Here is a 288,358-nt window from a genome sequence, read left to right as displayed (position 1 = left end):
TATTTCATTATATCTTTATATTTCCTCATGTCTGAGTAATTTGCATTATCAATTATTTCTTTATTTGCCTTTATATTTTAGATAGGAAACATATATAAATTTTTTGAAATTCAGTGTTTATTTATGTTATCCATGAACTTTATTCCAGGATAGTAAATGGAGCATGTCTTATAACTAGAATTTTATAATAGTATGTGCATTATTATAAAACATGAGAATAGAGTCCAAAAGTCTTGAAATCATTGCTCTGGCATAAAATATCCCACCGCTAGCCCAAGTGGCTTATCCAAGACTCTCTTGCAAGTACGCATATAACATTTCTCAGGAAAAACTATGGTAAATACAGTCCATCTGGGCCAGCAGATTGATGTCTGATGGATTGGAATTCATCACTGGGGTTCACCTAGGCCATTAATCATTCAATTCTTAAGTAGCCACATCAATAAGAAATGTATCAAGAAAGACTACCTTGGGAGAAACTAGATTTCACTTAAGGCAAAGCAGTAGAAGCAGTATCATGACATGGATGACGTGAAGGAATGTGTTCTAGAGAAAAAGACATACCATGGGGCATAGCAGTGTTAGGGGAAGCACATTGACTGAAACCGCCCACCCTGGCCAGGCACCCTAGTAACTATTTGCATGAGTTGTTTTACGACAGGAGGTCCTGGTAAGGAACACGGAACTAATAAGCCATCACCAACTGGAAGAGTTCGGGAAAGGTCAAAAGGAGACACTATGTGTCTGACCACCTCCCAGAATCCTTCTCACTGGCATCCATCTTGGCTGAGCGATGCATACACCACCAGGAAGGACTCTGAGTCAGAATTATTAGCTAAAGACAACCCAGAAACTAATCCCATCAACATAAAACCCGAGACTGCGAGCCACATGGCAGAGCAGTCCTCCTGGGTTCCCTTACCCTGCTGCTCTCTGCCCAGGCACCCCTTCCTAATAAAATCTCTTGCTTTGTCAGCCCATGTATCTCCTTGGACAGTTCATTTCTGAATGTTAGACAAAAGCCCACTTTCGGGCCCTGGAAGGGGTCACCCTTCCTGCAACAGCAAAACAGAAAGATACAGATATGGAATCTGGAGTTTTGTAAATAGTTACAAAGATTAAAAGCTAGAAAAACAAAGGAAGAAGGGAAAATTTTCAGCTGGAGAATAGAATCATAGGAGGGATTTTCATTTAGTTATCCATTAACATGGGTTTCCCTAATGGCTCAGCAGTAAAGAATCTGCCTAAAATGCAGGAGACATAGGAAATGTAGGCTCCATCCCTGGGTCAAGAAGATCCCCTGGAGGAGGACATGGCAACCCATTCCAGTATTCTTTCCTGGAGAATTCCACAGACAGATGACCATGGCAGGCTACAGCCCACGGGGTCGCAAAGAGTTGGACATGATTGAGTGGCTAAGCATGCATGCGTCCATTAACGCATTTGACTTCCATCTCTTCCACAGTTTGAAGTAAGCATTAGAAGGAGATTATGAAGCAAAAATGCATCATGATCTTAATGTATATTGTAGTATAGTGGTTAGAAATAGGAACTGGGCTGACTTTAAGATGATGAGTAGCTATGACTTACTAAGAGACTGTTGTCTAATACACAATAGCTTAGGTGTTTTCTATATATTATCTCATTTACTGTCAACATTCATTGAATCATAAACTTTAAATTGTAAATTTTATTTTATGCAAATTATACCTCAATACACGATTATCAAGCAAAACAAAACAAAAGAAAAACAAAACCCTCCATGTATACTGGCTTACATAGAATTCTATTATCTGAATCAACTAAAGTTACTCATTTTTCAGTGTGATTATCTTCTGTTGAGAAAAACACATGAGTTTATTTATTTAGGGAAGGAATGAAAGCAGGATGAACCTTAATCTAGTTGCAAAGTATGGTGAAAACAAGAAATTATTTTGAACATTTGGGAAGAAGGACAGGTACTAAAAAGGGTATGATATAGTTTAATTCTCTACACTTTTTAGTTTACCTAAACCTGTCTCTGAATGGGCCATTCTGAATTAGGAACACTAATTTTGATTCTATTCCCACTAGGCTTTATTTGCATATGGTTCTTATCTTATACCACATTTAAGTAAATCAGACTAACTACTACACACAAACACACATGAGAAGCAATATTTGGACAGTGATGATCATCTTAAAATGTGACTGTATGAGGTGATTGGAATTTCATTAAAATTAAAAGTAGAAGTCCCTGAGGAAGAAAACTTACATATATATATATATATATATATGAATAAAGTTAATTATTTAATATTATATTAACTGGGCATGTCTTTATTGTAGCAGGGAAGTGATACAATAGTATTTTTGGACCTTTGAATAGTCTTTCAGTGGAATAAAAAGATATAGTATTTGGTGCACAGATGGTTTAAAAAGTGTTTGTATATTGTTTAGGCATTAAGGAAGTATCATTAAAATATTATTATAACTACCTGAAAGATATTACTACAAACATAAATAATTTCTCTCAATATACAAGATTAGAAAGTGAAGTTGCTCAGTCGTGTCCAACTCTTTGCGACCCCATAGACTGTAGCCTACCAGGTTCTACCATCCATGGGATTTTCCAGGCAAGAATACTCGAGTGGGTTGCCATTTCCTTCTCCAATACAAGATTGAAAGGTCTTATTTTAAGCAAAGTGATATTTAGCAAATATCAGGAATGTACATTTAAACGGAGTGATGGAGTATTAAATAAACATTTACTGGATTCATTTTATCTTTCAAGCACTTACATTACTGGACATTTTACTTCTGCTTTTAAGGGGGAAAAGGGGTAATCAGAAGTTCCTAATGTACTTCAGATAAGTTATTTTGATCATTATATACCAAATAAGCATTCATTTTAGAACCTCAAAAGTTTGCGTGAAAAGAAAAGTGTCCTTTAAGGAAAACAGTGCCTTAAGGATTTGTGCTCTAAAGGATGGAGAAGGGGAGAAGATTTTCTACCCCCAAACATGCTTATTCAGACAAGGATTATCTTGAGCTGGTTATTTTTAAAGAATTGCAAATGCAGGAGAAAATGTGAAAACCAGTATCCTTTTTAAGAGAAATTTACATTTATGAGGGAAATCTCCATTGTGTGTCTCCCTCTCTGTACCAGAAAGAGGAGGATGACTAATGCTCTAGAAATGTATCAATGGAGAATGCAGGAGTTTAAATCTGCGTAACTACCATACCCTTGTTTAGTGTGCTTTGTCTGATAACCTCCCATCACTGGCTTCTCCCATCCACATCTTTGCTTTTTTAGTTGGAGATGATATTTAATGTGATGGTTTTGGTCATTTCCTGCAGTTATTCAGTTTTCCTGGATATCTCCTATGTATAGGGCAGGTATACATGTTATTAAACTTCTGTTTGCTTTTCTCCTGAGATTAATCTGCTTTTTATTACAGTGCTGTCTCAACCGAACTTAGAAATGTAGAGGGAAAATTATTTTTCCTCTTCTACAAAGACAGCTGTCTGTTACTTTATACAGAATTGGTATAATAGTGTTAGAGTCCACTTCTAATTTGGTTTATTCTATTCACATCATCCTTGCCTTGTCCAGAATTTTAAATTATATTCAGAAGTTAATTATAGTCATTATATAATTTTCTTACTTAAATTAATTAGATAACATTAATCAAATGCTTACTAGGTACCAAAAGCTCTTATAAGTAAATACACTCATGACTAAGACAAAAACTTAACCTGTCCTCATAAACTATATTTACATTTTTTTATTTGGTTTCATTTTTCCTGTTTAGTGCTTTAATACCTTATCTATATTCTCTTCTGTATTGTAAATCCATGAAAACATGGACCATTCTACTTTATTGACCTCTTATATTTAGCACATAGCACAGGCTTCCCAGGTGATGCTAGTGGTAAAGACCCCCCTGCCAATGCAAGACATAGGAGACATGGGTTTGATCCCTGGGTTGGAAAGATCCCCTGGAGGAGGAAATGGCAACCCACTCCAGTATTCTTGCCAGGGAAATCCCATGGACAGAGGAGCCTGGCAGGCTACAGTCCATGGGTTTGCAAAGAGTCAGACATAACTGAGTGACTGAACACTCAAAGTGCTTGTCACATAATAATTGTTCATCAAACACTTTTAACTAAATGAATGAACAAATAAAATTTTCAAAACATTAAAAAATATTGTTAAAAATTAATAAAGAACTTAAAAATTCAAAAGGAAACCAACCCAATTTTTTTAATTTGTTTTTTTTTTTCCTTCAGAGATAAAGCAAAAACATAATACATGCTGCCTAAACTCAATGATCATAGAGGTTAGATAGACTTAGACTTGGTATAGACAGACATAACAGGAAATAATTGTTCCAGAACTTCATAAGTCTCTGAAGAAGAGGATTTAAGGTGATGGCTACCTAATCCCTAATTAAAGAATACCAGACACACAGGGAGGAAAAATCATTTCCTCTCTTCCTTCCTTCTTCCTTCCTTCATTTTCAGAGGCTCAAGAATGATCTCCAAGCAGTCACTAACTTAACTTCCTTTTCCCTCTATTATAATTTAGGATCATGCAGGGTTTATTCCCCCACTCTGACTGGTATATGGTACTAACTTTTCAATAAGTTGATGAATTTTGAATGAATGTCAGTATGAGAAATGCTCCAGATTATGAACAGTACAAGTTGTTCAGCAGAGAAATTAGTTCTCATCTTAGTCATATGCTCTTTAATTAAGCAAGGACAAAATACTTGTAGGTGTCTGCAGTGATATATTTAGCTACTGTTTACTGGATGTGTGGGATGGCATTGAGCACCATAAATATCCAAAGCCACCTATTACAAAACCCCAAATACTCTTCTCACTTTGGTGATTGGAGTAGAATGTTGGGGAAAACAGGAGGGGGGAAAAATATTAAAAAATGTGGCAGTCTCAAAATACTGATATTATTTGGTCAAATAGGCTATAGTACATATATGTGACAGCTATTTTTAACACACAAAAGAGCAATTGTAATAATATACCATAAAATCAAGGATCAGACTCATATTATTTTTTGTTTTACCAATGATAACTGTTCTACAGATAAAAATAATAAGATATATAATCACAGGGAACATGATTTCACCCAGTATTTATGTGTTCTGTGGCCTCAGAGGACTTATATAATCCCCTTGAGCCTCAATTTCTGCCTACTCTCCATCTTTCACAGTGTTCTTTAGGTTATACAAATTGTTAGCCGTAAGCAGAGTTGTTTCCGGCACATGAAAGTATTCTAAAAATATAAAAAGTCAAAAAACTCAAAGAAATTTACAATTTTGAATGTTCTGTGCCCAATATGTATATATTTTTAAAAATTTACAACAGCTAAGAAAGCAACAAAATAAAATACCTGACATGTCCCAATATTAGAGTATCTTATCAGAAACATTTTAAAGAAAAGCTAAAATATTAAAATATTGAACTTTATCTGATTCCAGAAAGACAGGGATGGTTAAGAAATACCTTACTCTTTTGCGTCTCAGAAAATGCTTCCCACAGAGAAATTCCCTATGCCATAAGACTTCCTAATAAGACTCACTGTCCACCCTTTCTCTTGACTCTCATCAAACTTGCAGTTGACTCCCTTATTTAGCTGTGAAAAGGCAAAATACAAACCTTTCCCATTTCACCTGAATCTGAAAAGCCAGATGTAGAACTTCCAGCTCCTAGATTCTGTCTCCTGAGTGATTAGCTGACATTACAACTGTTTATCCTTCTGAAACTAGCTAGACACAGGGAAAAACATTTTCTGTTCAGCTAACTGACTGAGACATCTTCTGATTGCAAAAGAACCCCACCAGTAAATCACCCCACCCATTGTGTGTAGTCCTCCCTATAGAAGTCTAAGGCAAAACCACATAGCTGAGACACTGACTTTCTGGCCTCCTTAATGCAATAATCTGAATGAAATCAATTCCCTTACATGCTTGGTTTTTTTTTCCCCCCAAAAATAGATTCATTTGTATACTAATCAAATATTTATCCAGTACCTATTCTATGCTATGCAGAAGTTGAAGTTCTGAGATTTTAGTAGTAAAACTGAATTTTATCCTGGTCTCAAGAAGCTTATATTCTGGTGTGAGGTGAATGAAAATAAGAAGAAAATTAGTAAACACATATTTATAGTTCAGAGAGTGACAAGTATTGTGAGAGAACAATATAGCATGGTAAGGGACAGTGCACAGCAAGAATGCTACACACGGGTGTTAATACAGAGAGGAGTCAGAGATGAGATGGCCCGAGCGCCTGAGGAGGCTGACATCCTGTGGATATCTGGGGAAACTGCATTTCAGGCCAAAGGAAAGGTAAATGACAAAGGAGGCCAGTGTGGTTGGCACTGCAGACTTTAGAAAGAGAAGTGGGAAATAAGATAAAAGCATTTGGGGCCTAGATCTACTAGGACCTTGATGTAAAGGGGAAGACACTGGTGGGTGTGAACAGAGAAATAAAATATTTCACTTGAATGTAAAGACTTGTTCCTATTTTCTAGAGACTATTATGAACAAGAAGAAGAGTTCAGATTCCTTTGTGATGATCAACATGGGGAGAAATGGGGAAAGGAAGGAAATGATTGTGACTTTGATTTTTGAGGTGAAGTTGATGAGTCCTGGTCAGATTCCAGATTTATTTCCAAGGTAGGGCCTGGAGATTTCACAGAAAGAGAAAAAGAGGTGGGTCTGTGATAAGTTGGGGCAGAAGGGAATGGCAACCCACTCCAGTATTCTTGCCTGGAGAATCCCATGGACAGAGGAGCCTGGCAGGCTACAGTCCATGGGGTCACAAACAGTTGGACACAACTGAACATCTAACACAGACACACACATGATAACTTGGTGACTCAGACAGTAAAGAGTCTGCCTGCAATGTGGGAGACCCGGGTTCAATCCCTAGGTTAAGAAGATCCCCTGGAGAAGGAAATGGCAACCATTCCACTATTCTTGCCTGGAAAATCCCATGGACAGAGGAGCCTGACAGGCTACAGTCCATGGGGTTGTAAGAGTCAGACACAGCTAAGCGACTTCACCTCACTTCACTTCATGATAACTTCAAGTCACACTTTTCTCCCATTTTCTATTTTTAGCATTTATAGAAATGGGAGTAACACAGAAGATAATATTAGGTGTGTAGGGGAGAAATCAAGATTTCTTTGGGGAATATGTTCAGTTTTGAGATATGTATTTGACACTGCAAGGGTTCAGAATAGGCCTCCCCAATTTGTGCCACATTTGCAAGAGAATTATTTTAAGCTAAAGAGACTCTGGGGCTTCACAGGTGGTTCAATCCATATACATACATAAACAAACATATACTCTTTGGAAATTTTCCAATAGATACAGAAAAAAAATGATAGTGATGGAGAAAAGGAACTATATATGGAGAAAATTCTTTCATGCAATGTTGATATCTGGTACATAAATGGAGGTGCAATCATGAGATTGTGGCAGTCAGCCCATCTATTGTAACATGAGGAAAGACAAAATATATATGTACAGGTAAGTTGGTAAACTTGTAAATAGAAATATCTGGAGATTTTCCAACTTCTCTATTTAAAAAAAAAAAAGCATGGTTAGTAACTGAGAGTGAGTAAGGACAAAAGGTTGTAGAGGCTGGAGGAAAGAGGGGCAGATGAGAAAGAGTTGAGTGGCAGAGAGAATCTACCCAGGAAACAGAGAGGATTGCCTAGCAGGACCAGAGTCCCTTTGAGGTTTGTAATCATGAATATAAAGTAAGTCCAGTCAGCACTTTTACGGCTTTTCTCAATCCACTTTTAGGTTTTCAGGTGCAGGCAAGGAATATGTGCAGAGTTGCATTTAACCATGTTAAAATTTTGCTAGAAGGAAGATTGTTAATGCCATAATTTAAATATATTTTTAGAATTTTAGAATTGGAAGAAACTTTAAGAGTTTTTTTATTACCTTTGGGAGAAAATACATTTCAGGACACAGTTTTTGAAGCTGAGTGAACTTGTTTCCAAATGCCAGATACATCTATTATTAGACTTAGCAAATTACTTTTTTAAAAAACACTGTAAATTGGAAACAATAACATATTTCTTTCAGAGTAGTTTAAAGATTAAAATAGGACAAAGAAGAAAAATATAAAGAAAGTACCTATTACAGGATCAGTCACATAACTGGTGTTCAAGACACGCTAGTTTTCTTCTACCTTTGTCGACACTGAGAAATCATAAAATGGGGATGTTTAGAAACATTTTTAGAGTATCAGAAATATTTACAGCATTTTTTCTCTGCTTCCGCTGACTGTTTTAAAATTTTTAATGGCCTAGGCAAAGGAGAAACTTGAGGAGAAAAACTACAGTTAGCTGCCTCTTCTTCATCACACAAAATTTGCCTTTCCTTAAGGGCAAACAGTGAGATTAATGCCTCTATAGTGATTTGTCCCTTTGCATTTCACTCACTGCACTCTTCTTGACCAATAGTTGATAGAAAGCAAAAAGCTTTCTCTGTAGGCAGTTTACCATCGACAGAGAAAATGTCAACTATAAAGTTTTTTTTTTTCAGGAAAACAGTAAAACGCTTCAGCACTTGAGTTAACTTTAGAATAAATGTTTTAGCATAGGATTTTGGCATATTTAACCAACCCTCTCTGCCCCCCACCCCCCACTCCAGTATTCTTGCCTGGATAATTTCATGGACCGAGGAAACTGGAGGTCTACAGTCCATGGGGTCGCAAAGAGTCAGACACGACTGTGCGACTAACACTATTGGTGATGATCGTTTTCCAGAGATAAGACCAGTGCATAGTCAGGTCTGCTGATACCTCCATGGGTCTGATATTCAAACCTCAGCTTGAGGACTTAAAATTGCTCTACTTCGATATTCTGGATGTATAAATATGACAATCACCCACCTTGTTTGCTCTTTTCTGATGCTCTACTTCAATTCTACACACAGACTGCTAACTTCTGTTAAAAGTAAGCCCACCTCAGGTCTGGCAAGGCAGCCTTTTCCTCTGAGACCACCTCTTCTTAAAGCATCACTGTCAGTAAAAAAAAAAAAAAAAAACTATTGTCTCAGTCCTAGGATTCCTTCTCTCTCTCTCACCTCCAGCACACAACATAAGAGTTATGCTAATGTTGTTTTAATGAGAACGCTCTGTGTACAAGTCACCCTTACTCACTGCTTTTCCTGTGTCATCTACTTATTCCCTCAGTAGAGGCTACTGTTACAACATTTTACAAGCATAGGTACCAAAGGAAAGTTAACTTATCCCTGTCCTCTTGAAGCTAAATTCTAGCAGCAGAGATCTTGAAATAACTAATTACAAAATTAATCATTAAACAATCATAGCGGTAAGTGCTATGACAAGGTCAGAAACACTGGGAATGTATCACTGTAGGCCTGACTAATCTGTCAAGTCTGGAAAATCAAGGAGAGCTTTCTTAAGGAAATGTTATTTAAACTAAATTCCAGTGAGCTGACATTAACTGTGATGATGCGGGAGGAGAAGGAAGGTCATTTCAGGAAAAAAAAAAATTTTCTTCTGACAACATTGCAGAAAGGACTGAGATGAACACAGAGGGACTGGAGTGCCAAGAAGGAAGTGTGGCATGAGATGAGGCTAGAAGGCAGGCCATCACACAGCACATTCAGGCTGCCCTGGAACTTTGTCATTCATCCTGAGAGCAAGGGAAATTGTCCTTGAGAGATCTGAGGAGAGTGAAGGGACGGGGCTGGAGTGAAAGCCTGGAGACCTGCTAGGAGGGACTGCAGTATTCAAAGGCCATGAGAGATGATGGCAGCATGGACTAGCATGGTGGCAGATGGGAAGGAAAAAGTAATGGGTGTAAGAGAAATTTGGTAGGAGAAATCAGCTGGATATCATGGCTGAGTTAGCTGTAGGAGTGAGTATTGAGTGAATGCCAGTCAACTGGATGGAGCACTCCAGTGGCACAGCTTCAGTACACCAGAAAAGCTATGTTTGTTTACCCCACAGGGATATAGTGGGTACATTTTAAATGATTATCTTTTATAGAGTTTAAAAATATTGTTCTTTCAGGATGTATTTCAGGGATTTGAAATATTTCCTTCCATAGTGCAGCTCTGCCACCTAGGATTGGGAAACTGAGGGCAGGTCTAGATTGACAGTGTGAGGAAGTTATTGGGAGGACCAAGCTATTAAGTGGCAAAAGGGTCAAAGATCAAAACCAGGGGTTTGATTATTTGACAGTGTGGCTTCAGGTATGGAGCAATTGATTTAAAAGTCTGTGTTATTGATACTTTGGATAACAGATATCAACGCTACAATAACATGATAATTACTATATTGAGTGTCCACTTTCTGCATACATATGACCTGATTTTGTCAATTCATATGCTAGACCTCTGGGTTAATACTCTGTGTGATCAAGTGGCCCTTCCAAAGTTAGAAGGGTGGTAAGTGGTGAAGGTAGGGTATGACCGATGTGTTGCTCCTCAGCCTGGTTCTAAGCCACTCTGCAGCGTATCCAGGCACGAATGGAAAGTCCCTGAGAGAGGCGCTTCCTTTCCCTCCACTGCTGGCCTTTGTGACTTAGAACCAAAGTCTCAATCATGACCCAAGTCTAGCTAAACACCAGGGTGATGTTTTAAAAAATCCCCTTCCTTCCCTTTTGATTAGCGTTTCACATTCTGATGTGTCTCAGAGAAAATGATTTGAGTCCATGTTCATCTAGTATCAACAGCTCTATATGGTGAGGAATGGGTGGTGGTGGAAGATGGATTTGAGATAATTATGGTTGAAAAAACTGGGTGCATTTTGGGTAGGAAGATAGGACTTGTAGAAAGTATTAGGTGTCATATAGAAAAGTACCTGACACTAGTTTAACACTTTCAAAAGTACTAAATGAAAGCGCAAGTTATAGTTTGTTTCACAGTTTCTCTCTAAAAATAAATCTATTGTTCACTGTCAAAGAAAAATCTTCAGTTTCTTTTCAGATATGGGACACCGAGATTCTTTCTCTATATTGTATTAGTGTTCAGATATCCATATCTTCTCAACACCTTTTTATTTTTTGATGTAATAACTACAGTCTAATCCTTCCTTTGGATTCAAGTCTGTTGAACCCACTTTTGCACACAAAACCACCCGTAGGCTGTCTGGGTACAAGGTGATTGGTGCAAAAAGACAACTGCTTTTTCTGCCCTTCACTGAACTCTCTTGAGTTGTGCATGGCACTGCAGGTAATGAGTTCCATCTGTGTGTCACCATCTTCACCTACAGAGAAACAGCATTCAAATGTTCTGAGACAAGAACCACCTTTAGAGAAGCTATAAAAATGTGTAGCTAAAAAAATAATTAAAATGTTTATTTTTGGAGCCCAGCAGCACTGTACATAAATTGTCACCTTACCTCATTCTCCACTAAATGAAGCTCTTCAGAGGAGCTAATAGAGAAACCCATCCAGCTAAACAACTCGTCATCAAAATCCAAAATAAAGGTTCTTAATATAATTTTCTCCAACCTACCTTATTTAGTGTGTTATTGGGCCAGAGATCTTTATAATGTGAAAGATAAATCCACTTAGAATTTTCATATACCCCACTAGAATCACAGAATTTTAGAGTCGGAAGGGCAAAAGCTGATAAAACGGTTAAAATTAAGTCACTCTTTCAAACTGGGTAAATCAACAGTAGGAGGCTCTGTTTACTCCTTGGGAATAAAGACCTGTAAACCTCTTTATAGAGTCACCTTGAGGAACTCATAACTTGACTTAACATGCAGAAAAAAAATTTATATGTATATGCATTTTAAATGTATAATATTATATATACAATATACATATAAATAATATATATATGGGCTTCGGGGGCTTCCCTGATAGCTCAGTCGGTAAAGAATCTGCCTGCAATGCAGGAGACTCCGGTTCGATTCCTGGGTTGGGAAGATCTCTTGGAGAAGGGAAAGGCTACCCACTCCAATATTCTGGCCTGGAGAATTCCGTGAGCTGTATAGTCCATGGGATCCTAAAGAGCTGGACACGACTGAGCGATTTTCAGTAATATATATGTACATATATATGTATATATATTTATAAATGTATAATATTATATATCTATATATAATATACATATAAACATTATATAAATATATATCATATATATATATGATATATATATATATATGACTACACAAAGATGATTGGCATTAGGAAGAAAAACATTAGGCCAAAACATTGGGAAGGACTTCTTTGCAAATAAGCTGTTGTAAGCTGCTGCTGCTGCTAAGTCACTTCAGTCGTGTCCGACTCTGTGCAACCCCATAGACGGCAGCCCACCAGACTCCCCTGTCCCTGGGATTCTCCAGGCAAGAACACTGGAGTGGGTTGCCATTTCCTTCTCCAAAGCATGAAAGTGAAAAGTGAAAGTGAAGTCACTCAGTTGTGTCCAACCCTCAGCAACCCCATGGACTGCAGCCTTCTAGGCTCCTCCGTCCATGGGATTTTCCAGGCAAGAGTACTGGAGTGGGGTGCCATTGCCTTCTCCTGGTGTAAGCTAAGTTTCTCCAAATGGCGCTAGTGGTAAAGAGTCCTCCTGGCAATGCAGGTTAAACATAAGAGACATGTGTTCGATCCCTGAGTTAGGAATATCCCCTGGAGGAGGACCTAGGGAACCCACTCAGTATTCTTGGGTGGAAAATCCCATGGACAGAGGAACCTGGCAGACTGCAGTTCATAGGTTCACACAGATTCGTACACATCTGAAGCGATTTAGCAAGCAAACATAAACTAGGTTTCTAATTTTCCTAAACACTGTTCAGGAGGCAATTTATTTAGATTCAAAGATATTTGAATCAGATAGAAGAGCGAGAACAATTTGGTACTTGGTACAGTGTGGGTGACTTTTTCACTAGAGCATCTGAAGTGTTTTCATACAGATTTCTTCATGCACCTGTTCATCATTCTAATGAAGATGATGAATTGTCCTTGTTTTACAGATGCAGAAACCAAAGCACACAGAAATGTTATGACTTCCCTCGTATCAAAAATTCTTTTACAGAGTCTCAGAGCTACAATCCAGGTATCTTAAGTTTCTAGTTTAATACTTTCAGTCGTTAGATTTCACTGTTTCCTGACCTTGGGCCTCACTCAATACCTGAATGTATTATTAGCGTTCTGTGAAGTCTTCCCTGAAGATCTCTGAGAACAGCCCACACTGTTATTTTGCTTTGGGTACAATCCTACTTAGAAGGTGAAGGAATCGTATTTTTCTGCTTTTTAAGAGCTGAATCTTTCTATCTCAAAGTAGGTCAACAAAGAGTGTGTAATTTGCCAATACGGGGAAGCAGTTCAAATCACCCACAGTGGACTTGAACTTTGAATTCTGGAATAACTGTATAACATTGGCCTAGTTCAATTTTATTTTCTCAAATGGCCACAAGCCCCATTGTATAAAATAGGGTTTATATGGTACTAGGATAATAGGTCTATAGCAAACATAAAGCAAACTGTCTTTAACCTGACTGCTCAAGCACCAAATAACTTTTAAAGCTGCAGCTATTTTGCATGTATTACATTGTACAGGGAATGAAACACCAACTGATCCAGACAATCATATTATTGAAAATAATAGATTTGCAGCATCTCAGGACCAAAGGATCTTAGAAGTCATCTATATCAATGCTACTGCCATTACTGGCCCTATAATATAATCATCTGGGAGATTTAAAAATAAATATTTCCACAGCCTCATTCCACTCGAACTGAATTTAGTCTAGAGTAGAGAGATCGTATTAATACTTTTGGTTAAAGCTCTCAGGTGATTTAATATTTAGGCATTTTGAAAGACACATAGGAACTCTGCCAAATTGAGAGGGAAGACATAAACAATCATTTCCTAGGGGAAAAGTCAGTATTCTTTGGGCTGGAAAAGTATAAATTAGTTCTCTAACAATCTGTCATTCCTGAAAGAAGAGACCTCAGAAATTTCAGACCATCAGAGTTTGGAGATTATATCCTCAAACCCAGAATTCTAGCAAATAAAAACTGAAAACTTAACTTAAGTGTGGTTACAGTTCCCTGAGAAGATAGGTATATTTTTAACAAAATTACAGACCAATGCAAGATTATGTAAAACAAATTTATTAAAGTTATTAACAACAAACAAAACAAATTTATTAAAGTTTTTAAACATCATCATACAATCCTGGATGCTAAACAAAAAAAGTCCTATTTCAATAGGAATTGGTATTTAACTTAAATAGATACATGTGGTTACATAAAGAAATATTTGTAGGTAAGTGAATATGCATATACATGATATATATTTCCCTCTGTCATCTGAGAGGTCATGGACACAGTGATATCCCAGTTTCAAAGAGCTCAACTAACATCAAAATTTTGTAGTGCCAGAAAGTAAGTACTAAAAGCAAACAAACAAATTCAAAATAAAACAAAGGTGGAAATATGTCAAAGGAGTACGAAAGCCATCTGAAACAGCTCTCTATGGCCAAAGCTGGAATGATTTCAGCAACAAAATAAGTAAAATCATGTTGAATTATAACCCAAATACAGCATAGATATTCATGAATCCATTAGCTATAAATAAATGATAGATCAAGTAAATTAAAAGGAGAAAAAAAGACAAATCTCCAATGCAAAGGAATTCCAAATAACTGATGTAAGTGCTCTGATTTTAAGGAAATAGGGCATAACCGCACTCCTTAAATATAAGCTATTAACAATGATTTTCTTCAGAGAATACAAAACAAATTTTTTGTTGTTGTTTAGTCGCTAAGTCATGTCCTACTCTGTTGACTCCATGGACTGTAGCCCGCCAGCCTCCTCTGTTCATGGGATTCCCAGGCAAGAATATTGGAGAGGGTTGCAATTTCCTTCTCCAGGGGATCTTCCCAACCCAGGGGTTAAATCCACATCAGATAGGGAGGAAAAAGGTATAGTGGGTAAAACTGGCAACACTACCTAAAGTTGGGGGATGTTTAAGATTAGCAATAAGTCATATCAATAGTATGTACCCTTGATAGGATGTAAGGAAGATGGCACTTTGCCTCTATGCTTTTCCTCCTTAAAATATATCACACCAGTCTAACCATGAGAAAATACCAGACGAATCTCAGTTCAAGGATATTTTACAAAATATCTGACCAACACTCTGCAAAATTCTCAAGGTCGCCAAAAACAAGAAAAGTCTGAGAAACTGTTACAATCAAGAGGGACATGACAAATTGATATAATTAGATATCTTGAATAGGATCCTCGAAGCGAAAAAGGTCTTTGGGTAATAACTAAAGAAATCTGAATAAAGTACAAATGTTAACTAATAATAATGTAATAATTCATTGTTCACTAATGGTGACAAATGTATCACAAATGTAGTATGTTCATTATAAGAGAAACTGAGAGTGTGGGTCAAGTGGGAACTCTTTCACAGTTTTCACAATAATTCTGCAAATTTAATACTGTTCTAAGATTGAATGTGTATTTTAAAAAAATTCCTCTTCCTTTAGGAAAGGATGGATTACCAACCTGTTCTTTGTTCTTGCACACAACTATACATGATTCCTGCTTATCAGAAAAAGTAAAGTTGCCTAGATATTATGAATAATTCCAAAGACAACCTTCAAGAAGTTTTTCTATGTTAAATCTAGAGCCAGTTATTACAAATATTATCTATGCTATAGTAGTTTTACATTACTGGGGAGTAGTTTCATATTCTATGAAGAATAGTTCAAGTTTCCAAGACAGAAAATCTCCACAAATTATTCTCCCCCTAGTAATGAAGCCTATATTTTTTCATGGTCACTAGCTTTGCCAAGCTATTTTTCTCTTGGATATTCTCATGGATTTTTTTTTTTCCAACAGTGGCTGCTGTTCAAACTTACATAATAGAATTGTCACACTTTATAAACTGTGTTGAATATTCTGATCCCTTTCATTTGAAGAGGTCCTCTATTTCATGCCCAACTAGCTTTGAGGTCCTTCCGAGATAATCAAGTAGTCATTGGCACCTTGCATGTAATAGCCACTGCTGCGTGAAGAGTCCATAAATTCAATTCTCTGTGCAAAAGCCCATGGAAAACAGAGCCTTCCAGCTTAAATCACTGGCAAGCTACTCTATTAGATTTCTGAGGCTGACCCTGATAAACAAAATTTGGGAGGAAATCTTCTATTATTGATTGTACAGTATCAGATGGCTTCGATGTAAATTGTAACAACTGTTTTCTCCTTAGAGTAATGTTGTACATTGGTTTTTTGGGCTACTTCTTTATTATATTGATGCTATTTTAGTGATTTGGCTTCTTCAGTGATTTGTGATAACAGCTCCTCCAGCCCTAGAAAGACCGTTGTCCTGAGTCCGTGGCATAATATGACCTACTCCGAGAATTCAGTCTGCACTATTATTCCTGCTACACATCAGATAGCGAGTTGCTGCTGCACATCCTAAGCTAGTCACAAGCAAGAATTCCATCTAACTAGTATTGATTGCCATGTATTTATAGCTGACCTGAGGCAGCTTCCAACACAGGTGACACTCTGTATCTTGCTCTAATTGAAGTCTTCCTATAACCTCCTGAAAATAAGTATTACAGCCTCGACTTTGCCATTATCTATAAATCTCACCCTAAAGTCTGTGTGGGGTGTTCATCCAAAATGCTTCAGTTGGAAATATCTTTGAAAATATATATTTTTACTTTATCAGAGCTATACATCCTCCCCATTATCATCTTTTCCCATAATAAAACTGCAGGAGAAAAAAATATTTTATTTCTCTTTTTTTCTCTTTTATAACAGAGAAAGATGACATGGCATCATTAAGCTAGACTAAGCAAACAAGAAACCAACAAAACTCCCTCAAATTGAGGAGTAAATGAAAATAATCATAGCTAATACATACAAATGTGTATTATATCTAATACAGACGTATGTAGTATGTAAATTCCTGAGCCACAGAGAAATCACATTATTTTTTACTTTTTATTTTTAACAAACCTCTTACAGTTAGTGATGAGGATGCATTTTAAATTAAAAGAGAAATAGAAGAAATAGCAAAAAATGGTACTTATATATTGATTCATTCCTTCTCATTAAACATTGATGATTTTACTTATAGAAGTAGAATTTCTATTCAACATTATACACATTTTACATTCCTTTATCAGCAACAAATTTAATCCTCATCCTCATCAGTAGCAAAAATAGGGTAAATAAAAAGCAACTCACATTTGCAGTTAATTGAGATACAGATTATTGATTTCTGTTCTATTAAATAATTAGCAGTACATCTAAACTACACAAAGCATAGAAGTACTCTCAAATCACTCTAAACTTTCAAGAAATTCTACCAATTATGCACTAATTATGATAGTTTTCTAACACTAATAAGATAAAATGCTTAGATTTTTCAGTAATTTAAACAGGAGTTCATAGTTTAAACCAATTCATAGTTCATCTGAATATAGAACAATTCTTTTGTGTCTTTCAACATCTGTTTAGCATTAGTGCAAAAACATGCAATTTTCAATTTAAGATATTCCTAAAGTTTGCCTTTTATCTGTAATGTATGTATATCTTATTATAAAATAAAAATAACACAGATTTTGATATTACACAACATAATTTAAACATCAGGCCTAGCCCATATTTGCTGTGAATCCCAGTACAAGTTATGGATCTTGCCGAATTCCATTTTCTATTTGTGATGTAAAGGTGAAAAGAAATATCCTTTAAATAAAGCCCTTGTTTAAAGTATAAAATAGGAAAATAAATGTTTGGCCTCTAGGAAAAATAATATATTCAGTTCAGTTCAGTCACTCAGTCATGTCTGACTCTTTGCAACCTCAATGGACAGCAGCACGCCAGGCCTCCCTGTCCATCACCAACTCTCGGAGTTTACTAAAACTCATGTCCATTGAGTCGGTGATGCCATCCAACCATCTCATCTTCTGTCTGCCCCTTCTCCCACGTTCAATCTTCCCAGTATCAGGGTCTTTTCCAATGAGTCGGTTCTTCGCATCAGGTGGCCAAAGTATTGGAGTTTCAGTTTCAGCATCAGCCCTTCCAAAGAACACTTAGGACTGATCTCCTTTAGAATGGACTGGTTGGATCTCCTTGCAGTCCAAGGGACTCTCAAGAGTCTTCTCCAACACCACAGTTCAGAAGCATCAATTCTTCGGCGCTCAGCCTTCTTCACAGTCCAGCTCTCACATCCATACATGACTACAGAAAAAACCATAGCCTTTGACTAGGTGGACCTTTGTTGGCAAAGTAATGTCTCTGCTTTTTAATATGCTGTCTAGGTTGGTCATAACTTTTCATCCAAGGAGTAAGTGTCTTAATTTCATTGCTGCAGTCACCATCTGCAGTGATTTTGGAGCCCCCCACCAAAAATAAATTCTGCCACTGTTTCCACTGTTCCCCCATCTATTTGCCATGAAGTGATGGGACCAGATGCCATGATCTTCGTTTTCTGAATGCTGAGTTTTAAGCCAACTTTTTCACTCTCCTCTTTCACTTTCATCAGGAGGCTCTAGTTCTTCTTCACTTTCTGCCATAAGGGTGGTGTCATCTGCATATCTGAGGTTATTGATATTTCTCCCAGCAATCTTGATTCTAGCTTGTGCTTCATCGAGCCCAACATTTCTCATGATGTACTCTGCATATAAGTTAAATAAGCAGGGTGACAATATACAGTCCCCATGGACCCCATGGACTCCAGCCTACCAGGCTCCTCCATCCATGGACTTTTCAGAGTACTGGAGTGGGTTGCCATTTCCTTCTCCAGGGGATCTTTCTGACCCAGGGATCAAACCCAGGTCTCCCGCATTGCAGACAGACACTTTACCATCGGAGCCATCTGGGAAGCAGCAATAATATATTAGATACTAAATATTTTACTTCATTACCTTCTACTGGAAAGGGCCTTGATTAGACTTTCATTCCTTCCTTCATTCAAGAAATACATATAGATCGCCTTAGACCTTTACCTTAGCACTCTCAAAACAAGATACTTAAGTATAATTCTAACAAAATATGTATAGGATCCATATGAAGAAAACTAAAATTCTGATGAAAGATATCAAGTAAGAACAAGATAAATGGAGAGATATTCCATGTTCATGGATAGAAGCTTCAATAGGGGCATGATGTCAGTTCTTCCTAAGTTGAGTAATAGATTCAGTGCAATCACAATAAAAATCCAAGCACATTATTTTGTGGATATTGACAAGTTAATTCTCTTACATGAGGAGACAAAAGACCCAGTGTAGGCAACTCATACTGAAAAAGAGAAATAAAGTCATTGTACTGGAATTACCCAATTCAAGCCATATCATAAACCAACAGTAATCAAAACATTGTGATACTGGTGAAAGAATAAGTACCAGACAACTGGAATCAAATAAGGAATCTCAAAATGTAGTCAATTGAATGTTAACAAAGGAGCAGAGACAATATAACTAAAGTATATAGTTATGTAATAAGCATATAAACAGTATTAATATAGAAATTATTTGTTAATAATATAGTTCATTAATTGAAGTGATAACTACAAATGTAAATAAATTAAACACAATGAAAAAAGTGACACATAAACTAGGTATGAAAGATTTAGAAAGGGAGAAGGCAATGGCACCCCACTCCAGTACTCTTGCCTGGAAAATCCCATGGACAGAGGAGCCTGGTGGGCTGCAGTCCATGAGGTTGCGACTGAGTGACTTCACTTTCACTTTCACTTTCCACTTTCATGTATTGGAGAAGGAAATGGCAACCCATCCCAGTGTTCTTGCCTGGAGAATCCCAGGGACTGGGGAGCCTGGTGGGCTGCCATCTATTGGGTCTCACAGAGTTGGACACGACTGAAGCGACTTAGCAGCAGCCCCCAAAGAGAACTATTTAAAAGAAAAGATAGAAAACTATTCAAAAAGAAAAGCTTAAAAATATAAATATTAATCAAATAAAATCACTAAAGTAACAACTTCAATATTATGAAAAATAGAATAAAAGGTGAAGGAACCATACGTTATTAGAGAAATAATATGCACTGGGAAAAATATCAAGAGGATATTTGCAAATATACACACTTACCGTATAGTTTATATATTAAAGCAATAATTTACAGGATTATCTGGGAGGAGAAAAATCAACTACTGTAATTAGACATTTCAATGTGCTATTTAAGAAGTGACCTCATCAAAAATTAAAACTAAGCAAATATTGGAAAGGTGAAAAAATAAGAGTTCATAAGTTTAAATTTATATATGTATGTGTATCTATGAATATATGTATATGTGTATACACATACCTATATAACTACTCCTTACACAAAAAGTCATACAGCGCATAAACATTTTGAGTCTACTTGGAACATGCACAAAAATAAACTATGTGGAAAAATTAATTTTAAAAGACCAGAAATGATTAAAAAGGCCAATAAAAACAGTTTATCAACAACACTGATCTTTGGAAAGTTACATAATCTAGGCAAGAGAATGAAAAAAGAGACTGATCACCAAAAAGCAGTAAATAAATAAAAATCATAGGGAGAAGGGACAGAAATTATAGATGAAACAGAGATAAGAGTTACAAAATACTATTACAAACATCTCTATGTCAAGAAATTTTTGAACTATAGAATAAGAATACATTTTGGATAAAATAGACTTGCCTTGTACCAATGGAAGAAATACATCACATTTTCCATAATAATGAAAAATTTAAACTCTGACACAACAAGCATTATTCTTTAAAGTAACATCAATTTGAAAATAAGACTTCTGAATTTGTTCATGTGTTGTTAAAATAGGAATATATTTGGATTGTTATAAGACAACTAATGAAAATTTGAATATCCTATTAACAAAAATAAGACTTGATCCATTTAACTTATTTTATCATGTTTCCTGAAGACAAGAACTATGATTTGTGCATCTCTGTGTCCCTAAGGTCTAGATTAGCACTATCTGGCATAGAGTAGGTGATCAATAAATGCTTACTGGCTGGGTGGACATGATGAAGTTCACAGATGGGTGGATACCATTTATAAACAACACAGTATGATTAGGGAAAATGTCTATCATTGCTCAAAGATATTGATTAAAATGAGATGTTAATTCTATCAAATGAAGGCTTCTTATGTTTAAATGAACAAATAAGTTCTTTTCTGTTTACAGGAAACTTCTAAGTTTGTCTTGTCATTTTAGGGTGTCTATATTCAGCCAAGATATACTGTTTAGGCATATATTCAGCCTTCCTCTGGCTTCGTTTCTAATAAAGGTACTGAGTGGTTATCAGATATTCTGGGTATTATAATCGTTATGTAAAGTTAATATTGGGCTGGAAAAATGTTTGAGTTTTTGAATGAGCTTTTTTGGTCGACTCATAAATATCACTCTTTCCAGGTTCATAATTGAGAGAGAAGAAAAGAGAGAGACAGAAAGGAAAGGAGAGAGGCAGGGATAGAAAGAAAAATCTGAAAGAAAGAAGAGTGTGATGGGAGTCAGATGGAGAGGGAGAGAAAGAGAGACAGGAAAAGAAAGAATGTGGAGAAAGAGAGAGCAGACAGAGAGAAACAGGGAAAGATAAGGCATATCTCCTCAAAACCTGAAGATCATGGTACCATGTTTATTACTGTTACATCTTATTGGAGACAAAGCGCTGAACCTTTGGTCAAATAGCTTACCACTTGAATTATACAGATTTACCCAGCAGAGTATGGCGTGTGAACATATCCTGTCCTTCTGACTCCCACATCATGGGAGCAGGACACATCATCTCTGCAATTATTTTCAAAAGGAAGGAGGAAAGAGCTACACTAAACATATACAGACATTTTTTCCAAAGAAACTACAGAAAGATATGAGAAGTAAGGAAAGAAGGCAGAGATGGTACCCAAGGCCATGGAAGTCATTCCAGAAAGCAATGAAGTGAAAGAGAAAGGAGGTTCACCCCATACCTACAAGTGGACCTAGAATTTAGGGCACTTAAGTGTCTTATGGGCTTCCCAGGTGGCTCGAGTGGTAAAGAACCTGCTTGCCAATGCAGGAAACTTAGAAGATGTAGGTTCAATCCCTGGGACATAAAGATCCCCTGGAGGAGGGCCTGATAAATACTAAATTTAAGATTCTTATCTTTTCTGTATATACAATGAGGCATTACTGTACGTTTCTAGATTAAAACTATTCAACAAACAGGAATAAAGTTCAGAGAAAAAGATATTCTTACCTATCCAGACCCATTAAGTTCCAAAAGCCAATCCTCTGAAACAGAAAAGAAACTAATCAGAGGAGTTGTGGACAGCTAGAGAGCAAAAAGTATACTGTATGAGTCTTGCAGTTATGTATGTCAGATTGTTCGCACTGCCAAAAGCATGTCTTTGGTTAATTAGGAACACACTTTGATCATGTGGCTGGGTGAGCAGAGTTAGTAATTTCATGCAAAATAACTGAAGTTTAGCAGGGCTGGCTCAGGTTCAGATAGAAAACCCCACCTTTACCCCTGCAGCCATCTATAGTTCAGCCTCTTCTCTTAAAACAGAGTAAATGATAAAATCTCACAGGGATATTTTCCATATTTCAAAAATCTGATCACACAGCCTATCCTCAAATACATAACATAAATAGGGTGGTTGTTATTTTTAGCATCTTACACAAAATTTTTGAAATATGAAAATCTAGATGGTATGCCCAGCTCAGCTGTTGCTCTTCTGTGAAATTCACTCAGCTTCAGCCTTCTGAACTCTTAAATTGGATTAAATATATTTAGGATTCAAAGGAATCTAAAAATATTGAAGCTATTGATATTACTAAAATTACTCAGGAATAGAGCAATATACCACGGTATATTTTTTTTTAAGTCTGGGCTAGGAACCAGTCTTAAGTTCATATCCTAATATCCTAATTCTCTCCATTCCTAATATTGAATACATCACTTTAGGAAATTCACCGAATTTCCTTGTACATCATGTATAAAATGCCTTTAGCTATATTATACAATTATAGACTAAAATCATATTCACTGAAATCTAAGACATGAATTCTTTGGAATTTCCTTAAAATCATCATTATTTGTTGGTCTCAATTCATTTTTTTCTGTTGTTTACTACAATTATTTATATTATTTCTAGAACTTTATAATCTCCAAAGAGGGCAAATTATAATGGGGACTCTCACTTTAAAAAGAGCAAAGGCTCCAGGCTCCATGCTCGAATTAAATAAATAAATTTAAATTCAAAAATAAATAGGTTTTTCTGATCAACAAAAAAATAAAATAAAGTTCACAGTCAAAAAAAAAAATAAAAGATCAAAGGCAAGAATTAGATAAGGCTGGCTTTTCTTGGATATTCACACCAGGATGTTTTTGAATAAAAATTTATTTTAAGGGCCTAGAGTAGATTCTGACTATAAAACCATTTAGCCACAAAAATTAAGGAAAGCATGGAGATCCTGGAAACTGGCTAAGGAGCTTCTTTAGTAATATTATATTTCAGATTCTGGATCTAGAGATACTAGCGTTCACATATCTAGTAAAACTTGAATAAGATTAAAGTAGGCTTTCTTACTGCAACTATGGTTAAGCAGAGTTGTATCTTAGGGGTCATCAGAGTGCATCCATGCATGACTATTGCATTTCAATGGTCATGTAAGCAGTAGCAAATGAAACCCAGATCCCAGAAGTAAGCCATCAGATTCTCTGATAGTGCAAACATCTATGAACCAAAATGTATTGATCACTAACTTTTACTTTTTGGAAAGCACTTTTTGAAAAGTTTTTACTTAAGGCCTATGTCTCTTTATTTTAAACCAAAATCAACTAGGTGGCTGACTCATTGGAAGAAACCTTGATGCTGGGAAAGAGGGCAAGAGAAGAAGGGTGCAACACAGGGTGAGATGGTTGGATGGCATCACCAACTCAACAGACATGACTTTAAGCAAACTCTGGGAGATAACAGAGGACAGAGAAGCATGGCGTGCTGCAGTCCATGGGGTTGCAAAGAGTCCGACATGACTGAGTGACTGAACAACAGCAAATGATTATCTTGAATCCAAGGATAGAAATAAGCTCATTGAAGCATAGCAGCAAAGGAACTGCAAAAATCAGGCATACTGATTAGGTGCCATAAAATAACCAAAAAGGAGGGGGAAAAAAGATTTTTGATAAATATACAGTAAAAAAGTCTTAACAGTTGGAGGCCATTTTTGTAAAGCTCATCAGACAAGTATAGCTAAATAGCTTCCAAGTTCATTTTGTAATGAAAGCAGACCAGAATAATCACCAAATGTTAAAATTATGCTTTGAATGCTGTGCTCCAAAGTCCACAAAAATTGGTGTCAATTTAAAAACTTTAACTCAAAAAAATTTAAATGTAGAACATACAACTAATGACTTTTATAGGAAGAAGTTTCATTTATGTGAAATGCTTTATTTCCACATAACGCCAGAGAAGTAAGCCATTGTTTCACTCTAGAGCTCATTGAATATCACCTCTTTGATACTATAACATTAACAATTAGGATTTTAAATGCATTCAAGTCTATATTGCCTTAAGACAAGTAAACATTTGCCTTATGTTCCTTATTTTCTGTCTTCTCCACTAGAGAGATGGAAACTTTTGTCTCTGCTTATTGGTAAATCCATAGCACATGCCACCACATACTACTTGTGTAGTAATTTTTATATTTGATTTATAATTCATAAGGAATAAAGGAACACTAAAAGAAGATTTTGTCATACCAATCTTAAAAACTGATATTAACCCACAGTACTTTTGTTATTTAAGCCTCCATTTTTAACTTCTGGGGGCAAGCCTCTTCAATTAAAAGTCCACTTCCAACAAAGCTAATAAAATGTAAGTAAATAAAATGACAACTAACGTTAATAGAACTAGTCTTAGTGTGATCTCTAGCATGTTAAATACAAACTGTTCTTTCTCTGCACATCCCTATCCCTGGTAGAACTTTTTTACTTTATTTTGTGTCTGTCTTTGTTTTGTTTTGCCTTTCTTCCCTTTAACATTTAAAAGACAACTATATTTTCCTAATGTACAGTTAAATAAAACAAAAAAGGTATCTGCTTTCAAACCTATGAACTATATATATGTCTCTTTATGCAAAACACATGTGCATTTCTGGACTGCTTTCTAAGACACGTGAAATAAGGTGCAGGATAATTCCCCAAATACAAAACATAGCAATACAGGTGTGCTAAGTTGCTTCAGTCATGTCTGACTCTTTGCAATCCCATGAACCGTAGCCCACCAAGATCCTCTGTCCATGGGGATTCTCCAGGGAAAAATACTGGAGTGGATTGTCATGCCCTCTTTCAGAGGATCTTCACTACCCCGAGATAAAAACCACATCTCCTATGTCTCCTGCACTGGCAGGAGTGTTCTTTACCACTAGTGCCCCTGGAAAGCCCTACCAAACACTGTAGTAGCCAAAGAAAATAAAGTATTTAAAATAATAGCCATCATTTATGGAAACTTTATTAAATGCCTAGCTGTGCACTTATATACCTTTCTTATCTATCCCATCTCAGTTGTTATTCACATACTCCTGTATTTGTTTTCTATTTTTGCTGTGACAGTTCAGTTCAGTTGCTCAGTCGTGTCCAACTCTTTGCGACCCCATGGACTGCAGCACGCCAGGCTTTCCTGTCCATCACCAACTCCCATTTGCTCAAATTCATGTCCATCGAGTCCAACCATCTCATCCTCTGTCATCCCCTTCTCCTCCTACCTTTAATCATTCCCAGCATCAGGGACTTTTCCAACGAGTCAGTTCTTCAAATCAGGTGGCCAAAGTATTGGAGCTTCAGCTTCAGCATCAGTCCTTCCAATGAATACTGAGGACTGATTTCCTTTAGGATGGACTGGTTGGATCTCCTTGCAGTCCAGGGGATTTTCAAGAGTCTTCTCCAACACCACGGTTCAAAAGCATTAATTCTTTGGTGCTCAACTTTCTTTACGGTCCAACTCTCACATCCATACGTGACTACCGGAAAAACCATAGCTTTAACCAGACCGATGTTTGTCAGCAATGTAACGTCTCTGTTTTTTATATGCTGTCTAGGTTGGTCATAGCTTTTCTACCAAGGAGCAAGCATCTTTTAATTTCATGGCTGCAGTCACCATCTGCAGAGATTTTGGAGCCAAAGGGGGAAAAAAAAATCTGTTACTGTTTCCATTGTTTCCCCATCTATTTGCCATGAAATGATGGGACCAGATGCCATGATCTTCGTTTTATGAATGTTGAGTTATAAGCCAGCTTTTTCACTGTAACAAATGACCATAAAAAATTAGTGGCTTAAACAACAGAGTTTATTATCTACAGTTCTATAGCAGTCTGACTGAAGCCTCACTGGGTTTAAGTCATGATATTGTCAGAGTTTTGGTCCTTTGGGAAGCTCTAGGGGTGCACAAAAGTTGGAGTTAACTAAATGTAGGTTCAAAACACATTTACTCATTCCAAGAAGGGCAGCTTTGGGCCAGTTATGCACAGTGATTTCATACATGCAATGGAGATAATTCCTTTCTTACAGCAATTTTCTAACAAAGAAGCCTTCATAAATATAAAGCATCTGTCACAATGATTGATACATAATGATGAGCCACTCACCTCTTGAACTTCACTTATTATGAGCATCTTGACCAGTAAACTAAATTGCAGATTTGCTGTTTGTAAGGCATGCATCCTGGAATAAACCATTTTGCCTCTTTGATCCGCAGTTGCTTTATCTATGAAGGAGGACTTTTAAAAAATTCAACTTGCCCTGAGAATTAAATGAGACACAGAGGATGAAAGCGCTTGTAAACTGTTAAGATAATTCATTACGTTATTCTGGGGACACTAGCTTAAATATCAGGAATTATTAAATCTGAATTATCATTTATCTGATAACCTGGTGACCAGTGTTCCACATCTCAGAACACCAAGGGCCAATGATGTGTCTCATTTTCAATTCCAACATAGCAAAACTATTAAAGCTAAACCCTGGAAACATTTCTGAGCCAAAATTCAGAAGTTTTTCCCTAGCTTCTAACACCAATTGTCCTCCTACGTAATACATTCTAACAACAACAAAAAAAATTCTAGGAACTGTTCTCCAAGTGCATGTCTGCAATTTCAAACAGACTCACGCTGCCATCTGCTCCTTCTGATAAGAGACTCATCTGTCTGCTGAGGAGGTAGGAAAAAGGCTCACTAAGAAAGAATAATGCTACTCTTCAGCCCCTACAGCATCGCTAGGTGGCTCATGGACATGCACCAACTAATTAGGGGTCAAACCAACATTTTTAGGATGTATTTGGATGGAATTTGAATTCATTGTGGCTGTGCTCTAAACAGCACTACGTACAGCTACTGGTGTAATTTGGACAATGAGCCCAGCATCTGCTACCTTTCAGCAACAAGGCATAACAAGAGAGAAGAGTGATTAAGGGAATTTACCTACCTCGGTGGTGTTCATGATTTTAAAAAGCTGAACTGAGAGATGCTTCTACACAGGAAAAGGAATATGTACGTGTGCTTATGTATATATGATCTAATAGCTATAATAATACAGATTTCTCAGGGTAATGAAAATGATACAATTAAACTTGTTTTTATATATAAGGGAAAATTAAACTTTAAAAAATAATCCAAATAAACTCTCCAATTCAAAATAACGGACTTTAGTCAATAACATAACATATTAAATTGTACAACTGATATAATTCCTATTATGTCTACGCTGGCTTTATGGTTTGAAAACAAATTAAGATATTTAACCACATACATATGCCTATATATGTACAGGAAATTCCTGGAGGTACATGCCAAAAAAAAAAAATGTTAGTAACACACCACAGAACACAATTTTGGTTGGATGGGAAGTTTGGAAAGGAACATCTTTAACTTTTCATCAATTATCTTCTGATTGTTTGGAAATCCTGAACCTATGTTACTTTATAAACACTCATCTAATTAAAAAAGGGAACTGGAAATTAAATCTAATTTGATTTAATCAGTCTAATTTTAAAGAGTAATTTTGCACTTAGAATCAGGAAATCAAGTTAGTTTTTCTCTTCTACTAACAGTACTGCAATTAATATTGAGGGACTTCATCTAAATGATCTTTGTTTCTCATCAGTGAAATTGGAACAGTATAATTAGATCTAGTCCACCTTTCGGAACTGTATTATATCTAAAATCAGATTTATTGTAATATATGATAGTATTAGTATTATTATGGCAATAAATTGTGGTCCAGTGTCTAACTACCAAGAGATGGAGGTAATTTTGTATATATTCAGAAATTTTCCATTTACTTGAATAATTCAAATAATGCTACTAAGAAAACCAGCTGTTCATTCAAAATATAAAAATTATATTTTAAATGAATGCTATATGCTGACAACATTGCAGAATATTTAAACCTTAAAATAGTTATTTCATAAGTTTTCAAGACAGAAAATACTAGATGATTAACATTATTATTCAAAATCCCATATTTGACATTTCTTTCACTTAGCATTCCTTTTAACTCATTAGAAAAGACTAACTGAGACTGATGGTAAAAATATACTTTAAGTCTTTGACTTTTACCTATGTTTTACCTTTTCTGCTTACATAGGGTGCGTTAATTACAATTCTTGATTTATATTTTTGAAAGTGCTACAAAACACCTTCCCAACAGAAAAGGAAAAATAATCTGTAAACTGGAAAGATAAGTCAAGGTTGCAGTATCCTATTTTTTCTTTTTCTTCCTCCTTAAATTTTTGCTCCAGCTAATTCTGAGCCTTCCTGGGAGTTTGGGGATGATGGGGAGGAGTGAAAATCCAAATGCATGAATAAATAGATAATGCAAAGAATCAGCCAGTTCTGATGTTGGCTTTATGTCTTCAGTTAAAGAGAAAAGATGAAAAGGAATATTTGTTTCAAGGTAGAAAAAGACAAAGAATAAATATAACTATCAGGGGAAATCTTCACAAAATTTGCAAGATCTATAGTCTTCTGGGGTTCTGTGAATGTTTATATCCTATTGCTCACATAACACCTGTGCTTCCACAGCAAGTAATAAGTGTGTGCATGTGTGTGTGTATTTCAATCCCTAAATACTCTGCTATTAGTAGGTGTGTTATGATGCTGAATGAATCACCACATTTCTGTGATTATTAGTATGGTTATATGCATGCTATGGTTGGATTATTGTATGCCTCAGTAGAAAATGTCAAAGTGGAATAATGGAAACAATAATGGCAAAAATAATCCATGTGGGGAAAAGGGCTCCTCTTCTTTGCCCAGGTTTTCAGCAACTTAGAGGAACATGCAACATTCTTCCCCAATAGGACATTTTTTTTCTTCCAGCCAATGACAAGCTAATAACAATACAACACCTCGTATATTTCTAATACCTCTTCCCCAAGGAGGCCACAGCATTTTGCAGATATTAGGTCATAAATCTCCAGATTTCTGTGCGCATTGGAGGAACTATGTATTATTAAAGTCACTTTACTTAGCTGAATCAGGGCACAGAGAAGGAATATGTATTCCAAGGAAAACAACTAGATGGCTATAGGGCGTAAACTTCATCCCACCAAGTCCATGTTTTTGTCATTACTCAGAGATTTGTTTTCATGTAATGATTGTTTTGTTGCTGAGATCCATGGATGAGCAGTGTCAGCATCCTCTGGGAACCTATTAGAAAGTAGACTCTCAGGCCACATTTCAGACCCACTGAGCCATAACTTGCATTTACTAAGGTACCTAAATGACTTGTCTGTTCACTGAAGTATGAGAAGGAAGAGACTTAAGAGACTGTGGCATTAAAAAGACCTAACAACTTTCACGCTTTTTAAAGTTCTTCCTGCATATATGTGGATGGCCGATACTGAATAGCTACTCACCAGCTTCATTTCTGTTTCCTTCCAAGAAAACACCATCAGAATTCCTTTCCCACTTTCTCTTGCGGTTAGGAGTGATCACATAGTGGAGCTTTGGCCAGTTCCATATGGGTGGACATGATAAACCCTCTTTTCAGTCTAGGTACACATGACCCAATGCTCTTTCTCTCTCTTGTTCTTATCTTATTTTAGAGAGTGATCAGGAATGTAGTGAATGCACTGAAGTTAACAGAGGTTTTATCTGTTTGTTTTTAATTTTTATCAGAGTATAGCTGATTTACAATGGTGAGCTATTTTCAAGTATACAGCAAAATGAGTAAGTTATATATATAAAATATATGTACATACATATAGCTCCACTTTTTTTTTTTAGATTCTTCTCCCATATACATCATTACAGAGTAGTGAGTATAGAGTTCCCTGTAGTATTCGTTAGAATTCTTATTAGTTATCTAATTTACATATGGGTCTTCCCAAGTGGCACTAATGGTAATTCCATATATAATAGCGTGTATATGGCAATCCCAAGCTCTCAATTTATCCCTCACCACCTCATCCACTGGTAACCATAAGTTTGTTTTCTACATCTGTGACTCTATTTCTGTTTTGTAAATAAGTTCATCTTTACTCTTTTTTAATATTCCACATATAAGCAATATCATGATATCTGAATTTCTGTGTCTGACTTAAATTCATTCAGTATGGCAATCTCTAGATCCATCCATGTTGCTGCAAATGGCATTAATTTTGTTCTATTTATAGCTGAGTAATATTACATTGTATATATGATCCACATCAGTATCCATTTTTCTGTGGATGAGCATTTAAGTTGCTTCCCTATCCTGGATATTAAAAATAGTGCTACAATGAACATTGAGGTGCATATCCTTTTCAAATTATGGTTTTCTCCAAGTATATGCAATGGCACCCCACTCCAGTACTTTTGTCTGGAAAATCCCATGGACGGAGGAGCCTGGTAGGCTGTAGCCCATGGGGTCGCTAACAGTCGGACACGACCGAGTGACTTCACTTTCACTCTTCACTTTCATGCATTGGAGAAGGAAATGGCAACCCACTCCAGTGTTCTTGCCTTGAGAATCCCAGGGACGTGGGAGCCTGGTGAGCTGCTGTCTATGGGGTCGCACAGAGTCGGACACGACTGAAACGACTTAGCAGCAGTAGCAGCAGCATGCCCACTAGTGAGACTGCTGGGTCATATGCTCATTCTATTTTTAGTGTTTTAAGGACCCTCCACAGCAGTAGCTGTGCCAATTTGCATTCCCACCAATGGGGTAGGGAGGTTCCCTTTTCTCCATACCCTCTCCAGTATCTATTGTTTGAAGTTTTCTGATGATGGCCATTTTGACAAGTGTGAGGTGATACCTCATTAGACTTTTGATTTGCACTTCCCTAATAATTAATGGATCACAATAAACTGGAAAAATTCTGAAAGAGATGGGAATACCAGACCACCTGACTTGCCTCTTGAGAAACCTATATGCAGGTCAGGAAGCAACAGTTAGAACTGGACATGGAACAACAGACTGTTTCCAAATAGGAAAAGGAGTACTTCAGGGCTATATATTGCACCCTGCTTATTTAACTTCTATGCAGAGTACATCATGAGAAATGCTGGGCGGGAAGAAACACAAGCTGGAATCAAGATTGCTGGGAGAAATATCAATAACCTCAGATATGCAGATGACACCACCCTTATGGCAGAAAGTGAAGAGGAACTAAAGAGCCTCTTGATGAAAGCAAAAGTGGAGAGTGAAAAAGTTGTCTTAAAGCTCAACATTCAGAAAACGAAGATCATGGCATCTGGTCCCATCACTTCATGGGAAATAGATGGGGAAAGAGTGGAAACAGTGTCAGACTTTATTTGGGGGGGCTCTAAAATCACTGCAGATGGTGACTGCAGCCATGAAATTAAAAGATGCTTACTCCTTGGAAGAAAAGTTATGACCAACCTAGACAGCATATTCAAAAGCAGAGATGTTACTTTGCCTACAAAGGTCCGTCTAGTCAAAGCTATGGTTTTTCCAGTGGTCATGTATGGATGTGAGAGTTGGACTGTGAAGAAAGCTGAGTGCCGAAGAATTGATGCTTTTGAACTGTGGTATTGGAGAAGACTCTTGAGAATCCCTTGGACTGCCAGGAGATCCAACCAGTCCATTCTGAAGGAGATTAGCCCTGGGATTTCTTTGGAGGGAATGATGCTGAAGCTGAAACTCCACTACCTTGGCTGCCTCATGTGAAGAGTTGACTCATTGGAAAAGACTCTGATGCTGGGAGGGATCGGGGGCAGGAGGAGAAGGGGACGACAGAGGATGAGATGGCTGGATGGCATCACTGACTGGATGGACGTGAGTCTGAATGAACTCCGGGAGTTGGTGATGGACAGGGAGGCCTGGCATGCTGCGATTCATGGGGTCGCAAAAAGTTGGACACGACTGAGCGACTGAACTGAACTGAACTGAACTGAATAATTAGTAATGTTGAGTATCTTTTCATGTGCTTTTTGGTCATCTCTATATCTTCTTCAGAGAAATGTCTGTTTAGATCTTCCACAGTATTCTTGCCTGCAAAACCCTATGGACAGATGAGCCTGGTAGGCTACAGTCCATGGGGTCCCAAAGAGTTGGACATTTTTTGGAATGAGTTGTTTGTTTTGATATTGAGCTGCACAAGCTGTTTGTATATTTTGGAGATTTATCCTTTGACAGTTGTTGGTTTTCAAATATTTTCTCCCATTCTGAGTGTTCTCTTTTTTGTTGTTGTTTTTAGTTTCCTTTGCTGTGCAAAATCTCACAGAGTTTTAAACCACTTGGATCCCTCAGTCCCCTGAATTGCATGAGGGAGTGCAAATGCTCTTGTGTTTAGCCATTGAGTTTCAAGGTTTACCTATCTGAGGTAACACTTTAAATATTTTTCAGAGGTAATTGTTAAGCTTTAAAAATAGTGTCTTGAATTATGGTATAGTTAAAAGAATCGTAGGTTGAGTAATATTGGGCTAGTTTTATCCCTTTAGCTGCATGAGTGCAGCCTCAACTCCCTTGGACTCATTTTATGTCATTTCCCTTTCCTCATAACTTCTTTATTCATCTCTCCTTAAAATCTATTATTCATGGCTTCTTAGCTTCTAGAATTCTCTACATTGCTTAATTATTCTCATTTTCAAAGTCAGGGAAAATTTAGAGAGAAATTGCTAGCTATGATCCCAATTTGGTAGATGCTAAGTGCCCCCGATCTACATTATTACTTATGCATGGCACCAGGGGAGCTATGGCGATTTATAAGCATATTAGCATCCTTTATTCATTTTTCTTTTTGAGAATGTGTTTAATAATTTATGTATCTATTCAGAACATTTGTTTATTTAGTCTTTATTAAGTGAGCCACTTGTGGAAAAATTAGACAGCCCCACTGGCAGAAAAATTACCTCTTCTGACTGATGGAGTTTTAATAAATGATTTATAATTGGCTCTCTGATTTCTTGTTATAACTGGTCTCTGCAAACACACCACACTTTCAGATATAGATACAAACACAGTTTATATTTCAAATAGATCTTTGCATTGATGTGAAGAAAATGATCTAAAATGGAGAATCATTACATATATTTTAAAAAATATTTCTCTGTAGAATAAAACCATGAAATGGGCAGTATCTGATTATGTACTACATAGCTCAAGCCATTTGTCAGCCATTCAAAAGTACTGACTTCGATTTTACAGATCTGAAGACTTATTGCAAAGAAGAGCAATGAGACCTTACAAGGAAAAAAAAAGATTTTTCAAAGAAAGAGTTTTGAAGAGTAAAATCAATGCTAGGTTATCTTGTTTTACTTACAAAATATTCATAAACTGAAACATAATTGGTATTGATTAGTAGCCACAATTAATGTAAAGGATTTGTGCATGCTATTTAAACTATTAATTTAGGACTAATAAAAATAGGAAAATATTTTCTATATATTTTCTGTATTTTATTTTTTAATTATGATCATCAGTAGAATACCCAGATTCCATTTAGCTTAAGTTATTTTTTTTTAACTTTAAAGCACAACTGGGAAAAGTAGAATTCAGTAGACAGTCTATGACTTTGGATATTTTGAAAGAAGAAAGAATTGTATAACTTTTTCAGCATGTCTTCCACTTTCTGTTTTTCCCTTACCTTGATTTCTTTTTTTTTTTAATTTTACTTTATTTTACTTTACAATGCTGTATTGGTTTTGCCATACATCAACATGAATCCGTCACGGGTGTACATGAGTTCCCAATCCTGAACCCCCCTCCCACCTCCCTCCCCATCCCATCTCTCTGGGTCATCCCAGTGCACCAGCCCCAAGCATCCTGTATCCTGCATCGAACCTAGACTGGTGATTCATTTCTTACATGATATTATACATGTTTCAATGCCATTCTCCCAAATCATCCCACCCTCTCCCTTTCCCACAGAGTCCAAAAGTCTGTTCTATACATCTGTGTCTCTTTTGCTGTCTCGCATACTGGGTTATCGTTACCATCTTTCTAAATTCCATATATATGTGTTAGTATGCTGTATTGGTGTTTTTCTTCCTGGCTTACTTCACTCTGTATAATCGGCTCCAGTTTCATCCATTTCATTAGAACTGATTCAAATGTATTCTTTTTAATGGCTGAGTAATACTTCATTGTGTATATGTACCACAGCTTTCTTATCCATTTGTCTGCTGATGGACATCTAGGTTGCAACCTGCCTGACTTCAGGCTATACTACAAAGCCACAGTCATCAAGACAGTATGGTACTGGCACAAAGACAGACATATAGATCAATGGAACAAAATAGAAAGCCCAGAGATAAATCCACACACCTATGGACACCTTATCTTTGACAAAGGAGGCAAGAATATACAATGGATTAAAGACAATCTCTTTAACAAGTGGTGCTGGGAAAACTGGCCAACCATTTGTAAAAGAATGAAACTAGAACACTTTCTAACACCATACACAAAAATAAACTCAAAATGGATTAAAGATCTAAACATAATACCAGGAACTATAAAACTCCTAGAGGAGAACATAGGCAAAACACTCTCCGACATAAATCACAGCAGGATCCTCTGTGACCCACCTCCCAGAATACTGGAAATAAAAGCAAAAATAAACAAATGGGATCTAACTAAAGTTAAAAGCTTCTGCACAACAAACGAAACTATAAGCAAGGTGAAAAGATAGCCTTTGGAATGGGAGAAAATAATAGCAAATGAAGCAACTGACAAACAACTAATCTCAAAAATATACAAGCAACTTATGCTGCTCAATTCCAGAAAAATAAACGACCCAATCAAAAAATGGGCCAAAGAACTAAATAGACATTTCTCCAAAGAAAACATACAGATGGCTAACAAACACATGAAAAGATGCTCAACATCACTCATTACCAGAGAAATGCAAATCAAGACCACAATGAGGTACCATTTCACACCAGTCAGAATGGCAGCGATCCAAAAGTCTACAAGCAATAAATGTGGATGTGGAGAAAAGGGAACCCTCTTACACTGTTGATGGGAATGCAAACTAGTACAGCCACTATGGAGAACAGTGTGGAGATTCCTTAAAAAATTGCAAATAGAACTGCCTTATGACCCAGCAATCCCACTGCTGGGCATACACACCGAGGAAACCAGAATTGAAAGAGACATGTGTACCCCAATGTTCATCGCAGCACTGTTTATAATAGCCAGGGAAAATATTTTTAATACTGCATAAGTTGCTCAGTTCTTTTCGTTGAATTTTTAATAACATAAGAAAGCTGTGGTACATATACACAATGGAGTATTACTCAGCCATAAAAAAGAATTCATTTGAATCAGTTCTTATGAGATGGATGAAACTGGAGCCAATTATACAGAGTGAAGTAAGCCAGAAAGAAAAACACCAATACAGTATACTAACACATATATATGGAATTTAGGAAGATGGCAATGACGACCCTGTATGCAAGACAGGAAAAAAGACACAGATGTGTATAACAGACTTTTGGACTCAGAGGGAGAGGGAGAGGGTGGGATGATTTGGGAGAATGGCATTCTAACATGTATACTATCATGTAAGAATTGAATTGCCAGCCTATGTCTGACGCAGGATACAGCATGCTTGGGGCTGGTGCATGGGGATGACCCAGAGAGATGTTATGGGGAAGGAGGTGAGAGGGGGGTTCATGTTTGGGAACGCATGTAAGAATTAAAAATTTTAAAAATTTTTAAAAATAAAAAATAAAAGAATAAAAGAATACAGCAATACTAAACCTAAAAAAAAAAAAATTTAATCCTTGTGCTGAGATTTTAATTCTGTGATGCCTTGATTTTCTTCATTACAAAATCACTAATAATCATAATAACAAATGGGGCATTTGTATCATTTCACCTGGAGATTACAGGAAATATTCTTATTCAGTTGAAGTGATCTGAATGAAAGTGTTAGTCACTCAGTGTTGTCCGACTCTCTGCAACCCTATGGACTGTAGCCCACCAGGCTCCTCTGTACATGGGATTAAATTCTCCAGGCAACAATACTAGAGTAGAAAGCCAGTTCCTTCTCCAGGGGAATCTTCTCAATCCAGGGATCAAACCAGGCAGATTCTTCATCTTTTGAGCCATAGTCTGTTGATACGGGGCAATTCTTAGCAAGTTTCGTTCCAGATCAGTGTATTGGTTACTGAAGGGGTAGGTCTGTCTTGTAAAACATGATAAAATTTTAATTGTGATCACCCATTTTAGACAATTACAGAAATATATTTATTGAATATAGTCTGCTCTGGATTCCAGCATCTGAGTTATTTGGGATTAAGTTTGAGGCTTTTTGTATTTTTCTATCATTTAGAAGTTTAATTCCATCTGAAGACAGAGCAGAAATGTATCTGGCTTTGCTTGAAAAAGTCATTCTCAAAGAATAAGACCTATTACTTTGTAAAATGTACCAGTCGTTCATTCGCATCTTTTTCTTAATGTATCCTGCATCTTCTTATACCTTGAAATCTGTAAACATATTGTACCATGGAAATTCTTTCTCTTTTTCCTTTGTGCACACCTTTCCAAGTTTTGAAAAACTTCAGACAAGTCAAGCCATCCTCTTCAAAGATCCAGAAACAACTTCTTCAGAACCATTACTAGTCCTGGTGATCTACTGTTACTTGTTCACCTCTCTGTGATTTCAGGAGCTATGAGTTCCTGAAATCAGGGTCATGGTCACAGATTATTTGGCACACACAAGGATTTTTCTCTACCATTCCCTATGCCCTGCTCTTCCCTCGACCTTCCTTCACTCGTCATTCATTCTGAAAATTTTAACCTGTAGAAACTTTATGACTCTTCCACTAGAAAACCGAATATCTGTACAAGCATTAAATACCAATTCCAATTTTAGTAGGTCCACAGACTACTTAAAGTATTTTCATTGGCTTCTGGTTAAAATCCTCTGTTTTAAATGGCTCAGCATGGTTATTTAATCAAGTCTTGATTTTTAGTTTCCTTTCTAATTAGAATCAGCACTCGCACTGCCTTCCCTTCTTCAAAATATACACAAATTCAGTGAATGGGTAGAACTTGGAACATTCTATTCCAGGATAGAACAGGTTTGGGAATCATTTCCATTTCCAGACTCCATGAAGTAGCTTCATTGTCTACTCAAAGCCCGTGTGGACCTGCGTATTAGTCGAGTCTGACTCTTTGCAACCCTTTGGACTGTAGCCCGCCAGGCTCCTCTGTCCATCAGATTTTTCAGGCAAGAAAACTGGAGTGGGTTGCTATTTCCTCCTCCAGGGGATCTTCCCAACCCAGCAAATGAGTCCACATCGCCTGTGGCTGCAGCACTGCAGGCGGGCTCTTTAACAACTGAGCCCTGAGGAAGCCCACCATTGCGCAAAGCTGATTGGATTTTCCCCTCTTCTGTTGGAACAGTTCTCCCATCCTAGTATTAAGTTAATCAAAGCTATGGGAAGTGTTCTAAGATAGCTACCCTTTTCCTGTAATTTTTCAATTCTCTGGTAAATTATAAGGGAGATGGAAACAGAAAATAAAGAAAATGAACACTAAAAGAGCAATACATTCTTGCCTATCTGTATTTGTCATTCAGCAATCTTGGAACAAAATTTTCTACTTGAGAGAAAACTTAAGAAACTTTAATTAGGATTTTGGAACTTAAATCCGAGACCACCACAGTTAACGATGGTATTCCACTAAAGACTTGACTTTGTCATTCTTGTCTCCCTTTAGCTAGATATTACAAGTAAATAACTCCTTTCGTTCATTCTTAAAATGTGGAGACACATCAGGGGAAAAAAAAATGAGACTAGACAATATTATCCCTCTCTCAGAGAAGTTGAGCAGGCATCTTTGATTTTAATGTCTGGGATTTGACAGAGCTATATTCAAGGAAGGAAAATAAGTGTCTGTGAGTTTCTAAGGGAGAACCCTTTGTAGTGGGCAGTTGCCTGTGAGTAAATCATTAGGGATGAAACAGATCTCTTTTGGAATTGAGAGTCAAAAAGAGGAGGACTAGGCTCCTGGAAGGAGACTTTTGGAAGAAGGATGAAAGAATTTTGAGGACAGATGCAGTCCTAACCCATTTTAAGGTGCCAGGCTTTGTTCTTGACCCAGAGCAAGCTGGAGGCAGGAGATTGGGGAAACAATCACTGTGAGGAGCACCATTTCATCCACACTACAGGACCATCCCAGATTAATCCCCACCAGGGAAGGAGGATTATCAACATTTCCTCATTTATTGCTAGCACTCTGCCTTTATGAACATTTTAGCATAATTTAAAAAAAATATTCCAAAATATTTCAAGACCTAGAGGACTAATAGACATGAAATGATTCAGGTGCTGCTACTGCTAAGTCGCTCCAGTCATGTCCAACTCTGTGTGACCCCAGAGAAGGCAGCCCACCAAGCTCCTCTGTCCCTGGGGTTCTCCAGGCAAGAACACTGGAGTGGGTTGACATTTCCTTCTCCAATACATGAAAGTGAAAAGTGAAAGTGAAGTCACTCAGTCATGCCCGACTCTTAGCGACCCCATGGACTGCAGCCTACCAGGCTCCTCTGTCCATGGGATTTTCCAGGCAAGAGTACTGGAGAGGGGTGCCATTGCCTTCTCATTAAATTTGTGGACAGAATTTAGTCAACCAATAAACCTTAATCTAGCAACTAACAGAAATGTATACACTTATAATGTGTACTGGGCTTCCCTGGTGGCTCAGATGGTAAAAGAATTTTCTAACAATGCAGGAGACCTGGGTTCAGTCCCTGGGTCAGGAAGATCCCCTGGAGAAGGGAATAATAATCCACTGTAATATTTTGCTAGGAGAATCCCATGGATAGAGAAGCCTGGCTGGCAACAGTGCATGGGGTCACAAAGAGTCAGACATGACTGAGCAACAAGCACAACATTACTGTACTATGTTTAAGGCAACATTCTAGTGTTATTTGTACTATTATTTCTAACTCAAATAAATGTATTGTTATCATTGTGTTATGCATATTGTATGTGATAGACATGTGCTATTCCTAATCTGACCACAATGCTGAGATAGACATTGTTCTCCTTATTCATCAACTGAAGAACCTGAGATCCCTAGGGTTAATTAGCTCACCCAAGGTCAAGCAGCTATAGGGCTGCAGAGCTGTGATTTAAATCAAGACTCATGTGAAATGTGTATTTGCACAATGATTAGATGCTTGTGTGTCATATTAACTTTTCACCTTCACCTAAAACATCAACTCAAGTTAAGATGAGGTTATCATTTTTGATGGCTCACACACTTTAATCATCATCAGATACTATTCTTAGTACTGAGCAGTTTCAGTAACCTGCTTATTATCTGCCCATAGTTCTCTTGGTTACCCCAGAGACTGAATACATAAATATAATCCAGGTTTATTCCAAGTTTAAGAATCAGACATTTACCTTCTGTACCCCTTGTTTGGGCTCTTTAAAGCGTATAAAGGTATCTGCAGAACAATCTGACTGTGACTGGAATTGAGGCAATCTCCTTGAGCAGAATTATAATAGATGTCTTATGGTCATTTCTTGTGACATAAAAGGTAATATTTTAGTTCTAGTCTTAATTTTTTTTAGGGCTCTCCATACTCTTCCATAGTGACTGTACCAATTCATAGTTCCACTACAGTGTATAAGGGTTCCCCTTTCTCGACATTTCTCCATTTGTTATTTCTTGTATTCTCTGTTAGCCATTCAAACAGGTGTGAGGTGGTATCTCACTGTGAATTTGATTTACACTTTCCTGATAATCAACGATGTTGAACATCTTTCCATGTGCCTGATACATTGATTTATATGTCTATTTTTTGTGCCAGTACCATACTGTTTGGATTATCAATTTGCAGTGTAGTTTGAAATCAAGGAGCTTGACACCTCCACCTTTGTTCTTTTTTCTCAAGATTGTTTGGATATTCAGGATCTTTTGTGGTTCCATATACATTTTAGAATTATTTTTCCCAGTTCTGTGAAAAAAATAAGGTCACTGGAATTTTGAGAGGAATTGTATTGAGTCTAGAGATTATTTTGGGCACTTTGGACATTTTCAGTTCAGTTCAGTCTCTCAGTCATGTCCAACTCTTTGGAACCCATTTGATTGTAGCACGACCAGCATCCCTGTCTACTACCAACTCCTGGAGCTTGCTCAAATTCATGTCCATCAAGTCAGTGATGCCGTCCAACCATCTCATCCTATGTCATCCCCTTCTCCTCCTGCCTTTAATCTTTCCCAGCATCAGGGTCTTTTCCAATGAGTCAGTTCTTCAAATCAGGTAGCCAAAGTATTGGAGCTTCAGCTTCAGCATCAGTCCTTCTAATGAATATTCAGGGTTGATTTCCTATAGGATGAACTGGTTTGATCTCCTTGCAGTCCAAGGGACTCTCAAGAGTCTTCTCCAACACCACAGTTCAAAAGCAGCAATTCTTTGGTGCTCAGCTTTTTTTATAGCCAACTCTCACATCCATACATGACTACTGGAAAAACCATAGCTTTGACTAGATGGATCTTTGTCGGCAAAATAATGTCTCTGCCAAGGAGCAAGCATCTTTTAATTTCATGACTGCAGTCATCATCTGCAGTGATTTTGGAGCCAAAGAAAATAAAGTCTTTCACTGTTTCCATCGTTTCCCCATCTATTTGCCATGAAGTGAAGGGACCAGATGCCATGATCTTAGTATTTTGAATGCTGAATTTTAACCCAGCCTTTTCACTCTCCTCTGTCACTTTCATCAATAGGCTCTTTAATTCTTCACTTTCTGCCATAAGGGTGGTGTCATCTGCATATCTGAGGTTATTGATATGTCTCCCAGCAATCTTGATTCCAGCTTGTGCTTCATCCAGCCTGGCATTTTGCATGATGTACTCTGCATATAAGTTAAATAAGCATGATGACAAAATACAGCCTTGATGTACTCCTTTCCCAGTTTGGAACCAGTCTGTTGTTCCATGTCCAGTTCTAACTGTTGCTTCTTGACCTGCATACAAATTTTGCAGGAGGTGGGTAAGGTGGTCTGGTATTCCCATCTCTTGAAGACTTTTTCACAGTTTGTTGTGATCCACACAGTCAAAGGCTTTGGCATAGTCAATAAAACAAAAGTCAATGTTTTTCTGGAACCCTCTTGCTTTTTCTATTCCTCTGCCTTTTCTAAATCCAGCTTGAACATCTGGAAGTTCACAGTTCACGTACTATTGAAACGTAACTTGGAGAATTTTGAGCATTACTTTGCTAGCGTGTGAGATGAGTGCAGTTGTGCAGTAGTTTGAACAGTCTTTGGCATTGCCTTTCTTTGGAATAGAATGAAAACTGACCTTTTCCTGTCAGCCACACTAATGTCCTATGGCCACTGCTGAATTTGCCAAATTTGCTGGTGTATTATATCCTGCTCTTTGTGACCAATTTTCCAGGCCAGAATACTGGAGTGAGTAAAGTGAATTTTTCCTTCTCCAGAGGGTCTTCCCAACCCAGGGACTGAACCCAGGTCTCCTTCATCGCAGGCAGATTCTTTACCAGCTGAGCCACAGGGAAGCCCTTGGCCATTTAAGCAATATAACTTTTTCCAATCCATGAACACGTAGTATCTTTCCATTTTGCATGTCTTCTTCAGTTTCTTCCATCAACGTCTTAAACAGTTCTCAGTGTAGAGGTCTTTCTTCCTCAGTTAAGTTTATTCCTAGATGTTTTGTTCTTTTTGATGCAGTTGTAAATAAAATTGTTTTCTTAATTTCTCTTTCTGATAGTTTGCTATTAATGTATAGAAATATCAAAGGTTTCTGCTGTTTATTTTGAACAATACTTTGCATTCTCTTACAACTTAATTATTTACTTTTTAGTTAATTATTTATTTATTTTCACACCCAGGCAGCAACACTTAATTTTTCGGTCCTCTGAATCAACAAATACAATCCCACATTTTTCACTACCTATTGCCAAGTTATTGAATGCTAGTACTTAGATTAGAACTAAACTGATTATATATATATATAATGTATATATATATATATATATCACCAGTAAAATTGCAATGTGTTTAAATTACAATTTTAGCTGATCCATTCAATCATTTTACATATTCTTATTATTCTTGCTTTTTCATTTCTTCCAGGTATTCCAGAAATTCACTCTCTTCTAAAGTCATTTCATTCCACGAACTTTGCTTTTAGCAAACAACTTAAATTATAATCTCTCTAATACTCTTTCCTTTCTAATTAACAAAATGTATTGTCACCATCCTCATTCCTGCTCCTACTTGAAAATGTAAGAGAATAATGCACGCTGCTTCACAATCACATGATTCGTTCACTAATGCCTTTGATATCAAGACCTATCTTTTCTCCTTTCCAGTGCTTTGTTCCATCAGTTCTATACCTCTGTAGCTATTCCTTTTGCAACCTGTAAACATATCCAAATCTATTTTATTTTCAAAAAATATCTCTCTTAACTATGTGCCCCCTTTATACTCCTGAAAAATCTTTTTGCCGCCTCATACAAATGTCTAAAAGAAGTAAGCACCTTTCCTATTTTCACCCTTTCATCTTACTTTTCCTCAACTCAGTCCATTAATTCAACTTTTATCAACTACCATACTCCCAAAGCAGCACTTCTGAGATTACCAGAGATGTTCTGATTCCCTCTCCCTATGAATATATAATGTATTTATCCTAACTCTACCAGACATTGCTAATCGCATTTGCTATTCTATCAACACATTCTAAACATTCTTTATATCTTTGGCTTCTGTGATTCTCTACTCTTCTGGCTTTCCTTGTAATTCCTATTCTATGTCTTTAAAAAATTGCCATCTTTATAAATTGCTTTTTCTTCCAAGGTTCTATTTATCACCTACTATCTTTTATTCTATTCATGCTTCCTCCTCTCCTCTTACAGTTTTGATGCTAACCTGTAGTGGCTACTGCTAAATCTATATATCCAGGTGGTATTTCCACTCTATCTTTTGATTTATATAATAAAATCAATTAACACAATTATTAAGGGAGAATGTACTTCAGCCAGATTTTCCAAGTTTAAATTCTGGCTCCAATACTCAGTAGCTGTGTGATTCTAAGCAGATTGTTGAACATCTCTGAGCCTCTGTTTCCTCATATACAAAATGGAGGGAGGCAATAGTATAGTACCTGTTTGGGTATTTAAATGCATTAATATAAATAGAATGTTTTGACTAACACCTGGCACATTTGAAAACGTTATGTTTGTAAATGCTAATCTGAGGAATAGCATTTTTAGATATGTGTACTAAAATGCCTCTTTCAAATTTCAAATGTTTAAAACTCACCTCATCCTCTTTCCAGCTCAGTCAGCATCCATACTATGACTCACACAGACTAGAAAGTGAGAGTCATTCTGCTTTTCTCTCTTGAGTTCACTCCCAGCTCTAATCAATTTCCAGATTTACTGTCTTTATCACATAAATGTTTCTTGGATTTGTGTTCCTTCCCCGCTCTTTGTCTATCTACTTCTTTTTTATTTATTTTGTAAACTTATCTTTATCTGGCCTCAAGCATTTCTCAAGAATTTCCATAAACCTTCTTCTTCGCTAATTCTATCCTCTCCCTAGTCAATTCTAGTCCCAAACACAGCTTTAATCATTTTCTTATGCAGATAGCTTCCCAATTTCTCTTTCCAACCAATAATATTCTTCTGAGGACCAGATTTATATGTTTGCCAGCCTAGCTGACATAGTGATTTAGATGTTCGAAAGGTATCTCAAAATTCTACATTAAATCTGGTCCTTCCTATAGTCTGTCAATGCCTGGCACCAACATTCATCAATTTCCACATGATGGATATTTGTTTACCTTTTTTGACACCTCCTTTGCTACAACTTCCTGAAAATCTAATCTATTTTCAAGTACTATCATTTTTCCTACTAAATATCTTCTGCATATGTCTATTTCTCTCCATCTCCATCCCTGCCACAGTATACCAAGCTAACATCACTTTGACAACTTCCTAAAGCATCCCTTTTGTTCACTCTTTCACTTTCCCAATCCATTCCCCATAGCAGGCTGCCTACAGCCAGTGTTACTGAGCACCAGTGGTCTTAAAATTTAGTGATGACCCTTGTCAGATTCCTTACTCTGTCAGTGGCTTGGTATTGAACTTAGAAAAAGAACAAAGCTATTGATATGATGAACAAAAACCATATTCTCTAGGACTTACCTAACTCTTCAGCCTCATTTTGCCTCTAGTCACATTAGACACTTCTCTCCACCTTACTGTCTATACTACAGTCTTGTAGTTCAGTTGGTAAGTCGTGTTCAACTCTTTGTGACCCTATGGACTGCAGCACACCAGGCTTCCCTGTCCTTTACTATCTCCTGGAGTTTTCTCAAATTCATGTCCATGAATGATGTTATCTAACCATCTCATCCTCTGCCACATCCTTCTCCTCCTTCCCTCAATCTTTCCCAGCATCAGGGTCTTTTCCAATGAGTTGGTTCTTCCCATCAGGTAGCCAAAGTATTGGCACTTCAACATCAGTCCTTCCAATGAATAATCAGGGTTGATTTCTTTTAGGATTGACTGGTTTGATCTTGAATTCCAAGGGACTCTCAAGAGTCTTCTCCAGCACCACAATTTGAAAGCATCAATTCTTTGGCACCTTCTTTATGGTACAACTCTCACATCTGTACATGTCTACTGGAAAAACTATGGCTTTTTCTGGTAGCTGTTATATAGCATCACTGACTCAATGAACATGAATTTGAGCATGTACAAACTCTGGGGGATAGTGGGGCTTCCCCAGTGGCTCAGATGGTAAAGAATTTGCCTGCAATGCAGGAGACCCAGGTTCAATCCCTAGGTCGGGAAGATTCCCTGGAGAATGGAATGCCTGCCCATTCCAGTATTCTTGCCTGGAAAATTCTATGGACAGAGAAGCCTGGCAGGCTACAGTCCATGGGGTCACAAAGAGTCAGGCATGACTGAGCAACAAACATGTTCACTTAACATTCCAGGAGATAGTAGAGGACAGAGGAGCCTGGCATGCTGCAGTCCATGAGGTCACAAAGGGTCAAATGTGAACAACAACCTCACCAACCCTCTTCACCATACCTTAGTTGAACCACATCCCCTCCAACTACAGATCTGTAGATACTTTGCTTTGGACACATCATGGCTGTTAGCACCTCTCTACCGCTTACTCCTCTTACCTTCCACTGCAATGACTGGTCAGCATATACCTTGGTCAACCTCCTACTGGTGTGTCTGACAAACCTAGCCCTGACCATGTCCTCAGCCAGGTATCTCTCACTTCTTGTCCAGGGCCTTCTCTGATGTCAGTATTTAGATACCCACAGAAAACATTCTGAGATGCATTTCAGAAGGTCTCAGAGAAGTTGTCCCCAGGGGAATCAATTTCCTCCTCCAGGGCATCTTCCCATCTCAGGGATTGAACCTGCATCTCCTGCATTGACAGGCAGGTTCTTTACCACTATCACCACCCAGGAAGCCCTCCTATGCGTATATACCTATGATGATAAAGTCTAATTTATAAATCAGCATAGTAAGAAGTTAGCAACAATAACTAATCATAAAATGGCACAATTATAAAAATATACTGTGATAAAAGTTATGTGATTATCATCTCTATCCTTAATCAACTTCAATAGTACAAGAAATGAGGCAACTTCTTCATCTGTGACAACTTCTACAGGAATTATTATATTTTTCAATCCAAATCTATTCCTATTCCTGAATCTGTATAACTATCCCTTACTTGCAGAGTCTTCCCTGGTGGCTCAGATGGTAAAGAATCTGCCTGTAATGCAGGAGACCTGGGTTCGATCCCTAGGTCAGGAAGGTCCCTGGAGAAGGGAATGGCTACCCACTCCCATGTTCTTACCTGGAAAATTTGGCCTCCCTTGCTGAAGTCTGTATGACTCAATGTTTTCTGGTCATTGGGTGGAATACATTTTCTGTTCCAGTCTTCCACCCACAAATACGATGCTCTTTCTACTTCCCCCGAGCACTTATCATGTGCCATGGCCTTAAATTTTGCATTTTGAGAATGTGGCAACAAAACTAGCACAAATTTCTTTTTCCTTCTTCCCAATTTCACAGAGAGCAGATTATATTATTATTATTATATTATATTATATTATTATTTCTTCAATTTTAGCAACCTCAACACAAGACTTTTTTTCTTATTAAGTGAAGAATTCTCACTCTTTCACTTAAAGGAAGCACTTTTTGGCTTCTCTTCGGCCTATCACTGCTCTTTGCCAACATCACCACTCTTGAGCTTTGCGTTCATTATTAAGTAAGATGAAAGTGACTTGAACACAAGCACTACAATGCCACAAGAGTCAATCTGGTAACCAAAACAGCTGTTAAGGGACTAACAGACAGGACACGTCAGACAAAGGGAGGATTCACATCTGAGTGGACAGAGCAGGACCATACAAGATTTCATCAGACCACTCAGAACAGTGCACAATTTAAAACTTACAAATTGTTTTAATTCTGGAATTTTTCATATAATATTTTTGGGCCATGGTTGACTGCAGGTACCTGAAACCATGGAAGACAAAAGGGGAGACCAATGCATCTCATTCTCCCTTCCCTCTTTGCACATTTTTATAGGCATATTTCTCACCCTAGTGCTTCAGTTGATAGTTAACATTCGTTTGGGCCAGCATCAGCAAATATTTTCTGTAAAAGGTCATTTCGTGAATATTTTAAGTTTTCTCACCCATATATCACTGGCACAAGTACTTAACACTGCTGTTGCTTAAGGTTTTTAAAAGAGAGATGTGGCTGTTTTCTAGTAAAACGAAATTTACAAAAAAAGATGTGTAGCAGGTTCCTAGGGCTGCCCTAAAAGTGAAGTGAAGTGAAGTCACTCAGTCATGTCTGACCCTTTTCAACCCCATGGACTATAGCCTACCAGGCTCCTCCCTCCATAGGATTTTCCAGGCAAAAGTACTGGAGTGAGTTGCTATTTGCTAAAGTGCCAAAAATTGAGTGTCTTCGAAGCTATAGAAATTTGTTGTCTCCTGTTTCCAGAGACCGGAAGTTTGAAATCAAGGTATAAATAAGGCCATGCTCACTCTGGCACCTCCAAGAAAAATAACTCTTTTGCTTCTTTTAGTTCCTCCATTTCCCAGAAATCCTCAACATTCTTTGGCTTGTGGGTACATCACTCTGGACATATAGCCTTTCTTACCTGTGTGTTTTCACTTCACCTTCCACTTTGCAAGTCTCTCTATGTCCAAATTTCTATTTTTTTATAAAGACACCAGTCATATTGGGTTAGAGTGAATCATAATTACTGAATTTTAACATGATTACTTCTACAGAGATCTTACTTTCAAATAAAGTCACATACTGGTGTACTGGGGATTAAGACAATATATCTTTTAAGCATGACATAATTCAATCCCTAACAAAGTCGAAGTCTAGATTTGATCTGAGAGCTATTGTTTGTCAATTCCTGATTTATGTAATGTTTTGTTAAAAGCCATCTGCTTCATTATCTTGAAAGCCTTGAGAATAGTGAATGTGTTTATTTTAGTTTAACTTTGTACTCCTAAGATTTAGGATATTGCTTGCTATAAAGAAAGCATTCAATAAATTTAGGTTAAAAAAAGATTAAAATGGCACAATTTAATCTTAAGAAAACTCATATTAGATTATTAGTTAAGAACCCTACATGTTGTCTTTTCCTATATTCCACTTTCTCTAAAATGCCCCACACAACAGATAAACTTAGCTATCTCGAGTGACAAATTATCAAATTCCCTTAGCTGCAAAAAAAAAAAAAAGTCGAGATTTTTATTTCTATGGACATATTCTGAAGTTCTCTATATCATGACTATTGGCTACCTGTCAGTCCCATGATCTATTGTTCTCTAGCTGACATTTGATGATGCTATCACATTATAAGACATGGTTTCTGAAATATACTGAACTGCTTTATTTGGGTGGCCCTTGGTACATGTTACTTTCCAGGCTTGATATGTCTGGCCTGTTTTCCTTGTCTATCAGTTAACACAAAACAGTCAGCTCAGGCATTATCAATCCCAAGAAATTATCCCTAGTTTTCCAATGATAGATTAAGTACTTGTCTGTATTGTGTCTGAAAGTGCATTCTACAGACCTTTCATTGCACTTACCACAATAATTTTTAATTATTTGTTTCTAGAGGGTAATTACCAATGTGGGAAGGAGAATCAAATTACCATTTCAGAAAGAATAAAAATATGGATCTGAAAAAAAAAGACATATAATTGTTCTCAACCATTTAAAAGATTTTTATAAGGAGTAAGGATTAGATTTACCCTTCATAGTTCAATAAGCTGGAAACATAACTGTTGTACAGTATTAGATAATTCTTAAGCAGAACTTTATTGTTGGAAAGGTTAGATGAAATTATACAGGTAAAGTAGTTAACACATGGTAATAACTCAAATATTTTCCAGTGTTTACTGTTCATAGTAGTAGCACAGCAGCAGTAAAAGTAAATTATATTTAACTTAGAAATTTCATGATTTAAACAATGATAAAATGGCATGAATTTATTTTAACATTCTAACACCATCTGAATGTTAGAAACAGACACTGTTTTTTTTAAAGCATGTCAGGTTTTAAAGAATTTTTTTTTTCCTTCCCTGGTACATATGCTTAGAATTTGCAGTTTCTATGACACCTAGATACACCAACGAGTACCTGAATACTTAGACTAGGAAGCTACATGCTGTCATAAATCATGAAATTAGTGGAAAGAACTTTGTCATTTATCCAAACATAACTGAAAGCAAATATGATTCTATAGAAATTCACATTCCTGGTGTGATTTCATAAAGTCTTTATAAGAATTGGATTTCTTAGGCCTGAAACAGTAAATTTTCGAAGGAGAAGTTGATATATCAGAGTCTCTGGCACTAAGAATCTAGTGTAGACAATAAAGGTTGAAAGCATTACCAGCAGATTTTGACACATACCCATTCCCTCTGCTAACTGATGAGAACAATTATTCAGATACATAATAAAAATTCAGGGGAAAAAAGCCCACTCCTTGGTGGGAAAACAGAATCAAGAACTGAATTTATTACATACTGAATGATGTTAATTTATGATTCAGTTCAGTTAAATCTTTTGTTTTTAAAGTTCTGTTTGGGCTTTTGAATATTTTTTATATATTTTTTTGACTGTGGAAAGAAAACCAACATGAACTGATTACCAACAGCACACTGGCTCTAGACACTGTGCTTCACATGCACAGCTTAACCAGAATTAAAAGGTAGGTGATGGAGCATGCATTTTTAATACATGAGTGGAATTCATAACAGATGGCACTGCAGGACAAAATTCATTGGAGCCAATTTTCCGGCCCCGAATTCTTTCAAAAAAATTGTTTCTTAAGATAATCCTTCATAGTGAATTTTTACTGAGAAGGTTATTCCCTTTATCTTTAAATTATAATGGAAGCTCTTCAGAGCTTTGGAAAACATAGTCCCTGTCACATTACCCTCAAAATTCCGAAAAGACAAATAATCATATGCAAAAGTCCAATATTGTTACAGGTTTTTCACAGAAAGCGGAATCAGCTTAATCCAGGGAAGAGTAGTAATTAACAGATAAGCGGTTCATTAAATGAATATGCAGTGCCATGATGTTAGAACTGGGCATTGATCACTGTTAGATACAGGTTTTCCCCTTGCCAGAAATTCTGACACCACATTTATCACTCTATCTATTTTTAGAACTTTAATGAGTAGATCACTAAGACCTCATTAACTTAGGTTCTGAGAAAACATTATTTACAGAGATAATAGTAGGTTAGAATGGGTACTACTCTCAAATTTGTGAAGAAAAAAAAATACATGGAGAAAAATTACATTTATTTCATAGCAGGAAAATCTGATCTTGTTTAACAGGTAAGCTTTTAAAATATTTGTGTTCCTAAAATTAATAACATTAATTATATATATGTATATATGTGTGTGTATACATATATATTTTTAAGAATATGAGAAATTTTTATTTTACAGTTCTTATGACTCATAACAGCACATCATTTGAAGTAATATTCATTACTTAGTATCTTTCTGCACTTTCAGTTAATAATTATTATATATTAGTAATCAGTACTATTTTCAAGAAGTGTTTAAAAGCATTTTTTGTCTGACTTTGTTTACCTAGAGTAATAGAGGTTACACTGTAATTAGATGCATTTTGTGTGTATTTTGAAGTTTAAAGTCATAAATCCAGTGTTTTAATAAATGAAATATAGTATAGAGAATGTGTGTGGCCCTTCCACCAATCCGATAAAAATGGTAGTGAAAATTTTAAATAACGGCATAAACCCAGAAAGACAAGGGGAAAAGGTATTGGGAGATGTAATATGTCTTCAATAATTTGGACAATGAAAAGCAGATGGACAGAAAAGGCAACTGACTAGTAGGTCAGAGGAGCCTGGAAGAGGAAGACCAGGCTTAGGCAGGCTGATTCCCTGCACGGAACCAGATGAAGTCTGGCTAATGGAGGCAGGAGGGAATCTTTAGAGAGTAGGACAAAAGGAAACAAGATAATTGATTGCACATCGTTGTAAGGAGCAATTGTACCCTTCTTGAGTTCCTTCCATCACAAAATTACTCCTTTCCCATCTGTGAAAAAGTCAGATGTTTCTGTGAGAATGCCAGAGCTGGCAGTGGTAATAAGGGAGGCTGGAGGGAGGGTGGGGCTCTATGAGACACAAAGGGATCAAGTGAAAGTATGGGTATTCAATCCTGAGACCCCCCAACCCCACTATCTTGCTCAGCACCAAAGCAGATTTTTAATGTCTGGTCACAAATGGGATGGGGGGTGGGGTGGAAGGAAGGTTCAAGATGGAATGGATATATGTATATTTATGGCTAATTCTCGTTGTTGTACAGTGGAAACTAACATAACATTGTAAAGCAATTATACTCCAATATAAACTAAACTAAAAAAAAAAGTCCAGTCACAAAACTTAAGAGTTTTCTTTAAGGGGAATAACAAACCCAGGAGAGGAAGCATAAAGATACTAACAGCTGTGGGCCTGATACTGTCCTGGTGACCTTTAGGGAATCTCAAATCAGCAAGATCTACTCAAATATTCACTTTCCTATCTGCTTTCAGTATGTTGGTATAAATATATAAATTAGACTCAAAGATCATCAGTTGAGGAGTACCTCCAACATAAAACATAGAAACCTAAGAAAATAAACCAAATTGAAAGGACTCAGGAGAAGAAAAAGACAATAGAAGGTAAGGGTTAAAAAAAAATTTCAATTTAGTATCTACAGAGAGATTAAAAAAAAAAATCCTTTAAGAGCAGAACACTTTTTAAAAGAAATACTCAGAGAACAAGGAAGAGCTCTTAGAAATTAAATACTATATGGCAATTTTAAAATTTAAAAAATAAAAAACTAAAAATAAATAAATAAATAAATAAATAAATAAATACTATATGGCAAACATATTTTCAAATCCATTAAAGAGGCTAAAACATAATGTTGTAAATTTTCCCATATAATAGATTCAAAAATGGAAAACAGGTGAAAAATATAGGATCAATTCAGAGGTCTAATATTTGAACAAGGAGTTCTAGAGGGAGAATGTAGATGAGGGAAAATAATAAAGAAACAAATATTTTTATAATATACTGTATCTGAAAATCATCATTTTTTAGATAGTAGCAACCAAGATAATCACGATGGTGTGATCACTCACCTAGAGCCAGACATCCTGGAAGGTGAAGTCAAGTGGGCCTTAGAAAGCATCACTATGAACAAAGCTAGTGGAGGTGATGGAAGTCCAGTTGAGCTATTTCAAAACCTGAAAGATGATGCTGTGAAAGTGCTGCACTCAATATGCCAGCACATTTGGAAAACTCAGCAGTGGCCGCAGGACTGGAAAAGGTCAGTTTTCATTCCAAGAAATGCAATGCAAAAGAATGCTCAAACTACTGCACAATTGCACTCATCTAACCCACTAGTAAAGTAATGCTCAAAATTCTCCAAACCAGGTTTCAGCAATACGTGAACTGTGAACTTCCATATGTTCAAGCTGGTTTTAGAAAAGGCAGAGGAACCAGAGATCAAATTGCCAACATCTGCTGGATCATGGAAAAAGCAAGAGAGTTCCAGAAAAACATCTATTTCTGCTTTCTTGGCTATACCAAAGCCTTTGACTGTGTGGATCACAATAAACTGTGGAAAATTCTGAAAGAGATGGAAATACCAGATCACCTGACCTCCCTCTTGAGAAACCTATATGCAGGTCAGGAAGCAACAGTTAGAACTGGACATGGAACAACAGACTGGTTCCAAATAGGGAAAGGAGTACGTCAAGGCTATATATTGTCACCCTGTTTATTTAACTTATATGCAAAGTACATCATGAGAAACACTGAGCTGGAAGAAGCACAAGCTGAAATCAAGATTGCTGGGAGAAATATCAATAACCTCAGATATGCAGATGACACCACCCTTGTGGCAGAAAGTGAAGAGGAGCTAAAAAGCCTCTTGATGAAAATGAAAGAGGAGAGTGAAAAAGTTGGCTTAAAGCTCAACATTCAGAAAACGAAGATCATGGCATCTGGTCCCATCACTTCATGGGAAATAGATGGGGAAACAGTGGAATCAGTGCCAGACTTTATTTTCTTGGGCTCCAAAATCACTGCAGATGATGACTGCAACCATGGAATTAAAAGATGCTTACTCCTTGGAAGAAAAGTTTTGACCAACCTAGATGGTATATTCAGAAGCAGAGACATTACTTTGCCAACAAAGGTCCGTCTAGTCAAATCTATGGTTTTTCCAGTGCATGTATGGATGTGAGAGTTGGACTGTGAAGAAAGCTGAGCACTGAAGAATTGATACTTTTGAACTGTAGTGTTGGAGAAGACTCTTGAGAGTCCCTTGGACTGCAAGGAGATCTAACCAATCCATTCTAAAGGAATTTAAATTTCTGAATTTTGTAGTAAAAATATGAAATGAAAAGCTTACAAAAATGTAAAACCATTCCTTAAAAATAATATTAGAAATTAGCAGGAGAAAGCTATCATCAAAATTATGAGAAATAATTTTTAACTTACCTTTTTGTTTGACCAAAGTATGAATTGATTCTAAGGACAAAAAAACAATATTTTCAGATTTGATAATTCTTTAAAAATTTGTATCCATCTATTATCCTTTCTTGGGCTTCCCTGATTGCTCAGACAGTGGTAAAGAATTCCTGCAATGTAGGAGACCCAGGATCCATCCCTGGGTTGGGAAGATCCTCTGGGGAATGGCAAGGCTACCCACTCCAGTTTTCTTGTCTGGAGAATCCCATGGACATAGAAGCCTGGTGGGCTGTAGTCCATGGGGTGACAAAGTTTCAGACATGACTGAGCAACTAACACTTTCATCCTTTCTTAAAATGCTATGGCAGGGGGAGGGGTGATGATCTACTGAAATAAAGGAGAAAACAAAAGACAAAATGTACTGGGAATCCAGAGAAAGAGTCTCCAAAGTAGCAGACAGGCAAAGGGAATTACCAGGATGGTAAGGAGACATCCCCGGAGAAGGCAATGGCAAGCCACTCCAGTACTCTTGCCTGGAAAATCCCATGGACGGAGGAGCCTGGTAGGCTGCAGTCCACAAGGTCGCGAAGAGTCGGACATGACTGAGAGACTTCACTTTCACTTTTCACTTTCATGCACTGGAGAAGGAAATAGCAACCCACTCCAGTGTTCTTGCCTGGAGAATCCCAGGGACGGGGGAGCCTGGTGGAATGCTGTCTGTGGGGTCACACAGAGTTGGACACAACTGAAGTGACTTAGGAGCAGCAGCAGTAGCAGCAAGGAGACATCCCAGACTTCCCTGATAGATAGCTCAGTTGGTAAAGAATCCACCTGCAATGAAGGAGACCCTGCTTCAATTCCTGGGTAGGCAAGATCTGCTGGAGAAGGGATAGGCTACCCACTCCAGTATTCTGGCCTGGAGAACTCCATGGACTGCATAGACCATGGGATTGCAAAGAGTCAGACACAACTGAGTGACTTTCACTTTAAGGAGACATCCCAGCGTAATAAATGTACAGCAGGCTTAAAGAATTCTGATCAAGACTGAGGCATAGCTAAAAGCTCTAATGAGAATATCTCTGTATATCAATTGAATGTTGTTGAGCAAAGGCCACTTCCAAACTTAATTATTTAATTTTTATTATTATTACTAACATATTTATAGACCAACTGAGCAGTGTCTGCATATCTGCGCTGGGCCAAACTTATCTTGACTAGACTTGTTCACGATGTGAGCAGCTAGTGTTGATAGATTATCTGAGGGCAGACAGCACTATATTGGTCTTGTGGGACAACTCAGGTCTCCTTTATATTTATTTCATATCTTAATAGCAAACTAGCAAGCAATATGGAGAAGGACATGGTGACCCACTCCAGTACTCTTGTCTGGAAAATCCCATGGACCCGAGGGGCCTGGTAGGCTACAGTCCATGGGGTCGCGAAGAGTTGGACACGACTGAGCGACTTCACTTTTACTTTTCACTTTCATGCATTGGAGAAGGAAATGGCAACCCACTCCAGTGTTCTTGCCTGGAGAATCCCAGGGACAGGGGAGCCTAGTGGGCTGCCATCTGTGGGGTCACAGAGAGTCAGACACGACTAAAGCGACTTAGCAGCAGCAGCGGCAGCAACAGCAAGCAATAATCTCTTGAAAGGAAGCACATTTCAAGCTGTCCCTAGTGCCAAGTTTGCTACTCTCCTAGAAGACATGGCTCTAGGCAACCAATTCATATGGCTAAGCCCAGAGTCACTAGAAGAGAGATATCAAAGAGCATGGAGGCAGGAAGATGTGAAAAACTGGGGTGATTAACATAATCTCTTCCCTAATCTCTAAAAAATATGTAAAATGATACCTGTTTGTATTTCCTTACATTTTGAGAGGAGTTTTAGTATTTCTAGGTGAAAGTTTAGGGATAAGTTAGTAATAGACAGACAGGAAAACCAACAACAAAAACACATTAGATAATTATTAATTTTAGGAGAAACAAAACTACAATCATGTCAAGAGTTGAAAAAAATTGATAACTATTACAAGAATGTTTTTAAATCACAAGGAATGCATGGTGGATGGGCAGGTATGAAAAGCAGATTTCTGAGTTCATTACAAGTCTTAGAAAAACAGTTGAGTTTTTTAACTCTGTGCATATATTTATTTTAATCTGACATGTAAAACAAAAAGAAGCCAAAAGAGCAATGATATATCTTCATAAAGGATACTTTACAAAGATATCAAGAGCTGAATGACCTTGAATTTCCTTATCCTTATTTCCCTTAAAAACAAGCAAAAATAATCAAATGAGCTAATCAATCTCTATCATTCCTTTTTATTTAAAAATTTCAAGATCCACAGTTCCAATAAAACTTGCTAAAGACTTATTCTTTAAAATCACATCCTTAAATTATTTTTAAATAATAATTTAAGTCTCAGTTTAATGTCTTTATTCTTTTATTCATCTGTTCTATGTATGTTTTGTCTATATCCATTTAACCACAAATTCTGCTGTCTTGATATTATTATTACTTGTTTAATAGCAGGGCTACTGTCCTTATTCCCCAACTGCCTGAACCAAAATTACTCTGTTTATTTCTGAGCCTAAAAAAAAATTTTTCAAAAAGGGCTAGAGAGTGATATAAGTACCTCAGGCAGAGAAGTAATTTAGAGCTTCTTCAGACTGCTGTCTTTTAAGTAGTGGCTCAAAAACTATCTAGTAAAATATAGCCAGTCAGAAATATTTTTCTTTGTCTGTTTTTCAAAGTTATTCTTAAGGCCATTACCTTCTGCAGGAAAAAAGTGAATTCATTTCAATAGTAAGGTGTTACACATCGATGTAAATTTGGTATCATTTCTGATTTATTCAGTGGCATTATGTGCTTCTTATGAATTGGTGCTCTAATCAGCTTCCTAACTGGCACTCGTTGTTATTGAGTTTGGGTCTTAAGTGCTCTAGCATATCTACAGTGCTCAACAAATGTCAATGAGGTTTTTTCTTTCCATTTTTTTTTTCATGTTCACCGTATACAAAGCTGCTTGGAGGTTTCATCATTATCCTTACTTTTCCTAGGGTGATGTGATACAACATGCTAAACATAATATCTGACTATTTTCTCTCCTAAGTAGCCAAAGTGGAACCTTTCCAGCTTAATCACCCACCCCTTCCTACTTGTTACCATTCTCTTAGGAGAGACATTTTGTGTGTGACTAAATGTTAGAATATTTTTCAGGCAGAAATAGAGAGCAGACAGAAAGGATTGTAACAGGGATTTAAAGAAGGAGAAAGGTTCGATCATGGTGGTTTAAGTTAATCTACACCCCCTGTTGAAGATCACTTGACTGTCCTTGGGTGAGTTTATTTCTTAGATGTTTATTCGGCTCTATTGGTCTTTATATCAGTACCATACCGCTTTAATTACTGCAGCTTTGTAATATATCTTGAAACCAGGAAGTTTGATGTCTCCAGCGTTATTCTTTTTTCTCAAAATCACTTTGGATATTCTGGATCATTTGTTGTTCTGCATGGATTTTAGGAGTGTTTCTCCTACAACTATGAAAGAATGCCATTTGGGATTTTGATGCAGATAACATTGAATCCATAGAATGCTTTGGGTAGTATGAACATTTTAACAATACTAGGTCTTCCAATCCACAAATATAACCTGTCCTTCCATTGATTTGTGTCTAATTTCTTTGATCAATGTATCATAGTTTTCAGTGTACCAGTATTTCATCTCCTTGGTTAAGTTTATTCTTAAGTGATTTATTTTAGTTTAAATGGCATTTTTTATTCATTTCCTTTTTGGATCATTTATTTTTAGTATCGAGAAACACAACTGACATTTGTATGTTGAGTCTTTATCCTTCACATTTATTGAATCTATTTATTAGTTCTACCATTTTTTGGTGTTGACTTTAGGTTTTTCTAATATAAGATCTTATTATTTGCAAACAGATAATTTTAATTCTTTCTTTCTTTTTGGAAGTCTTTCATTTCTTTATCTGGCCTAACTGCACTGGCTAGAACTTCTAGTATTATGCTGAGCAAAGGCAATTCTCACGTTGTTAGAATGGCTGTTGTTGTTGTTTTCTTTTTTTAATATAACATGTGTTAGTGAGAGGAATAAGAACCCTTGCCCATTGTTGGTGGGGATGTAAAATGGTAGATCTGCTATGGAAAACATAATGGACATTCCTCAAAAAATTAAAATTAGAACTACCATATGATCCAGCAACCTCACTTCTTGGTATATATCTAAAAAAATCTGAAATTAAAATCTCAAAGAGATATTCTGTACTCCCATGTTCACTGCATCATTACTCACAACCAAGTTATCCCAAGAATAAAAAATAAAATGTCAAGAAAAAATTATATATGGTAGGTGTGAGAGCTGCCTCTCCTAGAGCAGTTGGAACAATGTCCTCTTTTGTGTTAATAATATCTATATTATATACCCTGAGGGCTTCCCTGATGGCTCAGAGGGTTAAGCGTCTGCCTGCAACATGGGAAATCCAGGTTCAATCCCTGGGTCGGGAATATCCCCTGGAGAAGGTAATGACAACCCACTCCAGTACTCTTGCTTGGAAAATTCCATGGATGGAGGAGCCTGGTAAGCTACAATCCTTGGGATTGCAAAGAATCAGACACAACTGAGAAACTTCACTTTATACACCCTGGAGGCACATGATTAAACTAGGTTGGGATAGCCAAGTGGCCAATGGGATAGTACATTTGTTGTTCAACAGATGTCAGGAACTGAGATTAAATGTCAAAGACAGGAGGATGTCTAAATAATGATTTTAAATGACTACAGACTTAGGGGGCAAATATGAATTTGAATCCTTGTGTGATCACTTACTAGCTGCTTTATCTTAAGCACAATGGTTCTGCATCTCAGTTTCTCCATGTGTAAGAGAAAAAGTTGCATATGGCAATTTGTGTCCATTGCCAAGAGATAAACATTTGACAAAAAGAAAAGCAAGTGCACAGCTTTTCATGTACTTAACAAAAGATTTACATATTGGATGTCATGAGCAAAATTACTGAGATTGAAAGGATAAATTAAATATACATTGATCCTGAAGAAGCCAAAACACTAGGAGATAAGATTTGTGTGTGTGAGTGTGTGTGTGTGTGTGTGTGTGTGTGTGTGTAAATATACAGAGAGATGTCACTAGTGTTATCATGGAGAACACATGGAGAAACTCAGGGAGAGAGAACTGCTAGTGTATAGGAAGAAATGGTTTCATTTCTAACAAATAAAACAGCCAAGAAACAGGATTTAAAGTTTCCCATAGATATTAACTCTGGGAGAGAGAAACAGCTCTTCTTAGACCAGTAAGATTACAGAAAGATTAGGGTGAAGGGTGAAGTTGCTCAGTCGTGTTTGACTCTTTGCCATCCCATGGACTGTAGTCTACCAGGCTTCTCTGTCCATGGGATTTTTCCAGGCAAGAGTACTGGAGTGGGTTGCCATTTCCTTCTCCAAACAGAAAGATTAAGTAAATTTAAAGATATATATATATATATATATATATTCTTATGGAAAGAAAATATTTATTGATTGATAGAAATAATTCAGACTGTTTTTAACAAATTCAGAGGCAACTCATTGTTAAAGTAAGGGGAAGAAAAGATAAACAGAGAAATGAGAGTACTAGAAAAGAATCAATAGATTTTGATGAAAAAATGAATTGTTTTGCCTGCCTGGATTGCTGTCTGCTTGCCCCCTTTCTAACCAATTAAAGCCCTACAGAGACTTCAGCAATATATTGGTCATGCCTCCTTAAAGAAATCTCTGTTCCTGTGTGTTTTTTTTTTCTCTTCTCTGTGATTTCTCTTCTTAAATGTTCTTATATTGTATAGTTTATCCTGATAATATAACCTTATGCCATACAAGCATGACATTTTCTTCCAAATATTTCATGGATATATCTTGTTTGTAAGCTCCTCAAGGCTAGAGATGCCATCTGTGCTTATCTTTCACCATTCCTTATTCAGGAAACATTCAAAAGTAACGAGCTGTACAACTTGTACAAAGACTTAGGGAAGGAGGCTGGTGAAAAAGTAAGATTATATTCCCTTTACTATTCCATAAACTATTTTCTTTTTATTAAACTGGAATGAATGAAAACTATTAAATCAGTCATATTTATATTTATATAAAATATAAACATTGCAACTGTATCAATCATGTTGTCTTTAAATTTATATATAATCCTTACCAAATAGTGAAAAGAATTTTGTAAATATTTTCAATGAGGGAGAAATGAGCCAAATTTCATTAGTTTAATGTCAAAAGAGACTGAGTGATGTATTACCTTATATTGCCAAATTCCGTAACCATTCTAAAAGGAGCATCAAAAAGACATAGAAAAGACAAATGTAAAGTTAAATAAAACAGTGAATCTATTATCCATTCAGCATAGAGGTTAAATTGATTCATCCCTTTGTGAAACAATTAGAATAGTTATATCATCATTTATTTATTTAAAAATAAATATAAAATATTTGTTTAACTTCAAAAATGATGTGTAATAATTTGAGGAAACATAGAAAAGTATAAAGCAGTTGAAGCTATCCATGAACAGTCCAACCAGAAATAGCCAGTGGTGACAGTTTAGTATATGATATTCCAGTGTTGCAGTACCCATAAACAAGAGTACTTGTCTTGCAGGGAAATTAAAGAAGCTGAAGAGAAAGATGAAACCAGGACTAGAGTCTTAAAGGCACCCAGGGAAATATAAGATTTTCTGCCACATTGTGATTCAATCTAATAGCATGGAAGCAATACACACTGTATAAAAGACTTATGGCTAAATGCTTATTGAATTCATACCCAATTCCAGAGAATTGGACCAAGCAGAATGGGGATGCAAAAACAAAAAAGAAAAAATAATAAAAAGGATTCTGTCCCTGTTCTTTTAAAATCAAAATCCGGTAAGAAAGATAAGATAGAGAAACAGGTGAAAATTAAAATATGTTAATATTGTAATATTTAGATAAAAATTCAAGACAACAAAACATATCAGAAGATTATATATGATCAATTAGCAAAGGAAGTCCACAGACAATAACTACTATCTGAGTTCACAAGCACCTAAGTGTGACTTATGGTAAGGCCCATTTAGGTAGGAACTCTAGCATAACCCCTAAGCTTCCTAGGAGAACTCCATGTATAAAGGACCAGTGCAGGCATACTTTCAAGTTCACCAACAAATTGAAGCTATTCTCTTTTGATTAGTTTGTCCTACTTTCCCCACTTTTCTGCATTGCAAAGAGCATCTGGACTAAGAAAGCCTGTATATAAACTTTGTTAATAACAATAAATAGTACTCTTTGGTCAAAGGAGCAGAATCCTGACCACCAAGAGACTCATCGTAGTCCAACCACCTACAGTGGTTTTAATCATCTCTTACAAGAAAAGTCTCTGCAAAAGACCACTCCTGACAGTAGCAATCATTATTGTGGTGGGGTTTTCCTTATGCATGCACTAGAGGCCTTGTGGATAGCTCTGTTTCCCTAAGCTAACAGCAAGTTTAAGTAATCTCCCTTTTGTTGAAAGACCTCTGTCTCTTTATAATATTAAGGGGGAAATGAGTGCTGGGAAAACCTCCAGAAGATCAGAAATTTGGAAAGAAAGCAGTGTTTCTTTCTTTCAAACAAATTTATCTATTTATGTATTTGACTGTGTCAGGTCTTAGCTGCAGCATCCAGAATCTTCGTTGCACCATGCAGAATCTTTCATTGAGGTCCACGGGCTTAGTTACTCTGCAACATGTGGGATCTTAGTTCCCCCACCAGGGATCAAACATGTGCCCCCTACATTGCAATGGAGATTCTTAACCATTGGACTAGCAGAGAAATCCCGAGTGTTTCTGGCTAAGTGTTACTACCATCCTCACCTACTCCCAGTATCCAACTCTAAGGAGCCAGGAATCCACTCATGACCTTGGCAGCCCTGTGCCATTTAACCACAGGATTTGAGAGAGAAATGAATGACTCTCCTAAGTGGCAATATCCCAAAAGATGACTTCTCTCTGAACTTCGCAGAAGGGAAGAAATCTTCCTCTTGGGCATGGGAAGGAGCTGAGAGTGAATCACTCATTTAGCAAGAATTCCTAAAGCTTTGGAGCCCCATTTGGGGTGCAGTTATGTTCCTGTACTCCACCGGTCTACCTCAACATTTCCTAATTCTGTGGATGGAATAATAATAAATAAGGGATGGGAAAGTGGGTACAGATGTGGTTTTTAGGTGTTCTTGGAAGCTAACAATATAGGCTGTCAGAAAACTTTATAAAGGCATTACACTACAGTTTTCAGAATTGTTATTTCTAGCACTCAAGATTCCAGACAAAACTGGTGTAAGCTGTTGATAGATTAATTTCTGTTAGCTATAAAAAGTTAATTTTTTTATTTATACACTTGAGTGGGTGGCAGGTGTTGTAAGGTAGCTCATACAACACTCTCCATCTTCTAACATGACTTCATATAATGGAAAGGCTGACAAGATAAAATGGCCTGTTTCCGACTGAAATTATCCATGTCCCTTTGTGTTCCACCCATCATGGAACTGTGAGCAGTGTGAGATGAGGAGATCAAATCTTTGGGGAACCTCAGTGCCAGAGGCACCTGGGTTTTCAACAGCAGATTTCAGGCCTTGGGGCAGCAAGAACACTGGTGCTTCAGCAAGAGCAGCCGTATGTCTGTGTCTGTCTTTTTCCTGCCTAAGGTATCTCTGACATCATTGTTCTTAAATAAGTAGCCAGAATGGACATTCCTGACTATAATTAAAGTTGATAAAAATTTGGGAAAAGTTTATGATTAATTAAGAGCAGTTTACTTGGTCATTCTGGAAAAAAATGGATTTGAACCAGAAGGTGTAGATCAAAAAATTATTCTACAACTTAAATGTATTCAACCATCCCTGAGCATTTAATGAGCACCAGGTATGAGTTAGGTGCCATGCTAAGTACTAGGACTACAAAGATGAAGATATCTAGGCCTCATTAAAAAAAAAACAAAGCGAGTGAACTTTGATGTCCTGTAATAAGGGCCATGATAGAGGAAAACAGATGCATTATAACACAGAAAAAGTAAGCAGGTCAGTTCAGTTGTCTCAAGAAGAATACCTGGAAGGGTAAGGGTGAATCCCTAAAATTTGGAATAGGAATGTGGGGCATTTCCAGCAGATTGGAGAATGTGGAGGAAGAATGAAATTAAACTAGAGGTTGGTGTTTCTTCAGATACTAAGTGAAGTGCTTGGTAGGGAGAACTATAGGGTGAAGGGAGAAGGAACCTGTGAGTCAGAGGATAAAGGTTGTTGTAAGCCATGCTGGAGAGCTTGGATGATACCTATAGACACTATGGGAATTAGCTATGGAGTTTCAAAATGGTGCTAAAATGCAGATAATAAATTTAAATAGGTCACAATAGCAGCGGAGAAGGCACTGGCGACCCACTCTAGTACTCTTGCCTGGAAAATCCCATGGACAGAGGAGCCTGGTGGGCTGCAGTCCACAGGGTCGTGAAGAGTCAGACACGACTGAATGACTTCACTTTCACTTTTCACTTTCACTTTTCACTTTCATGCACTGGAGAAGGAAATGGCAACCCACTCCAGTGTTCTTGCCTGGAGAATCCCAGGGTCAGAGGAGCTTGGTGGGCTGCCGTCTCCGGGGTCACACAGAGTCGGACATGACTGATGTGACTTAGCAGCAGCAGCAGCAGCACAATAGCAGCGTGAAGAAGCTAGGAAGGCTGGTGGCATAGTCTCTACATGACATAACCTGCTTTGGAACAAAACGGAATAAAGCAAGGGATGTTTAAAAAATATTTCAGAAGTTATGATGTAGGGCTTTATATCAGAAGCGCAAAGACTTTCCTCTGACTCCAAGTTTCTCTTTTGAGTGTGTAGGTAGAATGTAAACAACAGAGCACAACACACTTGGACGTTAGTCAACGGAAGAATATTGTCCAGTTGGCCTTAGGTAGAATTAAAGAGCATGGCAGGGGCCAGCCAGTGCAGGAGATGCAAGAGTCAATGGTTTGATCCCTGGCTCAGGAAGATTCCCTGGAGTAAGAAACCTGCTCCAGTATTCTTGCCTGGAGAATGCCATGGACAGAGGAGCCTGGCAGGCTACAGTCCATGGGGTTGCACAGAGTCAGACACAACTGAGCACAGCACCGCACACACAATATTATGGCAGCCCGCCTGGGAAAGGATTCAGACAGCTTACAGTCCCAGAAGCAGTGCCTAACTGAGTGATGAGATGAGTGTACAAGTTATAAAGGCTTTTTTCTTCAATATTGTTTTTTCTTTGCATTCTGCTATTAATGTAACAATTGGGCATGTACAAAAGAAGTAAATATACCAACACCTCTTCTCATGGGAGACAAGAAAACATAGCAGAAAATGATTAATAAACATTCCATGTCAACTTCCGAGTAAATATTTCCTTCAAAGCAAATTACCCACATTACTGATACGAGTGTGAGGTGAGTGTCACACCTCACTGGTAAACGGAAGTAGACGCTATATTGTATTGTTAAAGAATTGTGCAATTATCCTAAGACATCAGTTTCATGCTTTCTACATACTGCTCAAATTTTAAAAGATTGCCTCTCACAGAATTCATGCTTAAACAGCTTTAATGTAATTTAGTGATTCTGTCAAGTGAATTCAACAATGAAAATATTAGGACAATCCCAATTACTATGACAGAATGGCAAGAGAAGCAGCTGGCTGAACAATATTTTCACCTCTGGATGTTGTCTGCAATTAAATTTCCTATCAGATGAAAGAATTGATTAGTCTTTTCAAGCAAGAAATCTTGCTTCCTGCAAGTAAACAGAACTGTTTCAATTAAAGCTTTCAGTCCCTTTAAGAGGTTGTCATCTCTGACTGGTGAAGCAGTTTATGGCATCTCAGCACCTGCTTTCAATTCATGCACTGATTTGGCCATCAATGGTATGCTGCAAATTCAGGAACATCCCCTACAAAGGCCCTAGTTGGACCCCTGAAAAAGAGACAAAAGACTCAGCCAGTTACCTTTGAGTTTTATGATGTGTATTTCTATGCTTTGATATGCAGTTGTGTATACACAATCTAATTAGTGCCAACACTAGCTTTATAATGAAAACAATCCATTTTCTTACTCAATATCTAATTTTCTTATTTGTGACATCTTTGATTAAAAAGAGCACACCACACCGTCTTGTTGATTGCAGCAAGGATGGAGCCCATTATTACATTATTAAGGCAATACACTGAGTGATAAAATGAATTTGGCCAGGAAAAAAATTACATTTAAAATAATTATGTTGAGTGGTTTTAATGGAGATAATCACACGTTTTATTTAAAAACATACATGAGCTTCTAAAACCATAGGGTAAATTTTCGAGTGGATATCTTGAATATTCAAGATACTTGTAAAAGGTATAAAAACCAGTAAAGATGAATTAGGTAGTTCTCATTCAACATTTAAGCCTAAATATGTTTCGATTCACACCTTGGCTATATACATATCTTTTTAGTCATCAATTTATTTTAGCAATTTAAAAACATCGTGTTCACTGATGACCTATGTTAACTTTCTGATATTCATGGTACAGTACTTCAGGAATACATTCTTATATTTACATAAACCACATGATTTCATACAGTTTGTGATGAGCATCTATCTACCTTATAATGGACCTCCATGGTAAAGAATATTATGCTTCCAAGATTTCTTCTCCCATACTGTTTATTTATCATTTTTAATAAATAACACATATAGGTTACTATCAAGGATAGTGTGGCAATCAAAACTATAAATATATTAGCTATGATTACTGAGTGTCATTTACAATTTCCATGCACATGTATACAGTTGCATGGCAGAGGAAATAAGGAATGTGAACATATATGGTAAAATAAACTGTATTTTGTACTTATAGCTGTATATAAGTATAATGTTACCATATGCAGAAAGATCATGTTTTTGCTTCAGAAACTCGTAATCTCTGTCATTTAATATAGTACACAGGGTGAGTTCAGACACTTTCCATACAGGTATAATTCATGTTTAAAGAAGACTCTCAAATAGAAATTTTATGTAAGTCTGAAACTATCACAAAAACTGAAAATTATGCTATGAGGTAGCTATTAAATATAGGCCTTACCTGGGACTGTAACTGTGCTTTGATTTTAGTTTGGCTTTGATTTTTATTTTGATGACTCTCCCAGTGTTGTATGTTCCTTTAAATACTTTTTATCAAAGGAGCAGTGCCAAGTATCTGCTCTGTACATCCTTACATCTAGAAAAAAGTGCACCTCTTAGTTCTTTGATCCATGAAACATCTTCTTGCTTCTCCATTCTTATTATAAAATCAATACATGTCATTAGAGAAAATTGGCAAACTGATAAATATAAGGGAAATCACCATGGTCATATTACCTAAACACAGGCATTAGACAATTTTTGTTGTTTTCTTTCCTCATGTATGTTTTTTTTTCCTCATATATTTTTCCGTTTTCAGACTTTTAGCATATTGGACATGTAATTGCATGCCCTGCTTTTTATGCTATTTATACCACAGATGCTTTCATGGATCAGCTTTTTAATAATTGAAGCACGGTTGATTTATTACATTAGTTTTAGGTGTACAGCACAATGATTTGAAATGTTTATACATTATGCACCATGCAAAGTTATTATAGCTGAATATATTCCCTGCACTCTACATTGCATCCTTGTGACTTACTTATTTTATTTTATAACCGGTAGTTTGTTTCTCTTAATCTCCTTCACCTCTTTCACCTTCTCCTACTCCCCTTCCATCTGGCAACCACTTGTTTTGTTCTTTTCAATTTAAAAAAGTACGCTTTAAGTTTTAGCATAGCTTTAGATATTCAGAAAAGTTATAAAAATAGTACAGAAATTCCCCATATAACCAAACAAACTTCCCTGATGATGAAATAAGGTTGATGTATCATTATCAACGCCAACACTATATTCAGATTTCCATAGTTTTCCCTAATGTCTATTTCCTGTTATAGGCTCCTACCGAAGACACCGCATTACATTTGGTGGTTATGTCTCCATAAGCTTCTCTTAAAAATGACAGTTTCTCAGACTTTCCTTGTTTTTGATGAGTTTGACAGTTTTTGAAGACCACAATCACGTCTTTTGTAAGATGTCCCTCCCTTTAAATTTGTCCAATGTTTTTCTTATGATTATACTGGGGTTATGTGAGGAAGACCTCAGAGATAAAGTGCCATTGTTATTACATCATATCAAGGATACATGCTATCAACATGACTTATCGCTGTTCACTTTGACCTTGATCACCTGTTTAAGATGGTGTGTGTCAGGATTTCCAGTGTAAAGTGAGTCCTTTGCCCCTCTTTTGATACTGTTCTCTTTGAAAGGAAGTCACTCTGTACAATCTAGGCTTAAAGAATGAAAAAGACTGCTCCACTTCTGAGAACAGAGTATTTACATACATTATTTGAAATACATCTCATGGGAGGGTTGTCCATTCTTCCACATTTATTTGTAAAGTCAATATCATTTATATCAGTGTGGATTCAATGATATTTATTTTATACTTTGAGTTATGGTTCAATACTGCTTTATTTTTATTGCTCAAATAGTTGTAGGTTTGACTCTTGGGATCTCTTCCAGTAGGTTCTTTAACCGTTTGATATCCTCCTATTAGTCTGCAGTTGTTTTTTAACACTTTCTGATTTTCTGGTGCTTTTCTTGATCATCAATCATCTAATGTGATACTCCTCAGATTATAGCACCTGGGAGTTCAACAGAGTCATAATAACTGTTAATGATAACATCTACTTCTGATTTATTGATTACACCAAAGTTTTTGGCTGTGTACATACATCACAACAAACTGTGGAAAATTCATCAAGAGATAGGAATACCAGACCACCTGACTTGACTCCAGAAATATTTGTGCTAGTCAAGAAACAACAGTTAGAACCAGACATGAAACAACAGACTGGTTCCAAATTGGGAAAGGAGTATGTCAAGGCTGTATATTGTCAACCTGCTTATTTAACTTATATGCAGAGTACATCATGTGAAATGCCAGGCTGGATCAAGTACAAGCTGAAATCAAGATTGCTGGGAGAAATATCATAACCTCAGGTATGTAGATGACACCACCCTTATGGCAGAAAGTGAAGAACTAAAAAGCCTCTTGATGAAAGTGAAAGAGGAGAATGAAAAAGCTGGCTTAAAACTCAACATTCAGAAAATGAAGATCATGGCATCTGGTCCCAACACTTCATGGAAAATAGATGGGGAAACAATGGAAACAGTGACAGATTTTATTTTCTTCGGCTCCAAAATCACTACAGATGGTGACTGCAGTCATGAAATTAAAAGACGCTTGCTCCTTGGAAGAAAAGCTGTGACCAACCTAGACAGCATATTAAAAAGCAAAGACATTACTTTGCCGACAAAGGTCCATATAGTCAAAGCTATGGTTTTTTCCAATAGTCATGTGTGGATGTGAGAATTGGACTGTAAAGAAAGCTGAGTGCTGAATAATTGATGCTTTTGAACTGTGGTGTTGGAGAAAACTCTTGAGAGTCCCTTGGACTGCAAGGAGATCAAACCAGTCTATCCTAAAGGAAATCAGTATTGAGTATTCATTGGAAGGACTGATGCTGAAGCTGAAACTCCAATACTTTGGCCACCTGATGTGAAGAACTGACTCATTTGAAAAGACCCTGATGCTGGGAAAGATTGAAGATGGGAGAAGGGGACGACAGAGGATGAGATGGTTGGATGGCATCACCAACTCAATGGACATGAGTTTCAGCAAACTCTGGGAGCTGGTGATGGACAGAGAAGACTGGCATGCTGCAGTCCATGAGGTCACAAGGAGTTGAACATGATTGAGGGACTGAATTGAACTGTTAATAAAATATTAGTCCTCAGACACACCATCATCCCACAGCAGAATTTCTGGTTGTTGTTATTGTTCAATCACTCAGTCATGTCCAACTCTTTGCAACTACATGGACTGCAGCAGGCCAGGCCTCCCTGTCCCTCTCTGTCTCCCAGAGTTTGCCCAAGTTCATGCTCATTGCATCAGTGATGCCATCCAGCCATCTCATCCTCTGATGCCCTCTTCTCCTTCTGCCCTCTATCTTTCTCAGCATCAGGACTTTTCCAATGAGTCATCTGTTCGCATCTGGTGACCGAAATACTAGAGCTTCTTCAGCATCAGTCCTTCCAGTGAATATTCAGGATTGATCTCCCTTAAGATTGATTAGTTTGATCTCCTTGCTGTCCAGGGGACTTTCAGAAGTCTTCCTCAGGACCACAGTTAGAAGGCATCAATTCTTTGGTGTTCTACCTCCTTTAGGGTCCAGCTCACACAACCATATGTGACCACTGGGAAGACCATAGCCTTTAGTATACGGACTTTGACAGCAGAGTAATGTCTCTGCTTTTCAACACACTGTCTAAGTTTATCATCGCTTTCCTGCCAAGAAGCAATTGTCTTCTGATTTCATGACTGCAGTCACCATCTGCAGTCTCTAGTGTGCTCTGTCAATTTCCTCCCTTATGCTCTAGCAAAGGGCAGAGGTTCCCTTTGAGCAACTGTGAAAAGCCATGACTGACCACACATTTCCCCTCAGAGTTTCAGGCTTATATTTATCCCTGAAAATCAGTTCTTTATTCACTCCTAATGACAAGTGCAGTTCATGTCATAATTCTTGACATGATGCCTGGTGATAAACCTTGAACAAGTGAATTCTCTGATCGTTTCCTTAACTGACCACTAAGAGAAAATATCTTTGTCTAGCACAGCTATAAGGAAAAGTAAATATTTTATGTGTCATATAGATGTATGATATTGCATAATATACATTTATATAATATATAGAAATCAAAACATAAAATATATCCTTCACACTCACCTTATACAAACACACACACACATGCAATAGATATTTAACACATGGAAGTTCCTCTCCTTTTGCTCCCAGATTTAGTGCATCTCTGTGATTCAGAAGCTTCCTTGGATGGTTTCTTTACTTAGCTCTTCTCATTCATCCTGCTAACCCATGTTCTTGAGGTCTGGTACAGAAAAATAAATTAACTATCACATAGTGATAACCTTTATCTGAGGCCAGTCATTGTCTCTGAATCAAGTTTATGTTGGCTTAGTGCCCTCTCTTTCCCCTTCTCCTTTAATTGAGTTCCTGATTAAGGAGACTTGTGTGATGAATACTTATGGGAGATGGCCCTGGATAGGCAGATACTCAATGTTTCCTGTGACTGTACGTCCCAAGGGCATCTTAGGCTTTCTCATGAATATTCTGCCTGACTCACGTATGATCTCAGTACAACCAGCCAGCTTGGAACCACAATGGCACACAGGTCTCTAGCCCTGATCATTTTCCTTGTCCATATCTGTAATGGAACCACTCTCATTCTCTTCTGGGAATATTACTTAACCCTTTGTTTCTCTATGAACACCTCCCTAAGTGGAGCAAATTGAGAAAGCATCTACGATTTCTACCAAGCTGCCAGTCCCAGCTGAAGCTGCATGAGCTAGAAGACCTGGAATGAAGAGAGAAATAAGTGAGAAATGTAGAAAAAGGGGAAGGAACCCTTTTGAATTTATTTCCTTCTTCCTTTGCTGTCATACACTATTTTATTTTATTTAAAGTAAAACTTTATTTTGATTTTAAGTACATATTAAATCAGACTTTCTAAGGTTTACTACTACTGAATGATGAAAAATAATATTTAGACTCTACATGTGGAAATTTCTAGATGTGCACAAAAGTAAGGAAAACTGAATTCCCCTGATCCCACTGTTCTCTTCTACTACATTTGAAGGTTCCCTCATGTTATGTGGCAAATATGGTTAACTGCCTAACCTAGACTCACTCCTTCCCACCCCACCCACTTCCTTGTTAAAGGAATCCTGATGTGTGTCAAAATGGCAACATCCTACTGTGGCAAGTTTAAAGCAGTCTTCCCTACAGAAAGACAGTTTCCAGCCAGGCTTCCAGGAAGGCATGAACATATCATCCAGTTCTGGCCAATGACACGTAAGAAGAATCTTCTTTCTCTTTGGCAAAAGAAAGCCTCATTTTACCCATGTTTTTCCTCTTTATTTTATATCATAATATGTGGATGCAATACCTGGAACTCTAGCAGCTATTTTGTGATCAAGAGGTAAAGAAGATCACATGAATGACTAAGATGCCAATCTAGGGCACTGATATTATTCATTCATTTTACAAACCCTGGAACTGCTTACCTTCTCTAGATTATTAACTGTGTGAGATGATAAGAAGGATGAATTGCTGCATCATGGTTGCAGGCAGCCAAAATCTTTTGGTCCATTTCATAATAGATTAATATATTTGGTTTCATATCATAGGAAGCTATATAGAATCTTCAGATTTGTCATGTCCTGGGCTCAGACAGTAAAGAATCTGTCTGGAATGTGGGAGACCTGGGTCAAGAAGATCCCCTGGAGAAGCAAAGGGCTATCCAATCCAATATTCTTGACTGGAGAACTCCGTGGACAGAGGCTATTGTCCATAGGGTCACAAAAAGTCAGACATGACTGAGCTACTTACACTTTCTTTTCACTTTCAAATTTGAGGTTGAGATACACCTCACAATGTGACTGGTAAATCAGTGAAAGTACTTGATCAAAATTCCCCTCTGGGAGCTGGAAAGAAGACATGCCATAGTGAGCTCCAAAAAGAATGGTCAGAGAAAGGCATCTGGGTTTTTATGCTGGGCTTTAAACTTGTGCCAACAGCTCACCCAACATGAGAGATTTGCCTTTTTTGATCAGTCCTGGTGATGTAATGATGGTCACTGCTACTCATCTTGGAAATAATATTGATCAGCTAATGTGGAATGACTGAGCACCAAAGAATTGATGCCTTCAAACTGTGGTGCTGGAGAAGATTCTTGAGAGTCCCTTGGACAGCAGGGAGATCAAACCAGTCAATCCTAAAGGAATGCGAAGAGCTGACTTATTGGAAAAGACCCTGATGCTGGGAAGAATTGAAGGCAGAGGAGAAAGGGACAACAGAGGATAAGATGGTTGGATGGCATCACCGACTTAATGGACATGAGTTTGAGCAAGCTCCAGGAGATAGTGAAGGATAGGGAAGCCTGGCGTGCTTCAGTCCACAGGGTCACAAAGAGTCGGACACAACTAAGTGGCTGAACAACAACAAAAATGAGGAATGTTCTCTGTGGCAGCATATATTTCTGCTAGCTGCTCTCTGTGTGTACAGGGGATATTTTCACTTAACTATACACAACAGTTAAAGCATTTTAAAAGGTTAAATTCAATTTATTTTTAAAATTCCTTGACTTATTAACTGATTACTATGAAGTTTTGATTGTATTTTCCCCTATGAATTTTCTTTGGGGATGAAGTTATAAACCTTGGTTTGAGTCTAGGGTCTTCACACTTTGGCCCCTCTGGCTGGAAAGCCCACTCCAGCAGTCTTGTCCTTACTTGTCCACATTCTCACACCTGGCACCAAGCACTGTGTGTGTGTGTGTGTGTGTGTCTGTGTGTGTGTGTGTGTGTGTGTGTGCACTCAGTCATGTCTGATACTTTGTGACCCCATGGGCTGTAGACTACCAGACTCTATCCATGGAATTTTCCAGGCAAGAATACTGAAATGGGTGGCCCTTTCCTTCTCCTGGGGATCTTCCCAACCCCAGGATCAAACCTGTGTCTCTTGCATCTCCTGCTTTGGCAGGCAGGTTCTTTACCAGCTGAGCCACAGGGAAGCCCCAGCACCAGGCGCTGCTGCTGCTGCTGCTGCACCAGGCACTGGTTACACTTAAATATGTGAGCACAATCTGATCTAACTGCTTCCAGGTCTTCCTGTGGTGCTGAGATATCTCTGATATGTATCAGAACTGTTCTTTACAAAATTCCAAGGAAGAAGTTTTTTTTCCTTTTAGCTGTACCTCATTTTTTTGAGGTGTCCATGTCACTTCTGGTCCCTGAAGAGCTCCCGCAAATTTGGACTATTCTACTTATTCCCATCATGTCTGAGTCACTTAGGGCTTTGGTATTCAAGGTTTAAGCAAAAAAACCCACTTTCATGGTCAAAATTTAAGCAAAGCATAGTTCCAAGATATGTCTTAACCCAAAGTAATAGGTGAGGGTGGCAAATGGGGCAAGAGGACACTTTCATTGACTGAGTGCTTATTATGTGGCAGGATCTGGGCTAGGGTCTGCTCCTAGGATGTTCCAGCAGACTGAGAGCATAGAAGCAGGAACCAGGTGATATGATCTGATGGATGGATAGTATAGCGCTCAGATGCCACCCCAACCAAATTAAGAGAAAACACTCCCTTCCAAAGATTCCTTTTGACTGAAGAGAGGTGCATCTTCTAATATCATGTCCTTCATGCTCCATTCATAAAGACGGCCTGTATCCTGTGACTGGTGAATACATGTGTACACAGGTCCCCTTGCCCAACTCTGCAAGACCATCCCAGACCCAGAACCCTGGAGCTGCGACCTTCGTTGTAAGTTTATTCTGGTTCAGCTTCCCTCTCTGCCTATTCTGTCACTCTTCCAGTATGTTGATTTGAAGAGCACTTCCCCCAATACACGTCCTGCAGGTTAATTGCTAATTTCCGCTTCCCAGAGTAACTCACCAGCCACCCCTCTGCTCACGACCTTGGGTCTCATGCTTCTACCTGGAAAACTGTGGAAGGTGGTTTGTTCTATAAAGCCTATTTCCGACTCCATGATGCTCGGGAAAGAAGGATTCAGGGTTAGGAGAGTTTTTGCGTACTTGTTGCTGTTTAGTCACTCAGTTGTGTTCAACTCTTTGAAACTCCATGGACTGTAGCCTGGCAGCTTCCTCTGTCCACGGGATTTTCTAGGCAAAAATGCTGGAGTGGGTTGCCATTTCCTGCTCCAGGGGATCTTCCTGACCTAGGGATCGAACCAGAGTCTCCTGCATTGGCAGGCAGATTCTTTATTGCTGAGCCATCTGGGAAGACCTTTGGCATACTAAGTAACAACAAAGTAGCCACCTCTTCCTGAATCAAAGCCTTGGCACTGGAGCTTTGGGAGGACCTGCGTGGGTCAGAAATCCCTGCAGTCATTCTTCACTGTCACTGATCACTGTGACTTATTATATATTTTATTCTTTTCTAGACTTTTCTTGTTTCTCAACATGTAGTTATGTATGCCATATGTGAGATCATTTTTCCCTTTCAAATAAATCTTATAACTTCTGTGTTTGTCAAGAAACCCAAAGTAGAGAAACGTGAGATGTGAATTGAGAAAATTTCAGGTGACTGAGCTCCATTAATTCTCAGGAATGACGAGTCAAGGTCAGTCCAAGGAAGAATGAAAAATATCACAAAATGATTTTCTTTAAAATGAGAAAAAATAAGCCCGAGGAGGGTGTTCACCTTAGTTCTTTTGAAAATATTTTATAGCCTATAAATAAGATATGAGTTTATAAAACAAAGGCCATAAATTTTATAGCTTAGAAAAGTAAAAACTTGATTTGATATATTTTGACTATATTTAATATTATTTAAAATAAAATCATTCTATTCTCTTAATGATCCTGAAGCTTCCTTAAAAAAAATTTAAAAGACATTGATTGAGCAGTCTATTTATTTCACACTAAACTCTCAGATTTCATCAAATGAATATCACTATATATTTAATGGAAATGTCTTGTATTTCTGTTTGCATGTTTACTATTTAGTGGTAGATGCTTGGCATCATTTAAGAAAACATATAGTTGATAATATAATTTTTAATCCATATATTTTAACATCACATAAATAAATAAGTGCTGGGACAAGGCCAGAGATAATGAAAGCATAAACTTCCCCCAGATAAATTTTGTAAGGTATTTTCTCTGGATATTTTAATATTTCTTTCTTCTTTTTTCAGGTTCCCAGTCATTTCAATAAACAAAGCTATATATATATATATGAAATTACTGGCCCCATTACAACAACACTTCTTTAGAAAATGAAATTTCTGACAGATTTTAATACACTGATTCAGTGTTGAAACCAACCTGTGAGCCTAAGTTTTGCCCTAAGCTTAATGAAAAGGCCACAGTGTCATTTTTCCTAGATGACTGTCTTATTCTCCACACTGATTGCTAGCTTCTTCTCTAGTCTTTCTGTTGTTCAACTGATGTCTTATAACTTGAATATGATTTCACCACTCCTCTACTTAAAGTCCTCTAAAGGAGTTTCATATATACATAATATAGATATGTATGTGATATCACATCTCTCCTCTCCACTCATGATGACAGCTCCTGTCAGGTCCCCTTTGCCCCTGGCTCTTAGTAGCCATTCCCTTCTCCAGGGGTCTTTCTGACCCAGGGATTGAACCTGGATCTCCTGCATTACAGGCAGATTCTTTACCATCTGAGCCCCAAGAGAAACCCAATTCTAACTTGTACCTTGCATTAAAATTGTTCCTGGCATGTGGTGCTAATTCTATGGCTTGTCGTGAATTGCTGTCCTAAACACTGAACCTGAGTTCCTTTTTTTTTGTTCCATATTATGAATGGATTATTGTCGCAGTGTGCAATAAAAATGACTCTCAGGTACGCACAAACTCTGAATAGTAAATTGCCCCCCAAACAGGCTTATCTTAAATTTATGCTTTGCATGTTTCACCTCTCATAGTGATTAATATCATATCACTATGTAAGGCTCAGATCATTCAGCAATGTAGCCACCATACTTTGAAAGTCACACAGTGGAAAAACACTTACTTTGCTAGTAAAATAGCATCCTTTGACAACCTGATTAATGAATATTTGTGTTACATAGAATAAAGATACAGACAGTATCAGGAGTTAATCTTGCAAACACACACACACACACACACACACACACACACACACACACAAACCCTTTTTCCTGAGAGAAAAGGCAATTCCAAAAGATATTTTGGCAATAAAAAAGTACTAGCTCACAAAGGGGACCCATTTAAATTTATGAAAATGCTAGAGGATTAAAGAGAAACTTTAAAATATGAGCTTAGGGTCTTGGGTCCAAAACCATTTGGATAAAAATCCTGCTAGCATTGGATGGATTGAATCTTGGATTCAATAAAAGAATGTGTTCCAAGCAATGACCTTTAAAAAGATCTAGTAAAAAATACAAAATTGAGCTTTAAAATAAGCTCCAGGAAGGCAATACCTCATCTAGGAACATGAACAAGCAAACTTTGCCAAAAGTAGCTTTGTGTAGTTGTTTTCATTTGTTTATATTTTTAATTTTTGCTTTTACTTAAAGGCTAATTTCTTTTTTCCATACATTCTAATAAATATTGTCACTACAACTTAATAGGTTACCCAAAAAAAGACATTCTTAAACTTAAGCTGGATGCCCCCTCTTTCTTTGTCAAGCACCCTTTTGAGCCAATATTGTACCTTGTACCTAGAATTTGATATTTTAATGTAATTTCATACTTCTTTGAAGAAAAGTTATGACCAATCTAGGTAGCATATTGAAAGCAGAGACATTACTTTGCCAACAAAGGTCCGTCTAGTCAAGGCTATGGTTTTTCCAGTGGTCATGTATGGATGTGAGAGTTGGACTTTGAAGAAAGCTGAGTGCCGAAGAATTGATGCTTTTGAGCTGTGGTGTTGAAGAAGACTCTTGAGAGTCCCTTGGACTGCAAGGAGATCCAACCAGTCCATTCTGAAGGAGATCAGCCCTGGGATTTCTTTGAAGGGAATGATGCTAAAGCTGAAGCTCCAGTACTTTGGCTACCTCATGCAAAGAGTTGACTCATTGGAAAAGACTCTGATGCTGGGAGGGATTGGAGGCAGGAGGAGAAGGGGACGACAGAGGATGAGATGGCTGGATGGCATCACTGACTGGATGGACCTGAGTCTGAGTGAACTCCGGGAGTTGGTGATGGACAAGGAGGCCTGGCGTGCTGCGATTCATGGGGTCGCAAAGAGTCGGACACGACGGAGCGACTGAACTGAACTGAACTGAAACTGTGGGCTAAACTTTGCCTAGTGCTAAGGATACAAAAACAATAAAGACCTTGTCCCTGTCCTCAAGAAAGTTACGTTCTAGGAAAAGAGAAACAACATTTAAACAAATAAGTCTGCTAAAGTGTTATACAGTACACAGGAAAAGAAGGAAATGGAGGAAAAGGTGACACCTCACAGAGGAAGCAGGTATTCTTCTGAGAAGCAGTGACCTTTGAACTGCATCTTGAAATATTGGAAATTCCATTTTCAACACATATTGGGTCCAATATGTTTCAGGCCATGGAATCACTATGAATGCAGTCATGGAGATCATGATGTAGACTTGACACTGGGGTTCTAGAATGAGGAGTCATTTCATTTAAATTCAGATATTCTTTCATTTTGTTAGAGAAAGTGTTGATGGAGGGAGCTCAGAGACAAGGGTGGCAGAAATAAAGCCAGAAACGTCTGTAGGAACTTGACTGTGTACCACTTTATATTCTTAATAATGATTTTGAACTTTATTTATTAATCATTTGAGAACTTTTGAACAGTTTAGAGCTATTTGATTATCTACTTCCTCCCTCCTTTGAAAAATGGGAATAATAAAAAATATCTACCTCATAAAAAGGATTAAGTGAGAAAAATTATATGAATCTATTAGTTTGTTGTGACTCTCAGTTGTTATTATTACAATTTCGCATTGAGGATTTATAGTGGTCATGAAAATCACCTTTCAAAAAAGTAGAAAATATTTTTGTAGAGAGACATAAGCAATTCTGTAATATTAACATATATAATTATCTTTCCTTTGAATATCAAATTTTAAACTTTAGCATTTCTTAAATGTTCAAAATGCTGGATCAGGCCAAATGATCATTCACTCACTTTAATAATTTTAACTTTGTAGTACATATGATAATAAGTTTTAAATTATTAAAATTTCGCCTTCAGTACTTTCTTGGCTATCTGAAAACCACAAAAGAGTACTATATATTTACAGGTTAAATTCTAATTCCTACAAAAACTCTAAATTGAATAATGGATAGTTCAATAAGTTTCTTAAAATGTCAAGTACTAATTCTTGTACAAGTAAGAGTGTGATAATTATTTTCTATTGATATGGACATGACAGTGTTCAGTAAATATACAGTTGACCAATATTTTTTACAATACTTGTAGAGTGATATGAACATGTATTTCCTTATGCAAGCTAGAGTTCTGACTCTTTTAACACTGAAAAGATTATTTTTCATCAAGTTGACAGCTGATGAAACTGCAGGATTATTGTGAATCCACAGCTACCTGTCAATATAATGTGAAGTAAATGATTTTCAGGGAGATCCATAAAATAAGGATATCAGCACGAACTAGAATGGTTGCCTTCTTGTCCAATTTATTCAATGCGCTTGGTCTTGACAGTATGAAACACTAAAGCTGGCAGCTGGCATCATTTTGAGCACGTTCCAGGTTCACAGGCCAATCAAGGACTATTTAGAATCCTCTTGTCCTCGATCTATGTGAGTGGGATAAGGGTGATGTAGCCTTCAATGTTTGTGTAAAAAGGGGCATGAGAAATTGACTTCTTGTAAAACTCATTTTATGACTTTACCGAGAAAAGCTTTTGACAGTTCATTGGTCTTCTGTCACTCATTAGCAAAAAACTGCTTCCCAAGGTCAGTGTGACATGGCTCAGTATTAGAGTGCATTGTTCTTACAGTAGATGTCTGATCACACATGGGATGGTAAATAGTGAAAAATTAGCTCTTATTCAAGGATGTATGCTTAATACTCTTTGCCAAGAGTTCAGATTAAATAGGTACAGTAGCTTTTGTCCAAATGGATTTTTAAAAATCTCCATTTGTGATTTACAAGAGAAGAAAAAATGAGATGGTTATGGGGTTTTATTTGCACGTTTTGTTCTAAGAAATTTATGGACCAAATTTTGTCCTCAGATTTACATAAAAGGTTTATGGACTGTGTGCACATTAGAGCAGAAATTGCTTTTATTTAGTAATGCTGTTTTCCCAAAATGATATTTCCATGCAAAATTCATTCATCATAATTTTTGAAATTTGTAGAGGCCTTAGTTACTCCAAAATTAACCCATAATGCATTTTTAATTGAATCATAAATGTGGTATTGCTCAATGTAAGTGCACTGGCTCTTTCTGCATATTTATCACAATGTAGATGAGAAAAAAAACATTTTCTGGATATCCAAGTTATAAAACCTTGGGGGGGTGGCAGGGAGGTTTCAACTATGAATACTGTTTCTGTCTTTAATGAGAAACAGTAGCCCCAGATCTCAACTTTTCACGTTTGAAAAATAAGAAGAAAGGGTCCTACCTCATAGGGCCAGCACAATACCCAACACAACGAGAGTAAGCACTAGCTAAATATTCATAAGTATTATTATCACGAAGAATTGAGTGGTCTCTATTTTTGTAATTTCATTTGCCTTGCATGTTCATGTTTTGCCTCATTTAGATTCTTTAGCCAATAAAAATATGCAATAGTTGCATATGCTACTTAGGGAAGTGAAAATGTTTCTGCTATTTTCTGCCTACCGTATTGAAATATTTGATGTTGATAATGAGTTTTATTAAGTGAAGTGAAGCAAATAATCAAATGGAAAACATGAAGAAAGGTTGAAATTTAACCAGGGTTGTGCCCTAGTCCAATAACACAGCAACAGCACGAATTTTAAAGATATATTTGGTACACTTATTTACAGTACATCTTAAATTTGTCCATCGCATTTCAACTTCCAGAACGTGTCTCATCTAAGCCATCCCACCATTATCTCCCACCTGAGTGGATGCAATGGTTTCCACACTATCTCTCTAGATGAGGTATTATGCTGCTGCTGCTGCTGCTGCTGCTGCTGCTGCTGCTGCTGCTGCTGCTGCTGCTGCTGCTGCTGCTACTGCTAAGTCGCTTCAGTCATGTCCGACTCTGAGCGACCCCATAGACGGCAGCCCACCAGGCTCCCCCGACCCGGGGATTCTCCAGGCAAGAACACTGGAGTGGGTTGCCATTTCCTTCTCCAATGCATGAAAGTGAAAAGTGAAAGTGAAGTCACTCAGTCATGTCCGACTCCTAGCGACCCCATGGACTGCAGCCTACCAAGCTCTCCCGTCCACGGGATTTTCCAGGAAAGAGTACTGGAGTGGGGTGCCATCACCTTCTCCAGATGAGTTATTATAAGGTCCCTCCAATTCATTGTCCACACAAAAGTCAGAGAAATGCTTTCGAAACATGAAATGTTTGTGCCATTCATTTGCATAAGTCAGAATGACAGAGATAAAGACTATATGCTGTCACTTTTATGTGGAATCTAACAAAACAAACCAAGGAATATAACAAACAGAAATAGACTCATTTACATAGAAAACAACTACTGGTTAAATACCAATGGGGAGAGGGGGTGAGGGATTAAGAGGTACAAACTATTAAGTATAAAATTAATAAGGTGGCTCAGACATTTAAGCGTCTGTCTACAATGCGGGAGACCCAGGTTCGATCCCTGTGTTGGGACGATCCCCTGGAAAAGGAAATGGCAATCCACTGTAGGACTATTGCCTGGAAAATCCCATGGACAGAGGAGCCTGGTAGGCTACAGTCCATGGGGTTGCAAAGAGTCGGACACAACTAAGCAACTTCACTTTTTTTCTTTCTTTACTTTCTTTCTTTCTTTCTTTCTTTCTTTCTTTCTAAGGCTATATTGTGCTGACACTCCAGTACTTTGGCCACCTCATGGGAAGAGTTGACTCACTGGAAAAGACTTTGATGCTGGGAGGGATTGGGGGCAGGAGAAGAAGGGGACGACCGAGGATGAGATGGCTGGATGGCATCACTGACCCGATGGACATGAATCTGAGTGAACTCCGGGAGTTGGTGATGGACAGGGAGGCCTGGCGTGCTGCGATTCATGGGGTGGCAAAGAGTTGGACGCAACTGAGTGACTGAACTGAACTGAACTGAACTGAAGGCTATATTGTACAACACAGGGAATCTAGCCAATACTTTATAATAATTTTAAATTGGATTATAATCTATTAAAATATCATATCACTAAAAAAAAGATCTTTTAGTCAAGGCTATGGTTTTTCCTGTGATCATGTATGGATGTGAGAGTTTGACTGTGAAGAAGGCTGAGTGCTGAAGAACTGATGCTTTTTTTTTTTTTAATATATAAAGTCATTTTAACTTTTTTTTAATTTTTTTTTATTTTATTTTATTTTTTATTTTTTTTATTTTTAGTTTTTTATTTTTTAAATTTTAAAATCTTTAATTCTTACATGCATTCCCAAACATGAACCCCCCTCCCACCTCCCTCCCCATAACATCTTTCTGGGTCATCCCCACGCACCAGCCCCAAGCATGCTGCATCCTGCGTCAGACATACATATACACAATGGAGTATTACTCAGCGGTTAAAAAGAATTCATTTGAATCAGTTCTGATGAGATGGATGAAACTGGAGCCGATTATACAGAGTGAAGTAAGCCAGAAAGAAAAACACCAATACAGTATACTAACACATATATATGGAATTTAGGAAGATGGCAATGACGACCCTGTATGCAAGACAGGGAAAGAGACACAGATGTGTATAACGGACTTTTGGACTCAGAGGGAGAGGGAGAGGGTGGGATGATTTGGGAGAATGACATTCTAACATGTATACTATCATGTGAATAGAACTGATGCTTTTGAACTGTGGTGTTGGAGAAGACTCTTGAGAGTCCCTTGGACTGCAAGGAGATCCAACCAGTCCATTCTGAAGGAGATCAGCCCTGGCATTTCTTTGGAGGGAATGATGCTAACGCTGAAACTCCAGTACTTTGGCCACCTCATGTGAAGAGTTGACTCATTGGAAAAGACTCTGATGCTGGGAGGGATTGAGGGCAGGAGGAGAAGGGGACGACCGAGGATGAGATGGCTGGATAGCATCACTGACTGGATGGACGTGAGTCTGAGTGAACTCCTGGAGTTGCTGATAGACAGGGAGGCCTGGTGTGCTGTGATTCATGGGGTCGCAAAGAGTCAGACATGACTGAGAGACTGAAATGAGCTGAACTGAACTGAATCTTGCCAAGTGATATGAACAGTATCTATCCAAAAGTTACTTCAGATTTTAGAAATCCATTGCATTCACCAAAGCATTTAGGATTCTGCCCTTTCCAAAAGTTTCCTGAGTTGTCTTTGGTAGATTCCACTGAAACTTGATCTTTACAATTTTAGTTAACTTGATAGTGAACTAACTCAAAACTAGTACAATAAACTAAACCAGAATAAATTACAACATGTACCCACACACACACACACAGATACACAAAACCAACAAAATTCCCATACCAATGTTTCTGATATGGAGATTTAATATGGGCCTTGTTTGGCTTCATTTTGTTTTTTAGGTGAGCATACTGGTGAAAGCAGTATACTTTGTCTTTGAGCAAATTCAAATTCCATCAAAGTCTCCTATCAGTGAGATTTTGTAGCCTCTAGCAGTATACAGAGAGTTTAACAACACTTTCTGAGTATCTATCAAATGGGATCATGTTCTGGGATGATTAAACATCAAAGTAAACTCATGTACAGAAAATCTGAATGATAACAGTTATTCCTCAAGAGGTCATTACTGCAGAGACCATTTGAATTAAAAAACAGAACAAAACAAAACTGAGATCTGAGCAGTGAACACATTATAACATTAATCTAAAGTTTCTGCAAAGAGGAACTTTGCTTACGTGATGATCAGTGTTGGCTATTTTTATCCTATCATTGTTATTATTGCTTATCTTTTTAAAGATTTTCCTAAAAGTAAACTCTAAAGTTGTATAGATATTTCAAAGTTCCTTTGACTTAAAAACTAATTTTTGTATCAATCATCTCCAATCTCACTTAATGCAATGTAAAAGATAAGATAAAGAAAATAAAGTTAATACAAAAGTTTTTTAAAATTTAAAAATATATTTTAAAATGATTGCTGTGTAAGAACCTATAACATGTTATTTATGCTGTTTTCAGCATTATATATACATTTTGACCATACTGTGGTTGGATCAATCAAGTCAATTACTTATTACTTTTGAAAAGAGAAAATCAGAAAATGTATGAGTTGATTGAAACCTCTGAAAAACTGCTTATATGATGCTATGATGAAATGCACTTTGAATTCACTAAAAAATTGCACATCCATTCATATTCATATGACACTTTAAGATCTACACTAAGCTTGCAACTTTTCATGAGTAGCGGCCTTGGTAAAGATGTGTCACACTCAATTTATGATTCAAAGGGATAACTGACATTGTGTATTTGTTATAATAGAGAGAGAATTCATTGTCTAAATTGGACATACCAAGAATCCCACCATAAAGTTGTCTCAGGTGGTGAGAAGTGGTCACTCTAGAACAAGAAGTAGCAAATTAATTTAACCTTTGATATTAAAAGTATACATATAAATAAGCCATATATATTTATGTTTTAGATATGTGATATAAATGTGGATATAGATAAAGATATGGTCTTCCCTGTTGGCTCAGCTGGCAACAAATCTGCCTGCAATGCAGAAGACCCAGTTTCAATACGTGGGTCAGGAAGAGTCCCTGGAGAAATGAAAGGCTATCCACTACAGTATTTTCGCCTGGAGAATCCCATGGACAGAGAATCCTGGCAGACTATAAACCATGGGATCACAAAGACTGGGAACAATTGAGCAGCTAACACTTTCACTTACTTATATATAAATATATATATATATTTATATATATATAATATGTGTGTTTTACAGAAAAAAACAAATGTAAAGGGCTTAAAATGTGTATAGCTTAAAAACTTTTTGTACTTCTTTTTTCCATTACCTAAATTATATTCCAGGCTTCCCAGGTGGGTCAGTGGTAAACAATCCCTTGGAATAAAAGCCATGACAAATCTAGACAGCATATTGAAAAGCAGAGACATCATTTTGCTGACAAAGATCCTTATAGTCAAAGCTATGGTTTTTACAGTAGTCATGTACGGATATGAGAGTTGGACCATAGAGAAGACTGAGTGTCAAAAATTGATGCTTTGGAATAGTAGTGCTGGAGAAGACTCTTGAGAGTTCCTTGGACTGTAGGGGGATCAAACCAGTCAATCCTAAAGGAAATCGATGGTGAATATTCATTGGAAAGACTGCTGCTGAAGCTGAAGCTCCAATAGTTTGGCTACCTGATGTGAAGAGCCAACTCATTGGAAAAGATCCTGATGCTGGGAAAGATTGAAGACCAGAGGAGATGGGAGTGGTAGAGAATGAGCTGGTTGGATGGAATCACTGACTCAATGTACATCAGTTTGAACAAACTCCAGGAGACAGTGAAGGACAGTGAAGCCTGGCATGCTGCAGTCCATGGGGTCACAGATACAACTTAATGATTGAAAAACAACAGAATAAAGTTACTCTCTAAAGCTGAGAGTGGTAGCTAGAGAGGCCAAGATCCACAGCCTCTTTAGATCACTGGATTGCCACTTAGAATATATGATTCCAGGGAGTTAGCTTGAATTTAATTATACCCTATCTGACTGATATTAATCAGTTCTCTCTCTTGAATTGAATTGGCACTTCAACAGCCTAGGTCTTCACAATATCATTAAAAAAAGATAATTTAGCCTAATATATTAATTAGTTCATTAATTTTTAATGATGTTTATTTTTATTTGAAATTTTACATCATACAATGATTTGACTGGTACAGTGAATAGGCTGATATAATGAATACATCAGTAATTTTAGGATACCATTTTAGACACAGAAAAAATAGTTCATTAGAGAATACATTGCATATATTGCTTGGTTTTTAACATTTTATCATCCTTATATGTTAATTGATGCAGAATATCCCAATAATATGTTGGGAACTTTGGATGTTAACTCTTTCCTTTTACTTACTTGACTGAGACTATTCTTGTAATGGCCTAAAAGACATAATGGCTCAGACAGTAAAGAATCCTCCCACAATGCAGGAGACCTGGGTTCGATCCCTGGGTTGGGAAAATCCCCAGAAGGGAAAGGCTACCCATTCCAGTATTCTGGCCTGGAGAATTCCATGGACAGAGAAGCTTGGAGTCGCAAAAAGTTGGACACGACTGAGCAACTTTCACTTCACTTCACTTCCATCATGTGAAGATCCTTCTCTATAACATGAAAAGAATAAGAGTTGTCTCACAAATCAGGTAACATTTGCAAAGCGTTTGGTATGGAGTATCTGTTCAAAGAACATTAGTTTGGGCTCCCCTCGTAGTTCAGTCTATAAAGAATCTTCCTACAGTTCAGGAGACCCGAGTTCCATCCCTGGGTCAGGAAAATTCCCTGGAGAAGGAAATGGCAACCCACTCCTGTATTCTTGCCTGGAGAATCCCATGGACGATGCGCCTGGCAGGCTTTAGCCCATGGTGTCGCAAGAGTCAGATATGACTTAGTGACTCAATCAGTGCAGTCTCTCAGTCATGTCTGACTCTTTGCAACCCTATGGACTGCAGCATGCCAGGCTTCCCTGTCCATCACCAACTCCCAAAGCTTGTTCAAACTCATATCCATCCAGTCGGTGATGCCATCCAACTATCTCATCCTCTGTCATCCTCTTCTCCTGCCTTCAATTTTTCCCAGCATCAGAGTCTTTTCCAATGAGTCATTTCACCAATCAGGTAGCTAGAATATTGGAGCTTCAGCCTCAGCATCAACATCAGACTTAATAACTGCTGCTGCTGCTGCTGCTGCTGCTGCTGCTGCTGCTGCTGCTGCTAAGTCGTTTCAGTCGTGTCCGACTCTGTGCGACCCCATAGACGGCAGCCCACCAGGCTCCCCTGTCCCTAGGATTCTCCAGGCAAGAACACTGGAGTGGGTTGCCATTTCCTTCTCCAATGCATGAAAGTGAAAAGTGAAAGTGAAGTCGCTCAGTCGTGCCCGACTCTTAGCGACCCCATGGACTGCAGCCTACCAGGCTCCTCCGTCCATGGGTTTTTCCAGGCAAGAGTACTGGAGTGGGGTGCCATTGCCTTCTCCAGACTTAGTAAATAGACCGCCACAAAAGACATAATATACTTCTCAAACGTTCTAATTAATTGGTTACCCAAATCATAAATTATATTAAATTGCAGAGTCATAGAATCCTAGGTCCTGTGAGAACACTTTAAGTCATCTATTCAAACCTCCCATCAGATGAAGCAAATGGAAGGAATGGTTTGTTCTCAGAATGATTAACTAGCTCATTAGTTCTATAATTACCCCACATACCTCAGCTCATTTCTATGCTGTATTAATATATCCTCTTTAACAATGTCCTTGTCACTTCCTTTAGCAATATATATAGTTTAAACATCTAAGTTACAGATCTATTCATCTATAAATATTTTCAGATAATAAGAACAAATCAAAAATACTAAGATTGGAATTCATATTATTATTTCAAGGTCCAAAAGCTGCTTAGTAGTTGATATCTTGTTAGCAGAAGGATCTCTTTAGCAGATTTCTGAGCCTACTACTGTAAAATGCAAGGAACACAGAAATACAGATACCTTGCAATTCTGACACACACAGATGATTCATTTTGCTCTCAGAAAAAATATGCAATTGGCACTTCCCACCATTATGGGAGCGTTTTTGCTCCCCATTGCAGTATTGATTTACCCTAAACTTTGGATTACTGTAGATTGAATCACATTGAACTAAAGGTAATTTTTGTCCAGGAATTTCATACCAAGTTTTATATCAAGGAATGAAATATTATCTACAATGAGATTGTGAATCCATAACATAAATATAATTACTGTTTTATTAATTATCTTAAATCAAGTACAATATTCACAACAATGTGTATAATAAATACATCTAATATTTGAAAAACTATATGTAATAATTTAAGAAACAGTTCATTGTTTTATTTGACCATGTTAGTACTATTTTTCAACATGGAAAGAGAATTGCAATTTATAATCATGAAATATTTTACTGCCATAACTTGTATGAAAAATGACATTTACCAAACAATGATGTAATTTTTCTTTGTTAATTTTCTTGCCTAATCACTTAAACCCCCTGGAAATTTGTCAAGTCTCTCTTAGAAAACTGATCTGGAGCGGGGTTACAGAAAACAAGGACATTGATAAGAACTGCCCTTGAACTCATCTGTAAGGTTTAGGTATTGATTTGATTACTACCAAGATAATGATCAGTAGCATGTGATACACAATTAATAAGAAATTTAGCGAAAAAATGATTAGAATTTGGATAATAGGTGAACTTCATAAAATAAAATGGTACAAATTGAAAACACTATACAGTAAGTGGTTGGTGACTCAGATGGTAAAGACTCTGAGTTCCTGATGGCTCAGGTGGTAAAGAATCTGCCTGCAATGCAGGAGACCTAGGTTCAATCCCTGGGTTGGGATGATCCCCTGGAGAAGGGAATGGAATGGCGATCCACTCCAGTATTCTTGCCTGGAGAATTCCATGGACAGAGGAACCTGGCAGGCTACAGTCCATGGGGCTGCAGAGTCAGACATGACTGAGTGACTAACATGTTTCATACAGTAAGTCTGTGGTTAGCCCCAACCATGTTAATAAAATTCTTTTAATATCCTGTGAACTATAGCCATAAAAAGAAGCAGGTCACAGACTGAGTCAAAGCACTAAATACTTTCTTACTCTCCCCTTTGAATAACACCTTTCTAGTGCCATAGGTGAAACTTTCCATTATTTCATCTCTTTATACCTGACGAGTGAAAGCCAAGAGAGGGGGGAGAAGACCAACAGACATGAAGAAAAAACATAATGTCTAAATATTGCCCTCTTTTCTTATCTTTCTCTTCTCTCATTTTCTCTTCCTTCTTCCAGATGCCATGTTTGCAGATGAATGCTAATTCCTTAGTATAAAAACCAAACCCAAAAGTTCTGGGGTTTTTATCAGAAATACAAGAGAGTAAAAGAAGAGGAGAATGAGGGACAGAGGAAGAGACAGACACAAAGATAGAGAAAGACAGAGAGAGACAGAGAAAGGGAAAGGTTGATCAAAAGTTAAAGAAGGCGATCGGGAACAAGAAAGGAATGCTCCCTCTCATGACTTTTATTCAAACTATTACTGCAAATCCTAGGCAAAGAAATTAGTCAAGAAAAAGAAAGAAAGGAATCCATATCTGCAAAGAAGGAATAAAATTTTCTGTAGCAGCAGATAACATGACTTTATATATAAAAAAACCTTGAAGATGCCACCAAAATGCTGTTAGAACTAATACATAATTTCAGTAAAGTTGCACAACACAAAAATCAATATACAAAAATGTGTCCTATTTCTACATATGAACAACAAACTATCAAGAGAGAAATTCAGAAAAAAAAAATGTGTATACTATAGCCTTGAAAACATCATAATTCTTAGGAATAAATTTAACCAACAAGGTAAAAGACCTGTACACAGAAAATTAAGACTTTGACTAAAGAAATTGAAGATGATATAAATAAGTGTAAAGATATCCCTTTCTATGTATTATAAGAATTAATATTGTTGAAATATCCATACTACTCAAATTAAACCATAGATTCAATACAATCCCTCTCAAAATTTCAATGGCATTTTTCACAGAAATAGAACAAACCCAAAATTTGCATGGGACCCACAAAAGACCCTGAATAGCCAAAGTAATCATGAAAAAAATAAAAGAATAAAACTAAAGCTGTCATACCTCCTGATTTCAAGCTGTATTACAAAGCTATAGTAATCAAAACAGCATGGCAGTGACATAATGTCATATACATCATGTAGACACATAGACTGAGGAAATAGAAAGCTCACAAATAAACCTCTGCATATATGGTCAATTATTTTTCTACAAAGCTGCCAAAAGTATACTGGAGAAAATATAGTCTCTTCAATAAATAGTGTTGGGTAAACTAGGTAATCACAAGCCAAAAAAAAAAAAAAAGATTAAATTGGACTGCAATCCTATACTGCACAAAAAAATCAGCCAAAAATAGATTCGACTTGAACACAAGATCTGAAACTATAAAAATTCTAAAAGAAAGCACAGGAAAAAGCTCCTTGACATTGGTCTTGGCAAGAACATTCTGGATAGCAAAGGCTTAGGAAAACAAGCAAGTAGGACTACATCAAACTAAACAACTTCTGCATGACAGAAGAAAAAAGATAATAAAATGAAAAGGAAATGTATGGAATGAGAGAAAATATTTGCAAACAACATATCCACTAGGGATAAATATTCAAAATACACAAGGGACTCATACAACTTTATAGAGAAAAAAAAAACTTCAATTTTTTTAAAAATGGGCAAAGGATCAATATAGGACTTTTCCAAAGAAGACATACAAATGGCCAGCAAGAATATAAAAAGGTGTTCAACAATACTAAACATCAGGGAAAGGCAAATTAAAACCACAGTGAGATATCACTTCATACTTGTTAGGATGACTATTATCAAAATGGCCAACAAATAACAAGTGTGGCCAAGATGTGGTGAAAAGGAAACCCTTATAGTAGGAATGTAAACTGTTACAGCCACTATTACAAACAGTATGGCATTTCCTCAAGAAATTAAAAATAGAACTTCCACATGATTTGGCAATCCTACTTCTAAGTGTATATCCAAAGGAAACAAAATCATTATTTTAAAGAGATTTCTTTACTCCCATGTTCATACTGCTGCTGCTACTACTAAATCACTTCAGTTGTCTCCGACTCCGTGTGACCTCATAGACAGCAGCCCACCAGGCTCCCCCATTCGTTGGATTCTCCAGGCAAGAACAGTGGAGTGGGTTGCCATTTCCTTCTCCAGTGCATGAAAGTGAAAAGTGAAAGTGAAGTCGTTCAGTTATGTCCAACCCTCAGCAACCCCATGGACTGCAGCCTTCTAGGTTCCTCCGTCCATGGGATTTTCCAGGCAAGAGTACTGGAGTGGGGTGCCATTGCCTTCTCTGCTCATGTTCATAATAGCAACATTATTCACAAGACAAGGTATGGAAAAAATTAAGTGTCCATCTGTAGATAAATGGACAAAGAAGTTGTGGTATATATATGGGGGCTTCTTCAGTGGTTCTGAAGGTAAAGAATATGCCTACTATGTGGGAGATCCAGGTTCAATCCCTGGGTTGGGACGATCCACTGGAGGAGGACGTGGTAACTCACTCCAATATTCTTACCTGGAAAATTCCATGGACAGAGGAGCCTGGTGGGCCACAGTCCATGGGGTCACAAAGAGTCAGACATGACTGAGCAATTAACACACTAACACTAACTCTGTGTGTGTGTGTGTGTGTTTAATAGAATATTATCCAGCCTTAAAAAATTAAAACTTGTCATTTACAAAACATGGATGAAACTGGAGGGCATTCTGCCAAGTAAATTAACCAAACAGAGAAAGACAAATACTGCCTGGTGCATGGTATCACTTATGTGGAATCTCAAAAAAAAAAAAAAAAAAGTCAAAATCAGAAATTAGAGTTAAAAAAGTGGTTTCAGGGGACTAGAGAGTGGGAGAAATAGGTAAACATTATTGGAAGGATAGAGGTTAATGACAGGGAAGCCTGGTGTGCTGCAGTCCATGGGGTCACAATGAGTGGGACATGAATGAGCAACTGAACAACAACAATGAAAGGGTGTAAACTTCTAGTTACAAGGTGAAGAGTTTTGAGGATCTGTAAGTGTAACATGATGACTATCATTGGTAACGCTGTACTGTATAGCTGAAATTTGAGAAGAGAGTAGAAAAATGTTCTCACACAGACACAAAAAGGTAAATAAGGGAAGTGATGGATGTGTTAATTCAAGAGAGTGAATCCTTTCACAGCATACGTGCATATCAAATCATTCCACTGTACACTTTAACAGTTTTACGGTTTTTTGTCAGTTACACTTAAATGAAGCTGGAAAAAAGTCAAAGAAGAAACTCCTAGTTTTTAGCTATATGGATCATCTTACAATTAACACCATTCAATTAACCTTTCATGTCATTTCTAAAGTTAAAAAAATACTCTAAATGTGGTGACTTCTTAGAGCTATTTGCAAGGTGCTTAACTCTGTTCATAATAGAATATTATTATAGGTTAAGGGCTGGGAGTTGATGATGAACAGGTAAGCCTGGCGTGCTGCAGTCCATGGGGTCACAAAGTCGGACACGACTGAACGACTAAACTGAACTGAACTGAAGGGCTAATCATTTTACCATACACTTCATAAAACTTGTCATCTATTTCCTATTTAATCTTTAACATCCATTTTTCATCTGCAAAATGAGTTTTAATATCTCTTCAGGTTATTTTCAAGTATAAAATGAGATAGCAGAATATACGTAACAAGATTTCTTTTATTTTTTGTTTGTTAAAATGCCCAAATGCCAGATTAACCATTTGTATACTGGACTGGTTCAAAATTGAGAAAGGAGTATGTCAAGGTTGTATACTATCACCTGCTTATTTAACTCATATGCAGAGTACATCTTGTGAAATGCTGGATTGGATGAAGCAAAAGCTGGAATCAAGATTGCTGGGAGAAATATCAATAACCTCAGATATGCAAATGACACCATCCTTATGGCAGAAAACGAAGAGGAACTAAAGAGCTTCTTGATGAAAGTGAAAGAAGAGAGTGAAAAAGCTGACTTAAAACTCAACATTGAAACAACAAAGATCATGGCATCTGGTCCCATCATTTCATTGCAAATAGATTGGGAAACAATGGCAACAGTGACAGACTTTATTTCCCTGGGCTCCAAAATCACTGCAGATGGTGACTGCAGCCATGAAATTAAAAGATGCTTGCTCCTTGGAAGAAAAGCTATGACCAACCTGTAAAAAAAAAAAAAAAAAAAAAGGAAAGAAAGTGAAGTCGCTCAGTCGAGTCCCACTGTTTGCAATCCTGTGGACTTGAGCCTGCCAGGCTTCTCCATCCATGGGATTTTCCAGGCAAGAATTCTGGAATGAGTTACTATTTTCTTCTCCAGGGGATCTTCCCAACTTAGGGATCGAACTCGTGTCTCCCTCCTTGTGGGCAGACTCTTTACCATCTGAGTCACCAGGACAGCATATTAAAAAACAGAGACATTATTTTGCCAACAAAGGTGTGTATAGTCAAAGCTATGGCTTTTCCAGTAGTCATGTACAGGTGGGAGTGTTGGACTATAAAGAAAACTGAGCCCCGAAGGATTCATGCTTTTGAACTGTGGTGTTGGAGAAGACTCTTGAGAATCCCTTGGTCTGCAAGGAGGTCAAACCAGTCAATCCTAAAGGAAATTAGTCCTGAATATTCATTGGAATATTCACTGATGCTGAAGCTCCAGTCCTTTGGCCACCTAATGCAATGAACTGACTCACTGGAAAAGACCTTGAAGCTGGGAAAGGCAGGAGGAGAAGGGATGACAAAGGACAAGATGGTTGAACGGCATCACAGATTCAATGCACATGAGCTTGAGCAAGCTGCAGGAGATGGTGAACAACAGGGAAGCCTGGCATGCCACAATCCATGGGGTCACAAAGCATTGGACATGACTGAGCGACTCAACTGAATTGAACTGATACCCAAGTGACTAATGGGTTAACAGAATTTTACTTGAGTACCTTAAAATTATACTTCCTAACACAAGGCATTTTTAGAAATTCTAACTTGGAAGACTCCTACATATGTATCTTAACATCACAACAAAATTTGAAAGAATATTTTAAAGCTTTTTGTTGTTCAGTCCCCCAGTTGTATCCAACTCTTTGCGATCCCATAGACTGCAGCACACCAGGCCTCCCTGTCCCTCACCAACTCCTGATGTTTGCCCAAGTTCATGTCCATTGCATCGGTGACAGAGACATGAGTTCTATCCCTGGGTTGGAAAGATCCCCTGGAGAAGGGCATGGCAACCCACTTCAGTATTCTTGCCAGGAGAATCCCATGGACAGAGGAGCCTGGCGGGCTACAGTTCATAGGGTCACAAAGAGTGGGACACAATTGAACTGACTTAGCAGACACCCATGCATACTCCAATGAAACAAAATATTTTAAAAAGACTACTAAGCTTAAAAACTGATTGTTCCCATAATAAGACAAAACCCAACTGTCTCTTTAAAATATAAAAAGTGCAAGATTCACATATAGAAATATAGTAACTCAAAATTTAAAATATACAGTCAATGGAAACTATTCATATAAACATATTCATAAATAACTTTCACTAAGCCATTTTAAAGCAGAAATCTAATTCTTCAGCTTTGTAGAAAGAAGGTGCCCTTACTCTATGCACAGATTCAAGAGAGACTGTCCTAAAGAAGGAATCTCTGCCTTCAGACAAAAACTGATGCCAAGTCCTCCTTGGAGGCAAGTGAAGAACAGAGAAAATTGTCATGCACAACTAATGTGTCTGTTGCTCATAGTGGCCATCAATGTTTTCTCTAGTGGGAACTCATAATTATTTGGCTTTTCATAAAAAAGACAGAAAAGGGTTCAAAAAATTAGAAATGATGACATGGTTAGTACTGAAGATAATATATTTAGTATAAAATATCCAATTGTGTTAAACTGCATTCAACACTTAAGTGCATACATAGCAACATCATGCCAAGATCACGGTGTCTCCATAGCTTCATGGGAAATAGAAGGGGAAAAATTCAAAAGAGTGACGAATTTTATCTTCTTGGGCTCCTCAATCACTGCAGACTGTGACTGCAGCCATGAAATTTATAAGACACTTTCTCCTTAGAAGAAAAGCTATGACAAACCTAGAGGGTATATTGAAAAGCAGAGGCAACACTTTGCCAACAAAAATGCATATATTCAAAGCTATGATTTTTCCAATAGTTATGTACATATGTGAGAGTTGGACTGTGAAGAAGACTGAGTGCCAAAGAATTGATGCTTTTGAATTGTGGTGCTAAAGAAGACTCAAGAGTTCCTTGGACAGCAAGGAGATCAAACCAGTCAATCCTAAAGGAAATGAAACCCGAATATTCATTGGAAGGACTGATGTTAAAGCTGAAGTTCCAATACTTTGGCCACCTTCGCATCAGGTGGCCAAAACCCCTGATGCTGGGAAAGACTGAGAGCAGGAGAAGAAGGTGGCAACAGGGGATGAAACGATTGGACAGCACTGCTGACTCAATGGACATAAGTTTGAGCAAACTCCAGGAGATGGTGAAGGCCAGGGAAGCCTGGCGTGCTGCAGTCCATGGGGTCACAAAGAGCCAGACATGACTTAGTTACTGAACAGCAACAACAAATCCAGAGAACCTGAGGAATGCTGAGTAATGGGGAAAGGGATTTATACATTGCCTGACTTTTCATTCAAGAACACACATAAAAAGAAAACATTATATTAACCTGGTGAAACAATCACTGGCATTTCTATATTTGGGGTGGATTTTTGAAGCATAGTACATGGCTAAAGTAAAATTAAAAAGCACCAAATTATGCTGAGCTTCAAAGAAAAACTTTGAGCAGGTAGCAGGGCCAAAACCTATCACATCTATCACTACAGTTTCTATAGGAGAAAATTGAGATTCAGGTGTATTAAGTTTCTATGTTTAAAATCAGGTTGATTTAAGAGATGAGTAAGGCTAGACCATGTATGTTACCATATCACTGCTTTTATCATTATGCTTTCCTTTAAGTTCCCATCATACGTTCACATTCTCACTTTGTGAGAAAAAAGTTTCATCCTCTTTTTGTCCAAGAAGCTAGAGTATTAACATCTGTCTGGATGCTGCAGAACTAAATAAATCAAACATATTAATTGATAGATCCCCATATTTCTTGTGGATTCCAATCATTTCGGATTATGTAGAGATAAGTAATGCAAATGTCAAATAAAAGTAGAAGAGAGAAATAATCAGTACAGTGGTTCCTGTACTTACATTTAATATCATTCACAGAGTGGTTTACCAAAGAAGGGCTAGAAGTGTGAGCGGCATTCTAGAGCTCTCTGGGGAGCTCTCTACCCTGTCCTATCATGCCAAATCCAGATGAACACTTACCACTTTTCCTGGCCACAATTGCCAATAGCGTCTCACTGAAATTCCAATTATGGCTTCTCAGCCAAGTGCAGAAGAATCTCCTTACACATCCAACAAGACTGTTCCCAATTTGTTACATCTATCTACACGTGAACATCCATGTTCTATATTTGAACTTTTGAATTAGTTTCATCTTGTGCTCAATTATCATGTAAATTAGAATTTCTTATACCTCTCTAATCTTTCTTTTTTAGTCAAACAACTTTATGTCAGGTTCTCAAACTGATACTATATTTCTTGCTGAATATTTATTCTGTGTATAATAATTCAAAATGAGCAATTACTGAGTGAATAAATGAATAAATTCAAAGCTTCTGATATCTCTGAGATATCATTTAAAGACTATTATCATAGAAGCAGAGAAGGAAATGGCAACCCACTCCAGTATACTTCCCTAGAGAATTTCATGGACAGAGCAACCTGACAGGCTACAGTCCGTGGGCCACAAAGAGTTGGACATGACTGAGCAGCTAACACTACTACTATCATAGATGAAATGGGCAAACATTATTTTGGTATGAAAGAGACTTGAATGCCTGGAAAATACATATTTCAATGAAATCTGAGTAGTATGAGCACCATACACTTTTTTTTTTAATTTTTATTTTTACTTTATTTTACTTTACAATACTGTATTGGTTTTGCCATACATTGACATGAATCCGCCACGGGTGTACATAAGTTCCCAATCCTGAACCCCCCTCCCACCTCCCACCCCGTATCATCTCTCTGGATCATCCCCGTGCACCAGCCCCAAGCATCCTGTATCCTGTTTCTAACATAGACTTGCAATTCGTTTCTTACATGATAGTATACATGTTTCAATGCCATTCTCCCAAATCATCCCACCCTCTCCCTCTCCCTCTCCCTCAGAGTCCAACAGTCTGCTCTACACATCTGTGTCTCTTTTGCTGTCTCGCATACAGGGTCATCATTACCATCTTCCTAAATTCCATATATATGTGTTAGTATACTGCATTGGTGTTTTTCTTTCTGGCTTACTTCACTCTGTATAATCGGCTCCAGTTTCATCCATCTCATTAGAGCTGATTCAAATGTATTCTTTTTAATGGCTGAGTACCACAGCTTTCTTATCCATTCGTCTGCTGATGGACATCTAGGTTGTTTCCATGTCTTGGCTGCAGTGAAACAATGCAAACAGTGCTGCAATGAACATTGGGGTACACGTGTCTCTTTCAATTCTGGTTTCCTTGGTTTATATGCCCAGCAGTGGGATTGCTAGGTCATAAGGAAGTTCTATTTGCAATTTTTAAAGGAATCTCCACACTGTTCTCCATAGTGGCTGTACTAGTTTGCATTCCCACCAACAATGTAAGAGGGTTCCCTTTTCTCCACACCCTCTCCAGCATTTATTGCTTGCAGACTTTTGGATCGCAGCCATTTTGACTGGTGTGAAGTGGTACCTCATTGTGGTTTTGATTTGCATTTCTCTGATAATGAGTGATGTTGAGCATCTTTTCATGTGTTTGTTAGCCATCCATATGTCTTCTTTGGAGAAATGTCTATTTATTTCTTTGGCCCATTTTTTGACTGGGTCATTTATTTTTCTGGAATTGACCATACACCTTTAAGAGAAAAGTTTTTATCTTTTTTTTCTCTAAACTAGGTTCAAACCCAGCATAATAAAAACTTATCTCCCATGTCTCATAATCAGTGAAAGCCTGGAAAATAGACATAAAGTCAAATGCGTAGCTAATAATAATGCCTTACTCTACATACTGCCTTATAATTTATAAACTTTCTCATAGTTATCTCATTTGATCTTCAGAACTGCCTTTCACACTATAAAGTATAGAGGTATATGATCTTTTATCTCCTCTTTCAAAATTCAAAAATCTCTGAAAATCAAGTGTTGTTTTTTTTTAAATTTTTTTCAGTTTGGTGCCAAAACCCATTTAAAGACAAAAACTAATCTGAGCTTTTGTCAGTATGTTTATAGACCTTCTTTTCCCACTTAGTATAAATATTCATGAATCACTACAAATATATGAATATGTTTCTCTGTGGGATGCTGCTCCAGACCCCACTTAGTATTAAATAATATATGATAGACACACTGCATGATTTTGCTAAATTTGAATTTAAACACAACTGGGCCCACAGGTTTCACAGAATATATTGTGGGCCATTGTTTACGTGGTCGATTTAATAATGAAAAAACTAGTTCCTAGTGGTTAAAGCAACTCACCCAAGTTCACACTTCCAAGCAACTCCCATTTCAGGTACAGGGCTTTGATGGCCTTCTTCAAAATCATATTTGCTAGATAAAAAAGATTTTTAGCCAGGGCAATAAACACTCAAAGATTTTAGATTATAGTAACTTTGTTTCAATACGCTACTTCTCCAGAATGAGTAGAGGACAAAATATAATCTTCATTCTTGTTTAAGTAGGCCTATGGTCAATCTACTCACAGGTCCTCTAAAGCAAGAAATATAGATATGACTTGCAATCTATAACTCACTTCAAGTGACAGTCCTTCAAAACTGTAAGTAATTTACCCAAAATGAAAGTCAACTTTTCCGTTAATGTGGTACACCAGCAATTAAATATTTAACTAATAGTGGACACTTACTGAGGGCTTCCTTAGTGGCGCTAGTGGTAAAGAACCTGACTGCCAAAGCAGGAGACATAAGACACAGCTTCTATCCATGGATCAGAAGATCCCCTGGAGGAGGGCATGGCAACCCACTCCAATATTCTTGTCTGGAGAATCCCATTAATGGAGGAGCCTGGTGGGCTACAGTCCATAGGGTTGCAAAGAACTGGAAACAACTGAAGCAGCTCAGCAAGCAAGCGTGCATGCAACATATAATATAGCCATAAATGAAAGTCTTCTCTGCCTAAAAATATTACTTAAAATCATGTAGGTCTTTAGAATCAGAAGGCACCTCAGAGGCCATCTAGTTTGAAAGGTCACCTCCTGCACTTCTAGAAACAAAAATTTAAATTCTTATGTTTTTGTCAAATGTATTATAAAAAATTCGAAGTAACTTCCTATAACTTCCATACATTTCAGCATGCTAGCTCTGAAAAATAGAGAATAATTTCAATCCCTTCCATGTAAAAGTCCTTTATGCGGTCGAAACCTGATACTAAGACCTCCATTTCCCGTAACTCTACATCCCCACAATAATATAAATAGATATTTTGTTTGATTTCTCTACTTGCATTTTTCATAGCAGTGAAAATTTAAAAATTATATTAAAAGGAATTGATAAACTGCAAGGCTGGATTAAAGACAAATGGTGATTGCTATAACGATAATAATTAATATTACATGATTCTTACAATTACCAGGAACTCTTCTAGAATTACTGTAAAGTGTGCCCTGTGTAATAAAATTTAATCCTCACTCTCATCTTATAGGCTATTCACTATTATTATTCCCACTTTATAAAGAAGGAAAGTGACGCACAGGGAGGTTGACTTCCTTATGGACACACAGTAAGTGGCCAAGCTGCAATTTAAACCAGTCATGTCATTATGGTTATCTTTTATGTCATACTATAGAATCTATAAAGAACTAATGGAGCAAAGCATGTCCCCTAAATACTAAGCAATTAACAACTGGTAACCACTGTAAGGAGATCCAACCAGTCCATTCTGAAGGAGATCAACCCTGGGATTTCTTTGGAAGGAATGATGCTAAAGCTGAAACTTCAGTACTTTGGCCACCTCATGCGAAGAGTTGACTCATTGGAAAAGACTCTGATGCTGGGAGGGATTGGGGGCAGGAGGAGAAGGGGACGACAGAGGATGAGATGGCTGGATGGCATCACTGACTCGATGGAGGTGAGTCTGAGTGAACTCCGGGAGTTGGTGATGGACAGGGAGGCCTGGCGTGCTGCGATTCATGGGGTCGCAGAGTCAGACACGACTGAGTGACTGAACTGAACTGAACCCAAACACATGAGGACAAGGAACAAATAAAAAAATAAAGTCAGCACATGTTGTCAGATAACATAATTGAACTAGTGCAGCAGTGAAGTTATCGTCATGCAACTTCACCTGAGTTTTAAACTTTTTAAAACCTCCAACTACCAATTAATAATTTGTTTGGAACAAGTTATTTCTCTGTAGGTGGAATCACATGGTCTCAGAACTGGATTATTAGAAATAAGAGAAACCTAGAAATAATTAAATTGATCTTCAGTGGCATCTTCATATATATCATTCTCTTTTATAAAAATAATAGAATAAGAGCAATTTTACTCTTTGTTATTTGTTCACCTTACAGAAGACCCATTCATTATATAAATCATTATTGTGTCATTACTATATTCCAGGTACTATTGAGCACCAAAATACCATAATGAGAGACACTATCTCTGTCTTTAAAGCATGAACAGACTAGTAGAGGGAACAGAGAAGTTAATCAAAAATTATAACCCACTGTAAGTGCAGAGTAGGTGTAATAACAGATGTTGTGAAAATAGAGACACTTCAGGTAACCCTGATGGAAAGGAAGGAATCATTGCATGGAGTCTTAAAGAATCTTTCAAGTTAACTGTAGGGGAAAAATAGAGAAAATAAATCTTTGAACAGAAGTAAGGCAAATTACAAAGCCTAGTGGCAAGAGAAAGCATCTAGCAATGGGAAAATTGCTAACAATTTGCTCCTATTTTAGAGACTGGTTAAAGAGAGACTTCTGTTACATTTCCAAGCAAGACTGTTAAAGGAACCATATTTACCCTCTTGCCTTGAACAACCAAAATAAATAAATAAATCGCAGCATATATAAAACATTATTTTAAAGACACTGACATCAGCCACTGATTTAAAGTGATCCCTGAGAAACAGAAACACCATGAGAGCTCTCCGGCTGTTCAGTGGCTTTGATGTATTTCCTGGTCATAGTGCAGACAGGGGGAACCCAGCAGAATATTTAAGTTGAACTGGAAGTTCTGGGTGACCAAAAGGACTAACACTGGCAGTACTGAGAACCTACGAGAAGAGTGCTGCTCAGCAAGCATGCTCTGAATATATAAAGAGACCTTCTCAAGTATTCAGCTGAGTACTGATCAGCGTACACTTCCAAGGAGACTAGCTCAGGGCTGAGGCAATCCAAAAGGACTGAAAGAAACAGAGCTGATGCTGACATAAGGTGGAGGGTAGTGATTCATCTCACTAGCTAGACTGAAAGAACTCATGCCTCACTGGGCATTGGCTAGAGTACTCAGAAGAATCTTATCTCAGTAGTAGAAATCAGTCATACAGTAGGTATTGGCCAGGTCTCATAACACAAATCTTAAAAGTAATACATAAAGGATCAAACTGTTCCAAGTACTTAGATGTGTCCTGCAGTAAAACTCAATTATATCTTTGTGTGCTCAGTAGTGTCTGCTCTTTCTAACTTCATGGACTGTAGCCTGCCAGGCTTCTCTGTCGTGAAATTTTCCAGGCAAGAATACTGGAGTGGGTTGCCATTTCCTACTCCAGGGGATCTTCCAGACCCAGGGATCAAACACATATCTCCTGTGTCTCCTGCATTTGCAGGTGAATTCTTTACTACTAGCACCACCCGGGAAGCCCCTACAATATCTATAGGGATACAAAAATATCTAGGACAAACTAGACAAACAAGTTAAAGTGAACAATGTCTGAGATTCAATAAAGAATTTCCACATATGGACAAAGAGAAAAAATTATTGCCTATCATTTTAATTTTTTAGACATAATTGCAGTCTTTCCAGGTGGTGCTAGTGGTCAAGAACTCGCCTGAAAATGCAGTGGACATAAGAGATGTGGGTTCCATCCCTGTGTCAGGAAGATGCCCTGGAGTAAGGAAATGGCAACCCACTCCAGTATTCTTGCCTGGACAATCCCATGTGGACAGAGGAGTCTAGCAGGTTATGGTCCATGGGGTCACACAGAGTCAGCTATGACTGAAGCAATTTAGCCATGCAAAATAATTGCCTGTTCAAACAAAAATGGTATCAATTTGTGTGGGTTTATTATATATTAAATGTGAGATATAATAACATAAAGAGTAGAATGGGAGAAATGCAAGATACTATTAGAAAGTTCTCATACATGAAGTGCTGTAAACCCACTTGAAGATATACTGTGATAATAGTTATATACTGTAAACCCAAATGCAAACACAAAAATAATAAAACAAAGATTCATAACTGATAACAAAGGAGATAAAATAGAATCATAAAAAGTAATCAGAGAGAAGGCAAAACAAGAGGGAGAAAGCAATAGAGAAAAATTGGAGAAAGCAAAAGAAATATCAAGAGGAAAGACTTAAAATCAAGCTTATCAATTGCATTAAATACTATGGTTGTTGTTCCGTCCCTCAGTTGTGTCTGACGCTTTGCGACCCCATGGACTGCAGCGCTCCAAGCTTCCTGGTCCTTCACCATCTCCCAGAGTGTGCTCAAACTCATGTCCATTAAGTCAGTGATGCCATCCAACGGTCCAACCAGATAAATTATAGATTTCGGTAACAAGAGCAACACTCCACTATAGGCTGCTTATGAGAAACATACTTTAAGTATAAAAATAAGCATGGATTAAAATTTAAAGGGTAGAAAATATGCATCATGCTAATATTAACCTAAAGAAAGTTGTAACAGTTATATTAATATCAGAGAAACTAGACTACAAAGCAAAGAATACTGCCAAAGCTAAAGAGGGTAATTTCATAATGACAAAAATGTCAACTCATTAAAAGAATATAACAACCCTCAAAGTTTATAAACCTAGAAATTGAGATACAAAATGCTCATAACAACTTTATGTAAAGAATATTTTCAAAACTTCTACAAAGAATTCATTAACAACCTACACTTTACCTTTGAACAACATAGATTTGAACTGTGTGGGATCATTTATACATGGATTTTTCAACCGTTGATAGCTAAGTTGGTAAAGAATCTGCCTGCAATTCAGGAGACCCTGGTTATATTCCTGGATGGGGAAGATCTGCTGGAGAAGGGTAGGCTACGCACTCTGGTATTCTTGGGCTTCCCGTGTGGCTCAGCTGGTAAAGAATCTGCCCTCAATGCAAAAGACCTGGGTTTGATCCCTGGGTAAGGAAGATCTCCTGGAGAAGGGAAAGGCCACCCACTCCAGTATTCTGGCCTGGAGAATTCCATGGACTGCAGTCCATGGGGTCACAAAGAGTCAGACACAACTGAGCAACTTTCACTTTCACTTTCTTTCAAACACTACAGTACCACATGATCCACAGTTGGTTGGAGCCAATTATAAGTTGTATTCAGATTTTCCATTATTTTCTAACTATAGAGGATAGTTAGCAAACTTTTGCTTTTTAATGTATTCTGACTTTTTAGGACTAGAAATCTACTCATATAAATTGTTAGAAGTCATTTTTCTTCTTCACATATCTAAATAGCAAGCACATGTAACAATGCTATTATATTCATAGTGACAAAGTAGGCTAATTCAGACTGGTATATTTTATGTAGCAAAATAAAAAGATAAAGTATAATCAATTTTTCTGTCACATAACTTTTGAATGTAAATAGGTAATATTGCACACCCCATGGACATTTACTTTAATATAAGACTGTCATAGCATTCAGACAATTGCGATTTTTAAGTTAGCACAATTGAGATGAATCCTAACTTGAAAACTAATTTAAATTTTACTTGTATGGAAAATATAGGCATGATTGTTTTTTCAAAATGTACTCATTACAGTCCTTATTTTCATTCAGACACGATTAATCAGCCATTAATGAAAAGAAAATTTCTCTATTACTGCAAATACGATGATTATACCACTCTAATTTATTATACTATGGGATCTAGCCTTTGCTCTCTACAGCACTAATATATACTGCCTAAATTATCACAAGTGGATTTCCTACTGTTATGTACAAAAGCTAATAGTAACATAAATTTTAAAAGACAGGATACTTAAAAGCATCTACAGGCAACTCATGATTACAAATGTATTGTCAACAGGGGAACAATATTTTAAAGCTATAAAAGCCAATAAAATTATAAAAATTTTTAAATATAAATCTTCGGCTTCTACCAGAGAATACAATTTTTTTTATTGCGTATGCCCCTGGTGACAGTTAACAATTTTCACTGAATATCTTTATCAATAAAAAGCTTAGCAAAAAATACAAGATATATAGATTTCTACTTGCTGTTAAATTAAAACTGAAAGAAATAATGATCCATTTTATACAAAGATAAAATTAACAAATGCATTCCATCAGGAAAGTACCACCCACCTATGTTTACCACCACTAAATCTGACAAGGTGTCCTTTAACTCGTGGTAAGAGCTATGTTAAATTTAGACATAAACTTGATTTAAGCATCCATATGTTGCACTTGACTAAACTTTCCTAAAAATGTTAAGTCGAACAAAATTAATACAATTCATTTAAAAAATAAAACAAAAATAAGTCGGCAGTCACAGGTCACTTAAATCTCATTTTTATGGGAGAGTTGGAGTTTCCACATATAATTTCTATATTCAAGTTCTAAGTTTGCTTTAATTACAATGTATTCTTCTGAATGCTATATCTTATTTGCAAAGACAGCTACATTCTCTGTCTTTGAATGCTATGTTAAATTAGGCAGCACTTGTGGAATCTGGTGGCTATGAAAGTTCTAAACACCCCTTGTTTTATTGGAAGAAAATTGCATTCATCAGTGAATGAGTCATAAAGATATGTATATCCACCTCAGCTGTGTTATCATGAAAGATAGGGCTGAAAGCTAAAGGCAAAACCAGACTCCTCCAATAATTCCATACTGGACATCGATCTTTTATAGTCAAAATCTTAAGAACTGATCATACCTGCAAAGTGAATTTTCATTAGCAATTTTAATGACTTTAAAATTTTTTTTTCATTGAGTTCAAGTAAAGGATTATGCAGCAAATATGTTAATGTTTTATATATTTTTTTATCATGTTCTCCTTTGCTTTAGAGACTGTACATCCTACGTGGATTTTGAAATTCATTGCAGCTTTTAATATTTCTCCTATTTGAGCATAAATCAAGGAATTGTTTAAAAATTATGTCAACCTATGATATTGAATAATGATAATAAAAATAAAAGTTCAAACCCATCAAAAAGATTTTGAATTATATAATGATATTCAAGGTATGAAAACTTAAATACCTTTTCATCTAATTTATTGCCTAGTATTTAACCAACTAGTATATTTTAAATATTTTAGCATACTATGGTTTATTTTCCTTAAAAAGAGTGTGAGAAAAATTTGAGACACGAAACTTTATTTCGAAACATAATGAAACATCATGAGAATGCCACTTGTGTGTACAGCATTTCATTAATTTAACTTTATCTTCAGACTCCCAACTTCTTGTTTTACGTTACGTGGTTCAGTTCAGTTCAGTTCAGTCTCTCAGCGGTGTCCGACTCTTTGCAAACCCATGGACTGCAGCACACCAGTCTTCCCTGTCCATCACCAACTCCTGGAGCTTACTCAAACTCATGTCCATCGAGTCGGTGATGCCATCCATCAAGCTGGTGATGATGATGTTACATGGTGCACTGTGCTATATAATACAGTGTCCAGAAATGGCAGGAATTCTAACAAGTATACTCAGGAGTTTTTATCACATTCTCTGAAGGCTCTGTCTACACATGAGAATTGTTTATCAAAATATGATTTATCAAGTTCAAATTACTAGAATGAACTCCACACAGACAGCTAGTAATATGAAAATGAGATTCAGGGACTTCCCTGGTAGTCCAGTGGCTAAGACTCCACGATCCCAATGCAGGGGGCTCAGGTTCCATTCCTGGTCAGGGTACTAGATCCCACATGCCACAGCTAAGAGTCTGCATGCCCCAATTAAAGATCCTGCATGCCACACCTAAGAACCAGTGCAGCCAATTATAAAAAAAAGAAGAAAAGAAAATGAGATTCATTCCCAAACAACCATTCCACACCATTTTGGATGTCAGATCGCCACCTTCATGCCTTCTAGTCATCATCTCTGCCCTGTGTCATTATTTCTTCCCCTGGACTACTTCTACAGAAATGTTTTCTCTAGGTGTCTTCTCTTTACATTTTTCACATTACCAAGGCTGCAAGGATGGAATTTGGTTGTGCCAACAACCAGTTTGTGCCAACTTTGCATAACTGTATTTTTAATTTATTCATTTCTCCCTCCCTCTACCTTTTTTTTTTCCCCCAACAGGAGGCTGCTAGATGAAACTTTCTTCTTTTTAATCTATCCCTGTTTTCCACTCCCAAAAACTAAGGTCACTGGTTATGGCTTACCCATTTCCTTTTCCTTTGGAGAAATTCTTTTCCCTAGTGTCAACTTTTATGCCTGCTTATTTGACAAGATGGCTAATTGAAGGGCCAGGAAAACAAACAAACAAACAAAAAATGATGAGTGGGTGAACTAGTATTCTCCTCTATGTCCTCTTGTAATACCAAATTTCCATTTCTCCAAGTTCCTTTTACTGGAATGGGTGTTATTTTAAATTTTATCATAGGAAATGATAAGATATTCAGAGTTCTGAGCTTCATTTTCCACAGAATCCTTTCCACTTGAAAATTATTATCTTCCTGTTTCTCTATCTTTCCCCTTATTTTCTGAAATCCAGTGGAGACATAAGGGATTAAGATATGTCTTATCTTAATCATGTTTCTGAAACTTTTGTCCATCAAAACAAAGATGTGTTGAGTTCTGTTCAGTTGATGTCTCATGTCCAACTCTTTGCAACCCCATGGACTTCAGCAGGCCAGGCTTCCCTGTCCATCACCAACTCCCGGAGCTTACTCAAACTCACGTCCATCGAGTCGGTGATGCTATCCAACCATCTCATCCTCTGTCATCCCCTTCTCCTACCACCTTCAATCTTTCCCACCATCAGAGTCTTTTCCAATAAGTCGGTTCTTTGCATCAGGTGGTCAAAGCTTCAGCTTCAGCGTCAGTCCTTCCAATGAATATTCAGGACTGGTTTCCTTTAGGATGGACTGCTTGGATCTCCTTATAGTCCAAGGGACTCTCAAGAGTCTTCTCCAACACCACAGTTCAAAAGTATCAATTCTTTGGCACTCAGCTTTCTTTATACTCCAACTCTCACATCCATACATGACCACTTGAAAAACTATAGCCTTGACTAGACGGACCTTTGTTGGCAAAGTAATGTCTCTGCTTTTTAATATGCTGCCTAGGTTTGTCATAGCTTTTCTTCCAAGGAGCAAGTGTCTTTAATTTCATGGCTGTAGTCACCATCTGCAGTGATTTTGGAGCCCAAGGAAATAAAGTATGTCACTGTTTCCCATTGCTTCCCCATCTATTTGCCATGAAGTGATGGGACCAGATGCCATGATCTTAGTTTTTTGAAAGTTGAGTTTTAAGCCAGCTTTTTCACTCTCCTCTTTCACTTTCATCAAGAGGCTCTTTAGTTCTTCTTTGCTTTCTGCCATAAGGGTGGTGTCATCTGCATATCTGAGGTTATTGATATTTCTCCTGGCAATCTTGATTCCAACTTGTGCTTCATCCAGCCCAGTGTTTCTCATGATGTACTCTGCAAGTAAGTTAATAAGCAGGGTGACAATATACAGCCTTAATGTACTCCTTTCCCAACTTGGACCCAGTCCATTGTTCTATGTGTGGTTCTAACTGTTGATTCCTGACCTTCATACAGATTTCTCAGAAGGCAAGTAAGTTGGTCTGGTATTCCCATCTCTTTAAGAATGTTCCACAGTTTTTTATGATCCACACAAAGACTGTGGCTTAGTTAATAAAACAGAAGTAGACTGTGTTTCTGGAATTCTCTTGCTTTTTCGATAATCCAACGGATGTTGGCAATTTGATCTCTGGTTCCTCTGCCTTTTCTAAAACCAGCTTGAAAATCTGGAAGTTCACAGACATGCATTGTTGAAGCTGGGCTTGGAGAATTTTGAGCATTACTTTGCTAGTGTGTGTGATGAGTCCAATTATGTACTATTCTGAACATTCTTTGGCATTGTTTTTCTTTGGGGTTGGAATGAAAGCTGACCTTTTCCAATCCTGTGGGCACTGCTGAGGTTCCAAATTTGCTGGCATATTGAATGCAGCAATTTCACATCATCTTTTAGGATAAGAAAGCCCTCCTCAGTGATCAATGCAAAGAAATAGAGGAAGACAATAGAATGGGAAAGACTAGAGATCTCTTCAAGAAAATTAGAGACACCAAGGGAGCATTTCATGCAAAGATGGGCACAATAAAGGATAGAAACGGTATAGATCTAACAGAAGCAAAAGATGTTAAGAAGTGGCAAGAATATACAGAAGACCTGTACAAAAAAGTTTCATGACACAGATAACCATGATGGTGTGATCACTCACCTAGAGCCAGAGATCCGGGAACTGCAAGTCAAGTGGGCCTTAGGAAGCATCACTACGAACAAAGCTAGTGGAGGCGATGGAATTCCAGTTGATCTATTTCAAATCCTAAAAGATGTGTGGGTTCTTCATTTATTTGATACCTTTAATGCCTTGATTAGATAGTAATATTTTGAAGAAAAAAGCCAATAATGGATATTGTCCCATTACCATTTATCGCATCTATATATTTTACCAGCTACATCACGGATTAAAAGAACAATTCTGGATTTGTCTAGAAACTTAAGCCCATTAAATATTTGCATGTCCTTAGACTACAAATTGACAAATTGGAAGTTGCCCATTTTATTACCAATCATTAATTGTTGTTAATTAATGGACTTACCAATTTTCCATTCCAGAGAAAACAGAAGAGCTAATTTTTAAATGTTTGTTATTATAATTATTATTTCTATAAGAAGGTATCTTACCTTCATTCTAATTCGAGTAGGATTCCTTTAACAATAAGAAGCTCATATCATTGTGACAATGAATTTTATTCTTTCATTGAAAACTCCTAGTTTTTCTTTTTTTTTCCTGTGTACAATTTATTGCCTAAAAGTTTGTTAAGCTCTGATCCTACAGCCTCTATCCAGGCTGAATAACTATGCTATAATCTGAAAATAATAGCTGAGAACTACTTATCCCAGAACATTTAAAAAAAAAAAAACTTACTTTATTACCTTTTTTTACAAAAAGGAATTAAAGCACAAAGATTTTGTGAAGTCACTAGACTGTCATGACCTATTTTAAAATTTGTATGACCTGGAATGGAAACTATAATTTAATTCTTCACTAGAGGGAACCAAAATTGAACTTTAGTCACATAAGGGAGGACTCTTCGGAAAAGCTAGCTTGACTTGCCTGAGAGCTGAGGCCAAGTCATGAAGACCTAACTTAATTATGCATAAGTAAGGAAGAGCCAGAATTCTCAGAAAAATCATGGGTCAGGGGAGCAGTGAGTTAACCCTGGCTGGTAGTTTCAGGATCTTTGGAATGATAACAATATAGGTATGTTCTTTCCTGGGGATTTTTCTTTAGAATTTTTATAAATTTGAAAAGTGTTCTTCAACAACAAAAGTACTTTTCTCATTTAGAAACAAAGGATCCAAATATAACTATTGATAGTGATAGCTTATGGTGAATGATGTTGATATCAGATTCCTCATCTCCAAAGATTTACTTTCGGGACCAGGGACCAGGCTTGACACTCAAGAGCTTTTGTGTAGCAGAGTTTATTAAAGTATAAAAAGGGACAGAGAAAGCTTCTGACACAGACATCAGAAGGGGGTTGGAGAACACTCCCTCACTAGTGTTAGCAAGGGAGCTATATACTTTTTCAATAGGTTATTACAGTAAATTGTCAACCTACCGAAGAATTGACTCTCTCAATAGGGATCTTCTTTAACATAGCTGTAAAATCTCCTGATAGAAGGATCCACTGTGTGAAGATGGAGGGGAATGGTGTGGATGTTTTGATAGGCATAGACAAAGATTGTCTCTACTGCCTGGCCCTGCAGTTATCTTTGAGTAAGCTGTAAGAAAATCTTTTCTGTGCTCCAGGAGAAGGATAGAGGTTCACAGGAAGTTCAAAAGGGATGAAGGATAGGGGGCCTATGAGGGAAATTAGAATTGTATTTTTGGGTGACCCAAATTTTTATCCTTTCCCCCACTAAGGATTCTTTAGTAAAATCTACATTAGTCATTAGTGCTTTGCAAGATCAGCTTTGTGTGTGTGTGTGATAAAAATTTTGTTTCAGTGTTGGCACAGAGAAAAAAAATAGAGGCTGCCTCCAGGACAGGCAACCATAGCTGGATTAAATGTAGCATGAAATAAGGAGATTGTTAAAAAGCAGTAAAGATAAACGAGTCTCAAATTCTTGTTTCCCTGGATTCTGGGAGAGTTGGAGCTAGAATACTCTTTCACCTTGGACAATAAAGGGCTTTCCTGGTGGCTCACAAGGTAAAGAATCTGCCTGCAAATCAGGAGACCTGGGTTCAGTTCCTAGGTCAGGAAGATCCCCTGGAGAAGGGAACCCACTACAGTATTCTTGCCTGGAAAATTCCATGGACAGAGCAGCCTTGTGGGCTACGGTCATGGGGTTGCAAAGAGCCAGACACAACTGAGCAACTAACACTTTCACTTCACTTGGACAACAAACATCAAGAGCTTCTCATCACAACTGTGGGTGACATAGTTCAGTTCAGTTCAGTTCAGTTCAGTTCATTCATTCGGTCATGTCCGACTCTGCAACCTCATGAATCACAACACGCCAGGCCTCCCTGTCCATCATCAACTCCTGGAGTCTACTCAAAGTCATGTCCATGGAGTCGGTGATGCCATCCAGCCATCTCATTCTCTGTCGTCCCCTTCTCCTCCTACCCCCAATCCCTCCCAGCATCAGAGTCTTTTCCAGTGAGTCAACCCTTTGCATGAGGTAGCCGCAGAATTGGAGTTTCAGCTTTACCATCAGTCCTTCCAATGAACACCCAGGACTGATCTCATTTAGGATGGACTGGTTGGACCTCCTTGCTAATTCAGTTGAGGTCAGTTCAGTTCAGTCGCTCAGTCATGTCTGACTTTTTGCTACGCCATGAATTGCAGAATGCCAGGCCTCCCTGTCCATCACCAACTACTGAGTTCACTCAAACTCACATCCACCAAGTCAGTGATGCCATCAAGCCTTCTCATCCTCTCTTGTCCCCTTCTCCTCCTGCCCCCAATCCCTGCTAGCATCAGAGTCTTTTCCAATGAGTCAGCTTTTGGCATGAGATGGCCAAAGTATTGGAGTTTCAGCTTTGGCATCAGTCCTTCCAAAGAACACCCAAGATGGATCTCCTTTCAAATGGACTGATTGGGTCTCCTTGCAGTCCAAGGGACTCTCAAGAGTCTTCTCCAACACCACACTTCAAAAGCATCAATTCTTCAGCACTCAGCTTTCTTCACAGTCCAACTCTCACATCCATACATGACTACTGGAAAAATCATAGCCTTGACTAAATGGACCTTTGTTGGCAAAGTAATGTCTCTGCTTTTGAATATGCTATCTAGGTTGGTCATAACTTTTCTTCCAAGGAGTAAGCATCTTTTAATTTCATGGCTGCAGTCACCATCTGCAGTGATTTTGGAGCCCCCAAAAATAAAGTCTGACACTGTTTCCACTCTTTCCCCATCTATTTCCCATGCAGCGATGGGACCAGATGCGATGATCTTCGTTTTCTGAATGTTGAGCTTTAAGCCAACTTTTTCACTCTCCTCTTTCACTTTCATCAAGAGGCTTTTAAGTTCCTCTTCACTTTCTGCCATAAGGGTGGTGTCATCTGCATATCTGAGGTTATTGATCCAGCAATCTTGATTCCAGCTTGTGCTTCATCCAGCCCAGCGTTTCTCATGATGTACTCTGCATAGAAGTTAAATAAGCAGGGTGACAATATACAGCCTTGACGTACTCCTTTTCCTATTTGGAACCAGTCTGTTGTTCCATGTCCAGTTCTAACTGTTGCTTCTTGACCTGCATACAGGTTTCTCAAGAGGTAGGTCAGGTGGTCTGGTATTCCCATCTCTTGAAGAATTTTCCACAGTTTATTGTGATCCACACAGTCAAAGGCTTTGGCATAGTCAAGAAAGCAGAAATAGATGTTTTCTGGAACTCTCTTGCTTTTTCCATGATCCAGCGGATGTTGGCAATTTGATTTCTGGTTCCTCTGCCTTTTCTAAAAAAGGCCTGAACATCTGGAAGTTTGTAGTTCACTTATTGCTGAAGCCTGGCTTGGAGAATTTTGAGCATCACTTTACTAGTGTGTGAGATGAATGCAATTGTGCAGTAGTTTGAGCGTTCTTTGGCATTGCCTTTCTTTGGAATTGAAATGAAAACTGACTTTTTCCAGTCCTGTGTCCACTGCTGAGTTTTCCACATTTGCTGGCATGTTGAGTGCAGCACTTTCACAGCATCATCTTTCAGGATTTGAAACAGCTCAACTGGAATTCCATCACCTCCACTAGCTTTGTTCGTAGTGATGCTTTCTAAGGCCCACTTGACCTCACATTCCAGGATGTCTGGCTCTAGGTGAGTGATCACACCATCGTGATTATTTGGGTTGTGAAGATCTTTGTTGTACAGCTCTTCTGTGTATTCTTGCCACCTCTTCTTAATATCTTCTGCTTCTGTTAGGTCCAGACCATTTCTGTCCTTTTTCAAGCCCATCTTTGCATGAAATGTTCCCTTGGTATCTCTAACTTTCTTGAAGAGATTTCTAATCTTTCCCAGTCTATTGTTTTCCTCTATTTCTTTGCATTGATCACTGAGGAAGGCTTTCTTACCTCTTCTTGCTATTCTTTGGAACTCTGCATTCAGATGCTTATATCTTTCCTTTTCTCCTTTGCTTTTCACCTCTCTTCTTTTCATAGCTATTTGTAAGACCTCCCCAGACAGCCATTTTGCTTTTTTGCATTTCTTTTGCATGGGGATGGTCTTGATCCCTGTCTCCTGTACAATGTCATGATCCTCCATCCATAGTTCATCAGGCACTCTGTCTATCAGATCTAGTCCCTTAAACCTATTTCTCACTTTCACTGTATAATCATAAAGGATTTGACATAGGTCATACCTGAGTGGTCTAGTGGTTTTCCCTACTTTCTTCAATTTAAGTCTGAATTTGGTAATATGGAGTTCATGATCTGAGCCACAGTCAGCTCCTGGTCTTGTTTTTGCTGGCTAAATAGAGCTTCTCCATCTTTGGCTGCAAAGAATATAATCAATCTGATTTCGGTGTTGACCATCTGGTGATGTCCATGTGTAGAGTCTTCTCTTGTGTTGTTGGAAGAGGGTGTTTGCTATGACCAGTGCATTCTCTTGGCAAACTCTTAGCCTTTGTCCTGCTTCATTCCATATTCCAAGGCCAAATTTGCCTGTTACCCCAGGTGTTTCTTGACTTCCTACTTTTGCATTCCAGTCCCCTATAAAGAAATGGACATCTTTTTTGGGTGTTAGTTCTAAAAGGTCTTGTAGGTCTTCATAGAACCATTCAGCTTCTTCAGATTACTGGTTGGGGCATATACTTGGATAACTGTGATATTGAATGGTTTGCCTTGGAGACAAACAGAGATCATTCTGTCGTTTTTGAGATTGCATCCAAGTACTGCATTTTGGACTCTTTTGTTGACCATGATGGCTTCTCCATTTCTTCTAAGGGATTCCTGTCCACAGTAGTAGATGTAATGGTCATCTGAGTTAAATGCAGCCATTCCAGTCCATTTTAGTTCACTGATTCCTAGAATGTCAATGTTCATGCTTGCCATCTCCTGTTGACCACTTCCAATTTGCCTTGATTCATGGACATAACATTCCAGGTTCCTATGCAATATTGCTCTTTTCAGCATTGCACCTTGCTTCTATCACCAGTCATATCCACAACTTGGTATTATTTTTGCTTTGGCTCCATCCCTTCATTCTTTCTGATTGGTGGTCATCAAAACTGCAAAGAGCAGTCTTGAGAAAGCTGTAGATGTAGCAAGAAGTATGAGGATGATGGTGATCAAGATGGTCTTAAGGTTCCCCTCAGCTTGAATGAATTTCAGGCAGATTTCTTTCTAACTATGGCTCCCTAATCTCCATTTTCTTACAACACTTACTTTAGAAAATCTGTCATTGTAAATTCTCTCTCTGAGAAGAAATGTATGTGAATTCTTCTCCTAGTCTTTTGCCAATTTTACAATCCAGAGAATGTCTTTCTCAAGACATTTCTCCCATGCAAATATTCCTGAGTATTTCTTTGATTATTTGTGTGTGTGTTAGTCACCCAGTCACATACCACTCTTTTGCGACCCCATGGACTGTAACCCTCCAGGCCCCTCCATTATGAGGAAGCATATGATTACATGATTGCTCACATATGTTTAGCAAAGCATCTACTTCATCCAGCACTCTATGGCCCAAGCAGCACTGCAGATTTTCCCAGTTGCTACCACAATGACCTCTGTGGTTTCAGCCACTTATAATGCTTAGATGGCATCATGTTGTAAAGTGTGGGGAAGTGATACATTTGGCTTTCAATTTTTCACTATGTTCTATTCATGGGTCTCATGATAGCTGGAAAATGAGGAGGAAATACATTTTAGGCAGTCTGAGTGATAGATTTATTAATACTGATAGGAATAAACATAGGTGGCTTGTTTGAGATACTGACTTTGCATAATATCATTTAGGAGAAGAACAGAAGATGAGGCAGAAAAGGTAGTTCAGGACCAAGTTGTGAAGGATTTTAATAACATGCTCCTTTTTCCTTTAGGACAAGTGGTGAGGCATTCCTGAGGATTTTAAATAATAGAATTACACAGTTAAATCTTGTTTTTAGAGTCTCCATCTTGGTGTTAATATGAAAGACATAATTTGTGCTTAGAGGCAAGGCGACCCACTAGAGTGTTAGAGTAGAAAGGATAGTTAGAGATAAATGTCTAGAGTGCAGCCAAATCATCCAGATGGACTGAGACAACTTTGGGAGACATTAACTGGTTTAGTAAAGGCTGTAGGAAATAATCCCAGGAAATTTTATAGATCTGCAGCAAAGTAGGCGAGAACTCTGGGGATGATCAACATTTGAACCACTGTGATGGTAAAAGAAAACAGAGTTGGAAGGACAACCAGAGAAGTAGTTAGACCAGGAAAGATTGGATTCATGGGGTCCAAGGCAGGGAAGAGATTCTGAGAAAACACTCAATGTCACCTGGTAAGAGCTGAAAGCAATCCTCAGATTTGGCAGGCTGTGTTGCATCAGTGCATGAGGGCTACTCAGTTGAGAGGTGGGTATGGAAGTTCACTGGCAATGGATTAAGAAGGCTGTAAAATAGTCAGTCATCATAGGGTTTCTTTTGCTCCCATGGTACTGGTCTTGGGCTGACAATTTGATAATATTAAAAAAAAATGTACTTGAAATGTTTATTCATCTCAGAAAATCAGGCTTAATATTCATGATATATTCTTCCCTTGTGTGGAATGAGTTTTCTTCAGAGATGTCTCATTCCTTATGTAGTCAAAACACTGGCAACAGCTCAAGATTCATGTCCTCTTCATTTTACCAGATGTACCCAGACACATCTGATTTTTACTTGGTCTCTAGAGGGGCCCTAACACGTTAAAACTGAAATTATGGAATTTTTACCAGCTACCTTTAAATGTAAAAGGTTGGTCACCTCATTTTCTAACTTTGTTTTTTCATTACATTACTTCATATCTTAATTTATAATACTAAACATAAGAATTACACCATTTAATCAATTCTTCTTTTCTTACGATCATTTTCTTACATTCTCTGTCCAATCTGATTATTTCAATGTCAACCTAAAATACTTTTATATTTTTTTAATTCAATCCAACTAATTTTAGAAGTTATACATGTGCTAAATAATATTGTTAGTAAAATAGAGATAGACTCTCTAAAAATGGTAAAATATTGATAAAGCCCTCTTAAGATACTTTGGCTTGTTCTTTATGAGGTGTTTTAAGTGAACTTAAGAATACTTGCTGTTGGCAAATAACTTCTTAATATTTAATCCTCCTAACTTTTGATTAAAATATTCTTCATGTAAATATGCACAATAAGTGATTGTACTTCCAGATTTTCAAAGCTATGCTAATATTGGGGGGGAAAATTGGCAAAAAATATATATTATAGTGTTCAAAAAAGTAGCTTTATTACATCAACACATCTTGAAAATATGTTTTGCTAAACTCTCAGACAGCATACACCTGGCATATCCAGGGCAGGTGTTCTAATTTGCTTAGTGTACCTAAGCATGTGCCTTAATGTTCAAGGAAATATACTCTGCAAAATGTGGAAAGTCCTCCTTTTTTATATTAGAAAAGCATGTTCTTAGCATCCTTTGAAATGTGTCTAGAGGTGAAGTTGGTATTTTACATGATATTTTAAAGTTTCATGGAGAAAAGTTTTTTTAAGAAACAACATTGCATATTCAAATACAACTTACACTTTATTTCTCTGCCAAGTAAAATCAAGTTCTTGGATTGTTGTTCTAATAAAAGAAAAAACCTCTAAAGAATGATATCTTTTGGCATTCTAAATCAAATATATTTTGTCACCAAGGAGATATCATGCTTTTTACTTGTTTTTTTTTTAATATATATATAACAGATGTCCACTTAGGCCCATTTCCAATTTTAAATAAATCTCAGACGCATCAGTTGATACCAATTAATCTGATTCCATGTAGTAAAAATTTAAGAAATCCAACAAATAAAACTGAAGCATAAATACTCAAAATGATATGAGTAAATACCTTTGGAAATTAAAGGAAGTAAATCCAGCAATATTATCCTAAATCCTAAATCAACAAAACATGAAATTCAACTTTTGGAAGGATTTTGGAAATGTGTTTAACACAATAACATTCCTGAGCTCCATTCAGATTTCCTTTTGTTTCATGGTTTATACTGTGCCAATCAAATAATTTCATTTAATCTTCACAGAACCCATGGAAGCAGAGATTATAATTACCTAGCAAGTTGGTACATGACAAGGCTGGAACACAACTGACTTAGAAGACCATGTCAAGAAATCAGTATTTTTGATTAATGTTGATTTCCAAGACATCAACATTAATACTTTCTTGTCAAACCATCTCTTATACCAGTTCGGTTTAGTTCAGTTTAGTCGCTCAGTCGAGTCCGACTCTTTGCAACCCCATGAACTGCAGCACACCAGGCCACCCTGTCCATCACCAACTCCCGGAGTTCACCCAAACCCATGTCCATCGAATCGGACCACATCTCAACCTGTGTTGTCCCCTCTTCCTCCTGCCCCCAATCCCTCCCAGCATGAGTCTTTTCCAATGAGTCAACTCTTCACATGAGGTGGCCAAAGTATTGGAGTTTCAGCTTTAGCATCAGTCCTTCCAAAGAACACCCAGGGCTGATCCCCTTTAGAATGGACTGGTTGGATTTCCTTGAAGTCCAAGGGAATCTCAAGCATCTTCTCCAACACCACAGTTCAAAAATTCAATTCTTTGGTGCTCAGCTTTCTTCACAGTCCAACTCTTACTCCATACATGACCACTGGAAAAACCATAGCCTTGACTAGACGGACATGTTTTTGATTATGCTATCTAGGTGTGTCATAACTTTCCTTCCAAGGAGTAAGCATCATTTAATTTCATGGCTGCAGTCACCATCTGCAGTGATTTTGGAGCCCCAAGAAATAAAGTCTGACACTGTTTCCACTCTTTCCCCATCTATTTCCTATGAAGTGATGTGACCAGATGCCTTGATTCTCATTTTCTGAATGTTGCGCTTTAAGCCAACTTTTTTGCTCTCCACTTTTACTTTCATCAAAAGGCTTTTTAGTTCCTCTTCACTTTATGCCATAAGGATGGTGTCATCTGCATATCTGAGGTTATTGATATTTCTCCCAGCAATCTTAATTCCAGCTTGTGCTTCTTCCAGTCCAGCGTTTCTCATGATGTACTCTGCATAGAAGTTAAATAAGCAGGGTGACAATATACACCCTTGACGTACTCCTTTTCCTATTTGGAACCAGTCTGTTGTTCCATGTCCAGCTCTAACTGTTGCTTCTTGACCTGCATACAGGTTTCTCAAGAGGTAGGTCAGGTGGTCTGGTATTCCCATCTCTTGAAGAATTTTCCACAGTTTATTGTGATCCACACAGTCAAAGGCTTTGGCATAGTCAAGAAAGCAGAAATAGATGTTTTTCTGGAACTCTCTTGCTTTTTCCATGATCCAGCGGATGTTGGCAATTTGATCTCTGGTTCCTCTGCCTTTTCTAAAACCAGCTTGAACATCTGGAAATTCTCAGTTCACGTTCTGTTGAAGCCTGGCTTGGAGAATTTTGAGCATTACTTTACTAGCGTGTGAGATGAGTGCAGTTGTGCGGTAGTTTGAGCATTCTTTGGCATTGCCTTTCTTTGGGATTGGAATGAAAACGGACCTTTTCCAGTCCTGTGGCCACTGCTGAGTTTTCCAAATTTGCTGGCATGTTGAGTGCAGCACTTTCACAGCATCATCTTTCAGGATTTGAATCAGCTCATCTGGAATTCCATCACCTCCATTAGCTTTGTTTGTAGTGATGCTTTCTAAGGCCCACTTGACTTCACATTCCAGGATGTCTGGCTCTAGATGAGTGATCACACCATCGTGATTATCTTGGTCATGAAGATCTTTTTTGTACACTTCTGTGTATTCTTGCCACCTCTTCTTAATATCTTCTGCTTCTGTTAGGTCCATACCATTTCTGTCCTTTATCCAGCCCATCTTACCAGTACTTTCTTACAAAATGAGAACTGGTAATATTCATCCAGAGTTAAATCCATGACTTAAAATCAAATGACAACAGTAAGTCAGTGGATAATATCTAAGAGCATTAGCTTTAGAGTCAACCAGACCCAGGGTTGAATCCTAGTCTTGCAGTGATTAGCTCTATAGTATTTATTTAGCATGTTGGTTATTCTTTTCATTATGTGAAATGGGTCAAGTGATAATTACATCATAGATTTATTGTAAATAACAGTATAGTCAAATAGCAGCTAGTAAGAGCACCATATAAATTATTTCAGGATACATAAAATAATATAGAGTTTCCCAGAATGGTAAACATGTACTTTGAATTTATTTTATGTGATATGTTAAAGAATCTTTTTTAATAGTTACATACTTAGTTTATATTAAAATAGCAATAACTATTACCTCAACACTGTGATTTTATGGGTATATTTCCTTAAGTTGAGAGTTCCTTACCTTCAGGCTAAGATAACACTGTGAGTTGGCTTAAGGTTAATTTGAAGAAAAATATTCTGTTTCAGTGAGACCAAAAGATTTATAACTTGGTAAGAAATACAGTCAATAAATTTTAAATCAGTTGGGATGTTCCTAAAAACCCAAATTAATGTTCTGGGAGAAAAAAAGAAGAAAAGGGGAAATAAATAAAATAATCTTGTAAACATTCTATAACCTATGATTTGTAAATTTAGCTAAACTTGTTTTCTAATGTTACATACAAAACAATTATATATTGTCATATGAGTGACCTATTTTGATTCTACATATTAATAAAAAGCTCACTATAATTCATAGAAAGCAGATGTATAATGGACTATATACTGCATTTTATGAAGTGCAATAGGTCTAGTTATTTTCACAATTGTTTAATATTCATTCATTCAATCAACAATATCCTTGAATGACTTTTATAAGCTAATCTATTATAATATAATTATAATCTAGCATTATAATGCTAGCATTATAATCTAATGCTAAGAATATAATGGTAAATAAGACAGACATAAACCCCTGCCCACATTCTAGTACAAAAGACATGAAATAAATAACTGGATGTTTACTTTGTTGTAAAATATCACTGGGTTTTTGAGCTAGTCACACAATTTTATACTTAGATCCATTCCATTCACTTTTCTCATTGGATTATGCTAGTGCTAGCATAATGGCAATGGCACCCCACTCCAGTACTCTTGCCAGGAGAATCCCATGGATGGAGGAGCCTGGTGAGCTGCAGTCCATAGGGTCACTAAGAGTCAGACACGACTGAGCGACTTCACTTTCACTTTTCACTTTCATGCATTGGAGAAGGAAATGGCAACCCACTCCAGTGTTCTAGCCTGGAGAATCCCAGGGACAGGGGAGCCTGGTGGGCTGCCATCTATGGGGTCGCACAGAGTTGAACAGGACTGAAGCGACTTAGCAGCAGCAAAATAAATTCTTTTATCAATAAGATCAGACTGAAGGATTTTAAAACATGAGCATATATTATTTTGGTAAACATATTTGTAATGTATAATGGTTAACTTATATGTAGCATTTCTTTCTCAGTATATATATTATAGTTTCACATAGCCTTCATGCTAAAGAATGTGGGTTTTCAGTATTAGGATTTCAGTTGTGTTCACTCAGGGAACACCAGCTACTTCTGCACCTTCTCATCAATATTGCAAACTTTCAGAGCTCCTATCCAAACCATCTTACAGTCAGTTTTTATTTAAAAAGCAGGTCAAACTTTGTATTTAAGCTTCTCATAAAAGCATGCTTTCTTTCTTCTGAATAACTCAGAACAATGATCTTTTAATTCTCTGTCCCTCTGAAATGACTATGTAACTTTGATTTTTAGATTTTTTCTCTTCAGAATTATTTTTTAATTGAAAAAAGAAGTGATTTACTATAAACTCATCTTTATTTTCCAGTGTCTTTGAAAAACAGAGGCCCAAACAATAGTCCAAAATTTAAACTTAGAAAGATATGTAGGACACAGCAACTTTGTCTAAGTTCCAATTTGATAGAATTAATTAGAGAAAAAAGATTCCATTTGCAAGCATTTCAGAGAACCAACGATATTATAAACTATTTCACTATCACCATCACTTCAACTAAGGAAAAGTAGTTTTCCATAAAGAGCTGTCAGAAGAGAGAATACAAATGATGGGTTATTTTCTTAACTGCCATTATTCTTGCTATTAAGGTTTCTGTTTTTGTTTTTGTTTTGCCAAGAAACCAGTTTTAGGAAAACTCAAACTCTGAGCAAATCAAGTTTTTTCTTCTACTCACTGACTTTAACCTTGAGGTTCTGAGTGTACAATCCATTTCCTCACTTTGCTCACAAAAATAATTTGAATGTTTGCAATAATTCCAGCACATGAGGTTGTTGGGTACAAACTAAGAGACTAGCCAATAAGCTATTTAGGAGAATTATGTTGGGCAAGGAAGTACTAGCTAATTATTCTGTCAGAAACTGTCAATGCAATGAATTGAGAGATTGATTTAGATGAATTTTTTCTTTCAAGGAAAAATCCCTGAATCCATAAGGCAATTAATTATACCTATGTGGAGATTAATTTGGTAAAGGCATTTTTTTTGTTGTTCAACAAAAGTAAAAGAGATAGATCTCAGTCTTCCAGAATTCACCAGCTACACATAGGGGGGGAAAAAAACCCTGCATAAAACCCATTGCACACTGAAATCTAAATGAGTGAGTTCAAGGAGAGCTTCAGTCATGTAAGACTTTATGATTTCTTCATGGAGGAAGTAAGACTTTATCTGGATGAAGAAGGAGAAAGAGAAAGCACCTTAAATATCAAAGGGCATAGATATTTTGACAAAAATGTGAAACCATGAGTAAATATGCTCAGAGCACAGGGTTTCTATAGAAAAGTGAGGCCATTTTAGGAGCAAGGTTGTAATTCCACATAAAATGCTGAGAAATCTAGCATAGGGGTGGGACACATTTTTTTTTCTTTAACGATGGAATGAATTTAGAAGACAAGCATTTGTTATATGTCACCAAAGAGATACTTCTGTTATAATAATATATGATCATAACTGGGCTTCCCTGGTGGCTCAGCTGGTAAAGAATCCACCTGAAATTCGGGAGACCTGGGTTCGAGCCCATGGTTGGGAAGATTCTTGTCTGGGGAATTCCCATGGACAGATGAGCCTGGCGGGCTACAACCCGTGGGTTGCAGAGTCAGACACGCCTGAGTGACTATGCACATGATCAAATCTTCTTTTTTCTATTCCTCAATATTCTAAGAGTACTGAGCGCAGGCGGCTGCGAGCAGCTACCCCACGTCCGAGGTCAGGGGCAGCAGCCTAGAGTGCCAGGCTGCGACAGCACAGGAATGGCCAAGAGGAGCTACCCTGCATCCGAGGTCAGAGGTGGCCAGGAGAAGCCTCCTCGTACCCGAGGCCAGGGGCAGTAACCCTGAGGAGCCACCCGGAGCCCGAGGCCAGGGGCGGGAGCTGGGAGGAGCAACCTGAGGAGCGGTGGCTAGCAGGCGCAGGAGGGCCTAGAGGAGCTATCCCACGTTGAAGGTCAGGAACGGCGGCGGTAAGGAGATACCCCTCGTTCAAGATAAGGAGCAGCGACTGTGCTTTGATGGAGCACTCGTGAAGAGATGCCCCACGCCCAAGGTAAGAGAAACCCAAGTAAGATGGTAGGTGTTGCAAGAGGGCATCAGAGGGCACACACTGAAACCATACTCATAGAAAACTAGTCAATCTAATCACACTAGGACCACAGCCTTGTCTAACTCAATGAAACCAAGCCATGCCTGCAGGGCAACCCAAGACGGTCGGGTCATGATGTAGAGGTCTGACAGAATGTGGCCCACTGGAGAAGGGAATGGCAAGCCACTTCAGTATTCTTGCCTTGAGAACCCCATGAACAGTATGAAAAGGCAAAATGATAGGATACCAAAAGAGGAACTCCCCAGGTCATTAGGTGCCCAGTATGCTACTGGAGATCAGTGGAGAAATAACTCCAGAAAGAATGACTGGATGGAGCCAAAGCAAAAATAATACCCAGTTGTGGATGTGACTGGTGATAGAAACAAGATGGATTGCTGTAAAGAGCAATATTACATAGGAACCTGGAATGTCAGGTCCATGAATCAAGGCAAATTGGAAGTGGTCAAACAAGAGATGGCAAGGGTGAACGTCAACATTCTAGGAATCAGTGGACTAAAATGGACTGGAATGGCTGCATTTAACTCAGACCATTATATCTACTACTGTGGGCAGGAATCCCTCAGAAGAAATGGAGTAGCCATCATGGTCAACAGAAGAGTCCAAAATGCCGTACTTGGATGCAATCTCAAAAACGACAGAATGATCTCTGTTCGTCTCCAAGGCAAACCATTCAATATCACAGTTATCCAAGTATATGCCCCAACCAGTAATCTGAAGAAGCTGAAGTTGAATGGTTCTATGAAGACCTACAAGACCTTTTAGAACTAACACCCAAAAAAAGATGTCCTTTTCATTATAGGGGACTGGAATGAAAAAGTAAGAAGTCAGGAAACACCTGGAGTAACAGGCAAATTTGGCCTTGGAATGCAGAATGAAGCAGGGCAAAGGCTAATAGAGTTTTGCCAAGAGAGTGCACTGGTCATAGCAAACACCCTCTTCCAACAACACAAGAGAAGACTCTACACATGGACATCACCAGATGGTCAACACCGAAATCAGATTGATTATATTCTTTGCAGCCAAAGATGGAGAAGCTCTATACAGTCAACAAAAAGAAGACCAGGAGCTGACTGTGGCTCAGATCATGAACTCTTTATTACCAAATTCAGACTCAAATTGAAGAAAGTAGGGAAAACCACTAGACCATTCAAGTATGACCTCAATCAAATCACTTATGATTATACAGTGAAAGTGAGAAATAGACTTAAGGGACTAGATCTGATAGATAGCGTACCTGATGAGCTATGGACTGAGGTTCGTGACATTGTACAGGAGACAGGGATCAAGACATCCCCATGGAAAAGAAATGCAAAAAAGCAAAATGGCTGTCTGGGGAGGCCTTACAAATAGCTACGAAAAGAAGAGAGGTGAAAAGCAAAGGAGAAAAGGAAAGATATAAGCATCTGAATGCAGAATTCCAGAGAATAGCAAGAAGAGGTAAGAAAGCCTTCCTCAGTGATCAGTGCAAAGAAATAGAGGAAAACAATAGACTGGGAAAGATTAGAGATCTCTTCAAGAAAGTTAGAGATACCAAGGGAACATTTCATGCAAAGATGGGCTTGAAAAAGGACAGAAATGGTCTGGACCTAACAGAAGCAGAAGATATTAAGAAGAGGTGGCAAGAATACACAGAAGAACTGTACAACAAAGATCTTCACGACCCAGATAATCATGATGATATAATCACTCACCTAGAGCCAGACATCTTGGAATGTGAAGTCAAGTGGGCCTTAGAAAGCATCACTACAAACAAAGCTAGTGGAGGTGATGGAATTCCAGTTGAGCTGTTTCAAATCCTGAAAGATGATGCTGTGAAAGTGCTGCACTCAATATGCCAGCAAATGTGGAAAACTCAGCAGTGGCCACAGGACTGGAAAAGGTCCGTTTTCATTCCAATCCCAAAGAAAGGCAATGCCAAAGAATGCTCAAACTACCGCACAACTGCACTCATCTCACACGCTAGTAAAGTAATGCTCAAAATTCTCCAAGCCAGGCTTCAGCAATACATGAACCGTGAACTCTCTGATGTTCAAGCTGGTTTTAGAAAAGGCAGAGGAACCAGAGATCAAACTGCCAACATCCGCTGGATCATGGAAAAAGCAAGAGAGTTCCAGAAAAACATCTATTTCTGCTTTCTTGACTATGCCAAAGCCTTTCCTTTGACTGTGTGGATCACAATAAACTGTGGAAAATTCTTCAAGAGATGGGAATACCAGACCACTTGACCTGCCCCTTGAGAAATCTGTATGCAGGCCAGGAAGCAACAGTTAGAGCTGGACATGGAACAACAGACGTCCCAAATAGGGAAAGGAGTACGTCAAGGCTGTATATTGTCACCCTGCTTATTTAACTTCTATGCAGAGTACATCATGAGAAACACTGGACTGGAATTAACACAAGCTGGAATTAAGATTGCTGGGAGAAATATCAATAACCTCAGATATGCAGATGACACCACCCTTGTGGCAGAAAGTGAAGAGGAACTTAAAAGCCTCTTGATGAAAGTGAAAGAGGGGAGCAAAAAAGTTGGCTGAAAGCTCAACATTCAGAAAACGAAGATCATGGCATCTGGTCCCATCACTTCATGGGAAATAGATGAGGAAATAGTGGAAACAGTGTCAGACTTAATTTTGGGGGGCTCCAAAATCACTGCAGATGGTGACTGCAGCCATGAAATTAAAAGATGCTTACTCCTTGGAAGAAAAGTTATGACCAACCTAGATAGCATATTCAAAAGCAAAGACATTACTTTGCCAACTAAGGTCCATCTAGTCAAGGCTATGGTTTTTCCTGTGGTCATGTATGGATGTGAGAGTTGGACTGTGAAGAAGGCTGAGCGCCGAAGAGTTGATGCTTTTGAACTGTGGTATTGGAGAAGACTCTTGAGAGTCTCTTGGACTGCAAGGAGATCCAACCAGTCCATTCTGAAGGAGATCAACCCTGGGATTTCTTTGGAAGGAATGATGCTAAAGCCGAAGCTCCAGTACTTTGGCCACCTCATGAGAAGAGTTGACTCATTGGAAAAGACTCTGATGCTGGGAGGGATTGAGGGCAGGAGGAGAAGGGGACGACCAAGGATGTGATGGCTGGATGGTATCATGGACTCAATGGACGTGAGTCTGAGTGAACTCTGGGAGATGGTGATGGACAAAGGCCTGGTGTGCTGCAATTAATGGGGTCGCAAAGAGTCGGACACGACTGAGCAACTGAACTGAACTGAACTATCATAAAACGGCCTAGTGAGCTGCATCAAAATCTAGCTTTGTCAATCTCAATCTCCCTATTTATCCCTCTCCCCTATCACCCTTGGTAGCTCTTACATTGTTTTCTAGGACTGTAACTCTATTTCTGTTTTGCAAATAAGATCATTTAACCATTTTCCTTGTCCACAGTAGTAGATATAATAGTCATCTGAATTAAACTCACCCATTCCAGTCCATTTTAGTTCACTGATTCCTAAAATGTCGATGTTCACTCTTGCCATTACCTGTTAGAACACTTCCAATTTACCTTGATTCATGGACCTAACATTCCAGGTTCCTATGCAATATTGTTCTTTACAGCATCAGACATTACTTTCCACACCAGACAAATCCACAACTGCGTGTTGTTTCTGCTTTGGCTCAGGCTCTTCATTCTCTCCAATATGCCCGGAGATGTTTCTCATCTCATATCTGGCATATTGGGCATCTACTGATCTCAGGAGTTCATGTCTCAGTATCATATCTTTTTTGCCTTTTCATACTATTCATACAAACAAAGCTAGTGCAGGTGAAGGAATTCCAGTTGAGCTGTTTCAAATCCTGAAAGATGATGCTGTGAAAGTGCTGCACTCAATTTGCCAGCAAATTTGGAAAACTCAGCAGTGAGCACAGGAGTGAAAAAGGTCATTTGCATTCCAATCCCAAAGAAAGTGAAAGTGAAGTCGTGTCCGACTCTTTGCGACCTCATGGACAGTAGCCTATCAGACTCCTCTGTCCATGGGATTTTCTACGCAAGAGTGCTGGAGTGGATTGCCATTTCCTTCTCCAGGGGATCTTCCCAATCCAGGAATTGAACCTGGGTCTCCCGCGTTGCAGGCAGACGCTTTACCATCTGAGCCACAAGGGAAGCCTGCATTCCAAAGAAAGTCAATGCCAAAGAATGCTCAAATTACCACACAATTGCACTCATCTCACACGCTAGTAAAGTAATGCTCAAAATTCTCCAAGCCAGGCTTCAGCAATACGTGAACCATGAACTTCCAGATGTTCAAGCTAGTTTTAGAAAACGCAGAGGAACCAGAGATCAAATTGCCAACATCCACTGGATCATGGAAAAAGCAAGAGAGTTCCAGAAAAACATCTATTTCTGCTTTATTGACTATGCCAAAGCCTTTGATTGTGTGGATCACAATAAACTGTGGAAACTTCTGAAAGAGATGGGAATAGCAGACCACTTGAGCTGCCCCTTGAGAAAGCTATATGCAGATCAGGAAGCAACAGTTAGAACTGGACATGGAACAACAGACTGGTTCCAAATAGGAAAAGGAGTACGTCAAGGCTGTATATTGTCACCCTGTTTATTTAACTACTATGCAGGGTACATCATGAGAAACGTTAGGCTGGAAGAAGCACAAGCTGGAATCAAGATTGCTGGGAGAAATATCAATAACCTCAGATATGCACCACCCTTATGGCAGAAAGTGAAGAGGAACTAAAAAGCCTCTTGATGAAAGTGAAAGAGGAGAGCAAAAAAGTTGGCTGAAAGCTCAACATTCAGAAAACGAAGATCATGGCATCTGGTCCCATCACTTCATGGGAAATAGATGAGGAAAGAGTGGAAACCATGTCAGACTTAATTTTGGGGGGCTCCAAAATCACTGCAGATGGTGATTGCAGCCATGAAATTAAAAGATGCTTACTCCTTGGAAGAAAAGTTATGACCAACCTAGATAGCATATTGAAAAGCAAAGACATTACTTTGCCAACTAAAGTCCATCTAGTCAAGGCTATGGTTTTTCCAGAGACCATGTACGGATGCGAGAGTTGGATTGTGAAGAAAGCTGAGTACCAAAGAATTGATGCTTTTGAACTGTGGTATTGGAGAAGACTCTTGAGAGTCCCTTGGACTGCAAGGAGATCCAACCAGTCCATTCTGAAGGAGATCAACCCTGGGATTTCTTTGGAAGGAATGATGCTAAAGCTGAAACTCCAGTACTTTGGCCACCTCATGCAAAGAGTTGATTCTTTGGAAAAGACTCTGATGCTGGGAGGGATTGGGGGCAGGAGGAAAAAGGGACGACAGAGGATGTGATGGCTGGATGGCATTACCAACTCGATATACGTGAGTCTGAGTGAACTCTGGGAGATGGTGATGGACAGAAAGGCCTAGCGTGCTGCGATTCATGGGGTCGCAAAGAGTCAGACACGACTGAGCGACTGAACTGACTGAATTGAACGGGGTTCTCGAGGCAAGAATGCTGATATGATTTGCCATTCCCTTCTCTAGTTTGCCAAGTTTTGTCAGAACTCTCCACCATGACCCATCCATCTTGGGTTTCCCTATATGGCATGGCTCATAGTTTCATTGAGTTAGACAAGGCTGTGATCCATGTGATCATTTTGCTTAATTTTCTGTGATTGCAGCTATCATTCTGTCTGCCTTCTGATGGATGAAGATAAGAGGTTTGTTTGTGGAAGCTTCCTGGTGTGAGGGACTGGCTGTGGGTAAAACTGGGTCTTGCCCTTGTGGGCAAGGTCATGTCAGTATATCTTTAATGAAATTTTATGCTGATAGGTGGAGCTGTGATGACCTGTATATGGGTCAAGAAGCAACAGTTAGAACGGGACATGGAACAAAGGACTGGTTCAAAATTGGGAAACAAGTACATCAAGGCTGTATATTGTCACCCTGCTTATTTAACTTCTATGCAGAGTACATCATGAGAAATGCTGGGAAGGATGAAGCACAAACTGAAATCAAGATTTCCAGGAGAAATATCAATAACTTCAGATATGCAGATGACACTACCCTTAAGGCAGAAAGCAAAGAGGAACTAAAGAGCCTCTTGATGAAAATGAAAGAGGAGAGTGAAAAAGCTGACTTAAAACTCAGCATTCAAAAAATGAGGATCATGGCATCTGGTCCCATCACTTCATGGCAAATACACAAGGAAACAATGGAAATAGTGACAGACTTTATTTTCTTGGGCTCCAAAATCACTGCAGATGGTGACTGCAGCCATGAAATTAATGACACTTGTTCCTTGGAAGAAAAGCTATGACCAACCTAGATAGTATATTAAAAAGCAGAGACATTACTTTTCCAACAAAGGTCCATCCAGTCCAAGTTATGGTTTTTCCAGTAGTCATGTATGCATGTGAGAGTTGGCCCATAAAGAAGGCTGAGCACTGAAGAATTGATGCTTTTGAATTGCGGTGTTGGAAAAGACTCTTGAGAGTCCCTTGGACTGCAAGGAGATCCATCCAGTCCATCCTAAAGGAGATCAGTCCTGAGTGTTCACTGGTGGGACTGATGCTGAAGCTGAAACTCCAATACTTTGGTCACCTGATGCAAAAAGGTGACTCATTAGAAAAGACCCTGATGCTGGGAAAGACTGAAGGCAGGAGGAGAAGGGGGCAACAGAGGATGAAATGGATGTATGGCATCACTGACTGGATGAACATGAGTTTGAGCAAGCTCTGGGAGACAGTGAGGGACAAGGAAGCCTGGCGTGCTGCAGTCTAGCAGGTTGCAAAGAGTCTGACATGACTGAGCAACTAAACAACAGCACCATTCCACATACATGTATTAATATATGATATTTTTCCTCTTTCTGACTTACTTCACTGTGTTTGACAATCTCTACGTCCATCCATGTTGCTGCAAGTGGCATTATGTGTTCTTTTTTATGGCTGAGTAATATTCCATTTCATATATGTCCTGCATCCTCTTTATCCATTCATACTACTATATATAAAATAGATAACTAATAAAGACCTACTATGTAACACAGTAAACTCTACTCCATGCTCTGTGGTGACCTAAATGGGAAGCAAATCTAAAAATGACATAATCTAAAATAGGTATATGTATAACTGATTCACTCTACAGAAGAAAGTAACACGATACTGTAAATACTCCAATAAAAGTGTTTTTTAGAAGTTTATCTTTGGTAATGCCAATCTCATTATGATGGATAGACTACTGTGGCCTGAGCAGCAGGGAGGGAACACGGATGTCCTGAAGATATGTCCATCAACTCTGCTTGTGAATTCAGTCAAAGCCACTAAGGCTCTGAGCTACAGTGCAAAAGCCTAAATCCATAATACATGGTCTAAGCCAGTTTTCAAAAACAAATATCCCAAAATAAATATTTTGATCAAAAAATTTTTGGAAATAGAGGCAAAATGAGTCTAGAAATCTAGAGATATTGTAAAAGGAAAAAAAAAATTGTCCCAAAACACAAACAGGGATATTAAGGATTTGGGGAGGTTTGACAGCATATAAGCAAAAGTAGATAGTGGAGACAAATTTTGCTCAATATAACCTTGGTAAAATAAAGGATGGGCTTCTTAGGTGGCTCAGTGGTAAAGAATCTGCCTGCAATGCAAGAGACAAGGGTTTGATCCCTGGGTCAGGAAGATCCTCTGGAGAAGGAAATGGCAACCCACTCCAGTGTTCTTGCCTGGGAAATCCCATGGAAGAGGACCCTGGCAGGCTACAGTCCATGGGGTCACAGAAGAGTCGGGCACATCTTAACAGCTAAACAATAAAACTAAAGGATAAATCCATTATGTTAACTTAGAAAATTTCACAGATAGGAAAACCCTTTTTCCCAGAACAGTATTTCCACACTGCTCTGATACCTTAAACGGGTGAAAAAATATTCCTGCTCTTCTATTTCTAGAGTAGAATGAAACCTGAAGAAATCTCTAAATGGCAATGCCTTCCTCTCAATAACAACATGAAAACTATACATTTACAATTTCACCATTTTCTGTTCATCCACACAGTTGGAACTTTAGTTCCTGCAGAGAGCCTCGCTGCCCTCGAGTCTTGGCACAGAAATCTAGACTTATCTGTGTGTCACAAAAATGTTTTCTTGACAGACTGCTACCCTAGCAGAATCCAGCATCCCAAATGTAAGGCCGTGGATTCAACCACCTTGTCTCAATTTCAAAACATTGAAGTTAACATCTGTGAAAAATTAAGAGTTTGGATAATAAATCATCCAGGCTACACTGTCCAAGCTTCAAGAAGGAAATAAGGAAAGGGAAAAAAAAAATTCATTCATTTAACAAACAGTTACTGAGGTCGATTAGCATAGAAATAGTGCTCACATATAAACCTCATATGTATTTCATCTTGTAAGAGTTCCACTTTGTTCGGTTTTTAATATTTGCTATTATAGTCCTGATTACATGCCAGAAATTTCCATTTAAGTTGAAACGAAATTTTATGATTATGTCTTGTGTCCGGGACCAATTTGGAAAGCAGGAAGTAGTAAATCTATAGAGGCAAATTTTTCATGGAGCTAGATGGGGAAGGAGCATGCTTGCCACTAAGTGATAGCACAGAAATTTACCTTTCAAGATGCAGAGGCTTCCTCAGAGGTCAGTACAAGACCTCCCGGGCAATCTCGAGGCTGAAATGGAGCTGAGCGTTCCTTCAGTTACTTTCCTGCACTTCTCTGAGGTATTTAGAGAAATAACATACCTGACAGTGATGAAGCTGGAGACCTGGGGACCACGATGGCTACCCAAGAGTATGGAGCCTGCAGGAGAGATATGGAGAAATCTCCTCTCCGATCTGTCTCCCAGCACATTTTTAGTGTGATATTTAAAGAAGAGAAAATAATTACTTCAAATTTAGATCATTACTTCATGTTGATCACTCTTGAATTTATGTCACTTGGGTCCTATCAAACTCAGTTCAATATTCAAAAATAAAATCCTTAAGTCTCCAATAAGGTACAAGGAGTCAAGAATTTCTAGTTAAGGAACAGCACTGTATTTTTTAAATATTTATATATTTATTTTTGACTGTGCTGAGTCTTTATTGCTGTGTTGTGCTGTGCTGAGTTCCCCAGTCATGTCCGACTCTCGGCGACCCCATGCACTGTAGCCCCCCAGGCTCCTCTGCCCATGGAGATTCTCCAAGCAAGGATACTGGAGTGGGTTGCCATGCCCTCCTCCAGGGGATCTTCCCAAGCCAGGGACTAAACCCAGGTCTCTTGCATTTCAGGTGGATTGTTTACTGTCTGAGCCACCAGGGAAGCCCAAGAACACTGGGGTGGGTAGCCTATCCCTTCTCCAGGGGATCTTCCCGACCCAGGAATTGAGCTGGGGTCTCCTGCATTGCAGGTGGATTCTTTACCAGCCGAGCTACCAGGGAAGCCCCATCTTTGTTGCTACTCAGGCTTTTTCTCTAGTTGTTTCAAGCAGGGGCTCCTCTAGTTGCAGTACTCAGGTGCCTCATCGCAGTGGCTTCTCTTGTGGAGCTTGGGCTCTAGGATGTGAGGGCTTCAGTAGTTGTGGCTCCCAGACTCAAGCACAGGCCCCGTAGTTGTGGCTCAAGGCTTAGCTGTTCCATGGCTTGTGAGATCTTCCTAGACCAGGGATCAAGCCCGTTTCTCCTGCACTGGCAGACAGATTCTTTATCATTGAGCAACCAGGGAAGTCCAAAGAAGAGCAATGCATTGTTCACCTCTGGCTCATCTCTAAGCAGAACTCAGTTTAAATGGTATTTGTTTTAATAATCTTAAGACCTTCTGAGTAAGTTTTAAATATAATTAAAATATGGTGCATGCAACTGATTATATAGCTGTTGATGTATATAGAACTAAATCATTAGAAATTTTCCAAACTTCTGAAATAATAAGACATATTTGACAAGTGTATTTGTCTATCTAAATAAGCAATAATAGACATTTAAAATAAAAAATAAACATCCAAATTGTGTCTACATCAGTAACAGAGAACATAAGACAGTGTATGTCATAGTGCTTAGCACTGCAAGAGCTTCAGAAGGTAGTTTAACTTTCCTTGGGACTCATGATATATATAATTCCAGGCCAGAATGGCCCTTTTGATCATAGTAACACTCACCCCACTGCATCTAAAAACCCTCAAAAGTTTTAATCTAATCACATAATCAGGAAAGTCTGGGACCTGGTGATTTATGTCAAGTCTAAATATGCATCCTCTTGGTCTATAGATCTAGAAATGTAAATAGAGAAAGAGACTGATAAACTGACAGGTCATTTTTTTTTTTTTTACCCTCAAGCATACATCACACAATCCATGGAATAGAGATGAGAGAACTCCCATAAATACTTACATTGAAAAGGATAAAGAAGGAGAAGCACATAGAAATCACCATTCGATGGTAACTCGGAATTCTACTGTGCAAGTCTGTCCATGCATGCTGTCTCTTCAGTCCTGTCTGACTCTCTATGACCCTATAGACTATAGCCTGCCAGGCTCCTCGGTCCATGGAATTCTCCAGGCAAGAATACTGGAGTGGGTTGCCATATCCTTCTCCAGGGGATCTTCCCAACCCAGCGATCAAACCCACAGCTCTGTGTCTCCTACATTGGCAGGCAAATTCTTCACCACTAGTGCCACCTAGAAAGCCCCATTCCCCTCTAACTGAAAGTAATAAATGGTCATTGATTAAGTCCAAGTCCTGGGCGCAACTCAGTCTGTGCCTCCCCTTGGCTTTAATCTCATTTCTATGGGGAATTATTCTTTTTTAATCATTATTCAGTTCAGTTCAGTCGCTCAGTCATGTCCGACTCTTTGTGACCCCATGAATCTCAGCATGCCAGGCCTCCCTGTCCATCACCAACTCCTGGAGTTCACTCAAACTCATGTCTATCGAGTCAGTGATGCCATCCAGCCATTTCATCCTCTGTCATCCCCTTCTCCTCCTGCCCGCGATCCCTCCCAGCATCAGAGTCTTTTACAATGAGTCAACTTTTGGCATGAGGTGGCCAAATTACTGGAGTTTCAGCTTTAGCATCAGTCCTTCCAATGAACACCCAGGACTGATCTCCTTTAGGATGGACTGGTTGGATCTCCTTGCAGTCCAAGGGACTCTCAAGAGTCTTCTCCAACACCACTGTTCAAAAGCATCAGTTCTTCAGCACTCAGCTTTCTTCACAGTCCAATTCTCACATCCATACACGACCACTGGAAAAACCATAGCCTTGACTAGATGAACCTTTGTTGGCAAAGTAATGTCTCTGCTTTTGAATATGCTATCTAGGTTGGTCATAACTTTCCTTCCAAGGATTAAGTGTCTTTTAATTTCATGACTGCAATCACCATCTGCAGTGATTTTGGAGCCCAAGAAAATAAAGTCTGACACTGTTTCCACCATTTCCCCATCTATTTCCCATGAAGTGATGGGACCAGATGCCATGATCTTCGTTTTCTGAATGTTGAGCTTTAAGCCAACTTTTTCACTCTCCTCTTTCACTTTCATCAAGAGGCTTTTTAGTTCCTCTTCACTTTCTGCCATAAGGGTGGGGTCATCTGCATATCTGAAGTTATTGATATTTCTCCTGGCAATCTTGATTTCAGCTTGTGCTTCATCCAGCCCAGCATTTCTCATGATGTACTCTGCATAGAAGTTAAATAAGCAGGGTGACAATATACAGCTTTGGTGTACTCCTTTTCCTATTTGGAACCAGTCTGTTGTTCCATGTCCAGTTCTAACTGTTGCTTCTTGACCTGCATACAGGTTTCTCAAGAGGCAGGTCAGGTGGTCTGATATTCCCATCTCTATCAGAATTCTGCACAGTTGTGATCCCCACAGTCAAAGGCTTTGGCATAGCCAATAAAGCAGAAGTAGATGTTTTCCTGGAACTCTCTTGCTTTCTCGATGATCCAGCAGATATTGGCAATTTGATCTTTAGTTCCTCTGCGTTTTCTAAAACCAGCTTGAACATCTGGAAGTTCACGTATTGCTGAAGCCTGGCTTGGAGAATGTTGAGCATTACACTACTAGCGTGTGAGATGAGTGCAATTGTGTGGAAGTTTGAGCATTCTTTGGCATTGCCTTTCTTTGGGACTGGAATGAAAACTGACCTTTCCACCTATAAAATGGTTGTTAAAGAAAATAAGTTCTGTCGCAGCTAAGTAGCTCTCTTAGCCTAAATGTTGCCTGCAAATTTGAAGATCAACAGTTATTTTTCACATTAAACAGCCTCAATGTCTTCTAGGCTTGGCTGGTGGTGCCTTAGGCATGTTCCCCAATATCCCTGAAGGTTTTATATATTTGATTATAGTTACTTATGGGCTGCCCTGGTGACTCAGATGGTAAAGAATTCACCTGCAATGCAGGAGACCAGGTTCAATCCCTGGGTTGGGAAGATCCTCTGGAGAAGGAACTGGCTACCCACTCCAGTATTCTTGCCTGGGAATTCCATGGACAGAAGAGCCTGGAGGGGTCTCAAAGAGTCAAATATGATTGAGTGACCAAAACTTTACAGTCAACCACATTTACAAAAGTAACAAATTTGTGGGTTTTATTGTGTATTCTATTACCATAAACTATATTTATTAAAGCCACAGACAGATTTTTGTGTGCTTTCAGTACTATTGGTCCATTAAGAACCTGTGAAACTGCTTTCTCATGGCATTTAATTTCTATGAAGATATTCTAGGTGGCACCTTAATTCTTCCAAATATCATAAGAAAGTGCAGGAGAGCTATTCCTTAATTTGGACTACACCCCTAAGCTACATCTTAAAGACCCTTGAGTTTATCTTTGCTCCAAAGCTTTTTCTTAATTTGATCATATTTTTTTGTCTAGCAGGGTTATAGAGGCAACAAAAATTTTAGACCTTTACATGCATGCATGCATGCATTCTAAGTTGCTTCAGTCGTGTCTGACTCTGTGCGACCCCATAGACGGCAGCCCACCAGGCTCCTCTGTCCACAGGATTCTCTAGGCAAGAATACTGGAGTGGGTTGCCATTTCCTTCTCCTTAGAGCTTTACAAACCAGTGTATTTGGGGACTTTACAAGGGAAGAATGCTGTAAAGAAGAACACTCTGTTTTGGGGGAGGAATTGCAAAATTTTCTGAAAAGCATGTCTGTTGAGGAAGGAATGAGATCTACTTTACTTCTGTAAATAGATAATGATTTTGTTCTGTTTTATACTCAGAAATGAATGTAAACCTCTAGGGTATATCCAGGAGGTTATACCCTAGAGGTTATACCCAGGAGGTTATAGCCACTGAGATCAAAGGCTTGGTGATACTAGAACCTAAAGTATGTGTGGGGCAGTCTGGCTACATGCCACTCAAAAGTCAGTAAAGATGCAGGCCTGGTGAAGAGGAAAGTTTGCTTTGTTTTGGATGCCAGCAAATGGGAGTAGTGGGAGGAGTGGGGGGGGTGCTTCTGTCTGAAGGCTGACTCCCTTCTTACCCACTAACAACCAATGGACTAGAGTTTTTATAGATGGCAGGAGGGGGCTCCAGCAAACAGCACAGTCATCTCTGACAGTCATCCTGAAATTGGTCACGCCATGGTCCGATCAACCTCATCTTGATCGTTTTGGGTACAGTTAGTCTTCAGTTCCAGGGTCGGTCTGTCCCCATTTCTTTGAAGCTAATTCTTGAAATTGTGGCAGCTTATCTCATGGCTACAGTCTTCATGTCTTGGCTACAGTCATCATGGAGTTAGCTTCTTCCAGCTGGTGGGGGCTTCAATATTTACAAGGCAGCTCACAGAATATGGTTCAGAATATTATCTATAGCCCTTGAGAAGGAACTGAAGGTCCTTGACTTTGTTTACCGACTAAGCTATTATTGTTTGTCCTGTTTGACTGTACTTCTTTGCTTCTGTGTTTTCTCACTTCTCCGATTAAACTTGTTCTTTGGTTAAAGTTTTTTTATAGACAAAAAGCAGGCAGTGAACATGGAGTGCGGACCATAAGGTCCTGCTCTGTTTCAATATTGGAGCTAGGGAAATAGATTTGGACAATACTGGTATACAAGCATGTAACAACTTTGCAGCACATGCAATATGACAGGATAAAAGGGATACTATTTCGGAATAAATGCAAATGCATGATGATAAATTGCAGAAAAGAAGATAGAAAAGGAGGTTAAGAAGAAACATTAGTGTATAAAGTACACGTGAGCAGTGTGGTAGATACTAGAAGAAAAAGAAGTTTGAGGGAGGAAGAAATCATAAAATGTACAAAAAGGTAAATAGGGCTAAGACCCAGAAATAGATAATTACATTTGGCAATTAACAGGTATTATTTCCTTGCTGTTGCTGCTGTTAAGTCGTTTCAATCATGACCGACTCTGTGTGACCCCATAGATGGCAGCCCACCAGGCTCCCCTGTCCCTGGGATTCTCCAGGCAAGAACACTGGAGTGGGTTGCCATTTCCTTCTCCAATGCATGAAAGTGAAAAGTGAAAGTGAAGTTTCTCAGTCATGTCCGACTCTTAGCGACCCCATGGACCGCAGCCCACCAGGCTCCTCCACCCATGGGATTTTCCAGGCAAGAGTACTGGAGTAGGTTGCCATTGCCTTGTCCGTATTTCCTTGCTACAGATATATAAAGTAATCGCATAATTTGTACATGGTTTATGACATCTAAATACAAATTATGGATCACAGTATCTGTCTTTAGGGCTGCCTGCCCTGAATCCAATTTAATAAACATTAGACTTTGCCCTTCACATTTCTAGGGGCAAATCTAATATTAAGATTCTTTGATATCTATATCCAAGACATTCCTATAATTAGATGCATGTGGAAGGAAAGTAATTCAAAATACAAATTTGAAAAAAAGAATCAGTCTGACAATACCTCTTTAGTCTCTCTCATTTACAATATGGGTAATAAAAATTATAAATAGAATAAAGCACATTAGGAGGAACAAATTTCCCAAGCCTACTCTACAAGTTTTGACTCTGTAATCCAGAGGGAACTTATCTAAATGAGCCAAAAGAAAATGCAACCCACTGGGAATAACAAAATCATAAGTAATATCAGTAAAGTCATTTGCTCCCCACAATAATATCTGTTAGAATTTCATACTAAAATAAATAACAATGCTATTCCCACCAAGAATAAAACTTGTTCAGATAGGTTATATAAAGAGAATGCTATCCATGGAATATGCTTAGCAAAGTTTCATCTACTTTTTTTATACATGTGACAAGAAACATAAAGTAACTTTGGCCACAAATGTTGATTTTCATGTGTGTATTGGGAGTTAAATCATATGCTTTCAAAAAAATGTATATTGAAGAGTCCTTTGGACAGCAGGAGATCAAATCAGTCAATCCTTAAGGAAATCAATCCTGAATATTTACCAGAAGGACTGATGCTTTAGTTGAAGCTCCAGTATTTTGGCCACTTAATGGGAAGAGCTGGCTCATTGGAAAAGACCCTGATGCTGGAAAAGATGGCAGGAAGAGAAGAGGGCAACAGAGGATGAGATGGATGGATAGCTGGATGGTATCATTGACTCAGTGAACATGAGTTTGAGCTAACTCCATGAGATAATGAAGGACAGGGAACCCAGGCATGCTGCAGTCCATGGAGTCACAAAGAGTCAGACCCAACTTAGCAACTGAACAACAACTCCCCAGTACCTTAAAATGCAACCTTACTTGGACATAAGGATTTTTTCAGTTACTTTTCAGATGTAATTAGCTAAGATGAAGTCAAACTGGAGTAGAGTGGACCTCCAACACAAGATTCAGTTTTTACAAGGTTGTGTCCCTTCCCAGGACACTCTACCTCCAATGTCTCATCAGACTTGACATTCATCTCCTCTAGGGAGCTTTGGCCAGTCCTCTCACTTTATTTATTTAGATGCACAGAAAGTCCTGATCAACTCAGCCAGTAGCTCTAAAAGGTCATTCTAGCTCAGAGCTCACCATATTGACTGAGACCATGATTGCAGTTGAATCCTCCACTTCTCCTTCTGCTCACTTCTGCTTCATTCCCCCACTGACCCACCCACCCACGTTATGGGTATTGATCCCAAAGGCTGTCCTTAAGAGGATGCTGCTCAACAAATTCCTTGTCACAATTGGCTTCCAAGGAAATAAATCTCCAACCCCCTCAACCTAAGCCAGCTTTGTTTCAAAGGAGACATAACCATACATGCTTGTCAAGGCAGGCCTTTATTCTCTCTGTTAATGACAAACTTGACATTCCTCTCCTCTGGGGAGCTTCTCCTGGCAAGTCCTCTCACTTTATTTATTTAGATTTTCACTGTCAATCATGAAAATCTTTCTAGTTAAAATATCATTACCTTTACTTTTAATCCAAAATAGGTATCTGCAATAGGCATATAAAATGCAGAGTTTCACAGAATTGATTGGAAATATGTATAAGTGAACTATTTTCCTGAATTTCAAAGCTCTCAGTTTGCAGAACGTTCTGGAATGTATAGAAACATCAATAAGAGGTCTCAAGATAAAACAAAGCAGTCTCCCTTAGGAAGGGGTTCATTACTTTCCAGAGAAAAAATAGTATTGATTTCTACAGCTCTGCTAAAATATTCTCTCTTTCTTTCAGTATCTTCAGATAAAGGCAAGAAAGATAAAGGAAATTGGGGAAGTAACAAAAGTTAAGTTTCATCTGACCTACAGATTTTTCATTAATCACTCCATTATCACTCCATTAGTGACAAAATGACACCATATTGTCTTTTTGTCTAGAATCAATGGAACAAATTAGGAGCTCAATGAACATGTAAAATGAAATAATGAATAAATTAACAGAAAATCACCTGCAATTTATTTCTCAATAAAAATCTGAAATTATATTCTTCAAAAAAACAGTTTTGTATGTATATACCATGAATATGATGCATTACAAGGTTTGCCTCTAAATATTTAGGGTTAGATGAATAAAAAAATGGGGTCAGGAGGGGGAGGGAAAGATGGCGGAGGAATAGGACGGGAAGATCACATTCTCCCTCACAAATTCCTCAAAAGAACATTTCAACGCCGAGCAAACTCCACAAAACAACTTCTGTAGGCTGGCAGAGGACATCAGGCAACCAGAAAAGCAGACCATTGTCTTCAAAAACAGGTAGGAAAAAATATAAAAGACAAAAAAGGAGACAAAGGAGGTGGGGAGGGAGCTCCGTCCCGAGAAGGGAAGCCCGTCCCGGGAAGGGAATTTTAAGAAGAGAGGTTTCCAAACACCAGGAAACACTCTCCCTGCCGAGTCTGTGGCGAGCCTTGGAAACACAGAGGGCAACATAACAGGAAGGAAAAATAGATAAATAATTAAAACCAACAGATTACAAGCCCACCAGTAACTCCCCCAGCGGAAAAGCAGCACAGACGCCTGCATCCGCCATTGGGAAGTGGGGGCAGGGCAGGGACGCGCGGGAGGCGCGGGCTGCAGTGCTTTGCAAGAATCGGGCAGGAACGCCCCACGCGCAACCAGAACGATCTAACTTGGGCTAGCAAACCAGACTGTGGGATAGCTACCACGCGAAAAGCTCGAACATAAGACACCGCCAGGACTGAGCACAGAACAAGGACGGAGCGGAAAAAGCCGGCTGCAGACCATTCCCCGCCGGGGACAGGCAGCCAGAGCCGTAAGGACTGGAAAGGGGCAATCGCAGACCCGGAGAGACTTTACTTACCTAACTGCAAGCAGGCTCCTTTGCTAAGACTTCTGGGGGTGTTGGACAGTCACAGTCTGCCTCACGGGGTGCGCCAGCGGTCCACCCAGAAAGCTGAGCAGCAGCGGAGGAAAAGGTGACAAGCCGCGGCGATCGCGCTCACCAAACTCCTGAGCTACTCGGACCTGGGAAGGGCACAAAGCGCAGTCCCAGCCGCATTTGTGCCTCTGAGGGCTGCCTGAGGGCCGAACCTGAGCGGCTTGGACCGGGGAAGTGCACGCAGCCTAGGGCCGGCCCCAGACGGTTTCCGGCTGAGCATCGTAGAGCCGGAGCGGTTTGTGCGCCGCAAGAAAGGACAGGTCAAGCGGGGCAGAGATACTGTGTACACACGACAGTGCTATTTGTTTGCAGCATCCCCCCTCCCCACAGCGCGACTGAACTAGTGAGCCTAAAAACCAGCAAACAGAAGAAGTTAAACAGAGGGAACCACCTTGGAAGTGAGCCCACACGGCCCATAACATCAGAGAAGAGCCAGATATATTTTTAATTTTTTAATATTTTTAAAATCATTCTTTTTTTTTTTTGCTTTTTGCTTTTTTTTTCCTTTTTTTTTCTGAGCTTTTTTTAATTGTCAAGTCTTCTATTTCTCCTCTAATTTTTATTTCTATAACCTAGTATTACTATTTAAAAAAAAAATTTTTTTTTTTTTTTTAAGGCAAACACCATATATACTCTTTGGATGGTTGTTGGTGTTTTGTTTTGTTTTGTTTTGTTTGTTTGTTTTTTAATAATTCTTTTTTTTTTCTTGCTTTCTTCCTTTTTCCTTCTGCTTTTCTTTAATATTGTATCTTTGAAAATCCAACCTCTACTCCAGATTTTTAATCTTAGCTCTTAGGTTTTTGTTGTCAATTTTGTACATTTAAAAACCCAAACTTCACTACCCAAGTTTACCTGAGAGCGAGATTACTGGCTTGACCACTCTCTCCTCCTCTGGACTCTCCTTTTTCTCCACCAGGTGGCCTCTGTCTCTTTTCTCCCCCATCTCTTCTCTATCCTACTTTGTGAATCTCTGTGTGTTCCAGACGATAGAGAACACCTAAGGAACTGGTTACTGAAGGGATTTGTCTCTCTCCTACTCATTCCTCTCTCTTATCCTCCTGGTCACCTCTGTCTACTTCCTCCCTCTCCTCTTCCCCGTATAACTCTGTAAATACCTCTGAGCGGTCCAGACTATAGAGCCCACATAAGGAAGTGACTACTGGCTAGCTTTCTCTCTCCTCTCTTGATCTCACCACATCTCATTCCAGTTACCTCTAACTACCCCCTCCATCTTCTCTTCTCCTTGTAACTCAGTGAACCTCTCTGAGTGTCCCTCAATGTGGAGAAACTTTTCATCTTTAACCTAGATGTTTTATCATCGGTGCTGTATAGATGGAGAAGTCTAGAGGCTACTGTAAAAATAAAACTGAAAACCAGAAGCAGGAAGCTTAAACCCAAAGTCTGAAAACATTAGAGAACTCTTGAATTCAGGGAACATTAAGCAATAGGAGCTCATCAAATGCCTTCATACCTACACCGAAACCAAGCTCCACCCACGGGCCAACAAGTTCCAAAACAAGACATACCACCCAAATTCTCCAGCAACACAGGAACACTCCCCTGAGCCTCAATATACAGGCAGCTCAAAATTATCCCCAAATCTTTGATGTCTCATAACCCATTACGGGTCACTCCACTACACTCCAGAGAGAAGAAACCCAGCTCCACCCACCAAAACTCCAACACAAGCCTCCCTAACCAGGAAACCTTGACAAGCCACTGATAGAACCCCACCCACAGTGAGGAAGCTCCATAATAAAGAGAACTCCACAAATTATCAGAATATAAAAAGGCCACCCCAAACGCAGCAATATAACCAAGATGAAGAGACAGAGGAATACTCAGCAGGTAAAGGAACAGGAGAGTTGCCCACCAAACCAAACAAAAGAGGAAGAAGTAGGGAATCTACCGGAGAAGGAATTCCGAATATTGACAGTGAAAATGATCCAAAATCTTGAAATCAAAATGGAAACACAGATAAATAGCCTAGAGACAAGGATTGAGAAGATGCAAGAAAGGTTTAACAAGGACCTAGAAGAAATAAAAAAGAGTCAAAATATAATGAATAAAATAAATGAGATCAGAAACTCTCTGGAGGCAACAAATAGTAGAATAACGGAGGCAGAAGATAGGATTAGTGAAATAGAAGATAGAATGGTAGAAATAAATGAATCAGAGAGGAAACAAGAAAAACGAATTAAAAGAAACGAGGACAATCTCAGAGACCTCCAGGACAATATGAAACGCTCCAACATTCGAATTATAGGAGTCCCAGAAGAAGAAGACAGAAAGAAAGATCATGAGAAAATCCTTGAGGAGATAATAGTTGAAAACTTCCCTAAAATGGGGAAGGAAATAATCACCCAAGTCCAAGAAACACAGAGAGTCCCAAATAGGATAAACCCAAGGCGAAACACCCCAAGACACATATTAATCAAATTAACAAAGATCAAACACAAAGAACAAATATTAAAAGCAGCAAGGGAAAAACAACAAATAACACACAAGGGGATTCCCATAAGGATAACAGCTGATCTGTCAATAGAAACTCTTCAGGCCAGGAGGGAATGGCAAGACATACTTAAAGTGATGAAAGACAATAACCTACAGCCCAGATTACTGTACCCAGCAAGGATCTCATTCAAATACGAAGGAGAAATCAAAAGCTTTACAGACAAGCAAAAGCTGAGAGAATTCAGCACCACCAAACCAGCTCTCCAACAAATTCTAAAGGATATCCTCTAGACAGGAAACACGAAAAGGGTGTATAAACCCGAACCCAAAACAATAAAGTAAATGGCAACGGGATCATACTTATCAATAATTACCTTAAACGTAAATGGGTTGAACGCCCCAACCAAAAGACAAAGACTGGCAGAATGGATACAAAAACAAGACCCCTCTATATGCTGCTTACAAGAGACCCACCTCAAAACAAGGGACACATACAGACTGAAAGTGAAGGGCTGGAAAAAGATATACCACGCAAATAGAGACCAAAAGAAAGCAGGAGTGGCAATACTCATATCCGATAAAATAGACTTTAAAACAAAGGCTGTGAAAAGAGACAAAGAAGGCCACTACATAATGATCAAAGGAACAATCCAAGAAGAAGATGTAACAATTATAAATATATATGCACCCAATATAGGAGCACCACAATATGTAAGACAAATGCTAACAAGTATGAAAGGGGAAATCAACAATAACACAATAATAGTGGGAGACTTTAATACCCCACTCACACCTATGGACAGATCAACTAAACAGAAAATTAACAAAGAAACGCAAACTTTAAATGATACATTAGATCAGTTAGACCTAATTGATATCTATAGGACATTTCATCCCAAAACAACGAATTTCACCTTTTTTTCAAGTGCTCATGGAACCTTCTCCAGGATAGATCACATCCTGGGCCATAAATCTAAACTTGATAAATTCAAGAAAATCGAAATCATTCCAAGCATCTTTTCGGACCATAATGCATTAAGATTAGATCTCAATTACAGGAGAAAAACTATTATAAATTCCAACATATGGAGGTTGAACAACACACTTCTGAATAACCAACAAATCACAGAAGAAATCAAAAAAGAAATCAAAATATGCATAGAAACGAATGAAAATGAAAACACAACAACCCAAAACCTGTGGGACACTATAAAAGCAGTGCTAAGAGGAAAGTTCATAGCAATACAGGCATACCTCAAGAAACAAGAAAAAAGTCAAATAAATAACCTAACTCTACAACTAAAGCAACTAGAAAAGGAAGAGTTGGAGAACCCCAGAGTTAGTAGAAGGAAAGAAATCTTAAAAATTAGGGCAGAAATAAATGCAAAAGAAACAAAAGAGACCATAGCAAAAATCAACAAAGCCAAACGCTGGTTCTTTGAAAGGATAAATAAAATTGACAAACCATTAGCCAGACTCATCAAGAAGCAAAGAGAGAAAAATCAAATCAATAAAATTAGAAATGAAAATGGAGAGATCACAACAGACAACACAGAAATACAAAGGATCATAAGAGACTACTATCAGCAGTTGTATGCCAATAAAATGGACAACGTGGAAGAAATGGACAAATTCTTAGAAAAGTACAATTTTCCAAAACTAAACCAGGAAGAAATAGAAAATCTTGACAGACCCATCGCAAGCACGGAAATTGATACTGTAATCAGAAATCTTCCAGCAAACAAAAGCCCAGGTCCAGATGGCTTCACAGCTGAATTCTACCAAAAATTTCGAGAAGAGCTAACACCTATCCTCCTCAAACTCTTCCAGAAAATTGCAGAGGAAGGTAAACTTCCAAACTCATTCTATGAGGCCACCATCACCCTAATACCAAAACCTGACAAAGATGTCACAAAAAAAGAAAACTACAGGCCAATATCTCTGATGAACATAGATGCAAAAATCCTCAACAAAATTCTAGCAATCAGAATCCAACAACACATTAAAAAGATCATACACCATGACCAAGTGGGCTTTATCCCAGGGATGCAAGGATTCTTCAATATCCGCAAATCAATCAATGTAATTCACCACATTAACAAATTGAAAAATAAAAACCATATGATTATCTCAATAGATGCAGAGAAGGCCTTTGACAAAATTCAACATCCATTTATGATAAAAACTCTCCAGAAAGCAGGAATAGAAGGAACATACCTCAACATAATAAAAGCTATCTATGACAAACCCACAGCAAACATTATCCTCAATGGTGAAAAATTGAAAGCATTTCCCCTAAAGTCAGGAACAAGACAAGGGTGTCCACTTTCACCGCTACTATTCAACATAGTTCTGGAAGTTTTGGCCACAGCAATCAGAGCAGAAAAAGAAATAAAAGGAATCCAAATTGGAAAAGAAGAAGTAAAACTCTCACTGTTTGCAGATGACATGATCCTCTACATGGAAAACCCTAAAGACTCCACCAGAAAATTACTAGAGCTCATCAATGAATATAGTAAAGTTGCAGGATATAAAATCAACACACAGAAATCCCTTGCATTCCTATACACGAATAATGAGAAAGTAGAAAAAGAAATTAAGGAAACAATTCCATTCACCATTGCAACGAAAAGAATAAAATACTTAGGAATATATCTACCTAAAGAAACTAAAGACCTATATATAGAAAACTATAAAACACTGATGAAAGAAATCAAAGAGGACACTAATAGATGGAGAAATATACCATGTTCATGGATTGGAAGAATCAATATAGTGAAAATGAGTATACTACCCAAAGCAATTTACAAATTCAATGCAATCCCTATCAAGCTACCAGCCACATTTTTCACAGAACTAGAACAAATAATTTCAAGATTTGTATGGAAATACAAAAAACCTCGAATAGCCAAAGCAATCTTGAGAAAGAAGAATGGAACTGGAGGAATCAACTTGCCTGACTTCAGGCTCTACTACAAAGCCACAGTCATCAAGACAGTATGGTACTGGCACAAAGACAGACATATAGATCAATGGAACAAAATAGAAAGCCCAGAGATAAATCCACACACATATGGACACCTTATCTTTGACAAAGGAGGCAAGAATATACAATGGAGTAAAGACAATCTCTTTAACAAGTGGTGCTGGGAAAACTGGTCAAACACTTGTAAAAGAATGAAACTAGATCACTTTCTAACACCGCACACAAAAATAAACTCAAAATGGATTAAAGATCTAAATGTAAGACCAGACACTATAAAACTCCTAGAGGAGAACATAGGCAAAACACTCTCCGACATAAATCACAGCAGAATCCTCTATGATCCACCTCCCAGAATTCTGGAAATAAAAGCAAAAATAAACAAATGGGATCTAATTAAAATTAAAAGCTTCTGCACAACAAAGGAAAATATAAGCAAGGTGAAAAGACAGCCTTCTGAATGGGAGAAAATAATAGCAAATGAAGCAACTGACAAACAACTAATCTCAAAAATATACAAGCAACTTATGCAGCTCAATTCCAGAAAAATAAACGACCCAATCAAAAAATGGGCCAAAGAACTAAATAGACATTTCTCCAAAGAAGACATACGGATGGCTAACAAACACATGAAAAGATGCTCAACATCACTCATTATTAGAGAAATGCAAATCAAAACCACAATGAGGTACCACTTCACACCAGTCAGAATGGCTGCAATCCAAAAATCTGCAAGCAATAAATGCTGGAGAGGGTGTGGAGAAAAGGGAACCCTCCTACACTGTTGGTGGGAATGCAAACTAGTACAGCCACTATGGAGAACAGTGTGGAGATTCCTTAAAAAATTGCAAATAGAACTACCTTATGACCCAGCAATCCCACTGCTGGGCATACACACCGAGGAAACCAGAATTGAAAGAGACACATGTACCCCAATGTTCATCGCAGCACTGTTTATAATAGCCAGGACATGGAAACAACCTAGATGTCCATCAGCAGATGAATGGATAAGAAAGCTGTGGTACATATACACAATGGAGTATTACTCAGCCGTTAAAAAGAATTCATTTGAATCAGTTCTGATGAGATGGATGAAACTGGAGCCGATTATACAGAGTGAAGTAAGCCAGAAAGAAAAACACCAATACAGTATACTAACACATATATATGGAATTTAGGAAGATGGTAATGACGACCCTGTATGCAAGACAGGGAAAGAGACACAGATGTGTATAACGGACTTTTGGACTCAGAGGGAGAGGGAGAGGGTGGGATGATTTGGGAGAATGACATTCTAACATGTATACTATCATGTGAATTGAATCGCCAGTCTGTCTGACGCGGGATGCAGCATGCTTGGGGCTGGTGCATGGGGATGACCCAGAAAGATGTTATGGGGAGGGAGGTGGGAGGGGGGTTCATGTTTGGGAATTCATGTAAGAATTAAAGATTTTAAAATTTAAAAAATAAAAAACTAAAATTTAAAAAAAAATGGGGTCACTTAAATAAAACCAGGTAGGCAAGTAAAAAACAATTTATACAGACCATAGATCTATGTAATTGCTACCTTATTCTAGCAGAAGCAGCAACATATACAGAAGTTCTACTTTGCACTTTTTTCCATGGGTAACTGCATTTTCAGAAATTATATATTTAAAGTTACTCTGCACTATTATACTTACAGGATATTTCAGTCATCATTCTGCCCAAAGTCATATCTAAATCACTATTTCTCTATGAAATTCCTCTAAAATTAATACTGTACTCAACAACTATTCCTACTTGTTCTGGTGGCATTTCAACACCTTGAAGAGAGGATATCTAAGAAAATTATAAATATCCTGTTTCTGATGAGCACACTAATCAATTATGCTTCCCAAGGCACTGAAACATAACGTCAAAGAAGTAAAAAATTTCTTGGTTTTCCTTGTATGTGTGCTAGTATCCAGCTGTTAGCTTTTCAGTCATGTCTGACTTTTTGCAACCCCATGGACTCTAGCCTGCCAGGCTTCTCTGTCCATGGAATTCTCCAGGCAAAAATACTGAAGTAGGCAGCCATTCCCTTCTCCAGAGAATCTTTCCCACCCAAGAATCAAACCCAGGGCTCCTGCATTGCAGGCAGATTCTATACCATCTGAGCTATCAAGGGTAGCAGTAATAGATTTGAAATAACAAACTGCAGTGAGCTGATTACTCCAGCACTACTAGATACTATAGACTATAAAAAAGGACAACCAAGCCTTAACCCTTGTGTGTTTCCACTACAATGAGAGTCTTGTTGATTGCCCAAGACCTTTAACAAAGTGTCAGTATTAGAATACTCACTTTGAGCTCTGTAAGATTATGGAGTAAATGAGAATTTAGGACTGATGCTGCACAGCAGGATCTGGGATAAAGCAATTGATGGGGCTCATAGATGTGAATCTAATTCTACCATTTGAATTCAAATGTGATCCTATGCTAATCTTGCCAGTAGTTTTCTACCTACAGTTAAATTAACCTAGAAAATAAGTCATTAAACGCTAAGCCAAAGAAAGGTATATTTATATAGAATCTGGACAAGGTGGCAGTGATTCAACTCATTAAAGTAACCTTTGTCATACACTCTGTGTTTACCTTTTTTAGGACATTTGCATACACAGAAATAAACATTATTGCTAAGAGCATCTTCAGATGGCAGGATTGTAAATTGAGTGAAAATATTTAATTTACTTATGCTCAGTTCCAGCAAACGTGAAAGCAATATTATGGAAGGGAATAGGAAAAGCATGAGTTAAAGGAAATATTATTTCTAAAAAGACTTTGATTCTTTTCTCCCCTAGTTTTTCAGGTCTAGAGGTTGGAACACTATGTGTCATTCTTTGATTGACTTTCTTTCCCACTTAGTGATTAAGCAAGCAAAATCTGGAGGGCAGTTTTACAGAATTAGGATAAAGAAATGTGAGAAATAGCAGGCAAAATCAATAAGGAATTCACTATGAATTTCTCTCCAAGATTTGCCAATCTTGAAAGCGACTACAAATACTATTAAAGTTTGTAAATTCTCAATACTTGCAACCTTTTCACAGTGAAAGATTTTAGACAGCATTTAAGTTTCCTAAGTTCTTCCTGTGATCAGAAAGAACTAAGAGCTTTGAGTGAGGATCCTATATAGGAAAGAAGCAAAAAGAGAGGAATGGAAACAGAGAAAAAGAGAATTAAAAGAAAAACTTCAAGCTTGAAGCTTGAACATCTCTCCTCTCTTAGGTAATTATCATAATTGAAATAAAGATGGAAAGAATCAATGTTTACCTTTTGTATCAAAGTAAACTAATAAACCTTTTGACAAATTCTTTACCTTTTTGAGTTACAAGAGGCTAGATCATTAAAGCAAGAGGCAGGTTCTTAGTGTTAATACAGGTAGGCTGAGTAAGTAATTATCAGTTCATAATATCTACAGAGCTTCCCTGATAGCTCAGTTGGTAAAGAATCCACCTGCAATGCAGGAGACCCCGGTTCGATTACTGGGTTGGGAAGATCTGCTGGAGAAGGAATAGGTTACCCACTCCAGTATTCTTGGGTTTCCTTTGTGGGTCAGTGGTAAAGAATCCACCTGCAAGGTGGGAGACGTGGGTTCACTCCCTGGGTTGAGAAGATCCCCTGGAGAAGGGAAAGACTACCCACTCCAGTATTCTGGCCTGGAGAATTCCATGGACTGCAGTCCATGGGGTCACAAAGAGTCAGACATGACTGAGTGAATTTCACTTTCACTGATATCCCCAGGCACACCTAAAACTACTGAAGATTTCTGTGGTTTAGGAAGAAGGGAGAAGAGGCAGAAAGTGAGTGGCAGTAAAGGGGCCTTGGATCTTGCCTATCTAACATTAACTCCAGAGTGTATGTGCACCTGAGGGGGAAAATTGATCTTAAAGTTCTTTCAGGGGAGACATGTTTCTTGCATGCTTGGAAGCACCCTAAGACAATGTCAAGAGACACCCCACATGCTCAGATAGGAAACAAGAACAACTAACCCCTAGCCCCTTTCACACCCCTTAGTGGAGAGTGTCGATGATATGACACCCAGAGTTGATGAGCCTGAAAAGACATGTCTTCCTGTAATTGGGGAATGAATCAAATGGGAGGTCTCCGGGTACAAGGCGATAGAGAGGTGCTGAGACCATGGACTGGGAACTTCCACAGTTCCAGATGGTGTAGGCAGAACACGGAGGGAAAATGTTCCTGGGAAGATGCAGGATTGAGAAGAATCCTAACTTCATTTTTTAATCTCAAGTTGACTGAGTTTGTATAAATGCACTAAGGAAAATTATGTTTTTCTCCAAAAAGGTTGAATGGGAACATTTTTATTGAAACAAACAAAGTTATCATTTACCACATCTGAGTTGTAGCTTGAGATTGTGTTCACAAAAATATGTCTCTCTATTTGTGAGCTTTCAATTATTTGCTTATGTTGTCTTCTGAGAAGGTTCTAGACTAGTCTCTGCCTTATTAAATTTACCTGTCCTTGCTGCATCTCCAACGCCTTGAGTTATACCTGTGGCACTAAGTTGACCCTCAATAAACACATATTAAGAAAAGAAGGAAGGAAGGAAAGAGTACTTGCTTCCAAAAATAATGAAAATTGTGATTTACATCTTAGCCTGTCAGTTAAATTACTTTGACCCTCTAAGGCTTATTTGCTTAAGTGTAAAATAAAGATAATGATACCTCTCTCCCTGGATTCTTGTGAGAATTTAGTCAGGTGTTGCCTCTACAGTGTTTACTAAGGTGCAGCATTTAAAGTTAGCCTTAAGTACATGCTAATTATTATTATCATTTTTGTTTGTATTTATTGCTAATAATGTACACTGTCTATATCTCATCACTCAGCACTTATTATTTTCTAATTATTTCACATTCATTCATTCATTAAGATATATCATCAAGCCAGATAGCATTAAGGAAAATATTTTAGATTATAGAACACCATAAACAAAAACTGACAGATATACTTCAAAAGGAGGACAATATTTTAGTACATAAGGTAAGAGATTAATTGCAAGAAATAGTCCAGGTCAAATACAAAAAGATAAAATTAAAGAAAGAGAATAAGTGATGTACAGGAAATCATTAGAAAGTTATTTTAAATATCCAATCATTAAAATATGGGAAATAACCTTACTAATTTAAACTAAATGACTTTTTCAAAAATAAAATGGCAAATTAAAAATTGATAATAAAAATGATAATAACCCAGTGCCAGATCCAACAAATTTGGAGGGCAGTTTGACAATTTGTTGTTCAGTTGCTCAGTCTTGTCTGGCTCTTTGCGACTCCATGAACTGCAGCATGCCAAGCTTCCCTGTCCTTCACTTTCTCCAGGAGTTTGCTCAAACACCTGTCCATTGAGTTAATGAAGCCATCTTATTCTCTCTCACCCCCTGCTGCTCCTGTCTTCAATCTTTCCCAGCATCAGGGTCTTTTCCAATCACTTGGCTCTTCCCATCAGGTGTCCAAAGTACTGGAGCTTCAGCATCAGTCCTTCTAATGAATATTCAGGACTGATCTCCTTTAGGATTGACTGGCTTGATCGCCTTGCTGTCCAAGGGACTCTCAAGAGTCTTCTCCAGCACCACAGTTCAAAAGCATCAGTTCTTCAATCCTCAGTCTTGTTTATGGTCCAACTCTCACATCCATACATGACTACTGGAAAAAACATAGCTTTGACTCTACGAACCTTTGTCAGCAAAATGATGTCTCTGATTTTTAATATTCTGCCTAGATTTTTCACAACTTTTCTTCCAAGGAACAAGAATGTTTTAATTTCATGGCTCCAGTCACTGTCCAGAGTGATTTCTGTGAAAGTGAAAGTCACTCAGTTGTGTCCAACCCTTTGTGACCCCATGGACTGTAGTCCATGGAATTCTCCAGGCCAGAATACTGGAGTGGGTAGCCTATCCCTTCTCCAGGTGATCGTCCCAACCCAGGGATTGAATCCAGGTCTCCCGCATTGCAGGCAGATTCTTTACCAGCTGAGACACAAGGAAAACCCAAGAATACGGGAGTGGATAGCCTATCCCTTCTCCAGGGGATCTTCCCAACCCAGGAATCCAACCGGGGTCTCCTGCATTACAGGCGGATTCTTTATCAACTGAGAAGGTTCTCACTGCAAGAAAGTAAAGAAGTCTCTCACTGTTTGCATTGTTTCCCCATCTATTTGCCATGAAGTGATGGAACCAAATGCCATGATTTTCATCTTTTGAATGTTGAATTTTAAACCAGCTTTTTCACTCTCTTCATCCACCTTCATCAAGAGGCTATTTAGTTCTTCTTGGCTTTCTGCCATAAGGGTGGTGTTTCTGCATATCTGAATTTATTGATATTTCTCCTGGCAGCCTTGATTCCAGTTTGTGCATCATCCAGCCCAGCATTTCTCGTGATATACTCTAAATAGAAGTTAAATAAGCAGGGTGACAATACACAGCCTTGACATACTCCTTTCTCAATTAGTCCATTGTTCTATGTGTGGTTCTAATTGTTGCTTCTTGACCTGCATACAGGTTTCTTAGGAGGCAGGTAAGGTGGTCTGGTGTTCCCATCTCTTTAAGAATTTTCCATAGTTTGTTGTGATCCACAGAGTCAAAGGCTTTAGCATAGTCAATGAAGCAGAAGTAGTGTTTTTCTGAAATTCCCTTGCTTTTTCTATGATCCAACAGATGTTGGTAATTTGATCTCTGGTTCCTCCACCCTTTCTAAATCCAGCTTGAACACCTGGAAGTTCTCGATTCACATAGTATTGAGGCCTCACTTAACAATGGATATCACAGTTCTTAATATGCATATGCTTTGACCTGTAAATATCACTTCTGAAAATTTAGGAAATAAATAGACATACTGTAAGTGGTAAATGTACAAGAATATACACAGCTGGGTTTTTTTATAGTGGTGCAGAGTATGATTAGCCTAAATGCTCATCAGCAGCATTTAGTTACATAGCTAGATCTATACAGTGAAAAAAAAATACTCTGTGGAAATCAGAAAAAATTATATTGTTGACTTTTGGATGGGTCCAAATTATATTGTGAAAAAAGAGAACACTCAAAACCATGTATTCTATGATAGTATTTTGTTTTTGATAAGTAGAAAGGAAGGAGAGAAGGAAGGTATAAGGCAAGAAAAAAGAAAGAAGGAGAAAGGAAAAACAGAAGCTAGGAAGATATTCAATGAATATACTAAAAGTTATTCTTAGATTATGGATGATTATGACTTTCTTCCTTAAACTTTTAGTTTAATAGCTTAAAAATATTTGTAACACATAACATTTGTGTCACAGAAGTAATTTAAATACTAAATTGCTTTCACAAAGAAATGAGATAATAACAATATCTCATTTAAATATAAAGGCAAATTATATAGCAAGAATTTCAAAAAAAGTAAAAACAAAATGGAATATATTTAAATTAATGTTCAGATTTATTCACAAAAAAATGTACTACAAAGCAACAATAATGCCCCATGTCTAAGCAAAAACAATGCCCCATTTCTAAAATGATTCAGATAAAATATTTTATAAATCTTAAGTCAGTGAAGTTATGAGAGGGTGGATATGGTCAATTGTTATTGACAAGATATGTCTATTTTTCAGAAAATATACAGGAACTTAAATATGAAAACTTTTAAAAATATAAGCAGCTGAAAATTCCTTTAAATGTTAAAAACAATTCTAATATCAAGAAGCAGAAGACAGATCAAACAAATTATTATAAATCTATACAATGGAGTATCATGCAGGGATTAAAAAGAATGTGGTAAATTGACATGAAATGGCACAAAAGATGGATTGTAATAAATACTCAGTAAACATAAAATAAAGGATAAATCACAGAATGGTGGTTAATGGTCATATTATATAAATTAGTTTTATCATACAAAACTAGCTAGTTCTGAGAAAGGGAGAAGGTGACCATAAAGACTAACTTTTTAATTTTTATTCACATAATAGAATGATGCTAAAGCTGAAACTCCAGTACTTTGGCCACCTCATGAGAAGAGTTGACTCACTGGAAAAGACTCTGATGCTGGGAGGGATTGGGGGCAGGAGGAGAAGGGGACGACAGAGGATGAGATGGCTGGATGGCATCACGGACTCGATGGACGTGAGTCTGAGTGAACTCCGGGAGATGATGAACAGGGAGGCCTGGCATGCTGCGATTCATGGGGTCTCAAAGAGTCGGACACTACTGAGCGAGTGAACTGAACTGAACGGAATAGACCCTCTGTATCTCTCTGTGTGGTATTGTTTTGTTATATACTGGTTTATATTACTACTTTTTTAATAGACAATTTAAAATTATTGTAAAACATTCAAATATAAAATGCCAAGCAGTATAGTAAAAATACTGGTCTTCTGGGATATGGTCAAATATCTATTTCTCTATTTATCCAAATATAAAAGCCATAATCAAATTAGTTTTAAAATTCAAAACTGGATCTCTTTAACAAGTGGTGCTGGGAAAACTGGTCAACCACTTGTAAAAGAATGAAACTAGATCACTTTCTAACACCGCACACAAAAATAAACTCAAAATGGATTAAAGATCTAAATGTATACAGAAACTATAAAACTCCTAGAGGAGAACATAGGCAAAACACTCTCCGACATAAATCACAGCAGGATCCTCTATGATCCACCTCCCAGAATACTGGAAATAAAAGCAAAAATAAACAAATGGGATCTAATTAAAATTAAAAGCTTCTGCACAACAAAGGAAACTATAAGTAAGGTGAAAAGACAGCCTTCTGAATGGGAGAAAATAATAACAAATGAAGCAACTGACAAACAACTAATCTCAAAAATATACAAGCAACTTATGCAGCTCAATTCCAGAAAAATAAATGACCCAATCAAAAAAATGGGCCAAAGAACTAAATAGACATTTCTCCCAAGAAGACATATGGATGGCTAACAAACACATGAAAAGATGCTCAACATCACTCATTATCAGAGAAATGCAAATCAAAACCACAATGAGGTACCATTTCACACCAGTCAGAATGGCTGCGATCCGAAAGTCTACAAGCAATAAATGCTGGAGAGGATGTGGAGAAAAGGGAACCCTCTTACATTGTTGGTGGGAATGCAAACTAGTACAGCCACTATGGAGAACAGTGTGGAGATTCCTTAAAAATTTGCAAATAGAACTGCCATATGACCCAGCAATCCCACTGCTGGGCATACACACCAAGGAAACCAGAATTGAAAGAGACACATGTACCCCAATGTTCATCACAGCACTGTTTATAATAGCCAGGACATGGAAACAACCTAGATGTCCATCAGCAGACGAATGGATAAGAAAGCTGTGGTACATATACACAATGGAGTATTACTTAGCCATTAAAAAGAATACATTTGAATCAGTTCTAATGAGATGGATGAAACTGGAGCCGATTATACAGAGTGAAGTAAGCCAGAAAGAAAAACACCAATACAGTATACTAACACATATATATGGAATTTAGAAAGATGGTAATGATGACCCTGTATGCGAGACAGCAAAAGAGACACAGATGTATAGAATGAACTTTTGGACTCTGAGGGAGAGGGAGAGGGTGGGATGATTTGGGAGAATGGCACTGAAACATGTATACTATCATGTAAGAAACAAATCACCAGTCTATGTTCGATGCAGGATACAGGATGCTTGGGGCTGGTGCATGGGGATGATCCAGAGAGATGATATGGGGTGGGAGGTGGGGGGGGTTCAGGATTGGGAACTCATGTACACCCGTGGTGGATTCATGTCAAAGTATGGTAAAACCAATACAGTATTGTAAAGTAAAATAAAGTAAAAATAAACATTTTAAAAATAAATAAATAACAATTGGGGATCAGACGTCATACAGAAAGCTGCTCTCAGATGGCCAATATAATTGCAAAATTCTCATCTTTATACATTTTTAGAATTCAAATGAAAAGTATAACACAATTGTAAGATCATAGATTTCTTTTCTTCTGTTAAATTCTGATGCCTTAGTATTGTGTATTAGTTTTAGTAAAATTTGCAGCAGTTAAACTGTGTATTAGTAAAAATTTGCAACTGTTTTCTAGTTACAATACAGTATATATAAGAAAATATATCTAAAATTCAAAATTCATTTTATTCAAAAACTCAGGCGAAGCATAAGACTTATATTCGGCTCTCAGACCTTTTAGCTAATAGTTGTATGATCTTGAGCAAGTTCTGCCATAATTCTGGGTCTTATTTTCTTCTCGTATAAAATATAGGAAACAGTGCTTATTTTGCAGTGCTATCTTATGAATTAAATGTGATAAGGTAATTTAGTGTGAATGTATAATACATGCTTAATAAAGTTTCTCTTTTCTGAAGAAGAAAAACAAGTCTCTAGAGTACAGTATCAGTTTTCAAAATAAACTCAATAAATTAAGCAAACAAATAATAATAATAATAATCAATAAATAAAACTGGAATAATACACTGTGATGTATTGATGTTTTTATAACTTTATAACTTAATATTCTTAATGCTACAAACATATAGAAATTAAAGATAAAAGTGTTTTGTCATAAATACAGAGTAATTGTCAGGACTTACATAATAATAGCAATATTTATAATGTCTAACTGTATTTCAAAGTTGTCAAAGACTCATAATGTCATTACTATCTTATTTGAGGTTCATAAAAGCCATGGTAAATTATAGATGAATATAATACAATTTTAATGAAAATTGCTCCCAAATAGCCATATTCACTCATATAAACATCTTAGACAAAACATTGCATTTAAAAATGCATTGTAAATATAAACTTAAACACAGATTTTAAAAATGTGTCTATCTTAAAATTTACCTCTCTGAAGGTTTAGAAGAAAAAAAGATTCCATATTAATGCGGCTTATGTACAACAGCAAATTGTTTTTCCATATTTAAAGTGAATAGGCTTCCCTGGTGGCTCAGTGGTAAAGAATCTGCCTGTGATTCAGAAGACAGACAGGAGAGACAGACTACCTCTGGGTTGGGAAGATTCCCTGGAGGAGGGCATGGCAAACCACTCCAGTATTCTTGTCTGGGGAATCCCATGGACAGAGGAGCCAGGTGGGCTACAGTCCATGGGGTCGCAAAGATTCAGACATGAGTGCAGCTACTGAGCACTCACACGCAAACCTAATAATTATAGTTATTCCTGTGTATAATATAAATTAAGTCTAGTTTGCTCCACATGCAGTGAATTTGTACAAACTAGGGGGAAAACAGCATTCCCTCCTTCCTAGCTACAGCGGTATATAAAGCTGCTGCAAGACATACTCGTCAAAACCACACAGATAGGACTTTCAGGTGCAAAAATGAAACACGCTGACATTTTTATTCCACTGTCCCCACAAACCCTTTCAATGAGAATTAACTGTCTCCTTTTCCAGATGAAATCTCAAGCAGCGTTCATATATTTTTCTGTCATTGTCTGCTTTTATAAAGGCCTCAGTCACATTACTCTCTCTGATTATCCAAGAGATCCATTCCAGTAACTGTTACTTTCAAGCAAAGTAACAGTCAAAATTGTAAACTTCAATAAAATGCAAAGCTTCTTTTTGTCCCTTTACTTGGACCCACTAAAGGCAAGGACACTTCAAGTGGAAAGAAGTAGGGGGCTGCCTAGCTCCTCTCCTATTCTCTGCTCTTCCCTTTGCTCCTCCTTTTCCAAGCCGGAAGAAGCGAAGACAGTCAGGAAAGCCTTATTTTTGTCTATTCTGAGACCACAGTGAGCCATCCATGGATTCCCTCCCAAAGGAAGTGGCAACCCACTCCAGTATTCTTGCCTGGAGAATCCCATGGACAGAGGAGCTTGTTGGGCTCTAGTCCATGGGGTCCTGAAGAGTTGGATAGGACTGAATGACTAACACTTTCATTTTTCACTTTCCCTGGAAACAATTCTTTCTTTTGGAGTTTCTTATCCCTCCATCATACTTCATGTCACTCTTTAGGAAATATTTGATAGGAAATATGTATTTCCTTTTTTTATTTAATTTTTTAAATTTTTACTTAACTTTTATTGGAGTGTTGTTGCTTTACAATGTCGTGTTAGTTGCTACTGCACAGCAAAGTGAATCAGGTATATACATGCAAATATCCTCTTGGGGGAGTTTCCTTCCCATTTAGGTCACCACAGAGCACTAAGTAGAGTTCCGTGTGCTGTACCGTGGGTTCTCATTAGTTATCTGCTTTATATGTAGTATCAATAGTGTATATATGTTAATCTCACTGTCCCTTTTATTTTGTCAGTTCGAAATGCTTGGCTGGAAACGCAGGACAGTGAATGTAATTGAAATGGCAGTATCCAGACTAGGAACTGCCAAGGGTTTCCCTGGTGCCTCAGACCATAAAGAATCCACCTGAGATGCGGGAAACCTGGGTTCAATCCCTGGGTAGGGAAAATCCCTGCAGAAGCGAATGGTTACCCTCTCCAGTATTCTTGCCTGGAGAATCCCCATGGACAGAGGAGCCTGGCGGACTACAGCCCATGAGGTCACAAAGAGTCAGACACAACTGGAGTGACTAAGCTCATGCAGACAAGGAAAGGGATCTCTAAACCCAGAAACCAGACATAACTGCTCTGGGAGAATCATTTTCACACAGCACTACACCTAATCCAGCACTTTTGCTTAAACTCTGAAAGCTTTCGTAAAAAATGTATTATCCAGTTTAATCATATTCATAAGACTTCAGAAGCACCCATCACAGTACCTTAACCTTGGTTGTAATTCTATTTCATGTATATACTTACAAATATAATTTATGCCCATTATATGATATCTTTAAGCTTTTTAAAAGTAACAACCTTTAACAGTTTTTACATTGAGTGGTATGTAAGATGTTTTTCAAAATATTTTCAAGATCAGGAAAGACTCAAGAATAAATTATTTTAATATTTCTCGTATATGCATAGATTCAGCTTAAGAACTTAAAAATAGCAACTAGAGGGACTTCCATAGTGGTCAACTGGTTAAGACTTCACCTTCCAATGCAAGGGGGTACAGGTTCAACCTTGGTCAGGGAGCTAAGACCCCATATGCCTCGTGGCCAAAAATAAAATAAAACATAAAACAGAAGTAGTATTGTAACAAATTCAATAAGCACTTTAAAAATGGTCCATATCAGAAAATATTTTTTTAATTATTACTAGAAAGAGCAGCAATTATTCAAGTGAGGAATTTTCAAGTCAAAGTAAGTTGACACTGTTACTTTACATTAAAATATTTGTAACATAAGCTATTTCAAATACAAGAAATTCAATTTTCATATTTGCTGACAAAATTTACATAGAATACGCATACCTTGCATAAAGTGAAGTCACTCAGTCGTGTCCAACTCTTTGTGACCCATGGACGGTAGCCTACCAGGCCCCTCTGTCCATGGGATTTTCCAGGCAAGAATACTGGACTGGGTTGTCATTTCCTTCTCCAGGGGATCTTCCCAGGGATTGAACCCAGGTCTCCCACATTGTAGGCAGAGGCTTTACCGTCTAAGCCACCAGGGAAGTCTATACCTTGCATAAGGTATTGCTTATTTCTGCCTTCCTGCAACCAACCACCCAACTCCACAGTATCAATCAGTAAGTTTATCATCCATTTGCTACAATCAGCATCTCTGTTTTTGAAACTGATAGATATCTTGTCCTATTCCTAGTAGGGAAAACAGAGATGAGTCACTTATCACTTGTCACCATAGGAAAGTAAAATGCACAGTTCTATTACAAGTTGGGTATCAGAACAAGTACAGACATCTGAATTTAGGATTTTTACATTTAATAAACAAGATTTTTTCAGGTAATATTTGTCTGGCAACCAGTGGGAAATGATTCCTTGTTTATCACTATTGGCAAAAAGCAGGGCAATGTCAGCATCTATGTAGTTGGTCTCTCACAAAGACCAAAGAGTTCTAAGAGCTAGGTTCATGATGTGGTCATGAGTGAGGAATTATTTGATCTTAATCATATTTTAGAAAACTTGTATAATGTTTTTCTACCCTTGCATTCACAGAAGAGAGTATTTGATGTTTGTTTATTCTACAAAATATGTGCTATGCATCTATTCTGTTTAAGCGCTCAAGATACAAGTATGGGTGAGAGAGACTAGTTTCAACCTTCTAGGGCTGTATAGAATGGAGATAGACTGAAATAGGCATGCTAACCAAAAGTTATATTGCAAAGGTTCATTGCTCTAGCAAAGTTACATACCAAATGCAGGAAGAATTCAAGACAGACAAAATGAAGAGGCTCGTGGGTGACAATGAGCAGCAGGGATGATAGATGAGAGGACTATCAGGTGTGAAGATATGCATCTGACAGGGCCTGGCAACACTAAGTGATTCCCAGGGGGATGTGGAAGGTTGAATCAGGTGAAACACAACCTTGATGTAAGGTTAAGACCAGATTTTATTCTTTAATGTTTTTTTTTAATTGCATTTCCATTTGTAGGTGTCTAGTTAGCTGTGTGCTGAAAAGATCACTCTGGAGATGATATTGAGGCTGGACTAGAGAGAAGTAAGCATAGAGGGAGAAAGAACGAGAATATAATTATCCAAGTGAGAAGAGTGAGGGAAGAGAATTAGGGCAGGGGCAGTAAGGATGGGGCTGGTGGGGGCAAGGGGTAGGGGAGGGAGAGGGGTGGGAACAGACCAAGAAGAGAGATGTTTAAGGCAGTGAGACAGTGCTAAGTTTTGACTCCAGAAGGTAAACGAGAGGGGAAATCTAGGCTGATGGTCCTCTGTTTATGGATTGGGCAAATGAGAGAGTGATCTTAATAAGACAAGGTATATAGAATGGAAAATAAGTTTGTTTCATCTTGTTTTTAGCAAGAGTTTGAAGGGAAGAAAGTTTTCTTTAGGTTTCATTGAATTGGAAGCTCCTATGTAAACCTTGATGGAATTTCCTACTGGGGAAATAATATTTTTAAATCTTTTTTTTTTTTTGGTTTTACATGATAAGGAAGTTTTCATAAAATCTCTACAAATGGTCAAAAAAACTTGATATCTAATGTTTAATATTTAAACCACTGATATTAGAGTAATTGATCCGGAAGTCGCATTGGAAGTACGTGGTTTAAAGAAAATATAAAGTAATTGTTCTCTACTCTTAAAAAAATATTTTAGTATTTTAGTAATATTTTAGATATTTTTAGTATCATGCTCTAAGGCTTTGCCTTCCAATGTTTTTGAAATGGCTTACCTGATGTACCAATTCATGCTCTTTATTGGAGTCAACAAGAGGTAGAATTGAGAAAACTCAGTGATAAAATGAGTGTCACCTCCATCAGTGAAATTACAGCAGGGCCAAGAAGAAGCTGACCAGGCCCTGAAGTGCAGTAAAACAGACAAAATTGCACTTAACCAAAACTTACCTTGAACAGAATATTGGATATGGTTGGAAGCAAGATGTTGATAAATCATGTAAGGTCTGGGTGGAGATGAATAAGAATCCAATGAGCCCTTCTTAAATAACAACATATGGTCACTAAATGGTTTTCCAAGAAAGGTGGGCCCTGTTATACATATTCAAGGGCTTTCTGGAAAAGAGCCTGCTATTTCTGAGACAGAACTAATTTCTTAGTTATAAAATAAGAAACATCCAACTCTGTCTCCATGAGTCCTCCTTCTCTGCCTTGGTCTTGACTTCTCCTCTAAAAATTGTCAAAATTTTATTTGTTTAAAACAGTGCCAAATTACTTGGCCTGTGTGAAGCACCAATTGTTAATATTCTTAGAGTACTCATGCATTTAATCCACTTAGTCCAAGAAGATAAATCTAAAATCCTCAAAAAAAAAGTCCTTCATGGGCTAAAAGGTTTTGTTTTTCCTTCCATTTTTCACTTCTACACACTTGCTATTATCTACAGTGTGCTTACACGTAATAGAAACACCTCTTTTAGGGTCAGTATGTTTTATATTGGCATGTTTACATCTAATATCCAAACTTGAACAGGTTTATGATTATGAAAAAGAGGCAATATGCTGGCAATATTAGTACATAAATCATTGTCAGGAAACCAATCCTGTGTTTCAAAGCAGCAAAAATCTTTTAAAGTATTGATATAGGTCCAACCAAAAGAGCACTCAGCATATTTTTTTGTTCTAACTGGATATCTCCTGGAGATGTGGCATTTTTTAAGTCTCGAGAAATTCCATTGATTAAACATTCTTATAAATAAGTTCATTTAACAAACTTTGAGTTAAAATCTGTCAAAACTGAAGCTCTTTTCCTAATATCTGTCATTTTATACACCATTCTGTAAATTTTAGAGTTAGAAATGTAAATTGTTCTTTTGGAACTAGAATACTCAACCAAAACAGCAACTACAGCATTTTTCTAAAAGAGCAGAAACAAAGACAGTCATTCTAATTCATGCTAAGAATTTAGGAAGATTTATTGTTAAGTTTGGTCAAATTCTGACTTGCCAAATCATGCTGAGATATTCAAATAATGTGTATTTTCTTTAGCATCATTCAAAAAGTCTCCATTAAATTGCTTACATTTAGCCTATTATTTCATCCTTTAACTTTATGAAGAAAGTTTTACTGAATAATAATAACAAAAACTGATCTGAATCACAATGTTGAACTTTCAAGTCACAATTGTTTACCTCATTGTTAAGACATTTCCACATTCCCTCCCTATGTAAGACAGGATCAGGACAGACTCTAGTGAATAAAAGAAGAAAACATCTTTAAATATCTAATTAAATTATTTTTTGATCTCTGAAATTGAATCAAAAGACTTGAGACCTGCTTCTGTTATGGGTAGTTTGTGCCTTGAGTCTGAACGAACTTTAAATCCTTGGATCTCAGTTTTCCCCAAATAGAAGTGAATGGAAAAAAGAAAAACCTTTTCTGTTGCACCTAGTTTATACCACTCTTCTATGATTTTATGATAAAATAAGTTTAAATAATGAAATTTTGTTCTATTTATCTCCCCACGTCATATACTCTGAGATACCTCGTTAGGTTTTCTTATAACAAGAATGTAAACAAAATTGTTAAAATCGTATGAAAATTCTCTTTCCTTTAAGAAATAGTCATCCTCATGATGAAGGTAAAACAGATTCCCTGGTGGCTCAGAAAATAAAAGCATCTGCCCACAATGCGGGAGACCTGGGTTCGATCCCTGGGTTGGGAAGATACCCTGGAGAAGGAAATGGCAACCCCCTCCAGTACTCTTGCCTGGAGAATCCCATGGACAGAGGAGCCTGGCGAACTACAGTCCACAGGGTGGCAAAGAGTCGGACACAACTGAACGACTTCACTTTCACTTTCACTTACTTGATTAAACACCATGGTGGAACTCAAGTATAGGAAAGAAATCCATATCAGTGAAAGCAATGGATGAAGTGGAAAGGGGGAAACAAGAAATATTATTTGGAAACATTTCTTACACAGACATAATAGTAGAGCAGAATAGATAGCAGATAGAAATAGACTTGAGTTTGAATTATGGTAACATAACTTCCCAATCATATAACCTCAATCAGATATAAATTATCCATCCCTTTAAACCTAAATTTTCTAATCTATACAGTGGAGTTAAAAATAGAAAACGACTTTGCTATTGCTTTGAGGACTAGACGAAAAAACGCATTAAAGTTACTTAGTACAGGGCCCAACAAACCCTTAACAGCTGGAAGGAATCTCAAACATTCCTGGAGTTTAGTCTTGGTAGAGACCTCAGGAATACTTGAAAATCTGATCTTGACAAATACTCAAGAATGAACAATGATCATCTTGTAACATTTCCTTACTCGTGGAGACCAGACAGGTAACAGCCTTTTCAAGGACACTAAGCAAGATAGTCATGAAAGAATGGAAGAGAGCAAGTTTTTCCATTGGTCAGAATTCTCACTTGGGTGGGTGTAACATCAGTAATTAAAGTCTCTGTGGGCAACTGTGACATAAGTAAAAACATTGTATCTTCATCTCAAATCATAACACAACCTTATTTGTATATTTGTCTTATATCTACTGCCATTAAAAGTATTGTATTTTTTAACTTTCCATCACTCTTATTCCCATTTTTCTAGCAAGCAGAAAAGGCATAAATGTGAGATTTCATGTAATAAGCTTACTCACTCTGGCCACAGATCACTTTTCAATCCTAATCTTCTATAGAAAGTCTTATGAGGTGCCTTAGATCTTTAACTAGGAATTAGACCTAAAAATTATCAGGATAAACAAGCTGGAAAAGGGTATCCAAAGGTAAACAGAGATGGTTATAATAAGATCTTAACAAAAACTTTAACTTTCATGAATAAATAAGATTCCTGAGTCTCTGCTTTTCTTTAACTGCTCACATTCATCTTATTTCCTCTACAAGGCCATGTTTCTCCCCAGATCCCCACTTAAAATTTGTTTCCATTTGTTAATTTACAAACATGTGCTCCCCTATGTTACTGACTGGAGACTTTCAAGTAGCATCCCAGTTGAATCACATATTATTTTGAAATAACCATCCTCAAACTGAAAAATCCTTGGACTTTTGTTTTATTTTTGGTGGTGTTCGTTTTTAATAAAAGTTGTGCCCATCCTTTTAGTCAAACATTGTCTTTTGCAGGATATCCAAATCCAATAGAATAATTTACCATGAAATTAACAACAAAAGAAAACAAAGAAAATTTTAATTTGAGTAGAATGAGCTTCTTAAACTCTAATTTTGAGAACCTGAGACTTTTCAATGAATTTTTTATTGTGAAATTCTGCTTTTCTTGGTTCTAGAAAAGTGAATTAGAACCACAGGCAACTGTTCAAACTTCCAGATTTGAAAACAAGCTCTATATTTTACTGACTTTGTTAGTGTCATTTCATGCCATGACTATCAGTTCAGTTCAGTTGCTCAGTCATGTCCGACTCTTTGTGACCCCATGGACTTCAGCACCCCAGGCTTCCCTGTCCATCACCAAAAACTCGGAGCTTGCTCAAACTCATGTCCATTGAGTCAGTGATGCCATCCAACCATCTCATCCTCTGTTGTCCCCTTCTCCTCCCACCTTCAATCTTTCCCAGCATCAGGGTCTTTTCAAATGAGTCAGTTCTTTGCATCAGGTGGCCAGCGTGTTGGAGTTCCAACTTCAGCATCAGTCCTTCCAGTGAAGATTCAGGACTGATTTCCTTTAAGATGGTCTGGTTGGATCTCCTTGCAGTCCAAGGGCCTCTCAAGAGTCTTCTCCAATACCACAGTTCAAAAGCATCAGTTCTTCAGCACTCAGTTTCTTTATGGTCTAGCTCTCACATCCATACATGACTACTGGAAAAAACATAGCTTTGCCTAGACAGGCCTTTGTTGGCAAACTAATGTCTCTGCTTTTAAATATGCTGTCTAGGTTGTTCACAGCTTTTCTTTCAAGGAGCAAGCGTCTTTTATTTCATGACTGCAGTCACCATCTGCAGTGATTTTGGAGCCCAAGAAAATAAAGTCTCTCACTGTTTCCATTGTTTTCCCATCTATTTGCCATGAAGTGATGGAACTGGATGCCATGATCTTCATTTTCTGAATGCTGAGTTTTAAGCCAGCTTTTTCTCTCTCCCCTTTCACTTTCATCAAGAGGCTTTTTAGTTCTTCTTTGCTTTCTGCCATAAGGGTGGTGTCATCTGTGTATCTGAGGTTATTGAAATTCTCCCAGCAATCTTGATTCCAGCTTGTGCTTCATCCAGTCTGGCATTTCACATGATGTACTCTGCATATAAGTTAAATAAGCAGGGTGACAATATACAGGCTTGACGTACCCCTTTCCCAATTTGGAACCAGTCCATTGTTCCACATCTGGTTCTAACTGTTGACTCTTGACCTGCATACAGATGTCTCAGGTAAAGTAGTCTGGTGTTCCCACCTCTTTAAAAATCCTAAAATGTGTCTGTTGAATGAGTCCAGTCCAAATCCACACCAAAAGCATACAAATCATGGAGCAGAAAGTACATTTATTTGTATCGAATTGCCTGAAGTGATTTTTCTACCCTGATTTAATTTAAAATATTATTATTTTTCTCTTCATTCTGCTTTGTGTGTGTGCTTAGTCACTCAGTTGTGTCTGACTCTTTGCAACCCTGGGGACTGTAACTCACCAGGCTCCTCTGTCTATGGGGATTCTCCAGGCTGAAATATTGGTCATTCTGCCTTAGTTCTCTTATTTGCATGGTCTCTTCCCTTGTTTTGTTTTCTTAGGAAGGAGGGGGCTCGTATTGCAAAATTAAAACTTTTTGGACAATTTCATAAATAATAAGTATAAAAGTAGTACAAAATTAATAAAAATTATTGTGAAGTAAGTGACATAATCAGCTTTGAGTAACAATAGTATAAACAAAAATTCATGATATATGTATAAAAGTATTTGGATACTGCTGTCCAGAAAGGTATTCAAATTATCACATAAGCTTGAGTAATGAACAACCAACACTCTGCCAGGTTAGTTTCTGCTTTTTGGAAATTGCAAAACATTCAATAAATGTATGCTAATGTGGCCCTTGAAATGTCCTTACATCCCTGGGATAATTCCCACTTGATCATGGTATATGGTGAGATTTGGATTGCTAATATTTTATTGAGGACTTTGGTCTCTGTGTTCATCAGTGATACTGGCTTGTAATTTTCTTTTTTATGGTATCTTTTTCTGGTTTTGACATCAGGGTTATGTTGGCCTCATAGAATGAGTTTGGAAGTGTTTCTCTGAAATGTGTTGAAATAGTTTCAGAAGGATAGATATTAACTTTTCTCTAAATGTTGGACAGAATTCACCTGTGAAGTCATCTGGTCCTGGACTTTTGTTCGTTGGGAGTTTTTAAATCAGTTTCAACTTCAGTCCTTGTGATCGATCTGTTCATATTTTCTACTTCTTCCTGGTTCAGTCTTGAAAGATTGTATCTTTCTAAGAACTAGTCCATTTCTTCTAGGTTGTGCATTTTACTGGCATAAGTTTCTTGTAATAGTCTCTTATGATCCTTTGTATTTCTGTGGTATCAGTTGTAGCTTCTCCTTTTTCATTTCTAATTTTATTGGTTTGGGTCCTCTCCCTTTTGAGAGAAGGAAATGGCAACCCATTCCAGTGTTCTAGCCTGAAGAATCCAGCGACGGAGAAGCCTGGTATGCTGCCATTAATGGGGTTGCACAGAGTTGGACACAACTGAAGTGACTTAGCAGCAGCAGCAGCTCTCCCTTTTTTCTTAATTAGTCTTTAAGAAAGGAGATCTGTAAGCCTTGATAGTTTCAGGAGGCATTCTCAATCCAGGAGCAGTGTCTGATAAAATATGCATTGGCTGTTCAAGCCAAAAATCAAGCTACAACATAGATAAACCTTGAAAACATCATGCTAAGTGAAAAAACCCAGTCATCACATATTGTATTTTGCCACTTATATAAAAGATCAAAAATAATCTAGTGACTGCCTAGTCTGTGAGGAGCTGGGACTAGAAAGAAATGGGGAATGGCTGTTAGTGGGTATAGAAGTTTTCCTTCAGGGAGTGTTGAAAATACCCTGAAATTAGATAGTGATGAGGTTGCACAACTCTGTGAATACATTAGAAACATTACATTGTGCATTGTAAATGGGTGAATTACATGACTTGTGAATTATACCTCAATAAAACTGTTATAAAAGATAAAATTGAAGAAAAAGCTGCCCACAATATTGTAAGAGATCTGAGAGTTGGAGGGCTTGCTGCCAAAATAATCTCTGTGGCCAAGAAAATGACACACATGGTTTGGCAGAGTCTAAGTGCTGGAACTCTGTTCATAAGACAACGGATGGAATCAGTTTCTAAAGAACCATATGGATTTCCAAATGCAATTCAGGTCTTTTCAAAAGAAAGGAATAAAGCAACAAACATAGTCAAGGCATACACGTGTCTGTCAAATATGGCAGCCATATTTTTTTTTTTTTTACTAAAGTAGGGATTTTTCTACTTCTTGATAAACAGAGAGAATTCCACACATTGCTTTTTGAAGCCTTGCAAAGCTTAGTTAAATACAATTTTTCTTTAGTCCCTATTTTATGGATGAGAGAATTTCAGGAGAGGAAGAGGCCAAGATTGGAAAGTAGGCCTTTTGGCCAGAGGCCCCGTGGTCTTTCCATATATCAAGCTGCCTGACTCTTTTAGGATTCCACTAACTTATGATATTTAGATTTCTCTTGTTTTGAAATCAGTACCACCCTGGAAATGCCTGCAGAAAGGGAAGAAACATTCTACTCATTAAGTGTTTTTTGCCATGCAGTGTGACATGTGAGATCTTAGTTGCCTGACCAAGAATCAAAGCCAAGGCTGAGGCAGTGAGAGCAAAGAGTCCTAACTACTGGACCACAAAACAATTCCCTTTAAGTTCTTATTTATTTCATTTAACAGAACATAATTTGAAGAAGATGTTTAATCAAATGAATGCTTTATTCTGTGCCTACAATGTTCTTCTATGAAAAGTAAAATAATAATAATAATAATAATAATGTTGCAAGAGAGCTACACTTCTGTTAAGTGTAAAATTCAGTGCAGTCACTTTGAAAAACCATTTGTCAGTATTGACTTCAGTTCAGTTCAGTTCACTTCACTTCAGTCACTCAGTTGTGTCCGACTCTTTGTGACCCCATGGACTGCAGCACACCAGGCCTCCCTGTCCATCACCAGCTCCCGGGGTTTACTCAAACTCATGTCCACTGAGTTGGTGATGCAATCCAAACATCCCATCCTCTGTCGTCCCCATCTCCTCCTGCCTTCAATCTTTCCCAGCATCAGGGTTTTTTCTAATAAATCAGTTCTTCACATCAGGTGGCCAAAGTATTGGAGTTTCAGCTTCAGCATCAGTTCTTCCAATGAAGATTCAGGACTGATTTCCTTTAGGATTGACTGGTTGGATCTTCTTGCTGTCGACTTAGGGTGAACAAATGCGCACTCAGTGGCCAAGCCTAGTCACGCAACAACTAAACATGTGCACACAGTCACCAAATGACATATCCAAGAGTGTTCACAGCCTCTTACTCTTAATAGCCCAAAAGCCTGAAAAAATGATCCAAATGGAATACATTTGTTCTATTCAATTCGAAGACTGAGTGCTGAAAAATTGATGCTTTCAGACTGTGGTGCTGGAGAAGACTCTTGAGAGTCCCTTAGACGGCAAGAAGATCAAACCAGTCTATCCTAAAGGAAATTAACCCTGAATATTCATTGGAAGGACTGATTCTGAAGCTGAAGCTCCAATACTTTGGCCACCTGATGCGAAGAGCTGACTCACTGAAAAAGATTCTGATGCTGAGAAAGATTGAGGGCAAGAGGAGAAGGGGATGATGGAGAATGAGATGGTTGGATGGCATCACTGAGTCAGTGGACATGAGTTTGAGCAAGCTCCAGGACATAGTGGAAGACAGGAAAGCCTGGCATACTGCCGTTGGTGGGACTGCAGTGTACTGGACAAGAATTAGCAACTGAATTGGCAACAAGAATTCAATTAGTGGAATACTATGTAGAAATCCCTGAAAAATGGGCAAGCTATTCAAGACAACATGGACAAATCTAGAAAAACATACAAAGAAATAAACAAAAAAGCCACATATAAATGAGTACATGCAGCATAATTCTATTTATATGAAGTTCAAAACCAGGGAAAACTAACCTAATGTCTTAAAAATCAGGGTAACAATTACTCCTAGTAGGGGTGGGAGGAAGGGAGGTAACAGTACTTGGAAGTAAACAGGGGTGACTTCTCATGGGCCAGCAATGTTGTTGTTTCTTAATATGCTACTTCAAAGGAGGTATTAATGTAGTAACAATTGACCAAGCTATCCACTTTTGCTTTCTTATTTTTATGTATGTGTAAATGTACATATTCTAGTGTTTATTATGTGAACTCTTTCAGGAGAGTTATTCTGAATTTCTACATTTGTGCCGAGCAAAAGCCTATATAAAATATGCATGTGACAGATTTTCTCTCAGACATAATGCACAGGCCCCAGGGAGAAATCCTTCACTATCATGGATTATATATGCACTTGTTTGAAACAAGCACCTACACACAATCACACAATGTGACACTGTGCACAAATGACAAATTGCTCCAGGGCTTGTACCTAAGGAGACTGGATACCACCTGAGAGCCAATTTTGACACTAAAGAGACAGAACGTAGTAAAAATAAGACTCCAGGAAGTGTTTCTGAGCAAGTGGCCTTGAGAAGGCGACATTTGACAAAAAAAGAGTCAGCAGTGTGAAGCCCTGGGTCAGAGCTGTCTAGGCAAGAAGAAACAGTAAATGCCAAGCTCCCGAGGTGAGAATGCATATGGAATTCATGAAAAATAGAACAATGCCTGGTTGCTGGCTACAGTGTAGGCATGGAGAAGTGACAGAGATGGTTGGACCAGCAGATAGTGGGTGGGGACTAAGGTCATTGACAGTAGACAAAATGAATTTTAGTGCAATTCTGAAACCCCCAAAAGGTTAAAACTGGTCAGTAACATGATCTAATTGGCATTTTCAAAAGTTCGTTCTGTCTGTTGTATAGAAAATGGATTGTGGAACAGAAACGGAGTCAGGAAACCTATCACAAGGTCATCATCATAGCCCTAATAAGAGGCATTAGCAGCTTAGAGTTGATAGGGATAAACCGAAGGAATCAAAGATTTCCCAGGTGGCTCAGTGGGTAAAGAACCCACTTATCAATGCAGGAGAATCAGGTTCGATCCCTGGGTGGGGAAGATCTCCCGGAGGAGGGCATAGCAACTCACTCCAATATTCTTGCCTGGAGAATTTCATGGAAAGAGGAGCCTAGCCTACCATCCACCTGGTCACAAAGAGTCAAACACGAATGAAGTGACTGAGCACCCACACACTGAAAGGATTGCATGTAGGGGTGAAAGACATTGAAGAATCCAATATTTGAGGACTTGAACAAATCAAAGGACAGAAATTCCAATCACTGAGAAAACTTGGAAAGACCAAGATCAACTGAGAGGATGCATGTACAGCATTTAGCCCAAAGCATAGGGCTTCCCAGGTGGTTCAGTGGTAAAGAATCCACCTGCCAATGCAGAAGACACAGGAGATGCAAGTCCGATCGCTGGATTGGGAAGATCCCCTGCAGGAGGGAATGGCAGCCCACTCCAGTATTCTTGCCTGGAAAATCCCATGGACAGAGGAGTCTGGCAGGCTACAGAACAAAGGGTCACAAAGAGTCGGACAGAACTGAGCACACAAGGCACATAGGAATGTTTAATTAATGCCATTCTAAAAAGTGTTTTCCCTGTTGGATTGCCTCATCAGAGGCTATAAAACTCTTAATAGAAAGCATTGTCTGTGCACTTGATCATGACAACCATAAAAAGTCCCATTAAGGTTCTTCAACATCAATTTTCACACTTAATTCTGAAATGAGCTTCCCTTTTACAGGTAATGAGACTAAAAATTAAAGAAATTGTTTCACTCAATGCCAACTTTATTCTCAAAGCCAAATTGTCCTGAAATCTACTCTTATGAACATGAAATCTCTTTTAAATTGCTATATAGTAGAGTAGATATATTATTTATAACCAAAGTCAGCAGTAGTCACTTGTTCCCTCTCAGGGCAGCTCAGATGGGTTGGAAATACATCTGTGTTCTACAAATGCCAAGAGTGATTCAATATCTTCTGTGCTGCTAAATGATAGGATTCGAAATAGATAATTTATCTGTTGTCAAATAGAGCACATTAAAGAGTCTTTTTTACAGCGAGGTAGAGTCAGAAAGAGTAGAGAATTAAACTTCTTTGTATGTTAGAGCAAATGAAATTGAGTTTTCAAGAGGCTGACTTTTTCATAGAAAAGGCCACCCACAAATGTTTTGCATGGGTTTTTTGTAGGTTAGAACATCATGAAAATTCAATTGATGTTTCATATCTGATTAGACAGAGGGCAGAGAGAACAAAGGAAATGAAGCAGCAAGTACTTAGAGGACAAATCATAAATTGGGCTAATTTGGAATGCACACCTGTACATACACCTGTAAACACACACATACATATACACACACATCTGTGTACTTAATTGAAGTTCAACAGTAATGGTAACAACTGTGTATTACTTAGATCAAAGATATTTTCAAGGAGGATAATTTTATTGTTGGCATTATTTAGAACTGTTGGCATGTGGTGATGAAAATATCAATGTTGTGTCAGTTTTTTTTAAATTATCTAAGAGGATATCATACAAGCGTATACCATACCCAATCTTCCTCCCTTTGTCTGTATATCATAAAAAAAGGTATGCAGAAATAAATGGATTACTAAAATTAGCATATATATGTGCATATACATCTTATATATATATTCATGAAATATACATACTTATTAAAGTGCAAGGTGATTTCAGCTAACATCTGTGTTACACTTAGAATGCACTAAGTATAAAACACTAACATTTATCACAAGAGCAATAATTTCTAGAGCTGCAAAAATACAAGCATGTAGTATAAACATCTTTGTTGAAAGGATGAATGTTACAGTTTATATGCAATAGTTTGGTTTTCAAATGTATCCTGAAATGCATGCAGTATTCAAAGATATAAGCTTTAACTTTATACCTAATGTCAGACTTTATATAAAGATAATCATTTCCAAAGATGTTTATATAAAATGAATATAATAAAATTTTTGATTGCACATTATAGAAATTCATATTAAAAGACAGAAGATACCACATGTACAGAAAACTTTTCAAGTTCCATCATATTTTAAATCTCATTTTTTCCATAAAGAATAGTGGAATCTCAGGATAAACATCCTAAACTTCAAACTATTCTCTTTTACTCATTTTCTTTTGTAATCATGTAAATGACATACACACACAAACAAAAGGGATGAGCTAAAATGACCTAAAATTTTAGCTTTAATGTTGACTCTATAAAGTGACTCTTTATGTGAGTAAAAGATTCATCAATACAATACAAGCAGTAAATTTTCTGGAAGTTTCTTCTCATGTGGATAGCAAGTATCCTCGTGAGGCTTTCATAGCTATATGGCAAGTTATTTTACATTCTAGTCATAATTTGAAGAAGGTAAAACAAAAGCCCAGAAATCTAGATTGCTACAGTGCACTTGAAAAGAAAACTGTTAGAAGTAGTTGAGATATGTTTATGCCTTTGTACCAACCAGGCACACATGTATTAAAAACTGGGTGACAGAAAATCAATAAAATGCATTAAGCCTGACTTGGTTCCACAAGTTAAAAAAATAAATAAATTAAAATGAAAACAAAGCCTATTATTCTATTTGAAATACACGGTCACCTACATGGTCTGAATCCTCTAGGAATACAGCCCATATTTAAGGGATTTACTAAGATAACGAGTAACAAGAGGGTTAAGATTTAAGATCCATACTACATCTTATTGTATCTGTAAATAGCATTCATTTTCTTCAAATAGTTGAGAAATATTTGTCTTAAACCCTGTTTGGCCTATGACAAAGAAGTGCCAGATTTGATCCAAATTGTTAGCGTATTGCATTAAGGACTAAGTACTTTTTAAAACCCCAGTTCTGGTTGGTTCCTTTGTACTCAGCATCAACTAAAGCTATCCTGTAGCTTGACAGAGAGGCTTCTAAGGGAGCAACTTTGCCCAGGGCTGAGCCTTTGTGCACTGACTAGCTGTCTTAGAGAGATGTTTGGTGTTCTGTCTTGCAAAAGCTACTGCTTTTTTGTGGATTCACCTGCTGTTTTAGACTCTGCTTGGTCCTTCCCTTGGTCTCAGGTGGTTATCTCTTGCTCTGATGTAAAAGAAAGCATTTCATTTCTGCACAATTTGGTGTAGACCTTTCAGGTTGCAGACATTCCAAAACCACCACTCTTTGATGGCTTTGTTATCTTATTAGCCTGCTTAGAATGTATGGAATTCCTTCCACCACCATGTGCCCAGTGAGTAGTAGAAACCATGACTCCCTTCAGCTTCCAGCTACAGCTAGACTAGTAGAGGGATCTTGCTATTCCTTATATGAATCCTAATGGACTGACTTTGCTCCATGACCTTGGTAATACTGACTTGTCATCTAATGCTTAAGTTGGTTACAGGATTGTGTGTCTTTGAGCATATCATTTCATATCAGTGGGTCTCAGATAACTCATTGGCAAAATGGAGGGGGTAAAAAGTAGACAAATTCATGTGCTATTTTAAATATGAAAAATGAAATAAATCATTATTTTCTGTGGTAAATCAGTCATTTAGAAATAAAGAGCAAAGGATTAGTTATTAACACATTAATTCATTCATTTACTTATTAGAAGATAAGCTCCATGCAGATAGGAGACTTGTTTTTCTTCTCCAGGCATCCAGTATTAGAAAATAGTATATGTCACAGGCTTAGAGAACAAAGTTAGGGTTGCTGGAAGAAAGGATAGGCAGGAGGAATAGCTAGGGAGCTTGGGATCAATGTATACACACTGCTATATTTTAAATGGATAACCATTTAAAAGGACCTACTGTGTAGCCCAGGGAACTCTGCTCAATGTTGTGTGTCAGCTTGGAGGGGAGGCTGCCATGGGGAAGAATGAATGCCTGTATATATATGGCTGTGTTCCTTTGCTGTCCACCTGAAACTATAACAGCATTGTTAATTAGCTACACTCCAGTACAAAAGTGAAAGTGTTACTCACTCAGTCCTGTCCAACTCTTTGCAAGCCCCTGAACTGTAGCCCTCCAGGCTCCTCTGTCCATGGGATTCTTCTACAGGCAAGAATACTGCAGAAGAACATTCCATTCCTTGCTCCAGGGGGATCTTCCCGACCCAGGGATCGAACCTGGGTCCCCTGCATTACAGGCAAATGCTTTCCCATCTGAGCCACCAGGGAAGCCCCACTCCAATAGAAAATAAAAAGTTAAAAGACAAAAAACAGTGCCTGGCACATATTCACATATCCAGAAGATAGAAAGATATGTCAAAAGAAATAAAGGTAAGTTATTACCCCCAAGTAAGAATTCCAGTTGTTTTACAGTGAAAAAAAGCTTGGAGGAAGAAACCTCAAAACACTAGAGTTTCTCCTTCCACTTTGAAACTTACTTGGAATGTGACCTTTGGCATCACTTAACCACGCTTTCACCTTCAACCTCAGTTCAGTCATCAGGAAATGGAATAATGTGTACTGCATGAGAATAATATATTGAGTTCAGTCATATAAAACAGAAAATCCAAGTGAGTAATAAAGGCTTAAACAGGAAGAGCATATATTTTTCTTCAAGTAATAAAAATTCCATTATTGGCAATTTAGGTCAGGCTTTATGGCTCCACGATACTAGCAAAGACACACATTCTTCATGCCCCCTGCTCATCTGTCTATTGGATTTTCCAGGCAAGTCCACAGCTACAGTCTGTGGGGTCGCAGAGAGTCAAACCCTACTGAGCACACACGCAATTCCTCATCTGTCCTTATCATGTTCACCTTGTTTCATGGTGGCAGATGGCTGTAGGAGCTTCAGTATCACAATATTCCAGGCAGAAAGATGGGAAGAACAAAAGTGCAAAGGGCCATTCTGGCTGAGGTGGCTTCCTTTTAAGAAATTAGACACATGCTATACTTTTCCTTAGATCACAATGGCAAAAACTGTACCATGTATTTATAAGGGATTCTAGGAAATGTAATTTTTTAAATGTTCACTTGCATATCCAACAAGTTCAAACCTTTGTTACTAAAGAGGTAGGGAAGAATAAATCTTGAGGAAAAAACTAGCTGTTTTAGTCACAAGGAGATCAAAGCAGTCAATCCTAAAGGAAATCAACCCTGAATATTCATTGGAAGGACTGATGCTAAAGCTGAAGTTCCAATACTTTGGCCACCTTTGTGAAGAGGTGACTCATTAGAGAAGACCCTGATGCTGGGAAAGATTGAAGGCAGGAGGAGAAGGGGATGACGGAGGATGAGATGGTTGGATGGCATCACCGACTCAGTGGACATGAGTTTGAGCACACTCCGGGAGACAGTGAAGGACAGGGAAGCCTGGCATGCTTGGGATTGCAAAGAGTTGAAAAAAACTTAAAGACTGAACAACAACAACGAATCAACATTTATTGCGTGGGTATTTAGGGTTAATTATTTTGCAGTGGCTGATATGGAGAGAAAGTAATGTCCAGCGATGAATAAAATAAAATGTGTTCTCTAGACTGTTTGTGTCCCCCAGTATTCATATGTTGAAATCTAATTTCCGAAGTGATAGTATTAGAACATGGGACCTTTGAGAGGTGATTGGGTCATGAGAGTAGAGTCTTCATGAATGGAATTAGACAAGAGATGAGCCTATACATGGACATCACCATATGGTCAATACCAAAAATGTCCTTTTTAAAATTAATTTTTATTGCAGTAGAGTTGTTTACAATGTTGTGTTAGTTTCTGCTGTACAGCAGAGTCAGTTATACATGTATCAACACTTTTCTAGATTCTCTTCCCATCCAGGTCACCACATAGCACCAAGTAGAGTTCCTTATGCTAAACAGCCAGAACTTCTTTGGTATAACTGTTCTCCAGTTTGTGGGTCATCTGCTCAGTAGCTCTTTGGTGGGGCTAATTGCAACCTGCTCCAAGAGCATGGTGACTCCCAGGTCTGCGGTGCCTCCCAGGTCTCTAGTGCCTCCCATTACAAGACCTTCTAGAATTAACACCAAAAAAGATGTCCTTTTCATCAGAGGGGACTGGAATGCAAAAGTAGGAAGTCAAGAGATACAGGGAATAACAGGCACTTTTGGCCTTGTAGTACAACATGAAGGAGGGCAAACGCCAACAGAGCTTTGCCAAGAGAACACACTGGTCATAGAAAACACCCTTTCCTAAAAACACAAGAGACAACTCTACACATGGACATCACCAGATGGTCAAGGCAATGGCACCCCACTCCAGTACTCCTCCCTGGAAAATCCCATGTATGGAGGAGCCTGGTAGGCTGCAGTCCATGGGGTCCCTGAGGGTTGGACACGACTTGGCGATTTCACTTTCACTTTTCACTTTCATGCATTGGAGAAGGAAATGTGTTCTTCCCTGGAGAATCCCAGGGATGGGGGAGCCTGGTGGGCTGCCGTCTCTGGGGTCACACAGAGTCAGACATGACTGAAGTGACTTAACAGCAGCAGCACACTCTTTGCAGCCAAAGATGGAGAAGCTATATACAGTCAGCAAAAACAAGACTGGGAGCTGACTGTGGCTCAGATCATGAACTCCTTATTGGCAAATTCAGACTTAAATTGAAGAAAGCAGGGAAAACCACTAGACTATTCACGTATGACCTAAATCAAATCCCTTAAGATAATACAGCGGTAGTGACAATTAGATTCAAGGGATTAGATCTGATAGATTGCCCGAAGAACTATGGACAGAGTTTTGCGACATTGTACAGGAGGCAGTGATCAAGACGATCCCCAAGAAAAAGAAATGCAAAAAGGCAAAATGGCTGTCTGAGGAAGTCTTACAAATAGCTAAGAAGAGAAGCTAAAGGCAAAGGAGAAAAGGAAAAATACACCCCTTTGAATGCAGAGTTCCAAAGAATAGCAAGAAGAGATAAGAAAGCCTTCCTCACTGATCAATGCAAAGAAATAGAGGGAAATAATAGAATGGGAAAGACTAGAGATCTCTTCAAGAAAATCAGAGATGCCAAGGGAATGTTTCATGCAAAGATGGGCAAAATAAAGGACAGAAATGGTATGAACTTAACAGAAGCAGAAGATATTAAGAAGAAGGGGCAACAATACACAGAAAAACTATACAAAAAAAGGTCTTCATGACCCAGATAACCAGGATGATGTGATTACTCACCTAGAACCAGATATCCTGGAATGCGAAGGCAAGTGGGCATTAGGAAGCATCACTACAAACAAAGCTATGAGGTGATGGAATTCCAGTTGAACTATTTCAAATGCTAAAAGATGATGTTATGAATGTGCTACACTCAATATGCCAGCAAATTTGGAAAACTCAGCAGTGGCCACAGGAATGGAAAAGGTCAATTTTCCAGAAATATAGATCAATGGAACAAAATAGAAAGCCCAGAGATAAATCCACACACCTATGGACACCTTATCTTTGACAAAGGAGGCAAGAATATACAATGGAGTAAAGACAATCTCTTTAACAAGTGGTGCTGGGAAAACTGGTCAACCACTTGTAAAAGAATGAAACTAGATCACTTTCTAACACCACACACAAAAATAAACACAAAATGGATTAAAGATCTGAACGTAAGACCAGAAACTATAAAACTCCTAGAGGAGAACATAGGCAAAACACTCTCCAACATAAATCACAGCAGGATCCTCTATGATCCACCTCCCAGAATACCGGAAACAAAAGCAAAAATAAACAAATGGGATCTAATTAAAATTAAAAGCTTCTGCACAACAAAGGAAAATATAAGCAAGGTAAAAAAAAAAAAACAGCCTTCAGAATGGGAGAAAATAATAGCAAATGAAGCAACTGACAAACAACTAATCTCAAAAATATACAAGCAACTTATGCTGCTCAATTCCAGAAAAATAAACAACCCAATCAAAAAATGGGCCAAAGAACTAAATAGACATTTCTCCAAAGAAGACATACGGATGGCTAACAAACACATGAAAAGATGCTCAACATCACTCATTATCAGAGAAATGCAAATCAAGACCACAATGAGGTACCATTTCACACCAGTCAGAATGGCTGTGATCCAAAAGTCTGCAAGCAATAAATGCTGGAGAGGGTGTGGAAAAAAGGGAACCCTCTTACATTGTTGGTGGGAATGCAAACTAGTACAGCCACTATGGAGAACAGTGTGGAGATTCCTTAAAAATTTGCAAATAGAACTTCCTTATGACCCAGCAATCCCACTTCTGGGCATACACACCGAGGAAACCAGAATTGAAAGAGACACATGTACCCCAATGTTCATCACAGCACTGTTTATAATAGCCAGGACATGGAAACAACCTAGATGTCCATCAGCAGACGAATGGATAAGAAAGCTGTGGTACATATACACAATGGAGTATTACTCAGCCATTAAAAAGAATACATTTGAATCAGTTCTAATGAAATGGATGAAACTGGAGCCAATTATACAGAGTGAAGTAAGCCAGAAAGAAAAACACCAATACAGTATACTAACACATATATATATGGAATTTAGAAAGATGGTAATGATGACCCTGTATGTGAGACAGCAAAAGAGACACAGATGTGTAGAGCAGACTTTTGGACTCTGAGGGAGAGGGAGAGGGTGGGATGACTTGGGAGAATGGCATTGAAACATGTATACTATCATGTAAGAAACGAATCGCCAGTCTATGTTCAATGCAGGATACAGGATGCTTGGGGCTGGTGCACAAGGATGATCCAGAGAGATGATGTGGGGTGGGAGGTGGGAAGGGGGTTCATGTTTGAGAACTCATGTACACCCGTGGTGGATTCACGTCAATGTATGGCAAAACCAATACAGTATTGTAAAGTAAAATAAAGTAAAAATAAAAATTAAAAAAATAAAATAAAAAAGAAAAGGTCCATTTTCATTCCAATCCAAAATGAAGGAAATGCCAAAGAATGTTCAAACTACAGCATAATTGTACTTATTTCACACACTGGCAAAGTAATGCTCAAAATTCTCCAAGCCAGGCTTCAATAGTACATGAACTGAGAATTTCCAGATGTTCAAGCTGGATTTAGAAAAGGAGGGGAACCAGAGATCAAATTACCAACATCCATTGGATCATCGAAAAAGCAAGAGGGTTCCAGAAAAATATCTACTTCTGCTTTATTGACTATGCCAAAGCTTTTGATTGTGTGGATCACAAGAAACTGTGGAAAACTCTTCAAGAGATGGGAATACCAGACCACCTTACCTGCCTCCTGAGAAATCTGTATGCAGGTCAAGAAGCAACAGTTAGAACAATGGACTGCTTCCAAAATAGGAACAACATGGAACAACAGACTGGTTCCAAAATGGGAAAGGAGTACGTCTAGGTTTTATATTGTCACTCTGCTTATTTAACTTATTTACAGAGTACATCATGTGAAATGCCAGTCTGCATGAAGCACAAGCTGGAATCAAGATTGCCAGGAGAAATATCAATAACCTCAGATATGCAAATGATACCACTCTATGGCAGAAAACAAAGAGGAACTAAAGAGCCTCTTAATGAAAGTGAAAGGGGAGAGTGAAAAAGCTGGCTTAAAACTCAGCATTCAGAAAATGAATTCAGGACATTCAGTCCCATCACTTTATGGCAAATATATGAAGAAACAATGGAAACAGTGACAGGCTTTATTTTCATGGGCTCCAAAATCACTGGAGATGGTGACTACAGCCATGAAATTCAAAGACACTTGTTCCTTGCAAGAAAAGCTATGACCAACTTAGACAGCACATTAAAAAGCAGAGACATTACTCTGGCAACAAATGTCTGTGTCGTCAAAACTATGGTTTTTCCAGTAGTCATGTATGGATGTGACAGTTGGACTATGATACTGGATGCTTGGGGCTGGTGCACTGGGACGACCCAGAGGGATGATACGGGGAGGGAGGAAGGAGGGGGGTTCAGGATGGGGAACACGTGTATACCTATGGCAGATTCATGTTGATGTATGGCAAAATCAATACAATATTATAAAGTAATTAACCTCCAATTAAAATAAATAAATTTATATTTTTTAAAAAAAGAAGCTGAGTGCCGAAGAACTGATGCTTTTGAACTGTGGTGTTGGAGAAGACTCTTGAGAGTCCCTTGGACTGCAAGGAGAGCCAACCAGTCCATCCTAAAGGAAAGCAGTCCTGAATATTCATTGGAAGGACTGATGCTGAAGCTGAAACTCCAATGCTTTGGCCACCTGATGCAAAGAACTGATTCATTGTAAAAGACCCTGATGCTGGGAAAGATTGAAGGCAGGAGGAGAAGGGGACAACAGAGGATGAGATGTTTGGCATCACTGACTCAATGGACATGAATTTGAGCAAGCTCCAAGAGTTGGTGATGGACAGAGAAGCCTGGTGTGCTTCAGTCCATGGTGTTGCAAAGTCAGATACAACTGAGTGACTGAACAGAACTGAACTAAACTGAACTGATGCTATATAGCAGATTCTTATTAGTTATCCATTTTATATATAGTGCTGTATGTATGTCTGTCCTAATCTCCCACTTCATCCCACTCCCCCCTCTTCCTCTGGTAACCTTAAGTTTGTTTTTTACATCTGTGATTCTATTTCTGTTTAGCCAATAAATTCATATGTGCCATTTTTCTGGATTCCACACATAAGTGATATTATAGGATATTTGTCTTTCTCTGTCTGACTTACCTCACTCTGTATGACCATCTATGTCCATGCATGTTACTGCAAATGGCATTATCTTGTCCTTTTTATGGCTGAGTAATATTCCATTAATTATATATGAAACAGACTTCAGGAGGCTTTCTCACCCTTTTCATCATGTGAACATAGGACCATCTGTAAATGAGAAAGTGGATATTAGATCTGATGGAGCTTTGATCTCTAACTTCCCAGCCTTCAGAAATGTTATAAATAATGTTTCCTGTTTAAGCCACCCAGTCTTTGATATTTTGAGAGTACCAATTCCATGCTCTTTCTAACATCTTGGAAAAGAGTTAATAAAGGAATATTTATAAATCTTTTCTCCCTTCAGGAAGTCTATTATAATGCTTAATAAAAACTTGTTGTAGAAGTCCCCAAGCTACTATAAATGATTGGGATGCTGACTCTTACAGACTCAGTTCTTTGATTCTTTCATCAATAGAAATTGATGCAAGGCCAGAAGAGAACTTCAGCAAGGCTTTATTGGGACTCTTGCTGCAACATGAGGGATCAAAAACAAGAAACTGGTTTCCCTACTAACTCTTTGTGTCAGGGAAGGGGAGAAGGGGAGAGCTATTCCCCTCAATGAGGTAAGGGTGGTATGGATCATTGGTTAGGGTAGGAAGGGTGGCGTAGGTGGTCTGCCAACCCTCTTGATGGTGTTGTGCAGAGAGATCTTTTGCTCCCGGGTTCTCAGGAGTGGAAGTCAGATTTTTGCCTTTCTGTATCTCTTTGTTCATACTTTACCCCCAGCTACTGGACTACTGGGCATGTGTGAAGTTGTTTTTAATCCCTTAGACTTTCTTTGTATTCTGTTGCTTTAGGAGCTATTAGTCTAGGGGCAAGCACTCCAGTAAAAAGTACCAGGTCCCAGGTTACAGCCTGTCTCATTGTACCTCTTGGTTAAAGAAGCATGGCAGGAGTTGACATATCCATTTTTGAGAACAATTTTGTACATTTCATAAGATGATCAATGTTATTTTGGTCAACTGAGTGGCTGAGTAACCACCCATGCTAGCTTTCCTTATCAAGGTCAAAATTCTCTAAAGCATTCACACAATAGGAGATAGTACCCTGAAACTTTACTAATTTTAAACTCTCCACCTACATTTTTCAGGGATAAAATTGCCCCATAAGAAGCATAAAATTCTCTACCATACTATTCTATTCCATTTGACCCATTCTGTAAATTGCAAATTGGCTATCTTGATTATGACAATATTTTATATTTCCTCATATTTAAAAATAGAATGATATCACTAACTTTATTAATCAAAGAAAGTTTACATGTTAGCTCAAATAATGGAATAAGAGTTCTTCACCAGCGGCAAATTACTCTGAAAATATGAACTGTTGTTATTATTATACTTTGCTTTCGTTCATCTTGTTCTGCTCTATCAACATTATTTTTCCTCCTACACAATTCTTTGCTCAATAATGATTTCATAAAAACACATCATCTTCTCATGGTATGGCAATCCTTCATAATTAAAATGAAAGTCAAATAAATTAAATACAGGCATAATTTTATTTCCTTCTGAAAATTCTCCCCTAATTTGCCATCCTAGTTATTACCTTCACATCTCACAGCAATAACCAATGTGAATTTCAAAGTATATTTGAATATTTGAATGATTATTTATTCATTTCTATAATTTATACTCATTGTTTGCTATATATAGCCCTATTCAAATAATTCATTTACAGAAAATTCAGCTATTAGCTATAATGAGGAGAAGCAGGATATTGATAATTTAAAAGAGTGTTCAGGGCAGTTCCTATTTGTTTGGGGATGAATTTTCTAAGAGGATTTGCTTTCATAATTATATTTTTTTCTCACTAGAATTAAATTTTATTTGCATTCCTTTGGCAGGGAAGCATGAGATACTGAGGAGAATTCTGAGTACAGTGAGAAGATGGTCTGGATATAAACAAAATTCTATTATGAAGAAGCCACACAATTTTAAAATATACTGGTCATTCACAGCTGATCACATAACACATTTGCTTATGTTCATTGCATTTCTCTACCATATTATAGAGTCCTTGAGTAGAGGGGCCAACTGCAAACAAGTTCTGTAACTGTCAAAGTGAAATGTTCTGCACTAAGCCCTTAGTCTGAATAGGATCAGTAAGTAGCAAGAATATTGTCACCTCATTCTGGGGTTGCACACATACACACATAATTCTGGGGTTGATCCCAAAGCTAATAAGCTGATGTGATTTTGTTCTGTCTTTTATTCTCTCCTTTCTGATATAATCATTTGGCTTGTGTTTGTGCATATGTTTATATGCAGAGAGAAAGACAGAGGAGAGGGGAAACTGGGTAGAATAATAAAAGAAAATGATGTTCCAACTGATTTTTCTTTTCTCCCCAAATTCACAGTGGCATCGAGAATGATCTCAGGGGAGGCAAACAATCAGATAAACATTTAAAACTCAAATTTCATAAATATAAAGTGATTTTGGAGTTTACCTCCATGAATGTAACGGAACACTTATTGCTTGTATTTAATTTAGAATAGGATACGCATTAGCTGTCTCTTGGCTAGTTTCATTTATAAACTATTAATGATTTAATTTGAATTTTCATCAAGAAGAAAAAAAGAGAACAGTTATTGCTTAGGTTTCTTTTTCTCCAGACTCTGAGTCATAATTTGATTAAGCACTGTTTACAGTTTCACATACCACATTTGCATTGTCTAGGTCTGCAACTGAGTAACTATATTTAATTTATCATCTCATATATTTTTTAATCTAGGCATATGAAGATCATTAGATTTTCTTATAATGCCATGTTTCCTTTAAACTCACAGACAATACTTTCACTTCCTTTTCTTTGAAAATAGCATTGTTCACAAGTTGAAAACCAAAATATTCTGTGCAACTTTTCAGTGACCTAGTTCACAGATTCCATTTTAAAAGTAATTGCATTTTTACTGTATATTGTGTGGTGTTTCCAAATTACTTTTTTACACAGACTTAATTTTCCCACTGCATGTCTCCTTTTAAGAGCTATGTAAGTAGTTAACCATGTTTTGAAATTTTTAAAAAATCCTTAATAGAGCTTAAGCTAAGATAACACAAAAGACTATTATTAAAATGGAAGAAATGAACACAGTATATGAGCTCAAGAGACTGTGATTATTATCTACAATAATAGAAGGAATTGTTTTCATGAAACAGAAGTATAAAATTACAAAAATGAAAATTGATTTTGGCTATTAGGGAAATAGGATGGAAGTCTTTAAACTCTGTGATATACTTCTGAACTAGGTATGTGTAATAGTTTATTAACTTCTTTATATTTTATTTTTTAACTTTGCAATATGCCAGTTTATTCCTTTTTAATATTTATGTATTCATCTATTATTTTTTAACTGTAGTACAAATACTTTACAATGTTGTGTTGGTTTCTGCTGTAAACAACATGAATCAGCTATGTGTATGCTTATATCCCCTTCCTCTCTAGTCTGTCTCCCACCTCCTCATCCCAACCCTTTAGGTCATCACAGAGCACCAAGCTGGGTTCCCTGTGCTATATAGCAGCTTCCTGCTAGCTACCTATTTTACACATTATAGTATATATATACTATATAGCATATATATATATATATGTGTATATATATATATATATATATATATATATATATATACGTGTGTGTGCGCCCGTACGTGCACACGTGCGTTACTCTCTCAGTTCACCCCAGGAAAATGAATACTTTATTAGCTTTTTTAAAAGAACATGAAAGAAAAACAGCAGAAAAAAATCTACAACTGCCTCTATATGTATGTACATTATGTCTGTATCTCTCTGTCTGCGTGCATATTCAGAGTCGTGTCTGACTCTCTGCAACCGTCCACAGGATTCTGCAGGAAAGAATACTAGAGTGGATTGCCATTTCCTCCTCTAGGGGATCTTCCTGACCTAGCGATTGAACCTACATCTCCTCCATTGGCAGGCAGATTCTTTACCACTGAGCCACCTGGGAAGTTCATCCGTGTATCTGTCATATATCATCTCTATCTCTGTACGCAGGTATTTAAAGAGAATATTGTAAAACTTACCAACATTTCACCAGAGTGGTGATATCTCTCCAGCCTAAGATTCACTCTTTTTAAAATTAATTGTTATTGGAATATAGTTGCTTTCCAATGTTGTGTTTCTAGTGTACAGCAAAGTGAAATCAGCGACACATATGCATGTCTCCCCTCTAAAATTCACTCTGTAGACCCATGACTCTCTTCACCAATGGTAAAAGGAGCCTTCAGGCTCAACTTCCCCAAACTTCCTGGGCCTCCCCTCAAAAAAAAAAAAAAGAGGTCAGGAGACCAAGAATTAGAACTTCAGTGTCCTGGAGCTAGAACATCCAAAAGTTGGACTTGGAAACGGGGCCGAGAGATTTGGAAGCATAGAGCCAAATTCGGAGCAGCAGAAAGGTGGCCACTGTCAGAATTAGAAACAAACTGTATCTGGAAGAAAGTTTCCCCAAGATAACTGCAGGATTAAGATCACAGACAGAGAATATCAAACCCACTAAAAGCCAAATCTCTATCATGATCAACAAGACAGAAAAATTGGAAAGCAAGAACTGCAGATTTGGGAACGGCTGGATATAGAGGATGAAATAGCTATATATAAAATGTAAGGAAACAAAGAATGTGTTTATAAAGTAGACATAGAAGAAGTCATAAGGAATGGTATATTTGAAAAATACATTGAATTTCTGGAAATGACAAGGGGAACCACTGAAATAAAAACAAACTCAGTGGACAAGTGAAATGACAGATTAAATGCATTTGAAGGAGAATTTTATGAACTTGGAAAAATACACATGAAATTACTTCTGAAAGCAATAAGGAAAGATCAGGAGATGGAAAACACAAAAGAAAGATTAAGAGATGAAGTACAAAATGAAGACTCCTAAGTCATGTCTAGCTGAAGTTCCAAGAGCGAAGATTAAGCAGAATGCTGAGGAGACAATATTTAAAATCATAATAGCAGTAAGTTTTCCTGATGTAAAAATATGGATCCACAGATTAATGCATCCCAATCAGGATTAAAAAGAAATCTATGCCAAGACACAGAAGGAAAAATGAAAAAATTGCCAAAGACAAAAATCTTGAAATAGAAAAAAGGAGAGCCTGCCTACAATGGAATGATTGTTAAAAAGACCACAGAATCTCAGCAATGGCAGCAGAAGTCAGAGACAGGAAATGTTATACTTGAAAGTCTGAGAGCTCACTGTCAATAGGAATTGCTATTTAAATACATTGTTATATTATTTTATATAATTCCAAATTATTATCCTAAACACTGTGTATTATATAGGATAGCATGGATGTATAATAGAGCTACACTTACTGAAGTACAGTATTTTTGGAATAGTGGCTATACTAAAAGGAAGAGAGATAAGAATACGGGGTAAGGAAGGAACACATTCATAGGCATATATTACAAGAAGTTTTGCATTTTTTAATATGTGTTGATTCATAGGTTTACATTGTATCATAATAAAAAAGAAAGCAAGCATAAACCAAGATAATAGTGTATCATTAACCAAGTTCTGGGTTATAATAAAACACCAAACAAAAAAATAATCTTTATCCATTAAGTAACTGAACTTAAGAAGTAGATAACAAGATACAATAATCACTTAGTACTATTATGTAACTGTTAATAATAATCCTTAAAATCTTACAAAAGGAAGAAGCAGCTCTCAGGTTTACCGATGTACTCTGGGACTAGTCCTCAACAACATCGATTGCTTTTCTCCCCTCAGGGCTGAGATGGAAAACAGCTTCAACATGATTTCCTAGCATCATGGACTCTGAATCTCTTTTCTATTATACACAGAAAAACACCTATCATCAAAATAAATAGTTGCTAATCTGCTTCTAATGGCAGTACACAGGCTCAGAAAGAAATGGGGTGAACTTGAAATGCTGCAGTAAATGTATGAGGGAAATAGCTTTAGGGAAGTATCAAGTATAAATTATCAAGAGAGAAATAATTCAGGATGACTATGTTCATGAAATTTCTCTGATTTTATTTTGCAAAATTATTTAATGCTGTTATTTTATATCATGATGCATTTTAAAATACTGTCTCCATTAGTCCTACATCACTTAATATTATTTCCATCACCACTTTGTGTACCCTGTCCCGGAGTAGCAATATAGAGAAAGAAAGACACTGATTTGAATCACAGAGTCTTGCCAGGATTTGTTGATTCCATGATGGATGCAATTAACATTGGCATAAAGCTACAGATAAATTCAGCCAAGTTCAAATGATATACCTCTGACCAAAATTTACTTTAGCTAAATACAGATGTTTTAACATTTTTTAATTAAAATGATCCCATGCTTGTATCTTTATACTTTGCTATTAGTTTTTAATAAACAAAGGACTATGTTAAATTTTTACAATTTCCATATACTAAGTCACTTCAGTCGTGTCCGACTCTGTGCAACCCCGTAGACGGCAGCCCACCAGGCTCCCCTGTCCCTGGGATTCTCCAGGCAAAAACACTGGAGTGGGTTGCCATTTCCTTCTCCAATGCCTGAAAGTGAAAAGTGAAGAAAATGAAAAGTGAAGTCGTGTCTGACTCCTAGCAACCCCATGGACTGCAGCCTACCAGGCTCCTCCATCCATGGGATTTTCCAGGTAAGAGTACTGGAGTGGGTTGCCATTGCCTTCTCCGAGGCATTCTCTCTAGTGACTGTCAATACGTGGTTTCCAGGGATAAGGAAGAAAAGGAGCGAGATCATTCTGACTCTGTAAACTCCACAAATTAAAGTTGCAAATGTAAGCAGTATTTTTCCTCTTTAAAACTCTAGGGACTTCCTTGGTGGTCAAGTGGTTAAGAGTGCCTTGCAATGCAAGGGACATGAGTTTGACCCCTGGTCAGGGAACTAAGATCCAACATGTCTCAGTGCAACTAAGCCTTCATGCCACAACTACTGAGCCAGCACCCCACAACTAGAGTCTGTGTACAGAAATGAAAGCTCTCATATGACACAACTAAGACCTGATGTAGTCAAATAAATAAATAGAAAAATTTTTTAAATCTAAATGCTAAGAGGAAAAACCATAGATTTTCTCATTTGGAAAAAAATATGAGAACTTTCTTGGTGGTCCACTGGCTAAGACTCCATACTTCCAATGCAGAGGGCCTGGGGTTCAATCCTAGGTCAGGGAACTGACCATATATCATCTGTATTAAATTCTTTCACACTTGAAAATACAGATATTAAATGTTTGCTTTAGCATATTGTTGTATCAGAAAATCTTCGATCAGGTTTGATAGAAGTAAATATGTTCCTAGAAAACTTGTTATAGATTCTTTCAAAATGAGTACTGCTTCAAAAAGACTTGAAATTAGCCTAATACGTATATAGTAATCTTTCGTGATAGCTGTTAATGTAAGAATAAGACTATAAATAAGTTCAGTTCAGTTCAAAGAAACTTTATAATGTAGCTTCCAAGATTTCTTTCCTTACAACACTGAAGATTTCAGAGCAATAATTTTTATACCATAGCAAAAAATTAAATAACTCTATAGAAATATAATAGTTAGGCTAATATGATATACAAGCATAAATAAACATAACAAAGAAGACGTATTTTTCAACATAAGGATATGTTTAGTCTCCAGATTAATCTATGTTGTCACCAACAGCAGGATTTCTTTTTAAGGCTGAATAATCTTCCATTGTGTGTATTACCACATTTTCTTTATCCATTCATTAGTCAATGGACATTTAGTTTGTTTCCAAATCTTCACTAGTGTGAATACTCTTCAAGATTCTGATATCAATTATTTTGGATAAATACCCCAACGTGGGATTGCTGAATCATATGGTAATCCTATTTTTTTTTTGAGGCAATTGCATACTATTTTCCACAGCGGTTGCATCAATTTACATACATACACTCTTACAAACAATGCACAAGGATTCCTTGTTCTCCACTTTCTCAGCAACTTTCTCAGCAACACTTGCTATCTTTTTTTCTTTCTTTTTATTTTTTTTTTTTGGTAATAGCCATCTGTACAGGTGTGAGGTGATTTCTCACTATGGCTTTGATTTGCATTTCTTTGATGAACAGTGATGCTGAATATCTTTGCATATACCTGTTGGCTACTTATGTGTCTTCTTTGTGGAGATGTTTATTAAATACCTTTGCTCATTTGTTGGAGAAAGATGGTAACCCAATCCATTATTCTTGCTTGGAAAATCCCATGCACAGAGGAGCCTGGCAGGCTACAGACCATGGAACCACAAGGAGTTGGACATGACTGAGCAACTGAGAATGAATGCTATTTATTTGTTGGGTTATTTGTTTGGTAGGACTGATTTTGAAGTTGAAGCTCCAATACTTTGGCCACCTGATGGGAAGAACTGACTCATTTGAAAAGACCCTGATGTTGGGAAGGATTGAGGGTAGGAGGAGAAGAGGACAACAGAGGATGAAATAGTTGGATGGCATCACCAACTCAATAGACATGGGTTTGGGTGGACTCCAGGAGTCAATGATGGACAGGGAGGCCTTGTGTGCTGTGGTTCATGGGGTCACAAAGACTCAGACACGACTGAGCAACTGAACTGAACTGATTTGGTTTTTTACTATTGAATTCTGTATTTTAGATATTAACCCTTTATGAGATATATACATGTATAGTGGGCAAATATTTTCTCCCTTTCTGTAGTTTGATTTTGGTTTGTTGGTTTTTTCCTTTGCTGTGCAGAAGCTTTTTCTCTTGCATTTCTTTTATTTTCATAAACTACTGTATTTATCTAAAATTAGCATATTTAAATCTGTACATATTTAATGTAAACAATGCAATGAGTTTGGAGATAAGTATATACTTGTGTAGGGCTTCCCTGATGACTCACCAGTAAAGAATCTGCCTGCCAATGCAGGACACGCAGGTTCCATCCCTGGCTGGGGAAGACCCCCTGGAGGAGGCAATGCCCACCCACTCCAGTGTTCTTGCCTGGAGAATCCCACAGACAGAGGAGCCTGGCAGGCTACGGTCCATGGTGTCACAGAGTCAGTCATGGCTGAGCACACACATACACATTCACTTGTGAAACTATCATCACAATTAAGACCGTTTATTTATAAGGAATTTTCTTTTTATTTATGAGCAGGTTACAAGGCTTTACTTTTATGAGAAATCTGAAAGCCAAACTCATAGAAATGCAGAGTAAATGGAGGTAGCCAAGGGCTGTGTGCGTGTGCGTGCTCAGTCGTGTCTGACTTTTTGCGACCCCCATGGACTATAGCCCAACAGGCTCCTCTGTCCATGGAATTTCCCAGGAAAGAATACTGGCTTGGGTTGTCATTTCCTTCTCCAGGGTATCTTCCTGACCCAGGGATTGAGCCTACATCTCCTGTATCTCCTGCTTTGCAGGCCAATTCTTTACCACTGATCCACCAGGGAAGCTAGGAGAAGGATGAAAAGGAGGAAGTATTCATCAAAGAGTTGTTTTTTCAGTTCTACAAAACGAATACGTCTACAAAAGAAGTTTCAGTTCGACAAAATGAATAAGTCCTAAAGGTCTACTGTACCACCTAGAGCCTATAATTAGTAATCTGTACTATATACCTACTCAATGGACATGGGTTTGGGTGGACTCCAGGAGTTGGTGATGGACAGGGAGGCCTGGCGTGCTGCGGTTCATGGGATCACAAAGAGCTGGACACAACTGAGAGACTGAACTGAACTATATACATAAAAACTTGATGAGAGTAGATATTCAATTTTATTATCACAAAATTAATAATAATAATGAAGAGGCTGGGAGGAGCCTTTTGGAAATGATGGATATGTTATGGCACAAATTGGTGATAGTCACAGGTGCATATTTATCTCCAAACTCATCAAGTTTATATATTAATTACATGCAGTTTTTTGTGTCAATCATACCTCAATAAAGTATTTTTAAGAGCATCTTTCCTAAAATAAACCCTATCATTTTCATATACGCATCCTAACAAATCTTGAATATCACTGATTGAACTAAGGTACTGTATTTATCCTAATAAGTGTTTGGAGGAGACCTCAAATATGATGCAACATTTTGGGGGATATGCAATGTAGAACAACAGCTTGCAAATATAAATGCTTAAGATAAATGACATACTGTCTATGAGCATAGGCATAAGAGATAGAACTGAGTTTGAAACTTGGCTTCACTGCTTCCCAGCTGGTGACATTGGGCAAGTTTCCATATCAGAAAATGGGGATGGTAATGACCCTAGAGGTATTTTTTTTAACTTTAAATGATAAATACATGTAATGGTTTGGCAGAAGACCTGTCACTTAATAAGCCCTCAGTAAATGGTCACTATGTCACTAGTATATTTTGAAAGGTAGCATAGGAAGAGAAAGAGAATGTTAATCCAAGCACTGATAACCTATCTAGTCAGTGAGCTTAATAAGATACAGGATTTAGTCTCAGAAAACTTAATTAAATATAGTCATTCTCTCACTTCTTTGCCCTGTAACTCAATAACTCCATTTTGGAAGGAATCCAAATTTTTGAGGAGCCGGACTCTACTTTTTTGCAAGTGCACTTGCTTTAGCTTCATGATGTGGAACGACAAAGCAGATACGATGCTAGGAAATATGAGATGGCACAGTGCAAATCTGATGGGCCAAATAGAATTTCTGTGGCTGTAATGATTTTTAGGAACTGACAGCAAGCTGTCTAATACTATATTTCCATATTCATCCTCCAGTAGCATGAGCTACAAAATTCCTAGCTCAAAGCCTTACTGGTTGGCTGGGTTATAACTTTGGGAAGCTTTATAGCTGAACTTTAAAATAAATCCACACGACTTGGGGCTTTAAATTCAATTTTTGGAATATTAATCTAAGAGAACAACAGACATTTATTCTGTCCAAATGTGCCATTGGCTCTCTTAAAACCATGCTCCACAGTTTCTGTGAATGATTGAAAACCTTCTATTGCCTTCTTGTCACCATAAGGTTCATGAAAGGCAGTAACTCCTTAATGGATATTTGTTCACCTGTCTCATCTATTCCAATAAAAAGCTGAAATACATATACACTTGAATTGCTTTGAGGATTTATTCACAGAGAAATTATCTGTCAGGAAGTTAGTTATATCCACGAGACATTCATCTCCTCTCCGTGTATAGTCAGCCACCAGATGGTAGCTCTCCACAGCTCTCCTGGGCTGTGAATTGGCACTAATTGAAACATCAACACTTGCTTCAAGGCTCCTATAGAAGAACCACATCTCCCGTCCTCCAAGTCCTCTAAACCATGAATTTAGAGTGTTCTGCATTTAATGTCATTGTTTTTATTTTGCAAAAATCAATAACATCTTCACAGAAAATGTTACACATGGGTTGGAAAAAAAAAAAAACCCTTGAAGTTTAATCATTTACATTTCACATAATTTTATCCTGATTCTAAATGGTTCCAAATAGCATTTTTTCCATGACGGTACAAAACATTGCATGTGATGATTTCAGTCTAAGAAGGATATCATTTTGAATTGCTTTGATTTCATTGGGGGTATATGTAGATTTTTTAATGATCAGAAATAAAAGTAAATTACTATTTGATTATCTCCTGTATCATTTTCATGACCCTGAACTATACAGATTAAAGTGCACTTAAACAGACTATAGCTACTCAATTAAATAATGCCCCATCTCATTATTTTCCCAACAAATATTTTACATAGATCAAGTTCTTAATTGTTGACAAAATGCTATAATAAAAATGATTCTGTTTAAAATGCTTACTGAAAACTCACAAGTACTAACCATTGTGCTAGTCATGGCTGGAGAACTAAGGTGGCTGTAAAATAATTTCTGACAATTTGAGGCTTCCTTTTCAGTGGGAGAAACCCAAAGTAGATGAAGACACAAAAAGAATGATTTTAGGGAAATTGTGGAGTTATAATAGAGGCACAAAGAATAACTTTGCCAGAAATACAATAAAAAATAAATTGGATTAGAATAGATTTGGATGAGGAAAGGCACAGAGAGACATGCGTGTGTGCATTCTTAGTCGTTTCAGTTCTATCCAGCTCTTTTGCAAGCCCGTGTACTGCAGCTTGCCAGCCTCTCCTGTCCATGGGATTCTCCAGGCAAGAATACTGGAGTGGGTTGTCATTTCCTCCTCCAGGGGATCTTCCTGACCCAGGGATTGAACCCCAAACTCCTGCAACTCCAGCACTGGCAGGAGGATTCTTTACCACTGAGCCACCTGGGAAGTCCAGACAGAACAAGATTATAAAAAATAAAGTATAAAAGTAGTCAGTGGAGTAAATTCCAGGAAAGAGGTTGAGTATGCCGAACAAAAGGCAAAATGGAGTCCACTCTGGAAGCTAGTTGGTGACTTTACCCAGATGTAGTTTTCACTGACATGGACTTTTTCTGATCATAGGCGATGGCACCCCACTCCAGTACTCTTGCCTGGAAAATCCCATGGACAGAGGAGCCTGGTAGGCTGCAGTCCATGGGGTCTCGAAGAGTCGGACACAACTGAGTGACTTCTCCAGTGTTCTTGCCTGGAGAATCCCAGGGACAGGGGAGCGTGGTGGGCTGCCGTCTATAGGGTCACACAGAGTTGGACACGACTGAAGTGACTTAACAGCAGCAGCAGTTTTCACTGACATGGACTTTTTCTGATCATATTAGAAAATAACACAGGATACTCACTTTTATTCTGAGATTAATGGCTCTTCTTGTAGCTCATAGCATGTTCACTTTCACATTAAACATCTCCTCAGTATGAAATGGTGAGGTTGAAAGTCAGATTACAAAGGAGTTGAGGGTTAAAGCATAACCGAGAAGATCAGGCTAAGAAATGTGGATGGTGTGGCAGGTCAGAAAGCATCAGCTGTTAAAAGATTCAGTTCAATTCAGTTCAGTTCAGTTCAGTTCAGTCGCTCAGTCATGTTCAACTTTTTGCAACCCCATGAATCGCAGCACACCAGGCCTCCCTGTCCATCACCAACTCCCGGAGTTCACCCAAACTCATGTCCATAGAGTCAGTGATGCCATCCAGCCATCTCATCCTCTGTTGTCCCCTTCTCCTCCTGCCCCCAATCCCTCCCAGCATCAGAGTCTTTTCCAATGAGTCAACTCTTCGCATGAGGTGGCCAAAGTACTGGAGTTTCAGATTTAGCATCATTCCTTCCAAAGAAATCCCAGGGTTGATCTCCTTCAGAATGGACTGGTTGGATCTCCTTGCAGTCCAAGGGACTCTCAAGAGTCTTCTCCAACACCACAGCTCAAAAGCATCAATTCTTCGGTGCTCAGCTTTCTTCACGGTCCAACTCTCACATCCATACATGACCACTGCAAAAACCATAGCCTTGACTAGATGGACCTTTGTTGGCAAAGTAATGCCTCTTTTTTAATATGCTATCTAGGTTGGTCATAACTTTCCTTCCAAGGAGTAAGCATCTTTTAATTTCATGGCTGCAGTCACCATCTGCAGTGACTCTGGAGCCCAAAAAATTAAAGTTTGACACTGTTTCCACTGTTTCCCCATCTATTTGCCATGAAGTGATGGGACCGAATGCCATGATCTTCGTTTCCTGAATGTTGAGCTTTAAGCCAACTTTTTCACTCTCCTCTTTCACTTTCATCAAGAGGCTTTTTAGTTCCTCTTCACTTTCTGCCATAAGGGTGGTGTCATCTGCATTAGAGTGTGTAGAAAAATAAATCATTCTTCACAGAAATCTGTTTTAAATTAGTTGATCAGCTCTCTCCAAAATTCGATTCGGCAAAGAGATTATTTTAGCAGGAAAAATTCATGCATGAGAAATTCTTGGAGGCTAAAGAGAATAGTGTGAAGAAAGTATTAATACTTAAGGATGGACATGAACATTGGCGTTCAACACCTGTGTTCAAATCAGGACTCGAGTTGTGTAACCGTCTGCAAGTTATCAAAACTTTCAGTGTCTCTGTTTTCTCATCTGTATAATGAAGTAACTAATACATACTTCAAAGTGTTGCTTGTGGATAAATTAAATAAGTGCTCAGAATAGTGCCAGAATGTAGTGACCACTCAATAAAAGATAGCTATAAAAAAATATGACCATAGTTTACAAACTGGATAAGGAAGTGAAGAACTGATTGCAAAGAACAAATTATCTGTTTAAAAAAACACACACACACACAAACCTATATTTGCCTCCTCTTATACATGGAAGAGGGTTGAAATTCTTTTGGAAAAATGCTCTTTCAGAGTTTGAAAGTGAAACTAGCTCAATTGTGTCTGACTCTTTGCATGGACTATACACTCCAAGGAATTCTCCAGGCCAGAATACTGGAGTGGGTAGCCTATCCCTTCTCCAGGGGATGTTCCCAACTCAGGAATCAAACCTGGGCCTCCTGCATTGCAGGTGGATTCTTTACAGCTGAGCTAACAGGAAAGCCCATAAGGTTTTTAACTGACTTTGTTTGTCATTCTCACAGGATCTGAATCTGTCTCTCTCCCCCTCTCTCCATCTCTATCTCCATCTTTCAGGGACTACTAGTCAAAAATGCCTGGACTCCACAGTGGGTCTCATCAACAGACTTTTTGCTTCAGATCTGGGATATAAACATTTTGCAGAGGTCACATTATTCAGACAGTACATAGCATGTGTGTTAGTCGCTCAGTCTTGGCTGACTCTGCAACTCCATAGGCTGTAGTCTGCCAGGGTCCTCTGTCCATAGAGTTCCCCAGACTAGAATACTGGAATGGGTTGCCATTTCCTTCTCTAAATACATAGAATTTCATATTTCAAAGTGTTGGTTGCTCAGTCATGTCCGACTTTTTGCGACTCCATGGACTATAGCCAGACTCCTCTGTCCATGGGATTCTTCAGGCAACAATACTGGAGTGTGTAGCCATTCCCTTTTCCAGGGGATCTTCCCAACCCAAGGATTGAATCTGGGTTTCCTGCATTGCAGGGAGATTCTTTGTTCCATCTACTTTTTAAACTTTCATATAAATAAAATAACACTGTATTTTCCTAATACAGATTTTTTAAAGACTTTATTTTTTGCTCAATATTAGTTTTGAGATTTAATCATATTTATTCATATTGATGTTAATCAATTTGTTTTCACTTTTCATGTAACATGCGTGTCTGCTGAGTCCTTTCAGTCATGTGCAACTCTCTGCAATGCTATGGACTGTAGCCCACCAGGCTTCTCTGTCCATGGGATTCTCCAGGCAAGAATACTGAAGCGGATTGCCATTTCCTCCTCCAGGGAATCTTCCCAACCCAGGGATCAAACCTGCCTCTCCTGCTTCTCCCATATTGCAGGCAAATTCTTCACTTCTGAGCACCAAACCATTCTATAAATGTACCTCGACTTATTCATTTGTATATTCTTCAGCCAACAGATTTTGGGGACATTTCCCAGTGGTTTTCTATTATAAAATTGCTATTTTAAGTATTCTCATCATATCTTCGGTACACTCATACAAGAGTCTTTCAAGATACTACTTGTATGTGTACCTTCAATTTTACTGGATAAAATGATGCCAAGTTATTTTCCGAAGTGTCTGTACAAATTTGCCCACCTACAAGTATTAGACAAAAGATCTTATTGATCCATACCCCTTCTCATTTTTTATACTTTCAGATCTGTTGATTTTTGCCACAAAGATGTATCTTAACAAAGAGATTCTTATCTATTGAGCAAAAGAGAAAGCAAAAGTTTACGTGACCATAAAGTTCTAGTCTTGGTGAATAATAGTAACATTATTTACGACTATAACTCATTTGAAAAGGACCCTTGTGATGAAGTGCACCCAAATACAATCTGTAAGGTTTCATTAACAACTAGGCTTGTAACTAGTCAGCTCTTTGCTATTTTTGCTTTGTAAAAAGAAAAAATAGTGGACAGTAGTAAAACAACAGAAATTTTAATTACTTATATATCCTCGTGCACATATACAACCTTCCTACATTGTGACAAATGCCTATTTACACCTCTCTTTTGTGTCTAGCCTCGCTTATGCTTTATGACTTGACATCTGTCCGCAGAAGCTCAAGATTTACTTAATTTACCTGATAATATAACATAATGCATTTAATCATTTGACAAAATCATAAAATTCTATGAAATCATCATTTCATATTAATAGGGCACTTACAGTCATGTGTGAGAGAGATGTGTCTTATTAGAGGCTTTGTGTGATTAACTTTACAACTCTATTTTCAATTGGTGGGCAGTAAATGAAACTATGGAAATCACAGTGACACTCAAACAATGTTTTTGGTAGCCCAATTTAATCCTGAGGATTTAAAATATTGAAAACTTCATTGGTTACATCAAACCATAGTTTATCTTAGAGAACTACAGAAGCCGGAGGTTAGGGAAATAGTTAATTTAAAATGGACTGAGTTCCACAGCAAGATCTCTTTTGATATACCTCCTACAGCAATGAAAATAAAAACAAAAATCAACAAATGTGATCTAATTAAACTTGAAAGCTTTTGCATAGCAAAGGAATCATAAACTAAACAAAAAGACAACCCACAGAATGGGAGAAAATATCTGCAGACAAAGCAACTGACAAGAGATTAATCTCCAAAATATACAAACAGTTCATGTAGTTCAATATCAAAAAAACAAACAATACAATAAAAAAAATGGGCAGAAAATATAAACATACTTTTCTCCAAAGAAAACATACAGATGGCCTGGAGGCATGCAAAAAGATGCTCAATGTTACTATTATTCAATTCAGTTCAGTCAAATCAAAACTACAATGAGATATCACCTCACACCAATCAGGATGGCCATCATCAAAAAATCTACAAGCTATAAATGCTGGAAAGAGGGTGGAGAAAGGGGAACCCTCCTACACTGTTGGTGGGAATGTAAAGTGGTACAACCATTATGGAGAGCATTATGGAGGTTCCTTAAAAAACTAAAAATAGAGCTACCATATGATCCAGCAATCCTACTCCTGGGCATATATTCAATGAAAACCATAATTCAAAAAATTCATGCACCACAATGTTCATTGCAGCACTGTTTACAATAGCCAGAACATGAAAACAACCTAAATGTCCATGGATGGAGAAATGGATAAAGAAATGATACATATATACAGCCATAAAAGAGAATGAAATAATGCCATTTGCAGTTACATGATGGACCAGAGATTGTCGTACTGAGTGAAGTAAGCCAGACACAGAAAGATGAATATTATATGGCATTGCTTCTATGTGGAATCTAAACAAATGGCACAAATGAATTTATTTACAAAACAAATAGAGTCACAGATGTAAAAAAACAAACTTGTGATTACCAGGAAGGAATGGGGATGTGTGATAAATTGGGATATTGAGATTGACATATACACACTACTATATATAAAATAAATAACTAATAAGGACCTACTGTATAGCACAGGGAACTCCACTGAACACTCTGTAATGACCAATATATGAAAAGAATCTAAAGAAGCAAGTATTTCTAAATGTATAACTGATTCACTTTGCTGTTCAGCAGCAATTAAAAACACAACAATGTAAATCAACTATACTCCAATAAAAAAATTAAATAAGTGAAATGGATTGAGTTCATTTTCCATGCTTATGTCTGCTTTATAGGCATTTGTTTAGATGTAATGTAAAGAGAGCGGAACTATTTAAGCTTTTATTCCTTTTGCTCTTTTTTTGTATAATGATTTTTTTTAAGTAATGTTCAGTATTCTTTAGGCACCATACTGGAATACTTTCCATAAATGCCTGTATTGTTCACATTGCTTGAATGTATTTTTCTTGGTTCTCATTGCCCAAATCAGGACAGAATCTATATAAATCTATAAAGTCCTTAATCATTAACACCATTTCCCCTCACAATAAACTCCAGCTCAGTCATGAAAATACTAGTGAATCTTAATATGGATCCATGAAAAGTCTTGACTGTGATGGTCCTGAGTACCTGACCAGTGTGTGTGCCAAGCTGATTGGACCATGTTTTTTTTTACAATAGCTTTTTAGTTTGGTGTAGAGAGGGAGAAAGTCTGCCTTTTCACACAATGCCAAACCTTGAATAGTTCCAATTTCAGCCTAATCACACTGTCCTTAAAATTTCACTCTGCTTGAATAATGGAAAAGGGTGATATGAAAATTGTATGAAACTAGCATGCCCCAGGACAGGTAGAGTAGGATGTAATTACATCTGCTTCAACAGCTGGAGCAACATGGTGTAAGGAAGGCTTTTCAGGTGACAGACGTTAATTGCACAGGTTTTAGGGCAGAAGAAAATGTATGTGAAGAAGCAAAGGAAAAGGACACAAACCCCAAAAGGGTGTCAGATTTAGAAATTTGAAAGAAAAAAAAAGAAAAGGCTTCTTCCAAATTAGAAATGGACATGAAAAGGTAAATGGTGAGCCACTTTTGTTCCATAGAAGAAATATAAAGGAGAATCTTGGCTGAGTGACCTCCCAAGCATAAAGCTCTTATATTGTACCTGCATATAAAACAGGACAGCCGCCTATAAACCAGGCTGCGATATTTCCCCAGTGACACTGGTCCACGAGGCAGCTCAGTAAGAAAGAGCATATTTTCCCTCAGTATCTGTAATGACAGTAGTGTCTGTCTTGGATTGGATATTGTAGGGCTATAGAAACGGTGATGCATTCAATCTTGCCTCCAGCTGAAAGACACAAAGCTTTCGAAAGAGACCCTTTGGGTGGCATTTCTCTAATGAAGGCTGAATCACTTGCTGCAAGCTGTGTGAGTTTGTCACAAAGAAGAGAAAGGGACTATGTATGATAGTAGGTGTCATATTGAAAATAAAAGTTTCAAAAGGAAAAAAGGAGTAAGTTGTCTTATCAGTCTTGGTCTAGTCCATCTTCCCTGGAGGGCTACCTTTTTATAGAGTTAGTTGGACATGAGCTATGCTGTTCACTCCTGGTAGGTGCACAATAAACACAATTTCTTACAAATATAGTCTTCATTTTGCAATGTTTTCAGAAAGATATATGATAAATCACCAAAAAAGAAATTTTTTGGATTTTGTATAATTACAGACTCTTCTAGAAAAGTGGAAGGATGTGCAAGTATTTTTATAAAGCTTGATATTGTAAATTATAACATTTACTCAAGGATATTATCAAACAAAATCTTTAATTGATACTAATAAATTAATTGTATGGCACTAAAACACTTAACAAAAGCTGAGACTTGGCTCAGAGAATGAAAGTTTATTGTTGAATTTTAATGCATAATTCAAATATATCAGTTTTAATTGCTCGTTCTTCCCCCTTCTTTGGACACTTGATTTTGATTAGCTAAAAGTGTTTTGAAGACATTTTTTCAGTTTGCTGAAAAAGTCAAAATCTTTCCTAAGCTAGAATGTAAACACAAACACTAAATCATTTACTAAATATCTGTCAGCAATTTACAATCCTATAACCTCATTTCAAATTAAAATCTCTTAATGATCCATCATTCTCCCCAGGGAAGTTCAGCTTGAAATTCTCAAGGCAAATACAAATTTCTCCTCCAGATTCAACTTAATCCTGATTTCTCATTAGAAGGCTTATTTAGAGTGACATGATGTAATCTGCTTTCTCATTATGGACAGCTGTGTTTATCAGCCTCCAGCTATTTTAAAGGTACAGATATATTCACTCATGATTTTTGAAATATAAAGCAATTTTGGTTATTTTTTATAGGTTCTTTTGTATACCTTTGCATGAAAATTTTCACCTTACTTTTGTATTTGGTCAACTTCATTTTTATTTCAGCAGTCAGCTATTTTTAAAAAAGCAGAGTTTTTGGAAAGGAACGCATAACCCAGATTTTGCTTGTTGAAAGTACTTTTTAAGAAGTGGTGCACTGATAAAGAATCCACCTGCCAATTCAGGAGATGCATACGTACATTTATGGATGTGTATGTACATACATATGTGTGTGTATATGTGTGTGAGAGATATAAACAGAGAGAGGGATGTGACATTCAGAAGTGATCTGATACTGGGGCTAGGAATTGCTAGTTGGATAAGAGCCACTGACAGAATAGAGAAAACTTTCAACGAAAGAATCACAAGTAAAAGAATTTAAATACAAAAGGTAGAAGGTGAGTTGAGACATCTAAGCTATCAACTTAAACCCTCTTGTTAGTCCCAGTTCCTGTACTATTTTGCTGGTGGTGAGTGGTTTCCCATTTCAAATGGTTTCTTCTATCAGCGTTTGATCAAAGAAGAGGGCAAGAGAACTAACAAGAGCATGTGGCTTTACTGACATTAACACAAAAGCTGTAAGCTCAACTCTTTTCTTTCATCTTTTTACATTCATTATAAGGCAAAGTAAAACAAATTTAAGAATTTTGAAGGCTACCAAAAAATGTATGTTCATTTTTATTGGTTAATAATCATAAGTCAATCCATTATACAACTGCAAATGATTTCCCTTAATGTAAGAGGTGCAACTTATTTATTCAACTGAAAGCCCCAAATAATAGCTAAATGTTGAGGACACATTTTAATAACACAATGGCAAATACTGTGAATTCAATTTGAAAATCAGAAAATCTCAGGCAAACTGGCTGGTTAAAGGATTAGGAACCTTGCATTGCTGAGCTAGCTCATGAAGGTGACATCTTCCTAGTATTAAGAGTTGTGGTTTCAAAATTACTCACACACATCATCCTGTAGTAAAAACGGAAAGTATGCATCAGCCTGGCATCAGCTAATAATGCTGGTGCTTGTTCCTGGTCTCCTGTAATCTGGATCCTTGTTGAACAGCCATTTGCAAAAGGCAATGGCTTGCTTTGTTGTAGTTTAGTGGCTAAGTCCTATCTAACTCTGTTGCAAACCCATGGACTGAAGCCCACCAGGCTCCTCTGTCCATGGGATTTCCCACACAAGAATGCTGGAGTGAGTTGCCATTCCCTTCTCCAGGGGATCTTCCTGATTCTTACCAGTGAGCTACAGGGAAGCCCTTAACTTTCTTACCTTCCCATTAGGTGAACTTTCTCTCTTCACAACTTCCTTATCTAGATCCATAGTATCTTATGGTCTTTCCCTGGCCAGTCAGACTGATCCTTACTCTTGTTGGCCAGTCTTATCCTCCTGTCTCCTAAACCTCGGCATGACAAAAAGGCATCTTACCTACTTTTACTCAAAAAGATCTCCATTCCACCAGATCTCCATTCTTTCAAACCCTATCAGTTATGAACAGACAATGCAACTAGAAAATGCAAACAATATTCAGTGGTCACTAAAGACAAACTAAAAGTTAGTCCCCAAGGCAAAAGAGGTAGATGGAAAAATTCATACATTTAAATACTAAAATAATTCTTTCCTTGGATCTTGAGCTAAATCAAAGTTAGAGTGAATAACAGGTGGAAAATAGGGGAGGGGGAAGAAGAGAGAAGATATCTCTATCTGTATTTATTGAGATGTGCCTGTGATGCCGTTTTACGAATGATGAAGACTATAGTTAGGGTGAACATTTATCTTGGTTTGCCAGAGACAGTTGTAAATTTTGCCTTTTCCTGGTGTAATTACTAAGAGCATCTTTTTTTTTGCACTTAAAAGTGTTCCACTTTGAATAATAAATCTCATGATCATTCTACCTAGAGTCAGAGAAGTTGTCATGGTAAGGATGAGTTATTAAAATTTAAAAAAAAAAAGTTCTGACTGAGAGAAGAGTATTATGACCTGTGGAAGGCAATGAGCCAGCAGTAGGCAGTGAAGTGATAGGAGACCAGGACTGGAGGTTGAGACTGCTGATTCCTATGTGGGGAAGAGTAAATATATTTGCTTTTGTGGAGCACAGTGTTTGACTTTAAATGTTACAGAAAATGAGATCAACTAAGCAGAGAGAATCCTAGTGATTAAGAATTTTGAAGCCCGTAATTTAGAATTTTAATTAGACTTTAGCCAGTAGTCATTTTTCTCCTCAGAAAAGGAGCATGGCTGTTCAATTTATACAGACAGATCCTTCATTCTTCTGGCTTCAGAAAGTCACAGTTGAAGGCACAAGAAACTGAAATCAGTAGAAGTGGCTGTCACCCTGGTCTAGACACAGAGTGGATAATATACAGACTGTAATTATGCCTGTGCATGTGAAGAGAAGTCAAAAAGAGATAAAAATCTCAGCTATGTATAGAGTGAGGCTGAGATAAAAACAGCATCCCTTCTCAACTGATACTTATACATTTCATTGACTTCAAGAATATAAAGAGAAGGGCATTCAAAATACTAATTAATAACATGCATCAAGATTTTGGGGCTTCCCTGGTAGCACAGATGGTAAAGAATCCACCTGCAATGCAAAAGTCTCAGGTTTGATCTCTGCGTCAGGAAGATCCCCTGGAGAAGGGAATAGTTATCCACTCCAGTATTCTCTCCTGGAGAATTCCATGGACAGAGAAGCCTGGCATGTTACAGTCCATGGAGTCACAAACGGCTGGACACAGCTGAGCAACTAACACTTTTACTTTTTTCATTAAAATTTTTAACTGCTATGAACTCCCTTTCTTTATTGACTTTTCTCCTATTTATATCTCAGGAAAAGAAATAAAAGCAAAACGTTAATCAGATAGTATAAATATATCTTAGATTGCTTATTTACTATACATACAAATCTTACATACTTTAATGGTGAAAAAATAAAAATAGCAAATCTTCATTGTCCTGTCCTGTGCTCTTAAGTAGAGGCATTATATCTGCAGTGCCTTTCTTATCAGTGCCCAGTTGCTGGGTTCTCAGTTCCCAGGGGCTTTTAAATGGCTAATAGGTAACTGTGTATGTGTGTTAAGGCACTTCAGTCTTGTCTGACTCTTTGCCACCTCATGGACTATAGCCCACCAGGCTTCTCTGTCCATGGAATTCTCCAAGCAAGAATACTGGAATAGGTTGCTATAACCTTTTCGAGGGGATCTTCCCAACCCAGGGATTGAACCCATGTCTCTTACATCTCCTTCATTGGCAGGAAGATTCTTTCCCACTAATGCCACCTGGGAAACCCAAAAGGAGACTGTAGCTCATGTGAAAAATTAAACTACATCTAGCTGTGCTTTAGACCTGAAAGCACAGCCCACTAATGAGCCACCTTTGCTTGTATGTTGCTTTTCATTCTCCTTAAATGTGATTAGACTGGATGTAGTGACTGTTTTCTTGTTCAGTCACTAAGTCATGTCTGACTCTTTGTGACCCCCATGGACTGTAGCATACCAGGCTTCCCTGTCCTTCACTATCTCCTGGAATTTGCTCAGACTCATACCCATGGGGTTGATGATGCTATCCAACCATCTCATCCTCTGCTATTCCCTTCTCCTCCTACCCTCAACCTTTGCCAGCATCAGGATCTTTTTCAGTGAGTTGGCTCTTTGCCTCAAGTAGCCAAAGTATTGGAGCTTCAGCACCAGTCCTTCCAATGAATATTCAGGATTGATTTCCTTAAGGATTGCCTGGTTTGATCTCCATGGTTAGTTGTCTTCAAATCCATTCTCCTCCCTTCCATTTTTCTGTTTAGTATCACTGAGGGGCTGAAAATGTAACCCCCAGACAAACCCCCAGACTCCTTTAGGGAATTGATATCTGGTTCAACCAGAGTGCCAAGTCCCTTCAGTCATGTCCAACTCTTTGTGACCCTATGGACTGTAGCCCGCCAGGCTCCTCTGTCCACGGGATTTTCCAGGCAAGAATACTAGACTGAGTTACCATTTTCCTGCTCCAAATGATCTTCCTGACGCAGGGATTGAATCTGGGTCTCCCGTGTCTCTTGCACTGCAGGCGGATTCTTTACTGACTGAGCCACAGAGAGGTACTGGTAAGTGACTGACAATAGAAGGAGAAGAGAAGCTGGAGGACTCCCTCCCTGCCTTTCCCCACCTCTGCTTCAGGCATGTGTCCATGACAGTGACTGCTTCTCCATTTGCGTCCAACCTCCACAACTTCCGGTCCCAGTACCTTTCTTCTCACGACATAATGCCCTCTCCTGATTATGTAAGTGGAGGTTTAAGTGAAGTGAAGTCACTCAGTCGTGTCTGACTCTGCGATCCCGTGGACTATAGCCTACCAGGCTTCTCCGTCCATGGGATTCTCCAGGCAAGAATACTGGAGTGGGTTACCAGGGAGGTTTAGAAGCATCTAAGCAATTAGATCTAAATCTAATCTAAAGCAAAGAGATCTAGAGATTTAGACAGTTAGAGATTAGAGGGTTAGCAGTTGGAAGTTTGGAGGTTAGTTAAGTGGAGATTTAGAAGAGGTTTAGAATAAGATTATTATTATGATTGGACCAACTGCATTCAGTTTTTTACAGAAGATTCCCAGTTTATGCCTGTTGTCCTGACATAATTATGAAAAGCAGCCTTTTTCATCTTCAAGGATGTTTCAGTTCACAAAGAGTATGGTCACTGTACTCATTTACACTCTAAATTTATTTCAGTTTTTACAAATTTAAAGATGACAAATTCCCACAGAAAATGTGGAATTCAGTACCATTTTTGTAACTTGAGCCTAATTCTTTCCCAAATTATTTGAGTTTTTCTCTTACCCCAGAGGTCCTGGGGTGAGACTAGATTACATTTTCACAGAGTATACAAATATTTAATGAGTAAGTTTTGAACACATAAGTGGGCAAATATTCATGTAATGCCTGGAAAGTTTGAATCCATATAAATTATAACAAAAAACACTAAAACTTGTATAAATTGCTAAACAAACCAAAATATTCTTAAACAGTAATGTCCAAAGGGGTAGAATAGACAGAAGGATTGGGACAGAAATCGGTGCTTTTCCTAATGTATCCATGTAGCAATGATGTTTAGGTGTTTATTTGTGCTAGTCTATGGACTAAGTGATGGAGAAATGACAAGGAGCAACACAACATTTATTTGCCTTCAGTGGGGCTCCATTGCTAACAACATGGAGAATTAGAACCACAGCTTTAGGGAGAAAAACATATATGCAACTCAGGAAGCAAGAGTTAGAACTGGACATGGACAACAGACTGGTTCCAAATAGGAAAAGGAGTACGTCAAGGCTTTATATTGTCACACTGCTTATTTTTCTTATATGCAGAGTACATCATGAGAAATGCTTTGCTGGAAAAAGCACAAGCTGGAATCAAGATTGCCAGGAGAAATATCAATAACCTCAGATGTGCAGATGACACCACCCTTATGGCAGAAAGTGAAGAGGAACTAAAAAGCCTCTTGATGAAAGTGAAAGAGGAGAATGAAAAAGTTGGCTTAAAGCTCAACATTCAGAAAACAAAGATCATGGCATCCGGTCCTGTCGCTTCATGGGAAATAGATAGGGAAACAGTGGAAACAGTGTCAGACTTTATTTTTTTGGGCTCCAAAATCGCTGCAGATGGTGATTGCAGCCATGAAATTAAAAGACACTTACTCCTTGGAAAGAAAGTTATGACCAACCTAGATAGCATATTCAAAAGCAGAGATACTACTTTGCCAATAAAGATCCGTCTAGTCAAGGCTATGGTTTTTCCAGTGGTCATGTATGGATGTGAGAGTTGGACTGTGAAGAAAGCTGAGTGCTGAAGAATTGATGCTTCTGAACTGTGGTGTTGGAGAAGACTCTTGAGAGTCCCTTGGACTGCAAGGAGATCCAACCAGTCCATCCTAAAAGAGATCAGTCCTGGGTGTTCATTGGAAGGACTGATGCTGAGGCTGAAACTATAATACTTTGGCCAATGAGTCAATACTTTTGCAAAGTTTTCACTCATTGGAAAAGCCCCTGATGCTGGGAGGGATTGGGGGCAGGAGGAGAAGGGGATGACAGAGGATGAGATGGCTGGATGACGTCACCGACCAGATGGACATGAGTTTGGGTAAACTCCAGGAGTTGGTGATGGACAGGGAGGCCTGGCGTGCTGCGATTCATGAGGTCGCAAAGAGTCGGACACAACTGAGCGACTGAACTGAACTGAATAGAAATATATTACCAAGGGCATGGTATCACCTACTCAATAGACATGAGTTTGAGCAAACTCTGGGAGATAACAAAGAATGGGGAAGCCTGGTGTGCTGCAGTCCATGGGGTCGTAAAGAGTCAGACACAACTTAGTGACTGAACAAATATATGTCCACATCTTTGATTATTAATGTTCCTCAACACTTAATGCTAATGAAATAAGGACAATTATCTATAGGCAAAGTCCAGAACACAAGGCATAGCTTGCAATGATGCCGTAATACCAAAAGTTAGGCAACTGATAGGCTATTAAATAAACACAAATACATGTAATTAAATGTCTGCTATTATTCAGTTCAGTTCAGTTCAGTCGCTCAGTCGTGTCTGACTCTTTGCAACCCCATGAATCGCAGCACGCCAGGCCTCCCTGTCCATCACCAACTCCCGGAGTTCACTCAGACTCACATCCATCGAGTCCATGATGCCATCCAGCCATCTCATCCTCTGTCATCCCCTTCTCCTCCTACCCCCAATCCCTCCCAGCATCAGAGTCTTTTCCAATGAGTCAACTCTTCACATGAGGTGGCCAAAGTACTGGAGTTTCAGCTTCAGCATCATTCCCTCCAAAGAAATCCCAGGGCTGATCTTCTTATGGACTGGCTGGATCTCCTTGCAGTCCATGGGACTCTCAAGAGTCTTCTCCAACACCACACTTCAAAAGCATCAATTCTTCGGCACTCAGCTTTCTTCACAGTCTAACTCTCATATCCATATATTATGATTACATTAAAAACTAGAATATGAAAGTATAAAAATAAATGTGATCATTTTGGAGGGCAGTGACTTAATAGTTTTTTTTTTCAAATAAACTTTCTGTAATATCATTTTCTCAAGTCCATTTTAAAATAAAAATAAAGAATAAATTCACATTGGCCTAACAAATAATTAAGAATTTAAGACACTGACACTTGAAGTTACTTTCCTCAAGATGAAAAATTAAATGCTTATGAAATGAATGCTTCTTTGTTTCATCCTGTACATAATACTGTGATGAAGCCTCAGTGTGATTTTAAAAATAACGAGTGTGGGCTGAGAGTCACAAGCTGGGGTTTTGTTGCTTTTCTGTCAATATCCAAGAGCTAACTTTGACTAAAATTTCTTAGAGTGTAGTTACTTATCTATAAACAGGTAAATATAAACTCAATTAGCTATTGGTATATAAAAAGCTTTTTTAAAAAGCATAAAACATTTTAAGTCTATGAAAGGCTGCTATTACTAACAGCTATAACTAATTGCATTTCCATTGTAAAGTGGATCTCATTTGAAATAAGGTTTATATTTTTAAACCTGCATTTATCATTTTATGCTTAAAATGTAATTTTATAGACCACTGATAAATCCAGAGACACACAGTTTTAATATAAATGCCATAAAAGTGGTAGACAGTATCATCCTCCACTTTTAAAAAAATAGCTATTTTGTTTTCCTTTTTATTGTAACAGTAATGATGTGTGAAAAAGATGTTATACAAAAATATTCATGTACCATATAACATAATCACTTTTTATTAAAATGAAACAAAAAGATAAAGAGGCCCCTGGGTAGAATGTCCCTAATAAACGAGAGGACATTAAAATGTGACAGGTTGACAGACAGGACAATCTGAAGAACTCAAACATTTTTATTGAACTTGCATGAACAGCCAAGAGATGGGAGACAGATAAAATTACTAATTAATTATTTTGTCATTATAATGAGTATTTTAATTGACACATAATTTATTTAAAAGTTCATTTTTGAATAATGTTGCATTCATAAAAAACATTCAAGTGAAAAGCACACATAGCTTAAATAAAGGTAGGGCCTATTCCATATATGTATTTCTACATACATTTGGTATGTCTTCAATACTTTTATATTTAAATATTTAAATAACAATAAGTAATACTGAAATATAGTACACATGTTTACGGATGTATACCAAGCTCCTAGAAGAGTGACTGACACTTAGTAGGTGTCAATAAGCATTTTTCAAAAGAAAGAACAGATGATACACAGAAAAAAATATCCAATTTCTCACCTAAGCTCATGGGGTTATATTATTGTTAAAATGTCTCTCTCAAAAATATACTGTTTATTAGAAAAAATGGTACTGACGGACCTATTTTGGGGGCAGGAATAGAGGCATAGACATCGAGAACAGACTGTGGACACAAAGGGGGAAGGCGAGAGGGGTGAACTGAAAGAGTAGCATTGCCATGTACGCCCCGCATATGTGAAACAGATAGCTAGCAGGAAGCAGGCGCTCAGCACAAGGAACTCTGCTCAGTGCTTTGTGATGACCTGGAAGCTTGGAATGGCAGTCGGGGGCAGGGTGGGGGCGGTCAGGAGGGAGGCTCAAGAGGGATGGGATATATGCGTGTGTGTGATTAGTTGCTCAGTCATGTCCAACTCTTTGCGACCCCATGGTCTGTAGCCCGACAGGCTCCTCTGTCCGTGGGGATTCTCCAGGCAAGAATACTGGAGTGGGTTGCCATGCCCTCCCCCAGGGGATCTTCCAACTCAGGGATTGCACCCGGGTCACCACAATGCAGGGGGATTCTCTACCATCTGAGCCACCAGGGAAGCGGGTACATATACATATATAAATATATACATGTATATGTATATATATATACATATATATTTACAGCCAATTCACAATGCTTTAGAGCAGAAACTTGGGCTTCCCTGGTGGCTCAGATGGTAAAGAATCTGCCTGTGATGCAGGAGATCAGGTTCAATCCCTGGGTCACAGACATCCCCAGGAAAAGGAAATGGCAACCCGCGCTAGTATTCTTGCCTGGAGAATTCCGTGGACAGAGAAGCCTGGCGGGCTACAGTCCATAGGGTTGCAAAGAGCTGGGCATGACTGAACACATCTACCTACCCACAACTTAGTGGCTTAAACCACAATAAACTTTAATAATTCTCACAGTGTTTGTGTGTCAGCTATGTGAAGATGGCTCATCTGGGAAGTTCTGACTCCGTGGCTCTTGTGAGGTTACAGCCAAGTTGTCAGCCAGAGCTGGAGTCATCTGAAGGCATGTCCAGGGTTTGAGGATCTGCTGTAAAGGAGGCTCCTTGTGACTCAATTGACTCACAAGTTGGTGATGACTGTTAGCAGGAGATCTAAGAATCTCCCCACCTGGACTTTTATCATGATTGCTGGAACATGGTCATAACATGGCAGCCCCAGGGCCCAAGAATAAGTGAGGAGAGCTTAAGATAGAAGCCATGGTATCTTTTGCAATCTAGCCTCAGAAATCACACTTTGTCACTCTCGTGACATCCCATCCTTTGAAAAGAGTCACTAATGCAGCCGACGTTCAGCACAATGGAAGAATGAGACTACTCCTTCTGAAAAGAGGAATATAAGAGACTTTGTGGACATATTTTAAAACCACTAAAGCTGCTTAACTGACTTTACATATAAGCTCCTTATCCATTGCTATAGTCATATAGGGGAAATGAATGAGGGGAGATTCTCCATTTTACAATAAAATGAGTCCTATTATCTTCCAATAAATATTCTTGCACACTAAGAACCTTTCCCCCCAGAACTAGTCAAGTTATTATCGCCACTTTCTACTCCATTTTGTCTATGAGTACATATTACATGTAGGGGAAAACACTTTATTACCAAAGGGTCTAATATTTACCATCTGGACTATTGTAGGTATCCATAAGAACCTCCCAGGGATGCTTATTAATAATGCAGATCCTTGGATTTCAACCCAGACTGACTAAATTGGAATATTGAGTGTAAGATACTGGGATCTTCATTTTTTCAAGCTCCTAAGGCTGATTCTGATTCCAGCTGGTCCATGAACTCTAATATAATAGGCTCAGGAAAAAAGAACTGGTAATGTAGTTTGTTTCCATGTCCTGGCATGGAAAAAACCTAAATGTCTATTAACAACTGAATGGATAAAGAAGGTATGGTATACACAATGGAATATTACTCACCCATATCAAGGAACAAAATTGGGTTGTTTGTAGAGATGTGGATGGGCTGAGAGACTGTCACACAGAGTGAAGTAAGTCAGAAAGACAAAACCAGATATCATATACTAACACATACATGTGGAATCTAGAAAAATGGTACTGATGAACCTATTTCCAGGGCAGAAATAGAGATACAAAGAGAATGAGCATGTGCACACAGTGGGGGAAGGGAGAGGGGGAACAAATTGGGAAAATAGGATTGACATCTATACACTCCCATGTGTAAAATAGACATGTGGGAACCCGCTGTATAGCACAGGGACCTCAGCTTGGTGCTCTGTGATGACTTAGACGGGTGGGATATGGTGCAGGATGGGAGGGAGGTTCTAGAGGAAGAGGAAATATGTATATGTATATGGCTGACTCACTTCACTGTACAGCAGAAAAACATAACATTGTACAGCAATGATACTTCAATTAAAAAAGAAAGAACTGGCAAAACAGGGCATCACTTTTAGTGTAACCATGCTAAGACAAATGTCTGGATAGAATTTCTCATGTCAGGCCAAAGAACTAAACAGACATTTCTCCAAAGAAGACATACAGATGGCTAACAAACACATGAAAACATGTTCAACATCACTCATTATCAGCTCAGTTCAGTCAGTTCAGTCACTCAGTCGTGTCCTACTCTCCGTGACTGCCTGAAACGCAGCACGCCAGGCTTCCCTGTCCATCACCAACTCCCAGAGTCCACCCAAACCCATGTGTATTGTATCAATGATGCCATCCAAACATCTTATCCTCTGTCATCGCCTTCTCTTCCTGCCTTCAATCTGTCCCAGCATCAAGGTCTTTTTAAATGAGTCAGCTCTCCGCATCAGATGGCCAAAGTATTGGAGTTTTCATCTTCAACATCAGTCCCTCCAATGAACACCCAGGGCTGATCTCCTTTAGAATGGACTGGCTGGATCTCCTTGCAGTCCAAGGGACTCTCAAGAGTCTTCTCCAACACCACACTTCAAAAGCATCAATTCTTCGGTGCTCAGCTTTCATTATAATCCAACTCTCACATTCATACATGACCACTGGAAAAATCATAGCCTTGACTAGACGGACCTTTGTTGGCAAAATAATGTCTCTGCTTTTGAATATGCTGTCTAGGTTGGTCATAACTTTCCTTCCAAGGAGCAAGCATCTTTTAATTTCATGGCTGCAATCACCATCTGCAGTGATTTTGGAGCCCAGAAATCATTACCACTCATTATTAGAGAAATGCAAATCAAAACCACAATGAGGTACCATCTCACGCTGGTCAGGATGGCTGCTATCAAAAAGTATACAAACAATAAATGCTGGAGAAGGTGCAGAGAAAAGGAACCCTCTTACTGTTGGTGGCAATATAAACTAGTACAGCCACTATGGAGAACAGTGTGGAGATTCCTTAAAAAATTGGAAATAGAACTGCCATACAACCCAACAGTGCCACTGCTGGACATACACACCAAGGAAACCAGAATTGAAAGAGACACGTGTACCCCAATGTTCATCACAGCACTGTTTACAATAACCAGGACATGGAAGCAACCTAGATGTCCATCAGAAGATGAATGGATAAGAAAGCTGTGGTACATATACACAATGGAGTATTACTCAGCTATTAAAAAGAATTCACTTGAATCAGTTCTAATGAGGTGGATGAAACTGAAGCTTATTATGCAGAGTGAAGTAAGCCAGAAAGAAAAACACCAATACAGTATACTAATACATATAAATGGGATTTAGAAAGATGGTAGTGATAACCCTGTATGCAAGACAGCAAAAGAGACACAGATGTAAAGAACAGACTTTTGGACTCTGTGGGAGAGGGCGAGGGTGGGATGATTTGAGAGAATGACATTGAAACATGTATATTATCATATGTGAAATAGATAGCCAGTCCAGGTTTGATGCATGATACAGGGTGCTCAGGGCTGGTGCCCTGGGATGACCCTGAGAGATGGGATGGGGAGGGAGGTGGGAGGGGGGTTCAGGATGGGGAACACATGTGGAATCACCCATGGCTGATTCATGTGAATGTATGGCAAAAACCACCACAATATTGTAAGGTAATTAGCCTCCAATTAAAATAAATAAATTTTTTTAAAAGAAAAGAAAATTTCTCATGTCAGAGGCTATTTAAGGGAAGTGAAAGTGTTAGTCACTCAGTCTTGCCTGACTCCTTGCGACCCCCATGGACTGTAGCTCACCAGGCTCCTCTGTCCATGGAATTCTCCAGGCAAGAAACTGGAGTGGGTAGCCATGCCCTTTTCCAGGGGATCTTCCTGACCCATGGATCAATCCCCAGTCTCCTGCATCACAGGCAGATTATCATCTGAGTCATCAGGGAAGCCCAGTTAAGAGGAAGAGAATTGCAAATGTGCTTTTTTTTTTTTCTTAAACTTTATGAACTACAGCATCAAATAAAACTAGTAGAGGAAAATCATAATATTTTTCACAATTTTACTGTTAATTAGGAACTAAGCAATAAGTATTGATAGGCTTAAATCATTATAGAAACCTGAAAACTTTTTTGAAGTGAAAAATTGTATCCGTTAAAATTAGGTTTCTGACTTACAAAACAGGAAAGGAAAGAAATCAAGCATCATTCATCACCAGTTACAAAAGATATTATGAAAAATGTTGCCTCATAAAACAAAAGGAAGGAGAAAGTCCTGACTGTGACTCTTCCCAGACAACAGTCATGTTTGCAATTATTTTCTGAAAATAAACAAGCCATTGTTTAATATTTGTAAAATGTCAGAAAATAAGTAAAGAGCTCTACTGTATTAAATTTTAATTTTATTGAAATGATTTTCAATGCATATTATTTTACATTGCCTTTGTAAATGTTTCATTTTACATTAGGGTACAGCCAGTTAACAATGTTGTAATAGTTTCATCCCCTCCCATCCAGGCTGCCACATAACATTGAACAGTTTCATAGAGTAGGTCCTTATTGGTTCAGTTCAGTTCAGTTCAGTTCAGTCGCACAGTCGTGTTCAACTCTGCAACCCCAAGAATTGCAGCATGCCAGGCCTCCCTGTCCATCACTCCCGGAGTTCACTCAGACTCACGTCCATCAAGTCAGTGATGCCATCCAGCCATCTCATCCTCTGTCGTCCCCTTCTCCTCCTGCCCCCAATCCCTCCCAGCATCAGAGTCTTTTCCAATGAGTCAACTCTTCACATGAGGTGGCCAAAGTACTGGAGTTTCAGCTTTAGCATCACTGCTTCCAAAGAACACCCAGGGCTGATCTCCTTTAGGATGGACTGGTTCGATCTCCTTACAGTCCAAGGGATTCTCAAGAGTCTTCTCCAATACCACAGTTCAAAAGCATCAAATCTTCAGCACTCAGCTTTCTTCACAGTCCAACTCTCACATCCATACATGACCACTGGAAAAACCATAGCCTTGACTAGATGGACCTTTGTTGGCAAAGTAATGTCTCTGCTTTTTTTATATGCTATCTAGGTTGGTCATAACTTTCTTTTCAAGGAGTAAGTGTCTTTTAATTTCATGGCTGCAATCACCATCTGCAGTGATTTTGGAGCCCAAAAAATAAAGCCTGACACTTTTTCCACTCTTTCCCCATCTATTTCCCATGAAGTGATGGGACAAGATGCCATGATCTTCATTTTCTGAATGTTGAGCTTTAAGCCAACTTTTTCATTCTCTACTTTCACTTTCATCAAGAGACTTTTTAGTTCCTCTTCACTTTCTGCCATAAGGGTGGAGTCATCTGCACATCTGAGGTTATTGATATTTCTCCTGGCAATCTTGATTCCAGTTTGTGCTTCTTCCAGCCCAGCATTTCTCATGATGTGCTCTGCATATAAGAAAAATAAGCAGGGTGACAATATACAGCCTTGACGTACTCCTTTTCCTATTTGGAACCAGTCTGTTGTCCATGTCCAGTTCTGACTGTTGCTTCCTGACCTGCATACAGGTTTCTCAAGAGGCAGGTCAGGTGGTCTGCTATTCCCATCTCTTGAAGAATTATCCACAATTTATTGTGATCCATACAGTCAAAGGCTTTGGCATAGTCAATAAACAAGAAATAGATGTTTTCTGGAACTCTCTTGCTTTTTCCATGATCCAGAAGATGTTGGCAATTTGATCTCTGGTTCCTCTGCCTTTTCTAAAACCAGCTTGAACATCTGGAAGTTCACAGTTCACGTATTGCTGAAGCCTGGCTTGCAGAATTTTGAGCATTACTTTACTAGCATGTGAGATGAGTGCAACTGTGCAGTAGTTTGAGCATTCTTTGGCATTACCTTTCTTTGGGATTGGAATGAAAACGGACCTTTTCCAGTCCTGTGGCCACTGCTGAGTTTTCCAAATGTGCTGGCATGTTGAGTGCAGCACTTTGACAGCACCATCTTTCAGGATTTGAAATAGCTCCACTGGAATTCCATCACCTCCACTAGCTTTGTTCATAGTGATGCTTTCTAAGGCCCACTTGACTTCACATTCCAGGATGTCTGGCTCTAGGTGAGTGATCACACCACCGTGATTATCTTGGTCGTGAAGATCTTTTTTGTACAGTTCTTCTGTGTATTCTTGCCACCTCTTCTTAATATCTTCTGCTTCTGTTAGGTCCAGACCATTTCTGTCCTTTATCGAGCCCATCGTTGCATGAAATGTTCCCTTGGTATCTCTCATTTTCTTGAAGAGATCTCTAGTCTTTCCCATTCTGTTCTTTTCCTCTATTTCTTTGCACTGATCACTGAGGAAGTCTTTCTTATCTCTTCTTGCTATTCTTTGGAACTCTGCATTCAGATGCTTATATCTTTCCTTTTCTCCTTTGCTTTTCACTTCTCTTCTTTTCACAGCTATTTGTAAGGCCTCCCCAGACAGCCATTTTGCTTTTTTGCATTTCTTTTCCATGGGGATGGTCTTGATCCCTATATCCTGTACAATGTCACGAACCTCCATCCATAGTTCATCAGGCACTCTATCTATCAGATCTAGTCCCTAAATCTATTTCTCACTTCTGCTGTATAATCATAAGGGATTTGATTTAGGTCATACCTGAATGGTCTGGTGGTTTTCCTTACTTTCTTCAATTTAAGTCTGAATTTGGCAATAAGGAGTTCATGATCTGAGCCACTGTCAGCTCCCAGTCTTGTTGGTTACCCATTTTAAATACAGCAATGTGTGCATGTCTATCCCAAACTCACTAACCATCCCTTTTTAAGTTAATTTGGAGCTTCATGAAAGATGACCCATAGCTGTATCTTTTTCCATTCATTCACAATAGTGGAGGAATGAAGGCAACAGTTGGGCATCCCAGGTGGGTCTAGTGGTAAAGAACCCGCCTGCCAATGCAGGAGAATAAGAGACTAAAAGAGTTCAATCCCTGGATCAGGAAGATCTCCTGGAGGAGGGCACAGCAACCCATTCCAGTATTCTTGCCTGAGAAGCCCACCAACAGAAGAGCCTGGCGGGCTGTAGTCCAGAACACGTGTACACCCGTGGCAGATTCATGTTGATGTATGGCAAAACCAATACAATATTGTAAAGCAATTAGCTTCCAATTAAAATGAATAAATTTAAATTTTAAAAAAATTTTAATAAATCTAAAAAAAAAAAAAGAGTTGGACACAATTGAGCACAGCACAGCTTCTTGGGGGTCAGTTTTATGCCGGGATTCTGATCCAGATGCACAACCACATTCACCTCTGTTAGTACTACTCTGTGACTTGTCTGTGATAGCCTTGCTTATGAGGACCAAGCCAAGTTGTATTCATATCAGAAATTCATGTTATCTGTGTATACATGGATAAGCCTTTATCTAGATACATTAATTTAAATGTTTTTATTTTCCTAGTTATTGATTTTCTTTAAGTGACTGAGTATAACACTAAAGTGTGTATTAGAATTACATAAGGAGCATTTTAAAAGTTAAAAGTTTAAGACTTGTATCCCAAAGATTCTGATTCAGAATTCTTAGTCAGGAATTACAATATACTTTTTTTTACCCTTTATAAAAATTTTCTTTAGCTATTTTTAAAAGAGCACATGTTTATATAAACAAAAAGTTGAAACCTAAATATTCACAAAGCATAATTTAAACATTCTCCTGTATTCTCTTTTTCTATTTCACACCTATTAGGTTAACAATCTGCTGTGAACCCCTCTATAATTTTCTATATGCTCAAATAAACAAGTTCATCTATTTATTTGTTTATAAATGGGATTATATAACAAATATTATCTGCACCTTTTTTCACTTAATTAGGCATTGCTGATATCATATAAATATGTTTAGACCAATCTCATTATTTCAATTATGCAGTATTTAATTCCATGATATACTACAGTTTTTTTCCATGATATACCACAGTTTTTTAATTCCTTTGCACACTGATGGAGGTTAAGTATTATTTCTATACCTGTGAGCTGGGTGCTTCCAGAGGTGAAACCTAGAAGAAATTTTTTAGATAGCCTCCGAATCCAATATATTCTTGAAAACAGTATAGCTTATTGACAATTACAGAAGATGACATAGAATGCAAGTTGTATAAGAGCAACACAAATAACTTCAGCAGGAGCATCAGTCATCACCCTTTTTATATTGCCTTGTGCTCCTGCTTTAAAAATGTCTTCAATTCACAATATCTTAATCTGCTGGTGTTTTTATTTTAAAATGTGATTGCTAATCAGTGGTATCTGGCTTTTAAATTTAAATAGAAATTTCTGAGTTACTTTTTAAAATGCTGCATCAGTTCATCCTTCATAAACAATGTAAGATGGTATTCATTTCCTTGCATCATTACTAGCATTAGATTGTATTACTCTTTGTAGTTTTTCTAAATTTGAAAAGATAATCACAATACCTCATTGTTGATCTAATTTACAAAATGCATGACACAAAAGGCCAGTGTCTCCAAAATGCACTAATCTCTTACAAACTAATAACAAAAGAAAACATCCCAATGGAAAAATGCACAAGGAGTATGAATAAGCAATTTCAAAAAAGGAAATTCAAGTGGCCAATAATCAGATTTAAAAATACTGGCCCTCATGAAAAGTAGAAGACATGTCTCCCCAAGAAAGATGTAAGTTCCATGAGGTAGCAATTTTTGTCTGTCTGCTTATTGATGTACATGGTGCATCTCCCAGTACCAAGAGCAATGCCTGGCACATGACAGGTCCTCAGTAACATACAATGAATACTTGGTGTCTATGCAGAGAGGCTGACAATAACGGAGGAAAAGAATCTGCTTTAAAAATCCCAGAATGACACCAGACTCATCCACTCAAATGAAACAGAGGAAAAAAGTAAGACGTGTGCTAAAAATCAGATATTAGTTGAAGATACTCTGGCCACATGGAAAGGCCAAGAGTTAAGCTTTTAATGGAGAGAAAAATGTGCACAAAACTCTCTGTGCTTTTTGTGTGGGTGTAGTGGAAGAACATTCTAGATTCAGGCATTGGCTGAGCCTTCAGTGAAATATCCATTCTTCATGAGTTAAGCACTACTTGCCATCCAAAATTTCTATCCATGTAAATACAAACTCAAGCCACCTTCTTACTCCTTCATTATTATTATGAACTACCAAATGAGAACCATTAGACATTTGAAGAACTCTTACAAATCAAAGGAAGAAACAAAGATGAAAGGAAAAGAGGTCCTAGAGGATACAGAGATAATTCAGGGAACAGAGAGACTCAATGAACAAAAGGAAGGAAGGAAAGTCAGTTCATTATGGCAAAAAAATGGCTATCCACTCCAGTATTCATGCCTGGAAAATCCTATGTACAGAGGAGCCTTGCAGGCTACAGTCCTTGGGGTTGCAAAGAGTCAGACATGACTTAGCAACTGAGCACAATCTTGTAAATGCAATGTACATTGGGCTGCATGTATCTTTTTAAACTATGGTTTTCTCTGGTTATGTGCCCAGGAGTAGGACTGCTGGATCATATGGTAATTCTATTTTCAGTTTTTTAAGGAACCTCCATACTGTTTTCCATAGTGGCTAAATCAATAGCCAGGACATGGAAGCAACCTAAATGTCCATCAACAGAGGAATGGATAAAGAAGATGTGGTACGTAAACACAATGGAATACTACTCAGCCATAAAGAAGAACAAAACAATGCCATTTGCAGGAACATGACTAGACCTAGAGACTGTCATATTGAGTGCAATTAATCAGACACAGAAAGACAAATGTCATGTAATATCACTTATACATGGAGCCTAAATACAAGAGGGCACAAGTGAACTTATTTATGCAACAGAAGTAGAGTCACAGATGTAGAACAAATGTATAGTTACCAGGGGATAGAGGGGAGGGATGAGCTGGGAGATTGGGATTGATACATACACACTACTATACATAAAATAAATAATAAGGACCTACTGTATACCACAGGGAGCTCTTCTCAATACTCTGTAATAGCCGATATGAGAAAAGAATCTGAAAAAAAAAGAGTGGATATATGTATATGTATATATATATAACTGATTCATTTTGCTGTACACTTGAAACTAATACATTGTAAATCAACCATATTGCAACAAAAAAATTAAAAATAGGAATGCAAAATAATTTGAAGCTATGTAAATTATATCCAATAGAGGTTTAACTGATTTTTTTTACCCACTGTGAAAAACATCAGTTTTTCCTTCATTTGCATATTCATCTTGATATCCCTAATCTATAAATGTATTCCTCCTTTGATCTGGAGGAACATCTTACCAATTCTCTCTTTAATACCTAAAAAAAATAATTTAGATAAAATCTTTAAATTGTGATAGGACTGGCATCCAGCCAGGAAATCCTGCAAATACAAATCTCAGCAGAATAAAAAAGAAATACAGAAGAAAAAAAGCCACAACTTTAATGCTTGAAAAACAGCATGGAAATATGATTATATTTCATTTCTCTTATTCCAGAGAGAAAAATTGTGACTTGGCCAAGCAGCCAGATGACATGGAAGGAGAAAAGTGCTGAGGAGTCACTGCTTCCAGCATGAACTGTAGAAACATAATGAAAAAAACTGAGTATCACCCTCCTTGTACAAATTCCTGTGTGTGCATGCTCAGTTGCCAACTCGTTGCAGCCTCATGGACTGTAGCCTGGCAGGCTCCTCTGCCCATGGGATTTTCCAGCTAAGAATACTGGAGTGGGTTGTCATTTCCTCCTCCAGAGGATCTTCCAGACCCAGGGACTGAACCTGCATCTCTTGCACCTCCTGCATTGACAGGTGAATTCTATAACACTATAATGTGCATTTTAATCATTACTTAATGTAAACAGTGCCTTAACTAGAAAGTACCTTGGAGGCGGAAATTTTAGATGAACCAGTGAAGGGGATGATTCCATGTAACAATCATCAAACCCCTCAAGCTTATCAAGTTGCTCACTTATCTGCTGTAGAACCTGAAGAAGTGAATGGCGTTCAGGGACTGGGTAACAATGTTGGTGGAAACATGAGAAAATATTCATTCCTTTGTTTTTTGGTTTTTCTCATTCTTGAGTCTTCATAAAATCATCTTCTTCTATATTTATTGAGACATAAAGTCATTTTATATATTTCTTAGAAATAAGTGACATATAGAACTAGAATTTAATTTTTCTCATAGCATTCAAAAATTTTAATTTAGTGAAATATCAAAAAGAAATTGAAAGACAAACGGCTAAAAAAAAAAAACAAAAGTTCTGAGCTAGAAATTGAGGATTATCACTTAAAATTCCATGTTTGTCATCAAATGCTTGTATGGTCTCTACTTGTCATGGGGTCACACATAGATAATATGAGCAATTTGAGAAGGAAAAAAGACAAAGAAAAAAATTATTTATATTGTATAGTTACTATTGAGCTGTTTCATAGGGGGACAGGATGCAATAAAAATACACTGAACAATAATATATTATTTTGATGGAACCATGCACTTAATCTATCAAATGACTCAGGACTTTCCCAAATCCCAAACAAATTATTTTTGAAATTTATTCTTTTCATTCTTGAGGTTGAAATCACACAGTAAATTGTCTCTACATACTATAAGCAGTTCCAAAGAATAGCAAGGAGAGATAAGAAAGCCTTCCTGAGAGATCAGTACAAAGAAATAGAGGAAAAGAACAGAATGGGAAAGACTAGAGATCTCTTCAAGAAAATTAGAGATACCAAGGGGACATTTCATGCAAAGATGGGCTCAATAAAGGACAGAAATGGTATGGACCTAACAGAAGCAGAAGATATTAAGAAAAGGTGGCAAGAATACACAGAAGAACTGTACAAAAAAGATCTTCATTACCCAGATAACCAAGATGGTGTGATCACTCACTTAGAGCCAGACATCCTGGAATATGAAGTCAAGTGGGCCTTAGAAATCATCACTACCAACAAAGCTAGTGGAGGTGATGGAATTCCAGTGGAGCTATTTCAAATCCTGAAAGATGGTGCTGTCAAAGTGCTGCACTCAATATGCCAGCAAATTTGGAAAACTCAGCAGTGGCCACAGGACTGGAAAAGGTCCGTTTTCATTCCAATCCCAAAAAAGGCAATGCCAAAGAATGCTCAAACTACCACACAATTGCACTCATCTCACATGCTAGTAAAGTAATGCTCAAAATTCTGCAAGCCAGGCTTCAGCAATATGTGAACTGTGAACTTCCAGATGTTCAAGCTGGTTTTAGAAAAGGCAGAGGAACCAGAGATCAAATTGCCAACATCTGCTGGATCATGGAAAAAGCAAGAGAGTTCCAGAAAACATCTATTTCTTGTTTATTGACTATGCCAAAGCCTTTGATTGTGTGGATCACAATAAACTGTGGAAAATTCTCCAAGAGATGGGAATAGCAGACCACCTGACCTGCCTCTTGAGAAACCTGTATGCAGGTCAGGAAGCAACAGTCAGAACTGGACATGGAAAAACAGACTGGTTCCAAATAGGAAAAGGAATACATCAAGGCTGTATATTGTCACCCTGCTTATTTAACTTATATGCAGAGTACATCATGAGAAACGCTGGGCTGGAAGAAGCACAAGCTGGAATCAAGATTGCTGGTAGAAATATCAATAACCTCAGATATGCAGATGACACCACCCTTATAAAGTGAAGAGGAACTAAAAAGCCTCTTGAAAGTGAAAGTGGAGAGTGAAAAAGTTGGCTTAAAGCTCAACATTCAGAAAATGAAGATCATGGCATCTTGTCCCATCACTTCATGGGAAATAGATGGGGAAACAGTGGAAACAGTGTCAGACTTTATTTTTTGGGCTCCAAAATCACTGTAGATGGTGATTGCATCCAAGAAATTTAAAGACGCTTACTCCTTGGAAGGAAAGTTATGGCCAATCTAGATAGCATATTGAAAAGCAGAGACATTACTTTGTCAACAAAGGTTTGTCCAATCAAGGCTATGGTTTTTCCTATAGTCATGTATGGATGTGAGAGTTGGACTATAAAGAAAGTTGAGCACCAAAGAATTGCTGCTTTTGAACTGTGGTGTTGGAGAAGACTCTTGAGAGTCCCTTGGACTGCAAGGAAGTCCAACCAGTCCATCCTAAAGGATATCAGTCCTGGGTGTTCATTGGAAGGACTGATATTGAAGCTGAAGCTCCAATACTTTGGCTACCTGATGCAAAGAGCTGACTCATTGGAAAAGACCCTGATGTTGGGAAAGATTGAAGGCAGGAGGAGAAGGGGACGATCGAGGATAAGATGCTTGGATGGCATCACCCACTCAATGGACATGAGTTTGGGTAAACTCCAGGAATTGGTGATGGACAGGGAGGCCTGGCGAGCTGCAGTTCATAGGGTTGCAAAGAGTGGGGCACGACTGAGCGACTGAACTGAACTGAACTATAAAATACCCACTTGCCAAGGCAGAAGATGATGTAACAGAAGCAAGTTCCTTTCCTGGGTTGGGACGATCCCCCTGGAGGAGGGCATAGCAACCCACTCCAGTATTCTGGCCTGGAGAATCTCATGGACGGAGGAGCCTAGCAGGCTTCCATTCATGGAGTCTTTTTAAAAAGAGGACATGAATGAAGAGACTTAGCACTCACACACACAAAAGTACAATGCCATCATTCTGTTGCATGCATTCTAAGTCACTTCAGTCCTATCTGACTCTTTGCAACCCTATAGACTGTAGCCCAACAGGCTCCTCTGTCCATGAAGTTTCTCCAGGCAAGAGTGGGTTGGAGTGTGTTGCCATGTCCTCCTCCAGGGTTTCTTCCTGCCCCAGAGATCCAACCCACATCTCCTGTGGTTCCTGTGTTGCAGGTGGATTCTTCACCACTGAGTCACAGGGAAAGAAGCCCACCATTATTCTAGCAGAAGTGATTCTTTTCCACCAAATTTTATTTTAAAATATGATGAATCTTTAAACAATAAACATTATTTCCCTCATTGTCAAAGTTGGAAGAGAAAAGCAGTACTTGGTTAGACACAAAAATATTATCTCAGTTTAAAATATTATCCACAAAATCCATTCTCAAGAGTGTAGAATCAAAAACTCTATGTTGAAGATATAGGTTAATTTTAAGAAAATTTAAATTGTCTTAGGAAACTATTTTGAGAAAAAGAATATAATTATTCATTCCATTAAAATATGTTTTGCTATTCTACTGTAATTTAGTCAAGTGAGAAAAACACTAAAAGGAATTAAAACTTCTCTCTGGTTTCACTCAAATAAAAAAAAGGATAATGAGCAAATAAAATGGAGAAGTGGAAGGGAATCAGATTTACAATACATAAGTTTCTGAAGGAAAATTTGAGACATTATTCAGCAGACAGTTGTTGAATCATAAAAGGACACTAAGGTGGGGAGTGTCAAAATTGTCGGCTATAGTTGTAAGCTACAATCTTCTTAAAGAAGATTGATCTTGACTATCTGAGAGTTGACCTCTGAGAGCTGTGTTCCAGAAAAGTGTGGTTAATAAGTCGTTGCTCTATGTGGACATCTAAGAAGGAAAGGTATGTGCAGGAACCCTTACTTTGGTTCTGCCCTTGAAATAAATAGCCACTCAATACTTTAAAATGTCACACAGATGTCAGCATATCACCTTTGTGAGCTAGGTCTACTTGATGAATTTTTTTCAGTGCCAGGTCTTATTAACATCCAAAGAGATCTATAGATGTCTCAGACACATTTTCTTGGTTCACTTTGCCTACAGGTTTCTGCTTCTTTATATGCTATTTCTAGGCTTCACTATGCTTCTCCAGATATAAAACTGAGAAGAAACTTTGAAATGATCCCAAGATCCACTCCTGGAATTTTTCATAAGTATAGAAAATTTCACCAGGGGAGATGGAGGGGTGCTTTATATCATAGCAAGACAAATAACCTTTAAGGGAACATGAACCAACATTTTTAATTGTCCTTTAGCCTACTCATCTCCCCAGCACTTATTAATCTCCATCATTCCAGCATTTTTTCATTTTATCAGCACCTCTTTTGCTCTTCTCCTTTTTGTCACTTTGTATTTTCCTCTTCTCTTCCATTTTGGACCAAAAACTACAAATTGCTAATCTTCTACCCATTATAAATATAGCTTCCTTCTCCTACATATGATGATTTGGTATCTGACAACATTCATGCCACCCTGGCCCCATCTAGCCTAAGAATGCAAAGTGTTTCCAAACAAAAAGGTCTAATGCTAGCTGGTAAGATAAAGAAACAAATTTCTCCCCCAGTTAATTGCTTGAGGGCTAAGATCTCGTTTCCTCTAAAACAGCATTGCAGTGGTTGGGTATGGAGCTTTGGAGTACAAAAGACCCAGGTTAAATGTCAGCCCTAGTAGTGAACAAGATATTTATCCTCTCTGAGCTTCAAAGGTAATATTTTCTACTCTCAAATGTCATACCTAAATAAAGGATGCCTTTAAGTGTCTAGTACTATGTTCAGCACATGATCTATATACAATACTGAATGCTATTTCTCCCAGCATTAATGAGATATAATTAACATATAACATGATATAAGTTTAAAGTTTACAACATGTTGATTTGGTACATTTTTATAATTACTAAATAGTTACCACTATAGCCTTAGCTAACAATGCATCACATAATCACCCATTTTTTGTAGTGAGAACATTTAAGATCATAATAATTTTCAAATATATAACTATTAAATATAATCACTACATTGTACACAGTAAAGATTGGATGCTATTTAGTTAATTTCTTGGGTTGGGGTGGTGAATTTTGCATCCACCTCCAGACCTCTGTCATTTTTCTCTTCTTGTATCTTCTTAGCATGTGCATATGTTTCATTTACTGAATCAAAGGATAAGGTCCTTTGAGAAGAGTTAACTAGCACAGATCTCAGATTTGACCTCAAGATCAGGCCTTTGCATCCGCCTGACAGTAAATCCTAGAAGAAAATTTCAAGTGACTCTATTCTGATGTTTCACACTGGTTGCAATAATTATAAAAGGCTTATAGTCAGCAAATACAAAGAAAACTAGAATTTTCTCATCCTACTGATTTGAGCTCGGTGTTTGAGTCTGAGACTCATGGTCCTTGGGGATTCATGTCAATGAATGGCAAAACCAATACAGTATTGTAAAGTAAAATAAAGTAAAAATAAAAAATTTTTAAAAATAAAAAAATAAAAATAAACAACGGATTTAAAAATTAAAAAAAATTTTTTAAAAGAAAAGAAAACATTATAATGCCTGGCCAGAGTCGAGTAGAATTATAGGGAAAAATACCTTTTTTCAAGAAAATACTACTGAGAGTTTCTAATTAATATCCTGCAATTGTAAGTAATACCTGTTTTATAGACAAAAAATAGTTAATTTTTGCACATTTGAGTATTTTTCCAAGTAGGAAGAAGATTGAAATGTGATTAGATGCTGACACTGAAACATATGGTATGTAGCTCATATGGCTACATACCATGATTGACAGAAAGCAGGGACCTATTTTTTTTTTAAGTTGATCTGATAAATATATTTGAAAGTAAAGGCTTCAGAAACTTAACTTTAATTCTAGCAGGTAATATGAATAAGCATGATTAGAGATGGAAAAGGAGAAAGATACATGTATAGGGGAAGTATTGTTATTCCACCATTAACACAATCATTATCATAGTTAACATCTTCCAGCAATTTTTACCTGTCAGCCATTGTGCTTGAAGATACACATAGTGCTTTAATTAATTGCTGCAGAAACTCCATTTTATTTTATTTTATTTTATTTTATTTTTAATTTTTCTTTAATTCTTACATGTGTTCCCAAACATGGACCCCCCTCCCACCTCCCTCCCCATAACATCTCTCTGGGTCATCCCCATGCACCAGCCCCAAGCATGCTGCATCCTGAGTCAGACATAGACTGGCGATTCAATTCTTACATGATAGTATTCAAACTCCATTTTAAAGATAAAAGAGATGAGCTTTAGGATTTTTAAGTCAATGACAGGGTTACACACAGTGGTAGGTTCACAAGGTTCTAGGAGAAGATACCACCTTTCCTTTCAGAGACATAATTCACACTTCTATACACTTTTCCTTGGTAGATACAGACACATTGGGACTATACTGAAAACTTGGGGTGGGCTAAGGCACATTAACGACTTCTCTTCTGTAGAAAGCATACTCCTCTCAAATTTAATTAGAACACTCAGGTAGCAATAGTAATATTTTTTAATAGAAATTTTACTCCTAGAATCCCATGTTTCTGTAATGAAAACTAATGAAGAGTCTTGGCAATAGAACAGAAGAGGACAAAGAAAAACAAATAAGACAAAACATATCTGGGGGTGATTGATTTTGTTAGTCTTTGATTGTGACTGATAATTTGTGTTTCATTATCACTTGTTCAGTATTGCTGTATAGTCTGTTATCATGAATCATTGTAGGTATCTAGCTACATATTTTGATGAAATCTGCCTAGTTGCTATGGTGATAGTCATTATAAAATGAGTAAAATGAAATTAAGACACTACATGTCTAGAATAAAATCAATGTAATACTTTAGAAGTAGGCATTTTCTTTTTTATATGTTGTTAGACCACTGAAATAAAACTACATTTGCCCTAAACAGTTGGCATCTCCAGTTTTGCATTAATATATATGAAAGAGATAGAAAGGGGAAATATTAATATAGAGTGATTGCATGAAAAAAGTGAATTATGTAAGATGTTCTATATTGAGATTAAGCATATATAATAAAGCATATTGTTTTGCCTTCACAGGTTCAAAAATTAAATTTCAAAACTGATTTTGAAATATCAGCCCATACCTCATACAAGTTTTCCTAACTGTATGGTTCTGCTTTTGTCCATCTGTACTCAACAAAAGAAAATGGAAAATACCCCTCTTTTTCTTTTAAACTACTGACTCAATTACTACTTGGCATTTGACAGACAACCAAGAATAGACAGTTCTCCCCATGTCAGGTTCTTTTTTTCCCTCCCACAAAAACTTTCATCCTCTTTAAATTCTAAATATATGTTTTCTGATGACAACAGATTGAATATGTCTTTGAAGAATTTGAGAAAATATCCTATGACTCCTGGGCTTTCACTATCACTTGTTCACATCAAACAACACTGCCCATCCCTTTCTAAGGAGCAGAGAAACTTATGGGAACTTGAAGAACAGAGTCCATAAAGTTTAATCTGCTCTCTTACATTGTGAGAAGTTTGTAAATCGATTCCTTACCAGATGCTGCAATTCTTTTGGATTGAAGATAAATTGTTAAATTCCAAAAGAGTACAATACCAAGAAAACCATTAGCCGTGACAATTCAGAAACCAAATAAAGCTCATTTCATTTGTTGCTCTTCTAAAAGAGTATCAGGTTTTAAAAGTCAAAAGAATGATCATGTACATCTTTTCACTGATTTAGGAAAAATAATTGGCTTATTTATGAATAACAAGAATAGAAATTTCATTAAGGAATGTAAAATTAATGGAGAAATAAAAGCTGGGAATTTTACAGAGCATACAGCACACAGTCTCATCAGTTATGTGGACAATCACGGCTTCCTTTTTTGTTTTGTTTGTCTTGTTTTGGTTTTTAATAATATTGCTCTAGTGACGTTTTGCTTAACTGAAAACATGGAGAGTCTGAGGCTTGTTAGCTATTGGTGATTAGGTCTTGAGACTTCGATTCAATAAAACCTTGCAAGATACACAGAAAAACCCCAGGATTCCAAGAGAGAAGCATTCTTATTCTATTATCATGCTCACATCTCCAGCCTCTGTGAATTTAATCATTCCCTCTATCACTGCCTGTCTCACCTTAGAAATTAACATATATTTTACTTTTCTTTCTCTAACATTAAAAATGCATTTCAATGAATAATACAGCAGGGCTGTGTATAAAACTAAGACTTCTGCATCCTCTTTTAAATGTTTGTTCTTCAGCAGAGATCCTCTGAGGAAAACATATTGAAAGGATGAACAGTAATTTAATTTTTTATCATAAGCATTAGTGGCAAATAAAGGACAAAAGCACTTTGCAAGGCTAAAGAAAAAAGATGAGATATTCACCAAGGGAAAATACTGCCTTCTTATTGAAAGCCAGGTCATTCATATTCTTTTTCTTTTCAAACAGAGAAAATCACAGTATTAATATGGAGACCCTGGAAGTATTTTCTATTATGTCACCAGCAGCAAATATTGCAGACACTTCCTATATACATTGTTGGTGCTTTTAGAAAGATCTCTAAAAGCTTTTATGAAAAAAGATGAGGTTACTAAACAACATTTTTATTAAAATATGAATCTAAAATTCAGAATTATATTGTTTTCCAAAGTCTCTTGAACCAAGGTCTTTTCTAAAAATCACTATGAGAAAAATCTGTTGTCAAGTTAGATTGTTAATTAGCTGTGTAAAGTAAGAACAAAACAAAATCTCAGTTTTGACTGGTGCCCAAAGTCATCATGACATATTCCACTTCTATACTAATTTTGTTAATTTGACTAACAGAAAGCTGAAAAAGCCTACAGGTCAGATTCAGTGAAACAGTACTGCCAATCATTGCTTTAGAATTTTGCAGCAGTCTTACAAAGAAGGTTAAAAATAGGTATTATCTTATATTCTAAGGAAAAGTTTAGTTATTATTTTATATTTGCCTGTGATATTTCTAAGTTCTATCGTATTTGATCCATGAGTAATGAAAAAAATTAATCGGGAAGGTTTTCTGGTCTATGAGGAAATAAAACTGAGTCTCATGTAGCAATCTATTAAACAATAATATAATTAAATTGTTCACCTAGACTTGAATTGAAGATCTCTGTTTAATTATCTATCCTGACCTTCAATTGTAGACCAGTGTTCAGGAACTAAACTGTAATACTGGCAGTATCTCACCTTCAAAAAACTGAATCTTCTCATCCTAGGCTCCTTCTCCAGTTTTCCATTTTTCACCCTTGAGCAAAGGTTCCCAAACATGGGACCTTTAGTGTCTCACCAATTTCTTAACAGTACTCTTGACCCAAAAGAAATACCTAAGTGTTCCATTTGGTGAGTTGTGGTATGCAACAAATTAATAAGTATATCTGTCCTTAACAACTTAGTTGACTACTGAAAAGATAATACACATAAATTGAAAGAAAAAAACAACAGTGTTATCTCATTCTTAAATAACTGTAATTCCTTACTTACCTACTGGGCATTGTGCAACTTCCAACTCTTGGGAACCAGATTGAACATCTCAAGTAGCCACTTGTTCTTTATATGGCAAATATTAACCAACCCCACCCACCCAGCCCTGCTTTTCAAAAACATTATGTAACTGGAAGGAACATCATAAGATCTAATGTTCAATTCCAAGTGAACAACCTTGAGCTAATAATTTTCCCAGCCTTCACAAATGACAAATATTGATACTATCTTCAAAAGATTAAAATTCCTATGGCACCTCTAAATTCTTTGACATACCCAAAGAAACAGCAGAATTGGGGACCTAAAAGTCCTCAAAGAAATTCTAGAGGGAAGTCAGGCAAACTACATGTATGCCTATCCTTCTCTCTAAAGCCCAGATGATAAGCTTTTGCTTCCAATTCCAACTTCATCTCCTTCTCTCTCTCTGTCCACCATACATGCACACATACACACACACACTTTGGGCACATTCTACTAACATCTATTCCTTCATTCAAGAAATATTAGATATTATTAAATGTCTACTATAGATACCTTGATAAACTTATGGACATGGTGATGAGCAAGATTCAGTGCTTGCTCACTAACTGTGAAAATCTAAACAGCAATTAATCATTTCTAATGCTATTCTTCTAAAGAGAAAAGAGTATAGAGCATTATGAGAATGTGTAGACAAGTCAACTGGCCAACCTGGGGAATTTGAAAAGTGTCATGTAAACCAAAATTCTAATATACACAAATATTGTTCTGTATAGGGCTCAGTGCTTACTTAAATGATGTACTCTAACATAAACATACTTTTTTTCTATCCTTTGAAAGTAAAGTCTCTAAAACTCTTAAGCATTTGAAAGAGTTGTACCTTTTAAATCATTAAAGGAAAAGAATAAAGCCTAAATCACAATGCACCCCTAGAATGATATCAGAACTAAGTAGACAAGAGCAAAGTGGGTCAACTTAAGGGACTCCTCTTTGAAGATGGTATTTTGAGGGACTTTGGAAAACGACAATTGCTCCATGAGAATTCTGATGGAAGAGTATCGTATTTGACAACTCACTGGAAAGGATCTTTAGTACTCAGAGTATCTCCAAATGCATGCTTTTGTTTTTGATTCTGTCAGTGCTTTTTTTTTTTTTTTTTTGCCTGCTACAGCAGATATGGGACCTTTTGAAGGAAGTCACCATTATCTTCACTACCTCCACCATAGTTTGGCCTCAGGTCAAACAACAGAGGGAACACAGCCCCACCAACAACAGAAAATTGGATTAAAGATTTACTGAGCATGGCCCCACTCATCAGAACAAGACCCAGTTTACCCCTCAGTCAGTCTCTCTGATCAGGAAGATTCCATAAGCCTCTTATCCTTATTATCAGAGGGCAGACAGAATGAAAACCACAATCAGAAAACTAACCAAACTGATCACATGGACCACAACCTTCTCTAATCAATGAAATTATGAGCCATGTCATGTAGGGCCAACCAAGATGGACGAGTCAATGGTGGAGAGTTCCAACAAAACATGGTCCACTGGAGAAGGAAATGGCAAATCACTTCAGTATTTTTGCCTTGAGAACCCCATGAACAGTATGAAAAGGCAAAAAGATAAGACACTGAAAGAGGAACACCCAGGTCAGTAGGTGCCCAATATGTTACTGGAGATCAGTGGAGAAATAACTCCAGAAAGAATGAAGAGATGAAGCCAAAGCAAAGACAACACTCAGTTGTTGATGTGGCTGGTGATGGAGGTAAAGTCCGATGCTGTAAAGAGCAATATTGCATAGGAACCTTGAATGTTAGGTCCATGAATCAAGGCAAATTGGAAGTGGTCTAACAGGAGATGGCAAGAGTGAACATTGACATTTTAGGAGTCAGTGAACTAGAATAACTAGAATGGTGAATTTTACTCAGATGACCATTATATCTACTACTGTAGGCAAGAATCCCTTAGAAGAAATGGAGTAGCCCTCATAGGAAAACAGTCCAAAATGCAGTACTTGGATGCAATCTCAAAAATGGCAGAATGATCTCTGTTTGTTTCCAAGGCAAACCATTCAGTATCACAGTAATCCAAGTCTATGCCTGACCAGTAATTCTGAAGAAGCTGAAGTTGAACGGTTCTATGAAGACCAAGACCTTCTAGAACTAAACTAAAAAAAGATGTACTTTTCATTATAGGGGACTGGAATGCAAAAGTAGGAAGTCAACAAACACCTGGAGTAACAGGCAAATTTGGCCTTGGAGTACAGAATGAGGCAGGGTGAAGGCTAATAGCGTTTTGCCAAGAGAGCACACTGGTCATAGAAAACACCCTCTTCCAACAACACAAGAGAACACTCTACACATGGACATCACCAGATGATCAATATCGAAATCAGACTGATTATACTCTTTGCAGCCAAAGATGAAGAAGCTGTATACAGTCAGCAAAAACAAGACTGGGAGCTGACTGTGGCTCAGCTTATAAACTCCTTATTGCCAAATTCAGACTGAAATTGAAGAAAGTAGGGAAAACCACTAAACCATTCATGTATGAACTAAATCAAATCCCTTATGATTTACAGTGGAGGTGATAAATAAATTCAAGGGATTAGATCTGATAGACAGAGTGCCTGAAGAACTATGGACGAAGGTACATAACATTGTACAAGAGGCAGTGACCAAGACCATCCCCAAGAAAATGAATAGCAAAAAAGGCAAAATGGTTGCTTTAAGGAGGCCTTACAAATAGCTGAGAAAAGAAGAGACGTGAATGGTAAAGGAGAAAAGGAAAGATATACCCATTTGAATGCAGAGTTCCAAAGAAAAGCAAGGAAATATAAGAAAGCTTTTCTCAGTGATAAATGCAAAGAAATAGAGGGAAATACTAGAATGGGAAAGATTAGAGATCTCTTCAAGGAAATTCGAGATAAAAGGGAATAGTTCATGCAAAGATGGGCACAATAAAGGACAGATATAGTATGGACCTAACAGAAGTAGAAGATATTAAGAAGAGGTGGCATGACTACACAGAAGAACTATACAAAAAAGATCTTCATGACCCAGATAACCAAGATGGTGTGATCACTCACCTAGAACCAGACATCCTGGAATGCAAAATCAAGTGGGCCTTAGGAATCATCACTATGAACAAAGCTAGTGGAGGTGATGGAATTCCAGCTAAGCTATTTCAAATCCTTAAAAATGATGCTGTGAAAGTGCTGCACTCAATATATCAGCAAATTTGGAAAACTCAGCAGTGGCCACAAGACTGGAAAAGGTCAGTTTTCATTCCAATCCCAAGAAAGACAATGCCAAAGAATGCTCAAACTACCACACAATTACACTCATCTCATATACTAGCAAAATAATGCTCAAAATTCTCCATTCCAGGTTTCAACAGGACATTTACCATGAACTTCCAGAAGTTCAAGCTGGATTTAGAAAAGGCAGAGGAACCAGAGATCAAATGGCCAACATCCGTTGGATCACCATGAAACCTAGAGAGTTCCAGAATAACATCTACTTCTGCTTTATTGACTATGTCAAAACCTTTGACTGTGGATCACAATAAACTGTGGAAAATTCTTCAAGAGATGGGAATACCAGACCACATGACCTGCCTCCTAAGAAATCTGTATGCAGGTCAAGAAGCAACAGTTAAAACTGGACATGGAACAGTAGAGTGGTACCAAAATGGGAAAAGAGTATGTCTAGGTTTTATATGGTCACTCTGCTTATTTAACTTATATGCAGAGTACATTATGCAAAAAGCTGGGCTGGATGAAGCACAAGCTGAAATCAAGAGTGCCAGGAGAAATATCAATAACCTCAGATATGCAGATGATAATGGCAGAAAGTGAAGAAGACTTAAAGAGCCTATTGATGAAAGTGAAAGAGGAAAGTGAAAATTTTGGCTTAAAACTCAACATTCAGGAAACAAAGATCATGGCATCCAGTCCCATCACTTCATGACAAATAGATGGGGAAACAATGGAAACAGTGACAGACGTTATTTTCTTGGGCTCCAAAATCACTGCAGATGGTGACTGCAGCCATGAAATTAAAAGGCTTGCTCCTTGGAAGAAAAACTATGACCAACCTAGACAGCATATTAAAAAGCAGAGACACTTGTTGACAAAAGTCCGTCTAGTCAAAGCTATGGTTTTTCCAGTAGTCATGTATGGATGTGAGAGTTGGACTATAAGGAAAGCTGAGTTTTGAAAAATTGTTGGTTTTCCACTGTGGTGTTGGAGAATACTCTTAAGAGTCTCTTGGACAGCAAGGAGATCCAACCAGTCAATCCTAAAGGAAATCAGTCCTGAATATTCATTGGAAGGAATGATGCTCTAGCCAAAGCTCCTATCCTTTGGCCACCTGATGTGAAGAACTGACTCATTGAAAAAGACCCTGATGCCGGGAAAGACTGAAGTCAGGAGGAGAAGGGGTCAACAGAGGATGAAATGGTTGGATGACATCACTGACTTTATGGACATGAGTTTGAGTGAGCTCCAGGAGTTGGTGATGGACAGGGAAGCCTGGCATGCTGCAGTCCATGGGATCACAAAGAGTCAGACATGACTGAGCAAATGAACTGAACTGAACTGAACTGAAGAGCTCAGTGGTAATAAAGTCTCTGCCTGCAGTGCACGAGCCGCAGGAGACACAGATTTGATCCCCCAGATCCGGAAGATCCCCTGGAGAAGGGCATGGCAGACGACACTCCCACTCCAGTATTCGCTTGGAGAATCCCATGGACAGAAGGGCCTGGTGGGCTACAGTCCATGGGGTTGCAAAGAGTTGGACATGACTGAGAGACTAAGCATGCACCCAAGATCATGTATATATATATATATATGTGTATATATATATACACACACACCCACTTACGTATATGAAGATCTCAGAGCAACTCTACCAACTCTTTTCTTTCTTGAAATATTTCTGTTTGGGAAGTCATTAAGGTACCAAATTAAGTATACACCTTACAAGCTTGTTGTCTCTGGCTGTAAAGTGGCAAATTATTGTTATCACTGACGTACTTATTACTTCTGTCTGTACTTTTGTACAGTGAAGCTTAAAGCACCTGTGATGCCAGAAGCCCCAGGGCATATTTCAGAAAGCGTTCATAACATGGAAAGAGAAGAGGTGTCATCTGAAAGAAAGCATGCTCGCTGGTGCAGTTTCCGTTCCGTGCATCTTTCCCTAGCCTTCCCTAAGTGAACAAGAATAATAATAGCAAGCTCTTATTCCATGCTTACCATGAACCAGATAATTTTCATCATGCTTTACCTAAATAAACTGATTGGCTTCCATACAACCCCATGAATTAGGTACTCTCAGTATCCCAAGTAAGAAATGGAGACCCAGAAAAGAAACCAGCAAATGGTGAAAAGTGATTTAAAATACAGACAACCTGGTTTCAGAGTCTGTTTTCAAACCATCATGTTGTATTGCTTCCTGCCCCAGATTTTTACATTCCCATCAGACATGCACACTCACCTACAACCCCTGCAGAAGGGAACTTAAGAAGAAATATTGAGGATTTTTTAAAAAATGAGAATAACCGCATTCTCAAGTTCTGTGGAAAGATTCAAGTTCACCATTATTGCTAATTAAGATTCTCTTATCTGAGCTTTCCTTTGAAGTGTGTCACCATATATCACAAGGCACAAACAGGTCTTTCAAGCTCAACACAGTTCTCACTTATTGGTGTTAACTAAAATGTTAATAGGAGATGTCTGGACCTCTCTCTCTCTCTGTCTCTCTCTCAGTGACTATACATAAAATATGACTTGCTGTCCTTTGGCTCTTGCTGCCTACATATTTAGTCAGTCTACGAATCCCTAGATTTGACTTTTAGCTCTAATCCTTATTTTTAAACTCACAGCTGCTTTGCAACATTGACCTATTTCCATGATATCGCTGGTGACTGGAGGTGACCTAACCTCTATCTTCCCTCCCATTCCCTGGGTCTTTCCCAAGGACCTGAGCCTGTGTCGACACCTGGTACTGTCATCCCTCTCCAACACCATGCCCAGGGGCCCCAGGATATGATCAAAATACATCTGGCACTTGCCGGGGAATGCAGGCTCCTTTCCTGTCCGCCCACCCCCCTCCACCCCTCTGCACCCCCCACCCTGACTGACTTGAATACCATGCCATGGAGGTCAGAAAATAGTCCTTCAGCAGTCTGCATTTACAAAACACTAATATTCATCAAATGCAACAATATCACATTAGTTTTCAATGTCTGCCTCTCTGTTGTAACCCTTGAGTCCTTGCAGTCCTTGCAAACAGCGTTCAACCTCACAACATAGAGGGATACAACGCATACTATATTTTAGAACTTATTTTTTTCTCGCAGCTTGCAAGATTTGCATAAAATAGCAAGAATAACATGGTCAGTGCATTCTTCAGGTTGATTTTCAGCAGAGAAGTATCTGGTCAAATGTCAGAATAAGTTCCAGTCGACTGTGATTTTTTTTTTTCTCTGTTCAGGAAAGGATTGTGATAATAACTTGATGGTGAGTTTGATAGAAAAGTGTGGGTTCTGTATTGTCCCTAATCAACAGCACCACCTTCTGTCAGCAGAAATGCCAAGTTCTGGTGAAAGCACAACTTGCTTTGCCATGTGGGAGCCTAACTCGGGGCTTAAGCCAACGATGCAAATCCCATCTTCTCCTTACTTGACATCAGTGAAGTCAAAATCATTTTCAAATAGCCCAAACTGCACTTTAGGCCAAATAATTTAAAAACTGCAACTAAGCACTTGGAAAGAAACATCACAGCTTCACTATCATTCTGCTAGACCTGATAAATCTTCCAGGTATATCCTTTTATCTATTTTCCCCACATGGAAATTCTCCAGAATAGGCTGCAAATTTCATGATTTTTGCAAAAAAAAAAAAAGGAAAGTGTGAGCTCTAGTTTGTTACAACCACAATGATTTAGAAAACTACGTCTCAAATCTCATAGTTAGCTCCATCTGATGTTACAGTACGGGGAAATAGGAGATCTAAGGGTTTGAGTAGAATCACCAACCCGTTGAAGTATGTGCGCCTGCCAAATAAAAAGCTGTGTGAAACACACGCTGTCTCTCTTTTCTGCACTCTAGTTCGGATAAGTGAAATAACTGAAGCCTTGAGCAATTAAAGAAATTATAAAGCCAAAGTTAACTTGCTATTAAATCCTTAAAATACCTGAAGTCATGTAATGAATAGCAATGCAAATTAATGTGGAGGAGGGCCCAGCAGAAACCTAACTCATCCTTGGATATATTTAAGTAAGTCTATAAGATCCCCTGGAGAAGGGAATGGCAATCCACTCCAATATTCTTGCCTGGAGAATCCCCACGGACAGAGAAGCCTGGCGGGCTACAGTCCATGGGGTCGCAAAGAGTCAGACACATCAGAGAGACTAACACTTTCACTTTCTCTTTCATAAAACAGGAACAGGCTTCCCATATGAGGCTAACAGTAAAGAACCTGCCTGTCCATGCTGCAGACATTAGAGACACAAGTTCCATTACTGGGTCAGGAAGATCCTCTGGAGAAGGATATGGCAACCCACTTGAGTACTCTTGCTTGGAGAATCCCCATGGACAGAAGAGCCTCGTGGGTTATGGTCCATAGTGTTGAAGAGTCAGACACAACTGAAGTGACTTGGCACATATAAAACAGGGACACGGTTTCTCCAAGAGTCTGTCTTTAGGAGGGCTCTTGGAAGAACTCGTCTTTGGATGAAATGTTCAGGTACCATGTTCTTAAACCCATCCTTCATCCTAAACCATTGACAGTAGGGCAATTATGAAAACATGACTTCCACCCTCAGATCTACCTAGTTAAAAACTGAGAAAAGCTTTGACACTAAAACTCTGTCACGCATTGGAACACAGGCAGTCCTACCTCTATCAAAAACATCACTTAAGAGGAGTAAGGGTTTTGATCCAAATTTGCCAGGCACCACTGTGAAATACTGAAATTGTAGAAATCCTGTTCATTATTGATGATGGTGTCAGGCGAAGCATCTCTAGTGTTTGGAGAGAGAACTTTGCAGAAGATACTTGGTGAATCCATTTGAAAAATATAGTGGGACTTCTGAGAACAGGTGGCAACCAAAATGAGCAGGAGGGATTCATGAGGAAGACGGATTTGCGGGAGATAGAGGGGCTCATTATTAGAGACAGACTGGCAGCCAGAATCCAAGGGCAGTTAGCATTGTTTTTAAGTCCTCCATTTCCACTTATGAGATTATAGAATCCACGTGTGAACATAAGAAGAATTTTTCACCTCTGGAAAAATTGCAGAAAACAATATATATCATTGGTTTGTTACAGTTCTCAAAGGACTATATCTATCCTTTTTGAATTACCTATACATAGTCAAAGTACAACAGAAAGTTATGAGTTAATTTAAGATGGATCTTTCAGGCAGAAATGAAATTTTTCCCCTTAAAAGGTACCTATTATACTTTGCTTGTGAAGTCAACCAAAATTCACTGGCATATTACCCAACTCTCCAATTAGTTTGGCTAGATAGGTGAACTTTGACAATATTGAGTTATTTTTTCCACTTCCTGGAGACATAGAAGGAATAAATGATCTCTTGAAGTCCCTTACTATCTGTGATTCTGTTTGTTACCTTGTTTAAAACTTTCTACAGAAGAAGTTCCAGGTAGAGCCAAAAGTTTCACGGCAAAACCCTGCCCAAGACCCAAAGTCACAGATTTCCAAGGATTAAGCCGCAGTGCCAGTATTCCTGTGTGCAATACAGAAACCAAAATTATACCAAATATAGAAATATAGGTGTCCCAAATGTCATCTCAATAGCGAACAAGTGACTTTTCTTCCAGAACAGAACTGTTTCCATCACTACAATTCAGTTTTTAAAAATCACTTGCAGGAACCCACTGATCAATGCAAAAATACAAGTACAATAATAGGTTGCTATAAAAAATATATAAATTAACCACCGGGTAGAAATATTCTTTAGTTTTTCATAAGTTATACTTCTCTTTAATCTTTCACAGTCTGCATTAAAACATCATTAATAAGTTCTCAGAACCAAAACTCATGGTACTATATTTTCTTAGTTTCCTTCTTAGAAGAACCCTGAGTGTGTGTATGTGCTAAGTCGCTTCAGTCATGTCTGACTCTTTGCAACCCCATGGACTGCAGCCCACCAGGCTCCTCTGTCCATGGAATTCTCCAGGCAAGAATACTGGAGTGGATAGTCATGCCCTCCTCTGGGGGATCTTCCTGAGCCACGGATCGAACCTGCTGCATCTCACATCTCCTGCATTGGCAGGCGTATTCTTTATGACTAGCATCACCTGGGAGGCCCCAAAAGAACCCTGTCACCGAGCAAGTTATCTATGTTGTAAATAATACTTTAAAAATACTGGCTTTTCGAAGATGCTATTAACAAGAGATGAGACTGTGATTTTAAGGGAATATTCCTTAAGGTTCCCTAAGAGTAGATCATTTTCAAGCTATCAGCAACATACATTGCAACTTGGATAGCTTTTGCTTGTTTGTTTTTACAGCTGATCTCTCAAGTACCTTTCAACACAGTTGCCTGTGTTGCAGACTTACTGTGAGTCTTTAAGCAAAACCAAAGTGACCTTTTGAGACAGCACAGCCACAGCCATTCAGACTATAAAAGCTCCATCTGCTTTGTTACCCAGGCATTAGGCAGCTACCTACCTCTAGTGTCGCCCTTTGCCCTGAATTCCCTGCCAAAGTTAATCCAGATAAAACAAGTCATTTCATATTGGGATTCAGCTTTTCATTCAAAGTTGCTGTCCCTTCTCCTCCCTTGGATTTTAATCATATTCTTAATGTGAAATAGTATCCAGGAAAAATCATCCAGGCTTCATCCCTATTTTACTTAACCACACCAGTGCCTTATTCAGTTGTCAAAAAATTTAAAAAAAAAAAAATTAAGTATGTGAATTATTTCTCCTCAGAATGGAATCCTAAGGATTAAAAACACTAAAGTCAGTTCTGAATAATCTTACACTAGGGAAGCTGGTGTTATAAAACCAGCCCTTCCATACTTCCCTCCTAAAACTCGGCAGTAATCAAGATGCTGATGAGAAACTTCCAAATGAACAACTTCAAGGAATCCATGAAAGGGAATGACTCTTGTCCAAAAAAAACAAATAATTAGCCTTCCCTTTCCCCCCTAATATCAGGGAATGTTGATAGCCACTGACTCTTTTAATATAATATTCTGTTTTTTGCTTTGTAAATTCCTAGATCAAGAGAGGGTAAAAAGCTCAAGAGTAAAATCCTATCAAACTATATCCTGCAATGTGATTGTTCCAGAAATAGACTGGTTTTGAAACCAAAGAGCCATAAATAAGAAGCTTTGCTATTACCTTATAAATAAATAAAAATAATATCAGTGACCTGATTGAAATCAGTTCAGTTCAGTCCAGTCACTCAGTCATGTCCCACTCCTTGTGACCCTATGGACTGCAGCATGCCAGGCCACCCTGTCCATCACCAACTCACTGAGTTTACTCAAACTCATGTCCATTGAGTCAATGGTGCCATCTGACCATCTCCTTCTCTGTCGTCCCCTTCTTCTCCTGCCCTCAATCTTTCCCAACATCAGGGTCTTTTCAAATGAGTCAGTTCTTCGCATTAGGTGGACAAAGTATTGGAGTTTCAGCTTTAGCATTAGTCCTTCCGATGAACGCTCAGGGCTAATCTCCTTTAGGTTGGATCTCCTTGCAGTCCAAGGGACCCTCAAGAGTCTTTGCCAACACCACAGTTCAAAAGCATCAATTCTTTGGCACTCAGCTTTCTTTATAGTCCAACTCTCACATCCATACGTGACTACTGGAAAAACCATAGCCTTAACTAGACAGACCTTTGTTGGCAAAGCAATCTCTGCTTTTTAATATGCTGTCTACGTTGGTCATAACTTTCCTTCCAAGGAATAAGCGTCTTTTATTTCATGGCTGCAGTCACCATCTGCAGTGATTTTTGAGCCGCCCAAAAATAAAGTCTGTCTCTGTTTCCACTCTTTCCCCATTCGTTTGCCATGAAGTGATGGGACCAGATGCCATGATGTTACTTTCCTGAATGAATGTTGAGCTTTTAGCCAACTTTTTCACTCTCTTCCTTCACTTTCATCAAGAGGCTCTTTAGTTCTTCTTCACGTTCTGCCATTAGGATGGTGTCATCTGCATATCTGAGGTTACTGATTCCAACTTGTACTTCATCCAGCCCAGCATTTCTCATGATGTACTCTGCATATAAGTTAAATAATGAGGGTGACAATGTACAGCCTTGACGTACTCCTTTTCCTATTTGGAACCAGTCTGTTGTTCCATGTCCAGTTCTAACTGTTGCTTCCTGACTTGATACAGATTTCTCAAGAGGCAGGTCACGTGGTCAGGTATTCCCATTTCTTTCAGAATATTCCACAGTTTATTGTGATCCACACAGTCAAAGGCTTTGGCATAGTCAATAAAGCAGAAATACATGTTTTCTGGAACTCACTTGCTTTTTTGATGATCCAGCTGCTGCTGCTGCTGCTGCTAAGTCCCTTCAGTCTTGTCCAACTTTGTGCAACCCCATAGATGGCAGCCCACCAGGCTCTGCCATCCCTGGGATTCTCCAGGCAAGAACACTAGAGTGTTCTTTGGAGAAATGTCGATTTAGTTCTTTGGCCCATTTTTTGATTGGGTCATTTATTTTTCTGGAATTGAGCTGCATAAGTTGCTTGTATATTTTTGAGATTAGTTGTTTGTCAGTTGCTTCATTTGCTATTATTTTCTCCCATTCAGAAGGCTGTCTTTTCACCTTGCTTATATTTTCTTTTTTTGGCTAAAGCATTTTTATTTATTTATTTTTTTATTTATTTTTTTTTATTTTTTAAATTTTAAAATCTTTAATTCTTACATGCATTCTCAAACATGAACCCCCCTCCCACCTCCCTCCCCATAACATCTTTCTGGGTCATCCCCATGCACCAGCCCCAAGCATGCTGCATCCTGCGTCAGACAAAGACTGGCGATTCAATTCACATGATAGTATACATGTTAGAATGTCATTCTCCCAAATCATCCCACCCTCTCCCTCTCCCTCTGAGTCCAAAAGTCTGTTATACACATCTGTGTCTCTTTCCCTGTCTTGCATACAGGGTCGTCATTGCCATCTTCCTAAATTCCATATATATGTGTTAGTATACTGTATTGGTGTTTTTCTTTCTGGCTTACTTCACTCTGTATAATCGGTTCCAGTTTCATCCATCTCAACAGAACTGATTCAAATGAATTCTTTTTTATGGCTGAGTAATACTCCATTGTGTATATGTACCACAGCTTTCTTATCCATTCATCTGCTGATGGACATGTAGGTTGTTTCCATGTCCTGGCTATTATAAACAGTGCTGCGATGAACATTGGGGTACATGTGTCTCTTTCAATTCTGGTTTCCTCGGTGTGTATGCCCAGCAGTGGGATTGCTGGGTCATAAGGTAGTTCTATTTGCAATTTTTTAAGGAATCTCCACACTGTTCTCCATAGTGGCTGTACTAGTTTGCATTCCCACCAACAGTGTAGGAGGGTTCCCTTTTCTCCACACCCTCTCCAGCATTTATTGCTTGCAGATTTTTGGATCGCAGCCATTCTGACTGGTGTGAAGTGGTACCTCATTGTGGTTTTGATTTGCATTTCTCTAATAATGAGTGATGTTGAGCATCTTTTCATGTGTTTGTTAGCCATCCGTATGTCTTCTTTGGAAAAATGTCTATTTAGTTCTTTGGCCCATTTTTTGATTGGGTCGTTTATTTTTCTGGAGTTGAGCTGCATAAGTTGCTTGTATATTTTTGAGATTAGTTGTTTGTCAGTTGCTTCATTTGCTATTATTTTCTCCCATTCAGAAGGCTGTCTTTTCACCTTGCTTATATTTTCCTTTGTTGTGCAGAAGCTTTTAATTTTAATTAGATCCCATTTGTTTATTTTTGCTTTTATTTCCAGAATTCTGGGAGGTGGATCATAGAGGATCCTGCTGTGATTTATGTCTGAGAGTGTTTTGCCTATGTTCTCCTCTAGGAGTTTTATAGTTTCTGATCTTACATTTAGATCTTTAATCCATTTTGAGTTTATTTTTGTGTGCGGTGTTAGAAAGTGATCTAGTTTCATTCTTTTACAAGTGGTAGAAGACATACGGATGGCTAACAAACACATGAAAAGATGCTCAACATCACTCATTATTAGAGAAATGCAAATCAAAACCACAATGAGGTACCACTTCACACCAGTCAGAATGGCTGCGATCCAAAAATCTGCAAGCAATAAATGCTGGAGAGGGTGTGGAGAAAAGGGAACCCTCCTACACTGTTGGTGGGAATGCAAACTAGTACAGCCACTATGGAGAACAGTGTGGAGATTCCTTAAAAAATTGCAAATAGAACTACCTTATGACCCAGCAATCCCACTGCTGGGCATACACACCGAGGAAACCAGAATTGAAAGAGACACATGTACCCCAATGTTCATCGCAGCACTGTTTATAATAGCCAGGACATGGAAACAACCTACATGTCCATCAGCAGATGAATGGATAAGAAAGCTGTGGTACATATACACAATGGAGTATTACTCAGCCGTTAAAAAGAATTCATTTGAATCAGTTCTGATGAGATGGATGAAACTGGAACCGATTATACAGAGTGAAGTAAGCCAGAAAGAAAAACACCAATACAGTATACTAACACATATATATGGAATTTAGGAAGATGGCAATGACGACCCTGTATGCAAGACAGGGAAAGAGACACAGATGTGTATAACGGACTTTTGGACTCAGAGGGAGAGGGAGAGGGTGGGATGATTTGGGAGAATGACATTCTAACATGTATACTATCATGTGAATTGAATCGCCAGTCTATGTCTGACGCAGGATGCAGCATGCTTGGGGCTGGTGCATGGGGATGACCCAGAAAGATGTTATGGGGAGGGAGGTGGGAGGGGGGTTCATGTTTGGGAATGCATTTAATAATTAAAGATTTTAAAATTTTAAAAATAAAAAAAAAAAAGAAACTCAAAAAAAAAAAAAAAGAACACTAGAGTGGGTTGCCATTTCCTTCTCCAATGTATGAAAGTGAAAGTGAAAGTGAAGTCACTCGGTCATGTCTGACTCCTAGCGACCCCATGGACTGCAGCCTAACAGGCTGCTGCATCCATGGGATTTTCCAGGCAAGAGTACTGGAGCAGGTTGCCATTGCCTTCTCTGCAATGATCCAGCAGATGTTGACAATTTGATCTCTGGTTCCTTTGCCTTTTCTAAAACCAGCTTGAACATCTGGAAGTTGACAGTTCATGTATTGTTGAAGCCTAGCTTGGAGAATTTTGAGCATCATTTCCCAAATTTGATAATTATTTAACTTTTTTTAAATAAACTTTTATTTCGTATTAGATATCTGATTAACAACATTCAGGTAGACATCAGAGGAACTCAGATACATGTATCCGTTTTCCCTCAAACTCCCCTCCCTTCCAGGCTGCCACTTAACACTGAGCAAAGTGCCCTGTGCTATACGGTAGGTTTTTGTTGGTTATCCATTTTAAATACAGCAGTGTGTACATGTCAATCCCAAATTCTCTAATTATCCCTTCCAGCCATCCTTCCTCCTGACAACCATAAATTCATTCCCTATGTCTGTGAGTGTATTTCTGTTTTGTAAACATGTTCATTTATATCATTTCTTTTTAGATTCCACATATAAGGGATGTCATACAATATTTATCCTTCTCTGTCTGACTCACTTCACTCAGTATGACACTCTCTAGGTCTATACATGTTGTGATCAACTTTTTAAAACTACAGTATTAGCTTCTACCATTAGTAATAATCTTCTTTGTTTGTATAGCAAAAATATACATTTACACCAACATTACAAGAATCTAAAATCACCCTGCTATTTTTCCCACTTTGCATTAATTTCAACTACAGAAAACTAGAAAGGATTTACTTCCCTTTAGGCCAGCACCAGTCTACTCAAGTATTAGTTGTGAATGAGTAAACCGTTCATAAAAACAGAGCTATGTATGTAATACAGTGGGCAAAGCTTAAGGTAAAAAAAGAAATTAGAATTTAGTGATATTAAAGAAATGAAAATTCCACTGTTCCTTTCTAAATTCTTAAATGAATACATGTCAAATCTTTACATATTACATACATTCCTTCCTACTTTACTAACTTTATGCTAAATTAAGCAAATACATATTGAAAGTATTTTTCATATTTCTTCCTCAAATATATGAGGAATATATTTGTTGAAATATATGAGCTGTCACTTTAAAATTCTGAAGAATTCACCGTTCAGAACATCTGCTAAAAAATTTTCCTTCTCTGTCATGAAGAAGGGTCTGAAACAAAGACAGACATAAATCATTTTAGAAGATAAATAAGGGATTATTCATTTACAATTAGATTATAAAGAAAGACAAGTCATTTGAAGTAAATGGGAGCTCACTTTTTTTAAAATGCAGGGGAGCTAAGAGCCTGAAAAATCATTATAGCTTATTTTACATTGGAGAATTGGGAGGTCAAGCCATTAACTTTGTGAATTTGTGGAGGTTTCCCAGAAGCTTACTCAAATCCATTCTGAGGCCAATGTTAAACTTATTCAACTCATTAGCATAATAACATAAATGACCATTTGCAAAATGAAGACTGACAAGAGTTTCTAAACACCACTAGTGAAAACTCAGGGTCACATTGAAAAATGGTAAAATAATAAACAAGAGTCTATACCAGCACCAAGCCAGGCAAAAGATAAGTCAGTCTGTTATCCTCCTGTAAAAGTCAGCTAGACCTATTTCTCTGTGTAAACTTGTTTTTATAATAATTACTAGAACTAAAAACTAATAGTCTCTACAAGCAATTTAAAAAATGCATGTGATGTGAAAAGAAAATAAAAACACCAAATATTTTTATTAAATATACTCAAAGTACTTAGTAAGTTTTAAATTGTTTAATGTTGTTTGGCAACTAACAGAAAAAAATAAGTGATAGTGACTGATAGGTTTTAAAACAGTACATTTCTTTACTTATTCCAAGCTAAATCATAACAGTATTTAATTGAAGGAATAAAACAAGATGAAAAAATTTAACCATGACAACTCTTGTCTTTCTTAACAATTTTGAAGCAAAATTCATAGTTTGTATGTATGCTCTGTCTATGATTTTTCCTCCAGCCAAACATCTGATATATAAGAGAATATATTACTTTGCCAAAGCCTAAGAAATGCCCAAGAGCGAATATACATCAAAAACTCTATATACCACTTGACAAACCACAGAATCCAAGAAGACAACATTACCATAAAAAAGCAGAGCATTTATTCAAGATTTCAGATCAGAAATATTGACCAATAATCATTTAGGTTTGTATGGATTATGCAGAGATGTATATGCAGAGAAACCTAGATTCTGAATTTAATCCTACTATTTATTCACACAACTGTAGTCAGGATTAGATTAGGTAATGTAGGCTAAGTGCATGCATGCTTGCTCAGTCGCTTTAGTCATGTTCAGCTCTTATGTCCCCCCCTGAAGCATAGACCGTTAGGTTCCTCTGTCCATGGAATTTTCCAGCCAAGATCACTGGAGTGGGTTGCCTTACTCACCTCCAGAGGATCTTCCTGACCCAGGGATTGAACCCGAGTCTCCTGCATCTCTTGCACTGCAGGCAGATTCTTTACCCACTGAGCTACCTGGGAAGCCAAATAGGTGAAGCTCCTAGAGCCTATTGCTGCAAATAATAAGGCTATTTGATTTTCTATTCAATTGCTTGACAATCAATGCAGAGTTACAGCATACTTTGTAGACAACACTGTGCTGGGTTATACAGAGAACATCACAAAACTATATGATATAACTTCTGCCCGTAAGGGGCTTACAGAAAAGATAGTTAAGAAGCATGCAGCTAAATCGTGCTTTGAGTAGATAAAATCTGTAGTTCAGATTAAACAGTGGTCCAAGAAACTAGGAAAAGAGTCGTAACATCAGAAAATGTTGTAATTAGAAGAAATCTTACAATTATCATTTGAAATATCCACTAGGGTGGAGTCCTTTCAGGTCATCTCTTATCTCCTAATTGATAAAGATCTCTAGCTTTTTTTTAAGTCAAAAGTCTTCCTTTCTGGTACTCCCAACACTAGAGATGGTTTTGTCTTTCAGATGGCTTCAAAATTTAGATATTTTGATATTCAGAGATTTTCCAATGAAGAAAATTTCAAACAAATAGGCTAACAAAAATTAATACAAAAATTAAGAAAAGTAATGTATTCTTTCTCTCAACAGATATGTTTCAAAATTATTTTATGTTGTGTTGTTAAGAAATATATTCACTACTTATTTGGATTGATGCCTTCCTGACAAGCACTCACTAGGGACCTGTGACTAACACAGATCCGTTCAACTATTCATTTATACAACAAATATGTATGTGCCAAAAGCAATATTATTATTAATATTAACACTGGGGATGAAGTAGTGAATATAACAGGTAAAAATCCTTTTGTTGTCAATTTATCTCTCAGAAATTACGTTAACAAACATGAGAGTGATTTTACTTACCTTCTATTTGTTTGATTTTCTTCCCAGTATGTGAGGAAGCACAGAAAAAAAAAAATCCATGCTTAAATAAACCAGGAGACCTCATGGAGTACACGTACAGACTGTCTCATTAATAGTGAATTCCTGAAGCCTATGGGGAAATAAAGTAATTTGTATTCTAATTCCAAATTCATGAAGAGTCTTAGAGTGTCAAGGAAAGTTGTTCTCTTTGAAGATGATCTAAGTAAAGATATACAGTTCAACCAAATGTGCTCAGATTACTTTAAACTCTTTTCTCTTACCAGTTCCTAAAAATGAGGATATCATTTGCTTTAACACTTGCTTTTTATTACAGTGCTATATCTTAAAGAATTAATCTTGGCCAAGTAAGAAAAATGCTAAACCCTTTGTTTTTTGCTTATATCCACCATGGAATGAATCCTCTCTGCTGTCATTAAAATTGCTGGGCTAATAGTAAAAACTGAAGAGTTTGACTATTTCAAAGAGATCTGTATAAATAATTGAGAGGTCTGAATGCTTAGCCACTTTTCCAAATCACATGAAATCCTTGAAACTTTACAACTGATATACATCAAAAGAATGAAATCTGGAGCTTTTCATCAAGTCAGGCTGAGAATTTTGACATTTCTCCAATTTATTATGTTTTGGTTATTGGTGCAAATGAAAATTGCTCCTAGGGACACAATTTTGTGCCATATGAGTCACAAGAAGTTCAAAGAAATACTATATGAACTAGTTTCTGCACTGAATCTAGATGAAATGACAATGTACAAACAGGAGGCACCTTGCTTGTCCTCTTGTACAAATTCTGATACTGTTTTCTAAGTTTGGAGGAAGAAAAAAGATCTTTTATTTATTGACACTGTTCCTAGCACAGCTTTGCCCTTTAGTTCTTTCCAATCCTTTTCATAATAATTCAGCCACCAATCAAATCATTAGGTCAACCACTCAGCATAGGAAAATACTACTTCACCGTAGTGTGAAGAAACAGCATATAAACTATAAGTGGAGAGCCCAGAATTTATCTCTGCAGAATAGAGAAGAGGAATATAGATTATGTTCATATTTCTTCAAATTCCTTCCATTCTATTCCCCAATGACTCTTCTTCCTAGTCTAGATCTGTGTCTGCTTAATTACTCATGTTACACTCTGTGTATAGGTTTAATCTACTCCTATTAGTAGTATTAAGCATTTCCCTTTTCCTCTAGGAATCTATGTACATAATTTTTTTCCCCTTTCAATGTTATAAGTAATCCCCCGGCTTCTCATTCATTAAAGTTTCTCTATAATCTTACAGGTACTTCTAGCCAAGCAAATCACTCAAAGCTGTCTCTTCATCTATAAATAGGAAAAAAAAATCCTAGATCATGGAGTTGTTAGAAAAATCATATTGAATAGGACATGTAAAGTGCTAGCTAGCACTGCACTATGCCCAGCTGGCAGAAAAAGACAAAAGGAGCTCCCATGTTTATTCTGTTTTTTACCTTTTCTTATTTACCTGCTGTCTACAACCCACATCATCCTTTCTTGTCTGTCACTTAAAAGCTCATGTGCTATTCTGTTTTTAGTAGCTACATTTTGATTCATTATTCTGCTGATCATTCATTGCTTATAAATTTATTGTTATATCTGCCCATCATAATTAACATTTATATGAGTTGTTTCTAAACAATGACATCAATACAGAGACTCACAATATAAATTTAATACTCTCATCAAAAAGTACATACTCCTTTCTCTACGGTACCATAATCTCGTCTTGTAATTATAAGTATTGTTCTTGCTAATATCTGCATCGTGTGTGTGTGCTTATGTGTATCTATTACATGTATATAATTAAACATGTGTGTGTCAATGTGTGTATATATAGGGAGAAAGAGAGAGAGACACACACAGGTAAAAAGGGAGGGACAGAGTCTTCATTTTTGAAAACAAAAATAAAACTAATATTACAGCAAGGTATATTATATGTGGCAGCATCGAGATTCCCTGGTAGCTCAGAGGTTAAAGCATCTGCCTGGAATGCTGGAGTCACAAGTTCGATCCCTAGGTTGGGAAGATCCCCTGGAGAAGGAAATGGCAACCCACACCAGTATTCTTGCCTGGAGAATCTCATGGAGGGAGGAGCCTGGTAGGCTAGTCCATGGGGTCACAAAGAGTTGGACACAACTGAGTGACTTCACTTCACTTCACTTCACTTGAGTTAAATTTAATAGGGCCAGGACTACAAGTCACAAAAGGTTAGGGTGCCACAGAAAATGTGACTCACAGTGCTTCTTAGAAATATACAAACTTTGTAATATTTATCCAGTGGCAATTCCATTTTCGTTCCGTGAATCTCATTGCATTCTACATACAACTTGCGCACATGCTTACTAAGTCGCTTCAGTCATGTGCAACTCTTTGTGACTCCATAGACTGTAGCCAGCCAGGTTCTTCTGTCTATGGGATTCTCTAGGCAAGAATACTAGAGTGGGTTGCCATTTCCTCCTACAGGGGATCTTCCTGACCCAGGGATCAAACCAGCATCTCTTACACCTCTTGTGTTGGCAGGCAGGTTCTGTGCCACTGGCATCACTGGCGTGTAACTCCATGCTGCATGCTCCCAACCAGTTCAGTTCAGTTCAGTTCATTTCAGTCGCTCAGTCGTGTCCGACCCTTTGCAACCCCATGAATTGCAGCACGCCAGGCCTCCCTGTCCATCACCCACTCCTGGAGTCCACCCAAACTCATGTCCATTGGGTTGGTGATGTCATCCAGCCATCTCATCCTCTGTCATCCCCTTCTCCTCCTGCCCCCAATCCCTCCCAGCATCAGAGTCTTTTCCAAAGAATCAACTCTTCTCATGAGGTGGCCAAAGTATTGGAGTTTCAGCTTCAGTATCAGTCCTTCCAATGAACACCCAGGACTGATCTGCTTTAGAATGGACTGGCTGGATCTCCTTGCAGTCCAAGGGATTCTCAAGAGTCTTCTCCAACACCACACTTCAAAAGCATCAATTCTTTGGCACTCAGCTTTCTTCACAGTCCAACTCTCACATCCAGACATGACCACTGGAAAAACCATAGCCTTGACTAGACGGACCTTTGTTGGCAAAGTAATGTCTCTGCTTTTTTATATGTTATCTAGGTTGGTCATAACTTTCCTTCCAAGGAGTAAGTGTCTTTCAATTTCATGGCTGCAATCACCATCTGCAGTGATTTTGGAGCCCCCAAAAATAAAGTCTGACACTATTTCCACTGTTTCCTCATCTATTTCCCATGAAGTGATGGGACCAGATGCCACGATCTTAGTTTTCTGAATGTTGAGCTTTAAGCCAACTTTTTCACTCTACTCTTTAGATGCCCTCTATTCGCCTTGACCATTCATACAGCCCAAAGAGACAAAAAGAGATCATTTGTTTCTTTCTGTCTCTTTATAATTACCCACAGTGTCTACAGTTCTGAACAGTTAGACACAATAAAAGTTATTAATCATTGCAGTCACTTAAGGTCATTCATATTCCTAGGATCTTCAAGAGTTCTGCCTATGAAAACTCATAGGACCAATACCCATAGGATGTGACAGGGGTATGGCTTGGCACGGAGAGAGAACACAGCTCTACTTTGCCAGTGGCCAAGTACTGCTGTCAAATTTCCCAGGAGGAAAACATTTTGGTTATGTTAATAAAATCATATTAATTATGTGAATTCACTTAGAGATGCCTGTCCAAGTCAATTTTCTTGCTAGCACAGAAAATTGCTTATGACGTCACCTGACAAATATTTCCCTAAAATGAATTGAAAATATAAAGTTGTATTCTTTCCTTATCCCCATAACATACATCATGTTGCCAAAATGTCAGACTTCATAAAAACCCGTTTGCAATAATTCTGCCCATGCATAAGTTAGTGTTATATTTAACAACACTCCGTGCTTTGAAGTGCCCCCTTCCTAACCACACTTGTCATTTCTTGGCAGCTCTAGCCATCTTTTGGCATCAAATAGACCCAGCAGAGGTTTACCAGTCATCAATAATGAACTGAGAGCAAAGTAAAGAGCTTTGGTACTGTAGGGACTAAAGAATAGGTCCCCTGATGCACAGGAGAAAAAAAATCAATCGTGGACCACACAAAGAAAGCTGAGCCTAATCTATCCTTTAACACTGTTTGAATTGTGGTTTGTGTTTTTGAAAAAGAAATACCCTAATTAAAACAAATAATATATGACTTAAAACTTTATTAGAAATTCAATAATTTATGCAATTATTTAGTTACTGGAGAGTTACAAGTGAAAGTGAAAGTCTCTCAGTCAGACTCTTTGTGATCCCATGGAATTCTCCAGGCCAGAATACTGGAGTGGGTAGCCTATCCCTTCTCCAGTGGATCTTCCCAACCCAGGAACCAAACCAAGGTCTCCTGCATTGCAGGTGGATTCTTTACCAACTGAGCTATCAAGGAAGCCCTGATATCAAGAGAGTTACAAATCTCTGATATCAGAATCTCCTGATATCAGGAGAGTTACAAAGAGACATAAATAAGACGCAAAAAATAAGAACAGTAAGGGGCATATGTAGGTTTTTTTCAAAGACATGGGAAAAAGAAAGAGAGAATCAGGAGGATTGATACAAACAAAATATTTTCATGGGGCATAAGAAGATTCTTCCTAAAACTTTTAGAACTTCTTGTGTTCTTGAGATGTTAGGGGAAAAAAGGAAATTCCAACAATTGAAACATGATTCATTGGTACAAGAAACAATGAACCATACTCAGAAACTGAATGTTGAAAGGCAAACTATTTTAGTATTTTAATAGGGCTAATTGCATTATTAAGTTATAATGGCAAATGCTAACACTTGATTAAAGCAGCAATAAGTTAATTATTGTGCTTATGATAATATATCAATCAGGACAAGGACTAGAATGCAATTGGAGAGAGTACAAAATTGATTAAAAGTGGTGTCAAGAGTTACTAAAAATTAAAAGCAAAGAAAATCCAATTAGAAGAATAAGTAACAGTTGAAGCAAGCTTAACCATTAACATTTAATCTAAATCCTACAAGGTCCTACAACAAAGGAAAGTTAAAAATAGGATGCATAGTTGGGCAGAAATGATTCTTAAATATCTTTCAAAGAGTTTGCATCCTGGGAATAGGAAATGAGAATTATCAAGATGAAGGCAAGGCTAAAGCAGGAAAGCTTTAGACACATTGATCGTGTTTTGTATAAAAGAATCAGTCCATTTAAATCACTACTGAATAGGGGTCTGGCTTTTCCAGGACTCTAGCTGGCCACAAGGTATTCCTCTGAGAAGATTCTTCAAAACAATGAAAGTGAAAATGAAAATAGCTCAGTAGCATCCAACTCTTAGCAATCCCGTGGACTATACAGTCCACGGAATTCCCCAGGCCAGAATACTGGAGTGGGTAGCCTTTCCCTTCTCCAGAGAACCCTTCCAACCCAGAGATCGAACGCAGGTCTCCCACATTGCAAAACTAACAATATATCTACCAAATTTTAAAGATAATGTATTGACATGATGGTTAGAACTGTGACAAAAAGTCATTAGAAGGAACAATATGAGAATAAGAAGATGAGAATCAGAGAAATTATAGGCAGAAGAAGCACATATCAGGTAAAACCTGCATCCACTTCTCCCAGCTGGTGAGTTCTTCCCATTCATTTTTTTTTTTAACTTTATTGGAGTATAATTGATTTACAATGTTGTTCCCATTCACTTTTATTTCTCTGCACTAAGAAGCTTGTATGGGTTTCCCTGGTGGCTCAGATGGTAAAGAATCTGTCTGCAGTGAAGGAGATCTGGATTTGATCCCTGAGTTGGGAAGATCCCTTGGAGAAGGGAATGGCGACTCACTCCAGTATTCTTGCCTGGAGAATCCCATGGACAGGGAAACCTGGCAGGCTACAGTCCATTGGGTCACCAAAGAGTCAGGCAAGACTTAGCAACTAAACAACAAACAACCTCAGAGTCTATTCTTAAATTTAAAACTCCAAAATAACGGATATAATTCTTTTGTTTTCTAATTGTAATCATTAACTGTGATCAAACAATAGCAGAGATTAAAGCAAAACCAAACAGAAAAGTATGTTTGTATAATGTCAAAACTGTATGCTAATGCATTTAACTATACATTTCAGGCATTCTTCATTGCAGGGTTTTTTTGTTGGTTTGTTTTTTATAAGTTTTTCTGCTTAAAATACTCTGATTTAAAATTGGAGAAAAAACGTTCTGATCTAATTTTAATGCTACGGTTGGAACTCAACTGTCCCTACACATGAATTCAACCACTGCATCTCTCCGTTAGCTGGCTGAACACTCCAGAAGGCGTCATGTCTTTTGAAATTATTAAGAAATAGCAACATATGCCTTGTTTTTTCCTAAATATTTTCCAAAGTACTCTATCATACTTCATTATGTACACTTGTGGTGATAAGGATAACCTTTTTACCACTGATATACATTGTATAATAATTTTATTATAAATTTTAATAACTTTCTGTAAGAAGTATAATTTATTCTCATTTAAAATATTCTAGAATATGCCCCTGAAAAAATTATATAATTAATTTAAATATTGTGGTTCCTAAGTGGCTCAGTGGTAAAGAATTTGCCTGCAAATACAGGAGACATGGGTTCAATTCCTGGGTCAGAAAGATGCCCTAGAGAAGGAAATGGCAACCTATTCTAGTACCCTTGCCTGGAAAATCCCATAGACAGAGGAGCCTGGTGGGCTATAGTTCATGGGGTCACAAAAGAGTCTCTACTAAACAATAACAACAATTTAAATATCACCTCATCCTTCCATTTGACTAAGATGGCCTAATGTTCTGTTTCAACTAGATTAAATAGCAGGCAGGCTGTTTCCTGACTGGCCCACTAGCCCCCCTCTGTTTAGAGCATTTACTTTAGAAAGCTTCCTTCCCTAAATTCTTTCTCTCCCTTCAAGATATAGATATTCCCCCAGCTTCTTTGTCAGTTTTACAACCCCAGAACATCTTTCTCAAGGACCTGAGAGCCATTCCTTTGAAATATAATTATTTAGAAAGACAGTGCCTTTATCTCCCAGTCTCTGATGGATAAGTGACACTTAGCAATCCCATAAAGCATAATCATATTGACCAATCTCCCCTATAACTTCCTCCAGTACTTTTCCACTAGCTTACACCAGTACTTAAAAATTCTTTCTGCTTTTTGTTTCAGCGAACTTGAGTTCAATCTCTCTCCCTGTTACAGTGGCCTTGAATAAAGTCTTCCTTGTGTCAACTATAAATTGACATTTGCCAAGAGCATTGCCAGCAACTGAACAATAAAGGCATTTATCATCTGCCTCTGCAGCTACAGGGAAGTTATGGGCTTCGCTGGTGACTCAGACTGCAAATAATTTGCCTGCAGCGCAGGAGACCCACGTTCGATCTCTGGGTCAGGAAGATCCCCTGGAGAAGAAACTGGCAACCCACTCCAGTATTCTTGCCTGGGAAATTCCATGGACAGAGGATCCTGGTGGACTACAGTCCATGGGATTGCAAAGAGTTGGACATGACCGAGCGACTAACACTAAACACTCTGCAGTTACTGAACCCTTGGCTGCTGCAGTTACTGACCTTCAACACCCTCTGAGTTCAGGGTGGAGTGAGGCACTCTGTGCTCCAGGGAATCTGGTGGAACAAGTCTTTAGATAGTTAGATATTTTCAGGAACTAATTTCATTATCCCAATCCTTGCATCTCTTCATCTCTAGAAAAGCACTGCATCCCTTCATGGTGACATCAGCTCCTCAAGACTAACAGAAAACCTTTTGTAAAATAAGCACTTGATTGGACTGAACTCCCTCTTCACCAAAATCTTATTTATTGACCTTCCCCTACTGCCTCTTTGGAGCAGTCTCTCAGAACTATCTAAGGTGCTATCTCCCAGGCTCCAGTCCTCATTTTGCCCCAAATAAAACTTAACTCAAAACTCTCAAGTTGTGCATCTTTTATAGTCAACAATTCCATGATTAACTTGTCTAACTGAATGTCTCTTTGAGACGTTACATCCTGTATCATCTCAGTGGAGAAAGGAACACTTTCCGTAAAAGAAGTAATATTTGACAGAATTATTCCGAGTAATATATTATGCGCCATTTTTTATGATGATGATGAAAGACAGCAGAAGAAACAATGTGAAAACAAGACTGTGATACATAGAGAAGGACTTTATGCACTCCTTCCCACACTTGCGCCAACCATAGCCATAGCCCAGCCTCAGCTTCACATGCTGACATCCTCTGATGTTAGAATCTGACTGCACTTCTATGAAAAAATACCAAGGATTGCATACTATTTGCAGGCAGAATTGAGCTAGGAGGTTATGTTTGCCAATAAGTTTGAAAATCACAGAGTCCACCACTGTTTCTGGTGAATTTGAGGTTCTCAAGGTCTCTTCACAGAAAGAATCCAAAGATAGATGAGATGATTGGATGGTATCACCAGCTCAACAGACATGGGTCTGAGCAAACTCTGGGAGATGGTGAAGGACAGGGAAGCCTGGCGTGCTGCAGTCCATGGGGTTGCAAAGAGTCAGATACAACTGAGCAACTAAACAACATGATACAAGAAGTGGATTTACTTGGGCTTCCCTTGTGGCTCAGCTGGTAAAAAGTCCTACTGCAATGTGGGAGACCTGGGTTCAATCCCTGGGTTGGAAAGATCCCCTGGAAAAGGGAAAGGCTACCCACTCCAGTATTCTGGCCTGGACAATTCCATGGACCAGTCCATGGGGTCACAAAGAGTCAGACACAACTGAATGACTTTCACTTTCAGACTCCACAGATAGAGTGTGGGCCAGCTCAGAAGGTGAGAGAGCCCTAAAACATGGCACGGTTAGTTTTTGTGGGTTGGGTAATTTTATAGGCTGATGAGTGGGAGTACTATTTCAGTTATTTCAGGAAAGGGGTGGGGGTTTCCAGGAAATGGACCACCACCCACTTTTTGACCTTTTATGGTTGGCCTCAGAGCTGTCAAGGTGCTGGAGGATGTGTCATTTAGCGTACTAGTTTATTACAATGGAGCATATGAAGAGGTTGAAGGTTCACTAGAATCTAAATATTCTGCCATCTTGAACCATGTTGGTTATTACCAGTCTTTGTCATATGCTATGGCTATGTTGTTTTTTTAAAGGTTATGCCCTGCTTTCTTCCCTACTGTTTCATTATTACCCAGATATCTTACACAATTTGATTTGCTTACATTACCTTCTTGAGATCACTTGATATACTAAGGTTTTTATATAGCACCTTTTTAACTGACTTTTGACCATGGTGTAAAATCAATTCAATCAAGAAAGGATGACTTTTTTAATAAATTATGCTGGAGCAAATGGATATCTATAGACAACTGATGAACCTCAACCTAAACTCAAAATGAATAATGGACTTAGTATAAAATGTAAAAGTATAAAAATGTTTTAAATAAGAAATCTGCTTCTAAGTCGCTTCAGTCGTGTCCGACTCTGTGCAACCCCATAGATGGTAGCGCACCAGGCTCCCCCGTTCCTGGGATTCTCTAGGCAAGAACACTGGAGTGGGTTGCCATTTCCTTCTCTAATGCATGAAAATGAAAGGTGAAAGTGAAGTCGCTCAGTCATGTCCAACTGTTTGCGACCCCGTGGACTGCAGCCTACCAGGCTCCTCCGTCCATGGGATTTTCCAGGCAAGAGGACTGGAGTGGGGTGCCATTGCCTTCTCTGAAATAAGAAATCTAGGACTAGACAAAGAATTCTTAGACTCAACAATAAGAGCACAATCAATAAAAAGGAAAATTTCTATTTTGTCAAAGTCCTTATTAAATGAATAAAAATACAAATTGCAGACTTAGAGAAAATATTTGCAAACCATATATCTGACAAAGAACTAGGCCCTAGAATAAAGAATTCTCAAAACTCAACAGCAGTAAAACAAACAATCCAACTGGAAAATATACAAATACATGAAAAGACATTTCAACAATAAGAATATACAAATGGCAAATAAGCACAGAAAAAATGTTCTCATTAGTTATCTATTTTATACATGGTTATCAGTAGGGTATATGTGTCAATAAAAACTAACAAAACATTGTAAAACAACTATATTTTAATAAAAATTAATTTAAAAATAAAAATTATTTTTAAAAACTTCAAAAAATTGTTCAACATTAGCCTTTCAGTCAGTTCAGTTCAGTCGCTCAGTCTTTGCAACCCCATGAATGGCAGCACACCAGGCCTCCCTGTCCATCACCAACTCCCAGAGTTCACTCAGACTCATGTCCATTGAGTCAGTGATGCCATCCAGCCATCTCATCCTCTGTCGTCCCCTTCTCCTCTGGCCCCTAACCCCTCCCAGCATCAGTCTTTTCCAATGAGTCAACTCTTCGCATGAGGTGGCCAAAGTACTGGAATTTCAGCTTCAGCATCATTCCTTCCAAAGAACATCCAGGACTGATCTCCTTCAGAATGGACTGGTTGGATCTCCTTGCAGTCCAAGGGACTCTCAAGAGTCTTCTCCAATACCACAGTTCAAAAGCATCAATTCTTCTGCACTCAGCCTTCTTCACAGTCCAACTCTCACATCCATACATGACCACTGGAAAAACCATAGCCTTGACTAGACGGACCTTAGTCAGCAAAGTAATATCTGCTTTTGAATATGCTATCTAGGTTGGCCATAACTTTTCTTCCAAGGAGTAAGCGTCTTTTAATTTCATGGCTGCAGTCACCATCTGCAGTGATTTTGGAGCCCCAAAAAATAAAGTCTGACACTGTTTCCACTGTTTCCCCACCTATTTCCCATGAAGTGATGGGACCGGATAGGGAAATGTAAATTAAACCATAATGAAATATCACTAGTTAACTTCAGAATAGCTAACATGAAAAACAGTGACATAAAAAGCTGACAAGGATTCAGAGAAACTGAATCTCTAATATGTTACTGGTAGGAATGAATAATGATATAGATGCTGTAAAATAGCTTGTCAATTTCTTGTCAAAGTAACCATACCATTACCACACGACCCAGCAATTGCACTCTTTGGCATTTATATCAGACATTCAAGCTTATATTCACACAAAAATCTCTACAAGAATCTTCATAGAAGCTTTAGTCATAATCAGTAAAGCTAGGAAATGACAACCCACTCCAGTATTCTTGCCTGGGAAATGCCATGGACAGAGGAGCCTGACAGGCTATGGGGTTGCAAAGAGTTGCACATGACTGTGAGAGACGGAGCACACAGAAACCACACAGATGTCCTTCAACAGGTGAATAGTGAAACTGTGGTACATCCAAAATGCACCGCTGATACACTCAAACCACTGATACACAACATCCTTGAGGACTCTCCAGAGAATGATGCTAAGTGGAAAAAAAAAAATCCAAAAAAGGTTACATGCTTTATGATTCCATTTACTATAACCTTCTTGAACTGAAAACATGATAGAAATGGAGATTAGCTGAGTGGTTCCCAGTGTATGGGGTAGAAGGAGGGTAGAAATGGCCACAAAAGGGTAACAGGAAGGACCCTTATGGAAAGAATTCTGCACCTTAACTGTATCAACATCAGCGTCCTTGTTGTGATGTTATTCTATAGTTTCATAAGCTGTTAGAGAGTGAACGTGCTAGTCCCTCAGTCATGTCTGACTCTTTGCAACCCCATGGACTACTGCTCCCAGGCTCCTCTGTCTATGGAGTTCTCCAGGTAAGAATACTGGAGTAGGTAGCCATTCCCTTCTCCAGGGGATCTTCCCAACCCTGGGATCAAACCTGGGTGTCCTGCATTACAGGCAAATTCTTTACTGTCTGAGCCACCAGGGATATTATAGGGAGTGAAAAGATAGCATACAGGCCATCTTTCTGTCTTAATTTTCACAAGTGCTTCTGAATGTATAATAATTTCAAAATATAAAGTCTAATTTTAAAAATAAAAAGTTTACAATCTGCATATTTCATACTAAGCAAAAGTATTTGCCACGTGTGAAAAAACAAGAACAGAGTTGTAAAAATACACTATTTAAAAAAATACTTACAGAGGGTATCAAACAAAAAAATGAAGCAAAATTAAACTCTCAAGAATAGGGTATTCAGAACATTCAGGATTAGCTCTGAAACTAAGGGAGAAAAGACATAAGTCTGAAGAAATACTGCACATCTGGCTACAAAATTGATGTGCAAATATAACAAGTTACCTTTACAAGAGGGGAATATAAATGAAAATAGCATTTTAATAGAAGTAATCTATATTTAAATACCAAATGTTCTTTTAAAAACAAAATGCTAAGGATCAAGCACTTTAATGGCTTCTGCTCTAGATTTAATGGTGAGAATAAGATAAATAGTTGCTTTACAAATTGTGATCCTAGAATAACAATTTTTGAATATAGCATTTTCCTTTCCTCACTTTCTCACAAATTTCTGTATTATTCACTACAGATTTTCTCAAAATGAAAGCAAGATCAGATAAAAATCACAACTGCCTATTAAATTTTATGTAAAGTTATATATATCTGTGTTTACATCATTAAGTATAATACTTACTTAAAGTTAAAATACATGTTTCCAATATTAAGTTTAACTTCAGCATCCAGTTATTAATCACAAGTTCATCCAAGTGAAGCTTGATAAAGCTTCATCATCCATAAACAGTCTTTATAATTTGGCACTGTGTGCCATTATTTGGATCTGTTGTTTGTTTATGGTTCTGCATTAGGTGCTGTATAAAAAGTGATGCATATCCTAGATGGCACAGTGCCATGATGAACACATAAAAACAGCCAGCAGTTTCTCAGTTCATTTCAATGTTCATTTAAATTAAGGTGACTAAACATCCTATAATCTGACATAAAATCATGATGTGACTTTGGCACTTTCTGTAAGTTCATAATGAATATCACAATAAGACTGCTTTGATCTTAGGCCCTAGGCATCTGAACACCACATCCAAAGCAGAGCCGTAGAAATTGTCTTCATTCTGGAGGAAGAGATGGGGGGAGGGGGAGAGAGGTAAACAGGGGAAGTACTCTAAAATCTCAATCTAACGTATTATACTTGGATACTAAGGGCAGGTGGTACAGTGGTAAAGAATCCACCTGCCAGTGCGGGAGATGCAAGAGATGTGGGTTCTATCCTGGGTCAAAAAGATCTCCTGGAGTAAGAAGTGGCAACCCACTCCAGTAGTCTTGCCAGGAAAATTCTATGGACAGAGGAGCCTGTCAGACTAGAGTCCACGGGGCCACCAAGAGTCAGACACAACTGAGCAACTGAGCACTCACACACAAATTGAAAGTGAAAGTTGCTCAGTCATGTCTGACTCTTTGCAACCCCATGGACTATACAATCCATGAAATTCTCCAGGCCAAAATACTGGAATGGGGAGCCTTTCCCTTCTCCAGGGGATCTTCCCAAACCAGGGACCAAACCCAGGTCTCCCTCATTGCAGGCGAATTCTTTACCAGCTGAGCCACAAAGGAAGGCCACACACACTCAAGGCAAGCATTAAAAAGATGCTTCGAGACAAAGCTTAAAGCCCACAGTGGTATCACCTGTATTATCAATCTAATTGTCCCACCTATTCACCATGTGTTGGTGAAGGTCCCTTAGTTTTTCATAACCTCTCTTTAGATTGTTAACATTCCCAGCCAGAATAATCTTTTCTTACAGCAAAGTTTCTGTGATTAATTCTAAGAGCTGAAAATAAGCCTGTGAATTGACCTAAACAAAATCTTGATCTTATCTATTTTCTACTATACACTTTCTATACTACCTCTATTTTAAAAAACTGTTCTTAGAGACATTGTACTAGATCCCACAGTGTTTCCTTAGCAACTTCTGCAATGCCCCTGAGCTACGGATTTTAATTCCACCACATGCTGTATTTTTTTTTAAGTGTAACACGTCTTAAGCTTCAGCATTAGTATACAGAAAATTCAACACATTTTCAGGTTTTCCTATGGGTACTTATAATAGCATCTGTTACTAGCTGCAGCTAGAAGTAAGAAAAGCTCAAAAAAAAAAAAAAGACAATGAATAGCATGATTTCATAAGAATAACTAAATTATGGTTCTTTTGAATTTAATATCTAAATCCTCTTATAAAGATCCACAATGTTAGATCCACATTTAAATCTTGTTTCTGTGTTTGGTCCAAATGAAGAATTACTGTCATCTGAATAGCTTGAAATGCATCTCTCTCATAGATAGCTCAAGGATATTACTTTCTGAGCCCCTTAATCCTGAGCCACACGAATTTTTTTTTTTTGTATTTAAACTGTGTCCAACGCAGGATGCAGCATGCTTGGGGCTGGTGCATGGGGATGACCCAGAAAGATGTTATGGGGAGGGCGGTGGGAGGGGGGTTCATGTTTGGGAATGCATGTAAGAATTAAAGATTTTAAAATTTAAAAAATAAAAAACTAAAAATAAAAAAAATTAAAAAAAAATAAACTGTGTCCAAATGCTTTTAACGTTTAATGTGTACAACTGTATAACAATGATTTCACATTATTTTTGAATTTAATTTCTATTTATTGTTTTTCAAAAAGAAAACAGAAAAAATGCAAGAAATTTTCCCACTATAATATTAATTTACCATTCTATTTATATTAATCTTATCACCCATTTTCTTCATAAGAACAAAAGAGCAGATGTTTGACCACATTAGGTGCTCACTAGGAGTAACTAAGTAATAATGTGTGCAGTTTGACTGCATCTTTTTCTAACACTAAGCTATTCTGTAAACACAAAATCACCCTCAGCTCTGTACAGGAGATGCAGGATGATGATATGGAAAGAGCAATGGACTGAGCAGGTAGAAAAGATTGGTTCAATTTCCAGTGTTGTTTTTCCAACCCTTCCTTTTGGTAAATTACTTACTCTCTTTGCTTACTATCTCATGCATGCTAAGTCACTTCAGTCATGTCCAATTCTGTGATCCCATGGAGCCCACCAGGCTCCTCTGTCCATAAGATTCTCCAGACAAGAATACTGGAGTGGATTGCCATGCCCTCCTCCAGGGGATCTTCCCAACACAGAGATCAAACCTGCATCTCTTATGTCTTCTGCTTTGGCAGGCAGGTTCCTTACCACTGCTGCTGATGGTGACTCATCTTGATATCAGAGGCACAGTGCAGAGAATAGAAGATTGCTTTGAGAATGAAATGAGACAATATAATTTTTATAAGCGGAGCTATATATATATAATACATCATAGCCATTTGGAATAAATATTAATTATCCTTTGTTTTGTCTCTTTAGTTTTCAAATAACACCTTTTGAAAAGTAATATTGTAAATGTAAATAATAAATAATACGATGTAAATTTAGAAAATAGAGCATTTTCTAAGTGGTGCCATGTTATATACATATTTACATAGATGGAAATATAGATACTAAATAGATAATCAGATACTATTAGTGGATGTCATTTCCAAGCCCTGTGCAGAAAGTTTTAAGTCAATACTCAAATATTTTTGGCCAACTCAATAGTTTTCTGAGATGGATACTATTATTAGTCTACTTTGCAAAGGAGTAAACTGATAGTTTTTGCAGAAAAAGTTACATGGCTAGGAGAGGAGACAGGGGGCAAACTAAACCATCCAACTCCAGAGCCCACTTCCAGCAGATATCAATAATAAACCACAATAGTTGCACCAAATACATGTTTTAAAATGTAAATTTCATAAGGCAGTCACATGTCACTCTTTAACATGTAACTTTAAATTTGTTTCAGAATCCTCTGACTTACCATCTATTTTAAGGTTCAGGAAATAATTTTAATGAATATTGCAAAACTCTAATTCAAAGTCCATTTGTTCTTACAGATTTTTAAGCATGATTTTTAGACCTTCATCAAGAACTATAAAGACATAATCATAGACTACAAATATGAGAAGAAAGTTTCCACTTAAAAAACATCTCCTAGAACTATCAAGTGCCTATTATAAATCCCACACCAAAATATAAACACTGTCTTTTTAAAACTCTGTGCACTAGATTCTTGAAAAGATTAGACAGCTATTGGGAAACACAGCCTGTCTTAGAAGTCAACCCCAAACTATTTAACTCTGTAGGAGATAAATAGAGATTTGCCTGGAGAGGGAAGCAAAATATTGCCATGAATCACCTCCCTCACAGCAGTTCTGAAGCTTTTAATTTTCAGCATTGCTGGTCTCCAGGTACGTGCCCTTGATTAACAGTTAACAGAAATTGAACCAACTCCATGCAGAGTTGTCAATGTTAGTGTGTAACACTATTTTCAACAATGTCTTCCTTCTTTCTCCCTTTTCCTCTTCTTCAATTTGTGCTCTTTTTTCTTGCTTTCTTTTCTTTAAAAAATTGACATTATTTATTTATTGCATGAATATCCCAAACATATTCCAAACAACCTGAGAAATGCATATATGTTTGAGTTTTTTGTCTACTCTTTTTTTTCTTCTTCCACCGTCACTTCTTAAACCATATAAGTAAACTGATCAGATCTTCACTGGGAAGTGATTCAGCAAGGATAAAACATGTAAACTACTGCAAAGAATTATTTTTATCTTTCCATCCTCTCCTTTGTTTCATGTTAATTTTTTATTCATCCTCTAGTTTCTCTTACACCAATTTCCCCCTCCTTTATCTCCTTGGGGTATTTGGCTTTCATAACATTTAAATACTGATGCTCAAATTGTCTAAGATTCAGGCTTACATAGTCTCTTAAGAAATTTGGTGACTTTATTTGCATTTGTAGGTAGCATAAAATATATTTATTTTCTCTCTCTTTTATCTTAAAGCAATTATATAGATTTTGTGAGATATGTCATATATATTTGCAGATAACTGTGTAAATATGTTTAATTAATTCATTAGCAACCAAAAATAGCAGTAAGAAGGATTATCTTTTGGAATATCACTCTAACCTCCATCCAAAAACTTAGATAATAAGTCTGCTGGGAAATCAGATACCTCCCATGCTACTAAATTTACGCAGTGTGAAAGAAGATGTTACTCAAAGATAGGGTCAACATCAAATTAAGAAATAATGTGTAAAAAACACAAAGTGTCATGTAATAAGTATTTCTCGATATTAATGATAAGCTCCAGAGGGAAAAAAAAAACACGTAACTAAAATAGGTTTCTTGACTTCTAAATCTCATACTAAATGCAAGAATGAATATCCTCAGCCCCAGCCTCCTATTGTAAACGCAGGGACTTACTTCTGTGCCTTGCTGCCCTGCAGCTCTGCTTCCTGGCAGTCAAGGTCGGTGAACTGGTGATTCCCAGAACCTTGTCACCTACTCACACATATTCTCTTCAGATTTGGTCAACTTTGGTGTCTTTGCCTCCTTTTTGTCTCCAAGGCTGGTCCTAATCATTCCAAAGAAACCAATGCTTCCTCATCTTTCCTCAGCAGGCAATTCTGTTTTCAGCAACTGGTCCAGCTATCACATCAAAGTCCAGCTCTTACAACAAATTGCCAAAACCCATCAAGAGAAGGAGGATTTATCCAGGAGAGGTCCAGCCTGTATATAGCCCTTCTCCTTTGGGCTTACCCCATTCCCCAATCTTAAGTACCTTACCCCTCTGTATCACTGTACAAATCACCATACCTTACCCCTCCTCCCAAGGCATTGCCCCACTCGGCCCTGCAGTAAGTATAATGTGACTGGAATCATGAATCATGAGTCAGTTAGTGTGCATGTACTAGTTGCTCAGTCATGTCTGACCCTTTGCAACCCCACAGACTGTAGCCCACCAGGCTTCTCTGTCCATGGGATTCTCCAGGCAAGAATACTGGATGTTCCCTTCTCCAAAGGATCTTCCCAACCCAGGGATGGAACCCTGGTCTCCTGCATTGCAAGCAGATTCTTTACCATAGTCAACTAGAGCTGATGCTCAAAGGTTGTGCTCTGGCTTATAGAGCTAGAAGAAATCTTCTTCCCAGAGTTCAAGCAACTTTACACTTGCATTCCAACATGCAAATTCTTAGGTAAATTCATGTTAAACCCACGTATTAGCAGAATACTCATTTGTGTATACATTGGCAATAAATGTTTTAATGTTTAATGTGTATCACTAAGATTTTGGCTAAATGTCAATTATATCTTTTACATGTCTAAACATTCCTTCTAAAATTAATCTCTCAGGGAAGTAATTTGGAGTTAATAGCATGGCAAATGAATTTTGGTGTTGTGTACTTCAGAAACCTCAAGCCATTTTCTCCCTTGATCAATAGATATTTGACATATAATAGCTGTATTTTGTAATCTAATTAAAGGATTACTTGACATACTAATAGCTTTAGCACATTGAATCAAGACTTTCTGACAGAGAGCACTGATGTTGAATGTTTATTTTCTCAGGAAATCCTTACTTATACACTGAGGACTTGTCTCATAATGAAACACCTCATGTTTAACATTAGCAAGCATTTTTATCAAGAAGAGTACTAAATAATTTCTAAATTACTCAATACCATCCATATGACATAGACTGATTGTATCATATAGAAAACCAGGAGAAACAATAATTTCAATTAAACCTTAATGTTAAAACCCCTTCTGAGGGAAAAAAAATATCAAAAATATTATCTTCTGATTGCAATTTAAGTCACTTCCAGTTCCCAAGTTGGCACTTGATCTTGTATAGTGAAAGCGTTACTCACTCAGTCGAGTCTGAGTCTCTGCAACCTCATGGACTATAGCACACCAGGCTCCACTGTCCATGGGATTTCACAGGCAAGAATATTGGGATGGATTGCCATTTCCTTCTCCAGGGGACCTTTCCAACCCAGGGATCCAATTCAGGTCTCCTGTTTTGCAGGCAGATTCTTTTACCATCTGAGCCACCCATGAATACCATGATCTTATATAAATAGATGTTATGTTATTTTACTCATTTAAACATAATTTTTCTGATGAAATTTATCTCTTTAACTTAGAATAATATTTATATTATCCCCAAGTTCATCATAATGATGAGTCTTATATTTATATATTAATATTTTTATAAAATACATATATTCACAGTATACTTCAGTTCAGTCACTCAGTCGTGTCCAACTTTTTGAGACCCCATGAATTGCAGCACACCAGGCCTTCCTGTCCATCATTAACTCCCGGAGTTCACTCAAATTCACGTCCATCGAGTCAGTGATGCCATCCAGCCATCTCATCCTCTGTCGTCCCCTTCTCCTCCTGCCCCCAATCCCTCCCAGCATCAGAGTCTTTTCCAATGAGGCAACTCTTCACATGAGGTGGCCAAAGTACTGGAGTTTCAGATTTAGTATCATTCCTTCCAAAGAAACCCAGGGCTGATCACCTTTAGAATGGACTGGTTGGATCTCCTTGCAGTCCAAGGGACTCTCAAGAGTCTTCTCCAACACCAGAGTTCAAAAGCATCAATTCTTCAGCACTCAGCTTTCTTCACAGTCCAACTCTCACATCCATACATGACTGCTGGAAAAATCATAGCCTTGACTAGACGGACCTTTGTTGACAAAGTAATGTCTCTGCTTTTGAATATGCTATCTAGGTTGGTCATAACTTTCCTTCCAAGGAGTAAGCATCTTTTAATTTCATGGCTGCAGTCACCATATGCAGTGATTTTGGAGCCCCAAAAAATAAAGTCTGACACCGTTTCCACTGTTTCCTCATCTATTTCCCATGAAGTGATGGGACCAGATGCCATGATCTTTGTTTTCTGAATGTTGAGCTTTAAGCCAACTTTTTCACTCTCCTCTTTCACTTTCATCAAGAGGCTTTTTAGCTCCTCTTCACTTTCTCCCATAAGGCTGGTGTCATCTGCATATGTGAGGTTATTGATATTTCTCCTGGCAATCTTGATTCCAGCTTGTGCTTCTTCCAGCCCAGCGTTTCTCATGATGTACTCTGCATAGAAGTCAAATAAGCAGGGTGACAATATACAGCCTTGATGTACTCCTTTTCTTATTTGGAACCAGTCTGTTGTTCCATGTCTAGTTCTAACCGTTACTTCCTGACCTGAATATAGGTTTCTCAAGAGGCAGGTGGTCTGATATTCCCATCTCACTCAGAATTTTCCACAGTTTATTGTGATCCACACAGTCAAAGCCTTTGGCATAGTCAACAAAGCAGAAATAGATGTTTTTCTAGAACTCTCTTGCTTTTTCCATGATCCAGGGATTGGCAGTTTGATGTTGGCAATTTGATCTCTGGTTCCTCTGCCTTTTCTAAAACCAACTTGAACATCTGGAAGTTCACGGTTCATGTATTGCTGAAGCCTGGCTTAGAGAATTTTGAGCATTACTTCACTAGCATGTGAGATGAGTGCAATTGTGCAGTAGTTTGAGCGTTCTTTGGCATTGCCTTTCTTTGCAATTGGAATGAAAACTGACCTTTTCCAGTCCTGTGGCCACTGCTGAGTTTTCCAAATGTGCTGGCATATTGAGTGCAGCACTTTGACAGCATCATCTTTCAGGATTTGACATAGCTCCACTGGAATTCCATCACCTCCACTAGCTTTGTTCGTAGTGACGTTTTCTAAGGCCCACTTGACTTCACATTCCGGGATGTCTGGCTCTAGGTGAGTAATCATGCCATCGTGATTATCTTGGTCGTGAAGCTCTTTTTTGTACAGTTTTTCTGTGTATTCTTGCCACCTCTTCTTAATATCTTCTGCTTCTGTTAGGTCCATACCATTTCTGTCCTTTATCGAGCCCATCTTTGCATGAAATGTTCCCTTGGTATCTCTCATTTTCTTAAAGAGATCTCTAGTCTTTCCCATTCTGTTCTTTTCCTCTATTTCTTTGCACTGATCACTGAGGAAGTCTTTCTTATCTCTTCTTGCTATTCTTTGGAACTCTGCATTCAGATGCTTATATCTTTCCTTTTCTCCTTTGCTTTTCGCCTCTCTTCTTTTCACAGCTATGTGTAAGGCCTCCCCAGACAGCCATTTTGTTTTTTTGCATTTCTTTTCCATGGGGATGGTCTTGATCCCTATCTCCTATACAATGTCACGAACTTCCGTCCATAGTTCATCAGGTACTCTATCTATCAGATCTAGTCCCTTAAATCTATTTCTCACTTCCACTGTATAATCATAAGGGATTTGATTTAGGTCATGCCTGAATGGTCTAGTGATTTTCCTTACTTTCTTCAATTTAAGTCTGAATTTGGCAATAAGGAGCTCATGATCTGAGCCACAGTCAGCTCCCAGTCTTGTGTTTGCTGACTGTATAGAGCTTCTCCATCTTTGGCTGCAAAGAATATAATCAATCTGATTTTAGTGTTGACCATCTGGTGATGTCCATGTGTAGAGTCTTCTCTTGTGTTGTTGGAATTATACTTCCAATAATATATACAGGATAATTCTCTGGTGGCTCAGATGGTAAAGCGTCTGTCTACAATGCAGGAGACCCGGGTTCAGTCCCTGGGTTGGGAAGATCCTTTGGAGAAGGAAATGGCAATTTCCTTCACTCCAGTACTCTTGCCTGGAAAATCCCATGGACAGAGGAGCCTGGTAGGCTACAGTCCATGGGGTCGCAAAGAGTCAGGCACAACTGAGCGACTTCACATTCACATTCATTCATTCATACTCACCACTTGTGATATATGGATCATCGTGATCTAGTTTTATTAGTTAATGAGATCAAGATTCCAATGTCTTGCCTTAGATCACATAGCTACTAAGTATTAGAGTGGGAAAGGAATAAAATCTTCTGTTTCCAATGCACATATTCTTTAAATCACTCACACTTTTATTGTCCTGGAGGGAAGTTTAGCAGCAATATGGGGAGGGAAGACGAACAGAAAATGTACTCATCTAGAGGGAGATGACACTTCCATGTGCTCCATTCCTTGTGCATATTTTGAGATTGTTTTGGAAGTTTCTGAACTAACCCTTAAAGCCATTCACAGAGATCACAGATAGATGAACATGACTTTAAAAATCTTGTTCTTCACTTTGAAAATATATTTTTCCTTGCCAACCATGTATTCCAACCTATTAACAAATTCCGTCATCTATAACAATTAATGAGAGCAATGTATATAGTTATATCTACTATCCATTCACTCATTTGTTCATTCAACATCTGTTATTCATTGAGAATGTACCATGTGCCAGGACTTCAAGAACTTGAGGTATAGCAATGATAAAAGCAGAGCCCAGTGGTTGCTGTTGTTGTTCAGTCACTCAGTCATGTCCAACTTTTTTTTGACCCTGTGAACTATAGCATGCCACACTCACCTGTCCGTCACTATCTCCTGGAGTTTGCTCAAACTCATGTCACTTGAATCGATGATGCCATCCAACCATCATATCCTCTGTTGTCTCCTTCTCCTCCTGCCATCAATATTTCCCTGCAGGGTCTTTTCCAACGAGTGGACTCTTCGCATCAGTTGGCTGAAGTATTGGAGCATCAGCATCAGTCTTTCCAATGAATATTCAGGGTTAATTTTCTTTAGGAATGACTGGTTTGATCTCCTTGCAGACCAAGGGACTTTCAAGAGTCTTCTCCAGCCCCACAGTTCAAAAGCATCAATCCTTCTGCACTCAGCTTTCTTTATGGTCCAACTCTCACATCTATACATGACTACTGGAAAAAACCATAGCTTTGACTATATGGACCTTTGTTGGCAAAGTGATGTCTCTGCTTTTTAATATGTTGTCTAGGTTTATCATAGCTTTTCTTCCAAGGAGTACATGTCTTTTAATTTCATGGCTGCAGTCACCATCTGCAATGATTTTGGAGCCCAAAAAAATAAAGTCTGTCACTGTTTCCATTTTTTCTCTATCTATTTGCTGCAAAATGGTGGGACTGAATGCCATAATCTTAGTTTTCTGAATATTGAGTTTTAAGTCAGCTCTTTCACTCTCTTCTTTCATCTTCATTAAGAGGCTCTTTAATTCCTCTTTGCTTTCTGCCATTAAGGTGTTATCATCTGCATATCTGAGGTTGTTGATATTTCTCCTGGCCATCTTGATTCCCTCTTGTGATTCATTCATCCTGACATTTTGCAAGATGTACTGTGCATACAAGTTAAATAAGCAGGGTTGACAACATACAGCCTTGATGTACTCATTTCCTAATTTTGCACCAGTCCATTCCATGTCCAGTTCTAACTGTTGCTTCTTGACCTGCATATGGGTTTTTCAGGAGACAGGTTAGGTGGTCTGGTATTCCCATCTCTTGAGGAATTGTCCACAGTTTATTGTGACCCACACAGTCAAAGTCTTTAGCATAGTCAACGAAGCAGAATAAATACTATTAATTTAATTTATTAATATAGTAACTGTACTTAATAAACTATTAAATAATATATTTCTTGTTAAAATCAACAATTAAAGACTGACTATAATTTGGAAATGTTTTCTGTATACATGTACAATGATATCTTGCTAGTATTGTATTTGAAAAAATATAATAGAACATCATCATTTTACCTATATCTTTAACTGTTTTTTATTCCCATTAACTTACCATGTATTTTCATAAATTTACCACATTTTTCATGTTTTCACTTGCAATACCTTTTATACTGATTCTTCAATCAATATTTGCATAATTGCCAGTCTAATATAGTCCCTCATCATTTTATTTCAGGAAAATCTTTGATACTTTATGAAACAATGGGTTGCCTCATTAGCAAAAGAAAAAATAAATGCTAACAAAAGAAAGACTATCCAAAGTTCAAGCAATTAAGAAATATGAAGACATAGTACTCCAAGAGTTTACAATCTGTTTATTTAAAACAGGCAAATAATTACAATACAGGTATGACAAAGTATGTATTTAGACAAAAGAACATAGCAAAATTGAGCAATAGGGGAAAATAAGTGGACAAGGGAAAGAAAACGGAGAAATGCATAAGAAATGCTTTCCCAAGACAAGGTGCTCAGGCTGAGTCTGGAAGACTTACTAGATCAGCACTAGGAAGAATGTTGTTGTTCATTCTCTAAGTCGTATCCAACACTTTGTGACCCTATGGACTACAGCACTCCAGGCTCCTCTGTTTTCCACTATCTCCCAGAGTTTGCTCAAATTCAAGTCCATAAAGTCAATGATGCTATCTTACCATCTCATCCTCTACCACTCCCTTCTCCATTTGTGTTAAATCTTTCCCAGCATCAGGTTCTCAGCTCTTTCCCAATGAGCTTTTTGCATCCAGTGGCCAAGGTATTAGAGCTTCAGCTTCAGCATCAGTCCTTCCAATAAATATGCAGGGTTGATTTCCTTTAGGATTGACTGGCTTGATCGCTTTGCTGTCTAAGGGACTCTCAAGAGTGTTCTCCAGCATGACAATTTAAAAGCATCAATTCTTGGTACTCAGCCTTTTTTATGGTCCAACTCTCACTCCTCTCTAGAAAGGTAGGAAGATGTAATGAAAGCATTCTGAGCAGAAATAATAGTGAAAATATGCTTCCACTGTGTTTATATTAATACTTTTTTCCATAGAGTACCCAAAATTGCACAGGTCATTACAAAGACGTTCAGGTACTGGTGTAGACATAGCACACACACTCAAAGAGGGTAATTGACCATTACAATGTTATGGGTGGAATTAAGGGAAACTGACCATGAATGATGAGTACCAGAACTAGCAAAAGGGGGAGCTGCAACAACCCTTGGGTATAAAGGAACAATGAGAAGGAATAGTTCCCTGAATGTGGGGAAAACTGGCTCTGAAAGGCTTTGAGAAGAGCCAGAGAGATGCCACCAACCTGTTGCCCTCAAGCAGGGAAGGAGCCAGGGCAATAACAATTTTAACCTTAATTTCTTCTCATCTTCTGATCTCCCAGTAGGGTCTCTCATGGATATAGACAAATGGAAAGCAGCAAGTAAGCATCACTGTTCATAGTTCTGTTTCATGCAACACAGAATAGAGAGGAAGAATGGAAAGGAGATCTGGAGGGATAAATAAAAAATACTAAGTGCAGTTCTTTAATTTCCCACAGCACCAAGAAAAGCAGATTGTATTATTTTTAATATTTTACAAAGAACTTGAGGAGAGCAGCAAAGAAAATTACCCTTAGAATCTTTTACAATTGGATCTTAGAAACGTGGCTCCCAGAGCTGAAGATTGTTGACAATCCTCAAATGTTGTCTGTACACTTGCTTCTCTACCTCAAGTAGGTTCTCCTCCTGTTGGCTTCCTTCTACACTATCTTTCCCCTGCACCCAGGACATTCCAAGTTTATCTAGACGCTCTAGAATCTAAACCAAACAAAGGAAAATTTGTGGTTCCAAGGTTTACTTACTGTCATAGGACCTGCCGTTTTCCACCATGATTGCAATTGAAATGGTACACTTCCCTGGTGGCTCAGATGGTTAAGAATCAGCTTGCATGTGGAAGACCTGCATTCAATTCCTACATCAGGAAGAGCCCCTGGAGACGGGAATGGCTACCCACTCCAGTATTCTTGCCTGAAGAATTCTATGGACAGAGGAGCCTTACCGGCTACAGTCCATAGGGTTGCAAAGAGTCAGTCATGACTGATCAACTAACAATTTTCATCCTCCACCTATGACTTTAATCTATGACCTTGGGAGAATAATATTATACAATTGAAAGAGCCCAGTATCTGTAAAAGGGAAGCAATAGCAGAGGGGTGATTTTATCACATTTCATCCTTCTGAAATATCAAAAGACAAATTTTTCCTCTTACATGTCTCAATATATGGATTATTTAACTTTAAATGACTACAGATGTCCTCATCAACACTACAGTCCTCCTAGAGTCTCACAGAGAGTTGGGGTTTCTCCCTAAAAATAAAGAACATAACTCATATCCTTCCTGCAGTTTGTAAATCTCACTTCCAAGCTCTTCCAAGCTGCATCTTAAATATATATGTGTGTATGTATCTCCAAAAAAGCAAGCAACAATTTGCAATCACACTATAATTAAAATCTATTTTGAAAAAGACACTTTTCTCAAGAGGAAACACAATACAGAGATGCAATTCTGCTTACAACACAAAAATGTTATGCATTGTTACCCAGGGTAATTTACTTAGAGTTGGAACTTCTCACACATCTCAATTTCTGCTTATGATGAGGGTCCCCAAGACCACCATCAGGTCTGATAACATGCTGGGCTTCACAGAACTCAGAAAAGCTGTTTTACTCAAGGTTAGGGTTCATTGCAAAAAAAGATATAGATTAGAATCTGCAAAATGAAAAGATACACAGTGGAAAAGATACATAGTGGAATCCAGAAGCCAGACTCAAGATTCCAGTTGTCTTCTCTCAGTGTAATCACACAGACAGAACTTAATTCTCCCAGTGCCATGTATGACAAGACATTCAAAGTGTTGCTCATCAAGGGAAGCTCATCAAGCCTTGGGTCCTTTTTTTTTTTTTTTTTTTTTGCCCCTAACTGAGGCTCAGTCACAGAGATGTAGAGCTTCTGCATGACTGACCTTGACTATTTAGTCTCCAGCATCCCCAGAAGTTAAACTGATATAGCACAACCTTAGATCACAGGCAAATAAAACAGGCATTCATCATAAACCAATTATCACCATAAACTATCTAGTCCAAACTCTTATTAGACTGGATATTCCAAGGGCTCTAAAGTTATCTTCCAGGAACTTGACAAGGACTAGGCTGACAACATTTAAAATGTTCAGAGTTTGGACAACCTAAGCCTACTGAGTTAACCCTTTAATTCACATTGCTTATGGACTTTTAAATATATCTCTGCTTAAAGAAATAGTCCATTGCTTTGGTCTTTCCATTGCAAAAACCATTAGCAAGATAGGTGTGTTCAGAGCACTGCTTCAAAGATAGAAAACTGCTAGTAGCCTTACAATAAGAATGTTTTGCTTGTCTTTTAACCCAAAGTCCAACCTCTTATGGTTTGAAAACTCTCAAGGCCAGGTGTTAGTCACAGCTCTAACTCAAAGTACCTTGCCCTTCCCTTTTCCTCAGCAGTTGTAAAGGAAACATCTACCAACAATATGGCTAGAAATAAATGTTCAGATCTGGGGAAATAGCAGATTAGAGTGAATTTCCTTTTTGTAGATTCCTACCATTTTAGCTTTTAGAAACTAAACTGTCAAGTCTCAGTTTGAACCAGCAAGTCAAGTACATTCTCTTACAGAAATCAAGTAATAATATCATACTAAAGTAATAGTGGTAACTCCATATGACACTGAAAAGAAAGAGCAGTTGACAAAATGAAAATAAAAGTCAGCACTTTAATTTTAAAAATAGATTATCTTATATTACTAGTAAGTAAACATATTATTTCTGGGATACTTCAGGCAAGAATACTGGAGTGGGTTGCCATTTCCTTCTCCAGGGGATCTTCCTGACCCAGGGATCAAACTTGGGTCTCCTGCATTGCAGGCAGATTCTTTACCATCTGAGCTACCAGGGAAGCCATTAATTCTTTACATTCTGCTTTTTAAGTATTCTTTTTGACAAATGCTATTTTCTTTCCTACACATTACATTTGACACACATTGATTTCTATTGAAATCTCTTTCTGAAATATTCATCTTTCAGACAAATCATGTTGAACTAAATGGTTCTATGAAAAAGGCAGTATCTTTATAATGCAGTCTTGTGAATTGTGTTCTACTGCCCCTAATGGGTCTGAAATGAAAAAAATGGAGGATATAATATAATCAGAATAAATGAAAGAGCCTTTAAAGAATCCCCATTCTTACATCTTTTATTTAATGGCACTGTGACAGAACATGCTGGTGTATTGTAGTTTAAAGAACAAAACTATAAAACCACATATAAGCCCTTAGATGAAGGTGACATATGTAACAAGTGCTTCAACTACCAGTTTTGTCCATCCACTGCCAAAACTGGAAATTAGACAATTAGACAATAAAAGTATAAATTCAATTGCATTATTTTGAAGCAATTAAACTTGCTTGATCACTTTGTGAAAGAAAAAGAGCATTTGCTGTCACAAGATTAGATCCCTGAGAGGAGAGATAGTACAGCATGAGGTAAAATAGTGATTTAAATTTTGCCTCAAGGTCTGGAGGGACTTGCTTTCATTTACTAGAAATAAGCAAAACACAAGAAGGCTTAGTGTTGCATAGAAACAGTTATCAATCAAGATATATCTACCTAATGCCAATAGACCTTAGGGGACAGTTAAATAACTTGTATGCAACACAAGGCTTCCTGAACATCAGAAGAAAACCACAGCATGATGGTGAAAATCATATTTCACTTTTATTGAGCCATTTATTATAAATCAAAAAATAACAGCAAAGATTAAATGGGGGAAATATCTATTGTTTGAATTAAAGTATTTATCTTTTTCCTTTCAAGAATGCATAAGATACATACATTTTTCTGCTATTCTGAGCTCAAAAAAAAAAAAGCAGGTAGTCAAATATTTTGTGTTTGATTTTTTGGCCTAAGCCATGAAGAAATTAATCTGACTTTTTTTTTAATGATGCATTGCTCTCCTGAGTGTCTCTGTGCTTGGGCGATCAAAACATCTTGACAGATTGAACACAGCATGATTTCTGTTTCAGAACTTCCTATATAATAACTATTTGAAAAAGAGTTTTTAACTCTCAATGTTTTAGCCAAAATAAGATTTAGTAAAAATCAATTGATTAGTTATGCATCCACACAGTATAGCTGCCTCCTTCTCTGTAAAACAATTTCATTCTGCAGGTGACTAATAACTTCATGATCAGAGTACTGACACGAAGCAAAATTGAGCCTCCTGAAATATCTCTTTCCCCCTCTGAGTTTCTGGGTGACTATTTCCGTCAAGCATCTCCCCTTACCTAACTGATCCATTCTTACCTCTTATCTCACTTCTGTTTTTCCCAAAATTCCAGAACATATGGTTCTCCCCAAATTCCAGTCCTCTACATCTGTACTCTTTCTTTTCTTGAGATTATTTTTCTTGATAATGTGATACCTTGCAGTATAGGGGAATGACCCTGAAACTGTGGTCTCTATCCCATCACCCTTCTTCACATTCCAGTGTTCCATCTCCCAGTGCTTGACTGATACTTGTCAATAGATAATCCCCTGGAACCTCTAACTAGCCAAAAAAAAAAAAAAAGTATTACCTTGCCTTAGTCCAGATCCCTCACCTTTTATTCCTTCATTCAACAAATAATTTTTGTTTGTTTGTTTAATTTATATTTTTTATTGAAGGATAATTGCTTTACAGAATTTTGTTGTTTTATATCAAACCTCAACATGAATCAGCTATAGGTATACATATATCCCCTCCCTTTTGAACCTCCCTCCCATCTCCCTTCCCATCCCACCTCTCTAGGTTGATACAGAGCCCCTGTTTGAGTTCCCTGAGTCATACAGCAAACTCCCATTGGCTATCTGTTTTACACATGGTAATGTAAGTTTCTGTGTTACTCTTCCCATCTCACCTTCTCCTGCCCTCTCCCCATGTCCATAAGTCTATTCTCTATGAAAGTTTCTCCATTGTTGCCCTGTAAATAAATTCTTCAGCACCATTTTTCTAGATTCCATATGTATACTTTAGAATACAATATTTATCTTTCTCTTTCTAACTCACTTCACTTTGTATAATAGGTTCTAGGTTCATCCACCTCATCAGAACTGACTCAGATGTGTTCTTTTTATGGCTGAGTAATATTCCATTGTGTATATATACCACAACTTCTTTATCCATTCATCTGTCAATGGACATCTAGGTTGCTTCCATGTTCTAGGTATTATAATTAGTGCTTTGATGAACAATAGGATACATGTGTCTTTTTCTATTTGGTTTCCTAAGGGTGTATGCCTAGGAGTGGGATTGCTGGGTCATATGGTGGTTTTATTCCTAATTTTTTAAGGAATCTCCATACCGTCTTCCAAAGTGGCTGTATCAATTTATATTTGCACAAACAGTACAAAAGTGTTCCTTTTTCTCCATGCCCTCTCCAGCATTTATTCTTTGTAGACTTTTTAATGATGGCCATTATGACCAGTGTGAGGTGATATCTCACTGTGGTTTTGATTTGCATTTCTCTAATAATGAGCAATGTTGAGCGTCTTTTCATGTGTTTATTAACCATCTGTATGTCTTCTTTGGAGAAATGTCTGTTTATATCTTTTCCCCACTTTTTGACTGGGTTGTTTGTTTTTTTGGCATTGAATTGTATGAGCTGCTTGTATTTTTTGGAAATTAATCCTTTGTCAGTTGTTTCATTTGCTGTTATTTTCTCCCATTCTGAGGGTTGTCTTTTCACCTTGTTTATAATTTCCTTTGCTGTGCAAAAGCTTTTAAGTTTAATCAGGTCCCACTTGTTTATTCTTGTCTTTATTTCTGTTACTCTAGGAGGTGAGTCATAGAGGATCTTGCTTTGATTTATGTCATCGAGTTTTCTGCCTATGTTTTCCTCTAAGAGTTTTAGTTTCTGGTCTTACATTTAGGTCTTTAATCCATTTTGAGTTTATCTTTGTGTATGATGTTAGGAAATGTTCTACTTTCATTCTTTTACTTGTAGCTGTCCAGCTTTCCTAGCACCATTTATTGAAGAGGCTGTCTTTGTCCCACTGTATAGTCTTGCCTCCTTTGTCAAAAATAAGTACCCATAGGTGCACAGGTTTATTTCTGGGCTTTCTATCTTGTCCCATTGGTCTATATTTCTGTTTTTGTGCCAGTACCACACTGTCTTGATGACTGTAGCTTTGTAGTACAATCTGAAGTCAGGAAAGTTGATTCCTCCAGCTCCATTCTTCTTTCTCAAGACTGCTTTGGCTAATCTGGATCTTCTGTGTTTCCAAATGAATTATGGAGACTTGGGTTCAATCCCTGGGTTGGGAAGATCCCCTGGAGAAGGGAAAGGCTACCCACTCCAGTTTTCTGGCCTGGAGAATTCCATGGACTGTATAGTCCATGGGGTAGCAAAGAGTTGGACATGACTGAGTGACTATATATATATATATATGTATATATATATATATATATGAATAACGAAATTTTTTGTTCTAGTTTTGTGAAAATTGCCATTGGTAATTTGATAGGGATCACATTGAATCTGTTGATTGCATTTGGTAGCATAGTCATTTTCACAATATTGATTCTTCCTATCTAGGAACATGGAATATCTCTCCATCTGTTTATGCTGTCTTTGAGTTCTTTCATCAGTGTCTTATAATTCTCTGTGTACAGTTCTTTTGTCTCCTTTGGTAAGTTTATTCCCAGATATTTAATTCTTTTTGTTGCAATGGTGAATGGGATTGACTCAATTTCTCTTTCTGATTTTTCATTGTTAGTATATAGAAATGCGTGTGATTTGTGTATTGACTTTGTATCCTGCAACTTTGCTAAATTCACTGATTAGCTCTAGTAATTTTCTGATACTATCTTTAGGGTTTTCTACGTACACTATCAGGTCATCTACAATGAGAGCTTAACTTCTTCTTTTCTGATTCAGATTCCTTTTATTTCTTTTTCTTCTCTGATTGCTGTAGCTAGGACTTCCAGAACTATGTTGAATAATAGTGGTGAAAGTGGACACCCTTTCTTGTTCCTGATCTTAGGGGGAATGCTTTCAGTTTTTCACATTGAGGATAATGTTTGCTGTAGGCTTATTATGTATGGCCTTTACTATGTTGAGGTAGGTTCCTTCTATGCCCATTTTTTAAAGAGTTTTAATCATAAATGGGTGCTGAATTTTGTCAAAGGCTTTTTCTGCATCCATTGAGATTATCATATGGTTTTTATCTTTCAATTTGTTAATATGGTATATCACATTGATTGATTTGCATATATTGAAGAATCCTTACAATCCTGGAATAAACCCAAATTGATCATAGTGTATGAGCTTTTTGATGTGTTGCTGAATTCTGTTTGCTAAAATTTTGTTGAGGATTTTTGCATCTATGTTCATCAGTGATATTGGCCTGCTTTTTTCTTTTTTTGTGTTGTCTTTGTGTGGTTTTGATATCAGGGTGATGGTGGCCTCATTGAATGAGTTTGGAAGTGTTCCTTCCTCTGCCATTCTTTGAAAGAGTTTTAGAAGGATAGGCATTAGCTCTTCTCTAAATGTTTCATAGAATTCTCCTATGAAACCGTCTGGTCCTGGGCTTTTGTTTTTTTTTGGGAGATTTTTGATCACAACTTCAATTTCAGTGCTTATAATTGGCTTGTTCATAATTTCTATTTCCTCCTGGCTCAGTCTTGGAGGATTGAACTTTTTTAAGAATCTGTCCATTTCTTCTAGGCTATCCATTTTATTGCCATATAGTTCTTCATAATAGTCTCTTATAATCTTTTGTATTTCTGCATTGTCTGTTGTAACCTCTCTTTTTTCATTTCTAGTTTTGTTGGTTTGATTCTTCTTTTTCATTGACCCAGCAAGCAAAGGAAATCAAAAATTATATTTACCAGTTAAGAATAAAACTAACTAAATCACAAACTGGAAAAAAAACTAAAGCAAGGTGCCAAGTGGGGAATAAAGCAATGAAAACAAAGCTAACAAATCTGTTGAGCGAAAGGAAAGAAAGAATAGATATGTAAAGTTAAATAGAGGTAGATGAAGATTTATATACATTAAAGTTTAACTGCAAGGGGAAAAGAACAATAGGAAAGGCAAACAAAGGAATAAATGTAGAAAAATATAATAAGTCTTAAAATTTTAAATTATAAAAAAGAGAAAAGAAAAAGAAAAAGAATGGAAGAAGAAAAGAAAAAAGGGCGGAGAGGAGGAAAACTCCACAAAACTGCAAAAACCCAACATAGAGGCAGAGGTTTATAACAACAATAAAAAGTGTGACTGAATATACACGTATACATATACACCCATAAGCAAAATCAAAACAGTCCAACAAAAACTGCAAGGGGAAAAGAACAGTAGGAAAAGCAAACAAGGGAATAAATGTAGAAAAAATAATAATTGGTTTAAAATTTTTAAAAAGAAAGAAAAAAAAAAAAAGGAAAACTCCACAGAACTGCAAAAGCCCAATATACAGGCAGAGGTTTACAACAACAGTAAAAAATGTGACTGAGAAAAGAAAAAAAGGCTCAAAATCTTAAGTAGATTTCATATTGCCAATAAAATTGACAAGTACAATGGGGGCAGGGGGGAGGCAGGAGGAGAGAAGGAAAAAAGAAACAAAAAAATCGAAAAGAATCTACAGAACAAGTCAAAACATAAGCATAATAAATGTTTTTCTTGAGTCACTGCTGTCAGAGTCCTTTCCCTCGCTGGGAGTCACAGTCCACCTCACCGCCCCAGGATGCCCTCCAACACTGTGCTCATCTCTGGACCTGCTGTGAGGGCAGCTTAGATTCTAATTTGGTCCTTTTCCTTTGTGTTCTTTCCTCCAGTGTCCACAACTATCAGAACCAGTGTGTTTTCTTTTGTGAGAGCTCTCAATGACCTTTTATACATTCCATAGACACAGAGTCTGCCTAGTTGATCATGTGGATTTAGTCTGCAGCTTGTACAGTTGGGGGGAAGGTTTTGATTCTTCTTCCTTAACCACACTGCCCCTGTGCTTCAATTATGGTTTTATTTCCACCTCTGCATGTGGGTGGTCCATTGGGTTTGCTCCTGAGGCTGCCCTGGAGGACTTGGGTTTGCCCCTGAAAGGGCCAGGTGTGGAGTTGGTGCAGCTGCTTGGGTTGCATGGGTTCTGGCAGCACCAGGTACTCAGGGGAGTTGGCAGCTAGGGCAGCAGGAAATATAGTGCTCTAGAAGGGTATGGCAACCAGTACTGGTCAATACACTCTAGTATTCTTGCCTGGAAACCAACTCCCTCCCTCCCTGACAGAGAAGCCTGGCAGGCCCACATTCTCAGTTCAGTTCAGTCGCTCTGTCGTGTCCGACTCTTTGCGACCCCATGAATCACAGCATGCCAGGCCTCCCTGTCCATCACCAACTCCCGGAGTTCACTCAAACTCATGTGCATCGAGTCAGTGATGCCATCCAGCCATCTCATCCTCTGTAGTCCCCTTCTCCTCCTGCCCCCAATCCCTCCCAGCATCAGTCTTTTCCAATGAGTCAACTCTTTGCATGAGGTAGCCAAAGTACTGGAGTTTCAGCTTTAGCATCATTCCTTCCAAAGAACACCCAGGGCTGATCTCCTTTAGAATGGACTGGTTCGATCTCCTTGCAGTCCAAGGGACTCTCAAGAGTCTTCTCCAACACCACCGTTCAAAAGCATCAATTCTTTGGCGCTCAGTTTTCTTCACAGTCCACCTCTCACATCCATACATGACCACTGGAAAAACCATAGCCTTGACTAGACAGACCTTTGTTGGCAAAGTAATGTCTCTGCTTTTCAATATGCTATCTAAGTTGGTCATAACTTTTCTTCCAAGGAGTAAGCATCTTTTAATTTCATAATAAATTACATATATTTAAAGTGTACAATATATTTTTACTTATATATTCAAAATTTTAAATAATAACTTTCCTGAGACACAATTCACATATCATAAGAGTCACCTTTTTAAAGTAAACAATTCAGCAATATTTAGTATATTCAGAATTCTGCAACTATCACTGCTATCTAATGTCACAATTAGATCACCACCAGAAGAAAGCATATATCCTTAGCTAATCTCCAGTCCCTATTCCTCCCAGCCCCTAGCAAACACCAATTTCCTTTCTGTCTCTATGAATTTGCCTTTTCTGAGCATTTCATACAAATGAAATCATACAATATATGCCCTTTTGTGTCTGGTTTTTATCACTTAGGGCAGTGTTTTCAAAGTTCATTCTCATTGTAGCAGGTATCAGCATTTCATTCATTTTCATGCTGAATAATATTCCATTGTATGATACACCACATTTTGTTTTGTTGTTCAACAGTGATGGATCTCTGTGCTGCTTCCACTTTTGGGCTATTATGAATAGTGCTATTATGCACATTCATGTATGAGATATTTTACATGTAAATGTATGTTTCACTTCTCTTAGACCTACCCCTAGGAGTGGAATTGCTGGATCATGTGGTAACTCAGTATTTAACATTTTCAGAAATGCAGCTGCACCATTTTACATTCCCAGCAGCAATGTATGATGGTCCCAATTTTTCCTCATCATGTATAACTTTTGTTTTTTCTGACAGAGTGGGTACTGGTTCAAATCTTTCCCACATTATTCCTGGACTATTGAAATAGCCTCACTATTTACTATTCTGTCCTCAGTCTTTCATCTTTCAATTCATCCCATAATACCATCAGTATCAGTTTCATCCTAAACAATACTAAGCAAATATCACTGTCCTATGCCACAAAAGTCTCAGAGGTTACTTCCATTTGAAGATAAACTGCTAATGGCTCATTCTGCAAATCCCTAAAGACTTATAAACCAGCAAAATTCCCAACAGCTTATAGCATTCTGCAACAGAAACTCCCAAGTTCAACCAAAACTATTTATGCCTAGCCTGGTTACCTCCTCTGCAGGCAGGGCTGGCTTCATCAACCTGCCACTGTGTAGCCACACAGGGACACAAATGTAAGACACCCTTGCACTTAGTTCTGGGTTATCTTGTCACCACCTTGAAATTTTAATAATATTTTAACAAGAGGCTCCACATTTTCAATTCGCAGTAGACCCAATAAATTTTGCAGCTAGTCCCTGGTGGCTCAGACAGTAAAGAACCTGCCTGCAATGCAGGAGATTTGGGTTGGATCCCTGGGTTGGGAAGATGCCCTGGAAAAGGGAATGGCAACCCACCCTACTATTCTTGCCTGGAGAATTCCATGGACAGAGGAGCCTGACGGGCTAAAGTCCTTGGGATCACAAAAAATCAGATATGACTAAAGACCAACACTTTCGCTTTTCACTTTCTGTCTGTGAAAGTTGGGTTTTAGTGTCTAACTCCATCCAATACAGCACACATTCTTTTGCATCTCATCTGCTTTTGTTAAGATCGCAAAGCACTTGCCTTCCGTGTTTCAGACTAGCCAGTTTCTTCATGTCCTTTTTATGATATTAATGCTTACCAAGTTTTCATTCTGAGTTCAGTTTCCATCTTTATTCTTCCAGAGAAGTCATGATACCCATCATTATTTTATTTTTAGTTCACAGCCCAAGATGACATATAACCTTAAATAGTTTAGCAACTTTATTTTTAACTTTGAGATACAGAGGCTTTGGGCATTTGCTTTTAAAAAGTACTCTAGCTTAGAACAAAGGCTCTCACAGTAGAGGTTTTGATCAAATATATACCTTGATGATGCTAAGGCCCCTCAGGCAAAAAAAAGGGGAAAAAAGGGAGGAGGGAAGCATACATTCTCTAAATGGGAAAAATATCTTGCCTATAAGTTTCTTTTCTGTCCTAAAAAGCAGATAATACCTTTAGCTTTAGCCCTCAGTTTTGGCCCAGTTGTAGAGATGTACTTCACTTTCTGAGAAGTGTCACGCTCCAAAGCAAGTGTATGTGAATTGAAGTTTTATAAATTTAGATACATCCTTTCATGGCTATAAATTGAAATCTCAGTGCTAAGAGGTAGAACTCCACAAGAAATTGTTTAAAAGAAGGCTTAGACCTGAATTTTAAGGTCTAATCTATTTCATTTGACTACTGCTCACAGTGTTAGAGCAAACAGTGGAATAAGCCCATTTTTAGAACTAGTTACATTGTTTGCACTTGGGAGATTGTAGATACGTGAAAATTAAAATTCAGTTTTTCTTGTCTAAAACAAAGCAGTGTGCGTGCATGCCATGTGTGCATGCTAAGTCACTTTAGTCATGTCCAACTCTTTGCGACAAAACGGATTGTAGCCCACCAGGCTCCTCTATCTGTGGGATTCTCCAGGTACGAATACTGGAGTGGGTTGTCATTCTCTTCTGCAGGGATCTTCCCAGCCAGGGATTGAACCTGGGTCTTTTACATCTACCTGCATTGGCAAGAGGGTTCTTTACCACTAGTGCCACCTGGGAAGCCCAAACAAGACAGTTCTTATCAAGAACTTGAAGAAGTATCAGGAGCTAGCAGCATTATTTCCTATTCACAATTAACAAAGACTAGGTTTTATGAAGACTATTTTTTAGAGTAGTTTTAGATTCAAAACCAATTTGAGAGAAAGGTACAGAGATTTCTCATCTACCCATTGCCCCCACACATGCATTATCCGTTATCAACATCATTCACCAGAATGATACATTTGTCACCAAAGAGGAGCCTGCATTGAGATATCATCAGTACCCAGAGCCTATAGTTGACCTTAGAGTTTGGTCTTGGTACAGTATATTCTCTGAGTTTGTACAAACATATAATGATATATGGGCTTCCCTGATGGTTCAGATGGTAAAGAATCTGCCTGCAATGCAGGAGACCTGGGATCAATCCCTGGGTCAGGAAGATCCTCTGGAGAAGGGAATAGCTACCCACTCCAGTATTCTTGCCTCTATTCTATGAACAGAGGAGCCTGGCAGGCTACAGTCCGTGGGGTCACAAAGAGTCAAACATGACTGAGCAATTAATACAACAAAACAATAATAATATCATTATAATATTATACAGAATATTTCAGTCTTAAAAATCCTTTGTGCTCTACCTAGTCATCCTTTTCCTCCCCTTCCCCTGGCAACCACTGAGTTTTGTTTTTTTTTTTTATCATTTCCATAGTTTTGCCTTTTTCAGAATGTCATGTGGTTGGAATCATACCATATATGACCTTTTCAGATTGGCTTCTTTCAATTATTAGTGTGCATTTAAGTTTCCTTTATGTCTTTTCATGGCTTGACAGCTCCTCCTTTTAGAAGAGAATAATAATCCATTGTCTGAATGTATCATCACTTATTTATTCATTCACTTACTAAAGGACACCTTGATTGCTTTTAAATTTGGGCAATAATGAATAAAGCTGTTATAACATCAGTGCTTGGGATTTCGTGTGGACATAAGTTTTCATGAGAAATGCTGGGGACTTCCCTGGTGGTCCAGTGGTTAAGAATCTGTCTGCCAATGCAGGGGACATGAGTTCAATCCCTAGTCTGGGAAGATTCCACATGCTGCAGTGTGACTAAGCCCATGTGCCACAACTACTGAGCCCAAGCACTTCTGAAGCCTGCAAGCTCAGAAGCCCATGCTCTGCAACAAGAGAAGCCACCACAATAAGAAGCCCTTGCACCACAACTAGAGAGAAGGCCCCACTCAGCACAACTGGAGAAAAAGCCACCGTAAAGCAAAGACCCCGCACAACCAAAAATAAATATATGAATTAATTTTTCTTTTAAAAAAAGAAATGCTGGTCTGGGTAAGTTAAAAGCTGGAATCAATATAGGCAGGAGAAACATCAATAACCTCAAATATGCGGATGATACCACTCTAATGGTAGAAAGAGAAGAGGAAATAAAGAGCCTCTTGATGAGGGTAAAGGAAAGTGAAGGAGCCAGCTTAAACTAAATATTAAAAAACTAAGATCATGGCATCCGGCCCCGTTACATCATGGCAAATAGAAAGGGAAAAGGTGGAAGTGCTGACAGATTTCCTCCTCTTGGGCTCTAAAAGCACTGTGGATGGTGATTGCAGCCATGAAATGAAAAGATGGTTGTTTCTTTGCAGGAAAGCTATGACAAAACCTAGGCATAGGCAGGAGAAGAATTTGTGGCCATTTTTAGAATCTACCACAAATGTGTTGCTAATATTAACACTGCCAACAGTGTGTTGAAAAGCAGAGACAATCCTCTGCTGAAAAAGGTCTGTGTAGGCTGTGGTCCAGGCTGTGGTCTTCCCAGTGACCACATATGGTTGTGAGAACTGGACCATAAAGAAGGCAGAACAACAAAGAATTGATTCCTTAGAACTCTGGTGATGGAGAGACTCCTGAAAGCCTCCCAGATAGCAAGGAGATCAAACCAGTCAATCTTAAGAGAAGTCAACCCTGAATACTCATTGGAAGGACTGATGATGAAGCTGAAGCTCCCATATTTTGGTCATCTGATGCAAACAGTCCACTCATTGGAAAATACCCTGATGCTGGCAAAGACTGAGGGCAGAAGGAGAAGAGGGCATCAGAGAATGAGATGGTTGGATGGCATCACCATTGCAATGGACATGAACTTAGGCATACTTCAGGAGATGGTGAGGGACAGGGAAGCCTGGTGTACTACAGTCCATGGGGTTGCAAACAGTTGGGCATGACTGTGCGACTGAACAACAACGTGTTTTCCACTGTTCTGGGCTAATACAAAAGAGAACAATTGTTGGATCATATGATAAAGAGCAAGTTTAGGTTTATAGGAAACCACCAAACTGTCTTCAATGTGGCTGTACTGGTTTTGTGTTCCCACCAGCAATGAATGAGAGTTCCTGTTGCTCCACAGCCTCATCAACATTTGGTGCCATCAGTGTTCTAGATTTTGGCCATTCTAGTGGGTATATAGTGATATCTCACTGTTGTTTTTATTTGCAAAGAGTCGGACACGACTGAGCAACTGAACTGAATTGAACTAAATGATATATATGAGTGAAAGTCATTCAGTCCAACTCTTTGTGACCCCATGGACTGTCCATGGAATTCTCCAGGCCAGAATACTGAAATGGGTAGCCTTTGCCTTCTCCAGGTGATCTTCCCAACCCAGGAACTGAACCCAGGTCTTCCACATTCCAGGTGTATTCTTTACCAGCTGAGCCACAAGGGAAGCCCAAGAATACTGGAGTGGGTAGCCTACCCCTTCTCCAGCATATCTTCCTGACCCAGGAATCGAACCAGGGTCTCCTGCATTGCAGGCAGATTCTTTACCAACTGAGCTAAACCGTGAAGTGTTAAATATTTTCATGTGCCTATTTGCCCTCTGTACCTCATCTTTCGTAAAGCAGAAATTTTCTTCAAGATGTGACCTTCCACTCTTCATAACAGTCACTGGCTATATTTAATCAAAATTTAGTATAATCATTCTCTGTTTAATAGGCAACAAATTTTGGTACAGTTTCTCTGAATCCAAAATAAGTAAGTGAAAACTGGAGTATTAAACATACCTTATTTGTCATCAAGACTTAAGAAAAAATGGAATTCCTGGTGATTGGCTTCCAAATTAAATCTTTGAGTAGTTGTAAATTACCACCTTCTAATCTATTTGCTAAGTAGCTTCTATTGGCTTATTTTAAAGTAGAGTAGACCTGTAGAAATACCACATCAATCACTCTACTGAAAATATGAAAGGAATTTCTCTGTCCAAATACTTTTCTTCAGTCAGAACAATTAAGTACAACTTTCAGGAGTCTCTTGTACCAACACAAATATAAAAAGAAAAAGGATCTGAAATTTCACCTAATAGTGCTTAAATTCGGCAGCTCTAGGTTGTTTAGATCTTGAAATCAACTGGATAGTTTGCCTTCACTAACTATTCCACACAAGAATGATTGCTAATTAATGATTCATCATCAAAACTATCCCAAATGAGAACATGCATAGAAAATACACAGTTATATTATTACCTCAAATATAGAAACAATATAACTCAGTGGCTTTCAATATGGTAGCATATTTTTAGAATCGCTTGCATAGAGAGCATAGATGGAGAGAACAGAGATGAAAAAAAAAAATACCCTAAGAATTCTGCTTGGTTTGGTTCTGATGGAGCTGAAGAATGGACTTTTAAGTACTCTGGGCATTTCTAATGTGCAGTTGTAGTGGTTAGAATTATTTTTAAAAAATAAAAATGGATCAAAATCAAGCTTGTTTCAAGACAGGCTCAGACTTATGGGTCATGGATTAGTTGTGGTCACACTAAAGACACGTGAAATCTCAATATCAGTGTTCTATGTGAAATAAGTTGTTCTGTCTCATGTTGAATGCAGGCACATTCCTTAAAGCAGAGCCCCAAACTGCGGTGGTGTAGTTCCTGTTTGCTTTATCTCACTTTGTGTTTCATCTCTGGGTAGGATAATTACAGCTGAGTCCCAACAGCATATGGTAATGGGTTGCGGAGAAGAAGCCAAACAAGGACAAAAGCACAAATACAAAAATAAAAACGTAAGTCAAGTTGGTGCTGCTGAGCAGTTTTCTTTCATCTTTCTGTGAGGTTAATTAACTGCATGATATATCTTTGCCACTCTGATGCATCAGAATCTTCCCAGAAGACTCCTCCTCCACAATCTAAATTATAATGATGTCTGATGACAGTAGAATTTTCAGTTTAACTAGAGGGAAGCGAGTCTGTCTGAGCAGCATAGAGGCACACCTTCACCATTGAAAGTGAAAGTGTTAGTCCCTCAATTGTGTCCAACTCTCTGGGACCCAGTGGACTGTTGCCCACCAGGCTCCTCTGTCCATGGGATTCTCCTGGAAAGAATACTGGAGAGGGTAGCCATTTCCTTCTCTAGGGGGTCTTCCCGACCCAGGGATCAAACCCAGGACTCCTACATTGCAGGCAGATTCTTTACCTTCTGAGCCACCAGGGAAGCCCTACTTTGACCATTATCCTTATGATAAACTGAACCCCCACTGCATGGTCTCACTGAGGCCAAGAGATGGCGCTGGTGGGTTTCCCCACATACAGGGTGCAGTCTGGCTCACCCTTCATCATATTAAACCCACCAGATGCCCCTATGAACCACATTAAGTTTTCTTTAAAAGTTTTTTACAAAGTGTTAAAATTTTCTTTCACAATTGCTTGCCTTAAAAAAAATAAGTGCCTGAGGCCATCATTTATTTATGCTAAGTCACTTCAGTTGTGTCCAGTTCTGTGCGACCCCATAGATGGCAGTCCATCAGGCTCCCCCTTCCCTGGGATTCTCCAGGCAAGAACACTGGAGTGAGTTGCCATTTCCTTCTCCAATGCATGAAAGTGAAAAGTGAAAGTGAAGTCGCTCAGTCATGTCCGACTCTTAGCGACCCCATGGACTGCAGCCTACCAGACTCCTCCCCCCATGGGATTTTCCAGGCAAGAGTAGTGGAATGGGGTGCCATTGCCTTCTCCAACATTTATTTATAATTGACTACAATTTTGTGTGCAATTGTCGCCAACAGAGAAAAATTTAACCCTCAAATTCTCATCTTGTGGACACTTACACATTATTTTATTTGTTTAGATTTTCTCTTTGTGTTTTGCACCCAACATTGTCTTTGTAGTCCAAGATATTTTCAGTGGCTCCTGAATTCTCTGGGGCCTATGACTTGTGCCCAAGTATCTGATGGATAAATGGGTCTTTGTTGTCCCAACTCTAAGATTCCAGTGAGGAACAATATACAGAAGGACAATGTCAGACCAAATTCCGAGCCGCAGCTTCTATGGCAGCCAGCTCAGAACAGTGAGGACTTGGTCATTGCCAGCTTTTTTATTCCCTTTGCTATCTAATCAGAACATGCCTGCAGCCTTGGTTTATTCCTCTATAAAGCTTTCCCACTTCTCTACCTGCCTTTGAGTTTTCGCCAACCACAGGTGATGCTGGCTGATTCTCTTTCCATAGCAAGCCCCCAATGAATAGCTCTTGCGTATTCTCATTCAAGTGGTCTTCCCTGGTTTCCAGCCAGCAAGGAAACAGTGGGAAAGGGCTGGTGAGTGAATCTAGATCTGACTTCTCAATGGTGTCTCTCATTTCTGCTTGCATTTATGTATGCAAGAGAATTCTAGACTGATATATTCTCTAGATACATGGACAGCAGATGAATGAGGAGGGAAGCAGTTGTTTATATTGTATAGGCTAAAGAACTTGTTAATTTATGTCACAGTGGTTACTATTTTAATCAATAAATTATTAAATATATTTTAAAATAATAAGGTTCTGAGTAATAACATTTGAGAATAGATTAATCTACCTAGTGGCCCTTATACAAAATATCAGATATGCCCTGCCCTATGGTAAAACGTCATTTAAGATCATTCAAATGCCTGGTGGCTCAACAGTAAAGAACCTGCCTGCAACACAGGAGACACAGGTTCGACCCTTGGGTCAGGAAGATCACCTGGAGAAGGAAATGGCAACCCACTCCAGTGTCTTGTCTGGGAAATCCCATGGACAGAGGAGTCTGGTGGGCTACAATCCATGGGGTTGCAAAAGAGTTGGACATGACTAAGCAGCTAAACAACAA

The sequence above is a fragment of the Ovis canadensis genome, chromosome 23, assembly GCF_042477335.2.
Source record: "Ovis canadensis isolate MfBH-ARS-UI-01 breed Bighorn chromosome 23, ARS-UI_OviCan_v2, whole genome shotgun sequence".
Taxonomy (NCBI): domain Eukaryota; kingdom Metazoa; phylum Chordata; class Mammalia; order Artiodactyla; family Bovidae; genus Ovis; species Ovis canadensis.
The sequence above is the reverse complement of the archived record's forward strand: the minus strand, read 5'-3'. Positions refer to the sequence as shown.